This window comes from Cydia amplana, chromosome 22 (assembly GCF_948474715.1).
Source record: "Cydia amplana chromosome 22, ilCydAmpl1.1, whole genome shotgun sequence".
Taxonomy (NCBI): domain Eukaryota; kingdom Metazoa; phylum Arthropoda; class Insecta; order Lepidoptera; family Tortricidae; genus Cydia; species Cydia amplana.
The window spans coordinates 315,165-603,522 of NC_086090.1; the positions used below are offsets into that span (position 1 = coordinate 315,165).

At 35.3% G+C, this 288,358-nt stretch overlaps 3 protein-coding genes and 1 non-coding gene across 17 annotated transcripts in view; 3 read left to right on the forward strand and 1 right to left on the reverse strand.

Moving 5' to 3' along the window:
* Positions 1 to 2,819: 2,819 nt before the first annotated feature.
* On the forward strand, positions 2,820 to 136,189 carry LOC134658372 (zinc finger and BTB domain-containing protein 24). 11 transcript variants are annotated; one of them, XM_063514027.1, is made up of 10 exons: positions 2,820 to 4,601; positions 56,344 to 56,902; positions 59,123 to 59,185; positions 60,847 to 60,942; positions 62,714 to 62,806; positions 92,946 to 93,177; positions 125,906 to 126,090; positions 127,710 to 127,845; positions 128,634 to 128,855; positions 130,269 to 136,189. In XM_063514027.1, the coding sequence occupies exons 2-10, from the start codon at positions 56,396 to 56,398 to the stop codon at positions 131,315 to 131,317; spliced, it is 2,583 nt and encodes an 860-aa protein (XP_063370097.1). In that variant the 5' UTR covers positions 2,820 to 4,601; positions 56,344 to 56,395; the 3' UTR covers positions 131,318 to 136,189. The 11 variants fall into 11 exon arrangements, with proteins under 11 accessions (XP_063370097.1, XP_063370099.1, XP_063370092.1 ...); XM_063514029.1 differs by having other exon boundaries at positions 2,823 to 4,601; positions 62,714 to 62,782; XM_063514022.1 differs by having other exon boundaries at positions 2,824 to 4,601; positions 127,680 to 127,845.
* Positions 136,190 to 187,384: 51,195 nt separating this feature from the next.
* LOC134658376 (zinc finger protein rotund-like) overlaps positions 187,385 to 288,358 on the forward strand; it is a 202,046-nt gene continuing 101,072 nt past the window's right edge. Inside the window, exons 1-6 of one of the 4 annotated variants that reach the window (XM_063514046.1) lie at positions 187,385 to 187,777; positions 231,957 to 232,041; positions 233,042 to 233,169; positions 255,355 to 255,435; positions 264,132 to 264,252; positions 266,272 to 266,414. In XM_063514046.1, the coding sequence (XP_063370116.1) occupies positions 187,613 to 187,777; positions 231,957 to 232,041; positions 233,042 to 233,169; positions 255,355 to 255,435; positions 264,132 to 264,252; positions 266,272 to 266,414 (723 nt within the window). In that variant the 5' untranslated portion in view covers positions 187,385 to 187,612. Of the gene's footprint in view, positions 187,778 to 228,487; positions 229,176 to 231,956; positions 232,042 to 233,041; positions 233,170 to 255,354; positions 255,436 to 264,131; positions 264,253 to 266,271; positions 266,415 to 288,358 lie in introns of those variants that run through there. The other 3 variants (XM_063514047.1, XM_063514042.1, XM_063514043.1) reach the window with 3 other exon arrangements.
* Positions 214,135 to 218,184, reverse strand: LOC134658466 (uncharacterized protein K02A2.6-like). The gene is made up of 2 exons (XM_063514147.1): positions 217,277 to 218,184; positions 214,135 to 216,799 (listed from the first exon to the last, which is right to left on the reverse strand). The coding sequence occupies exons 1-2, from the start codon at positions 218,131 to 218,133 to the stop codon at positions 214,135 to 214,137; spliced, it is 3,522 nt and encodes a 1,173-aa protein (XP_063370217.1). The 5' UTR covers positions 218,134 to 218,184.
* Positions 223,420 to 223,492, forward strand: Trnam-cau (transfer RNA methionine (anticodon CAU)). The gene has a single exon. It is a non-coding gene; the product is annotated as a tRNA-Met (tRNA).

The following is a 288,358-nucleotide window of genomic DNA, read 5'->3' on the forward strand; positions in this document are numbered from 1 at the left end:
CAGTCAGCAAATATTTTGTACAAAAACAATAGTAAGTGTCAGTGGATAATTAGTAAAAATACTGTAATATATTTGAATTATAAATTTTTGAGTTCACTGTACAGTCAACATAGTATGAATACGTGTAGATTTTACTTTTATTTGGCAAGTATTTTAGGTTTAAAATTGGTCTGAAAATGGATTTGGAATCCGTCCAAAAACAATTAAGCTCATATCGATATTGCTAACAGTAACAAACCTCAAACTGTTTTTTATCCCACAATGGTGGCAAACAAGCGTGCGGCGTGCTTGAAGGTAAGCGGCCACTTTGTCGATGTTGTTGTAAGTATTTATCAGTTTCTTTGATAAAACGAGTGACGTTCTCAGCCGCATTTCTGCTGCGGTTATGACGTTCATTTCTTCATTCATTTTATTCATTATTTTTCTTTATCTTTTTAAATCAAATTATTGCAGGTGTCAGATACATTTGGTGCATCGTTTCATTTATCCGCTATAATTGCTGCTGACTGTACCCAGCAATAATGACAAACAGCCCTGTAATCCCGCGTCACACGGACAAACGGACCCTCATATTTTATTTATATACCGTTCCGATTGCCATAAAACTATGTAACGTGTGTTATGTACTACATAAAAGATATGTTCAGCTAGTTGCTGGTTTCCTTTGTTTCAATATGAACTCTTATAATACGAGTATAGTAAAAATTCAAATAGTAGAAATTAAATAAAATGGAACTAAAAAAAAATCCATACTAAATGATCCAGTAATTTTATACATTTTGCGTTTGCGTTAAATCCGGTGGTTCTGATTTTTTGCAGACTTGTTTATGATTTTGGCCCAATTAATAATCCAAGTTTGTGACCTCGAGCGCCAAACGCAACTTTGCCAAAAATCGAAAAAACCGCGAAAATTTCGTTTTTTTTAGTTTTGGGCGATTCTAACCCTAAAGGACTAGTTTTTGATAGTACCTTCCTTAGATGTTGCTAAGAGTAGAAAGAAATAGCAAAGATTGGACCTGGGGATCCGACCTTTCCCCTCCCTTTTTAGGGGGGTAGGCACGGTACGATCTCGTAGCTACTGGGCCAAGTCAGCTTTGTTTGACCTTAGGAACAATCGTGCCAAGCGGCATCGCCTGAGTCAAAAGTGCATACTCACTGCACCCACTTAGCTTACGAGCTCAATTTCAAAAAAATCTAAATTTTGAAAATCTCGGAAACTGTTCAATCTACAGAGACAGTTCTAATCTCGTATTGTAGCAAATTTGTCTTCTTTAAAAACGTTTAAGGAAGGTACTATCAAAAACTAGTCCTTTAGGGTTATAATCGCCCAAATCTAAAAGAAAACCGATATTTTCGCGGCTTTTTCGATTTTTGACAAAGTTGCGTTCGGCGCTTGAGGTCACAAACCTGGATTATTCATTGGGCCAACATCATAAATAAGTCTGCAAAAAATCAGAACTACCGGATTTGACGCATTAAGAGCCACGTTACAAAATTCTACAATTTCTCTAGATTAAAATTATTGCCATGAAGCAAGCATTTTACGTCAAAAATGTGACAGTTACGAAGGAAGTGGCGCCCTCATTCATTTTCTACAATTTCTCGTCGGACTATAAGTATGTATTATATACCTATTATAAGTAGGTATTATATACCTATTATAGTCTAAATTGTTGAAAGGAGAACCGTGAAATCCAAGAAAGAAAGAATCATCCAAGTCTTAAGAAAAAACTTTAAGGTGGTGATTTAAGGTGAATGAAAAACATTCGAAATAAAAAAGGTACCTAAAGGTAAAGTAGACTTTAATCGTTTTTGTTATTGAAAACACGAATCTCTAATATTAGGTATTTATTTTCTCGCATTTATCAACTAGCGTACTCTACTGAGGTCTTTTTATAGGACAAGAAGTACTCTACTAGGTGAAGTTGTTTTTATGGGACAATTTTACACAGATCGACCTAGTCTCGATAAGTTCAATAAGGCTCGTTTTGTGAATATATAATATAAAGTTATATATAAATACTTATATACTTCCATAACATCCATTGCTCAGGTAAGAAATATTTGTAATAAACACACAAATATACTCCTACCAGGATTCGAACCAGGGATCTTCTGCTTTGTAGGCAGGGTCACTACCGACTTAGTATAATAGGAGGCCATCAATGATTAAGGTGTATAGATTTATCATCATATCCAACATACAACGTATTAATTGCATGTAGGTAACCAAAATAGGCCTTTGATTGGCGTCCTAAGGCGATGCTATACGTAAACACGCGTTACATACATGACGTCACATCACGTCACAAACTAGGCCTCCTTACGTGAATTCAAATGATCAGGTGTCCGAATTTAGGTGGCATAATTACCGATCATCGAACTCAATAAAATTATCGATGTTTATACGATAATCTACAGATGTACAGATTTAATGCATAATTATTTTCCATTGCATTTTTACGGAAACGTACGAACTTGTCTCTCTATTTCAGTCAGTCTCGGTACAAAAAGTACTGAGGTTGACTGAAGTACCATGACAATTACGAACGTTTCCGAAAAAATACGATGGAAAACATCTATGCACTACACCTGTAGTGCATAGTTGTAAAAATTAGCTTTTGATTCTCTTAACTTTGCGATGACTACAAGAAAGACGAACGAGTTAACCATACTATAAAATGCGTATGACCCTAAGCACAAAATCTAGGTTTGATTTGATACTCCATTCTAACGCTAACGAAACTCTGCGATCAGCATACAAAATAAACGCGTTAGTAAAAAAAAGCGCCTGAATGTAAAAGAGAGTCAGATTGATTCGATGCAGTAAAAATTGCTCAATCACCAATACGCATGCAGTACGTAAGTACAATCATACATGCATATAGTTATGTCGATCGCGAAATTAAACAATACATTGTTCGTAGCTAACTAGGTTTGACAGCTACGTATGTATATATCCCTGGGGTGGCAATGCGTTTTTATTTATTTAAATCAAAATACAATAACGACATTTTTTTATATAACGTACCAGCAAATTTAGACCTTATAGATTTGATAGCAGTTTTAGTTGCATTAGATACCAAATTTAGGTGGGTGTGTTCGACCGTGCCGAGTTTTATAATAAACACGCAAAATCATTATTTGATGATTCGGCGGCGCGGAGGATGAGTGGGTAGGCCGGGGTGGGTGGAGACCTCATCCCACAATCATCGGGGAGACCGGGGATGCAGCAGCGAGTGCAAGCCTCAGTGTGCCGGGCAGGGCTGCTGACTACGCGTGCTTTACCAACTACGCATCGCGAAAAAACACCCAAAAAACAAAAAAAACATCAAAAATATAAAAAAAAACTTTCGAAACAAAAATAAAAAAACGGCCTAAACAAATCCAAAAATAATAAACCAATATTTGGTTCCAAAATTTTTTGAATTTCCCAACGCATGCGTTGAAGCAGCCGCCTTTCACATTCACGGAAATAGTTTTTATGCAATAGACTTTATTAGTATCCACATAATCAGATAGTTTTAAGTGACTAATATACTGTATTCAGCAACACTTGAACTCACAATAGACTAACAACCAGTTTTTGTTTCTACAAGTTAGTGTTAAGAGCAACTAGAGGCAGTTCGGCTCGGATCCGTCGTGAGGGCTTACATCAGCGACCATCCGGGAAGACCTTCCAAAATAAGAAGAACAACATCAAGAAGACCCATGTGCCGCAGAAGAATACCATGGACATCTTCTAGAAGCAACCACCAATAAGTTAAATGCGGAAGAGGCTAAAGAAGATCAAGATTTCATAGCAAAGGGGAATCTAGCCAACAAAGAATAACAACTATCGCCATTTGACGATAAAGAAACACGTTTTTTCGCAATAGAACAAGTTTTACGTTTATATCAACCGTTATTACAAGGAAACAATAGAAAAGAAGATTTAAGAATTTCAGTTCTTTAATTACATTTAAACAACACTGGTTAATTTTGGAACTTTACGATTGATTTACTTTGAGTTTTATACGCAAGACTCTCTATATATATTATCTAGTGAATAAATTTAGTGAAAGACTCTGGACTACAAGTTAAGGCTAAGTGATATTTGAACATTTGGCAAATAGTTTTGGAATATTTCGACCAATTTCATCTTCCGATCAGACTGCAGGAGATGAAGACAAATTAAGAAGAAAAAAACTCGTGCCTTGATTCGGCCTTAAATTAGTAAAAGGGTAAGATAAAATTACGCCAACAAATTCAAATATTAAAAAATTCAAATTTACCAAGTTTACCTACTCGTTGAAACGACTTCTAGATTTCTTTAATAGTACAAAATTAAGATAAAATTAACATTAAGAATTAGTTAAATTATTGTGTTATTTCGATACCTGTAACGTTTTATATGAGTACTTATAAAATTTAACGGGCTATATAAATAACAACAAAGACAATACTATAAACATCCGTACAAATAATATACACAATATTGTTAACAATCAAGAATTTATTAAGAAAGAAGAAGAGAAGGCAGAAGAGGAAATTGCAACACATCTTCTTCCAATTGCTATCCAGACTGAAAATTGTGCGCTCTCCACTCAAGATTATACCAAGTAAGTTCTTAAATATATACAAATTCAATATTTTAGTAAATTTTCTTCTGTGTTCTATTAGTAAAATGTATAAACTAGAATGTTCAAACATTGCCGTTTGTTTTAAACGGAATGGCAATCTCTTTAAAATGTTAGTTCGGAAGTGAGACCTCGAAATTGAGTACAACTGAAATTTGATCACAAATTGCCTCGAAAATTTCATCATCACGTTCCACATATCCCCCTTTCACGCGTTACTGAACTATAACTTTAGCTATCATGTCAGCTATGTAGGTTTCTATAGAAAACTGACTGAAACGCTTACAAGCACTATTCGCCTCTCTCTCGTTTTCGTGACTTTTGCGTGTTTCGCTTACATCAAAATTAAGTAATCTTTAAACTATGTCTTTAATGACATCATTATCATTTTAGTTTTCTTAATAAATTGCTTCTTTAAATTCGTCATTATCTTTAAAATCATTCTCCTGATCTAAATCATCAAGAAAGTCATCATTTTTTCCTAAGCATGTGTACTTTAAAAGACACGTGTTCCTCTGACGTCTGCAAACGCCAAGAATGCTACAGAAACATTCGCCACAACTTTCGGTTTCGCCAAGTCAAGTTCAGGTTTTGCCGATGACTCGGCTTCAGCGCTGTGCGCATGTGCAAGTCATCGCAGTCATTGCCCAGTCAAATTATTGATTGCGGCCATGTTGAAAACTGGAGGGGGAGTCATTTAGCAGCGCGATAGTTTTCACAACGTTCAATTATGCAGGGTGGGGGCGTGGGGGTGAAAAAATTATACATCAATATGGCGTATTGGGGATTTTGTATTAAATTCTATCAGAAGCGCGGAATTTATGAGGGGGGGCAGTTATAAAATGGCGGTTATTTTGGATATCCTTGATGAATTTTCATGGCGGGTGGAATTGGAATATTCTGAATTGATTTTGAATCGAGTTGAATATATTGTATCTACCTGTACCTATGTACCTATATTAAAATAGGTAGGTATTCTAGGTAATAAGAGGACACGATAAAGCCTAATATTGTATGATTTTATGAAATCGAAAAGATGTCAGCGATAATTTTTTATATCGATCTAAGACACATTCTTTACTCGATGTTTAGAACAAAATAACGTAGATTTACATCAACTTCTTAGCAAACAGTAACTAATCACGTTATCTTCTCTTCTATTCCGTCTCCGCGTTCAAAATATTTCAACATCATTTCTGCCCTTAACGCCCACTCCTGAGCATATTACGCCTCTCTTCGAATAGGTACGCTACTTGGTACTTAGCTAGGTACCTGCTAATATCATCCAGAAGGTAACCAGAATTTTTCCGTATGTCGAAAATTTTTTTAGGTATAGAAAATAATATTAATTTGCATCTTTAGCCAAAAATGCGGACATAAAAATAAAGAAAAGGTGTCAGATTAGCGTCTGGGTTTCGCCAACTATCTTTCTACCTACAATGAAAATATTTTTGATTATGCATACTGGGATCGTGGCGGTCGTGAGTTGGGCGACGCAGCAAAAGAAAACCCCCAAGAAGGTGGATCGGAAGTTCGAAAGATGGGAATCGTTGAATGAGGACAACGCTCGGTCGTTATAGAGATCCTTAGGGAAGCAGACTTCTTCCGAGGGTTAAATTAGACAATGAATAAAGTTTTGCATTAGCTTCCTTATCGAATAAATAAAGGGGATCAAGATTATACACGTATTTAAAAAATACGCGATTATTTGTAGGTACACTATTTAAAAAAAAAACATACATATTTATGTAAGTTTTATAAATCAAGTTTACAATTAGAATATCTCCCATGTTCTTGTTTACGATGGTATCAGAAGTTTAAATAAATAGTACATACTTACAAAAAAAAATCATAATGTTTTAAAGGGCTTCATCGAAATCACCATAGATTGATATAACCGTTACATTTACGTTACCAATAACTTTAAAATGATCATAATAACGGGAACACCCAAATATTCCGAAATATGTTTTTCCGACTTTCATAACCTCGATTTTCATAATCCCGATTTTTTATATGTCCGAAATATCGAAATTACGACTTTGAAAACCACGAAAGAAGAAAATCACGACTGTGTTATTTCCGAATACTTAAAATCCGATTTTCATATGGACGAAAGCTTAAGGTTCCGATTTAGAAAAAATCCGAAAATATTTTTTCCGAATTTGTCTATTCCGAAAAATCATTGACCGATCGGAAATAAAGTAATTCGGTATTCAGAAATTCGATCTTTTGTAAACTCGGAATAATGAAATTCGTGATTTCAAAATAAGACTTAAACGCACTTTTTTAAGTCTAACTAACCAAAATCCGAATCGGAGCACTCCACTATCCACGTGGTCTTGTCTGTCCTACCCCTAGAGTGTATGTAAAAAGCCGGAGGCGCAGAGGGGAAGCAGCCCTCGCCCGCCGTAGCAAAGCGCAGAGCACAATGTGAGCCGAAGCGGCTGAGGCTGGTCGCCGAAGGCGAAGCTGCGGAGGCGAGCATTAGTGCCTGCGCTTTGCTACGCAAGGGCGAAGAGGCTGCTATGCCCGTAGCGCCGGAGCAGATGCTCCGTAGATGCCCGTACCGCCCAACAAAAAAACTGTTGCCAGAAAAGTGGGTTAGGTTAGGTTAGAACTGCAACCCCACGAAAACAAACTGTTGCCAGAAAAGTGGGTTAGGTTAGAACTGCGACCCCACGAAAACAAACTGTTGCCTGAAAGGTGGGTTAGGTTAGGTTAGAACTGCGACCCCCAAGAAAACGAACTGTTGCCAGAAAAGTGGGTTAGGTTAGGTTAGAACTGCGACCTCACGAAAACAAACTGTTGCCAGAAAAGTGGGTTAGGTTAGGTTAAAACTGCGTCCCCCAAGAAAACGAACTGTTGTCTGAAAAGTGGGTTAGGTTAGAACTGCAACCCCCAAGAAAACGAACTGTTGCCAGAAAAGTGGGTTAGGTTAGGTTAGAACTGCGACCCCACGAAAACAAACTGTTGCCTGAAAGGTGGGTTAGGTTAGGTTAGAACTGCGACCCCCAAGAAAACGAACTTTTGCCAGAAAAGTGGGTTAGGTTAGGTTAGAACTGCGACCCCTCGAAAACAAACTGTTGGTCGCCGAAGGCAACCAGCAAGCCGAAGCTGCGGAGGCGAGCATTTATTGTGCCTGCGCTTTGATACGCAAGGGCGAAGGGGCTGCTTTGCCCGTAGCGCCGGAGCAGATGCGGAGCACGAATCGATAAATTCGGAATTAAAAAAATGGGGATATTTAAAATAGGAGTCACGCGGAATCGGAATTCAAATTTTCGGAATAATGGCATTTCGGAATTCGTGATTTCAAAAATCGTAAATGTTAAATTCGGTGTGTATCACTATCGGAATTTTTATATTCGGAATTATGTGGTTCGGAATTTAAAAAAATCGTCTTTCTTGCTATTCGGAAATATACACTTTCGTGATTTTCGTCGTTCGTAATTACGACAGTCGGAATTTTGATGGGTCGAGCATTTAAAAAACGGAATAATAAAATTCGATATTCTAAAATTCGGCATAAAATATTTCGGAATTATGTAGTGTACCCCATAATAACCGCGTATAAAAAGCAGGCAATCCCACTCGACTAATTACTAGCACTAACCACTTGACAAGTGCGTAGTCGAGTTGTGACTGGCGATCGAGCTGGAGAGTCGAGCTCCAACGTAACTTGGCTTCAAGTGAAAACTAATGCTGTTATCTAACCCTTATCAACGTTATTTTAATTTGAAGCTAACATGGTCACTTACATTATATCGTCATCACAGGCCTTTGCGTCTATTGCAGACGATTTATGCATTGCTGTTTAGACAACGGGTTTGGTGACTGGTGGCCGATGCCAGGCTCCCAAGAGCCGTGGCAAGTTGCCGGGACAACGCGAGGAAGATGATGACTGCGTGTGCTACCAAAATCGTTGCAGACTTATCTTGATGTAACTCTAATAGCATTGGTTATAATTAACATCTCATATTCGCTCTGCTGGATTTATACCAATGCTATTATGTAGTTGATTCCCGCACGTCTCCCGCTAGTCAGTCAAAAACCCTATTGACATGTACCCCTGCCGGCTTACAAGTCGTGCGCTTGTTTGCCACCGAGATGAATAAAAACTGGCTCAAAAACAGCCATCGACTCGCCCGTGATTCAAACCACGAGAATGTTACTTGCGTTTTTGCGGGCAAGTCCACTTGACGGATTACTGGCATTACAGTTACTGTAATTCTAGTTTAACACCCCAGCTGGCTTATCAATAAGAAGTGCGCTTGTTTTCCACCATCATGAATGAAAACTGGCTCACATGAGTCCACGAATCGTTCATACTCAGTGAGCCATGAGAATGTTACATGCGTTTTTGCGGCAAGTCCACTTGACGGATTACTGGCATTACAGTTAATGTGATTCTAAATGACAGTTGCAGCGAAGGTGATATAAAAAGCTCAATAATAATAAATAAAAGCAACAGCTCTATCCAGTTTCTTTGATTTGTGGAGTTCTATACGAGTTATTTGAATTCTTGAGGAGTTTTTCTACGTTCGTAGTAAAAATCTTTAACATTTGAATGACGACGTTTTAACGTTTAAGTTGACATTCGCATGAAGCTATTTTGGTGCAATACGTGTTTGTAAATTGAAGTTTAGTTCCAATTTATATGCATAATATCAAGCCCAGGCGTGCAAGCGCTGGAAGGTTTAAACAAGGTTTAAGGTTGTTAACAAAGTTCTCGAAATTATGAGAAAAATTCACAAGAAATATTTTGCCAGCGGATCAGCGTTGCTATCCAGCGGGGCAATGCGTCTGGGTACCCTACCAAGCGACCACGACCTAATAGGTAATTTTTTTTATTTATAAGTTTTTATTTTAAGTGTTTTTATTAAATAAATGAATATTTCAGAAGAAACAAAGCAAATGTTCATTTTTGATATGGAAAGTTTCACTTCCATTCAAAAACTTCCGAAATTGTTACAAGAAATTACGCAATTTTGGAAAGTTACCGGTACATAGGTAATTTTAATTAAAAAATATTCTCATTGATAACTCGTAAATTATATTTCTACCGATTTATTTTCCCAGATCTTACTAATAAATAACCGTTATTGAGTTTTATGATATTTTTAACGTTTTTTATTACCTGTAATTTACAGCAAGAAAATAAACATAAATTTTAGATTTCTGATAGTTTTACTACTCTTATTTGGGTTAAACATATAAACATAACATAGGATACAGAACTGAATGGTTAGGTATTGAACGGTACACGTTTCTATCCAGTGTCATCAACATTTCTCTCTTCTTGTAACTCGCTGTCATGATAACTTTTAAAATCCTGATTATATGATATTTAAAATAACCAAATATGTATATATATATATATATATATATTGCCCAGTTATAAGAACTTTCCCTAATTGATCATTTAGTACTAACTGGGTGACAATATTAGCATAGTTTTTTAGAAGACGACACAGCTGACGATACAGAATAACATTCGGTTAAAAAAAATATTAATGCGCAATGCGCGTCTTACGCTCACGTGATCGTCTTACGCTGTCTCGAGTTTAACATTTTTTCCCCACCTCAAAAAGTGCACAGCGCCCCTAAAGAAGTTTTCACTTCAAAAACCGCATCAAAATCCGTTGCGTTTTAAAGATCTAAGCATACATACAGACAGACAGACAGCGGGAAGCGACTTTGTTTTATACTATGTAGTGATATATATCGTTGTCTGAGCTGAGTACCCACAACACAAGCCTTCTTGGGCTTACCGTGGGACTTAAATAGTCAATCAGTGTAAGAATGTCCTATAATATTTATTTATTTATAGTCTATGAACAGATTTCGTACATCGCTTAACCCTTCCAACGGCCACGTGCGCAGACGCAGCCAGTGTCGCAATCGGTATGTTATTGAAGAATGTCTTCTCGGTAAAAACGACGAGCGCTCAGGTGTCAAGTGGCTCTACTTTATTTTAGACAGCAGCAGCGGTAGCACGGTCGCATTTTTATCGCTTGTCACCATGCCTGACACGTTCTAACAAGTATGTAAGTGCGAAAGTGACGGACATAGTGACAGGCGATAAAAATGCGACCGTGCTACGGCCGCAGCAGCTCTTTCTAGTTTCTTTTATTTATGGAGTTTTATACAAGTTATTTGACTTTATTTTTTTTACTGGGCAGGTCGTTCAAGTCGGCGAGCACTCCATACAAAGGCCAAAAAAATATCGCGTCGATAAAATTATCTTCTTCCTAATCAGAACACGATACCGAATATGCTCTTAAACGGATCCCCACTTTTTAGGGTTCCGTACCCAAAGGGCAAAAACGGGACCCTATTACTAAGACTCCGCTATCCGTCCGTCCGTCTGTCACCAGGCTGTATCTCACGAACCGTGATAGCTAGACAGATGAAATTTTCACAGATGATGTATTTCTGTTGCCGCTATTACAACAAATACTAAAAACAGAATAAAATAAAGATTTAAGTGGGGGCTCCCATACAACAAACGTGATTTTTGACCGAAGTTAAGCAACGTCGGGCGGGGTCAGTACTTGGATGGGTGACCGTTTTTTTGCTTGTTTTGCTTTATTTTTTGTTGATGGTGCGGAACCCTCCGTGCGCGAGTCCGACTCGCACTTGGCCGGTTTTTTTTGTTATTGACGGATTGAATTATTAAACAAATACATAGGAAAATACTTTCTAGTGCAGCACAAATAATTGTCATAACGGGATTTGACCCCATTACTATCAACAGATTTAAAAACGCAAACTGTTGTACAACTTACATTAATATATGTACAATAAAACTTATTATGCTATAGCTGACCACATACATGCATAAACATTTAATAAATACTAGCAGAGCAACATTCCATGCGCACGCGCGTCGCGTCAATTTTCTAACGCCATCAAGTTTTTGTCAAAGAAAAATGCGTCTTATTACATTACGCAATTGCCTGACCGTTCGTAAACCTAGTTGTAAAGATGTAAGGACCAATATTGGTCAATGAATGTTGTAGTCGTGTCGTGTGATGTTTTGCGTATGTTTTGCGATTGTGATTGGTTCCTGCACGATGTCGTGATGTGAGGTGTGTTCCATAAAATCAGGAACTCTGAAAGATGCGGAAGATAGAGATTCATATTAGAAATTGATGTCTTAACCTATTTAAGCTATTGAGACAAGTAAGCGAATGAGTTTCTTTTGAATTTTGAAGTCAGTGAAAAAAGAAATACCTACTTCTGTGTAGTTCATTTCACTTTTCCGTTTTATAATGATTTCAGCAATCGAATTAAATTGCCATAAGAATAAGAATTGTTAATTGCCACATATTCAATAAAAAAATAAAATAAAATATTTCATAAACCGCCTTCTACCTTATAATCTAAATTGATAAAGTATTTCAATATATATTAAGTTAATAACCGTGCTAGATCATCAGTTGCCCAACGGCTGCGTAGGAGTATCGAAACTATCGAATCGCGGTGCCCTTTCACACGATCCTGAACGTTGCATAAGGGAATTTGAAGGGCACTAGGGAAACCAAAATACATAATTATTTGTCACTTAATGTAAATAAAATGATGTTATGTTCATTTTTTCCTATATAATGTTCTAAAATACAAAGTTAGTGATGGTCTGAGATTTCGTAGCTATATATATAAGCTACATTTTTTTTAATTTAAATAGTTACAGGCAAAAAGCACCATTCAAGTAAATTGAACTACCGAGATCCGGAAAAAATAAAATTAGAAAAACTTAGAATGTACCTACCTTTAAAAAAATATTAGGTAAGCAGCCAATAGTTTGTAAATTTACACAAAATTATTACTTATTCATGATTTTTTTTATTGCCACTGAAATCTTCAATTTAATTAACTACAGTCATCGTCAGACTTTAAAATTTACAACAGAATAATTATGCTTTTTACTTACTCCAATTATCGATATGAATAGTCTCTGCCTAGTATTAAAGCTTGAATAAGAATTAAAAAAAGAAACAAAAGTAAAATATGTAACAAGCATTTATCTCCGATCCATGCAGTGTTAGCAATACATATTAAACTTCTCTGGACCTCTGCCTGATTAGGGCACTGTCCCATATCTCTGCCATGAAAAAATAATAAAGCTTGACTAAGAATTAAAACCAACTTACTCAAATTATTATATTAGCGACTATAACAAGACCGGAATAGCCGTAAGCTAGTGCTTAAAATTACTTCAAATAGTTTATTCAAATACAATAGACACAGTACCTATAAATATCTTATTAAATCCGGTACACAAAATACCGGAATTTATAAAGAACAATTACCCCACCTAAAGAATTTTAGTACTACATAAATCACATTACCCACAAATGCTAAAGAATTACCAAAACTAGTTCTGAACGCCGATTCCCACACAAATACCTTCTAAAGTACAATTATACCATAATATATCTCGAAGATTTCTAACATTCAGTGTCCTAGAAACAACGTACGCCTACAGACACCCATTTCTTTCTACAACTATACCTAGCTAAATTTCATAGTGAAATAAGTATAAGAACTTGCTTCAAAAATGATTAAACCTATTTAATATATCTAATTTCCCTGTCGATCCACAACCGACTCTAACTACCTAAAAATAAAGTAAATTTTTGTGTATATTGAAAGGGTAGTTAAGACGCTATGGATCGTGTCTATCGGTTGTGCAGGCCAATGCACGATGCATACAACTAACTAGTGATGGGGCAGTGTCGTTGTTTTTGAGATGCTGGTGTAACGGTTATGTTATTGTTAGTAATAACTGCTAAGATTAATCATGGTATAAACATATTTGTGATCATGAACTAAAAATTTAGTTTTAATTTAGTTTGGTAATAAATAACATAGTTTATTACAACCGTGTTGAGGCAGGTAAAGGTATATTAGCATTTGGCAGTGCCTAATAGACTTCGTAATATAACGGGATGCATTAAAGCTACTAATCGACTAAAGTTATTGGCTGTTAGAAACTATTTGTCTAAATCTCAAAAAGAATATTCAAGCACACCAAGATCTAAACGGGGAAGTAACTTATTTAGTCAATTGAAGCCTCAGATTCTCTTTTATAATTGTCGTATAACTGAGTTCTTTTTCCACAAATTTACCTTTCTGCCAAATGTTGAAATGGATCAAACAACCATGTTAAATTCTGAAGAGTAAAATTTACATTGATTTCCCATAAAATTTTAAAGTTGATTATTAATTTTAATTTAGAAACTGCACCTGTTTTTACCCCACTATGCAAAGAAAAGTAGGGTGTGCACCTAATGTGTTAAGTTACATAAACTTGTTTTACGATTATGTTTCTAGGTAAAAGTACTAATAACTAATATTTAATATAGAATTAAGTTTTACTAACAAAGATATAAGTGTTACCTACTCGAAATTATTGATTTATATTATATTATTATTTATCTTCTCTCACATGCATAATGTTTTAATAATTTAGCAAACTCTATACCACTTATAGTATTATGTAAGTACAGTCACTATCAGATAATTTATCTTCTTATTCTTTGCTTTTACATAATAATCAACATTAATGTTTATGACTGTTCAGAAATAACGTGTCGTTATTTTAACGTAGTTAGTACATAGTTACAAGAAAATAACGTTGCCGTTGTGCAACGGCTCTTCGACTCTCGCGCAGAGACGGTGCCTGTAAGCGCTCAATATAGGCTAAAACATATTATTATATGCAAGACGTTTCTTGTACTACGCGAAAATTAGGGTTGCCGACCTTTGCATACTTCGTCAACTAACAAAAAATAGATTTTAGTTGGGATCTTAGTGAAATGTAAGCTTCTGATTTTAAAGAAAGTGTAGAATATGCTTGATTTTTTGTCTTTTTTTAAACAACGAATATGCGATACAGCTTTTTGAATTTTATAGCGTAAGAATTTTTTATTTTTTTGACAATATTTAAATAATATTTTAGAAATATGAATAGTTAAAAAACTTTTCGGTAATTAAAGTGTTATTAGAAACAAGGAAGTGTAACCTAAGTACAAAAGAGTCAGGTCATAGGCCTAGCTTCTAACGCTAGTTCAACCCTACGCCTGCAGGCAAATATGAACGAATGTAAGTTGACTTAGAATAAGTATGTTCTGCAATCGAGAGCTGGCCAGTGTTAGATCATAATGTGTTGAAACAGCATGTGCGCCGCCCGCTCAACAATGAAAACAAATCGTTTTCAAAACTAAATTTCGAAAATCGAACGTTAATCCAACCACAGACGATGACGTGGCGCGAAACGGTATTTTTATTTTTCGAACGCGCGCCGATTTAAGCGCGCGCAAAAATGTGACTTTTTGAAAACCGAGTTTAAAAAACGTGTTTTTACGTGGCGAATATTTTTTTATCTTGGCAAATAAAAATTGTAATTTAAATACAGCGGCGTGAAATTGATAAAAAGATTTTTAAAGTTTCGCAACGCTTGGTCAAATTTAGTGTTTGCGATAAGGAATTTCGCGCTTTAATGTGTAGACTGTTTAAATTTGTGAACTTTTGGTGATAAAATAACGTTTTATTAATTTAAAAAGTGAATTAAGGACTTTCAAAGTGTCGGATCAAACCGGAAGACAAAGGTTTGTTGTGTTATTATATTACTTTATTCTTTTTTTTTTAAGCAATAGCCTAGACTTTCTATTTCTTGTCTGTTTTTATAAGAGACCATTTGTCCTTGTGTTTCAGCCGTTTCGTTGCGGCACTCGTGTTCGCTAAAATTGCGAAATAGCCGATATTTATTAGACACTTAAACTTAATCCGCGACTGTTTTAGAAATATGTAATGCTGTAATTTTTCTGAATTATCTTCTTTTAAATGAGCATCGGATAGGACCAAATGGCGGGAAAGAGGGGAGGCCTTTGCCCAGCAGTTGGACACTTATATAGGCTAATTAAAAAAAATAGAAAAAAAAGAACAGCGGGCTGGTTTTAAGGGGTTTGAAAAATAAAAATGGCGAACGGCGTGCGGAAAAAAAGTTTTTTATGTTAAGTATACCAATTAATTATAGTAAATACCTATGAAATTAGAAACGTAGACGAATTTAATTTTGGAAAAAGAAATAACCTTGTTTTAAGATATGCCAATTACAACTAAAAGCTAGTGAACCTACTCAATAGCTTCTTAATATCTTTTTTTAGTATCTAAAATTCTTAATATTATCAATAAATTGCTACTTATATTCATAACCATGATTTATACTACTCTTTTAAATAAATATTTTTTTTAAATAACATGTCACATTTACTACACGCAATTCATGGAATGTAAGATTCAGTATTTACCTATATTATAAATAGAATAGTTAGGTACCTATTTAAAAAGTAATGGAGCCAAAGAATAATATTTTCATTATTTAGACAGTAATTTACAAACTTTATTAAAGAAAAATTGGGAAAACAACTTTCCTTTTTCCTTTCCTTTGCCCTGAATGATATAAGTTATCTGATCAGGTAATTTTTGTTGACAAAAAGCTTTTCACCCAACACTAACTTTGTACTATATTTTACTTGCAATATTTTAGATAAATTTAATACAGTAAATTGTCCGTTTCCCGGAATCGTTTTCGGAGGTCGCGGGTTCAAACCGCGGCTCGTACCAATGAGTTTTCTTATGTACGAAATATCATTTGGTTTGGGTGAAAGAAAACATCGTGAAGAAACCGGACTAATCCCAATAAGGCCTAGTTTCCCCTCTGGGTTGGAAGGTCAGATGTAAAAACGCTTTCGTAAAAACTAGTGTGTACGCCAATTCTTGGGATTAGTTGTCAAGCGGACCCCAGGCTCCCATGCAAAATGCCGGGACAACGCGAGGAAGAAGGAAAAACCGGCCAAGTGCGAGTCGGGCTCGCGTTCCAAGGGTTCCGTACATTAAGTCTGACTCACGCTTGACTGCACATTTCTAATAGGTTTTCCTGTCATCTATAGGTAAAGAACTATTTTGTGTATTTTTTTCAAAATTTTAGACCCAGTAGTTTCTGAGATAAGGTGGGGGAATGGTCATTTTTTGCCTATTTTCTTGAATAACTGCTAAACTATTTATCCTAAAATTATAAAAAAATATATATTTAAGATTCTTGCAATGAGCACTTTTATTTGATATGTAACACGATATAGTTTGAAAAACTTTATTTTTTAATTTTCTCATTTAGCCCCCAAAAATGGCCTCCATATTTAAAATTCATTTATGTACGTTATACGTCCATCTTTGGGCCACAAACTTACATATGAGTGCCAAATTTCAACTTAATTCGTCCAGTAGTTTCGGAGAAAATAGGCTGTGATAGACGGACGGACGGACAGACACACGAGTGATTCTATTAGGGTTCCGCTTTTTTCCTTTTGAGGTACGGAACCCTAGTAGTTTCGGAGAAAATAGGTTGTGACAAACGGACGGACGGACAGGCACACGAGTGATCCTATTAGGTTTCCGTTTTTTCCTTTTGAGGTACGGAACCCTAAAAAGGAGGAAGGAATGAAAATATAAAGTTTGTAATGCTAATGACACTCCCTCAGTTCGTTCCGTTCAATTTGGTTCAAGTTAAGTTCGTTCCGTTCAAGTTAAAGTTGGTCCAACCAATTTGTCAGTAAATAAGAACCAAAAAAACTATTACTCATCGTTTGCTTTTGGGTGCAAGTACTAGTGTAAAGACAAATATATTATGATTAATTCTGTCTATGTTTGAAATGAGACAGTCCTTTGACAAACTTTAGCTCAGACTGTAGTAGTGGTGATATTTAAACCGACATAATAAATTTACAGTTTAGCGAGAGAAAACGACCGACTAGAGAGTAGGAGGTTTCCTTCGGTTGGTTTTATGTAAAAATTAACGGCAGCACGCGAACGCATGCGCAGAGTTATGTAACGCAGTTTTAAAACAACCCGTTTGCTGCGCGGACATCTCTGCGCGTCTCCATTGCTGCAAGCAACTTACAAGTTTAGTTACAAGTATCTACTTGTAACTAAACTTGTAAGTTGCTTGGTAAGGTATCTCTATCTAGAGATACCTACAGCTGTGTGGAACTTGTGGAAAGTTTCAATAAAGTTGGAAAAGTTCTCGGAAATTTTAGGCAAATAGGACTTAAGGAAACGTTCATTTTGAAAACGGAAAATTGTGACACCCATACAAAAGTACATATGTAGGTAGTTTACGGAGAACGGCCTTCCGTGGTCTGTTATTGGAGTCAGAGTTGTAGGGTGTAAAATACTTGATACTTGAAATACTTGATTCTGTGTCTAAAGACAGGTAACCGCTATTTCTCGTTCCGTGAAACAATGCACACGCGCCACACAACCTAGCCCTGCTCGCACATAATTTACATACATTTCAATAAAACTAGGGACACGGCGGAAAAATTCTATGATGTTACCGAGAATTGGAGGAAGATTTCTCGATACCACCAACCGGTCTCAGGATACAACTAAAACAACCTCTTCCTGTTCAACCTGTGGGTCTAGCAAAGATTGCTATCGTACATCGAAAACGCCAAACAAATCACGATTTAAAAAAAATTAAGTTTCACCAACAAAGGCAATAACAAATTAAAGGGAACTTTTTATCTATGTAAACAAGCAAGCATATTACAATTGACTCTGAACGATGATTTTTATATTATGGCGGTTTGTTTACATAGTTAGCAAGTTCCATAGAATGCCAATTTATAGACTAATAACACACTTGTGTATTATCGGGTTTGCATATGTATCGGGATTTAAGATAGGTACATACAAGAAAAGTCACAACGCTATTTCAAAATTTCAACATTAGCAATCAAAACGTACGAGTATATGAAGAAATTAATATCTTGATTATTATTTAAATGAAACTTCTCTAAGTGTGAACACAATTTGAAATCGACCAAAAATGTATTCTTACATCCTTGAACATTTTTATAATAATTATAAGATTCTTTAACAGCAGTCGATCTACCAAGGGCCCGTTTCTCAAAAGCTTGTAACTTGTAATACAAGCGGATGTCACGTTTTGACAGCTTTTATTAGAAAGGGACTTCCACTTGTATTACAAGTTACAAGCTTTTGAGAAACGGGTCCCAGGTAGACAGCTACCTGGTTGATTGACTCCAACTCTACATTTTCAAGCATCCATCTATTTTTCTAACTGTACCGATCGAGGATCGATACGAGGTACAGTTAGCAGCTAGTATGCAAATGCTTTTTTAAACGGGCAGCAAACGGGACGGACTAGTCTCTGGAAATGCGTTTTGTTTAATACGCTTTTTTTATTGAGAAAATTTATGTGATTACGTCGTTATATTCTCGATGTATGTGGTGGCAGTATTTTTTCTTTTAACTTTATTTTATATGTTGGTATGTATTTTTAAAGCTTTACCTACACTACCCTTTTTTTACAGTTCTAATTTTTATTGTTATTTCTACTCTTCACGAGCTTTTTCAATCTCATAAATTACCTGTACAATGCTAAAATAAAATTTCCTGAAATGAAAAAATCAGACAATCAAAACAAAACGTTGTCGGGATGTAGTATAAATTCAATATACGCGATATAATCCGTTTTAATAGTTTTATTTCATAATCAAAACAAAGACAAAAAAAATGCTAAAACGTGGGAATCCTAAAACTATTTGACACTTGACGACTACTCCAAACATCTGTTGCTAGGAACATGACTAGTTCCACAGTTTACAAACTAGATGGCACTCTATTGTTAGGTTTTTCCAGTAATAGTGGTTCTTGTCATAACACTCATTGTTCGAGCAGATGTTTTCGAAATGTCAGAAATAGGTTTGAAGAAAATTTGTGCTGTTTAGAGTTGGCCAGGTGGTTTTAATGTGTCATTCCTAGTGGGCACGAGGATTGATGGATGACTCACGTTAGACCGGGCCGGAGCTTCCGGAGCTTTGTTTTCTATGGAAAGCATCATGTGATCACTTGTCATCTGTCATAGAAAAGTAAGCGCCGGAAGCTCCGGCCCAGATACGGCCCGGTCATGGCCCGGTCTAACGTGAGTCGTCCTTGATTCATAAATGGTTTAAAAACACGACGAGTATCGTTAAGATGAGGAATGTCCTGGTAGATTTGAGGAATTCCTGATTTAATTGCTGAATAGAAAAACAAACAGTAAATTCAGATGAAATCTAAACTAGAAACATTACGTGCAACATGGGTACATTGGTATAAAGATCGCTTAAAAGATGAGGTGAGAATTGTAAAATATAAAAGGGAAAATCTCACTAGGATTGACATACTCCCAAACTAATACCAACATTGTTTTACTAATTACTAAGCTACGGTAGACATCGACTACATCGATATATAAATATATATATATTCATAATTAAATAAATTTGAACTATTTTTATAGTCATAGCCAATAGCCACTCCAAAACTCCGAATCAAATATTCGTAATGAATATACAACAAGTAAGTTATAAACAATAAGGACGATACTATTAGGAAACAAATAAAATTATTTTAATGACAACATTTTATTTTGTGTTATTTCAAGCAGAAATACTATATATAAATTATAAACCGAAATAAATGTCATATCTAAAAGAAGCAGTGACCAAGGCCTCCAGTGCCCAGGGCTGAAAAGGGAGACCCGGTCACTTTTTCCTTTGTGTATCACATTTATTAATGTTAATAAGGACGATTTTCAATTGTATTATAGCGCCTTGATAAGAAACGACAGGGTGACAAGACAAAACAAACCTTTTTTTTTCTGAAAAATTACTCGGTACCAAGGTCTAGTAAACTAGACTTAACGGCCGTCAAATAAAATGGACCGACGTTTAAATGTAAAACTCTCAATCAATGCGTTTGCATGCGCGCGCGCATCGCATAAACCAGTGTTTGGCCGCGCTGCCAAAAAACACAAAGGAGCGTCTGGAGACGAACAGTCTTGATACTTTCAAAAAATACTTCATAATCTTCGTGAAACTCAGACCCAGCTGTAATGTATTTGGATGTTTAGCTATGAAGCGGGTTTAAAGTGATACGTTTCGATCCGAGAAGAATGTGTTTTATGACGTTTTCGATAACGTATTTTCTGACCATCCTGTAATAACTTTGTTTTTTACGCATATTTTTCTGTTTTGATTTGACAAAGAATCTGAAATTCCTTACCTAACCCAACGACAATCTGTGTACGAAAGCATGACAATATAAACAGTTTGTTTCCACGAAATGCTGCCGTTTCGACCTACTTTTGGCTATTAAATATCACTAGGTACTTATGCAGTATCAAATAACACTGACAAAAACAACACCTAATAAAATTAACCGAATTGGTTAATCAAATAATGAACCAACGGATAATATATGTATAATAATTTATTGCACGATGAGTTTAGTAGTAGGTTTAATTTATTATAATATGTATTGTGTATAGACACCTAGGTACATGAAAAATAAAAAATAAATCCTTTTTGTATATTTAATATTATAATTTATGTAAATTCTTCGAATGTGGAACGTATTGTGTTTACATTTCACGTATAATAAATATTACTTTTAAAACTACATTTAAGGAAAATAAAGATAATTTAGCAAATATTATCTGTAAGTTTGTTAATAAGTAAAAATAAACAGTGATTTTTGCTATTAACATGTAACCTGTACCTAAGTTTTGGGTAACAATTATTTAATTTCCATTTTATTTCATTTATAAGATAACAATGAACCCACTTTTTATAGTTTTACAAATATTATGATAAAACTTAAAACCTTTTTACATAAAAAATCTAATTCTATACAACTACACAAAAATGTCCAAAACTAGAAACTTACACAATCATGTTAATGAATTACACGACGCCCTAAAAAGTGCCAAAACTGTTCCAGCTGCATATAAAAAACTTTACATCAAAAATAGACACTCGAAAAATGGATGCTCTAATATTTGGAAACGCGTGCACCAATCAGGGTCGCGCTACGCCTGTGTGAGTGCGTAGGCGTCGCTATTATCTATGAGCCGAAAAAATATGGCGGATTGATGCAGTGATTTTGAGCGTGCGCTGATAATGATATTCATTTTTCCTAAGACCAGGTGATTTATTATAACTTTAAGTATTTGTAAAAACGCCCTAGAGTGATGTACACCTCTGTTATTATAGATACTTATTTCTAGGCTCATATGAATAACTAAAGATTTAAAAAACCTTGATATAAAAAAATAAATTTGATACATTTTCAATAACAAATATTTTAGGCAAACAAGAAATTTTGCAGAACTCAAAAACCAAAAACAAAGTGACTGGCTCCCTGACTAAAATTAAAAGACCCGATCCATTGCGCAGAAAATCATCCCGTAAACCCATCAAACTATAGTCCAAAATCTCCAAAATGAATTCTAATAATAATTATGTTTGTTTATGTGATGTGACTATTACTATACTGAGGCAAAATATTTACATAAATGAAAGAAATAACTCAAACAGAACAAAAAAATAACGATTGTCTTGTCTACTTAATTACGTAGTGAACTAATTGACCATAGTTGTGGTATTGACCTATAGTTGGGTGATAAGCTGTAAAACAAACTCCATTTTCTATTTCTGCAGAACAAGAAAGCTTCAAGACAAATGTATTTATGTATAAAAAAGCAGCAAAGATTGCGGCGGCTGCCAAGTGCAATACAAAAATACCCGCTAAAATTCAAGGTTGCCGCAAAAATAACGCTGCGCCGCGCAAAGTGCACCTATCCTGCATGTTGCTCGTCTCGTCACTGTCTGGGTTTTGGAGGATATGATTATGGAATATTTTGAAATTTGAAAAAAAAAAAACAGTTGTCAAAAGTTTTAAAAACGAATTATGTAATTACGAGCTTCTGTTCGGAGGATGATGATGATTGATCAATACTATTCTATGTCCTTTCTCGAGCTTCAAACGAGTTGTCTAAATTCTGCAAATGATACAATTACATATTTCAGGCTCGCTCATACAATACATACTCAATCACAACAGACACCAACACTACACATCATAATCACACATGACACACATCACTTTTTTGTTGTGAAGTTGTAAATATAATATAAATAAAAATTGTATTAGTTAGCATGTCTTAGTTTTGCATGTATTTCTTTTAGCATAGTTTTATCATGTCATACAAAGAAAAGTCTAGTTTTAGAGGATACCCCAAAATTTTTTTTATGTTTTTAGTAATTCTGTAGAGCGGTCACCACGACACAGGCCTAGCCTAGTGTGAGACCACTGAGCTAGTTATATTATTTTATCTTTATCTTTTAATAAACGAATTTTTATTTATTTACTCGTATTTAAACTATCTCCGTCCAGCATTTCATTTAAATCGGTTCAGAGAGACAGAGTTACTTTCGCATTTATAATATTAGTAGGGATTGCCTAATAACAGTCTCTTTTTGTCCCCGTGGTTGACTGTTAGAGAATGCCTTACGGTATTAAGTCCGCTTTTTGTACTTATAATTATATGTGCAATAAAGTTTAAACAAATACAAGTAAATCCATAAGTAAAAAAATGTATGGAAGATCAATGCTTCGCGCCCACTCTTTTCAAATGACACTTTTTTCTACTGACAAAGCTAGCCTGCCAGAGTAAAAGTGCTGATTTAGACTTAGACGGCGCGCGAACTCGCATGCGATTTTAGTTACATTGCAGACTGTTGGTTACGTCCAATTCAACCGACCGATCAAAACCCGCAATGTAATGAAACTCGCATGCGAGTTCTCGCATCGTCTATATATTTACCTACCGCCCGCCCACTAACATATCAAAACAAAAAACTTCCCATCCCAAATATATTTATTATTCGGCAGTTGGCTCACGCCGTCACGCCACGCCTAGGCGAATAAATAAAACTCGCAAATAGAAGCAGCTTCCTGCGATTTCAGTTCTAAATTTAAAATTTTAAAATGGCGGTCCGTCCGGCCGGCGTTTTGTGCATAAAACTGCAGCGCATTAACCGATCTAAACATTAAAAATAGAATTCGCTAGTTAGGGCTGGTGTATGATATGGGAGGTAGCGGGGCGGGTTAGGTGCTTATGAAGTGGACCAAATAACGAAAAATTTTGCTCAAAGGAGTCTTTAATTAGAGTCCATCTACGGAAGATAACACCGCATCAACTTGGTAGCGGTAGATAGGGGGATTGGTACTGGTATAGTGGTTTAACGGTCAAGATTGAAAAAAAAAACACGATTCAAGACTCATCGCCTCCTTAAAGTTCTAAAAATTTTCACAGATGCTGTATTTCTGTTGCCGCTATAACAACAAATACAAAAAATATATATATTTAAGTGGGGCTCCCATACAACAAACGTGATTTTTTTGCCGATTTTTGCGTAACGGTACGGACATTCGTGCGCGAGTCCGACTCGCACTGGGGGCCGATTTTTGAATTTCGACCACTCGATTTCATGTATTTCGTTAAATAATATCTCCACTGCTAGGCATCTAAATTCTACTAATAGAATTGAAATCGAGTGGTCAATACCACTAGATTCCCAATTTCATGGCTCGTATTTCAAAAATTATCATTTCGCCGTTTTCCACCGAATTTCGAGTGGCGAAATCGAGCGATCGAAATTCAAAAATCGGCCCCCTGGGCCGGTTTTTTGAGACCTTTGCTCTATAAAGGGATAGGCTATCCTCTATCTATCTATCTGAGGCATAAGCCTCAGCCAGAATTTTTTTTGTAGCTCTAGGTTTAGATCATGAACGCATCCTAAAATCCATTTACCAATATACATTTTTATAGCACATAAACATTGCATCGGCCGTCCAAACCGCACCCTGGACGATACCTAACAAACACCAGATTGCCTTCTTTCAGCCAGTCGAAATAAACACGATGATATTCACCAGCTCTCACCAACTTCATAAATATATCCACGACTTTCAACCTTACCGCTTTGTAATAAGGAGAATGGTGTGTAGATGTTATTGGGGTTTATGTGTGTGGGTGTGAATGTGTGCGTTAATGCATCGTGTAAACTTGTAAAGAGTTTTCTTGTATACGTTGGATTTAGAAGGCTAGTGCGATGGATTTCTTGGGTGTTTTCTTAAAATGAAACTAGGAAGTGATTTAATATAATATTATATGCCGGTATATACCGGGTGTTGTCTACGGAACGGATCAAGCGACGGCTAATAGTATAGGACCTTAAAAGGGGGCTAATGAAATATTGCTGTATTTATTTTTACACGTTTATCAAAGACAAATGCTGTAAATTAACACAAAAACTTGATTACGCCAGGCAGACTCTTTAAAGGGCAAACAATCACGACAACAGGTGTAATAATTATTATTACAAGCTTTTATTTAATTTGCAATGTAATGTTTGTTTGTACGGGTCAAATCTTGCAAGTTCAATTTAACTCACTTCCCGACTTCCAATGAAGCTGAAAATATGCATACACATGTAAGTCGGGTGACAATGCAATATTATGGTACCATCGAGCTGATCTGATGGTGGAGACAGGAGGTGGGCATAGGAACTCTGTGATGAAACAACGCAACCTAATTGTGTTAGGGTTTTTTAGAATTGTCTCGATGAGTTATAGTTGTCTGTCGTAAGAAAAGTACAGTCAGCGATAAAAGCTTGTACCATAGATGAAATTTTTGACAAAAACTTATTTTCATTTATGTTCAGTTGTATATCGTTGTATCTTGATGTAGGTATGCAGAGTCAAAAGCAAGGAAACGTTTAGAAATCCTACACCAAAGAGCGATAGTTTCTACTCTCCATCCTATTTATTAGCATAAACTCGTATAAAGTGGGTATTCGTTAACAAGTAACATACTCTAGCCGGCACTGGCACTCGTAATACGATAGTTAAAAGAAAAAACAGGTCGCTGGAGCCGCCGACCTCGTGTGTCGAGTTGCATAATATTCTTTGTTGCGAGTTGCGAGAAGGGATAGAAAAACCGACTGGATACTTGTTACATGGTGGTATGTGCAAATGGACAATGAGATGTTCTTGGAGATGGAAAATATTTGAAGGATTATGGGGACAATTTTTGGACGAGGCATAAAGCCAGTACATTAGAAAGAAACAAAAGATATGGCGATGGCGCCCCGCTCAGAACTTACGACGGAACAAATGTTTTGCGCGGGTTTTTACCTGTTCTCTAAATTACTCAAAAATATCCTTCTGTTTAAAATTTTCCTGGTCAAATGCCTAGGCTATAATATATATTAGTGACTAGTGATATATTATATCACTAGTCACTACATAGTATAAAACAAATTCGCTTCCCGCTGTCTGTCTGTCCCTATGTAGGTATGCTTAGATCTTTAAAACTACGCAACGGATTTTGATGCGGTTTTTTTAATAGATAAATAGAGTGATTCAAAAGGGAAGGTTTATGTCTAATTTGTTAACCTGTGCGAAGCCGGGGCGGGTCGCTAGTTTTATGAACGTGAAACTAATAAACGAAGCTAATTTTGAATTTAGTCTAGGTAGGTAGTAGTCCACTAAATTCTAAATTAGCTACGTTTATTAGTTTCTTTTTAACTACTATGTTTATACTTTCTGTTTTGTTTGTTTCTGTTTTATTTTTGGATTGTTTTCTTTTATTGAGGTGTGCAGTGCAATAAAGGTTATTTGTATTGTATTGTACTTTACATGATACTTACTTTTTTCATGTCTACAGGTAGCATTCTCCCTGCTATAGTGCTAAAGTTTTGTGTGCCGAAGAATACCAAATTGTAATTTGCACTTGGTTTCTCAGGCAAAGAGGTTACCTATACACGTCGCGTTCTATGCCTAAAGGGTTGTATGCACATGCAAAAGGACTCATTTCTAAGGGAAAGCCACATATAATAGTTAATAAATAAAAATATGATAGATTAAATCCAAATAAAATCTAGTCACCAAACCAACATCTAACGATAATCGCGTAGGCAAAAAGCACACAAAATGGCGCCTACCAAAACGCCATTGTCTACAACCGGTAGAATTTCGGTTGCGACATCGGCTGCGCGTGAGTCACTGCAACGGGTTTACGAAAATCTCAGACCACTTGCTGAATAGACTAGGCATACACATTTTACTCACTTAACTTATTCACGTCTTTCCTGTAGACATCGCAAAGTTATGAATCAAAAGTAATTTTGACACTGAAGCCTTACAGGCTGGATGTATATTTTCAGTACATACTTGAGACTTCAATAAGAAAGACGGAATATATCTATGTGTACCTGAGTCGTTAAATTTGATTGTATTGTCCACAGAAGTCTCCTTTTTCTAAAATGTGTTTGACCCTCCTATGTCCTGGCTTATGGATCTTTCTATGTATGCATAGGTATAAATATTTGTATAGAACTATATACAAATTAGGTATATACTATCGTCGTCTAGTACCCAACAGAAGCCTTTGAGTGTACTGTGGGGCTAGATCGATATGTGTAATAAAATATATATTTATTTCTATGACATTCCCACACCTTGTCACTTCAAAATCTGTGAAAAGTTAGTTTAAAGTGTGGTTTACTCGGATTTTATCATAACTACAAACCCTCGCGGTATTTGTAACCGTAATAAAATAACAAATTAAAGCGTTGTCTATATGTTGTAGTCTATGACAAAAATGTAAAGCCTAGAGCTTTTATAATGTTCTAGGCTTAGCGTGCGAAGCTACTCACTAATAATAGGGTCAACTTATAATTTTTATTGTATGGTGCTAAATAATATTCTTAAGAAATGTCGAATGCCCATATGTGACGTCCCGCGGATAAAGGTACCTTATGGCCGTTGGCGCTTACGCTATTATTAACGCCGCTCCGCCGCCGCGCGCTATTATTATTGCGGCGCTATGCGACGTAAGCGCCAAGTGCCATAAGGTACCTTTTGCCGTGGAACGTCACATATGTTCCTGTCTACTGGGGCCCGTTTTACAGGGACCTAGGGTCTTCCACTTGTATTACAGGTTACAAGCTTTTGAGAAACGGGCCCCAGTGCCCTGTTTATCAAAAGCTTGTAACTTGTAATACAAGTGGAAGTCCTTTTCTAACAAAAGCTGTCAAAACAATTCTCGTGAAATTTGGTGAGCATATTCGAAAATATACAATTTTTTGTCGGTTTATTTTAAGGAAATTTTTCAAAATGGCGAAGCGAAGACTTTACGAGGTTTACAGCGCCACAAGTTGTATTACTTTCAAAATATCTCTCATTAAACCACAATTAATAAAACTAACACAACCTACGGCATTTTCTAAAATAAAACCAGACAATTTTCAACCGGCTCCCTATTAAAACTACGATCGCTTCCTTATAGCTAAATCTCTTCTGTTTACTCAAAAATAGACCCTATAACTATTGCATTAAAGTCTAAAGACCTAGATTGTAGGCTAATGAATCTGTCCAGACTTGATTTAGAGGTGTAAGCATTTTAATTGATGCTTTTTCTCGACATCTTTATGGGTACGTTGGAGATGGGCCCTGTAGTAAGTACCCTACTTTAATGTTGTATGTGTTCTAAGGTGGAGGTTACGTTATATGTGTAGGGCATAGACTAGCTATTGGCAAGTTCATGTAGATTGTAGACCTATTAACAACCAAACAGCGTAAGTTGTAACAAATTAAATAAGAAAATCTAAGAGAGATATTACGGTTAATTACGGTTTTTTCTTTTAAATAAATATTATTCTTATTCTTATATTACATGTGGCATAAAAAGGGTGTCATTCTGAATCCTTAACAACGTTTGTCCTAAAGTCACTTGCCCTAACTGGTTTGTCCTAATGAGCACATGCCCTAACGATCAATTGACATAACGATTATTTTCCGTAATGTAAGGTTCTGAAAAATGGTTAGGTTTTAGAACTTGCTGCCACAAAAGTGGGTTAGGTTAGGGTTAGAACTACGACCCTCGATAAAAAAAAATATGCTTAATAACATTAGGATAAGTAGTCAATAATTAGGGAAACCAAAATTAGGGTTTTTAGTTTTAGGACAACTGACATTATGACAAACAATATTAGGGAATGCAATGATAGGAAAAAAGACTTTAGGGATTCAGATATAGATCCGCATAAAAATACGTTAACAAATAATTTTTAGGAATATTTTTCTTACTTAGGTACTACCTAGGTACTTACTTAGTACACGTCTTTAACAAAATGTCTATCTTAACTTAAATAACTGAAACAAAACGTACATAGGTACGTTATTTTAAATACTCTCCTTGAGCACTGATAAAAAAATAAAACGTTTGTTACAATTTTCGTCTGATTGTCACCGAAACGTAAAAAACTAAATGTACCATGTTATTTTCTTGCTGAGCTGTAATTAGCTTTTATTTCTGTTAACTTTATCATAATGCAACAATATTTATTAGATTTAAAAGCGGTTAGTTAATATCTAAAAAAATACTAAAATATAAATCTAACAGTAAATAAAACTCAACTAAAAATAAATAAATTAATACAAATTATTTCCTTGTCGTTGCATGGTACCTACAGTAGACTTACGTAGAGTACAGAAAACTTTGAAATGATAGAAGCACGTTCAAGGTGTGACTGATTTTCATTTTTTTCATTTTCATTTTCAGTGGTAACTAAAAACTATTCTAAAATAAAACTAAATTAACCTAAATCTTAAAAAGGCCCCTGCGGCAAGGTCCCCAAGATGCTGGCTGCGTTACCTCGCTGAACTGCCAGACTGAAGTGTTGAGCGAGGTAACTGCCAGGTCTTGGGTCCCCAGTAGCGTCCCTGAGTCTCTTTGAAAGGTCTCCGAGCGACCATGACCTAGGCCAGATTTTTTATTTATAAGTTTATATTTTAAGTGTTTTTATTAAATAAATATATTACAATAGTAAATTATAATAAAAAATTTTTAAAAAAATTGGTTACTTATAAAGCCTCTGATTCAAAAGGTTATTACTGTTTGTATTGCCTAAGTATCTACTAAGGATAATATCCTATCTTAGGTAATACCTGAATTCCATTCCCGGTCGCAATTATTCATTTAACTGACTTTAATATGCATGAATACAAAATAACAACGCATACAAAAAATCACGAGCGCTATTAAAAAAAAAAACAAAACGATACAGGAAGAACTTTCCTCTAACAGCGCGCGGCAACGCACGGAACTAAAAAGGGCGCGAACGACCTCACCCCGCTTTCTTTCCGCCCGTCCCTCTCGCACGCGCGCGTTCCCGCACCTTTTTTGGCTCTAAAAAGGGACGGCAAGAAAAAAATGGCCGACGCACATGTGCGCGCGCGCCGTATTCGTCTTATTTTTCGTAGGTCGTTGCCTTCGGGTATTCGCATCGTTTTGCGGATTTTTTTTGTCTTGCTCTAGCTTTTTTGTCTGTGTGCGGGCGCGTGGGTGAAGATTTATTTGTGTGCGTCTAATGTTTATAGGTTTTATTGGTGGTTTAGTTTTACAATTGTTGATAGGAAGCTTTTATTAATATTGCAGTATCTTAGTGTCATTGATGACAAATATTATTAGTGACTTTGGAATTTGAAAGTTACTTCACGTAAATTAACAGTCTGGAGTTAATATTTTTATTTTATTTATTTTAATATTTGGTATGTAAATTTATTACCAAAATTGGGAGCTTATTGTACCTACTTACAAAAAGGGTACATTGTCAATTTTATTAAATTAATAGTATAGATGTAGCTCAGCTCCTACCTACATATAACTATGAATCGCAACTTTTATTGATTTTTAAGCTTGGGTCATTGCTGATCTGATTTCAAGTAACTTTTTGTATAATTAACAATTAACACATACACAATATATTTTAATATTTTTTTAAGTTATTGACCATTTTCAACAAATCCATATATTTCAGTGATAGATAATACATAATTATCAATCTTAATCATCTCTTCGCCCTAAACATAAAATTTGCAACAAGGAACAAAATCGGTTTAATTAAGGCAGTCAATTAATAAAGGAATTTTCTAATCAAAGTGCGCAGTAAAAAGATTTATCTCGTGCGCGGGCGCAAGGGCCGCCACCGCCGCAATACAGGGTGGCCAGGGTAAAAATAAAAATTAAATTACATATTTTGAATTTATAGAACGCAATAAGCAACAGTGGTATTATTTTTATAATTATTTTGTCGCTTTATTTGTTTATTATTTATGTAATTGTATAGGTAATACATTGTCACTGTGTATTGTAGCAATAAAAAAACGTCTTATAATTTTTTTGAAGCAAAAAAAAATTCATTGAAATAAAAAATCTAAATTTAGCAGTTATTACAAATTAATTTAAAAATCGATAATTAAAAAAATAAACACGAAATGTATTTAGAAATGTATTTGTCAATTGGACTATAGTATAAAATTACACGATTTATTCATAATGTTTTAAATTACACAAAGCATTATTCATTGTGGTTTATTTAGTTAAACCATTTTGCATTATTTTATAATTTATACATTTATTAGTAGGTACATTTAGTACACATAACTCTTAATTTTTATGGATCCCATTTTTTATGTTGTTTCTACAATAAAATTAAGACTAAAATAAATACTCATGAAAACTACATCAGTAAAAAAACAAAAATTATACTGAGCAATGACAATGCAGCGAATATAATATTACAACCATCACAAGCATTCGCTAATATGTGTTCGGGCATTTTTATTATATTTTTAATCAATTTATTTGCCTTGAAATATTTCTGAATGCCAGCGAGTCGATATATTCACTTAAATACACGTTTAATATAAAAAAAACTTATTTTATGAATAAAAAAAATAAGAATAAGTACTGAATTTCTATTATCCCTTTAAATTACGAAAACAATGTAATCCTTAAGTGGTAACCCTGAACGTCGCCGTTAGTAAAGTGAGGGCTAATTGGTATATCGATATCGATAAAATTTATCTTAATGCTTCACGGTATTCTTCTAATTGGATTCGATATAGATTAATGTTGCAGTTCTGCTGATAGATGGCGCTTTCTAATAAGTTGCAGATTAGAAAGGAATAGATTTGTTTAGAAATTTTGCATGCAACTTTGAAGGCTCGAATGTAAGATAAAGTAGTTTTTTCGCAACGTTGCACTAAGTATTTTATTTTAATAGTTTGAATGTTTTATTTAACTGGATTAGAGATTACTTAGTTGGTCTTCTTTGTTACTCCAACACCTGAAATGAGACAGAAATGACATTATTTAATATTATTATTTATGAATATTATATTAGATGGAATAAAAATTACACTATGACAGTTAATAATGGAAATTAAATAATAAAATACAAATTATTATGTACCGTCGTACATAGCTAGTTTAATTTAATTTTACAATCTGTTACTACTTACTTGTATTTTTTTTTTACCTGCGTCAATGTTGATATTTTAACTGATTGCATTGCCATAATATAATGTATGTACCTGTACTTATATTTCTACCACCTGTTCTGTTTATTAGGAATATGAACTAGACACACGCGTTCAGTTCGGATAAATGAAAATAGATATATTTTTAAAAATAAACAAAAATCTAATTAATTGGTAAGGGACATAAAGTATTAAGCTGTTGACAATGCAATGTTGGAGAAATATAAAAAAATATTATCGACAACTGTCACATCACTCGACCTGCACGCATTTATTACGGGCATTGCTGATCGACGGAAAATAGGCTCCATTCTAAGTTCCTATTAGCGGGGCTCGAACCTAGGTTACCTAGGCCTCGGGATAAATCTGTCGGCTACTTTATAGGTTTGGTGAAGTTTATTTTCTTAATTAGTATTTTTCTCATTAAAAGGCGGGTACTTTGTACTTGACAGGTCACGTCAAGGTTAATGAAGTACTTTAGCTTAGGGGCCAATTCTAATGAGTTCATTTTGATGTCAACATGATATCTAAATAATGTCAGTTTTCGCTCGTACTTGTTCGTGAAATAAAATGTAAATTGTGTACAGTTAGAATGAATTGGCCCATGGGTTAGCGATCCTACCTACGTAGCCGGTGGTCCCGGGTTGGAATCCCGTTTTTTCAATAACGGCGTTTGTGAACTTAGTCTATTGGTCAGTTCTAAGATAAACTACTAACTAAAAAAAATTAAACGGGGACTATTTTCCTTCCTGGATATTGAAATTATTGAAAACATTTTTACACAATTTAATGTACCGCTCTGTATTAACCATAGGTTAGTCAAGTCATAATATACTTTATTCATGTAGGCCTAGCAACAAGCACTTATGTACACTTATTTACATTTTTCGACTTTTTGGTTATTATAAGAGTAGGCAGCGGAAATAAAATTCCATATAAATTAATAAAATATAATTTACTCTTAAATTAAATATTAATATATTAAAAAATAATATTAAATTAAATATTAATATTAATATAATAAATTAATTAATTATTAATTTAGTTTTTATTAAAGTGGTTAATAATTAAAACAAATCAAACGAAGGATCTTAGCGGTCGTTAATATATCTACAAAAATTGTAGACTATACTGTTAATATCAGAGAGGAAAATAGAAATAAATAGGTAAAATCTACATTTCCATGGAGAAAGGGTCGTGGCCTTACCTCTTAAGGTAGGAATTTAAATAATGGAACTATGTATTAGCGATGTGACGAGTCCACTTTTTTTCAATTCGAATCATTCGAATTGATTCGGCCGCTGATTCGAATTCAAAATCGAGTTGACTCGACTCGACGATTCACGTGGTTCGCGACAAGGTCACAGGCACAGGCGCGGAGCGAGTTGAGACGGCGAGTTACGCGGCAGTTGTTGTAAAAAGAACCTTCAGGGTACGGAATTAAGGTTTATTTTTGAATGGCCATACTAGCACTGAACTCGAGTTGGGATACTTGGGATGGCGAATCAAGCGGCCGTTGTTGTAAAAAGAACCTTCGGGTCACGGAATTAAGGTTTATTTTTGAATGGTCATAGTACCAACTCGAGTTGAGACGGCGAATCGAACGGCAGTTGTTGTAAAAAGAGCCTTCGGGCTACAGTATTAAGGTTTATTTTTGAATGGCCTTAGTAGCAGTGTGATAGCGTTGACTCGGCTCGGCGAGTTGGCGAATTGACGATTCATTCGCCGAGTTAGCTAGTGGTCGAGTTGAGTCGAATTGCCAATAGTCTTGATTCGAATTAACTCATCTGTAGGCTGATTCGAATTATTCGAATCAGATAACTCGACTCGCCCATCGCTACTATGTATTTAAAAAGCTAAATTACTTACCATTGCATGCGGCAGTTCATGCTCTGTTTTTCTTTGATGAAAGTTCACTTTGCTGGCCGGCCTGGTCCTAAAAAATACAAAAAAAAAATAGGTAGGTTCTTACTTTCATTTCAATATTAAGTTACGTAACTTCTATCCGATAGCCATATTGAAGTAGGTATTTATGAAACAAACATATGAATTGACAGTTAAGTATTCAAAAACTTTAATAGGAAATTTGATTCTAGGTTCTAATAAATTCATTATTTTCTGACATTACAGTGAAATGATGTTGTATTAATATCTGTACTTTTTTGACTAATATTCTGACCAAAATCTGTAAAATAAAGGTAATAATAGTTAAAAAGCTAAGGTCAAAAATTTGGTTAAAAATAAAAGAATAATACAATTGACCATTACAATGATTGTGTCAAGGTTCAATATATAAAAATATTAAATTTTACAAGTTTCACTGATATCTTGCTGTCAAAAGTTTTTGGTTAACTTAGTTCCATATATTTTATCCAAAACGACCCTTATTTATGTATATAATTAATGTATGTAAGTTTTACTTATATTTCGCTTTCGAAAATATTTCTTGGTTAACTTAGTCCCATTTGAGCCAAAACAACCCTGAGAACAAAAATTACCCTATCAAACGTTAGCGATAAATTATAATTGCAATAGATAAATACCTAAGACGTCGGGCTAAGTCTAGCTCTTATCTGAAACAGAGCACTAGTTGGTCTTATCTATTTGTGTGTCTGTGTGCGTTCACGCACACAGGGGAGTGCTGATAACGTTATAACAAACAAATACTGGCCACACAGTTTATTTATAAGATGGGTCGTATTCATAGACCGAAATAAGTTTTATGTCAAAATGTTAATTTTTGATACAAACTTTATTGCTGACTGTACTTTTCTTTCACCAGTCCATTTATATTTCATACCCATAGATATGATTGTAACAAATCCAAACACAATGAGGATCGTTGTTTTATCACACAGCACACAGTTCCTATGGCCACCTTCTGAGACCGTAATAGGATCAGCTTGATGGTAATTCAGCATTATGTATCTATGTGAAGTTTTAGCTCAGTCAAATAATAGTAATAAATTGATTATGTTCAAATTAGTGCGCATTATAAATTTTGATACAGGAAAAGAAAACGCTAATACTGCGAGGAAATGTCGCCAGCATCCTTGGTACAATGCCTCAAGGTCCTATTTTACATTTAAGCTAGTTTTTAATCTCTTTTAGTAATTACCACTGTGTATATCTTGTTTGTAAATAAATGAATTAAACAAGAAAAAAAAATATACTTAGGTATGTTTCACAAGTTCGACTATAGATACGACGCTCGAGCTTTTTTCCTGCGCGCGCGCCGAGGTTATCGCGGAAAAGTTAAGAATTTTTCAAAATTTTATCTACTCACACATGCACACTTACACGCACACACCCAACTAGGGATGTGGGCGCTTCTTAAGAAATCGTAATCGAGCGAACGTCTCGATTTAGCGAGCGGCAGAATCGACTTTCATAGAAAACTTATCTGCTATTAATGTTTGACAGTGGTTATTATTTAATAGTCTTTTGGTATTCTTTTATGTATACGAGTGATTTTTAGGGTTCCGTACCTCAAAAGGAAAAAACGGAACCCTTATAGGATCACTCGTGCGTCTGTCTGTCCGTCTGTCACAGCCTATTTGCTCCGGAACTACTGGATCAATTAAGTTGAAATTTGGTACACAAATGTAAGTGTATGACCCAAAGACGTACATGTTATTTTAATAACTCTTGGTCATCGATATTAAACTTTCATGAGACGTATTTCAAACAGTTTTGACGACAACGGCCCGAAACATATCGCCAATAGCGACTAAAAATTCAAGTGAGTGAAACCGATGTCGTATAAACAACTCTTGGTCAATTAAATTTCCCCCATATCAAGGATGTTTTGCTGCTATCTAGCCTTTGCTTCTATTTTTTGACAATACCAATACAGTAGGTATACCACAGAAAATATTAAAGAGGTTAGAACGGCTATCGCGCGCAGTTAGTATCGGAACCGGTGTCGCCGCTCGTTCCTCTCCACATTTCCACATTTCTCGCGCAACGGTAGTAAAAACTTGTGTGCGTGGTGAATGGATACGCCTCCTTTAGACAGATTTGATGTCTGGCTTCTTAATCTGAACGTTATTGTGGCGCAAAAGGCATGTTTACGTTTTTCGCTCAGCGCGGGCGAGTACTAGCATGCGAGCGTTTGCTCATAACCGGCGGCGACACGTACCCTGCTCGCATCGCCATTCTACTTGTTCTGTGAGGTATACCTTATAAAGAAATGATGGACTTAGAATGAGGTTTACAACACATTATTTATGGCAATCCTATTCTAAACAGAAAATAAAAAGTGAACATAAAATTCAATAAATCAAATTTTTATACCATTTGAAATATTTGTATCTACTGTATACATAAAAATTGACGTAGTAGAACACATATACGTTACATTTTTTCCCCGTTAAATGTACAAATTATCAAAACATTTTTCTAATGCAAAGAAAATTACATATTAAGTCGTGACTATCGTAATGTATTCAATTCACTTAAGGAATGGTTATTGTCATTTGATGCTACAAAGTACATACTATTTTATAGTCCTGTTTTGTTATGGAAAAATACGCGCATAACCAGTTTGTAAAATATGTTTGTTCTTCTTATAAAATGCTAAGTGTGTGCGATGACCAATGTCACGGGTTGGTTGGTTACCTAGTTGAAAAACACATAACAAATAAATGTATACAACAAAGTCATAAATGATGCCAATTAATGTATAAGTACAGTCAAAGAATTTAATTTCCTACCCATTTTGGATTTTGTCATACTGCCAATAGTATGAGGTCTCTAGCGACTTTCATATTGATTGTCACTGTGACATGGTACAAAATGGGTCAGAAATAAAAATTTTGACTGTACATTGTGATCGTTTAATCTCAAGTAGTGCTTAGTTTTATTAGTGAGAAAAATATATATCTATAAATAAAAAAATATAGTACAATCTTTCACAAATCGATCTATTCCAACAGTAGGCTTTAATTATTTATTTAAAATTTGATTCAGGCAGCAAGGTCCATATAACAAATACCTTACAGGCTAATATATACATATTATACATTTAAAAAAATTAAAACTGAACACTATTTATGCGACAAAACGGCGTGGCTCCCTTGAATCGTCTGCTCTTGTGTCGGATTCAGCAGTTTCACTGGTGGCATGTAAGGACCTACTAGATATTTATGTGTCTGTATATTATTATGTAATTAAATAGATTTTCTACATTTCATTTAAGTTTCAGTAGATACACACACTACCATATCCTATTATGAAATTAGGAAGAAATTTACCAAAGTTTCTAAATACATCAGTTTGTATAATTGTTGAACTTCTATTTTATCAATAAAAGTTTGATTGATTGATTGATTGAACGAAGATTCGGCCTTTCTAATACTTACGTAAAAATACCTATTAGATATAGGTATGTAATTTATCATATTACAAACAGTATATTAGGTACAACAACTTGCAAACATAACAAAACCTCAACAAAGTCTTACCTAAATAATCACTACAAAAAAGTGAAATAAAACAGGAAAACTGCTTATAAAAAAAGGTTTAATAAAATAGTTAGAAAATAAACTTAAAAAAACATAATGCATTATCTAAACTTAAACTAAAATAAATTAAAATTGAAATAAGAGTTTGGTCTGTAATCTTTTTCAAATCGTTGTATAAAAGCAAATTTTATTTTTTTAAGCTCAAGTGAGCTTAATAAAATTTAATATTATACCAGTGTCTCATTAAAGGGGCCCACTGATTAACAGTCCGCCGGACGGTATCGGCCTGTCAGTTAGAACAGAAATTTGACAGTTCCGAACAACTGACAGGCCGATACCGTCCGGCGGACTGTTAATCAGTGGGCCCCTTAACTGTCCCGTTTGTATAAATCTAATAAGAATTCTTATTAGATTCGATGTCTCCTCACTATGAACCAATAAAGTAGACCAAGGAGCTCGACTCTCCCAATTCCTTTACGTCTTAAAACACAAATCGGCTCATTGCAAAACATATAATATAATACAATTAATAAGGTTGGTTTTCGACTGATTAAGCGAAGAATTTAAGGCATTACATATAAGTAAAAATGCATTTTTTCGTTATAAAAAAGATAATAATGCAGCTCGTTTTAATGGAAATTTTATAACTTGGCGCTGCTCCGGACGGTTGTTTTTTCATACATTTTGCTCAAAATTTTCCACTGTTATGTAATGATTTTTTTTCATTGAAATTTTTGAACTTTTTGTGTAAAATAGATCATTGGAGATAAGTGTTGTACTTAGCCTATTGTTGTAGGTAAGTTTCTGTTTTTTTTTGGGTTTTTCATTAAACTCTCATATATACTTAATTGTATTTTTTGTAAACAATCATTTCAGTTATCAGCCTTTTTCTATGTCACCTTAAGATACAAAGGTTGTTGCGTAGTAAAATGTATCTGATGTTTGCATTTATCTATGACTATGCACTTATTTTCTACGTGGCTTGACTGAATGAATTGTGAAAAATTAAGTCTGTTTTTAATCTTTTACACTAAAACACAAAATACAAAGCAGATAAATGTTTATAATATCAGGAAATAATAATAAATTAATAAAATGTTTAGAAAAGCTGCTAACTCTAATGATTATTTACTGCAATTCATTTACTGGACTTTAATAGCCATGTGTTTCATGTGTTATAAAGTCTAACCTCACTTTTTGAAATGCATTATTTTTATCTAAACTAAAATATAATAACTAATCTACCCTCCAACAGATGTCGTTACTGTGCGATACTAATTAGAATTTTTTTAAATAAAGTTTTACGCGTTATGTCTCAAATTAGATTTACATACTTAATATTCAAAGTTAAGCTGATATTTTATTTTATACTATCAATCTGTAACTGCATGATGATTTTTTGCATTTGAGTAATGCCCCAACTATTTCGTATTATAGCCATTGACAAAAAAACATGTCCACTCTTCATTTATACAAAAACGTAAAACGGACCTAATAAAAAAAAACTACATAGGTACTTCACTAAAGAAGAATTTACCAGATCAAAGTTAAAAATATTAAAACATTTCTTTGTGAATTTATAGTAAAATGTAAAAATAAGCATAAACTACGTCAATTGGAAATACTAAAACTCAAAATTATAAACAATACAACAAATCAAAATGGAATACAATAAAGTTAAAACAGTAGTAAAATTATTCAACACCTTACACATTAAATAAATACAATAAAATAGCTTACTATTTTTTAATTTATGCCGTGACGGTGCTACCTGTGTCCAAAAAAGCATAAATTATAGCCTCATAAATTCAACAAATTACGCTACAATACCCACAACACCGTTTAAAAAGTAATAAACTCTAATTGTCACAAAAAATGCACCCCACGGGATAGAAGCACGACCCTAGTAAAAAAAACTAAATAGAAAAAAAAAGGAAGGGCGGCACGCGAACCAATTAGCTTTTTTTTAAAGTCAAACATATTTTTTTCATCCTTTTTTATTGGTTTAGCGTGTAGGGGCGTTTTTTCTCGTTTTGTCGGCTTAACACCAATGTGTCAAGGTTAACGCGTTTTTTTAAACGTTTTGACGCGAGATCGAATTTCGAATTCGTTTTTTCGGAAGTCGTTTTAACGGTCCGTTTGATTGGGGAAGGTTTTTTCGTTTGAATTTCTGGGTTGTTATTATGTGTAATTGTTTTTTGTTTTTTGTCGGCTTAGAGAATTCGTTTGTTTAATGTTAGGGGGGTGCTTTTGAACACTTTTTTAGATTTTACCTTGTGTTTTTTCTAATAAAATATTAGGAGGGCCAGTCATTTTATATGGTTCAGGCGGAGTATGTCACTTTCTTAGGACGTCACATTCTGAGTTTGTCACTTTCTGACTTTGTCACTTTCTGAGATCGTCACATTCTGAGTTCGTCACTTTCTGACTTTGTCACTTTCTGAGATCGTCACTTTCTGAGTACGACACTTTCTGAGGACGTCACTTTCTGAGTTCGTCACTTTCTCAGAACGCCACTTTCTGAGGACGTCACTTTCTGAGTTCGTCACTTTCTGAGTTCGTCACTTTTTTAGCATAGGTACGATTTAACAGTATAATATACCTGCACGAAAGATGTATACTGCCAGCAACCAGATTAGCTGTTCGACATACGGTCGCTTTTATATCCTACATACCAATACCAATCTCTGTTTGCCTTACGCCTGACTGGTAGAGAATTCCATTTGTCAAAACGTCCTATGTGTCGTGCAATAAAGTGTAAATAGAGAAATAAATAATAATAAAAAACAATCTAATTATGTTTCAATCAGAGTATTTAATTCAAAATAAGTACTTAGAAACTACAAGCACCAAAACATTTAGCCACAGATTGGAGTTAGCTGGCAACAGCTTCGATTCAATACACATAAATGTTTCGCACAGTAGGAACCATGATTTTATCATTCGCCGCTGTGATTAGCTCGTGAAGGTATCACGGCAAGCTCGCTGACACCAGTAGAAGGTCATAATTCCAACATATTTACGTTTAAACGGACTGCCGCTCCTTTTGTGACAACATATTCTTCAGCATACCGCGTCTTCTGTCATGTCTCCATAAACTCAAACGTCTTTTTTTCTGATGATAGTGTAAATTTTGGATACCTATCTGCGTATAAAATCAGCATTGCAGTTTTGTTTCAGACAATATTTCTTCTCGTGTCATCCGTGGAGAATAGGCGTCAATGGATTTTTTCTTCAAAGCGTTGCCGAATTTCAGAATATATGTTCAGCCATCAATCACTTCTGCGTATGGAGTGATCCATACTCTCATAGTTCTCATGTTCTTTATTTGTTTGTTTTCTTCCTATATAGGTTACACGATGAATTTTTAAATTATTATTACATTATACTTTTAGCCTGACAATAAAAATCTAGCATGTCGCCGATTTGACAACGCTGATTTTTTTTCTATTTAAAATGCGAAACTACAAAAAGGTTATATATAGTTTGTCAAAGGACTGTCTCATTTCAAACATAGACATAGATAATCATACTATCTTTGTCTTACTCTAGTACTAGCACCCAAAAGAAAAGGATGAGTATAGTTTGTATTGTTCTTATTTAATGACAAATTGGTTTGACCAACTATACTTACAATCCGTTAACTCTCAGAATTAACTTCGTTTTTCTGGTAAAATCGGACGTAATCGCGTAATAGAAAATGACAGTATCGTACTGCACATTTAGTTGCAATCCAACACTAAAACTATACAGGGTGGTCTATACCACGACATCCAAAATTTTTTTTAGATTCCTCATATCGTGGGCTATTAGAATATACCCTATGTACCTATAGTACACCAAACGAACACCAAAAATTGCCAATCGGGGGAAATAATACATGTGTAAGCCAATTTTGGTATAGTTCTAGGGAATGGTGTATTCAGTTTGTTTCATTTATTTTGTTAAACATAGGTAACATGAAAGATGGTAGATACATTAATTTATACATTTGATCTCTATGTTTTACCCACTATGCAGGACACAAGACTATTAAACAAGATACTAAAAGTACCCGGGGGTGGGGGTGAAGCTAACTGTACTGTAAGCGAAAAAGTGTACTGAATCTTTTTTGTAGGAAATTTTATATGGATTACTTATGTAGTAGAACATTTTTTGCTACGGGCCACCGTTCAAGAGTTATTTACGAAAAACTCTAAAAAGGGACCTTAACACCATAATAACATCATAATTTGACAGAGTCGGCAGTCAAAGGAACCGAGGTGGAAAGTTCCCAAATTATAGATGGTCAACCAAATCTTGTCAGTAAAAAACGGGGGAAATTCAAATTTTCTATGGGACGATATCCCTTCGCGCCTACATTTTTCAAATTTGCCGCCTTTTTCTACTGTCAAGATCTGGTTGACCAAGTATAGTAATCTGATAGCCCAAGTAGTGAAGAATCTAAAAAAAAATTTTGGATATCGAGGTTTGTACCACCTTGTATAGAGTAGTTAATACCACCATAACTAGTAGGTAAGTAAATATTTAAATTCATATTAAAATATGTGACTTTTAAGTACTTACTGTATATTTACAAATTAAATTTAAAATTATTGTTTTAATTTATTCTTTTATTTTAAAGTAAATTTGAATTAAAACTAGAGATAAAATAAAAAATAAAAATAAAAAAACTATAAAATATACTTACTTACCTACAAAAAAAAATGTGACTGTTATTACCACTCTATATAATTTCAGCCAGAAGTAGTAAATGACGGTGTGACGTTCTGCTTTCAAATTCTGATTCTATTTTATATAGAATATGACAAAAAGTCAAATAGCAATATAGTCATCAACCAAATATTAAGCATAACGTCATTAAATTAGGACTTATTTTACATTGAGACAATAGGTATCCCTAACTTTTTGCGGTAAGTTTAAAACTTTTTGTGAGTGAGTAAGAAAGCAGAACATCAGTATATCACCTTCGCGTGTTACCGCCGATACCCGATGTAAGTATCTTTCTAAAATCCGAAGGTCATTAGAGTTAACGGACTGTAGACTTCGATCAACATGGAAGGGATGCGGCATTGGCACTATTTCCCCTCTGCCTAGGTACAAGATCAACTGATCTAGCGCGGGTAATAAAACTAGTTGCGCTCGGATTTTTAACTAGACCGAGTCCAGACGCGCGAGTGAACACAGCAGCAGAAAAAATGCCTAATTGCTCGGTTTTTTGTTGTAAAAAGAGGTCGGGGACATCAAATTTACAAAAAGAAGGTGTTACATTTCACATGTAATATTTTTTTTACATGTCATACGTTTAATTACATTTAAACACAATTATTATATTTTAGTCTCATGTAATTGCTGGATTTATCGATTTTTCTCGCCCAGTACAAATTGCGGATCGGTCGAGTGACAAATCCGACTTCTCATCTCTTGACGAAATTGTGTTAGTGTGCGTGTTGTGACTAGGGTTGCCAGATCGAAAGGCGCTATTATCGGGAAAAAATATGAATTTTTCGGGATTTTGGGACTTAAGTCGGGAAAAAAAAACCATCGCTCTCTCACCGCACAATCTCTCGCCACGCACGCCCCGCGCGCTCGCTCGACGACAGTTCGGAACTTGAAATCATTGTTTTATAATGTGAACCTGTTTTTCGGGACAATTTGCACTTGGTCGGGAATCGGGAACACATGCTAAAAATCAAGAGAATCCCGCCAAATCCCGACCATCTGGCAACCCTTGTGACACTTGTGACTCGTCCGTACACATAAACAGATCGAGGTGTGCAAGATTTGTCTGTGTAGGGTGTCATTTTCTATGTATTTGTGTCGTCATTACAGATTGGATTTTGTACGTAAGTGTGTGAGCAGTGCGACTGTGCACGTTCCCCCCCCCGCGAAAAATGGCAGAATGATTTGAATGTCAAGATATCGCTTGGGCCTATCCCTTCCGACGTGTCGGAAGCCCGTGTTGATCGAAGACTGTAGATAATAATTATGTTGCGCTAGCTTCGACCCGCGACTTCATCTGCGTGGAAATATAATGATGATGATGATTTATAAACAATAATTAGGTTCTTCGCGTCGTAGCGCAAAAATAATCAAATTTTCGTTCCCCTTTGAAACCCGTAAGTAATATTTAAAAAACACGAAAAAAAAAATTAAATATGTTTATAGGGTTGTATCTCCTAAACCGAGCGCAAAAATATTAAAATGTTCATTCCTCTGTAAGAAACCCCTAATTAATATAAAAAAAAAACAAAAAAGAAATAAAAAAAACAAAAAAAAACTTTATAATGCTGTATCTCCTAAACCGTGCGTCGTAGCGCAAAAATAATCAAATGTTCGTTCCCCTTTGAAACCCGTAAGTAATATTTATAAAACACGAAAAACAAAAAAAAAAGAAAGAAAAATGTTTATGGGTTGTATCTCCTAAACCGTGCGTCGTAGCGCAAAAATCATAAAATGTTCATTCCTCTGTAAGAAACCCCTGATTAATATAAAAAAAAAACACAAAAAAGAAATTAAAAAAAACTTTATAATGCTGTATCTCCTAAACCGTGCATCGTAGCGCAAAAATAATCAAATGTTCGTTCCCCTTTGAAACCCGTAAGTAATATTTATAAAACACGAAAAACAAAAAAAAAAGAAAGAAAAATGTTTATGGGTTGTATCTCCTAAACCGTGCGTCGTAGCGCAAAAATCATAAAATGTTCATTCCTCTGTAAGAAACCCCTGATGAATATAAAAAAAAAACACAAAAAAGAAATAAAAAAAAACTTTATAATGCTGTATCTCCTAAACCGTGCGTCGTAGCGCAAAAATAATCAAATGTTCGTTCCCCTTTGAAACCCGTAAGTAATATTTATAAAACACGAAAAACAAAAAAAAAAGAAAGAAAAATGTTTATGGGTTGTATCTCCTAAACCGTGCGTCGTAGCGCAAAAATCATAAAATGTTCATTCCTCTGTAAGAAACCCCTGATTAATATAAAAAAAAAACACAAAAAAGAAATAAAAAAAAACTTTATAATGCTGTATCTCCTAAACCGTGCATCGTAGCGCAAAAATAATTACATTTTCGTTCCCCTTGATTTGAGGCCCCCTTTCAAACAAAAAAAAAACAAAAAAAAATAAAAAAAAGAAAGAAAAATGTTTATGGATTGTATCTCCTAAACCGTGCGTCGTAGCGCAAAAATCATAAAATGTTCATTCCTCTGTAAGAAACCCCTAATTAATATATAAAAAAAAACAGAAAAGAAATAAAAGAAAACAAAAAACTTTTATAATTCTGCATCTCCTAAACCGTACGTCGTAGCGCAAAAATAATCAAATTTTCGTTCCCCTTGATTTGAGGCCCGGGGAAGGACATAATTATTATCATCATCATATTTCCACGCAGATGAAGTCGCGGGTCGAAGCTAGCGCACCATATTATCTAATTATAGTTGGTCAAACCAATTTGTCATTAAATAAGAACAATACAAACTATACTCATCCTTTTCTTTTGGGTGCTAGTACTAGAGTAAGACAAAGATAGTATGATTATCTCTGTCTATGTTTGAAATGAGACAGTCCTTTGACAAACTATATATAACCTTTTTGTAGTTTCGCATTTTAAATAGAAAAAAAATCAGCGTTGTCAAATCGGCGACATGCTAGATTTTTATTGTCAGGCTAAAAGTATATTGTAATAATAATTTAAAAATTCATCGTGTAACCTATATAGGAAGAAAACAAACAAATAAAGAACATGAGAACTATGAGAGTATGGATCACTCCATACGCAGAAGTGATTGATGGCTGAACATATATTCTGAAATTCGGCAACGCTTTGAAGAAAAAATCCATTGACGCCTATTCTCCACGGATGACACGAGAAGAAATATTGTCTGAAACAAAACTGCAATGCTGATTTTATACGCAGATAGGTATCCAAAATTTACACTATCATCAGAAAAAAAGACGTTTGAGTTTATGGAGACATGACAGAAGACGCGGTATGCTGAAGAATATGTTGTCACGAAAGGAGCGGCAGTCCGTTTAAATGTAAATATGTTGGAATTATGACCTTCTACTGGTGTCAGCGAGCTTGCCGTGATACCTTCACGAGCTAATCACAGCGGCGAATGATAAAATCATGGTTCCTACTGTGCGAAACATTTATGTGTATTGAATCGAAGCTGTTGCCAGCTAACTCCAATCTGTGGCTAAATGTTTTGGTGCTTGTAGTTTCTAAGTACTTATTTTGAATTAAATACTCTGATTGAGACATAATTAGATTGTTTTTTATTATTATTTATTTCTCTATTTACACTTTATTGCACGACACATAGGACGTTTTGACAAATAGAATTCTCTACCAGTCAGGCGTAAGGCAAACAGAGATTGGTATTGGTATGTAGGATATAAAAGCGACCGTATGTCGAACAGCTAATCTGGTTGCTGGCAGTATACATCTTTCGTGCAGGTATATTATACTGTTAAATCGTACCTATGCTAAAAAAGTGACGAACTCAGAAAGTGACGAACTCAGAAAGTGACGTCCTCAGAAAGTGGCGTTCTCAGAAAGTGACGTACTCAGAAAGTGACGTCCTCAGAAAGTGTCGTACTCAGAATGTGACGATCTCAGAAAGTGACAAAGTCAGAAAGTGACGATCTCAGAATGTGACGATCTCAGAAAGTGACAAAGTCAGAAAGTGACGAACTCAGAATGTGACGTCCTAAGAAAGTGACATACTCCGCCTGAACCCATTTTATTACTTATTTAATTTTATCGAACTGTATGAAAATGCTTAGAGTCCGTCTAAGTTAACTTTTCACTGACTTGAACGAAACAAAAATAGGGAGTATCATTATAAACCTTATATTTTCATAGATATTTGACATTTATGATTACATGTACCTACCATGCAGACTTACCTTGGTTCGACTCTATTTAGTGTTCTAGTCCCATCAAAACAGAATAACTGAAATTTCATGTTTATGTGTTAAAAAACTGACGCTTAGAGTTCTCTGAAAAGGACTCAAGTCTCGACAAAAGACTCGGGGTCTTTAACAAATAGAAAAGAACTGAAATTTTGACTAAATTATATAGGTAATTATGTATGAGTCTGAAAAACTAAGTCTAGTTTTTTTTAAACAGTGTACACTTGAGTCTTACCCAATACTAGTAAAAGTTTGACCTTGTGATATATTTTTATTGTTTTAATTTTTTATTTTTAGGTGGCATTAATAACAAGACTATTATAAGTAAACAGTTAATGTCTCCCTTTAATGACACTTTGCGTTACCTTAGTAACGGGTTTAATTAATTTTCCTCAACAAAATAAATACCAAACATGAAACACACAATATTAGACCTTAAACCGACGCTATAAGCTTTCAGATGAAGTTTTTATTACCCTTGTTAAACGACTTTGAACAATAACTTACGCAAAGACGTAACTGTCTTCAACTGTCGAACTAAGATACGACGTTTTCGAAGTGACGTAGTAGTCAATTTCTCTTTCTGTCTATTTTCGTGTTCGTTAAAGCTTAGTTTTTAAATAGTTTAGTAGTTATCGACCCGGCCCTTTGTGCGTATCACTTGTCACGGCATATTGCCATCAATATTGTTTTGTATCTACGGGGATGCGTTGTGTGGAGGCGGACTTTGAATAACATAAAATAAAATAACTTAAAATGATGAACTTAACTTAAAAAAAACCCGGTTTCAAATCGTATAAAATATAACATTATCATTTTTATATGTGCTGGGAAATGATATGTTTGAAATCAGTCAATTTGGAACTATACTTTTAAATAAACATTTTCCTAATCGGTTCGCAAATGGCGGAGTTCTGAGGTAACAAACATACAAGAAAATGCAAATGGGATTTAAAAAACTACAAAAAAGTATTATGTAATGAATCTCCGTCAAATATAGGTAACATCTTGCATTGTTCTTATGTTTTATTTTCTCTATAGGATTTTTTTTTAAATTGCCACTTACGAAATAAACAAATATCAAAAGTTAAAGTAAGTTCACGCGATACACGGCCGTCGTGAACGCTGGTCGCACTGTTAGTGCTTGCATGAGAAAGGAGACCCAGGCTCTCCGAAACAAGTCGCGCGAGTGGCTAAAAACAAGTGTCTAAACCGTGAAATTATTCAATGTTACGAGTTAAGTAAGTTTTATTCAAAACGACCTAATTACAAACAGTTGTTTCCATATCATCATACCTCAACCCTTCACGGTTCTTCCAAAAATGATTAAAAATAGGCCGCGCGGCTCCGACCCGATCAACTTTTATATCGCTGCTATTTGGGCTGCTATTCACGAATGTTCGATAAATAGAAAGGAACGATTGAAAGTGATTACCTACTTTCGTTTTATTTGGTATTTTTATGTAAAATAAGAAAAATTTTAGAGAAAAAGTGGCGATGTCTTATTAATTAAAAGGACAATATCTAATAGTATCTGGGTGACGTTTTATCGACAAGCGATAATAAGATTAATAAGTTATGTTTAAAACTATAAATAAGAACTAAAACAAAAATATGACTAAATAAATCAATATCGATCCATCAATTCTTAACCCTTAAATTGGCAAGAGTAAACATTTGTAAAAACAAGTAATACAGTAACATACCTTTATTTAATACCATCTGGGGGTGTACGGAAAAATGTTTAAAAAAATCCAGTATTATTGGTTTTTCAGAAAATCTATGTACATCACTATGCAGTATGCACGTTGCCAATTTCATAACAAGGAAGGTAACATTCTTGTATGTACACGCTGGTTACCGCTGCCAAGAAGCCAGTAATATATTATATAAAAATTAACGTAAATTATTATGAAAAAACATCATTTAGTGTGGAACTGTCAAAAGCAATTTAGTTTTTTTGTTTCTCCGACGATGAAACAATGGAGCATATTGCATTTGATGCAATAAAATTTCGTCTTTCCCTCCTTGCAGTATCTGCAGCGTACATTTTTCGGTCCACTCGCAGGAAAATGCCCCAATTTGTTAAAGCAAAGACTGTCTGTAGGACTCTATTTTACAACCTTTTGTATTTTTTTTGTTATGGCACAGTTTCTCAACTTTTATTTCATCGGTTACCAATCTTCGTTGCTTTACAATGTCCTTCGAATAGCTCAAACCGGAAGTTATAAAAGTAGGTAACCTAAAGCTGTATCTAATTCTGTTTTTTTTTTCAGGCTGGTACATTTCACGTGTTTATATGAAGCTCTTGTTACCCTAGTAGTTAATGGCGATGTGAGTTCAAATGTATTAGGTAGATGGCGTGGCTACGGATTGTACAGAGTTTAATGTGGGCAAGGCATCATAAATAACTGTAGATAGAGAATGTAGAACTTCGTCTAATATGGTCGAAAGACAATCAACGTGCTTTCAGAATTAAATCGTGCTTGATTATATTATTTATCGGGGGTCCCTTTGTTTCACATAAAGTTTTAAGTCATAATGTATTGTTTGTTATATTTTCATTAGTCAAAAAACTTAAATCGTTAATTTTTCAGGACTTTCGTAAGGTTATCCTATAAATAGGTCATGTTAGGTTTGTTTTATAGCAATCCTGAAAAAAGTAACGCGTGTCTGAACCAAACAAACAAATTATATTATGACTTAAATTTTTTGGGAAACAATAGAGGCCCGCTATCATCAGAAAAGAATTGTGTGAATGCGTGTGGACCTGTGGACTTCTCATCGGAATCAGTCAGATTCATCATCAGAACATACATTTTTTCCAGGAATTAAAGCCAAAATCTTCGCGATTTACACGGTGTTAAGTACTACAGACAAAGAAAGGAAAGCATACTGCTTAAAAATATTTTAAATAAACAAGGACACGCAAAATCGTTAGTTTCAAAACAAAAGTTAAGTACAGATAAGTTGGTAATGTACACCGTGGTTACCGATGTTTATTTACCGTGTAGTTGGCAACGTACACAGTGGTTACCGTGGTTGAATGTAAGTACATCTTTACAAACTTGTCAACGGTAACTGTGGTGTACATTCCTACTTACCAGTGATTATCTTTATTATTATGCCTTGTGCACACAAAATGACAAATTATTCATATACTTTACCATTTTCTTATAAAACACAAAACATAATAATCATAACTTGCATACAGAAAAGTTGTTAAAATTTAATAAAACTTATGTGAGGTACTGGCGAGCGTCGCCGCTTTGATCAGATTTTTTGATAGTGACGTTAATTTCAAATTTTTGCCATATCACAAATTTTAGTACTATTCATAACATCATTATTAAGTAGTTTCTAATAATAAAAGCTTAGAAAATTCGATATATTTATGACAGGATTTTTTATTAACTAACGTACACGGTGATGTACAATGCCAATTTAAGGGTTAATTCGTTTTATAGTAATTCTAAAAATGCTCCCTGCGACATAGTACCGAAAGCGCGTGCAGCATTTCCTCATATTGATACGCACTACGCAGATATTCAAAATTGATATCATACATATGTAAAACATGACCAAAATCACGAATGATACTGTTGACAAGTAGTTGGAGTACCTTGAAATGTCGCCCTTAACATTCAAATAACTTTTTAATTTTTGCCATCATTCATACCTGGGCACTGCCAAATCCCCATCCTTCCCATTAAAAAAAACAATAAAAATATCCACGTCTCAAAACAAAAGGTATTTTATCAAGCAATCTTGTCTTCGTTCCCATAGTCAAACAATAGAAGAATAATAGTTTGCGAGACCAAAAAACACCCAACCGGTTTCGTTCCGAGTTCAAATTCAAAAGGCAAAAACAAAAAACGGTGACAATATTAGTGCCCTTGTGTTCTCAAATTTGCATATTCGGAAGGGTCAAATCGTTTTGAAATTGGTTCTTTAAAGGTGTTCTCTTTGTTATATTATATTGCATGTGTTTTCGCAAATATTTCAGTTTGATTTAAATTCTGTTTTAAATAAATTTCTTCTTCTATTTTTGTTATAAAAATATTTATTACTCATTGTACGTCTTAGGCCTTACAGTCAACAACTTCAACACAATAACTCAAAATAATCAATAACTTCGAGAACAAAAATCTCTTTATTATTATTTTTTGACTATACTTAAATAATACATTACTTGATATATTAAAATGTACATAAAATGTAAACGTAGGTATGTCTATAATTTAAGTACGCTCGTAGTTCAATTTTAGAATCTTTCGCTTCCACGGATATAAATATTAGCACGAGGGATTAAACAAATAACTTTGCCCCCTTCTAAACTGCTTTGCTTCTAGCCGCGGTCCTGGGTTCGAATCCTAGTAAGGGCATTTATTTGTGTGATGAGCACAGATATTTGTTCCTGAGTCTTGGGTGTTTTCTATGAATTTATGTATGTGTATATTATATATATCGTTGTCTGAGTACCCACAACACAAGCTTTCTTGAGCTTACCGTGGGGCTTCGTCAATTTGTGTAAAAATGTCCTATAATATTTATTTATTTATTTATTTTATTATATTTATTCTAAAATAAATAACTATTATAATTCATATATGTATTCACATATTCGACCCATAAATCTACCGGTTACTAGGTCAAGAGGGAATCGATCAAGTATTAATTGACCAAATATACGTAATTGATTGGATATTCGCTCCTTCATATCGCTATTAAACTCATTAATCTCATTATATTGTCATGACCGTGTGGATTCCTACAGCTAGGTATTATGCGCTTGCCTCGCGTGGATTGAGATATGGCAAGTGTATTTGGGGTAATCCTAGTTCCTTATCAGATTTTAGAAATCTACTAATTAGGTTTACAACATAGAGATGTTTTTCATGAAAGTTTTTTTTATGTTTATGTTTTTATGGCTCCGTACGAGCCAGGATTTGAACCCGCGACCTCCGGATTTATTGGTTATTAATTAGGTATCAGTGCTCCGTACCAAGCTTTGTACACAGAGCACTTATTCAAGTTTGTTTTTGGTCCATATTTGGTTCGATACGACCTTCAAACCTTCAAAAAAGAGCGTACTCCCGTCTTAAAGGCCGGCGACGCACTTGCTGCGCCTCTAGTGTTGCAGAGTGTCCATGAGTGACGGTTATCGCTTACTGTTAGGTGATTCGTGCTCGTTTGCCTCCTATACCATAATTTTTTTTAACAAAATTACATATTCTCATACTTTTTCTCATATTTTCCATGAAAATAATATACATATGTTAGGTAGGTTAGTCAGTCAGTCAATAAGTGTTGTGAGCAGTAGTTACGAACAAAATAAATGTGAAAAATACTTACAAAACCCAGAAACAAATATCTTATTTTTTAATTTATGAGAAATATTAAAGGGTTTTTCTGAACACGCCCCTTTGCATCACCGATATAGCCGTGCAAGCGGACAGACAGACGGACAGACAGGATATTGTGTAATAAAGTAGATCGCGCGGGCGCGCAGCTGGCGCGGCCACCCCTTTGTTTGCCGACTCGGGATAAGAGCTGGTGGATTCATGGAGCATAAAGTTAGTAGAAGTAAATAAAAAATATAGGACGTTACAATCTTTCACAAATCGACCTAAGCCCTTATGGCTCCTGTACACGATGGGCCAACGGCGGCCACTCCAAGGGACGCAGCCATGCGGTAGAATGAGATAGCAATATCACTTGCTCCCTCTAACGCATAAATGCGTCCCTTGGAGTGGCCGGCGTTGTCCCATCGTGTAGAGGAGCCATTAGTAAGCCCAACAAGGCCTTTGTTGTGGGACTTGTGGGTAGATACTTAGATAAGGTAGACGAAGACGATGATACCTTGTGTATAGTTAGTTATTTAATTTAATCAATTTATTTCAGATATAAACACTGGTAAAGCCGACAGATTTTAAAGGTGTACTCGTATTCTTGACCGCATTTATAGACAAACTTGTCATAGGTTAAAAAAAATCTGTTTTAGAAATAAAACTGAGTTTAGTTTTGTTCACAAATTAGGTATCAATAAAAATATTTAAATTGTATTTGTTTACGATTTCATACAGTCAGCAGCAGAAGTTGCTAAGCGAGCGTGGCGTTCAAAATTACCTTGACACGCTTTTATTCTCTTAACAATAAAGTCGCGTCAAGATAATTTTGAACACCCGGCCCGCTTAGCAACTTCTGCTGCTGACTGTACACGTCTTGAACTTAACCGAAACGTTCATAAAATATATTAAGTAGGTACTGTATAACGAAACCTACCACGAAACTTGACCACGAACGCTGTAAACGTAATGATGTATTTTAAATTCATTATACGCGATATAACCCGTGTAAGTACATAGTTTTATTTTACATATAACGAAACAATTCATAGATAACATCAATAAACATGAGAACATACGTTTAAAACCTTGTAAAAACTATAATAGCATTCACACATACTTACATACATACATACATAACATGTGTCCGTCTGTCCGTCTTGGTGCTCACTCAGCGTGGAAAAGAACCCTCCCAGGCCACGCCTGTTCATTAGCTTTACCTATATTATTTAAGTTATGAGAGATAGCGTTTGCATAGGCGGAAGCGGAACACAAAAATAAATACCTTTAGGTTAGCCGTACCGTTAGCTTTATTTGTGTATAATTCAAGGTATGAGAGGTTGCGGGTTCATAACCTGCGGCGGGACAAAAATAATAAGAGTCCGTCTAAAATAAAATATAATTAAATCGAAACAATTCATAGATAATCATAAACATGAGAATTTACCGTCTTTTAAAACCTTGTACAAAATATAATAGCATTCACACATATCTACATACGAGTAGGTACCTAACATAATTTGCTGACTGTTCATTTGCTTTACCTAGATAATTTAAGATGAGAGATATGAACTTACCACTCGAATCGAAGGCACTGAAAGGCCTTTTAGTCACTTTCTTTCGTGAACATATATTTCAGCTTATGATATCCAATTTCTATAAAGTGGGTAATCTTAATGACATACTAGAACGGTCCGGGTTCGCGCCGAAGGTTCCGGGACATCATTTTCTATGTTGGGTGATAAGCTGATAAGTGATCTAATCATTTATTCGTCATTTTAGTCGTATTGTAGTAATTAAACTTATATTTTCCGATCATAACGCTTACGCTAATACCTTGCGCCGCAACTATATTTATATAATAGGTATATAGACTAATGATCGTACAATAACGACTTAGAATCGATGATTTAGACGAGATCATTAAAACATACATAAAGACTAAAGTACGTCTGTCACGGAACTGTCATTTTGATAGATTACATAGCTTTCTTTATATACTTATTAGCTTTGTTTCTACCCGTAAATCTAGTAAATAGGCTTGTAATGACTAAATTATATTGACGGTGGTGAATGATTCAGAGAACATATTCACTATACTATTAGATACTCACTATACTACCTACTCGTAACATGTGATTTAGGGGTATTTTCATTCAGTCGTACAGTCTAAGAATTCAATTTCCGTAACATTTTGTTCCTTGTCACAGTGACAATCAATATGAAAGTCGCTAGTCCTCATACTATTTTCACTGTGAAGGTACAAAATTATACTGAAATAAAATTCCTTGACTGTACATTACAATATTATTTAATTTGGTGTCTTTTATGTTTCTTCTACTCAGAATCACGAGCTCTTTCGATCCTAATAGGAAAAAAAATGTCCCAGGATGATTATTTCCATTCCTCAACCGCACCCTACCACGCAAAAAAACATGTGTTTCAGCAACCAGCTTGATTTATAATTCATTTTTTCTACTCGTCGACTGCAACGCTTGAATTAAGACTTCGTATACCAAAGTGAAATCGCATACTTTTTTCACTATGGGACCCCAACTCAACTATAATATTCATTTCGACACAGTTTAGTCAACTATAATATTCATTTCGATACCGTTTAGTCAACTATAATATTCATTTCGATACAGTTTAGTCAACTATAATGAAATTGATCAATCGAAAGCGCGGCGCGGAGTACGTTGACCAACCGGCCGGGGGCGCGGGGCGCGGGGGCGCGGGGCGCGGGGGCCGGGTCGCGTACGAGTATGAAGGTATCGCGGCTGCTCGCGCATCTTATCTGTATACTTTTGTTTTTTTTACCTACATATATGATTCTTCTACTAGTTTTAAGTATTTTTTTTGTTGACTCGTAGAAAAAGTATTGTATACAATAGTGATATAATCAAGCTTTTCAATCTCGTACCTTACTTAGGCAACTCAGCAAGCTTCGTTGCCTAAACACGGTACTCGACTGAAAAGCTCTCCATTATATCACGATTGTATAAAATACTGGTGTTTGAAATTCACATAAGGGTATTTCATTGCTGTTAAATCAAAATTAATTTTATAGAGATAGAAGTAAAGTTATTTTTATCTTCTGAATGTTTTAAAAAAACGTGTAATTTTTATGTTTAAACGTTTAAGCATACGTACGTATCAGCGCCATCTGTTGACATGAATATCTGCTTAAAGTCTTCAAACATAAAAAAGCATTTCTTTCTTTACCTCAAAACTGTAGAAAACTGCATAATTAGTAACATATAGTATAGGAATACTGAATCATAAAAATTCCATGAATAGGTAACTGTCATTTCATTAAAAATTAACAGGTTATGAGCATGGGTATAACATTAATATCATGGTTTTGAATGCACTACTTAACTAACATCCGGTATAACTTAGGTAGGTATCATAAAACCACATAAAATATAATATAGATAAATATATAGAAACTACAATTTGTGGTTTTCAATTTATCAATTTCTCTGGCGTATTTTTGAATACAGGAAAGTAGTTCAATACGATCTCATTTGTTTCCAAAGTAATTTGATGAAGAAATATATCTTTCTATTTTCGCAAAGGAATTATAATTACTCTGTTTTGTTTAATATGATGTGATATAGGTATATGCTAGATTTTACATATAATTCGTGCCTCAGTTTTAGCAACTACTACCATCTCTTGAAAGTTTTCTTAAGATTTTCTTTTCCGCAACGCGCCGCGCCATCTATCGGGGGGTAGCAGAACACAACGAAGTTAAGAAACTCTAAGCTCCACATCTATTAGAACCACGAGTAACTTAGATATGAACCTTTGACTTAGAAGTATTTTTATAAGGTAATCTTATGAAGATTAGCTGAATTATATTTCTTCAATGGCCTAAATAATGATCGAAAAGTCATAGAAATTATTTCCAATGCAATTTGCTGCTGAAAATGGTTCATTCTTTTTATGTTTATTAGGTATGCGTAGAAGTAGGAAAGTACGGAAAGTAGGCATGTTTAAGGAAAAAAGTTTAGGTAAACGAATCCGGAAAAAAGCGAACCACTTAAAACACCGTTGGCCGGAACCCCTCGGCCTAAGCCCCGCCTGACCGAAAAAAATACGAAGAGGCGTAACTAAAAGAAATTTAAAAATGCACGCGAAACATTCATATTCACCCCTCGCGCGTGCGAGCAGGAGCGGCGCTAAGAAAAAATCACAAAGAAATCCATTCTTTTCATTAGAAAAAAATTGTATTGTCGTCCCGTTCCAACGCATGGGAAAAGATACGGAGGTCGGGCGAGCGAGAGAGCAACCCTTCGGGGTACTTCGCGCCCTTTTAAATAGTTCTTATTTTGGTCGAGTCGGCGCGGCGGGGCGCGGGGCGGCACACGCTCGCGGGCGCCCGCCGACCGCGCGTCTTTCCTTGACCGGACGCATTTTTCCTCGGAAAAAACGAGGGCGCCTGCGCCCAACTCGGTGGGGATGTTCTTAGCGGCGTCTAAGGCGGCGGGGGCGGCGCGTCTTGCTAGTTGGAGCGCCGTCTTCGCCTTGCGCGGCCGTCCGCCCCACCCCGCAAGAAAGCGCCGCGACGCTCAACTTTTCCACCAAGAAGTTAGTCGGCGTCCGACCGCGTCTCAAGGAGGTCTCACTTCCGCGATTTTCCATTTCCCGCGCGAACTTAAACTTACCGCTTTTGCAGGTGCGAAGACCGCGCGCATGAATTTGTGACGATACGACCGAAACTGGAATTCATGTTGAAATACTTCAATGAGAACATATCCCTAGCGCTCCAGGAGAGGTATAGGGACCTCCATGATTATCGGAAGACGGAAGTAGAGGAGGGGTCCCCGAGGGAGGCGAAAGTACCGAAAATAGCTGAAGAAGGTGACCAGGTCGGCGGCGAAGGCGCGTTTGAAGCGAGCGCCGCGCCGCCGTTCCCTCGCCTCCTGGAGCAACCGAAAGACGAGGACAACTTCGTGGCCTCCTGGCTCCAGAACTCCTTTAAGATGACGGCTGCAGATAACAACGAAGCGTCAGCGGGAGGGAGCGCTCTGGACTTGCGGGCGGCGCCTTTATCTTTGCACATTCCGGCGATCCAGCAAGGGGAGCAGAGGTTCAAGATGCAGGACTTCTGGAACCGCAGCCGGCCCGGCACGCCGGCCCAGGAGCCGGAACTGCCGGGTCCGGCGCCGACGCCTCAGCCCCCGGCCACGCCGGACCACAAGATCATCACCGAGAAGCTCGTCAATGAGATTCAGGTGAGTTTTTTCTTCAGTTTTTTGAGGCGCGTTTTTGCGAGCTCTTGGTTTTTGGCAAGTTTACTGAAAATAATTGACATTTAATCTTAACGTAACGACAAAATAATCTCAACCTAATGTTTTAATATTATTTCAATCGTCCGAACGATGTTAAGTTTTTTTAAGTGAAAATTTTAATCAAAAACTTGCAATTAGGTTGCTGTGAGTTTACGAATACAATAGGAATTTTCAGCCGCGTTATATTAGTTTCTAACTAGATTTTAAATAATTATTTTATAAGATTATTTGCATTAACATTTAACAATACGTGTAGTTATTTAAAGTTTGTTTTTACTACTTTGATGAATCCCATTTTATTAAACGATATTGAAAAAATATTACGATATTCGGTGTGAACGAGAACGGTGTCTTTAAAAAATGTTAAATATGCGTTAAAAATGAAAAATAAATACAGGTAAATTTTGAGTAAAGTTGAAAATGATCTGTATTATATTTAAATGTGTCATCTAATATATGAAATAGAATAAAAAATAATTTATTTTAAAGAGAGATTCAACTGAACTGAATATGAGTTTACTTCAGTGATAGGCCGTCGGCAAATATTTAGAAGCGCGATAGTTTAAATATACACCCACTAACTAATCTAATTTTGAATTATAACCTATTTAAAACACATTTAAATTGTTTTAAACAATATTAGGTATCTTAAAAAAAGTCACTTCACTATTTTTCACTTTTAAAATTAAATTTCCGAACGTATGTATTTTTATCACAAATGTCGCGTATGTTATCCGTTTTAATTTTAAACAACACAAAGTTTTAACGTATTTAAATTTGACCCAGCGTCTGCCTGCCGCAGCCCAAGTTGGTCGACTGACCTCAAGATTGAGGTCTATGAGAACCCGTTCCAAATTTAAATAATCCCTTCCTAAAAACAACATATTGTAATACCATTGTCAAGAAAGGGTTAAGAAACTTATTATTAAATCGTTTTTGTCCTTCTGCCTCATCCGGTTTCATAAAAGGACATGTAAATTACAATAATCCGTGATAATTCTATTATTTTCGATATTAGCTACTGATCAACATGTCTTCGATTCCTTTTTTATGGCGTCATATGGCCGGCCAACCGATATTTTGATTATGGAATGTTTGTTTAACGTTTCCGCTGCGTTCATAATTTTGTTTTTTTCGGCGCTGGCCGGTGAGAAACCCATTTGAATAAACGAAGGAAAATTGCATTCGTTAACGTTCCGTTTACGAAATTTGAAAAATGGAAGGAGGAATATTACTTTTTAAATTTGTTTTCGGCCTGATGTCTATTCCCACGACCGGATTAGGGGCTCATTGTGATTTTGTTTTTTAATTTTTTTGCGTTTTGTTTCACGAAGGGGTGTTGACAGTTATTTGTTACTGCGAATTTGTTCGAGTTTCAAGTTTTTTTTGTTTTTAGAACCGTTTGTATGAACCGGTTTTGATATCCTGTTCATTTGAAAGAGTTTTTTTCGTAAATTGAGATTTAACGGTTCGACGCTTGGAAGTGGTTGCGCTTTTGTGGTTTCAGTTTTTTTGAAACGACGGTTAATTAAAATTTGATTTATTCATATTTTTGTAACGCGTCGTTGAGTTAAGAGGTTACAATCAAAATAATTCAATTGGTGAATGGGAATCTGTTGTTTTTTTATCACGGAAATGTTATTTATTTGATACACTAAGCTTCGTTAAGCTTACGAAGTTAACTGTCAAGCCAAAAACACATTATTTATAAACGTTAGTAGGTAATTTAACATTTTAAAGTGAAGAATTGATTGAATTTGATAATTTTTTTAAGGAATTCTTATCCAAGTTAGAATCCTAAAAGTATATGTATTCAGATCTAACTCATTATTATATATTAGTTACTTATCACAATAAACTAAACTACCCCATGATTGATATTATATAGTTAAGTATTTTATATAATATAAGTATAATAGTTATTTTAAAGTATTACTATTGCTGCATTCAAACAAGGTGAAAAGTGCCTGTCGTTCGAATAATACTATAGTTATACCTATTATATGTATACTCGTAGTATACATATACATATATGAAATCGGTATAAAATACATGTGCAATCAATTACTTAAACAACATTTAAACTCCAAAAATATCAACTGAAAACTGATGAAGCCGTCTCTCTCTTTCACGCCTTCCTCCTCACACGTGCGAACGGGACAGCAGCAGCAATCGCCCTCGGCGGACTCCACCATGAGCGAGCGCTCGCTCGTGCCGTTTGCGCTGGTAAATTTACTGTCAAACCTCAGTAACGTCGATGTAAATAACATTTTTAACATTACGTGTGAAATTTTGAGTTTAATTTTAATTTAGCAAGTTTTTAAATTTCATTTTTAGGGTTCCGTAGCCAAATGGCAAAAAACGGAACCCTTATAGATTCGTCATGTCTGTCTGTCTGTCTGTCTGTCTGTCTGTCCGTCTGTCCGTCTGTCCGTCTGTCCGTCTGTCTGTCCGTCCGTATGTCACAGCCACTTTTCTCCGAAACTATAAGAACTATACTGTTGAAACTTGGTAAGTAGATGTATTCTGTGAACCGCATTAAGATTTTCACACAAAAATAGAAAAAAAAACAATAAATTTTTGGGGTTCCCCATACTTCGAACTGAAACTCAAAAATTTTTTTTTCATCAAACCCATACGTGTGGGGTATCTATGGATAGGTCTTCATAAATGATATTGAGGTTTCTAATATCATTTTTTTCTAAACTGAATAGTTTGCGCGAGAGACACTTCCAAAGTGGTAAAATGTGTCCCCCCCCCCTGTAACTTCTAAAATAAGAGAATGATAAAACTAAAAAAAATATATCATGCACATTACCATGTAAACTTCCACCGAAAATTGGTTTGAACGAGATCTAGTAAGTAGTTTTTTTTTTAATACGTCATAAATCGCCTAAATACGGAACCCTTCATGGGCGAGTCCGACTCGCACTTGGCCGCTTTTTAAAGTTGTCTTTGCATTTTTAGAGTAGGTTACGTTTTTATTTTTGTATGATGCGGATTATTGAGTTATTTGTGTTTAAATTTAAAACTCATTTGTCGACTTTGAATCTCATTTTTGATTTTAATTTTTATTAAAATTTTAACATGCATTTTTAATGCGATTCGTTTTAATTTAAATTTCATTTACGCTTAAATTTCAACTTGCAATTTTTAAACAATCCGTTTTAACTTACATTTACGCTAAAATATTAATTTGCATTTTAATTTAACCTGCGATTTTTTTCGTTTAATCGCATGTGAGTGTTGTGTTCGTTTCATTAGATGGGTAAGTTTTTACTAATTTTATTTATTTTTGCTTTGGTATTGCTTTTTCGTTGCGTCTATCAAACAACATCTTAGTTTTCTTATCTTTCATAGTTTTAGTTACAAATTCACTAATCTTTCATAGTTTTACTTACAAATTCATTCCACTTCGAGTATCTTATCCGTTTTTTTTAATTAGTACTTTTCACGTCAAGTACAAACACTCTTAACTGTCCACCGATGCACAGTTAAGAGTGTGGGCGATGGTACATACTTATCGTAGACTCTATAACATGTTAAACTGTTTAGTAAGGGTCGGTTGCACCAAACTCGTTAAAGAGTTCGCTAAATTTATATGTATGGAAAGTTTCATAGTAAAGCGCTGGGGCGCGCGGGCTGACGTTGATCAGTCTATCAAATGTGGTTGGTGCAACTGGCCCTTAGAGTTGCATAATAATATAATTTATTAAAGTTTATTTTTATTTGCTTAGAATTTTATGATAAATTTTAGACTGCTGTACCAGTTAGAGTTTTATAATTTATAAAAAAATAACACCCCAATTTAATCATTTTAACTGCTTAGAGTTGTATAATACATTTTGAACGTTATTTATAGAGTGATAAGGTCCGTTTTTGCGCAGCCGCAGCAGCAGTCGCCGACAGGCGACGCGCCGATGGGCGACCGAAGCATGCTGCCCTTCGCATTGGTAAATGTCCTGAATAGCCTCAATATCGATGTAATTATTATTTCTTTTACACTTCACTATTAGACGCTTCTACGGAAACTCACCATATAAGTTACGTACCGCGGTATTCGGAAAACAAGATCCGTTCTAGAGAAGAGAACGATACGATATGTACTAGATACCTAGTAGTTTAGATTTCAACTAGATATCTTTTGCAGCCAATGTCACTTTTACGTTAAGTTATTTTGAGATCTTAAAATACATACGAGACGTTTTAGACATTGTGGAAATCGTTCAAGAGTATCTCCAGAATCGCGGAAATGTCAAAGACAGGCTAGATCTTAAAAATATCGTTGTCGTATCTTGGTGATGTCTAATAGGTATCTAATAGATGTCTAGTTCAAAATCCGAATCAGGCCCAAAGGTACAATAAGATAAAATAAAGTTTTTGGCACCTTATGGCTCCTCTACACGATGGGCCAGCGCCGGCCACTCCAAGGGACGCATTTATGCGTTAGAGGGAGCAAGTGATATTGCCATCTCATTCAACCGCATGGCTGCGTCCCTTGGAGTGGCCGGCGCTGGCCCATCGTGTAGAGGAGCCATTACACAAATCGACCTATCACCGAACTAAGCCAATCTTGTGCTATGATACTAGGCGATGATGTGTACAACACTAGTAACAAGTTACGTAAGTACGTAATATACACAAAACGCTTAACCTAGGTAAACAATAAGAGGACAACCAGTCAACCTCTTAGGTGTGTATAAAATTTAATTAAAATGGTTTTGATGATTAATTTCATCCTAGAAAGGTATATACGTGACACGCTAAAGTGGCCCACTGATTAACAGTCCGCCGGACGGTATGGGTCTGTCAGTTGTTCGGAACTGTCAACTTTTTGTTCTAACTGACAGGCCGATACCGGCCGTTGGACTGTTAATCAGTGAGCCCCTTAAAAGTCAAATTATGTCACATACATATGTGACATCTGAATCTGCCATCAAGTCCCATAACCTTTTTAAAAGTCTAAAGGTTAAAAGGTCGATTTTTCTTATTGTGATTGATGTATTGATTGAAATATAGTGTTTTATGTCATTGGAAAAGTGTTTATTTCAAACTAGATATAGAAGTACAGTTAGAAATACTTACAGTTTTTGTATTTAGAGTCTGTTCGGAAAGAGAAGAGTCTTGGAATATATTGGACCCCATACATTCCACGACTATTCTCTTTCCACACAGACTCTAGTAAAATTCTGATGTTTTTTGAGATTTTACGGTATATTGTATTGTAAGGTATATGTTGTTTTCAATAAGTAGGTATTTGTGTATAACATAAGTACATAACAAAGTATCGTGAGTTTCCGTAGACTTCTATCGCATTGTCTACCATCTCATTATTAACTTAATTAAAATCTTCCTTTTGCATGCAATTTAACATTTCTAAAACTATATTCTATACTATTTTACTTACAACATCCTTTATTCCTAAAACAATATCAAAGCTTGCTTTGCTTTCTAACCTCTAAATCAGCACTAGAGTCCGTCTAGGCTAACTTTGCACTGACTTGAATAGAACAAAGTGAAGCAGTGTCAGGCCGCGGACTGGTCACAAGCAAGGCCGTTCATACATTGCACTCAATGTATGAACGGCCTTGATTCGCCGATTCCGCGCATCACTTGCGTCCAGTCCGCGGCCTTATTATAAACGTCATATTCATAGAAGTTTGACATGAATGGTGACATTGCCACACCTTGCAAATGCCATGCAGAGTTAGCTTAGTCCACTACTATGTAAACTCACAAAATTTTCACTTTCAGCAACAAGCGAGATCGGGTCAGAGCATCAGCGAGCGGACGCTCGAGGAATGCTGGTCGACGCTACAGCGAGTGAGTTGGCACCTCTTCCAATGCGTATTGTTATCTTCCAAGTAGGGGGCGTGGCGGCCGTTGTGTGACGTTCCAATTTAGAATTATGGAACTCTATAAATTCTTTCCTCCTTTTTAAATATTTGCTTTTACGTGGTTGTATTATAAAAGCCGTCGCGTTTTTTTCTCTTTCAAACCGTTTTTAGAAATAATAAAAAAGTTCCTGGCGCTTCAAGAGCTAAGAGAATTATGAACATATATGATAAAGACAGAAAAAAGGATAAAAAATGTGTATTTTGTAAGATAGATTGTTTAGAAAAGAGTTAATTTTGATAAGATACACAAAAATACCAATCAAAAAACTTATCACGATAATAAATGAGATTTCGTACCTATTATATCTCTCTAAATGAAAATTTTCTGAATACTTTAATGGGTCATTTAAACCTAAAATAACACTTTTTTAATGGAAAATTAACGCGACTCTAAATTAGAGATGACTTTAATATACGTAGGTAGTATTTGTTTTTTTTTTTTTTTTAATAAAAAGGAGTTTACAACAACGAAACACAGAGGCCAAAACGAAATCCCCTAAATAAAGGGTATTGGTTAAACCAATGACTCATTAGTTTTAAGGTGAGTTTATTTTTAACTTTTATACTAACACCCCCATTTTTTACGTCAAGATTTAATCTCTCAGCGGGTGGCAAAGGAAACACTACAGCCAGGAACCATAAAATATCTAGTCTCGATCTATTGCATATTCATTAACAACATTTTCGCATAGAGTCGATCTAGATAATAGTGCCTACGATTAAGCGCTTGAGGCGTCAACAATTTATTTAAACTTTTTTTTCTTTTTTTTTAATTTGAAGCACTGGACATCTGCGTTCAAGGTGCTGTATGTGTCCAGGAAGTAAGCACTTGTTATACTTAGGGTTGCTTGTAATAAATTTAAGGAACCATTAATTTACAAAGCTGAATCGTTTTATGTTTATATACAATATCGGGGTAAATAACTAATTCAAATTACGGGCTAAAAATAATTAAGCGAAATAAAATAAAGTACTATTAATTTAAAAAAAAATACGTTGAAATATTACAGATGCTTCAATCACTTAGAAAATTACGATTGTTTCGAGCTTATGAGTAAATTATAAATTTAAACTATTTTAGACTAATCGTTATTTTGGTATAAGGACATAGGTATGACTTTTTTAATAAAAATATTATGTATAATGCAATGTGTCATGCAGTATGCTAAAACCCAAAATTAAAGCATTTTACGAACGAAAATGCCACCTTATTGCAAAAAAAAACGTTTTTAAAACATAATGATTGGCTCTTTTATTTTTGCTACAGCATATCTGAAAAACGTTACACAAAGCCCTTCTAAAATAAAACATTATTCTTGCGAAATGTATCTCTGAATTGTCGAGTTAAAAACAAACAAGTAAATAAATAATACAATGTACGGATAGGCGGCCTTTTTAAATTTCTCCACGGTACACACTTCAAGTACTTACAGTAAAAAAGTAACAAAAAAGCACAGGTGGTCGAAAAAAGGGATCCGCGATGTCGGGCAAAAAGTACTCGCGGCGCTTGATCTTACAGACAGGACAGGGAAGCTGTGGAGTCGAATTGTTTATTTATATCTCGTCTCCATATCCTGTTTTGTACATTTATGGGCAAACTGGCCTGAAATAAAGAATTTATTACGGAAATATCGACTTTCAGGTCCTTAAATTTTCTCACAGCTGTACCGCCACCATATACGAAAGATGAACTGTATGATTATGCCCAGAACTGTACCCACAAAACTGAAAATAAATATGGCGATTACACATTATAATAATATGTAATTACATTAGTTTATGTCAGTGAATCGTCAAAATGTCCGAGAAACACAATTTGTAACTTACATCACCAAACTGATTCCAAATAAAATCACTTAATAACAATACAAAATTAACAAAAAAATAGGCATGAAATACTTACTCTCAGAAATTTCACTATTTTTGAAACTTTTCTGCAAAAAATCCTAAATTGTTAACATACAGTTAATGTAATTATAACATAGAATAGTATGATAACTAATAATCGTTTTATACGTTTTGAAAAATGAATTGGTATAATGTGCTACATTTTATGCGCATATCAGACTTCAAAAATGTTTAAACCAACGGAGACTCCATGCCATCCGACCCCAAAATTACACGAAGCATGTTTCCGAAAAAAACACCTCAACATTTGCATGTCGATCGCAATGAATTTATAGTTATTGCCAGTGGATTTATTATAAGCCTCTTTCCGAAAAAAACTGAATATGACCGCGCTCCAAATCTGAAATTCAAATTTCGATTGTTTTTTCCGCTCGAAATTGAGACGATTTTGACATCCGTACCGACATGTGTTTTATCTTTTTTCCTTTTGTTGAAGATTTTTAACTTTTTAACCTTTTTTATAGCATTGTAAATCAATACGGTGTTCGTTTTTTGTCGTGTCGGCGTCTCTGTTGTGTGTATTGTTTTAAAAACGTTGTTAATGATGTTCAGAGGGCTGTGATGGTTTATGCGAACGGTCTATATTAAGTATATCTTCTGAAAAACGACGTACGCGAATAACTTTTTTTAAAGCTACACGAGTCAAATACAAAACAACTTTAAGATTAAAATAAATACTTGAATTTTAAGGTACATTTATATTGCTAACTATATAAAAAACTACATTCAATTACCTAGTCTCAGACAATATTCTTTTAAAATTCAAATAACCAAAATAATTTCTCAACGAAAAAGAAGTATCAAAACTCACCTCATCATCTTCCTCGCGTTGTCCCGGCATTTTTGCCACGGCTCATGGGAGCCTGGGGTCCGCTTGGCAACTAATCCCAGTAATTGGCGTGGGCACTAGTTTTACGAAAGCGACTGCCATCTGACCTTCCAACCCAGAGGGTAAACTAGGCCCGTATTGGGATTAGTCCGGTTTCCTCACGATGTTTTCCTTCACCGAAAAGCGACTGGTAAATATCAAATGATATTTCGTACATAAGTTCCGAAAAACTCATTGGTACGAGCCGGGGTTCGAACCCGCGACCTCCGGATTGCAAGTCGCACGCTCTTACCGCTAGGCCACCAGCGCTTCAAAACTCAAGTATCAAAACTCACCTATCATTTTAAAACAAAATTACAATAAAAAAGTTGCCAGCTCCAAAAACTTTTAAGCGAGCCAGAGACAACGAGATTGTTTTTTTAATAAAACTCGGACTAGGGGTGGTAATTTCAGAAAGTGTCCAAGAGGGTGGCATTTAAAAAAATTGCTGTAACGAGCTGAAGTTAATGGGTGTGGAAGGATCGCGATTTTTAGAACGTTTCTGTTAAGTGCTTGGAGTTTTAAAATGGAGTCACGTATAGTAGTTTGAAGTTACCGGGAGCGCTATTAGAACTTAGAAGATTTAATATTTATTTGGTGTGATATGAACCTTGTACCAATATAAAAGTACGAGTCAGCTTCCCGGACACATGATGTCGAAACGAGATCAAATTTACGTTTATTAGAGTCGTTATTCGGGTATGTGAAATACAGATATGAGTTATCACACTATGAGGCTTCGTGTCATTTTCTAAATCGTTTTAATACAACATGCGACATTAAATTTAATTCACATTTATATGCAACTAAATTTCAAAATTTTCCATAGAATTTAATTATATTAGAATGGGATATGAATAAACTAAACTACACTGAAAACTATAAAGTGAGATATATGTCATCTAACAATTACCATTTGAGATATCATACAGTATATTTACATTGAAATATATTTCTTTTTTATTTTTAGACCACACAGTAGCGTAAACGTTCTTTAAAAGCATTTAGAAAAGATTTATATCTCGTTTCCGAAAAAAGAAGTGCCGTTAGAAAAAGGCGTAAGTCTAGTACAAACTGGGCTGACTTACGCCTTTTTTGACTTGAAGAAGTGGCAAAGAGGGCATCTTTCCCCATTTTTTGTCGGCGGCAATCTTCAACCCTTTAAATGCTTAAAATATGATTAATAATGAGACACTTATGTTTTTGAGACGACGTATTTTTTGCGAAATTATATTTCGTTTTTTAAACCTAGTAGTAGGTTTGTTAAAAGTTTATATTGTCACTTAGAATTCAGTTGATTTTATTAAGAAGTAGTTTTTGATATTTATCAACTTTACATTTAGGTACTTTACAATAATATGTGTAATATATTAATATGTATGTGAGAATTATGTAGTAGTATATTCATTGTACCTATATATTTTATTATTTTTGTCTGTGTATTGTATATGGAGTTTATTATGTTTTTCAGTTGTTTGCAATAGTTCCTAATTAAATTCTCTTACTTTTTTTCTCGCACCATTTTTATTACATCTCTGTTTAGCCCTATGGTTGACTGGTAGAAAATGCCTTTAGGCATTAAGTCCGCCATTTGTACATTTTATTTGTATTTTGTGCAATAAAGTTTAAATAAATAAATAACACACCGGTCAAAAGTACCTACGCAAATAAGTGGTAGTATGTATAATAACAATATTTTCTGAAGCAGGTTAGTTACAGTGAGAATGGATTCCATTCATAAAGTGTGCATATGCACTTTTGCAGCTGTGTACCTACATGAACACATTTCATAAATGTAAACACATGTTTAATGTATATTAGTATCATAATGTACATCATCTCTTGACCTCATTAAAAAAACTTCGCCCCATGACACGAAAAAAAAACCGTCGCAACCCCATAACTCATACTTTACGTTTTTTGCGCGAACTTGTTAATTTATTTCGCAATTAGCGGTTAAGGCACTTTAGCCCGCGACGTTATAAGAAAACTTTTTCATTGCTCGTAAAAATGTTGTTTTTTTAGACACCTGTACATTTTCATAATAATTTATTAAATACTTATCTACAATGTAATAAATATCATTTTAACGTTACCCCTACTTCAAACTGTAGTTTTGTACTAATAAGTATTCGCTATAGAATTACCATTAGAATTTTTATGTAAGACTTGATTAAAACAAAAGAAAACAAGTGAAAGGAGGTTGGACAACTTGGCCTATATGACCAATAAGGACAAGCAATATGTCACTGGATAGCTAACTAAGTTCTAATACTTTTACTATGGCAGATAGTCCCAAATCTTTGTGTGAAAAAAGTTATCACCGCAAAAAGTAGTGTGAGTTTAAACGGGACTGTATAGTTTTTTTCGATACCTACTAAGTTCCTGTGTCGCAGATCATTAAGGTTTTGTTATTGTAGATGATTTGGTGTCACGATATTTTAGTTTTTTATTCGTTTTTTTATGGTTTTTTTGTGTCATAATTTTTTTAAACAGAGATTTGACAAGTCTCGTCATACAAAAAAATGGAGTATATAAAATAACCTTTCCAATGGTATGTCGCTTATTCTTATTGGTTCATAGGCCAGTGTCCATACAAATCTGCCCATCCTCCTTTATATTCTGGATATAAATGTTGACAGATAAAAAAACTATTTTTATAAATAGTTTTATAAAATATGCATGACACATGAACATGATCAACATTTTTAACATTTTGTTAAATTACATATTTTTCCTCTAAATCGTATTTCACATGAAACCTCATTATTCGTCTAATTATATTGCAACTTTAGACTAAAAATCCCGACGGGAGTCAGCACAGTTCATTAGTTCCAACAAACACACGAAAATTGCGAGCTCTAGGAGAAAAACTGGACAAAAATTAGATTTCTGTGTGTGCCGACTGAGTTTCTTGACACTTGCACCGTTTAGGCAAAGTTATTAATATATTAATTGCGTATTACTTCTCTTATATTAACTTCTCTTTGCTTGTAACGATTGACTTGCATTGGGAAATGTGTGAATATGTTACTTAAATGTTCTAAGGGGCCCACTGATTAACAGTCCGCCGGTCGGTATCGGCCTGTCAGTTAGAACAAAAATTTGACAGTTCCGAACAAATGACAGGCCGATACCGTCCGACAGACTGTTAATCAGTGGGCCCCTTTAAATGTCTCATTGAACTAAATTATAATACAGTTTCGTAGTTGACGATTTTTGTTACCGGTCAAGTGCGAGTCGAATTCGCGTTCCAAGGGTTTCGTACATTAACTACGACTATATAACTATATAGAACTATTTACATTTCGTAATTAATACAATAAAAAAAAACCTCACCGCGCGATGCAGTACACAATGCTAAAATAATAAAAGTTTTATCCTTAAAATTGCTTAAAAGCTTTTGTCACGCGAAAGATATTTTAAGCGCCAACAATGAAAAACTGTACGATCGTTTTTTCTGCATTTTAAAAGTCGGCTTAATTAACTTCAACGTCAAAAAATAATGCTGAGAAATATTTATTCCAAAAATAACTGTAAAAAAAGTCTAGACAGACGATAAACTACACGGAAAAGCTCTCTTCTTCCAATATAACCCATAAATGAATGTCAGATATTTTATTTTTTATTTGTTCTGAATATGAAAAGACCGAAATACTTTTAACTTAACACTGAGTGTCAGAACTATATCAAAATTTGTTTATTAAAACATGGAGGCATGTGAAATGAATTAAAATTCTTTCTTGCTTAATTCGACTTTTAAAGTGTGCACAATATCAAACAATGGAAATAATTCTATGAAATATTACATGTAGTACAATGTACAATCATCAATAGGAGAATATCAGATTATGCGCAAAAGTATGTAGAACCTACCATTATGTAAAACAATCAAACTGTTAGCTACAGATAATTTTGAACGGTCGAGATACAGTCGACTCTCGTTAATTCGAAAGTTTTAAAATATTACGAATTATCGAGAGTTTGAAATATCAAATGGTTCGAAATTTTTGAGAGAAAAAATATGAAAGTTCAAATTATTGAGTAGGTAGGTAATAATCTAATACTGATTAACTGCTAATTTTTTTTACAATATAAAAGGTTAGTTTCGGAAGAAATCTGAAACATGAGTTTACTTCAATGCACATTGCTGAGACTGGTCTGAAAATTCTTTTGCAATATCACTTGTCTTCCCACCTACTTCCACTTTTTCGATTAACTCCTTCTTTTCAGCAATCGTCAAGCATTTACACTTTTTAGGACTCGTAACTAACAGTAACTTTTAATATGTACACATAACCAACGAAAGAGTGCAATGACGAACTTGAACTTGTCTCAAAATATACGGTCTATTATTACCTCTGTGAGGTCTGCAATATGATAACTTCGAATTGTAGAGTGTTTGACGCCTATGAGTTCGAATTAACGCGTCGTTTTGTTACTTAGAGTTGATTATTTTTGTTCGAATTACCAAGAGCTTAAAAATGTATTGATTTATTTCGAAATATAAAGAGATGTTCTAGGGAACTCGTGATAACTTCGAATTATAGAGAGGTTCGAATGAACGCAGGTTTGAATTAACAAGAGTCGACTGTATATCTATATTTGGAAAAGTATTTGAGTCATTTGAGTATTTATAAACCTTATCCAAACAGGTAGGTTCCTATATTTTGCCCACGTATAGGCTGATTAAAAAACCTACGACCCAAAAAATATATAGCACACCTCAATAGAAGAAAATAATACAGAAAATACAGCCTCTCAAGTAGAGGTAAACAACAGGCGGTCTTAACCTCTAGCCGCCCAGAGACCTATAAAAAAGTCTCCTGTTCCATTCTAATTTGAACTTTGTATTGACAAAATAAAATTTCATTTTGCTTGGCAAGGTTTGACGTATGGGCGGCTAGAGGTTAAATAAATATTAATGGACATTTTTACACAAATTGACTAAGCCCCACGGTAAGCTCAAGAAGGCTTGTGTTGTGGGTACTCAGACAACGATAGATATAATATACAAATACTTAAATACATAGAAAACAACCATGACTCAGGAACAAATATCTGTGCTCATCACACAAATAAATGCCCTTACTGGGATTCGAACCCAGGACCGCGGCTTCACAGGCAGGGTCACTACCCACTAGGCCAGACCGGTCGTCAAAATCGGTCGGTCTTATCGCTAAAAAGCCAAATACCTATAAAATAATCCTATGAATTTAATTAAAAATCTTTAGAATGGTAGCGTCCAAGTATCAAGACTTTACCATCCCCGTATTTCAGAGCTAATGGTCCGTACTAGAGTAAAAAAGACGGTAGGAGATAAAAATTAGTTGAAATTAAAAGAGGCTAACGAACGCCATTCTTGCCTCCCTCGCTTGCCTCCTTGCCTCGGCGTCTTCGTACTAATTCATGCCTTATTTGCTCGATTTGAATCCACTTTAATTTTGCAGTAAAAAAATTGCATGAATTTTTAGATGTGATTTTTTGTTAAAACATTTTTAATTAAAATGGGAAAATTAGGTAACTAATTCAGATTGTAAAGTACTTAAATATACCTATAAATTATGGTTATATTTTTAATCGAATAGGTTTTTTTTGTAAAGATGCGTACAATAATAGCACATTTATGAGAACCCGCTACTATTTGATGCTGTCAATACGATAACATTATTAATCTCATTATATTAAGAATATAAATGATCGTATTAGATTAATAATTGTTACATATTTTCCGTGACTTATTTTTAAAACGTGTTTTTAAATTAAAAGACACATCAAGATTGTTTACCTTTTTTCTAATGCTAAAAAAAACGAACTATAGTAGCGATCTGAGTAAGAACCGAAGTCAAGTTTTTTTCCAATTACTTATTCAAACATCCTTTACATTAACTTGTCAACAACTAAGACACTTCTCATAACCACACATCTCGATTCCCTTTCTTCTTCAACAACCAACCTTAACACAACGCTCTTAAGCTCCAATTCACCTTGTCATCTTGACAACACTTGCGCCTTTTTGAAAATAACTTTTTATAATTGTCAAGTATCAAGTAGTAGTACAATAGTTTAACAAGACCAATTAGCCTAAATGTATGTTTGCCGGTCGGATGGTTCCTAACCACTGAACAAACCCTAAACGGCTAGATATTTTTCTAAAGCTGTCTTATTAACTAATTTTATGGTTCTTAGTTTACTTAATTGAGTATTCGAAGGGTCCTTTAATTTTTTTAACCGACTTTTTTGCAATCGATTTTTTTTTTAATTTACTAAGTTATCTAGGACTAATATTTTAAAATCTGATAAATTGATAATGCATAGTTGGTATCTAACAATATGGAGTCCAACGTTGATAGGCGAATATTTTTATGATTAATACTTATGTATATTTCAGCAATAATAAAATAATGCTTGATATCAGTTTCTAGCCTTGAAAATTTCAAAAAGGTATTTATTTACCAAAAATAAGGCACATATATGTATACATTTTACTGATTTTTATGTAAAAGTATTTTAGTAGTCATGATTAAAATTGTTTTTAGATATTTCAAGTTAAAAATCGAAATCTAAATGAAAAGGTTTGATTTAATACTTAATTTCAAAGTTTAATTATAATTATTAGTTAAGTTATTTTAATTCCAATTTATGAAGCTATTTATGAAAGTAAGTTACGGTCGCGGATTTAATCTTATTTTTAATCCTTTAGCCTTGTTATAATAAACGAAATATGAGGCCCTAAACTAAGCGTATTTGTAATATGAGAAGTTCCAGACTTCGAGGTCATTTTTTACTTGGAATCAACCCAAGGGATTCTCAATATACTTAAAAATAAAAATCAGTCGCTATAAAAAAAGTACATTACCATAAAAAAATCTATCACGCATAAAAGTAAACATTTTTAAAACCTTGTACCGTTTAAGCCTTTATCTCTGGCCATTTTTATCACACAATTTTACAATGATGGCACTTCATATCTTGCAATGTCAATTTAAAAATAAAAACACTCGTAAAAGTTTTTCTCCCGACCACCTACGAGACGTGTTAAAAAATCAGATAAAGAAAGCGAATAAGGTGCGTTGTAAAAAGCTGAGAGAAAAAACCCCGAGCGAGTGGGACGGCGAAAAAACTGCAGCGCGGCGTCCCTGTCGCGCGGGGCAAGGAATGAGCGAAGTTGATACTTTTGCAAATGTTTAAATGTTAGAATAGTACCTTTAAAAATAACCAGCCTATAACATCAATTTTTCTTTTTTTTGTAGAACTGTGATTAGGCTGGAATCCTGTATTTTTTTTAAATCTGGACCGTTAAAGGGTTAAACTATCAAAGACGTGACAAACACGATATATACAATAGGTGTGTGTAAAATGCTAGAAAATCGTATATTTTTATAAACTAAAATTAATTTTGTTTCTCTTTTAAACCAATTTTTATGCAAATTTTAAACCAATGTTTAAGGACGGTGTCTTTTGGAACATATGCAGATATTGAATTTTATTTAATTGCTTCCAAAACAGACTGAGTAATGTACACAAAACTAGACTATTTCTAAAAGTTACCACAAATAGAGCAACTTATACACTATATTGATACTCTATCTTATCAAACAGTTGTCGCAAAATACCAACATGCTATATAGTTAGCAATGTTAGCATACCGTTTGACGTAATAACGGAAACAATGTTAACCGTCCACTCTTTCCTAGACCCGCAAAAACCGTGCCATAAAGAAATGTATTACGTAATCCAAGTATCAAGACGTCGCAACAGCGCTCAAAGCAACCCGCGGTATAACTGACTATAATAAAAAACTTAGCAAGTACACATAAGTGCATTACGATACAACTATAGAGTGTACACAGAACGCCTACGGCACGGCGAGCGCTCATGCGATTTTTTGCGCGACTCTGACATTTGAAAAATGCATTTTGGCGAAAACGCACACCTCTCGCGCTGAAAAAGGAAAAATTAAAAAGTTTAGAACGGAACGGACTTAGACAAAGTTTGAACTTGTATTTTTTTGTGATAGTGTTGTGTTTTTTTTGTTGGATTTTTAGTGATGAGTACTTTTACTAGAGTTCGAGGATTTTGTTTGGGAGATTATCGATGCAGGTATTTTTTAGTTTTTGTTATCGTCCACGCTCATACACTTCCGGTTTTGTTTTATAATCTTATTTCCGTATAAAGCTATGAAGTAATCATGAAATTTTGTAATCAATTTTCTAAACACTAGCACGTCTTATTTTTAGATTCCATTTTGTTTTTGTCACACAATTGATTGTTTTGGGCGTCGTTGCCATAGAGACGATTTTTTTTAAATATTTTTTAAACACAAGTTTAAGTAAGTAAATGTGGTTAGCTTTTAAAGAGTGTTGTAAGAACCTGATTTTAGAAACGCGCTTTGACGTTTGAATGGGGAAAGTGACCTAACCTAAAAATAGTGCGGACTAGATAAAAACAGTTTATCCTTTCTATTTGAACTTTATAGTGTCATTTTAATTTCAAAGAAGGCAAACACTATAGCAACTATCAAGTAATTATTACTTTACTGTCGGTTTAGGGTGTCATTTATTCGTTATATATATATTGTAACGCAGATGAGAAAAATAATAATAATAATAGATGAGAAAAAGGCTTAATTTTATAGAAATGAACGCAACAGTATTCCAGTTTCTAATAATTATAATTATCTAATAATTACATTAGTTAGAAAAACACGTTAAAATAAATAAGTATAATACTTACTCATGATGCTATGCAATAAAAATTGAGTAACATATATATTATGCTAAATCCGTAATCAGAAAAGTTTCTTATTCAGAAGAAAACAAACTGTAACAATTTAAACAATACTGTGTACGTTTTTTTTTAGAAAACATGTGGAACGTATATACTAGGCACTAACTATAACTACTGACGTTCAAAATAATATACTGATACTGACCCCTAACCTAACATACAGTCGAATTTGTGAGTTACTTTTCATTATACTTCCAAAAGTTAAGGCTCTATAAGACTATAAATATTTATAATTTAGTATTTGGATTTAAAACCTTATTCATAACAATAGCATTACATTATTCAGCTAATAAATATACCTATTTAACTATTAAAACATTTTCTTCCTTCTTCTAATACCCCTTACATTAAGACATTTCAGGAGTATCCCTATATATTGATTTAACTATATTTACCTACGATTAATAAAAATAAAGTATTTAATGTGATTTTTGTACCGTTTCGTACCTTGTTGCAGTGAAAATATAATTACGTGACGTTCCGGCGTCGATATTGCCGTCGCTATATCTGTAAATTTCCTTGATAAAATGAATTACCTATGGAATGTTACTGTAGTAAGTTACGAAATAGTACATAAATCAAATTCTTTGACTATACTTAGGTAACAACGAAACCGCAGCTAAAAAAACAACGGGTTGCACTCAGGGAGTGCCGGCAGAAGTGAAAACTCAATGACTAGTGCAAAATGCACTGTTTGATTGAGGTTAACGCCATCTAGCGTTAGCGTTAAATACTTGAAACCCCTAAGCACATCACTGTTAGTACTCGAGTTATATTAATACCAGTTAGAGCGAAACTCACAAGATGGCATTTAAATCAATAAAGAAAAACTTAATGACATTACATGTAACAGTTTTTAATGTAATGTCATCTAAATGAGTGGCCATCTAAATCTTACGGTCACGTGATCGTCTTACGCTGTCTCGAGTTTAACATTTTTTCCCCACCTCAAAAAGTGCACAGCGCCGCTAAAGAAGTTTTCACTTCAAAAAAAACTAGTTCATTTTTAAAATAGTTTTTTTCCTATTTCCTGTAACTTACATTGTGGATGAACTTATTTCATTATTTTTAATTAGCTTTTTTGCGGCTATTGTCCCGATAGTTGGTATTTCCTGTTTTTAATAAACTAATGAGCCATAAAAATATGTTATATTTGCCTATATCCTTCTATTTTTATTACAGTTAATGATTTATCCTGTTAAACGACTTTATACAAAGAATTGTTGAAGAAACCTTTGTAAATAATATTTTAATTAAATATGCCATATCTATTTGTAACTTATTATATACGCATTGACTATACATATTTAATTAAAATAGAACTGTTATACTTTTTTTTATTTTTTTTATAGGTACGTGTATTTTATTAAAACTAGCAGAACCGACTAATTAATAACAAAATTTAAAAATTTCCTTTCCTTTATTAAGACGTAAAATTACAAAGATAACTAAATACAATATTATCAAAAACCTACTAATTAATCTAGCTTACTGACTAACTTATACTAAAACTAACCTAAACCACGAATTATAACAAAATTTATAATAGAATAATAACAAAATTTATAATACAACGTAGGTTAAAATCTACAGAATTAAAAGTAATAACTAAAAAAAAAATAGCATGAGCCTTTTTATTCAGTTTTCCTACCTAGGTATATTTTATACCTAGACATACTTTTTTAGGTTTGTTCAACTTGTATTTCGTAAAAACCAAAATAGTGCGGATCGTGTTATCAGTTTTTTTTTACTTGGATCCTCGTATTTTTCCGAATTGTTGATAATTCATTCAAATATTTAAACTTCACGCAATGGGTCGACAACGCGCATGTAACACCCCTATAGTGATCGTTTACCATCAGACAGGCCGTATGCTTTTGCCACCAACATGATATAATAAAATTAAGATACGTCTTTTTAACTTGGCACTTACGACATTTTGCCTAAAGATCACATTTCTTAAATAAGGGTAACAAGGGTCACATTCATACTACGGGCTGCAGCGATGCGGTGTTATAGATGCGAATCACCTTTTAGAAAAGAAGGCTGGTTGCAATGTAAGAGACCTTTGGAAACATGTCGAAAAGCTTTTTAAAACTAGTGTCTTAGTAAGATCTTAAATGCCAACGTAACCTTTACTGCAAGTTAACGATCTAATTTATTTGAGAGCATTTTCCAATCAAACTATGTTTAGGGCTAATTGTGTTTTGTTTAGTAAGTTTTAGATTAGAGATAATTTAGATTGATGTTAAAGTATTAGATTTATGTACACAACAAAATAAAAAGTCTAGTAAGTTACCAAACTATGCATACACCGCCATAAGAAACTGTTTTAATTAAACAGTCTATTTAGGGCACATTTGAAACCTAATACAACATGAAATACTTCTTAAAAACTTGACACTTGAACTAAAATTGCGACCAATACTTACGACTCATCGCACACACACAGACACATTCTTGTCGTAGGTCAAGAGACGCACACATAAATACATTTTTAACAGTGAGAGCAACGTACGCAGAATACGATATCGTTTTTCAATATCTGCGTCAGTTATTTGAAAAATAAACGTCGTAAGTACGTTTTAATAAATGTCCCTTACGTCTATTTTCAACGGATCATTCTAACTTTCTTAATAATAGTAAGGCGTAATTGAGTGTGAGCGCTATAGAGACTTTAGACTTTTTATAAATTGTGATTTAATTTGCAATGGACACGTATATTTATAAAATAGCGTATTTGCAATTACGGCGGTTTAAGTAGGCCACTGTTTTTACTCGGAATGCTGATTATTGTTTGTTGGTTTTTGTGACCTACCGCAATATGTCTGTTATTATCATAAACGACGTAAGTGACAGTTGAAATGATGTACTTTTACAGCATTTTATTATTTAAGTTAGGAATGTAGTGTAAAAATAGAGGATCATAAATTTTATAAACGGTTGTTATTGAATATCAAACGTATGATTATATATTTACGTTATGACTGGTTTAGATATTTCTAAATACTTACACCTCTTATTTTTTAAATCATGAACAAAAACTGCACGTGCTGTAAAATTTAAATGTGGCGGTGAATGACCACGTACAAATCATTTCTTAAATAAACTTTTACAGCATTCATAAGAAAAAAACTTGTCTAATAAAAGCAATGTCCAGACATTCACTTTTGAATTGTTAGTTACTTAGGCGTCCATAGGCTACGGTGACTGTTTACCATCAGGGGGCATGCTTGTTTCCCACTGACGTGGTATAAAAAAGTTTCAAGTTAATAAAATTTATCAAAACCTACAAAACATTAGAAAAAATCACAATTGCGAAACCCGCTCAAAAATCCTTCCGTTGTTGCGGCTGTGGGCGTGGCGCGCGTGTGTGCGTGTGCGCAGCGTGTCTTAGGTTAGGGAGGTGAGCGACCCCGCACTCTCCATTTATTTTTATTGTGGCACGTGGTAGATATTGCTATTTTACTGCGATACCTTCCTGCTGCGTAATGTCGTATGGGACTTTTTGGAATTTGATTTATTAATGCTGAAGACATTTTTGGCTTTAGTTATGTATATGTTATTTTTTCAGGTACTACAGTCCCATTTATTTTGACCTTAATAATGTTTTTATAACTTAAATTAAAGCAATCTCTCTATGCAATTTGCTGGAAATAAATCACTACTTAACCCTTTAAAATAATCGCAAAATAAGATATGTATAAGTTGAATTTATTTTTATATAAATAGTATAACGTCCCATTTTAACATACAAAAGACTTATTTCAGTTATTTCTATTAGCCAAAGTACGAAGTTGAAAGTCTGAAAGCAAATCATTAATACATTACCACACAATCAAATTTGATTTCCGTTTAAAAATAATCGATTAAAAATGGACTCGATTACTATTGTGGTGTAATCGATGTAAAAATTCAGGTTCGTTGTCCCTGATCGTGACCTGTATGAATAAGGCATGAATTGTGCATTTTATGCAAAATGTCGTAAGTGACTTTGTAATTCATATGGAGATACGACGTTTGGTCTGAGGGAAGTATTGACCAGCCACAATAACGTGCGTAGAGTCGTTACTTTTACAGTAGAATAGGAAAATTATGAAAAATGGATTAAATTACTTAAGGTCACGTATGTATAAAAGTTAAATAGAATAATGTACAAAAATCTACATCCATTTTTCCTAATTTTTGGAATAAGTTTTAGTTTAAATAAGATATCTTATTTTATTCTCTCTTTCGTATGTTTAGTGGTTTAATGTAAGTTTAAATGAGAGCTTATCATAAATTAAGCCTCAAAAAAGGTCGTATGTGCATGTGCAGGGAGTTTGTTTGTATACAGATATGTACTGAAATTTAATTTTATCGCTCATTCTGGATTATGCTTATTTTATTAAAATATTAAAATATTATTCTGCCAAGTAAAAGGCGATTTACAATAGTAAGACTATTATCTTTACCTACCTCAACATTACACATTAAAAACCTTACGCATTCTTAAACTAATAAAGTTATCTTTATAAAAAGATAAAATCAAGGCCTTAAAAGTTCACTGGCTCACGTTAGATACCTACTCTTATGATAGTGTCCTTTGTTTTTCTTATCAATAGCCCTGAAGGTACGTTTACCCCTTAAGGACCAACTCTTTAATATCTTTTTCTACAAGGTTCAGCTTTATTTCTTTACCTTCAACCTTTTTATAAACTCCGTTATTTCTTATATGTTATTTGCATTATGTGGTTGTTTCATTTATAAAAAGATGCTTTACAAAAACAAGTACTTTTGTTTCATTACTTTTTTACAGCTGTTCTTAGTTATAATACAAGGATTAGGTAGGTACACAAGCAGGTACTTTAAAATAAAATAAAAAATAGTAAATATTAAGAACTCATTTAATATGTATTATCGTTTCTTCGAATACAATAATGTTGATGTAAGTGTGGCAACTATCCATGGGACAAATTAGTTATTCGATAGTTGACATGACATACCTATATGTCAAATTTCATGAAGATACTGTGAGATAAAGAAAGTTTACTATATTGCCACTGTAACTTTGAAAGATATACCAGATGCTACAAATAAATCCAAACTGTGTATTTTTTCTTAACATGCATCATTGAGATTATAAAGGAAAAAAACAACGCAAAAACAACTGACGTCGTCAGGAGCTAAACGTGTCATCAAATTACATAACAGTATAAAAATGCAGTAAGCGTCCACAAACACGATTAGCCATTGCATCACCGTACGCAGCCATATTGATCACGCACACACACAAAAAACGTTTTTATTAACACTTACAGCGTTAAGACAATTGAGCACTTACGACTTTTTGCGCGGAATGCCGTAGGACGTATCTTTGCATAATAATTTGTTTTTTGTCTGGTGGGGATAATTGACTACAGATGGCTTATTAACTTAGTAACTAGGTAACTTATTAGCTATAGTAAGTAAATGAAAATAGGATTTTAATGACGCATATATTTGTCGTGTATCATTCAATGATTTACAAATGTCGCAGTTTAGAAAAAATGTTGCTTGGATTATGTAAATTTTCTGTAGTTTATTGTAAATGAGAGCATCTAGTGTCCGTCTAATTTAACTTTGCACCGATATGAACAGAACAAAGTCAGGTTTTGTCATTCATCATCATCTTCCTCGCGTTGTCCCGGCATTTTTCTGTCTCGGGTCCGCTTGTCAACTAATTGAGGTTGTGTCATTATTAACGTCATATTTTCATAGACATTTAACACTGTCAATTTGTTGTCATTTTCACTTTGTCATTGTTTACTTACAAACATTTTATGAGTTTTTTAAAATTGATATTATATCTTATGCAGCAAAATCCAAATCTTGAAAGTGAGACAAACTTAACTATCAAAAAAATTTTTTAGCAACCAAAAGAACTTGAACGCTCATTGTGTCATCGTACCATAAATACACTCACCTTTTACGCCGGCTTCAGAAACGAGCTTCAACAGACGTTTGTGTGTGTGCTATCGCGGAAAGAAATGAGGTTATCTGAATGCGCATGTCATTGTCTGCCTGCCTATAGGCGGGCACAGACAGCGCATCACAGTTTTTATACAATTCCAGATTTCATGATTGTTTTTTTAAAAGGGTTCCAAATCTTCATTCTACGCTTAGAAGTCATACTAAGCTTACAATACATGGGATTATAACCTTACATATGTGGGTTCAAACGCAAAAGATGACTAAAAATTCGGGCAAAATACTTATCAAACAAGATGATAATCATTGCAAGAAAGTTGTGTTGCGATATTTTGCAAAACACTTATTTGTTAGTTACTTTTAATAAATACCATAATATTTTTTTTTTGTAAAAGTACAAAAGTATACATTTCAACAGTGTTACTTGCACATAAAGTTACAAAAAAACTGTCACATTCTTTGCTAAGGCAAAAAGTCGTATCTCCAAATTGGTCTTTTACGTAATTTAATTAATCGTACATATGTAAATTCTTGAAATAGGTACCTTTTTTCTGATATGATAATGATGACTGTATCTTTTGGCTTCTATAATAATGATGAAAACTGCATCAGTGTGTATCCCTAGTTAGATATTTCTTCACGCCCAAACCGCTGAACCGATTTAGATAAAATTTGGTATGGAGATAGTTTCAAGCCTTTAAAAGGATAAGGGGTAGTTTTATTCAATCATCACCATCCCACGCCGACGGAGTCGCGGGCAGAACGTAGTATTGTACCATTATTTTCCGCGGCTCGTCTTGCGTACGCACGTCGCACACGCTCACGCTCACACCCGCGTTGTTGACATAGGTCAGTGTCGCGCGTGTATTTACGACGCTTTTTATTTGATCTTTTAAAAGAAGTACTAGTTATTGGTCAAAATGCGTACTCTTAAATATACAACGTGTTACATCAGCCACTGAAAGTGGGGTGGGTACTCGGTGTATAGGTCATACTGAGCAACTTTTACTATGGGATCAACCCCAAAATTGCGATAAGGAAATTGGCACTCCCATGTACAAGGTACAAGATATCAACATCAGCCAGCCAAAATGTATGGGAGAGTCCATTTTTTTCCCGATTTCGGGGTTGGTCCCATAGTAAAAGTTGATCAGTATGACCTATACAACGTGTACTCATCCCACTTTCAGTGGCTGGTGTAACAACCTGTATATTATTAAGTATACTCATGGACACATTTAGAGGAACAATGATGATGAATTGATGATTGATAAAAACAGTCCTAATAGTCCTTCCTCGGTCTTCAAACTATGTTAATGCAAATTTTATATTAATCGGTTTAAACATGAAGTGGTAACAGACAAACAGACACTTTCGCATGATAATATGTATTATTATTAGTAGGGATATACTCACAAGCTGTAAACATTAGTAATTTATTTTTTTATTGGTATGGAATTTATTAAACATAGGTAGGTACAACAGTAAAAATAAAAAAGTTCAAATTTTTTATTTTCTACTCGAACATAACAAACACCATATACTATCTAAAATTAAAAACTAAAATTAGATAAAATTAAAAACTAAAATTAAAACTAAACTAATCTAAATTAATTTAATTCTTAACATTTGTCTAAGATCCAATATATTTGCCATGCGTAGTACCTATGTTCAACCAATTTTATTGCAAATCTACTTGTAAAATATTGATTTCAAATAGGTAGTTATAAAACAGCAAAAAAACGTTTATTGTTACAAAACGCTGCGCCGCATCGACGTATTGTCACGTCAACACATGTTGCAATAGATGTCAGTAAAAACTGTCATTTAAAAATGACACGTCAACCGCCCCCGTAATACTCGGTTATTACGTGAAACGTGAACGTACCAAGGTTGATGATGAGTTATGATTTTAGGGGTCCGTTGTAAAAATCAGCTGAAATAAACGGTATTTCTATGTTTAGCAAAGTGTTTGAATGGGGCTGAATTTACTTATTTTGTTTCTAAATGAAAGAAATGCCACTTCGTTTTTCCACAATACAGAGTACATTTCATTATATTTTATGTGAATTTAAAGACAACCGCAAATACCTATTAGCGAGCACTATGATAATTAAGTAGGTATATGACATCTTATTTAACACAAAATCATTGAGAGATCATTAAATAAGATGTTTAATTAAGAGGTTTTTTTTTATTATATGACTCATTTTACCAATCATAGACTTAATCCTAATTTTGCTTTGAGAATCCTGTTTTTACTCTAACTCAAGTAAATATTTTCATTGCTCGTATCTTCCACAAAAAGTTTTCACCGCAATAATGTAGCAGCGACCACAAGTTTCGGCAGATCGCCAAACACCTACACGAGAAAAACAAACCTGCATCCCATTCCCACACGTTCAATTGGTGATTTCATTGATTTTATAACACATTAAAGACTAGGAAGAATTATATCCAGCATTCAAATACCAACATTAAAATTTACATACCTAGATACATTAATAACTAAAGTAGACATACAGACCGGGATATGAACCTTGACCGATTCAAAACTGTTTTAACTAAAATAGGTAGGTAAACATACACTTTTATTTGTGAAATCCTGCTTTTTGCTGCAAATAAGCGGTCTCTATTTTCTTTTAGAAAACTTAAGGATACTTTTATAAAACGTCGGCATCAAATTAAGCATATAGACCGGCTTGTTTTAAGCGGTCACCGTAGCACATGGACGTTTAAACTCCAGGGGTGTCTCATGTGCGCTATCTGTCCTACGTATGCCATTTCAAACTAACAAAAATAGGTACCTATGGTAATTAGTTTAAATCTGCGAGTCTTTAAATCGGTCATAACTTAAAAATGGCGTCCAGAATATTTATAAAAGTGGTACTGTTTACACTTTCTTGCAGTCACAGGTCAGGATCGCGGAAAGAAAGTCAACATCCTGCCCCTGACTCATTTATACATACACAATAAGCTTAAAGCCTTGACTTATTAATTGCACACTGAACGATATAAACGCTTTTTAATGCACATCTTGCAAAAATAAAACATTATAAAACACATAAATTCACGGGGCTATCATCTAACTTCGAATATTTTATTTGATAAAGTGTCATCTGGAACTTGCTAACTATGTAAACAAACCGCCATATTAAAATTGTCTCTGTCAATTTACTAGTGACTTTTGTTTACATAGTTAGCAATTTCCATAGAATGACACTTTAATGTATGTAAGAACGAGAGAGATTGACATATATTATGTACTTAGATTCTCTTCGAAATTCTATTTTAGAATTCTGTAAGGCGAGAAGAACATTCAAGGTAAATTAATCGCGTTTTAATTGCAATAGTATTCGTTTACTTTCAATATCTGGGTGACCGAGCTTCGCTCGGAAAACATAAAAAAACTCGAAAATGCCCGTTTTCCCAGAGATAAGACCTAGCTAGATCGATTTTTCGCCCCCAAAAACCCCCATATAGCAAATTTCATCGAAATCGTTAGAGCGCCGTTTCCGAGATCCCCGAAATATATATATAATAATAATAAATTATCACCGTGTCGGAGCAACGATTATCGGATCAGGTGCGCGTCATTCAGCGGCTAAAGCGGTTGGATGACTCGAATGTCATTTAAAAATATATTTTATCAAAAGAAATGTAAAAGGACGTCTGTCAGTGTCAGCGGTTTTTTTTTTTTTTTTATTGTTTTGTAAGTGTTTTTATATTTTACTTTTATATTCATATTATAAAAACCCTAACTTAAGAGAAAAGATAAATAAAGAGTTAATAAATAATAAATATTATAGGACATTATTACTCAAATTGACTAAGCCCCACGGTAAGCTTAAGAAAGCTTGTGTTGTGGGTACTCAGACAACGATATATGTAATATACAAATACTTAAATACATAGAAAACAACCATGACTCAGGAACAAATATCTGTGCTCATCACACAAATAAATGCCCTTACTGGGATTCGAACCCAGGACCGCGGCTTCACAGGCAGGGTCACTACCCACTAGGCCAGACCGGTCGTCATATATATATAAATAAATAAACAAGAATTGCTCATTTAAAGGTATTAGATAAACATGGTGTTTCATTTCTACTACTACTAGGTAAAGGACTAGGTACTAGGTAGGTAAGGACTTTAAGCTATTTTGAAAAGTATTTCGCTGATTGAAGTACTTAGTAAAATATATCACAGTGATTCTAGATTAGAAATTATGGAACTATCCGTGTCGGAAAATATCCAATGCATTTATAAAACTGTATGTTTGAGATATGAATCAAAAGAAGAGAAAAGTTAACTATAAGTTTTGTGTCAGAAAGCTATAAAACCTGTTGGAAATCTCGTGTAAAATTAAATAAAAATACGATTATGTACGACAATATTATAGGTATTTATTGACATACATTCAATAAATTGCAACAGTTATAAAGTAAACGGTATATGATTTATACGACGATATCGTATATTTTATTAAGTGGTCGACGTCAAAGAAATGAGATATATTTTCAACTTTATTACAAAATATATAAGGTTCATAATTCATCTGTTTCACTTCCACCATCTATACAAAGTTGCATAAAAATATGGCTAGAAAATTGCGCTAATTGTCAACAAAGTGCTCTATTAGGAAAACGGAAGTAACACGAATGAAAAAACCTAGTTGACTCCCTAACTAGCTTATTTTAATTACTCCAAAGTATGTCGTTTCTCACGCGAAATAAATGGTGACAATTATGACAAACGCGACAACGCGACAGGTGTAAACGTGACTATTAGCGAGTTGTCGCTTCCCGTGTTTTTTTATGACAAAGTTCGGGTGAAATACCGTACTAAAGTTTTTATAAAAATTGACTTTCATATGTAGTCCGTAAAGTCTAATATCAACTGTAATGTGTGTGAGAGTTACGTCCTTATATCACGAGTATTTTTTTTGGTTAAACGGGGGAAACTACATTGTAGTTTTTTTCTTTAAGTGATTTGTTACACGTGTAATTTTATCGCGATCTAAGATTTATTAAGCTAACAGTTTAATTAGTTAATTGGTTTGTTGTTTTATTTATTTATAGCTTTAGTTTAAACCACAATTTTAGCAACATTTACTCTTATTTTTGATGCTAAGTTCATACCTAACATGATCTACAGTTATTTAAACAGGAAGATCTGGTAGATGTTTGTTTTCTTTTATTTACGTCTAGTACACAAGCATGGAATCATATTAAATACTTACATATAGGGAATATATGACGCAAAGCTCTGCGTAGAGGGCGTCACTAGCACAATCACAGGGCCTACCGTGAAACACGAAAATGGTGTGGCAATAGTTTGAGCCCCGGAGAAGGAGACCGGAAAATCCAGCAAAAAATATTTATGGATAAATATTTTTTGCTGGATTTTCCGAACGTTTTTGACTAAATAGTATTAGAAGTATTCGTAATTTTTTTTTTTAATTTTGTTCAGTTTTCCATAAGTTTAACTTTTACGTAGTCGCATTTTATCGTAAAAGTTCTTTCTGTGCCGTATTGAACGAGGCAGGATCTCCTGAAATACACGGCTTTGCCTGACTCACTTCTTTGTCCGCTGACGCACTTTTTTGAACTTGACTCCCTTCTTTTTGGGCCGAGTATTTTTAACGCTGCCCATCTCGATGCAGTTTAACTGCAGCGATGAAGGAAAACTTTTGTTTTTTATTATAATGATGGAAAAGTTTGGATCGGCTGATTAATGAGAAGCACATTTTGATAACTGTTAATTTTTTTAGAGTACTTTATATAAAAATAGTTACAAATTTTGAGATAGAGACTTACCCACGACAGCTTGTACTGATTAGGCTTGGGACTTATGAGTGTCGATGTCGTCATATGTTAAAATAAATTCGAAGTCAAAGTCTAAAAATAAAACATTATTAAAAGTCATGATTAAAAATGATACGTGTATAGCTGACACGTAAATACCTAATAAAACGCGGAAAATTATAACAAAAATCACGTTGGGAAACAGTAAAAATCTAGTTAAAAGCAAAGGCTCAAGTAATATTTCTTAATAGGCCATAATACGGGACAATTTGCGCGGCGGGTATATTTCACTCCTTTTTTATGGAAAGCTCCATTTTTTATGGCCTCAATTACGTTCTAAGGGGGTGTCCGAGTGTCTACGTTAAGGTGGTAGGACCGGTTTGATATTTTATTTTGTGATGATTGCAAAAAAATATTATTTGACATTTATGTTTAGAAAATGGGCAGAATAAGTTAAATAAGGAGAAGTGTTTTTATTTATTATAAAATCTTCGTTTTTTATACGTTTCGTTTATGCTTTAATACTTAGGCTTGCACAAAATATAAATATCTAACATAAATGCACACAATAATGAAATCATTTGTAATTCAATCTAAATTTCTATTTATTTTTATACACACTAGTATAAAATCATATTTTTACTCTCTAGTATTAAATAATATCAAGTATAATTTAGCTCATTTAAACTACAAATCAGCATACCTACATCTGTAAACCAATAATAATTACTAAAAATACAGACATACCTATAATCATTAATTACTAATAGTAAATTAACAAGCATACACGCGTGTAATAGGCAATAGGTAAACATCCCAACGGTAATGTCGTCGCTAAACACAAATAAGTTTAGCTATTGCATATTAGTAAATAATTAGCTTGGACACACTTTTGTTTGATAACTATGTAGGCGTGTGGATTTGGCAAAATAATGTGATTATAACTATTTATTTATAACAGAATTGATTCTAGTACAAAATACAGGTAGTGTTGCTTGATAAAAATAGAAGTTTTCTAATTGATATTGTGCGAGAGTGATGAATTAGATCATAACAAACTTTATCCAATAGCGAAACTACTATTTTTTAGCCATGGTGATATAGCCAGAATAAATCTTGGTAATCCCTTTTATTACGTGTAAAAAAATATAACTGTTACAAATTATTTCCTCTTGTATCTATCCTAAACAGAAAAACGTATATTTAATTACTAAACATCTCTACGTACATATATAAAATCAATCTGGCACTGCCGCATTGACGTACACGCTTTTTTACTTCTCATTCCCGACGGGAGATTTTTCACAGTTATTCACGACTCTAACCTCATTACCCAAAAATGGCTGACCTCCGATCTCCTATAATTACTACCAATATACGGATCAAGTTATAGTAGACTAGTCTCAATGTAGCAAACGTCCAGTATAAGTTGAAATTACCATCACGTACATTCGCTAAGAATAGACGGGTCATGGTATATTGGTTAACTTTTTTTTTAAGGCAGTCACTTAGCATTCATTAGGCACGTCGTGTTTTACGATGTCATTTTCGTCGGAAAAAGTTGTGACGCCAAAAAATTGACATCGACATTCTTATGGACGGGGAATTGGGTTTTAAAGTGATCTAAAGTAATGACGTAAAGTATAAGATTTTACAGTGCTTAAAATTAATATGTGAATTAATACAACTCTGAGTGAATATAAAGATAAGAAATTGGTCAGATTCTTGCTTTTATATCTTATAATTTATTTTACTGATTTTTTGAAGTGAAAACTTCTTTAGCGGCGCTGGGCACTTTCTGAGGTGGGGAAAAAATTATAAACTCGAGAGCGTAAGGACCGTAAGGACCGTATGGACCACTCAATAACATAATTCAATAAAGCTACATCTTGATGAAATCGCTAATAAAAGTGAACTCTAGTACTGGTGAATAAAACTCAAAATACCATGACCAAATATATTTAGATGCGAGGTCTGCAAGGTAACTTTACAATGTCTATTCGAATTTTAAACAATTAACGCTACAAATTTGAATTTCGAATTTTAAACAAGCGTAAGGCCCTATTCGCATGGCAGCTTTTATTAGTAGGTACTTTATAAATATACTAAGTACCTAGATGAAAACCCGGCTTCGCTCGGGTGAAATGTAGATATTTCTGTAGTTATCGGTTACAATGTCATTGAGTTTTCACTTCTGCCGGCACTCCCGGAGTGCAACCCGTTGCTTGTTTTTACAATGGCTCTCGCTGTTGCCATTTGTTTGGATCAAAAATATATGAAGTTTTATTAGGTCTGTCTAGTCACACTTTAAGATTTTATACAAACACTTGAAACATAGATTTATAACAAAAGTCGCCATGATTAAAAAATGTTTCCTATTCTCATTACAAAAAACTATTTTCCCAACATTTAGCGATAAATCACCGTGCCTCACCCGGGAATTGAACCTCTATCATATCGTATCAAAGCATAAATTCTTTACAATTTCTTCGTTGCGTGATACCGATGGCGGGATCCACTTTCTAACACGCGTGCAAGGGCTGCACTGTCGGACAATTTAATCGGTACACCTTTTAGTTCACTTAAAAAAAAAACATTTAATTCATGCTATAAGGCTCATAATCAGTTTAAAACAGTTGTCTTAATGCTACTATGTAGTTTATAAGTTGACAGTAAGAGTAAATAGGACATTCATGTTTTTTAAGTCGGAAATTCTATTTATCGCTCCAAAACGAGTAGTAAATTTATTCACGATACCCACCCTTAAGTTCTGGCTTAATACCTATCTAAAGTGTCATTCTATGGAACTTCCTAACTATGTTTTTTGAAGACCTATCCATAGATACCCCATACGTATGGGTTTGATGAAAAAATTTTTTTTTAGTTTCATTTCTAAGTATGGGGAACCCCCAAATTTTTTTTTTCTATTTTTGTGTGAAAATCTTAATGCGGTTCACAGAATACATCTACTTACCAAGTTTCAACAGTATAGTTCTTATAGTTTCGGAAAAAAGTGGCTGTGACATACGGACGGACAGACAGACAGACAGACAGACAGACAGACATGACGAATCCATAAGGGTTCTTTTTTGCCATTTGGCTACGGAGCCCTAAAAACTAAACAGTGGCTTACAATCTTTATATTTTATTTGGATTACGTCTTCGCAATACTGTTTACGAATTGTCGATTAACAATGTGGAGGATGGTGTTACATTACATACTATAATTATCTGTCATAGTATTACGTTACTAGATTACATATTACATAGCATACATTACATAGTTTCCCGTAATGATAGGCAAAGTCCTACTGTTTTTTTCCGCGTTTTATTTAATCCCATTCCTAGAATTTCGTAACTGATAACGAAACAACTTCGAGATATAACCAAAACTAAAATGTTAAAAGTTGAAACTAATATTTATTAATTGGACGTAAAATATTTTCCTGTTTGTCTGTTACAGTGAGATAATTTGAATAAAAATATTTTTTCGTAGCCGTTGGTTTTAATTATGTTTTCCTTCTCACGTTCTATTTTAGAATTGTCATAATTAATTCAGAGTTACGGAAGGCAACACGTTTCATGTTTTTCCTAAATTTGTTTGTATAGTTACGAAAATCAGCCATAATGTTGGATTTTGAAACGTTTCGCCATATGCAGATATTACCTGAGGTAAATATTATTTATTAAATAGATTAGAATATTAGAAAGTATTTCTTTTAATGCCTTGATTATTTATTATTTACATTCATGTTATGGACTTCTTTATCGTCTATTTGTTGATTTTTATCTTTCTAATTTTATTAAATGTGTAATAATTAATAATTATTGATATTTGTTATTGTAAATCTGTAACCTTTCTATCTAACTTTCACTTTGACTTTCAACATACCTAAGTTTTAACTTTTGCAGTTTCTCTATTGATTTTTATTGCACAAAATATAGGATATCGTTAAGCAAATGGCGGACTTAAAACCTTTTATGATATTTATATTCTGTATTGGCCAAACTAGGGTTACCTTTTCATCTTAAATCATCTTCACGACCATTTGATGATTAATTCCAAACATAACTTCCTAATTAAAAAAATTATTAAGTTTTTTTTTATACTTTTATACTTTTACACATACGATTGTTACCATTCGTTTATTTTCTTTACTTTGGTTTATATTCCTGTAATTTATAAACTTATAAATGTATTAACTACACGTATTACCTTAAAAAAAGGAGGAGAGGCCTTAAAGGAGGGGAGGCCTTTGCCCAGCAGTGGAACACTAAACCAGGCTACTAAAAAAAAGCTTGATAAATAATATAAGCGCACCCTTAAAATGTTCCGAAGTGTATCGCGTGCTCGAAGCAGTTTCTTTGCAATCGCACCGCAAAGGGTTTTCAATAAATATACATGCATATAAAGCAAGAAAGATTCGCGAGATAACTCTACATGACAACAGTATCGACTAAACTCTGACACAGTTCGCTCACTTACTGCTTTTTTGTAGTTTTTTAGGGTTCCGTACCCAAAGGGTAAAAACGGGACCCTATTACTAAGACTCCGCTGTCCGTCCGTCCGTCCGTCCGTCTGTCACCAGGCTGTATCTCACGAACCGTGATAGTTTTCACAGATGATGTATTTCTGTTGCCGCTATAACAACAAATACTAAAAACAGAATAAAATAAAGATTTAAGTGGGGCTCCCATACAACAAACGTGATTTTTGACCGAAGTTAAGCAACGTCGGGCGGGGTCAGTACTTGGATGGGTGACCGTTTTTTTGGTTGTTTTGCTCGTATTTTTTATTTATGGTGCGGAAGATTTGTTAGATGTATTTTCCGATATTTTTTTTTTCTTGTATAATAAATTCCGATCGTCTTTTTTCCCTGTATAAAAATTTCCGCACGCCTTTTTTCCCTATAGATATATTTCCTGGTATATTTTTTTTCTTGTATATATAAATCTGAACGCCTTCTTTCCGTATAGACATATTTTCCGATAGATTTATTTTCTTATACACAAATATCTGAACGCCTTCTTTCCCTGTATTTTTGTTGTTTAACGAAAAATTTCATGGTCATTCATTTTACTAGGGGCAAAACTTCTTATTTGCTTGGACCCTGTTTGCAATCTTGTGTGGAATATTTTGTGTATCATGGTTAGTTATCTTTAAAGGAATTTTACCAATCAGTAATCAAATCAAACGAGTGAAACGTTGTACTTAGTTAGGCACTTGACAGAAGTACGCCTATTAATCCTCTATACAGTTTATACGTGTAGATAACTTACTAACAAGCTTTCTAGAAACAGGGCCTTTGGACGCTGACTGAAACAGCACGCTAAATACGAACTTTTTCGATAAAACACGATGGAAAGTAATTATGCACTACATCTGTATCAACTTTTATGTTGTAGTGTAAGTAGGTAGTAACGTAAACGGGCAAAATTGCGAACATGCGAATACATATTATATAATTTTCTATCAAGAATCATATCTATTTTAAAATTTCTGATCAGGAAAAAAGACAGCCGGGAATTTGTCCCCTAGTAAAATTAAGGACTATAAAATATTGCATTATGTTAAAAAAATACAGGGAAAGAAGGCGTTCAGATATTTGTGTATAAGAAAATAAATCTATCGGAAAATATGTCTATACGGAAAGAAGGCGTTCAGATTTATATATACAAGAAAAAAAATATACCAGGAAATATATCTATAGGGAAAAAAGGCGTGCGGAAATTTTTATACAGGGAAAAAAGACGATCGGAATTTATTATACAAGAAAAAAAAAATATCGGAAAATACATCTAACAAATCCACAAACGATAATCGAGAACGTAACTTTCTATCTATGCATTTCGCTCGTACTCGCATAAAAGTGCGAGAAAGATGTATAGAAAGTGAAATTACGTAGAAGTTAGTTTCGGCCGAAATCGAAACTTTGGCAGAAAAACGATTTTGTATGCCGAAACCGAAACTGAAACGTCGGTCGGACACTTAAATAAAAATACACGACGACAACGCGACTTTTCGACAAAAACCTCATATACACACACATGCAAACAATGCTGTGTAAGTACGTATATGTTACATACATACAGACGGCGTTAAGTTTCACGCGCCGTCCTATAATTTAGCTCAAAGAAATTGCTTTCCAGCGCTAAGTCAGATAAACGGAATTATAGGGACTTAATATTATTTATCGTAGCTTGCGTCATGCAATGCTTTGTGCTGTGCTTAGAAAACGCTTAGGTTTTATAACGGTTTTATAGCTGGTTGCACAAATGTACGTTATATTTAATGTACACTTTTAATATGTACCTATACTATTTATATTCTCGTGTTTTGTTACAAACATTGCGGTTTTTCAATTAAGAAGCCAGAAAACATGACATAAACAAATAAAATTCGATTTCGTCTCGTTTTTTAATGCCTTTCATTATACTATTAAAAATATAAAACTTTTAAAAGTGTCGGCATTTTTTAAGCAAAAATCTACATTGTTACGTTCAAAAACTATGGACAGTCTTTGCACTTTTATTTTATTTACTATTTATTTTTATTTACACGAAAAATAACATCACAAAAAACAGTGGAAGCAGTTCTTATCACTAAAAAGCGTTTTCCAGACAAATGATGACTTTATTTACGAATTGTCGGTTAACAATATGATGCAAATCGCATAAAATATCATAGGTCGAAATGGTCCCTATACCCTCGCAGATAAGATAAGAAAACCGACGGTTGTCTACAACATTTAACTGTTGTTCCAGATCTTCATGCACAAGAACGCCATGCAAATGCACGCGCGCGAGCTCCAGCGTGGCCTGGGCGGGGAAGTGAAGCCGCACCAGTGCCAGCAGTGCCTCAAGAGCTTCAGCTCCAACCACCAGCTCGTCCAGCACATCAGGGTCCACACGGGGGAGAAGCCGTACAAGTGCTCGTACTGCGACAGGCGGTTCAAGCAGCTCAGCCATGTGCAGCAGCACACCAGGCTGCATACAGGTTAGTTTAACCAATGCCAGTAGACAAGAGCTAGAGCCACTACCTGGTTCTGGTCATTAGGGCCCACACGGGCGAGAGAGCATATAAGTGCTCGTATTGTGACAGGCGGTTCAAGCAGCTCAGCCATGTGCAGCAGCACACCAGGCTGCATACAGGTTAGTTTAACCAATGCCAGTAGACAAGAGCTAGAGCCACTACCTGGTTCTGGTCATTAGGGCCCACACGGGCGAGAGAGCATATAAGTGCTCGTATTGTGACAGGCGGTTCAAGCAGCTCAGCCATGTGCAGCAGCACACCAGGCTGCATACAGGTTAGTTTAACCAATGCCAGTAGACAAGAGCTAGAGCCACTACCTGGTCCTGGTCATTAGGGCCCACACGGGCGAGAGAGCATATAAGTGCTCGTATTGTGACAGGCGGTTCAAGCAGCGCAGTCATGTGCAGCAGCACACCAGGCTGCATACAGGTTAGTTTAACCAATGCCAGTTGACAAGAGCTACAGCCACTAGCTGGTCCAGCACATCACAGGGTCCACACGGGGGAGATACCGTATAAGTGCTCAGGCGGTTTAAGCAGCTGTCATGTGCAGCAGTATACTAGACTTCAGACAGATTAGTCTCTTTAACCAGCAGTGCTTGAAAGCTTCAGCTCAAACCACCAGGTCCAGTACAACAGGGTCCACACTGGGGAGAAGCCGTTTAGGTGCGAAAATAGTTAATAGTTTCATGAAATGCTTAGAAAAATCAAGCATTTCATGAAACTATTAGTACCTTTAGATACATATATAGAATAGCTGAAAAGAGTTAAAGAAAGGTATTGTTCTTTTTTGATTTAAACCTTTCCCAATCATTTAAGTATGAACTTCATGAAACGGTATATAAACGTACCTACATATTATAACAATATTATACTTGTTTGAATAATAACTAACTAAATAAAAAAAATGGCTAAGGAAAAAACAACGGCTATTACAATACCTATATAACATGACAAATTCATGTTACCTACACTGAATGTCAGGAAAACTAAATTAGATATCATTATGACAATACCAACGTTAACACGCTTTGTCATTTTTCTTAATGCTACGGCTTTATAACCATGGACTGAGAGCTTGCATGTAATCATTCAATACATCACATTATATCCCTAATGCATAATTATATCAAACCTTCATTATCATTCTACTACGACCTACGTGGAAACTCATGCTTTTATATTTTATACTTACATTTGAACATCTATAACGGACGCTGGCATCGTAAAACGAAACGCAACAGACAACATTCTAAATTTAAACGTGCATTCGATAACTAAAATACTGGCCGCTTAGAGCAACTTTTATAATTAAAAACTAAACAGCGCCCGATTGGCCACCGATTCGAGTAAAAAAACGCGGCGTATACGTGAAAAGCGGGAAAAAATTGTCCAATGACCGGCGGCCGAGCGGCGGGCGGCCAATCGCAGCGCGCCTCGCGACGCAACGTACATTCTACGTGGTTTAGAAAAAAATTCACGTGTTTTTCCACGTTGAAGTAACCAATGGCGGACGGCCGCTCTATTTGTATGCTCATTATGAATTCAACCATTTATTTTATGTGGGAATTTTTAGCGTTCGTTCATTTGGTTTGCGAGTAGTTTTTATTTGTGATGATGTTTAATGTTAGTTAGGTGGGATTTGAATTTGCAAACAATGCATTATTTTAATTGATACAGAATAGATCGAGGTTAGGATATCTTTGTTACTTTTTAGGGTTCCGTACCTCAAAAGGAAAAAACGAAACCCTAATAGGATCACTCGCGTGTCTGTTTGTCCGTCCGTCTGTCACAGCCTATTTTCTCCGAAACTTCTGGACCAATTAAGTTGGAATTTGGCACACATATGTAAGTTTGTGACCCAAAGATGTACGTGTAACGTAAATAAATGAATTTTAAATATGGAGGCCATTTTTGGGGGGTAAAAGAGAAAATTAAAAAATAAAGTTTTTCAAACTATATCGTGTTACATATCAAATGAAAGAGCTCATTGTAAGAATCTCAAATATATTTTTTTTATACTTTTTGGATAAATAGTTTAGCAGTTATTTAAGAAAATAGGCAAAAAATTACCATCCCCCCCCCCCTTATCTCCGAAACTACTGGGTCTAAAATTTTGAAAAAAATACACAAAATAGTTCTTTACCTATAGATGACAGGAAAACCTATCAGAAATGTGCAGTCAAGCGTGAGTCGGACTTACTGTACGGAACCCTTGGAACGCGAGTCCGACTCGCACTTGGCCGGTTTTTTATATTAGTACAGTCAGCATCAGCGCTATCAGCAACAGAAGTACTGGCTAACTAGGCGAGGTTTTCAAAATGATCTATACAAGTTCTTATTCTCTTGGTGATAAAGTTATGTTCAGATAATTTTAAACACTTCTCCACTTAGATATTTCCGCTGCTTATAATGATGTGAAGATATTTTCGACAGTTTTAAGACAATTAATCAGTTGTCAATAAAAACTTGAATGTTATGGAATTAGAGGAGTAGCACTTCAATGGGTAAAAAGTTATTTGTCTAATAGGAAACAGTGTACCGAAATTGTAAAAATTGAGAAAGTTAAGAATAATTTTGTTAAGGTTAAATATCGGTCAAATTTTCGAGAAATTAAGACTGGAGTACCTCAAGGGAGCAACTTGGGCCCCCTCTTATTCTTGGTATACATAAATGCATGACCTTCCTCTTAATATTCCCCATAAGTGCATATTATTCGCGGATGACAGTACAATATTAGTAAAGGGAGAGAATATTCTATCATACGAAAATAATATTAATGATGCATTGGCTGACATATATAATTGGACATTTCATAATAGTTTAAATATAAATATGACAAAGACATTCTTTATTCAATTTCATTCATATAATAGTAATCCATTGCAATTAAATGTCAATTATAATAATTTTTCTATATCGAGTTGTGAAAATATTAAATTTTTGGGATTATATATTGACCAACATCTAAATTGGAAGGAGCATGTCCATTATGTCTGCAGCAGATTAGATCGATTCGTATTTGCGTTAAGAAAACTGAGACACACTATTAATGCTGCGGCGTCGATTACAGCCTATCATGGTTATGTGTCCTCGGTGCTAAATTATGGATTGCTACTCTGGGGCAATTCTGTAGATGCCGAAAGAGTCCTCTTGTTACAAAAGAAGTGCATCCGCGCAATAATGGGAGCTTGGGTGGACGACAGTTGCCGACCACTCTTTAAGGAATTAAAGATACTACCATTACCTTGCATGTATATTTTAAAAGCGTGTCTATTTGTAAAGAATCGCCCAGACATATTTAAAATGAGATCTGTACGGATATGATGGTCGTTCTTGTCTACGTGACAGCGTGATAAAACGGTGTCCGTCACTTTCTTTCCCACGGTGTTAAACAGTGACAGTTATTTTATCACGTGGATAAAGATGGATAAAGCTATCCATAATAGGCTGGCTGAGTTCTTCTCAGGAACTCAGAGAACTCAATATTAAAATCTAATATATCAGCCAAGATGCAACACGGCTATATACAAAAATAACGCCTATAATATGTGTATCCTACTATATAACTGTATGCCTGTCAATTTAAGATGTCTAAACACTACTGAATTTAGGAAGTAAATGACAAGCTTTTTATTAGAACACTGTTTCTATAGTGTCAAGCAGTATATTGAGCACAATAATGCAATAAATTAATTTTAGTTATTATAAATCCAATTAAATATAAATTTTATGTAATATAATAATGTACTGATATTAGTCCAATTTTATTGATGTAATGAAATGTGCTATACAATTTCTTGAGTGAAATCTATTTATCTAATTGGCTATATTTCATGTATTAAAATTAAATTTAATAACATAATAATTTTCAGTCTAACACATGTGCTGGACTAAAAATTTACGTTAGGTACTACAAAATTTGCGCATCGTTTAATTACGATAGAATACTGGACATTTTTCTACAAGAACATCCTGTAACTATAATTAAGTATTCTTGCAAATAAATGATATTGATTGATTGATTGAAACGATTTATTAATGCATGATTATGAATTTTATGATAGAAGCAACTTATTGATCGACAAAGGTTTTATCCACTCATACATAAAACTTAGCATCCTCTTACAAATCAATATTAAATTTTGCCTCTTTCTAACCAACAGAAATGACAATAGGTACAAAATCCTAAACAAAAACTTTTCTGTACTGTTCCAAATTTAAAATCAAACTATTCAAATATTTCAAATATCGAACACCCATTCTTTTTCTACACGTTTTTTCGCACGTTCCGAAGTCGCAGACAAGTTGGCAGCCAGCAATTAAAACAGCCATAGCTGTTGATTACCAACGCTTACCGAGAACTTAGGACATTTATAGGTGAACCAGGATCTATTGAGGGTGCGCCATGTTGCGGAATTTCACTGGAACTAATTTTTTCATACTACACTGAATTGTCACCCTATACATGAGAATAACAGCGCCCTCTTGACAATTATCATATATTACTGGTCAGGCTATACAATAACCAATATAAGATGCGCTTTCATATTTTGACAGCAGGCTCAATTGAGGCTAGGTATAAATTGAGCCTGGTTTTTTATAAGGCTTTTATCGACTATGATAGTTTTTTTTAAGAAACACCTCTATAGTCAGACCACGCTATATGGAATTTTCAATGACAAAGTGCGGAATGTCATCATTCGATGAAAGTATGACACTTTAAAACAAAAAAGATTCCTAAAAGTACCTACTTAATAGGTACATTCATGGAAAGCAAATCAATGACTGTTTCGTTAGAAATTACGTTTAAACATGTTTTAAATATTTTTTTCTACTCCCGTACTTTTATTTGTCATTTAAAGGGTCGTGCACACACCTTTAAAACCCTACCTTATAATTGTCAAGACAAGTCTTTAGTCTATTCCCCAAAAAGAATTTGTGCATACACGCAGTATCTTTTTGGCGATTTTACGATACATCGTGTAATGACCACTTAAAAAATATTGAATGAAATACAGTGTTACCAACCTTATTTTAAATGTCATCTCTGACAAATAAGTGAACCATAGACATGTTTTTTTTTAATTTCATTCATTCATTCATTCTTTTCTCGCCCGTACCCTCCAGTTTTGCTACTTCTTGAATTAAAAATATTTGTTAAATTTACAATTTCATTTCAAAGTAAGTGCTTGGTCGTAGAAAAGTATTGTATGCAACGTTGTTTAACTGAGTCAAAAAATACTCGTGGCGTCTTTATTAACAATTTTCGGCTTCGCCTCAAATTGTTACTCACACCACTCGCCTTTTTTGACCTCTCTTAAACAACGGTTGCATAAAATACTATACCTAATCTAATTGTGTAACAAAAAACACATTAAAAATATTTCTTATTACTAAATTCTTAAAATAGTATGCGCTTTTTAACAGAAAACGTAATTAGACCCAATTCACTTGGTTTATTATTATTTGTACTTACGTACAAAAAAAAAACTAGACTTAACATATTAATACCTATGTATCAACTTAAAACTGGTTAGAAGCGGTGAATTCGCCTACGCTAAGCAAGCAAGGGGAATACTTTCCAAGCGATGATTATTGGCTGCCAGTGATAATGACTCTTTTTTTTTCTTTTTTAATTCCATGTTGCGGCCATGACGGTATTGTTTTCAATCGGAAGTACTAATTTGTTAATTGTTTGTTAGCACACGTGAACAATTGAGTGTTTTTCAAGCAAGTGTGGGTTTGTTAATGAACATGGAACGTACTTATTGATGTTTTAAATGGTTTTAACAATTTTACATTCCATTAAAAAAAAATCTACTCCATAACCAAGAGGTAGCTAAAAAAAGGTAACTTTTATCGATTTTCCTGTTTTTTTTAATGCGCTACTCAAGATTACACATCATAAATTAAATTTAAAAAATAAATTACAAAAACGTACAATTTCATAAAGCTCAATAAGTAATTAAGAGCCAACAGGAGTGGTCATTTCTCCATACAAACGGTCTCGACTGTTTCCTCCGTGGGTTTTAAAGCTAGAGCAATGATTTTTTCAACACAGATTACTATTGTCAATATCTGTGTCGGACTATTTTGCTTTTATTGATATTTTTATTTTTTAAGGCGCTAGAGCCCTTCAAAAATGGCCAAAATTGCCTAATTGACTATGCCGCAATGAGAGGCGTGGTATTCAAAACTGATATCAATTAGCCAAAAAAGCAAAACGATCCGACACAGATAATTTCATAATCATTTAGTTTTCCAAATTTGGTTACGATTGGTTAAGTTTTGGAGGAGGAAACAGTCGAGTACGAAACCTCAATTTTTGAGATTTTTACGCAGGATTTTTCGCCTTGTCCTTATCGCACTAGTTTTAGGTGCCGCTTCCGTTAGCGAGACGGGTATATTTACCTAAAATATTTAAATATCAGCTTCTGTTTCATCTTAATATTTAACTAAGTGGATAGAGCAAAAGCGGGTGAACCTTATTTGAATTTATTTGCCAAAAAATTCACAGCGACTTAACATTAAAAAACTAAAATTTTCTTAGTTTTTCATTGGCAACAAATCCTTGAAAGTTTAATAAATGTAAGGTATAGGTTATCTAAAATTCACCCTCTTCAGTAAATAACGTGCTATTCCCCACGTAAGCGATCTGAAATTGCATGAAAAACTTCAACACTTGCCATTTCGTTTCGCCGCTCTATAATTTTCCGCCATTCGTCTATAACCCTTCGTTATTTCGAATAAAGAATACACGGCCGTGGTCTTTGGTAATCTTTTAATAGGTTTAAAAAAAGACATGTACTTCACTATTATATTAGTATTTTATATAAATCCGTTGTGTATGTACCTAAAGATACACAATATGTATTTGGGCCATTTTATTTAAAGTTGTCCTCTACACTTATTATTTTAGTTTGAGAATTTGTATGTTATTTCTAATCAGAATCACGGGCTCTTTCTATCCTAGTAGGAGAAAAAAAGTGTCCCAAGGTTTTTTCCCATTCCGTTAATTTTTCATAGACGTTGTATGGCGGTCACGGAATGGAAAGATCAAATCCCAATTTTGAAAAAAAGTGTAGGGGACAACTTTAAATAAAGTGGCCCATTTATAAGAATGTTTCTTAAAATTAGTAGGTAGTTATGTAATAATTCGATATGTAGGTACCTATTCAGATCTTAAGACAACTATACAAATATCGAATTTCTGTTGTACCTACTCAAATATAAATCCAAAACAAAACTAAAACTTTCTCAACAGAATCAAAGAAAGCATTACCCTAATGACATTAATGATATAAAAAGAAGCAAAACTTCGCGAACGTTTTTACATAAATTACGACAAAAAGGCCTCTTTCTTTGTTTCTTTGTTCCATTGTCATGTAGAGTCGGGATGAAACAGAAGTTTTATATGGTTGGATCAAATTTATCTTGGCACTCGTTGCTATGGTTACGTTCCCCTGGGTCACTCTTAAAACCCACGTAAAAATGTTCCCAATAAAAAAAAAACTCTTTGGTAAGAGTGTTAGAAGAACGCGTTACAATATTTCTTTGGATAAACTGTACTGTTGTTCTTTAGTTGATATAAAAATATTAATATGAAATACTAGATTCACTCATAATATAAATTAAATTGGGGAAATAAAACACATATGACAAAAGGATGAATAAAAACAAAATTTGTGTTTGAAAGATCAAAATGGGAATTTATAGAAAAAAAAACCATTACAAGGTGAATTTATTTTTAATTATGTATAGGTATCATCTCACAGTTCACATCTCTGGGCGGGACACGTAGCGCGAATCACAGACCAAAGATGGACGAAACGGGTAACCGAGTGGATGGGCCCCACTGGTAAGAGGAGCAGAGGGAAGCCAAAAGAACGCTGGATAGACGAAATTCAAAAGAAAGCTGGTAGAGACTGGATCTTGAAAGCGCAGGACAGGAAACAATGGAAACTGATGGAGGAGGCCTTTACCCTTGGAGGATACAACTAAACGGAGTAGCCATTAACAGGCTTTCCCCTCTGTCGAAAATAGGCGGCCAACGGTCATACACAATGTATGGACTGACGTTTATCTGACATGGCTATTTTTACGTTACGCATACATTTGACGTTCCCCTCCCCCGCAAAAATCGGCAGACTGTTTTGTACAGAAAATTACAGACATGGCGTCTCCGTTTGATTATATCCTCCAAGCCTTTACCCTAACTGGGGCCATGTGACACTCACTTACATTACAAAAACTATAACTATTTAATTGTTATATAACTGTTTAAATTGTATTTATTTCATGTGTTTAAGTATGTTTTAACTATGTAGTTACATGGCCATAAAGGCTTTTTTATTTTATTTTTATTTATTATCATCTCACAGTACTTTACCACATTTTATTTGATAATGCTTCCTAAGCATGCCCCGATTTCCCATTAAACTATTCTTAAGAATAAATTAAAAAGTATCTTATAATATAAAGCGAATCCAAAGAAAAGCAATAACGTCCATAAAATAATCCAGTATTCGAGAAAACTCAACGGAAAAAAAAACTGCCTCTTATTCAAAAGGTATTAAGCGCCTTTAAAATCCTATACAAAAACGACGTTTATGATGAGTGAAGTAGAAAAGAGCACCTGGACATACATTCACATCACCAGCCAAACGATATAACCAGTTTATATTGATCCCTTATTAGAAATCGTTTATATAGATTCAGGGGTCAGCTTCAAAATGGTTGGCTAAAAAGCGGATGCGACTAGAATTTCTCTTTGCTCAAAGTTGCCGAAACTTTATATCATAATGAAAAGTCCAAGGTGAAAAATCCACGAACGAACAAAGGCTAGGAAATATTTTAATAATTATCCCTTTTTACGGAGAAGTTTTTTTATTAAGAAGAAGTTTCGGTTGTCTCTGCTTTACCGTTTTAAAAAGTACTTATTTGCTAAAGATTTATTAATTGCTTGAATTTTTTGTAATTTGGTTTTACAGTCTGGTCATTTCATAATAATTTGGTCCAGTTCTCTGTCTTTTGAAAAATAAAATTTACTCAATCGAATTTTCCTTATCCATTACGTTTTTAAAATTAAGGGTACGAATCTATACTCGATATTGAGGACTAGTAAACTATTGCAAATCAAGTCTTTTTCAAATGTATCACCACTCGCATGAGTGACTATTATAACGAAACTATAGGTTTGGTTGCATAACCAAACCTATAGTTTCGTTATAATAGTCCACCAGTATTTTTAGGTAATACTTTTCCAATTAGGTTCACATCTCTAGGACATGGGATGATTGAATCTATAATCTTCATACGTTTTAAGGGGTCATATTCTAATAACCTGTGAGATAATCATGACTTATACACTCAAGCTGTCAAACATTTGTCCAGTCCTGTCAAACAGTACCTAGTCACCTTCGTTTTAAAAGCTGTGTCCTTTTCAGCTTCCATCCCCTTTTATCCCATTAGTAACAAAATGATATGCTAGTGTGTGAACTTAGCATATCATTTTGTGAAATTCCATAGAATTGGTTTTTACGATAAAAACGCCAGAACTATTGCTAAAAAGTATCAGGAACTCTAGAACTATGGTGCATGCTAATAGAACTCCAAAAAAAACGTGATCTGCTGGACTTTGATATGCCAACTTCACAGACATCCATTTCTTCCTCCAAAACACTAATTTATACAACGATTTTTACACATTATCGTTCAGCTAAAAGATTAACTTTAACCAGTCTTCAACAGGATAAAGACAATTCCGAAATATCAGAGGTCTTAAGCTTTAGTATACTCTTTTTAGTCCCAGTGAATAATAATATATTCGCAAAATCATTAACGCATGCGTGATAAATTACATAGTTTTCAGCCTACCTCAACATAATTGCTCTTTTCGGCTCCCCACCGTCAATTATTTACACGTATACATATATACTGGTCCATCCGCGGGTGGGGGTGGGGGGTGGTACTGAAAATCAATAGAATCATTGCGACGCTGCCCGATGACTGCGCTGGGAAAAACGGACGCGGATGCGTGATGATTATATAGAAACAACGCGAATCAAAACTTGAGGTTTCAGAGGAAAAATTGCTATGAAGGTACCTATAAAAAAAATGTTGACAAAATTGGTTGACCAAAAGTACAAGTCAATGATTATAATGATGATATATTTAACATAGATAAATCGCTAACACATGCACTTACTAAAACACAGGCAATAAATAAAAGAATAATAATGCGGATGCGTGATGATTATATAGACACAACGCGAATCACAAAGTTGATGTTTTAGAGGGAAAAAAACAAGGAGGATAAATAAAGGTTTATATAAAATTTATTGACCAAAATTACAGGTCAATGATTATAATGATGATATATTCAACATAGATAAATCGCTAACACATGCACGGAAGGCAATAAATAAAAGAAAGATGTGTGATGATTATACAGAAACAACGATGCAGTCACACAGGAAAATGGCCAAATAAGGCAAGAAAAACTTGACATGAAAATAGAAAAGAAATAATATGATCATTGCATTTTAAAAAGGACGCGGATGCCTGATGATTATATCTAATGGAAATGATGAAGAAACAAAACATATAACTAAACTATAAAAAGTACGAAAAACTTGATTAATCAAAAGCACATATTGTTGTATGTAAACAACGATGCGAGTCACAAAGAAAAGTTTAAATTATTTAGGAAAAATACCCAAAAAAGATATGAAAATAAAAAGGTTGCTATCATATTGGGTACCTAACCAAAAATACAGGTTGATGATAATAATGATAATAAACTTAACATTGAGGTCACAAATACATGTACCTGAGGCAATACTAAAAGAAAAGTAAAAATAAAGCTTACTTATTATTTGATGTTTGCAAGAGAGTCATCAAGAGTCAAAATTCATCAAGAGAAGCTAAGACAAAAAAATCCGGCCGGTTTTTTTATAACAAAGAAAAAGAAAAGTAAGTTTTAAATTCAGTCAGTTACATTTACATCGGTTTAGTTGATCAAACAATAATTTATAACAATTTGATCTGTCAAAATACCTACCTTTAACCTTTAACAAAATGGCTCTTATTATTATGCAACACCGTTCAAGTTTTTGACATCTTTTTGTCATAGGTATGTTTATCAGCTTTTCATACACGTAATACATAGATTGTTAGTTGTCCCTTATAGGGCCTGCTAGCGGTATTGGGACGGCTGACCTCCCGTGACCCCGCCATACCTAATTCATGTATATCAACAGAGGGGTAGCCAGCACACAGAGTGGTCCTAGGATACCTAGGACGCTAGTTGAAGTTTTGACAAGAGAAATATTGTGATAAAATTGTATACAATGATTGAAGGTACAAAGGCAAAACAAATGTTATTGTCAGGGTCATATCATATGTAAAGACCGACCTGTCAAAAAGGGACCCCGTCTGAAAATCAGCGCTGGGTATATATCTATGTCGCAGTCGGATCGTATAATCCGCCGTATTACATTACGGCTAGCCGTTTTAAAATGCAGAGACGTTTTGAAATGCGGCGGTTTTACGATTAGCCGGATTGAATGCGGCTGAATGAGAATCCGCCGGAATGTATTCGGCGCCATACGTTCTTCAACACGGCTAGCCGTAATGTAATACAGCGAGTCATTAGCCGCCGCTTTGACAGTTTTTAGTTCCCATTTTTAACACTCGTGGCGCTGCCTGACATAACAACAACAAACTATGAAGAACGCTGGGGTGTCCATCAAATCTGGAGTTTGTTGGACTGTTTCTTTTCAAAAAACATTTCCTTCGCAACTTAACTAGACGGAGCCCCGCTATTTCTGAGCGGTTTGCCCTTCGGGCATCTGAAGCTACCTAACGAACCTAACCTACCTACCTATTGATTTAGTGAGACGTCCGTGAAAACATTACACTTTGGGGAAAAAAGCGTAAGTAGGTAAGTAGGTTAGGTTCGTTAGGTAGCTTCAGATGCCCGAAGGGCAAACCGCCCAGAAATAGGAGCCCCGCTTAGCGGAGCTCCGTCTATTTAAGTTGTGAAGGAAATGTTTTGGAAAAGTAATACATGTAGTGCGGTGGGACCATGGTAAAAATAAATTAAATTGCAAACATTGTCAAACTCCGGTTACGTAGGCGACCGAAAGAACTGGTCACTCTACAATCTAAATAGTAGTACGATGCGGCTAAACGTAGGCCGCCTTATTGAAAAACGTATCGCAATGACGCCAATGACAATCCGGCTAATCGTCGAACCGGCGCATTTCAAAACGCCCCTGTTTTGAAAACGGCTAGCAGTAATGTAATACGGCGGATTATACGATCTGACTACGACATCTACATATATCTAGCAAAAAGCCGATATTGGTACCCATTGCCTATACCACAACATTTTTGTGCATGTTTTGTATAGGTAATGTATTTGCCTACCTATATTGTTTTCCTCTCGTGTATTTGTTTTGGTAAGATAAATTCTGTCGATTAAAATCAAACAGAATTTAATAACCCATTACTAATTAAAATAAAGGTGGTATTTCAGTTTAGATTTAGTACCGAGATGCGACGTTTTGAAAATCATTGATTGATTTGCTAGTGACTTTTGTTATTTAAGTGACAATTTGTGATAATATCAATTTTCATGATAATAGTTATTACATGGGTAAGTAAAACAAGACGAAGGTCTTAGACGATTAAGGAACTTGAAATTAAGGAACATTCTTAATTTTCCTCTAAAAATTATATTGTTTTTGGCATTTAAAAGGACACCAAATTATCTCATTCAATTTTCCACGCCCACTGGTCCATTCTTTCAAAATTAACGCACAAAATTTTCACAAAACGCTAGTTTCCATTCATACGCGCTACGGTATGCGGAAAACCTATATTTTAGCAAATATTAAAATGTAGGAAACATGCAATATTATAAATTCTCTATGCTGCAACCGCGGTGTTGCGGTCGCGTGAAATGCATTACCTTTAAATATAACTAATGCATTGAATCGGCAAAAGGTTTTGTTTGTGGTTAGTTACTTTTATTTGGTAATTAGGCTTTGTTTTAATAACATTGTGTAAAAAAATGTATGTGGATTTTTTATAACATTTTATGATAGTTGTGGCTACAGTATGAAAGCACTACAAATACTATTCATTGTACATTACTTAGCTTTTACAAGTTAGTGTCTGTTGAAATCGGTAAATAAGAAGCCTTTTATTTGTAATAAATACCATACTGTGGAAATATTATATTGACCATTGGTTGACTGATAGAGAATGCGTTATGGCATTAACGGTCATTAAGTTCGCCATTTGTACCATCTTATATTTTATAATAAAGATTAATTAAACAAATGGATATATAAATAATAACAAGTAAAGCTGCTATCATTATTTTAGATTAAATAATATGCTGTACCTACACCAAAACACCACCTTTGCATTAAAAACTTTGTCATTAATTTAAAAATATTTTTCTAACTACTTTCATAATACTCGTAGGTACAAACCCGCCATCTTCAAATCTTGACTACCTATCATAATATTAAAATTCAGAAACCACGAGAAAGGGATAAGTTCCCCCGCACCTCTGGGAGCACGTAATCCATCTTATCATTTTTAGAAATGTTATAATGGAAAAATTTGTCCGGGTGAAAAATCTTTAGCCCACTGGGGATTGGGATTGGGGCCCTATGTGCACTCTAGATCAAAAATATGTATTCTTATTTCGCCTTATTATAAAGGAGTAAGATCTAAAAGTGTAAACTTTTGGACTTTGACGTTAAATAACATTTGTTAGGTATATAATATTAAAAAATTGTTTGTTTAGTCATACACTCGTGTGGTTTTCGTAGGCACGATGAAATATATGACATATACAGAAATTCTTGTTTTTGACTTCTTTTGCGAAGTGAATGTCAGAAATAGGATTTGGTATGTTAGTAAGCTACTTAGTTTGACTAACATTATAACCAAATGAGTTATGTTATATTCATATAGGTAGATAAGATATATTAAGTAGGTATATTATAATATATATACATACTCTTACTTAAAAACCTCTTGTCTGTGTATGATAATTTTCATTTATCTTTTTTCATCTTTACACAGGTGTAAATGCATGTTTTTTTACCACCGCACGCACACATGTGAAAGGTTAAACGCGCAGTCAACTCAATTTTCCGAACCCACATACACATAAAACTTAATTATCAAATCTTATTAAAACATAATTCCATTCTAACACAAAAGGTAAAAATTAAACTCAAGTACAAATTCACCTTCAAATTGGAAACACGTAAAACGAAGAAAAAACAAAGCAAACGGCAGCCAATACGAAATAGGCGTAATTTCCATCATTAGACTAACTGAGAGGGAATCTGTTATCTTTTTCTGTCGCTTTTTTTCATTTTCCATCACGTCTTTGTCCTACCCTCTAGAAAAGAGGGCATTAAGTACTTCGCACGAGATTCTTGATACTTTATTAATATTTTAGCCATTCTATACAAAAATATTTTAATTGTAAAAGTACTCTGTTTATTTTATTACAAATATAGAGTACAAACATAGTAAAGGACACTTGTAATAAAGGATGACACGGTATTTGCGTATTATGTTCTAAGTTATAGTTATGAAATGAAAAGAACGATAGGTACCTATATGCACCGTAGTAACAAAAACAATCCTTTTCATGTTAAATGTGTTTTAATATTATATATTTCACGTTGGAGTGAATCACTGTATTTGAAAAAGGAAGTTTACAAAGTGTAACTAAGATTGTAGCAATAATAAAAGATTTATTGAATAACCTTGTGGTTTTGGCGCATCGTTGTACATGCGTTACTTTGCTACGAGCTACGACTTTTACTATGTAATAAATTTTGAATGAGAAAAGATCAGTCCCGTGATCACAAAAGCTATTAAAACTATTAATAATACAAATATAAATTGCATGTTGATAATGTTTCCAATTTCAACTTATGAAATATATTTTTGTCATTAAAACACAATTACATATTTCTTATTACAACTGTAGATCTAGATCTAGGTATTATTAACTAGCTAGGTAGATATGTACCTAGCTAGTTAAATGAACAGTAAGGTAGCAAAATAGATAACTAAAGCTAACGAAATGTATAAGTACGTTAAATTCTTGTGAAAAATTCCACAAAGCAGTAGGTATAGGTACCTTGTCTTGTACAAACGTGAATTTCTGAAGACTTGCAGGTAAAAGAGTTTCTTTTTCGGTGACAAGGGATTAAAAAATGCTCAGAAAAATCATCGACTTAAAACTAGTGTCCGACCGAAACATGTTTTTTGCCGAAACTGAAACCGAAATTGAAGGTTCGGCATTGGCTCTAGTTTCGGCCGAAACCGAAACTTTTGCAGATTTATTAAAATCATTGTAAAAATGTCATTAAACCGCTTTTATACACATATTAAGACTGCGTCGACCGTCCAGTGGCGCCATCATTAGGGGAATTGTGTTTTCTAATAAACCAATTAATTTCTGTATATATAAATATTGTTGTCCTACTTGCTTCCCAACTTTTGCTCTTTGTCACATAGTTTAGTTCCATAGTACGAAGTACTGTTTCGTATGTTTCGCGAAAGGTTCCGCCATTATTTGGCCGAAACCGAAACTACGGCCGAAACATGATTTTATGGCCGAAACCGAAACCGAAACCTAATCTTCGGTCGGACACTACTTAAAACTCTGAAATAATCAATGTAATATACGAAATTAAATGCATTTGTACGGGACAGACCGTGTCCGTGGTAACTATACCTTAGAATGTTATCGAAAAGTATCAAAACACCTTAAGCCCAAAGTGAAGTATATTTATTTACAGAACGAGATGGAAAAAAGGTTGTTCCGTGCGATCGGGTTTTATTTGATTTTTCCAATGTTTGCGTCGAAATTAGCGCCGGGCTCCTTCACTTCGCCTTTTTTGTTTACATTTTCGTTTCTAACTTCGGGTGTTGTCTACTTTTTAAATATTCTGTTTTATGTGAATTCTTCCCAGCTTGTTTTCTCATTTAGACAATGATTTATATTATTTTGGAGAAAATTATTGTCAATAGTATATGATAGCTTAATTTAGTTCCGAGAAAACCATTAAAAGTCATGTAAAATGTCTGAGTAGGTAAGTAAAAAAGTTTTTAGAGAATGAAGTTATTAGGAGCAAACTAAATTTGACTACTAACAGGCCTTTATCCCCGATAAAAGTTTGTCGAAACATGCTCTAGATAACTGTTTACATCTATAGATGAACTCAGACTTGATGATACAAAATTTTAGTAATAATAAAGTTGATTTTGTTATCCAAAGTATTGTTTGTCTACTTTATAACTACATTAAATACTCATTCATTCATCTTCACCATCATCATCATCAATCGGAAATACAATTCTTCACCAACGACAGCAAAAAATACTACAACAAATTCAATTGAACAATAATCGTTGTAATTTTAATGAATGAAATACAATTTCACTAAAGAAAACTTGGAACTATGTGTAGGAGTAAAAAACTTACAGCGCAGCGTTTGAAAGGTTGGACTCTGTTGTGATTATATTAAAAATGTCTGCTGAAAAGTTGATTGTTAAGATAAATGCAGTTAGTGAACGAAGCTCTTTTGAATAATAAGTAATATTCTGATCTAAATTGACTTTTTAGTTTTTGTTAATATCACCGAATATAAAAGAAAACAGATAAAAGGACTACTTAATCAAAAGCTACACTGTTCGTCAAAGTTCCAAAGGTTTTCTTCAAAACGGAAAAATATTTTAACAAAGTTATACGATGGTTTAAATTCTAAATTTAAAGTAAACCAAAGGTCAACCCTTGCTTTATAAGAAATATAACCAGTATTCTTTCAATCATCTCCCCTTTATTAAATTATAAGAAAAACAACTCAAGGGCAAGTCCTAGTTGCCCAAAAGAAACACTTCTTTATCTTTAATTATATCATTTATATCATCAATATAATTTACTTATATCATGTTCTACAAAAAAATGCACAAATAATATTTTTGTAACTATATACGATTATTAACTTTGATATTTTATTTTGACCAATAAGGGCATTTGGACATTAGATAAATCGAAATTGAAATCGTTTTTATTTTTAATATTTTATACTAAATTTAATCAATAAAACATCCAAGAAAGTACATCTAGATTATGCAATCCATTGCAATCATCACAATTCGACGACAAAAATCTTAATGCTAATTAAAAGTGGTTCCTTTAAGATTCTAATATGTACTTTTTCTAAAATTCCGTACATAAATCACCAAAAATCACCCTAGTCCGCCATTTTGCATTTAGCGATGCCCCACATCCACTCAAATAGTAATGGGAAAGAAATCACCCTCCCTCGCTCCGGGCCGCAGATGTCGTGACGATTTTAGGGCAAAATGAGCTTTTGCCTAATTTATTTTTTGCCGCCTTCTTTTCCCTGAGTAAATATTGACATCATGTGCTGGCGAAGTGTGGATACGCCAAGTTTTGAATAAAAAATCTTTTTCTGTTGCTTCTCGCAAGTCTCTTAAATTACATTTAAACTAACACTATTTTTGCTCCTTTTTTCATCTTAAAAGTAGGCGCACGCGATATTTATCCCAATATTCGTCTGAAATATGTTTCTCATCATTTCATTACAATTAATAAAGTTAAAAAACTCACACTGTAGGGGCTTTATTGAAAAACATCTACAATCAAAATTATTATGCATGGCTTCGTGTCTGATACAACTTGCATTACAACTTTTTTTACAAATATTTAGTAACACACAAAACCTACATTTTAATAAATAAAATCAATAATATATTTAACCACTGCGTAAATCTATCTCAAACATCACTATGTCATAATATACCCACAGATAAAAATTTAAAAATAGAAAATAGGGGCCTTGTCCATAGAGTTCTATTTCTGACAAGACGCTCCGAAGGTCGTGTTTGAGTTTTTTGCGGAACAGGACGTTCGGCCCAGCGATTAGGAAATTATATTGGGGAGGAAATTTTCTTTTTTACGCAATTATATTGGGGACATTTTCTTTTTTAGGCGATTGCTTATTAAACCGGGCTTACTGCGCTTTCTCCTTAATAGTCTTATTATATTTGTCTGGAATAAATTAAGACAGACCACTGTGCGGAATACGGAACGTGATAATTTTTTTTATATACTTATATTATATGCTTTTTAATTTGAAAGGCTCCGTATAAAATAGCTATAACTAAGGTATCACATTAATATTTGAACCAATTCACAAACATAGATTAACAATATTTCCCATCACGGAACATGGTGTTCCAGATATTTGGGAGGTATGCTCGAAGCCGAAGCCAACACCTAGAGCCTCTTTTGACAATAATGAAATGTGAGGGGTAGGTACACCGTAAGGGGTAATGACAGTTATTATTATAAGTTCTAATAAACGTCTAACAAATTCCGTTAATAAAAGAAGATAACTCAACTTTAATTAAATTAATTCAAACGAAGTGTGAAGAAAAAAGCTAATCAAAGAAAAAACGAAGCGAAAGAACTCGACGATGCGTCAAAAGAAACAAAAAGTCCCACCAATTAGCTTTTATTACTTTTACAAAGAATTATTAATTACCGATATTAATTGTAACCTTTTTTGTTTTTACTTCCATTGTTACCATATGGCATTTTAGGGTTAAGTTTTTGTGAAGGGTTGTTCTTAAGATTTGATTGTTAAATCTTGATGTATGTAATTACTTTGTTGATAATGGCGATTCAATGGTTTTCTGTTGTACTAACATTATGCTGTGATGAACGTTATATTTAACGTAATTAATTTCCTTTCGTGTAGTCATGGATTTTACCTACTAAGGTTGTTAATTTTTTATTTTATTTAGTAGGAATGTGGCGGGCTTGCAGCTTGCAGTTGACCCCAAAGACACCGTTGACATATACATACTTTCAATGAGATCATGAATGATTTGTGTACAGTCGACGTATTATATATGTTTACATTTTCCGAATCACTTTTGAACACTATCAAATAGTCACCTTAATAACTATTTTCCCGGAAAACTAGTGTTAATGCGCACGTAACAAACCCCATGTTAATACGCAAGTCCTATATAATCACACCCATACACACACACACACACACACACACAGCCGTTTTTGTTTTTGTTTAGAATATATGTATATCATCTAGACTCTTTACATTTCCCCTTTCTATCTTAGTAGTATTTATTTTTATTTTTACTTCTTTTGTTCCTGTAGTACTTAAGTTTATAAAATAACTTGTACCACTTTCCTCGGAGGAATCGCTGAATCCTGAGTCACAGGCTTTGTCCTTTGTAATTGTATAAGGCTGTAATACTTTCTATATTAGGTTTCAAGTAAATAAAGATTTATTATATTTATTATTTCTGTCGTATTACAAAGGAATAATGTACAAAAGTGTACACATATTTTTGACGTCGACTGTTCTAGATAAATATTTACATCATGCATTCATGTATGTTTTCTCCAACCATCGCTAATAGCAACACAATAAACTTTTTCCCAACAAAAACCCATAGACTAGCCGCATTACAAATCGAGGTCGCCATTTGTAAAACAAAGATGGCGCTTTACATCACAATTAGCCATAGACTAGAGAAACAATATGGCGGTGAAAAACAGGTTTCCTGCTTTTAAATGACATACTTGAGAAAAACATTTGCGTTTCATTTCTTTATTAAGTCCATTATTGTCTCGTCTCACGTTTATAATGAATCAAAGCGAAATAGTCCTTAAAGTAATTGTAATAAGGATGTTTATTTTGTGTGGATTTTACACATTATATTACAGGTAGGTATTCTTAGCTACGTTTCGATTTGAAGTTATTTCACTTATGTTTATTAAGATTAGATCACATTGACTTTTATTAATCATTATACCCTATTCAGGGTCAATATTAGTGCTGTATGTAATTACATATGTCCCATGCCTACATTGCGATGAATAAATGAAAATACGTATTAGAATTGAATTAGTCATTAAGTTTGAATGGAAATTAATAAAATACGATAAAAAAATTGTGTCCAAAAATGTTACTATTTATGAGCACTGTGATCAAAACCAAATAACTACTAACTAACCTTTAACTAACAAAATCATAATGTAAAGTTCAATACCTATAATTACACAGTAATAAAACATCCAAAATTAAACCAAAAACCGGTAGAAAACAGGTGGTACCAATCCGGCCATAAAGTCTCAGGCAAAAAACCGGAACTCGATCATCAATAACTTTACCGATTTTTTACCGAGATTTTCGGTAACATCTGAACACAACAGATGCAGAGCGTACATTTTAAATAAAAATCGTTTAAAGCAAAAGTAATTATAAACGCATTACGGCAGATAACTTTCTTTATCTCGCTTCAAAAATAGTGCAGTCACAAAAACGACTTTTCTACTTGTTAATAAAGTTTAAAATAAGAAGAAAGCGAAGAGTTGCGATATTGCTGAAGTTACTAAATTAATGGCTAGAAACAAAAACGAAAAAGAAACAAAAGCCGCGACACTACGCGAATTCAAATTCAAAAATGGAATACCACAAACAACACGAAAACTCGCTCCTTCTGTTTTTAAATCCCTGTGGCGTCCTTTTGTTTTTTCGCAACTTGCTACTTAAGTGTTCTTTCATTCATCCAAAGCCGTTTCTTTAATAATTAAGAAAGAATGGTGCTTTTATTTTTATAATTTAATTACGACAATAGGGGCTATTAGTGATTATATTGACGTACTAATTACCATTATGATATTGTATAAAGTCTCACAAGACAAAACAAAAACGTAGTGTGAACCCTATTGTATTTTTTAAACTTAAAATTGATAAGTTGCAAAACGAATACAAATATTAAATTTTCTCATTTATAAAGCTCAAGCAACATTATCGTCAATTATTGACAAAAACCTTTACCCGATTTAGCAAATTTCGTGGCCGTGTAAACAGTTAAAATAAGCGCTCACATCTATTTCACTACAATGCTAAAATGACATAACTCCCACGTTTTTAAAGCAACATAGGCCGTTTTAGATTGACGAAGTAGGATAGACCTAAGTGCACCATTATGTTATTATAGGCATCAAAATGTTGCCAGCTAACGGTATGGTACGGGCAAACCAGTTTGCTTCGCGTATGTGTTCGATGGCCAAACGTTTAATTTGTTTTGTTTTATTTTAGGTCTTTATTAGAACAGAAATGACTGATGGACTAATTGGGCGATATGTTGATAATTTAGTTGAGACTTAAGAGGCCGGTATCGATTTTAGTCGCAAAAACGTAAAATTGATAGATTTAGTCGATGAAATTGTACACCTTTTGTTACGTAATAGAAATAACAAGTACTGGTATCTATTAGCACGTCTTCTTATCTTGCATTTGTACAGATCATTTTTTTGAAAACTGACTCACTAAATTAGTAATGATTTTTTTTCTGATGGACGTTTAGGTAAACGCGCGTGAAGCACTGATTTAGTCGATCTTATTTGTAAATTTCGTAAAGTTTGGACTGCTAAAAATGGTAATTTTGTATTACACATATCCTATACTCCAACTTGCATAGACTACATTTTTGTTATATGATACTGAACGAGAGTAAATGAAAGTTATACGAAATCAATTTTCACCAGAAATTACTTCAAAACAAGTGAACATTTTTCGTGAAAATCGACTTAATTTCAACGTAATATTGATACTTAAACAATCTACAACATTTCCTGAAACTGTTCTTATACATCATTTTTTATAATTTATAACTATAATTTTATGATGAATTTTTAAAAACTGCCCCTTCTCGTCACATATTGCCGGTGACGCACGCTCGGGACCATATTATTAAAAGGCAAGATGAGAAGACGTGTTAATAGAAACCAATACTTGTTATTTAGATATTACGTAACAAAAGGAGTACAATTTCAACGACTAAATCTATCAATTTGACATTTTGGCTCTAAAATCGTTAACGGAGCCTTAACGTTCGATATGCTCTTGAACGTCTAAAAATGTGATGCAATTCAACAAAACAGAAAGCAAAGCATATAAAATGTAGAAAAAGATTTTTGGTATCATAATCTGAGACGAAAAAATCACAAATTAATCGACCCAGGTGTCCAATTCCAAATCCATTATTCCGTCCCCTTTAACCTCCGCGAAAACTCAAGTTTTTTCACTTAATTTAAACTGAACAGATACTTGAGATAATTACTCTTCGGGCCTTTTCAATCGAACCCATTTTCACCGAAAATTCTTCAGTTTTTTGAAGACACCATTGTGAGTAAAGAATCGGTAATTAAAATTCAATTTTGGAACAATCGAATGTGTAAGAGGTTAGGATGACGCGGTGCATTTTAATTGGATGAATAATTTTGGCGGCAATTTCGTTAATTCCCTCGTTTGTCTATGCCGAGTGATTTTTTTTAATCGTAGGGTTGGGCTTTGAGAAGTAATTGACTTCCGGTGATTTGAAAATAGGCCTTTATAATTTTAAAATTGAAAATACGTTTCTTGAATTTCGAATTTAGAAATGCGTATTTTGGCAGGCAATTTATTACCAAAACTACCGTATTGTTGAGGAAGCGTGACGTTCTAAATAATAATGCATTATTCAAATTGGTCACGTCGGTCAAAAAAACTCGCAAACACAGGGTTAGAGGTACCTGTGAAAATAATAGCTTTAATACAAAATTAGCATAATAATAGCGTAATAATAATGTAGTATTATTTCGGCCATCGGCCATCTGCCGGGGCATTGTCCATACTCCATCGGAATGATGAACTTTTGTGAAAAGGTCACCCTTTTAGACAAGTTTGTATGCGGAAGAAAAGGGGATGTGTTTTTTGTCTGTCCGTGTGTCGATTCGGGTCGTTAGAGGACTTAGAGGTCGTCTGCTTTCATATTTAATTATTATAATTTTGTTGAATCTAGTAGTGTAATAATCTTTTCAAATATGCACACCTATATTATATCTGCTTTGATAAGGTCAAGCGAGGTAAATGCAACTATGGGGTTATTGCGTCTCTCCGTTCTTTCTCGAATACGATTGGTCGGAACGCCCTCTACTATGCAACGTTTTATTTCCAAGTAGCTCAGGCTTTATTAATAGACGACTGTAGCTTTTGTAATTCACGTTGTTATAAAAAATAAGCTAAATAGACACAATAATCCCATAGTTGCGTTTAACCCGGTCGACCTTAAGCAAAATGTTTTTTGGACAGTGGAGGGAAAATAAAGAAAAATTAAATTATTTAAAAAATACATTATTAGTGGACAAATAATTTAAGACACATGAATTATAACTTCATTAATAAAACAATCAGAAAACCTAAACCTAAGAAATAGAAAGAAAGGAAGAAACAAGCTTCACAAAGTTTTAATGAGTTTTGTAATATCTTCTTGTAATCATCTAGTTATAGGTAACTACCAAGTACCTTATCTGTTCTGTACCTACCTCGACCTACTTGTATATTATTGTTAATCAATAGCACAAGTCTTACTAAGTACCGATCTAAATTATTAAACAAATCTCACTCATCAAATTAATAAAATAATAATAATGAAACAAATACAGATTGACGCACCGGACCCCTTGGACTTAAAAAAAAACAATGCCAGGTAATCAAAGGGTTGAAATAATAGAAACAAAAAAATATCCAAAGGGTCGCAGCAATGATTTATAAATAAGTATTGTGTTACAGTATAACAGTTCATTTTATTGTCAACGATCTAGATTAAAAACGAAAGTAGAGATTTTTTTTTACCATTATTGCTGTTTTACCTCAATCAAATTGCAGATACATCACACGGTGAACTATCACTGAACGAATAACAAATAAAAAGGCAGAGATAGTGTCTATGCTACAATATAAACGTCACGTGTCAAGTAAATAATATAAAAGCTAATCTCTCTTGTGTAAAATTTTAATTCATTTCCCGCAACTAACAGTCAGAGCTCGAAAAAGCTCATTCCAAATTTAAAATTCGCAATTATAATTCAAACGTTAAAAACTAGCGGAAACATTTTAAACTTCCAATTCCCAATTCAACAGACTGCAGTAGAATTTTTAAATTTGGAAGCCGGAGCGACACATTTAAAAAGTTAAGCTAGGGAGGGGATGAATAAAAATAATCGGCGAGTGATGCCAACCTCTCGCTGTTCACACGATCTTAGTTTGTGCTAGGGCTGACGCTAATTCGTCTAGGATTTTTAGTCTTTGATATTATTTTTGTGGACCAAAATGCTTACGGTGTGGTGGCCGCTTTTAGAAGCAGGGTCTGGCGTCCGTTGTTAGCTCGTTGGGTGTGGACGACATTCGGAAGATCGCGGGGCACTTCTGGATGAGACTAGCCGCTACAGTTCAGCAGTGGATGACAGAAGGCAAAAATAATGATGACAATTTTAGTTTCGACATGAAGGCGATAGACCGATCAAGAGGATTAGTACGTAATAGGCTCAATCTATATTTAGATAGGTAATCGATAGTGGAAGTAATAGAACAATAACATCAAATTTTCAAAAAAAATACATTTAAATTCTACAAATATTGTTAAAGATTAAGGTCACTAGTATGCAAATTCAAATAAAGACTTAATTAACTTTCATATCAAATGTTTCGGTACAAAAATCGTGCCTATGTTTAAACAAAAAACGAAAAATGCATATAATGTCCATTTCATAGAATTAAAATGTCTCAATAACCTTTTCCAATAATATTAATAAGACACAAGAGCTGCCAGTGCCAACCCTCCCAGACGGTACAACTTTAGCAAAACTTGCCAAGATCGAGTTTTGTTCTTTTTGCATTTTTCTCTTGTGCAAAACCGTTTTATTTTTTATTCGCTTTTCCGAGGAATCCTCTGGAAACGTTGTACCCTTTTCAGAAGTTGGCTGGCTATCTTTCTTAACTTGACTGCCTGGCGGAAAGGAATGGAGTGCTCTTTGGAATGTTTGGTTCTTTCAATTTCTTGTATTATTCATAGTGGTTTAAATTATTCTTATATCATCAACATCATGAATACTTTTTCAATTCTGCATTAAGTGTTACTGGATTATGATAGTGTTTAGTAGACTTAACATTAAGTTAGATGTTTTATCCATTAGTATACCTACTTGTAGATAATCATGTGCATTTGAGTCTTCGAATGTAGGTAGGGAATGTTAGGTAGCACGCTGCATAGCGTACACCTTAATTGATTTAAAATAATGTCAACTCGTTGTTTGCCATTAATTTTCCATAGTTTACACGATATTTGTCCATATTTTAGTTTCCATCAAATAATTTTATTGTATTTCATATTTTCATACAAAAGTGAAATCATTCATAAGATCAGACAATGAAATGGTAAAAGAAAATACGTTGAACATTTTACAATGCGGAAGTCTCCGACAGAATCCCTGTTCTGAACTCCTCAAGTTTTTATTTGACCACTGAAGCATTGCCGAGATAGCGGCGGCGAAAATTAAAAAAAAAGGTAAAAAAACCTTCGAGTTTCCCTTGAATGTTTAAACGTGGGATTGTTTGAAACAAGTTAAGAAGAGTTGTTTTTTTTAATTCGATTCGAGTTCGGTTGTTTTAAGTATGGGTATTGATAGGATTGTATTGCTTGTCTTTCAAATTGTTTACGGACTAATATTAATTATTTCGGCATAATTTAGAAAACATGCGTTGACTGTTTTTTCTCTCATCTCTGAAATCTGCTTGAATAAGTGGTACAGCTGTAATGTGGTTAGATTTATTATATGTAAGGTATGTTTTATTATCTTGCTACATTTTCCTATAATGATTTGATGATATTAGTGGATGGGACTCCTATCTAAATAATGATTTAAACATATATCGCCAGTAAAGAACTTTATTTAAAAAGAAAAACTATACCAATATTTTCAGTTAATATCCGTAAAACCCCACCCAGATGGCACCTTCACATCACTACTATTATTTATACGAAACAAAATGGCTGCCATATCCATTGAAAATGTCAATACCAACAAAATTTACCCGCGCGCAGGTGTACCGTTATTTTTTCCGTGCCCACTGCCCACCCCAAAATAGTTGGGGGGGTTGGGCCGCCCCCTGTGGGGGCGGAAGGGGGTGGGGGGTGCACTTCCATGTGTGCACGCATTTTATGCCTAATAATTTAAATTTTCGCCCAGTCGTAAATTATGTATGGTTTAATTACGATCGCGTACATTATTTACTGGTGAAGCAAGTTTCGAGCTATCTTTATTTCGTGTGTGGTATTGTAGTGTTGGTATAACACTTACTTGTTTTGTATTGCACAGAAAAGTACAATGATACTATCTTTAGTTTTTGCTTGAGATATGGATACCTATGTTAGTACCTAAACTTAAGTTTTGAGAGGTCCAGTGTCTGATTAGTATTTACTGTATTTAATTTGTGTCAAGGTAGTAAATCTAATATAATTAAAACAGACACTCAGTTTGAAATAACGTAGGTAAGTACTTACCGTACAATTTTTCAAAGACAAACTTACTCCTTTTAAATAAATAAAATCCAATGGCCCAATACTTATGAATGGGTAAGAATATGATTATACCGAATACGGTGTTTGGGATTTATATAAGATTTAGCAAATTAAATATAGCGCAGGTGAATTGCTTAATGAGTATTTAAAGTTAAGGGGCCCACTGATTACCAGTCCGCCGGACGATATCGGCCTGTCAGTTGTTCGGAACTGTCAACTTTTTGTGCTAACTGACAGGCCGATATTGTCCGGCGGACTGTTAATCAGTGGGCCCCTTTAGAAATTAACTACCACTTAATTATAAACAAGATGTTTATTACCGTGACAACGCGCGTTGTTGTGTTTTCTCATAATTTTATTCCGCTTTGTTGTTTATTCTTAACTGCAAGTACCTACTTAAGTAGCCACCTGTATAAAAAAAATTTTTTTTAGGCATTTTCAGTCTTTTCGATTTAGCAATAGTTATAATATTTATAATCTTAAGAGTCTTAAAATCTATCTTATTGTATATCAAAAATCTCAAATAACATCAAAACGGTGAAAACACGCAAGATTTATTCGAATACGAGTCAAAATGGCGCGTAAGTCTGCGTTCTAATTTCAAAAATAAATTCGCTACACGCGCCGACGGTTTTAAAATCGACGCGATGCATTCCGAATGCAATTTATTATTTTCGAAATTCGAATACGATTCGGATTTGTTTGCGGTTGGTAGTTCGTTTGTTTTCGTTATTCAAATTTAAAATAACGGTTTCAGTTGTTGTGGCCTGTTTTTGATAGGTCCGTTTCAATCTATATTTTTATACCTGCATTTTTACAATAAAGTGATTACTACTAACTAGGTATAAGATATAAATTAAAGGTGAGAAAATATTTTTTAAATAAGTGTTTTTTTTATTTTAAGTAGGTAATACTTTTTGGTACCTGTATTATTACCCGCTTATTCATAAAACTTAGCAAACTGTTAAATTTTGTCCCTTTATAACAAGCACAAATGTCAAAATGACGGATAAGGACAAACGATTATTAAAGGCTTGTTAAAATTAACAAACGTTTTCATAACACCATTAATTAATAACTAGTTAGCAGGACGATAATGATTGAGATTATTACTTGAAGTTGAGACCTTTAATTTCAAATAGGTACCTATATATTTTGCCTATAAGTACAACGAAATTTCTAAACTAGTAAACATAACATTTGACACAACGCAAAATGCATAAAATTTGCATTTTTGCATTCAGCCAGTTCGAAATAACCGTTTTTCTGGCCTGAGCCTAGAATGCTTTATGCCTACGCGCAGCTTGCAAGGAAGTACTTTTGTATGTAAATGCCTGCGTAGGCTGCGCGCGCGCTACAAACGAACAGAGTTTTCCTTCATTAAGATTCTTGTCTATGGTTTTGAAAAAGGGTAGAGTCCGTCTAACTTTGCACCAACAGAACAAAATGGGAAACTGTCATTACAAACGTCATATTTTCACAGGATTTTGACATAACATACATTGACATACTTTGTCATTTGAAAATGCCATGCAGAGTTAGCTTAGTCCACTCTAGTTAGATATCAATTGAGATGAATATTTGGTCTACTGTGTTTGTAGACTTAAATTTACATAAATAATTATGTAAAACATTTATGACGATAAATGTGTCGTCTTTCATGTTATTTTTGTATTGTATTGTATTGTAAATTACGGATGATTTATTTAAAAAGAATCGTTTTAAGAATGTTATTTCTTGAGTATGTATATATTTTGCAAGCCTATGGTTGATTTTTTCCTCCCAAAAAGACGTTAAAAGCCTTAGCTAGTAACTAACAAAGAACTTAACGCAAAATACCCATGTACATTCAAAAATGTAAATACCACACAATCTAAGATACCATCCTTTAGGCCATCGTACATCGTCCTAACTGTGCTAAGGCGAGCGCCTTTCCCTTCCATTTATTCATAGAGAAATAACAAAAATAACCATAGACAACTTCCAGTATAAATTGATCTACCGTTTGTCTTAAAACCGACGCTATCGGGAAAAGTTTAGGCGCAGTGTTAACGCAAGGATGGGTCAGCTTACGTTGGAAACCTTTACGCGTAGGTTGTATGGGTTGAAAAATAAGTACAATGGATAGTTCAGTATAGTGTACCCGGAAGACGGATAATATTTTATTTATGGTCGCTTGTTTTTTAATAGCCGTTATCTGGAATTGTGTAAGTGGAAATCTGGAAGTACATTGTAGTTTTGCAACGTTACTTGTGTTTTTTGATTGGATATTGTTTGGATTATATATACTTCCCAGAAACTATGTAACAGATTAAAATAGCTTTTTCATTATTACGTCTTTCATGTTAATAGCTTTACAAACTATTTTAATACTTAACACAAATATATACTTCTTGTCTTAAATACCTTTGATTACACAAACGGTAGGTAATTAAATAAAGTAAGACATGCCATAATAGCTTCTTTGCTCACATTATGTTACCACTTCTATTTAACAAAAGATTTATGCGAAATATTTTACGCTTAAACTGTTTTGCTATTTTTCTCATATTCTTGTATGTATGGTCTTGTATTTGGTTTTACAACGAAACGTGCCAACACTATTGACTTAGAATGCGTGAGTCACTGAGTGTTAAGTAAATCTTGTACTTGCGGATTTAATACACCGCGGACGAAATTATAATAATGTGCACTGCGATTTATTACTATTGTTTTGAGATAGGATCTCGATTAGAACGGAGGTTATCGATTTAATCATCAGTTTAATCACCACTTTCAAACTAATTGTTTTTTTATCATATGATAAAAAAATAAAGGCTTTTAAATGGCTAGTACTCGCATATGACACAAATGCTGCCAATATCTGAATGTTATGTATGGTAAAATTTTGACATTAACATTTTGGACGCCAATTACCGATATATCCGCACCGTAGGTTCAACGCCAAAGACCGATTAATCGGTCACATATCACAGAGCAACATAGACCTACGTGCATATGCATAAAGTTCAATTTCAGTTTTGACACTTCGGTGACGTGGCATCAGCGTGACAGCTTTTGTGTTTGACACGGCGTCGGAAAGGTTAAAGAAGCGGTTCACTTGTATGACAACGATATTGATATATAAAGTATTATATGACAGAGATTTAAGATATATATATAGTCTTATAATCAGGCATCGGAGTTTTTGTCGCATGGTAAGACTAATAGCAAGCTATGGAGTCGACATTTGCCATAAATATAAACTCTTATTCATACTCAAATACTCATTTATTTAATTTATCTTAAAATGCCTTTAGAGCGGTCGGTCGTGTATATTATCTTAGTCGAATTATATAAAAAAATGTTTTTCTATTACATTATGAATTCATAACTTCAACTATTTTAACATACAACTATACAAACTACATCGCTGCGAAAGACCTAATATCATGTAGGTACTGACCGCTGATAAAATTGATTAGTATTTGTCATGTGTCAATCACTGGTGATTGCAAACGTAGTAGTTATTTATATCTGTATGTGGTAAATACGTTGAGGAATATTCCATAATTAATTATTATGCCTAACCCAGAAATAGCTGCAATTTTGGCATGGATAGAGCCATACAACGATTTACAATATGACTATGAAAAATCTGCTATAGTGTGCTTGAGTTGTGAAGTACAACTCGCCCAATTGAAACATACATTTATTGCAACAAATGAGGTTTAATAAATTAAACTTATATACGTAGTAACTATTTAGTAATCTGTTCTCATATTAAATAAAATTAATCATGAGTATGAGTATGAATAAGAGTTTACATTTATGACAAATGTCGACTCCATAGCTTGCTATTAGTCTTACCATGCGACAAAAACTCCGATGCCTGCTTATAATTGAAGGAAGAAACATTTTTTATAGCAGAAGTAGAATAAAGTCTATAGAACTAGTGCTCACCCCAATTACTGGGATTAGTTGCCAAGCGGAACCCAGGCTCCCATCAGCCGTGGCGAAATGCCGGGACAACGCGAGGAAGATGACGATGAGAAGTAGAACAAAGTCTATCTATTAATTATGTCATATTACGAATAGTGAAGACAGACGGACAAACAAATAGGGTAAGCATAGTAAAAGTAAAAATCATCACTAGGAGGATATGGTACATGATTAAAAATCTGCTCAATTCTTCGATAACTTTTCAAAGATCTATTAGGCTATGAATGATTTAATGTGCTGTTCAAATGTAAGCTTTTATCTTAAATTGAATTACAAAACGATACCCATAACCCATGCTTTCTAATCCATTTAAACCATAAACACTTAATCACTTGCTCAACGATCCATAAAATACCTAATAAATGTAAACTTATGTAATGCAATATTTTAACTAAACTTTTATCTGCAAAGGCGACCCAATAAAACCCAGTCTGTTATAAAATTTACTAACCATAAATATGGCAATCGGACCGTTAGGGCCAGATTAGTATTACCAGCCGGCCATATTTCCGACCATTGCCTGTGTCAGGCCCCATCATATATCTATCTAACATCTAGGAAATAATTCTACAATATCTTGCACGCGCAATGCGTACATTCTTCTCAGACATGCAAAATCACTAACACAACTCCAGGACTAAAAGATACCCTATATTGGCGTGTACGCATTATAAAAGTAGCTTTTGTGTGTGTGCGGTGTGTTAGTGTGCAGTCAATGACCTATGCATTTGCTTGCCGGTACCGGCTAAAAGTATGCGTTGGTTTTATTATGGTCTTATTTTTAAAAATGGCGGGCGACGTTGGGTTAGGTCGGGTCCCGATTTGGGTTATTCGGACTCCGAGGTCGCTGACCGTTGAACTCGGATTGCGTAACATTCGAAATTCGAACGGGATTCGCGTTCGTGTTTTGTTTTTTGCAACGGAACGGCTGTTGAACGATACATCGGTCTTGTTGATAAAGGATTGTTTAGGAACTTCTATTTAACTAAGTAGGTCGTAGGTGGCAAACAAACGTATGTCCCACATGATAGTAAGCGGTTGTCATAATCTAGGGTACCTACTGAGTTACATGAGCATTACCATTACCAACCAATACTTAAGACGGTTCTTAGTAAGTTATTTGACACATTACGTCTAATCTTTAGACTAGACACCGCTAACTTTTAAAAATATATTATGACCTAGACTAGAAAGCTGATTCTCAGCCAATTTACTTCATCTATAAATACTATTGCAGTTATAAAATTGGCATCAATACTATTTTCCGATATCAATATGTTGATTTATTTTAGAACTTCAGAGCTATGACCCAATCTAGTCCAGTAACAGACCCTATCAAATTTTATTGAAATTGCAGTCTTACTGGTAAAACATGGTTTTCCCACCTTAAAACTACTACTAATACTAAGACAAAACCAGTTTTCCGTCAAACAAAAGTTTTACAAATACAACGGCTTCAAAAGGTACTTTCTGATTTAAGTTTAAACTATAGCAGTACTACATTGTCAACATCGTAAAAAAATATATGATAGACATAACATAATGGAACATTATGGCTTGTTTGATATTAAATGTACTTTATTGACTATGCTTCGATAATACAATGTACAAAATAGTGAATGGGCACAAATTTACATACAACATTATATATATAAATATAAGATACTATCATAGATAGATAGTATCATAAGATACTCAACAGATTTATGACTTTTGTACTCAAGCTCTAAAACTATGGATCGTGTTTAGTACAGACTACAGTTTTATAAAATGTTGGGTTACTTATGCCTTACAACAGTTTTAATCCATCAACTGGCCGTCTAGGATGAGTTGCGTTCTCGCGCGCGATAGTTGAAGTCGCGCAAAATTTACGGAAAACGCAAATCGAGTCAGCAAATCTAGTAACTTATAACATAAATAATTACCTAATTAAGGGGCACTTGCACCATTCACTAACCCGGGATTAACCGGTTAAACCTGGAGTTACCATGGTTACCAGTACAATTTGACACTGGGTTAACGCTTTAACGCGTTAACCCCAGGTTAGTGACATGGTGCAAGTGGCGTTAAGTGACACTTCCAATCCCGAAGAGCTTAAACTTTAGTTTTAATGCTGTGTCGATAGATGGCAGTAAAAGCGTGACTACAAAATGTACTGACAGTAACCCTCTACTACTATTCTCTCTGTCCAGGCGAACGCCCCTACAAATGCCACCTCCCCGACTGCGGGCGCGCCTTCATCCAGTTGTCCAACCTGCAGCAGCACCTGCGGAACCACGACGCCCAGGTGGAGAGGGCCAAGAACCGCCCCTTCCACTGCAACATCTGCGGCAAGGGCTTTGCCACGGAGAGCAGCCTTAGGACGCACACGGCCAAGGTTAGTATCAGATCAGCATGGCCTAATTCACCAACTTCACTTTAAAAAAAAACAATTTCTTGACAGTAGTAAACAGACACATGAATTCAAGTGTAGCCCAAGCTGGGCTATGCCTGTGACTTGGGCTCCAAGATTTAACACATACAAATTGTTATAGGGTTCCGTATCTCGAAAGGAAAAAACGGAACCCTTATAGGATAACTTGTGCGTCTAGCTATCTGTCTGTCCGACATCCCCCCCACCCCTTTATCTCCGAAACTACTGGGTCTAAAATTTTGAAAAAAATACACATAATAGTTCTTTACCTGTAGATGACAGTAAACCTATTAGAAATGTGCAGTCAAGCGTGAGTCGGACTTAATTTACGAAACCCTTAGAACGCGAGTCCGACTCGCACTTAGCCGGTTTTTTTTAATCATAGTACTTTTGTAGGTAGATGGCGCTATGTGCCACCCTAAGGCGTGTGGAAAAGGAGGGAATGAAAAAATTCGCACGCTCCTGGTAAGCTTTGGTAGCTTAGTTGGTTAAGTGATTGGACCGGTATTCCAAGTCGCAAGTTCACGTCTTGCCGGGAGCTGTGAATTTTTCCATTTTCCTTTAATTTAAAGATTTTGAGTACTTTCTGCTAAACAGTTTGAATCTTTCTAATTGCCATTTGGGCTAGATTATTCACCTTTGGTATAGAATTTTTGAATAGACACAATAAATGTAATTTTAATTAATTTTAGAGTGAGATCAGTAAAACTATCTGTTAAATTATACCAATTATAGCTAACATTTTGCAATGCAAAAACGCTTATTACAATGATTATAATTTGGAATTATCCTTACCAGTCATTTCATAAATTGCTAAAATGACTAATTATAAATAACAGGAAGCTTTGTGAAATTTCAAGTTCATTCCAAATGATATTGGCAAAGCGCCACTTTTTTTTAATCAACTGTGTTTTCAGTGTAAATATTATATTTACTATTTATATTTATATTGCAAATATTAAACAGTCTTGTATTAATATTGTTTATTTCGCTTACTTTTCAATAGTAGGGTTTGCAATCCGGATCCAAAATGTATGATATTATCTGGATCTGGATCCGGATCCGCGGATCTTCCCATACATTTCGGATCCGTCGTGCAAACCCTATTCAATAGTTTATACATTTTATTTTTAATTATTGCTATATAAATTTTCATAAGGTTTTTTGTTTGCTACTTGGAAATTTAATATTGATGAGATATTTATTATGGTGTTCAGTTGTAACATTAGCACATTTTTTAATATTATGTTAAATACCTAAGTGTCTATTTATGGAACTAGGTGTTATCATATAAAATAATCTAGCAATTTTTATTTTGAAATTAATTCTGGAACTGAACAGTGATAGGAAACGTCACGTTTTCCTTTATTATTTTCGCTTTGATTTACCAAACTTTAATCAAAATTCCCTTTTCGGCCGTTACTATGATTTCCCAAAAACTCTTTTCGGCCCGTTATCAAAATTCAATTTCGGCGTATTTATGATTTCCAAATTCCTTTTTGACGTGTGTTTTATGAACGTTACCTAATATACTTATGCTGGGGCGCCGATAGGAGCTTCAGCTGCACCTTGGTGTTTTGCAGCAACACGCCGCCCTCATGATAGGGGGCGCCACCGCCACCCCCTGCCCCATCTGCCACAAGGTCGTGTTCGGGGGCGAAGCCCTCGTTGAACACATGAAGAACACCCACAAGGACCCCAACGCGTCCGGCGTTGCGAGTAAGTTCCTGAGACTCCTGGTTTTGGACTGCGCGTGTTAGATTAAGTTTGAATTAAGAACGCATTCGTTCCGGGACAAGTTAAGAATTTGTTTTCCATTTTTGAATTCGTCTGGATTCTAAACGCGGAACTGATGTGTGTTTAGTTTTAAGAGTCGTCGTTGGAAGTTTGGCCAGTTTTGCTCTTACAACGTAATGGTTGTGTAAATATTTTGCAATAAAACATTTATTGATATAAAAGCTTCCAACTGGCGAGAAGCCAGCAGGGGTGTTGGTTTAAAAATCACACGAACAAGTATCGTTTCCATTAGATAATTTAGTAGTAATTTTAGTATAAGTGCGGACGAGGAATATGTTGTTATGTTAAAGCATGGCGGTGTTTTGCAAACAGTTTGGTTTGCGATACGAATTCTTCGGATGGCGGTCTATTGTCATAACATGTTTGTTTACATTTCTAATAGCTACATTTTCCTCGTTTTGTCGTCACGTCTTTTGTTATCGTTTTGTATCGCTAATGGAGAAGGCTTTTGAAAGGTTGGCTTTAACTTCTGTAATAGCTGCAAGCGATGTTTTCTCAATTACTTCATTCTTTCATTCATTCCCATTTTTATCATAGAAAAAATCATTGTAAAAATTCAAGCTAATATTCAGAAACTTTTCTCCATAAGCATTCCCCTAATCTTAAGCAACCGACGGCCCCCACCGTCACCACATAAACTAACATTGACTAACCACAATTTTTTTCTCTCCTAACCTTCCCACTAACCTCCCCATCCTGGTGACAAGCAGGCCCCCCTGCCACGTCACCGTACCCTGCGCAAGCTAAACCAACTGATCCTTATGTAGCCAAGCGGCGGACGGCGAACCACCCGTGCCCGGTGTGCGGGAAGCACTACGTGAACGAGGGTTCCTTGAGGAAGCACCTCGCCTGCCATCCGGAGACGCAGCTGACCAGCAGTTTGAGGATGTGGCCCTGTTCTGTTTGTCAGGCCGTGTTTACGCATGAAAGTGGTGAGTGCATTTGGTTACAATCATATTATTGGCTTATCGGAAGCTTAAGCTGATTCGACTGGCTTTTTCGTTGAGTATTGTACCTAGATGAAAAAAGTTCCGACAGAAATCTAAATTTCTGAGCGCTCTGTCAATGATAAAAGGGCTTGAAGGCAATCTTTTGCAAGTTTATACACTTAAATTTAAATACGAGGTTAGGATTATTTTTCAATTTAGATGCTCTCCAATATCTACATGTACATATGTGTCGTTTCCAACCAAAAGTCCTACTTTATCGCTTGCCATGAGGACGCTTTGACAGGTTAGTCGTAGGTATCTTTATACGAATAACCTGCAAGCAAATCTCGTCCTTACAGTGAGTGACAACGTGAGACCCAAGACTACACTTCGACACATATTTATATTTCATATAGACTGACTGACTATTTAATCAACGCATGGCCGGAAGTTCAAGTGATCTCTAATGATTCCATTTTTTTAAACGAGCATTCCTTTCGAGGGTGGCTTACGAAGGTCGCTACTTTTTTTTACTCTGATAAAAGGAAGCAGATATAAGTTCTGATCAAATTCCATAGTTTGGCTTAGACAAGCCAGTGACACGTCAATACAGCCTTCCCTAAGGAGTAGTTATTTTTTATTATTTGTTATTTTCAATATCTTCTCACGTTTCAAACTAGCCAAATGTGATACGAGTAAAACATGTTATAAACTTATATTACAGTACACAACCTACAAATTATATATCATAAGGCATTTGAAACACATTTTAATTGCGCATTTATTTAACATTTTAATTGGCTTCAATATGACTTATGGTTATTAAGGATTGTGTCATAATTATAAATAGTAATGGCAATTTTAACTTCCTACTTTACAAAACTACAATAAATATTTTTGTAGGTAAATAAAATTTTGTTGCTACGTGTTATTTTATTCTCGATTTCCCTATTTTGACACCACGGTTAGGTTTTTAATGATAATTTATATTTAATGTTGCATAAACAAATAACCTTTATTGTACAATTTACCTTTATATTACCTACCTACTCATTTGCTCTGTGAATTTAAATTTAAATCGTTATAAGAAAATATCTTCAACGCCTAAAGATCTTTTTCAATAAGAAAATATACTACTTATATACTTATATTTTTTTTTTCACTTTCCCCTATATTAGTTAAAATACCCTAAAATAAATCTTAACTACAACTTATTTATAGTACCTACAATACCTACATTAAGTTCAAACATAAACTAGGTTAACAGTAACAAACTTAAATCAAGTGGGTAATAGAAGTTATTTTAGGTATATCCACTAACGCTAGGTCCCCTAAGTCTGGTCACTACAAAAGGGTGCCTATAACTGGCTTTTCAATTCGTACTTCAGAGATCTTACACGACACTGCATGTTCCAGGTCTCCTATCCCATATGGAACACATGCGAATGGAACCGAAGCACCAGTTCGCGGCGCAGTACGTGCTGTCCCGCGCCGCAGCCGAGCGCCGCGAGCGCGACCTCCTCGCCGCCGTGTCCTCCGCGGGAGGCTCAGGGCTCCTCAACCTCGCCCCTCCATCCCCAGCGCACTCCGACTCCTCCTCCAACGGCAGACTCTCCTCCTCAGCCGGCTCAGACGGAGGAGCAGCTGTCAACAAACTCACAGACCTACTCCGATCCGCCAGCAACGGACACCAAGCGTACGGCGACGAAAGAGTCGCCGCAATCGCTGCCGCCGCCGCCAACATGATGGCTCAACCCGGCGAAGGCGCGAACGCTGTACAAGTCGCTGCAGCCAATCTAGTATCAGCCATGAGACAGCAACTAGCTAGAGAACCACCAGCGCAACAGCCCGCGGAAACCCCTCCAGCACCTAACGAAGCCGCTTTAAGAATCCAACAAGCTGAAGCGTTACTTAGAAGTCAAGCGGAAGCACTAAGACTCGCAGTATCTCAAGCCGCTGCGGCCCACGGGAACGAAGCTCCAAGTCCGTTAAGACATAACGGAGGTTTTCCTCCTCAGATTACTCCGCCTAACGATGCCAGTGGACAGTTGTCGCCAGAGTTAGTTGAGGCTTTCAGAATCGCGCAGGAGCAGAGATTAGAGCAGGCGCTGCGGTTGCACGATCCGAGGATGCTAGGGTTTAATTTGCCGTCGCCAGCGGTAGCTCAACAGGCGGCGCAGCAGGTTGCCGCTCAACAGGCCGCGCAGCAGGCCGCCGCTCAACAGGCCGCTCAGCAGGCGGTGGCCGCTCAGCAAGCGGCCGCTCAGCAGGCCGCTCAACACGTAGCCCAAGCGGCGCAAGCGGCACAACAAGCGGCCCAGCAAGCCGTCCAGCAACAGCAGATGCAGCAGCAAGCGCAAGCCCAAGCACAAGCCCAGGCACAAGCCCAGGCACAAGCCCAGGCACAAGCGGCCCAGCAAGCCGCACAGCAAGCTGTCCACCTCCAGCAAAACCCTCAGCCATGAAAATTCAGCTACTACTAATCTGAGGCGATTTCGTTCTAGTTAAAATTAATCGTTTACATTTTCGGTTTCAGGGCGTGATCGCTTCTGATTAGTTAATTTTGCGACGTTAAAATTGTTTCATTGGTTCCGATTGCAAATTATACATTAGTTATAAAGGAGTCGCATAACAATAATGGTACGTAAGCCTAGATAGAACTAACTGTTGTAAATAGGGAATTAGCGATGTTAATGTAAATAAAATAAATGAAAATGATTGAACAAAAATGGAACACACACTCGCTGCAAGAAATAAAATTAGACATAGATACGAGAAATAATATTCTGTGCAATCTTCAATATTTATTTGTTTTACGCGTTATTATTTAAATGATATATTTATTTTTATTAGCTTAAGCACGAAGCGGTGTTTCTTAGCTTAGTACACACTTTGGGATGTGCCAAACTGTTTTCGCACGTTTATCGCATTTAGCGACTATGCAATAATTAGTTTTCGTTTAAAGTTTTCCATATTAAGATATTTTTACAAATATATTATTTAGGTGATATTGAAATTTGTTATGATTCATTATTCTTGTCTTTTCACGCAATAATGCTATGCTAGTCACGTTTTGAACGCACAAAAATCTATATCAAATTGGAGAATTTATTTTACTATTTTCGAACACTTGAAACTGTCTTTCTTCGGCGTGAAATGTTAATTTTATTATTATTAAATGCCATATTAGATATAATATTGTATATACTATAGCCACGTTACGTCTTTCGTTTCGAAAAAAATAATATTTTATTTTTATTAAAACTATTATTATTTGAACAAAAAATATAATTATTTACAAATTATTTTGTAGAGTTGTAAATAAAAAATACCAACTATTGTTTTTCAGAAGACTGCCGTTACTTATTCTTTTTTTGTAAATACTTAATTAAAAAGAAATTGTACGAATAGGAAAAATAGCGATTTTTCACTGAATAGAGGAACTGTCAATTTGACAGATTAAACCGAACAGACAGACAGTCGAAGATCCGTTATAGGTCCACCTGTCTTCGACATATAATCTTCAAAAGACACAAACACGAGACATTCTTATCAACATCGGATGTTGAAGTATGAGCCCATTATTTACATTTTTAATTTTACTTTTTACACATTTGAATGAATCACAATAGCCCAGTGAATCATTTTAACAATAAACAATACTTTTTGAAGCGTCAGCTTCACCACAATAACCCGAAGCATCTAGTTGCTCCATGTTGTCGCTGCAGTAGATTTAGAATCAAACCGGACCTGAAACTGACCACTTTTCAATTCAATTTGAAAGAGAAACCAATTTCGGATCCAATTGCAAAGTGGTCAGATCCCGGTCCGACTATGAGAATGTCAAGTGTTGCCGAATATAATTCTTTTAATATTATCATCATGTATTATAAATAAGTAACATTCTGTGCGTATAAATTGGAACTCATCGAGTTTGTCCACACAGAATAGTTTATCTACGTATAATCGTAACATAGGTAAGGTATAGTAAGCTGATTTTAACGTACGTAATTATTTCATTCTTGAATTAATATTGGTATATCCGTTGTGGGTAGTCGCACACTGCCGTGCGACGACATCTAGCGGAGTATCAATGTAAATAGTGAACAAAAACACAATGCAATAGCCCAAAAAATCGTTTATAATTTTTGTCGTGACATTTGGTTGGTGGATGGGAGTTTTAATTGAAGTATTCGTTTCATTTAGTATTTCATTCATTTTAAATACAACACTTTTCGGCACATTTTTCAAGTATTTCTTTGGGGAGATATGGCCAGTTACATCGAGACGAGCGGTTACCGGTATAATCAATTTTCTAGGAAACGTGAATACACAATTAAAAAAACAATTTCGACTGATACAAAAAGCAACTGAACATTTTTTCGATAGATACAATAAAAATCGTGAACGGATCGCTATTTATGTAAAAATGTTCTCATAAATTAATATATAAAATAAATTTAATATAACAACAAATGAAGTTCCTATGAATAATGTATAAAAGGTATTGTTTTAAATTTAGATCGTAGTAGAAGGAAAAATTTATGGACGTTTGGGTATTTTTAAAGTTATAATAAACCATCGTGTTAGGGAACTGAACGCGACTTGTACAAACATACGGACTACGTAAGCACGGATCGTGAATCCTACATTTAGAATATTATATCAAAAGTTACGTTTCCATGAAAGTGTTCAAACGTATAAGCCTGCGATTCCGTGCGATTAATGTAAAAATATTTGTGTAAAAATATACGCATGTATTTTCTAATCTAATGGAGTTTTAACGTAAGTTTTTGGATTAGTGTCTGATGAATCGCGCGAGGTCCAGGCTTCAATCTGTGATCATCGAAGGAATAGTTATATCAGATCGTGGCTGCAAGTTGTTTTAAGTTATCGACGAAGAAATTTTTTAATGTTGAAAATGAAAAATATGGAGTGAAATTTTTTTCTACATTGATTTTACAGACAAATTTCCGTAGTTAAGCTGTGTACATTTAATACTAATAATAAAGCCTAAATGAGCGATTTACTTGCGTCGCTGGACCGGTCGTAGGGGAAATCAATTGATTTTTTTCCAGCAATTGAATTCCTTTTCTGAATCAATTGAATTTCAATTGGTTGATTTCTCCACGGCCTCGTCTTATAGTGTCAATAGACCTGGTTTTGTTTGATGTGAACCTTGGATGCAAGCAAGTTACTCCACCTGTTTGATTCACTTAAATGCGCTGTTGGTTCAATTTTTATAGAAAAATGGATAAGACGCCTAAATGTTCTAGTTTTATTGGCTATTAAATATTATGTTATCGTTATGTTACTAGGAGAATTCGTTGATAATTTTAATGCTAGCGTTTTCTTTATGGTTTAAAATTGCCACGAAAAATGAATTCACTGAGAAGTTTATTATAAATTCTTCTCAATCGGCAGTTTCATGAGAATGCGGCTTATAATTATAATTCGACTGAATCGCAACTACATCCAGCGATTACATTACATTTATTATTTCGAATTAAGAAAAATATTATCAATTGCGCAGGAAAATATTTTTTTGCGCAATTGATTATATTAGTTGTTGAGTTTTCACTATGGATTGCTGTTGATTTAACTTACACATCCTTATTGACTGTTAAAGTTCTTAATTTAAAGCTTCGTCGTTTACGTTTAGTATTTGAGCTTGTTTTAAAATATTTAGCCAAATATACAATTATTAATCGTATTTTTAAGATATAGACAGGATAGCCAGGTTTTCAATTTAAACTCACATAATAGTTATTACCTTATATTGTAAGTTAGCGTAATTAATGTAATGTAATTCCAGGGCTCAGTTATAAAAAAACATTTAAATCGGATTACAAATATATTTTATAAACGAGCCCGCTGTATAGCATAGAGTAAGTCCAAGACAAATTAAAAATAAATGCTTACTCTATGCTATGTGTTTGAGAGTAGTGAACAACGAATAAAAAAACATAAATACAAAAAAATCTGTGTACTTCAATGTGCTTACGTCATAATAGTTAATGTACTCTGTATCGGTGTTTTCTGGGGGCACCAGGCCGGCGTCATATCCATTTTTAGGTAAAAATTACTATTAAACAGTACGAAAAACACTATTTGACAATATTAGAATTTAAATAATGTTCTATAAACAAAAATGTTACAACAGTTTTGTAACAACCAAAGTTACAATAGAAATCGTTTTGAATTTCGAATTTGGACCGTTCTAAAACAACTGACAGCGCATATTTCGTCTATAACACTAGCCGATCGATGCCACAACAGGCATTTGCGTTGTACAACTGTTATTTACACCCATTTGTATTTACAACTATTTTTGTATTTACAATCAATTTATTGTATTTGCCCCTATCAATTGGTGAATTCTAGTCTTATTTTCTTGACGTCCCGTTTACTTTTAATGTTAAAATAAACGGGATTTTAAATCTATAACATTCTTACAGTACGTCCAACGTTATTATTTCTATTATTGCTGTCATTCTCGTGACATTTATACAGTTGTCAAAATAGTAAAATATAAAATGGCAGCTCTGAATCGCGTTGGACTCTGTAATTTAAAAATGTCGTGATTACGAATTACAAAAATGAAACTCTTTTGGAAACTAACAAAAATTATTAGTATCATAAAATATGGTACAGTATTTGGATAATAAAATTGTATAGTGATCGATTATTGGAAATGCTGAATGTATATGGTCAAAATTAAAAGTATTTCGGCGTAAATTGTAAAATTCCCTTTGCTTAGAGTTTAGAATTAAATTACGATGTAGAAGTCAAAATTCGTATTTGGCATGTTAAAATTAAAAAAAGAATGTAAATAACATTAGGGATGTGATGTGATGATACTATAATTGTACCTTATCGATGTTTAGGCAAACATACATACATACATACAATTCGATTAGACTCATCGCGACAGAATTGTTTTAGTTGTATTTTGATGTATAGCGTATTTTAAGTTCATATTTAATATAAAAAACGATGCCATGTTTTTTTTAATTAGTTATTTGTAGCGTTGACCTGTAACGTGTTTATTGAATTATATTTTTTATAAAAGTTATTTTTTTGTATTTGTACTCGATTGAATAGTCAATAACGAACTGCTATGTATTTAGTTAAGTTTAGTGTTGACTTATGTTAAGCTTATATTTTTAAACAAATAATTACCTTTATGAACAAACTAACCCTTTATATTATTTTTATTGTGGAATTATTATTTTTAACAATGAAAAATGCTTATTGTGTCATTGAATTGATAATAGTAACTATTATTGCCGAAACGGTTAGCTATAATTATTTTAAAAAATAAAAATGATGATTCATATTGGAGTTTGTTTTTACGCTTTAAGTGCGCTATTGGCTAGATATAATATATGTAGTTAGGGGAAGTAAAGTCTATTTTTTTATTCCGTAGATTGAAATCACATTTCATAGTATGAACATCATGTGTCATCTCATACTGTGAAATGTCATTTCAGTCTACGGAATAAAAAAAATAGACTTTAGAGGTGATGACAGCGCATCCCGTGGCATAAATATTTAAACTATTGTAGGCCCAAATTATCATATACTACTTCAACTTTGTACTACGGCTACGGCCTATATTCTCCAGGTGCACGTCACAATCATGACAAAGTGACAAAGTGTAGCAATGTCATCATTTCTATGAAAATAAGACGTTTATAACGACACTGCCTCACTTTTTCATGTTAAAATCGGTGCAAAGTTAACTTAGATGGTACATTGATGGCTAAGGCGCCGCCATACAATCGAAATTACAAATTACTTTAAAGTTGCCATGAACATTTAGGTACGTAGGTAACTTACTAGTACCTATCTTTTCCAAGGAAATAGCTTAAAAAATAGATTTTTTTATACAAAACTTCTACTCGCTCTAATTTCTTTGTCCCTAATAAATTACCTATTAGAATTTCTAGCAACGAAAACTAGTACCAGACATATTACTTGAATGTTCACGTTATTTAAGCCTAATCTTCTATATTTCGAGAGAAAATATAGTATATTTCGTATTACAACTCAACCATTTAAGTCCGGCAGTATACATTTTAAATACCTAAGAAAATATTCTAATTCGTCGCATCAAACTTACTCCAATAAGACTAAGGACAAGAAGCGCCATCTATGAACGAGTAGTCAAACTATGTGTGCAAATATGCAGTACGCAATACTTTTCAAAGAGAATTATAACCACTACGTGTACAGTCACCTGCCATAATATGTTACTCTTCGAAAGCCGCAAAAATATGTGACACGCTCTTTTGGCTCTCCACATAAGATCGTTTCAGATATTTTTGCGGCCTTCGTTGTGTAACATAATAAATCAGGTGACTGTACTGTAGGTACCTATTTGTTTTTAAACAGTCATGAACAACTAGTTTCGAATCCTTATGTCTAATATTATATTCTTATAAATGTCCAACATATTACACTTGTTTCTTGATCAACATACATACGCCAGCGATTATTAATAAATTAAATACCTTTTTAAAAGAATTAAACTTAGAAATAAATTTAGATATTTTTAAATATTTTAAGTATTTTTAAAAGGTATGTCGTTATCCAATGAACATTTTATATTTAAGTAAATACAATAAAATAATTATGTAATTTACCTGTGACGAACACTGCCATCTAGTAGAATATTCCACAACTTCCAGTGGTACTACAAGTCGCCGGGTTACAGCACCATCTACTGATTTTCTTCCAAACTTCTCCATTTTAATGTAAGCGCGACAGATTGAGCTGCACGTAATGCACGTTGCGTTAGAGTAATAGTATTTAGTTCAGAATAGTAATATTAGATGGCGCTTGTAACCGTGTAGTTTGAAACGTTGGGAACCTTTGTAGTTTACTATTTTGCTAAATGTTTTTGAACGTATTTAATAGATGGCTCTGGGATGCATTCAACATTATGCATAGTATTTAAAAAATTAGTAAGTGCCTAACTTACTAAAATTCTTTCTTCTTTTCTTTTCTTTTCTTTACTAAATTTGTGTGGTAACATGTGTGGTAAAAATGTTTTTTTAGTATTCTTTTAGAAACCTATAAGAAATTATAGCAATCTAATAGAAATGACTGAAATGATTCCCATAACGCCATAACACACTGCCGTAGATTCTACCTAGGCATGTAATTTTATGAATCTTATGAAAATAGACTCATCTTTAGAGAAACCCCGCACAAGCGTCTTTGCGTCTTTTGAGCGTCGGCGTCTTGTCAGCTATTGCAAATCGCGTCGCTGCGCAGTTGCGCCAACGTTGCGTCGAGCAGCCGCTATAGAGTTTTGTTATGCAAGACTCTTAGTGTATTATGCAAGACTCTAAGAAAGAGAATGCTGTAGCATAGAGTACTCGTAACTGAAGAAATAATTTTAGCTAGTTTTAAGTAGGTACAATACAGGATAAGGGCTAACCCTAGCGTCTCCCGAGTGCTATAGGGCTGCTGCTCGACGCAACGTTGGCGCGACTGCGCAGCGACGCCATTTTCCATATTCAGCAAGTTTTTCAATGTTTGTATTCGGCCGAATTATTCGGTTAGTGTCCAATATTCGGCAAATAATTTTATTATACACATTATACACTATTTTGTCTTGTTGCAACACTGTAAAAGCTCCTTCAGAACTTTTCAAGTACTCTCTTCCATCAGGTTACGTTTCCGCGTTGTTATTAAAACACATGATGACATTGATGAGACATGTTTTGATTGTTTGGAGTGTTGAAAATTTGTATGCCTTTTGACATGTTTGTTTCTAGGGAATTGACAATTCTAATGTATAAGAAATTGAAGCATTTTTAAATGGTTTATTAGAATGATACAGATGAACCGGATATTTCGGCCGAATATCCGATTCGGAAAGATCAGAACCGATCAATCGGCCGAATATTCGTATTCGGCAAACCCTATATTCGGCCCATCTCTAGGTACTTATATGATTTCTAACAATTGCACTGTCGTGGGGTACCCTACACTACAATGTCACCCAATGCATCCATCAATTGGGCGTACCTACCCTGCAAAATGCTGATGACTAGGTATGTACCTACTACCTAAGCATATTTAATAATGAACGATTACATTTTTGCAATCCGAATAAATTTAGTTAAGTATGTATTTTTTTCTTTCGCCGGAAATATAACTTTCCAAAGAATCCAATTATGAACGACACCAAGAATATTTCCACGTATGTACCTACTCGTAGGTATATAAATATCAGTATACCCTGAAGTGCAAGTGCGTCGGTAATGGAATAGATCGAGATGCACCGGGCGGGGCCGCGCGTGGGCGCATGGGAAACTAACTATGGAGACGGCTTCTGTCGTTCACATCGGTGAACTTACTTATAGTTTGTAGCTTTCTAATAGAGCCCGAAGGCTAATCCTATTGTCTATTGTTAAGTAAAACCGCTCGTGCCACGTGCCACAACCACCTGCATAAAAAATCGGTACTTCGGTTACTGAGTGCCGGCGAGTCGAACGCTACAGAACCAGTCTAAAATGTGTCATCGAGATGCGTAACAAAGGCGCGTTATCGGAGAGCGCACCTACACTGTTTTTTTGAGCGTTGGACTAGCCCGCGCTCAGGTGCCAAATAGAATAATAAGGACCCTTTTTTGCAGGTAAGTAGCACGTGCGGTTTTACTGAACAATAGACAATAGGATAAGCCTTCGGGCTCTATTAGAAAGCTACAAACTATACTTACTTACTGCTGTGGTGCGACGACCCGAAGTGGATCTTGGCCTCCGACACCAATGACCGCCATGCTTCTTTGTCCAAAGCCGCCTCTGTCCAGTCTACGGCGCCGATTTCAATAAGGTCTTACTTAAATCGGCGGTAATTTATCGAAATTATCACACTACCTAAAGTTTCTGCAGCTTTTCGAGATTTTTGTCTATGGCGATAATTTCTTTGCAGACTTTTTTTATAAAGGTTTTTGATTACAAAAACAGATAAAGTGTAAAAGGAACTGGCACCAAGACCAAGTTTAGCTCCGTAAAAAGTAGAGTTTTGTAATTTATCAAATATCTTCTCTCAAAATTCGTCAAGGAATATACTTGAACACATTTTTTCAAAGTTCTATCCTACGTGAAAACTCTAGCCCTGGCTACTTCAGCTTAATATGATCTAAAACCTTGTAACATTTGCATTTGCATACTGTTTAAAACAGTTAGAAAAGGTGAAACAATATTTTACACTAACACATGTAATATTTACCCTTTTTTTGCAAATAAATTATTGTTTGTTTGTTTGTTTGTTTGAAAATCACAGTTCAAGTAATTGTCCTATCATCAGTCTGTATTATTTTGTATTGAAATGGGAGTTCAATTAGGGTGGTAAATTGGGAAATAGAACTGTCATTATTTAATTTGCAAATACCTAGTAGGTACTTAATAGGTATTATGGTGATATCGGTTAATTATACTCAATTACATAGCCTGCACCCAACAAACGTCTCTTTAGAGAATCACCATTTGTACCTACTTATTATCTTATGTGCAATAAAGTACAAAAAAAATAATTATAGGTTCTAAATTAGTCTTTGGGATAAGTATAATAAAACGAAACTTAGACTAAAAGCCGCCGCCACACTAGTCGCCCGCCGGCTTGCGTGCGCGCATCCCACAGCCCACGCCAGTTTCTTCCCCCCGTTTTTCACATCACCGTATAATTTCCATTCCGCACACTTTTTCAAGTCAGGGGCGCACCACTATACTTTTTTATAATATTTTTTTGACACTTTTTTCGCCTAGCGATGCGTTCTTGCGTTCGTATGCGTTGTTTACGCTTTTTATCCCAGTTTTTCGTTAAACGGTTCGGTTTGTGCGACGGTTTTTAAGTTAGCTCTTAATTAGTGGGTATATTGTTGCTAAATCGTGGGTTTTTTGACTAGTGTTGCGCTGTTTAAGTTCGTTATTTCGATAGGCATGTTAGTTACGTGTTAGGTTAGACTTATACGGAAACATACCTAATACTGTTAATTGCGAGGAATGTTGACGTTAACAATTACAACTTTGTTACAAATCGAATTGGTATTAGTAAATTGGTTTTAATTATGTTTGTTAAATAGTCTGTGACGGCGTGAGATTCGGGAGTGCTTGTGAATTAAAATCGGATTTAAATTAAAATGAAAATGGAAAGTAACATGGGTAGGTATATATTGGTCATCCGGCGTCAAATCATAAAAAAGGGAACCGCCTTCAAAAAACCAACCCACTGAAAAGTACAAAATAATTTTTATATGGCACCCCTATACGTGTCCAGTCCCTATCCCGTCGTAAAGCAAATTTTTGCCAAAAAGTAATTAATACCTAATAATAAGAAAATTAATAATCATCCGGGCAATTACTTAGTTTTTGAAGTCGGTGCCAAACCAAAATTTTTGAGAACCGATTTTTTAGACAACGAAGAACGCTGCATTTGCATTATAAAGACATACTTAGTTTACTCATTAATTTAGTTCTTGTAGGTACTACGTACTCGTATTTTTTTTCTGATTGGTAGTAAAGACTGTTTTTGTTGGTTTGGCACCGCCTTCAAAAACTAAGTAATTGCCCGGATGATTATTAATTTTCTTATTATTAGGTATTAATTACTTTTTGGCAAAAATTTGCTTTACGACGGGATAGGGACTGGACACGTATAGGGGTGCCATATAAAAATTATTTTGTACTTTTCAGTGGGTTGGTTTTTTGAAGGCGGTTCCCTTTTTTAAAAAAAGATATATTAAGTTATTTTATTTTGGTTTTATTTTTGTTTATTTTTAATTTTTTAATTATTTTTTATTTATTTTATTTTATTTTTTACTTTTTAGTGATAGGTAGGCACTTCATTTATTTTAGGTTTTGGGCTAAAATACTAGTTTGTTAGGCTCTCCATTTAGTTTTGGGCTAGTAACTACCTACTAATGTTGGTAATGTTGGCCTAACTCGATGATAATCGCGACACAACATAATATGACGTTTTGGTGCTAAACGATTTGTATGTATATTGCTCCCACTCCCACTCCCATTCCCAGTCCCAGTCCGAGTCCGACTCCTACTCCCACTATTTTTATCTAAATCGGTTTCAGCAACATAAATTTGTTGGTAGGTATACCGATAGCATGGCCACCTACCGGGTCCAATTGGTTTTTCAAACCATCCATGTACTGTACACTAAAACCTTCTCCAGAATGTAACAAACACTTTTCTGAAAACCGCATCAAAATCGGTTCAGCCAAACGCGAGATAATCACGAACAAACATACACACATACATACGTACATACATACATACGGGTCAAACTGAAAACGTCTTTTTTTTAAAGGCAGTTAGAAAAAAGTTCATCGACCCACCTAGTGGAACTCTGCAACATGGGCACACGACGACAAGTCGGTTAACCAAAACAAAGTGTGCCTATGTTGCACCAAACCTGAGTTCCACTAGGTACAGCCAGGGTTCAGCATCAGCTCTATCTTGGGTACTGCTCTCCCAAGTGCTCATCAAGATGTGACGGATGGCCAAAATAGCGTTGGCCTATGTTGCACCAAACCTGAGTTCCACTAAGTACAGCCAGGGTTCAGCATCAGCTCTATCTTGGGTACTGCTCTCCCAACTGCTCATCAAGATGTGACGGATGGCCAAAATAGCGTTGGCCTATGTTGCACCAAACCTGAGTTCCACTAGGTACAGCCAGGGTTCAGCATCAGCTCTATCTTGGGTACTGCTCTCCCAAGTGCTCATCAAGATGTGACGGATGACCAAAATAGCGTAGGCCTATGTTGCACCAAACCTGAGTTCCACTAGGTACAGCCAGGGTTCAGCATCAGCTCTATCTTGGGTACTGCTCTCCCAAGTGCTCATCAAGATGTGACGGATGACCAAAATAGCGTGGGCCTATGTTGCACCAAACCTGAGTTCCACTAGGTACATCCCGAGTTCCACTAGGTACATCCAGGGTTCAGCATCAGCTCTATCTTGGGTACTGCTCTCCCAATTGCTCATCAAGGCATGTCGGATGACCAAAACAGCGTGAGTCTATGTTGCACCAAACCTGAGTTCCACTAGGTACAACCAGGGTTCAGCATCAGCTCAGATCTATGTATACTAAAACCTTCTCCAGAATGTAAGAAACACTTTTCTGAAAACCGCATCAAAATCGGTTCAGCCAAACGCGAGATAATCGCGAACAAATATACATACATACATACATACATACGGGTCAAACTGAGAACCTCCTTTTTTTTGAAGGCGGTTAAAAAAAGACGAAAAGTGACTGCTTTAATTATTGGTCACTACATAGTGATTGGCCACTACATAGTAATTGGCCACTCCTAACAAATCAGAAAGAAACAAGCCAACAGAAGTCTTATTGTTAAGAGTGACCACTTACTATGTAGTGGCCAATAACTGTAGCAGTCGCTCTAATATGTAAATTTTACATAAATATGTCATAAAAAGATTTTTCATTCTTCTAAATATCTATTAGGGTTTGTGTATGTCCTATTATTATCAAAGTTACACACAATAATAGGTAAGTTGGGTTTCCTTAAGACTTATAAGGAATATTTTGCTAGGCAGATTGATGGCAGATGGACCAAAATGTTAACGGAATGGTGGCCGCTTTCGGTTGAAAGAAGCGCCTGGCGTCCATTGGCTCGTTGGGTGGACGACATCCGGAAGATTGCGGGTCACTTCTGGATGAGTTTAGCTCAGAGCCGAGACAAGTGGCTTAGAAGAGAGGCCTATGCTCAGCAGTGAGCAATAAAAGGCTGATATGATGATGAGTACAAAAATTACCTACCTACATTTTTTAAGAATGTCCGCAATTTTCTTTAAGCACGATGTCGATAATTTTTCCACCCCTCGCTCACATCACTAGTTTCTTAGAACTGTTCCAACAAACGTCTGTATCAACTTTTTACTAGAGCTCCCGATACACGTGTTACACGCTGACACGGGTACCCGTGTTCTTAAGCCCGGCGGTACTAAGAACCCGAACTACACGAACCCGCCCGGATCCAGAAACGTTTACACGGGTACCCGTGTACCCGTGTACACGCGTACACGGGTACACGAAAGAACGGATCTTATTTACCCGCGGGTTCAACCGTTCATTTTCGTGTAGCAGAGATTCGTGCTATGAAGAGATACGGTGGAATATAAGAGAGATTAGGAAAGTTCGATTACTTTGCAGTTTAACGTGGTATTGATTGGTGATATCAATAATAAAGTAGACTTTGTTTCAATAATTCATATGTTTTGTTTTACTCCAATTAAATTAAAATTAACAATAACTTAGGTACCGTTGAGTTCATTTATATAATTTTCTTCGTTGATGTAGTTTTTTGATAATGAAAGTAAACCTATTCTTTATTGTATTGTCATCTATAGTCATGCTCATTATACATCAGCTGTTATAATTTGAGGATGGTAGGTACATATATGACACCCTGTTAGGGCACTCCATATTTGTTAAGTCTAGGTAGGTACATACATGCATTTTATACGTATAGCAATGAAATCTATATTTATAATTGAATATTTAACGACCTAAATGATTATCTAACTAAGACAAAAGTAGATAGTTATGCTTACTGAAACTACCACGAACGGGGTACTAACAAAATGAGATTAAGTATTTTAAATTGCCATATCGTGTGAAAAACAAAATACATGACATAGATAATAAACAAAGTGCAGAAGTTTCATTCAATAGAACGTGTTGTTTTTACAACGTGCGTTGGTGCTTTTGGTCTTATCTCTTTGTGATAAGCTAGACACATCTGCAAAAAAATACAACAACTAATCTTTCAGGTAGGATTATTCTATTGTTTTGTTGCCGCGCGGCTATTAAAAGCATTTTAATAGTGACAGAGACAGCAAACAATGAATAATATCTATGCCTAAGATTTAAAAAGTATCTCAGAACTTTAGTTAGACTCCAGTTCACCTATTGGTCAGTTGGATACTAAAGTCTATCTACGTTAATCGTACCGGTTTGTTGTTTTATTAATAGTTTTTGTTTTGTTGTTTACTGTTAATTAAATGAGAAGAAATTGGGTGTGGAACTTTGCCAGATCCGGTGACAAAGCCTATTGCTCTTTGTGCAATGACCGGGCAAATAACGAGTTTTCGTGCCATGGTGGTTCAACAGGAGCCATAGGAAGACATTTGTTATCAATACATCAAAAATCACCCACCATGACGACCCCTAAGTAAGTACATTTCTTCCTACTTCGTATAGTGAAACCAAAAACTGCGTTAAAATGAATGCGATTTTTTTACATTTATAAGTTATCTGCTTCGATGCAAGGCCAGCGGCCATCTGACTCGAAGAAGAATTTTGAGTGATGTCGTCAATGTATGGAAATTGTACGAAAGTTTACATTTGGGTATAACAGTTATAATTTATTCGAATGTTTAGTATATTTAAATAAACAGTTCTGTAGTATATTTGTAAAGGGTCAGAATGGGAATGAGGATGGGATTTAAAACTACCGTTCTTATTATTGTGTGGTATATGATATATAATGAAGTTTTTATCAATCAATCAATAAATCAACTAATGAAATCTTCACATTTTACTTGTAGATATTTTAAGTTTAAAGTAATCAATTCACAAAATATTATGCACCATAAACAGTCACTACATATTACAAATAATTTTGTGATTAATGGGTATTTTCTATATGGAAACAAGCATTTTACCATTTGTGACAATTTGTAGAAAAACAATTTTTTATATCTTTGAAAATTACTGTTTAATTTAAAATAAGTTTTTGGCAAAATTTCATTTTTGTTACACGCTTTTATCGCTGACTGTACTTTTCTTACGACAGACAACTAATACTCATCGAGACAATTCTAAAAACCCCTAACACAATTAGGTTGCGTTGTTTCATCACAGAGTTCCTATGGCCACCTCCTGTCTCCATCATCAGATCAGCTCGATGGTACCATAATATTGCATTGTCACCCGACTTACATATGTATGCAAAATTTCAGCTCAATCGGAAACCGGGAAGTGGATCAAATTTAACTTGCAAGATTCCATTACAATTTAGTTACATACAGGTCGACATAATAAAAGCGTGTTAAAAATGACAACCGTTGTAAAGCATTTCACAGCCTGTGTCGAACAATAATAGCATTTATGTTTCTTTTTATAATACAATTTGATATTTTTAACTAGGTACTACGCAAAAATAAATATTTTCATTTCTGTTCACTCTACCAATAACGGTGTCATTTTTAGCAATTATTTGAAAGCGATATTAAACGATTAAAATAAGCAAGTCCTGGACTATTCAAATAAAGAATAAATAAGTTTTTGGCAAAACTTTCATTTTTGGTACAAGATTTTATCGCTGACTGTACTTTTCTTTCCACGAGTATATTCTAAAAACCCCAAACAATTCGGTTGTTATATCACAGAGTTCATATGGCCTTCTCCTGTCTCCATCATCAGTTCAGCTCCATTAATATTGCATTGTCACCCGACTTACACACGTATGGAAATTTTCAGTTTCATCGGAAGTGGGTCAAATATAACTTGCAAGTCCGAATTTGAAAATCCGATAAAACTGGTAAACAATCGGGGCTCCTGACCCTGAATCTGTGTTTTATTTAAAGCTATACATAACTTTAATCTCCGCTACACGTCAAGAACGGGTTAGACCCGCGTGTATTTAAGATCCGTTTCGCCGTGTACACGGGTACACGGGTACACGGATACACGGATCTTAATTACACGTGTACCCGTGTACACGTGTAGAACGGGTCAGAAAACCGTGTACGTGTAGTACGGAAACGGGTACCGAACACGTGTACACGAAACCCGGACACGACCGCGAGCCCTACTTTTTACCCAATCGCGTATATTAATGCGATATATACTTTCTTTAATATAAGAAAATAATTACAACGACGGTGTTACATGGTGGCAAAAAGGTGTAAAAACTACCCAATCGATTTTGTGATTGTGGTATTGTATTTATTGATTTTAAATAATGTGAAAGTGAAAGTGTCTATAATTGTATTGATTGAAAAATAAGCAATTCCGTTATTTTGCTAGCGTATGTGGTTATTTGTGGTTTACGAGTCAGACGAACCTAGGCGCCGCCATACAATCTAAGTTACACTCTCATTTTAAAACGACATTCTGAAGAAACGATTTCATGAAGTTTGACAAGAACATTAATGTAATACATATCTATGTCTAGTACTAGTTTTGTTGTTAGAAATTGAAACAGAAAGAAATTAGAGCGAGTAAAAGTTTTACATACGAAACTTCTAGTACCACACATACATAATAGATGTTACATAAATGTTCATGCCAAGTTTCATGTAATTTAAGCGTGTCGTTTTAAAATGACAGCATAACTTCGGCTTTTTGGCGGCGGGTTTACTCTTAAGTTATACAATTTCTAACAGTAGCAGATGCCTAAATGACACTTAATTAACCATTTATCTACAAAACTATATTACTATCGATATTTAATTGCAAGATATCTCGCTATGACATGATATTATCTACTATCGTGCCAGTGACATTTCCAGTTACTGTCTCGACTTATATTAGTAACATACCTCGCATACTAATCACGAAGGCAGGTGGGTAGGCGTTATGTATAGGTATCCTGTTATTTTTAAACTTTACAATCGATGTGTCAGTTTTTGTGATGTTATACATAATATATTGTTTTGTGAAATATTAGTATAGTTTTTATAGTTTTTTTTTGTATGTCTATAGAATCCTTTTATTTTCAGTTAACTCGTTATTGTACCGATATATTTGTGTATAACTTCTTAAAAAAGATTTAGTTATACTTAGAGTCAGACTAAGCTAACTCTTCATTGATTTGGACAACCATAGAACGTCGCTAGAGAAAGTGCCAAAAACAACAAATTCCGAAAATATGACTTTTATAGTGAAATAGGTGCAAAAAATGGGTAATACTCAAGGACAATTAAAGAGATGATTTTTATATAAATAGTGACTCATTTTCATTGCTGTTAAGTTCAAGGTAGTCAGCAAAGAGCCTGATACATTTCTATGCAGATGACAAATGTATGTTTTTACTTTTTTTTATCGATTTCATTTAGGTAATAAGCCGATTGATATACCGATGTATTTAAATACCGACCTTGTTTAATTTCCTCCAAATATGTATTTTTTTTCTGCAAAAAACAAAGGTTCGCAACGCCTGCCTTTTCCATTTCAACCTGACAGTTCCTCCACGCTCTATGGTTCTTTAACAAATAAGCCGAGCTACCATCGACTATGAAAATCTTCACCATTATTAAAAGAAAAAAACTATCATTCTAAAAAAAACTCTGATTATAAAGTAATAAAGTCCTTTTTAAAAAGCAGAGAAAGTGCAAGTTATGACTTTTTTTAGTTTGTTAGACAGGTAATAGAGGTTAGTTATAAGAAATAGCGATTTGAGGAATTTAAAATGTGAGTAATAATAGCCAATTATATACGATTGAGAATTTCTATTACTAATATTTACGAGCTGTCGTTATATTTATTCTTTATAAGAAAGGTTTTAGTTTGAGTTTATTAAATTAAATACTCCGTTTGATGTTTACCCCTATTTTAAGTTTATATAACTAATTGCTAGTTTATTTATAGTCTATTTTTATTTTTTTGTGTTCTTATCGAATACTAGTTACTCAGGAAAACCTGTGATAATCCATACTAGAGTATGTTCGGAAAGAGAAGAGTCGTGGAATGTATGGGGCCCAATACATTCTACGACTCTTCTCTTTCCGAACAGCCTCTATAATGTATAACTTAGCATAAGAAAAAAAATATTGCTGTTCGTCTTCTTTGTATAAAAAATAGTTATAGCCACTATAATAGTTACCTATTGGCCACTACATTTATTTATCGTATGGCATATCTATACACTACATAATGATTGGTCACTCTTAACAATAAGGTTTCAGTTGGCTTGTTACTTTCTGATTTGTTAGGAGTGGCCAATTACTAAGTAGTGGCCAATATAGCAGTCACTCATTATTATGAAAACAAATTACTTACCTACCTGTTTAGGCAAAAATTTAAATTCCTACTATTATGTGTTTTTATACCTACCTACTACGTAGTGTACCATTTATTGTTTTTCGAAAATCCATCAAATTTAGGGTTCTACTCAGAATCACGAAGACTATCGATTTAAAAAGAAAAAAATGTGTCCCAGGAAAATGACAGTTTTATAACGCATTTTCCCATGCATTTTGTACGGACCGTTACAAAACTGACACCCAAATTTTGTATGAAATCTGGGGACATTTTTTTTCTTTGTCTCATTCAGCAGTAGGTACTCGTGATTCTGAGTCTAAATAACCCAAAAGTTGATGGATTTTCGAAAAAAAGTATGTGGTACCATTTTTTCTGATAAACCCATCTTGTTTGAAAAATACTATAACGTGTTTCAACTCAAAACGAATATTATTTAAAATATTTCCACCGAATCAACGAGGTGTAAAACTGATCAAAATTAATTAAAACCCGTAACCGTCCGTTTTATCGCGAATGCACTTTATAATATCGCAATTTAAGTGCACGCTGAATGTCACATTAATATTGCAACAAGCATTCCAAAAAGGGCCTATTAGGTCACTTACCAATATCCACTTTGACCAATTATAAACCTTATGAGAAAGACATAAAGGTCAACAATTATCAAATTATACTAGAAGAATGATAGTACAGTCGCCTGTCGCCATCATGATATATCGGAGCGGCCTAGGCGCTCGCAAATATCTGAACACGCCTCTATTGTCAAGGCGTTAGAGTGCGTGTTCAGATATTTTTGAGCACCTCGAGCTCCGATATATCTGGCGGCTGTACGATCATCGACAAATTGCCTGACCGGTCGTATACCTTAATACGAAGTCTATTTAAAGTTGATTTTTAATGCTTGGGTATGGACGTTTTGTATGGTTTGCGTGTGTTAGTATCTGATAAGGTGGGCACTGGGAAAGCTGCTTGTAATCCATGGTGAGTTCTGGTATAAGGTTATAACTGACATTTTCACACGGATTCCGGAGTCCACATTTTTAGGGTTCCGTACCTCAAAAGGAACCCTTATAGGATCACTCGTGCGTCTGTCTGTCCGTCTGTCACAGCCTATTTTTTCGGAAACTACTGGACCACTAAGTTGAAATTTGGTACACATATGTAAATTAGTGACCCAAAGACGGACATATAACGTAAATAAATGAATTTTAAACATTGAGGCCACTTTTGGGGGGTAAATGAGAAAATTAAAAAATAAAGTTTTTCAAACTATATCATGTTACACTACATATCAAATGAAACAACTGATTTTGAGAAATAGAAATATATATTTTTTATAATTTTAAAACTTAATAGTATCCCTAGCTAACTCTAAATAGAGCGAGCAGAAGTTTTATATCAATGCTTATACTTTATAGAAGAGAAGTTTTATAACATACCTATAATTTATGTCTCAGAATGAACTGTTCTCACTGTTAACAGCGGCATGTATCTTCTATCTACACGTGTGATTATTTGTTAATTTTGCTCGCACTACATTATGAGGTGCATTTTTATTTAAGGGGACCTTCGTGTAGAATCTCCCGTACAATAGAAGTTATGCTTTCATTTTGAATGAATGAATGGTGAACGAATGAAAATCAATATCTGGTAAGTTACCTAATAGTTTTCTTTGCTAGAAATCACTACATAGTATAAAACAAAGTCGCTTCCCACTCTCTGTCTGTCCCTATGTATGCTTAGATCTTAAAAATTACGTAAACGGATTTTGATGCGGTTTTTTTAAATAGATGATGAAGGATTGATTCAAGATGAAGGTTTATGTATAATTTATTAACCCGTGCGAAGCCAGGGCGGGTCGCTAGTAGTAATACAAAGAAATAAGAGCTTTTATGTACGTACGTATTTTACGTGCAAAATTTCTACTCAGTCTATTTTTTTTGTATTAACATTTTTTAGCAACGAAAAGGACTACCAGACATATATATACATATAAAGCTACATATAGAAATGTTCATGTCAAGTTTTATGTAATGTATTAATGACAGCGTAATTCGGGATCGTGTGAATCTTCTGTGATGAACACACAAATAAAATTCCTTACCAGGATTCGAAACCGGGACTTTCTGAATCGTAGGCAGGGTCACTAACTGACTAGGGTAGGAGGCTGTTAACCATAACCGTTTCATAACAAGGTATACTTATCAGAATAGGCCTTTATATTTTTAATCACACAAACGGGTCTACCGCGATATATGTAGTTTCACACTAGTTAGTTTGTGTGATTATTGATTAAATATGTGTACAAAACGCGAGAGTTTAAAGTGCTTTATATTTTTATAAATAATGTCCTCTTAACATATATTATCACCGATCTGGCGGCGCGACTGATATCTACCAATGCATACGTTTGTCTGTCTGTACTTCCTGCTTATATGAGAACACAACAACATTCGCCAAATAACAGTGAGTAAGCGCATTATAAAGGGTCCAAATATGACCCCAAAAAATTGTGGTGAGATGATCTATGTTGGTTGACCGTGTTTGGGCCCGATTCGGATTTTGTAATAGATATCTATTAGACATCGCCAAGATACGAAAACGATATGTTTAAGATCTAACCTGTCAAATTTGACATTTCCGCGATTCTGGAGATACTTTTGAACGATTTTCACAAGATATTACTTAGAGATCTAATTCACATCTAATAGATATCTAACACGATCTATCGTAAAATTGACATTGGTTGCCCGAATTGCGCTGCAAAAGAGAACTAGTTAAAATCTAAACTATAACGTATCTAGAATGGATCTAGTACGTGTCGTCTCTTGTGAATATCTTGAAGTTCGAATACGGCAGATTTTTACCTTTACGACATAAAACATTACACAGACTAGAATTCTTATTGTTAAGAGTGGCCAATTACTACGTAGTGGCCATTACTATGTACTGGCCATGACTATGTAGTGGCCAATTACTATATAGTGGCCAATAACATAACTATATCAGTCACCCTATATCTACTCAGAATCAAGAACTATTTCGACCCCGAGAAAGAAAGTGTCTAAAAATTTCCATACATTTTTTTGAATGGTAATAAAAATCTTGGGACACTTTTTTTCTACTATTAGGATCTACTTCGAATAAAGTGACCCAAGTAAGCTGATATATCTCTCCTATGCTATATATGTACCATATACATAATTACCTTTTATGGATTGAACACAAAAAACCCTGATTGCTTTGGTATGTTCCAATCTTAATAAGGCTATTAAGTATCAGTAAATTACATTAGGAATTAGATTAAAACTCTATTATTATAATTAGTCTCATATAATGCCTATATTGCATGCACAGACCTAGCAGTATCGGCCATTCACATAATTACATTATAAAAAAAACTATAGGATTCCCCTATACTTATAAAAGGCTTAAAAGTAATTGTGGATTTCCATCAGAGAAGGGTCCTTATGCTTCAAGTGCATAAGGACAATTAGATTAAATTATACTTCCGCTCTTTTAAAACTACATAATTTCCCATTGCAATATGTATAGCATATCGTCGGGAAAACTCTTGAAACAATGTTTATCGCAATTAAAACTCTATTTCTGTAGACATAAAGTCGATTTTAAGTGATAATTGGTGTAAGATACGATGTTTATAAAACAACTAACGGATACAATAATTATATAGGTATCAAAGTCTTCTTCGATTAAAGAAACTGACATTTTAACAGCCAAATTATAAGTCTACAAATAGGTAGGTAAGCGTCGAAGAAGGAAATTATGACTTTAATATGTAATAATGTGAAATAGAGATCTTACAGTTACTGAAATACGGTGTGTTTTGGCTTGAACTTCTCGTAGTTACAATGTAAGATAATTTTATACATTGTAGTTTGCAACATTTGTTATTGAAGAGGTATAAGTATTACAAAGTTTAGATTATTGTTAGTCGATCTCTCGTCTTTTGGTCTAAATTTGAAGAATTCAACTCGTTTTACGAAACTGCGCTAAGTGTCTTAGTGTAAGGCCTGAGTGGACGCTCAAGTTGGGCGTGCAGCGGGGCGGGGCGTGCGGCGTGCATGTTAAACAAATGCAAGCGTATAGGAGCGAACTTAGTGCACACTGCTCAAATCACTTGTGAGCCCGACGCCACGCTGCACGCCCCGCCGAACGCTCCGCTTCGAGCGTCCACTCAGGCCATACATTTAGGAAACGCGTTTTCGGTTGGTTTTCGCTCTGGTGTTGCAGGGGCGTTGCCTGAAATCCGATGTCTGTTCGTGACAAAAAAATTGTGCACTCTTTTTTAGAGAATGAGTAATAACTGCATATTATAATATAAACAGTAATTAACTTGGATGGTCCCACCGACAACGATATTTAGCATATTAATAATGACTGTACTTATGCACTTAGCACGCTTCGCTTTCTTTGCTAACTGTACTTTAGGTGTTTGAATAAAATGTTTTGTCTTTTAGGAGTCTTATAAACGCGCCGCGCCGCCAAAAAGCCGCTGCCTTACGTTCTCATTTTAATTAGACATGTTTAAATTAAGTAAGTACAATGCATGAAACTTGGCATAAATGTAACGTATATTAGGTATCTATCTATGTCTGGTACTAGCGTTTGTTGCTAAAAGTTCTTATACAATTTAAAATATCCGGGAGACATAAAAACTGATAAAACAAATGCGCGTTTTCCCTAACCTAGCTAGATCGATTTTTCGCATCCGAAAACCCCCGTATAGCAATTTTTTTTTATATACAAGGATTGCTCGTTTAAAGGTACATATAAGATAAAGGGAGTTGAAGTTTGAACCGTCAAATCTAATTCAAAAGGGGAAATGCATTTCTTTACAATCAATGAATCCATTTCTAAAGCTTCCCACACGCTACCCATCAATAGTTTAGTTTAATTTGACGGTTTAGTTTTAAGGATACGAGCACATACCTAACTAGATTTAAGGATACGAACACATTAAACACATAGCTAACTAGATTTAAGGATACCAACTCATACCTAACTAGATTTCAAGTACCGTGGAGCTACTTCCAATACTCGAGCCCGGAAAACTATTGTCTATAGCTATACGATTGCACATAATCGCGTAAATAGCACACTGCCACGGAGAAATAAACTTAACAGAGTGATAAACAGCTTTATATGGCTGTGCAGTGAGATTTACTTACAGTCTTACAGATCAAACGTTTTCGTTTTCACACGTCTACCTAGACTGAATGTATCATGGGACGCAATGCTTCTAATTTAAGATCTCATATTACCATATATGTCCATTGTGAATAAATGCTTATCTAAGACTTTCATTAAGTGATTTTATAATTTTAAAATCCTAATCCATTCTAGGATTTTTAAACAGTGTCCGACCAACACGATAGCGAACAGTGGTATTTCATGAGACGCATGCAATAAAGACAAAAACAGCGCGGCTGTAAGAGCTTAAAGTAATAGTATTTTCATAAATCAAAGTTCTTTTTTATGGAATAGGAGGCAAACCAGCAGACGAATCGGCTGATGGTAAGCGATTACCGTCATCTAAGGACACCTTCAACATCAGAGGGATTGCAAGTGCGTCATCGGCCTTTAAGATGCACTTTAATTAAAGGTTTGAAAGCCATTTATGGTCCGGAAACACACGGGTACATGGGAAAACGGGTGACTGGTGACAATACATTTCACAGTCTAGCTGAAACTGTTACTCTGGTAATTTTACTCGTCTGTGCTTCTCCATCATTATCTGTTCTTAGAAAGCCGATTTTCTCATATTAGTCCATTGTTTGAAGCCATCGGCTTTATTATGAATATTTATAATTACTGCCTTCTATAGTTTTGTGATGTCATTGTTCGGGTGATGGAAAAGTGCTTAGAATTTATTGGAAAACTCGTTGAAAAGGTTCTCTAGTAAATCAATAGGTATTCATACAAGTGTATGTGTGTAGGTGTATACATGAATAACTATATCCTTTTTATAGGATTGCCATCGCTATACAGCGCGGGAATGCTGCCTGCGTGATGGGCACCTTGCCGAGGGGCGTAGGTTTAGAAGGTAGGTTTTAGGGATTTTTATTTTTTTTATTAGGTTTAGTTTTAGTTATTTTATTTTATAAGGTACTTAAGTATTAAGTTTGTTTTATTTACGTTAAATAAACATTTTGCAATTATATATACCCATTCATTTAAGATCTAATCTCATATGAATTTATTTAGAATCTTAAATGAATACCTAGTTATAGAAGTCTATTTTTAGATAAGTACGAGTATGCAGAACATAAAGGACATATTATGATTATTGTTTGTTTTTAAAAAGCTGCAGGGGTTCTTCAATTTTTTTTTTTTGTAAAGTGGGGATGATTTTTTTTCGCTCTATAGTGTGGGGTACCGTTAGATACCCCACACTATAGAGCGTCGAGTTTCAAAATGAATACTATTAGTCTTCAACCATTTTTTGGGCTTACTCTAGAGCAGCGGTCGGCAACCTTTTAGGAGCCAAGGGCCACATAGTAGTTAACGAATTTGACGCGGGCCGCACTTTGTTAATATTTATGACTTTATCAGACATTGTCGTTTGTCAATATTACATACAAAATAGCTAGGGAGGCTCACGGGCCGCAAGTGACAGGTTCCCGGGCCGCATACGGCCCGCGGGCCGCGGATTGCCGACCGCTGCTCTGGAGCATCAAGTGGCGGAAGACAGACCTTAGCGTACTCGGCGCCGTCGACTGGACAGAAACGGCTTTGGACAGAGTAGCATGGCGGGCTTTGGTGTCGGAGGCCAAGATCCACTTCGGGTCGTTGCGCCACAGCAGTAAGTAATCATTTTATTATTTACCTACTTAACTTGCTACGGGTCAAATCTTGTAAGTTAAATTTGACCCACTTCCCGGTTTCTGATGAAGCTGAAAATGTGCATACGCATGTAAGTCGGGTGACAATGCACTATTATGGTACTATCGAGCTGATCTGAGATGGAGACAAGAGGTGGCCATAGGAACTCTGTGATGAAACAACGCATCCTAATTGTGTTTGGGGTTTTTAGAATGGTCTCGATGAGTATTAGTTGTCTGTCGTAAGAAAAGTACAGTCAGCGCTAAAAACTTGTACCAAAAATGTAAGTTTCACCTAAAACTTATTTAATATAGTAAATATTTGAGCTCTAATCAGACTTCTACTTATAGTTATTCTAGTTCGTTTTACTAAGCCGACACCTACGCCAATCTATCCCTTTCTCGTCCATATTATCCTTATTACGGCATCGTATCAATAATTAGAAGAACGGCGAGCCGTTACACCGGTCCTGACCTTTGTGCACCTGCCCGGGTTCGAACCCGTGACCGCCGCGGAAAATGTCGCCGTTTCCGCTCGTGCGATAACGGAATGGAGTCGACGGCGATTAGTTATTGCGAATTAATGATAATTGTAATAAGGTATTACTAATTATGGAAATTATAATAATAATTAACATCGGTTAGTAACAAGAATCAGTAATATATTATTTCGCCAACATAAGAATCAAAATCAGGCCGCTACCCAAAATGATCAAGAGTTGGTATTAAGGATGACTTACGCTAGACCGGGCCGGGCCCGGGCCGTGTCGTTTTCTATGACGGCTGACCGGTGATCACGTGGTGCTTTCCATAGAAAACGAAGCATCGGAACTGTCGGAAACTCCGGCCCGGCCTCGACCTGGTCTAGCGTGAGTCATACTTTAGTCTGCTTTGACTACTATGTGCTTGTTTTACAGATTTACAATACAATACTCTTTACTACACACCTCACACTTTTACTTTAGTTTAGGGGATGGAAGTATTTTTTTAATTAAGCTCAAAAACGTCTAGAATGGATTAGAATCGGTCTGCCACTGAATCAGAGCACTCCAATATAAAACAAACATTTTTGTGCGGTGCTCTAAAAAATAAATAAAATAACATCATTATATGCACGTGATCTTATCCTATTCCTTAAGAGTCATACGAACCTAACCGCCTCCATACAATCGAAACTATGCTATCGATTTTCTATCATTCTTTCAAAACAACATTCTGTAATAACATGAAGTGTGATATGAATTTTCAAGTAATATAAATTATTACCACTACCAATGATATACATATGCAAAGTATAAGAGAGAGCCGTATAAGATGAAGTGTAATTTTAAGTTTTAATCCTGTGTCGAAAGATGGCAGTAAAACTGTAACTACAAAATAGATATACTTTTTGTATATTGTGTTTGTTGTTGTTCTTTTAGGTTAGTTTTATTTGTAATTCGACATTTGCGGTTAGATGTATTTCATAATTGTTGATGTGTTTTTTTTTTGCTTGTACAAGTTGTACATATACTACGTGTCCCAAATTCAATTCCATGTTTACGTGTAAAAGTGCCCTTGGGGCCTATTTGCTGAATAAAAGTTGATGTTTGATAGCTCCACAGGTTTCTGTTCTAGAATGATCCACGGTTCATAACGCTAGATCCCAAACACGCTAGACGTAATTGCACGCGCGCAACACCTTATAAATACTCTGACTTAGAAAAGATAAAGGGGGGGGGGGGGTTAACGGCCTCCTAGCCTAGTCGGCAGTGACCCTGCCTACGCAGCATGAGGTCATAGGTTCAATCCTGGTAAGAATCAGAATCAGAAGCAGAAAAATATTTACTGCCACAAAAAATACCTTATGAACTAAGTACGAAATATAAACCTTAAATACTAATAAAAGAAAAAAAAAGTTATTTAAAAACAAGCTTTTATTTAAATGCGCTAAAAAGAATAAAATACATTTTTCCTTTAAAATTTTTTACTATCAAGTTTTAACGTCATTACACAATTTATATGATATAAAAGCTTGTCGCGAGATTTAAGTACTCATATTTAATATAGTATGAAAATTTTAAAAACTGTAATCTATCAGATCAAGTTATTTATTTTATTTGTTTATCTACAAAGGTTAATCTCGCGACAAGCTTTTATATCATATAAATTGTGTAATGACGTTAAAACTTGATAGTAAAAAATTTTAAAGGAAAAATTTGGCTTATTAAATTTATCAGAAGACAAAAGTGTCATAAAAATGACGTCACGCTTTCAGAATTTCGTTTAATCTACAATTACCAATATAACGTCTTATTCTAAATAAGGCAGACCTTTCACATAAAATATAAATATTGCAGCTATTTTCCTAACAGAAGTCTTAATATGGACTTGACATAACTGCATTTAATAAACATTATGCTCAGTGGAGCGTGCCAACTGATAAGCGAAGTACGAGTAGAATGGACTTAAGTTCATACAGAGTGGTATAGGAGATAGGAGACATGATTCGAAATATATTTTTACGGCGTTATTCATAAACGTCTGCTAAGTTAATCAGCTGATGACCGTCGTTTGACTGGTTTGTCCCTCTCTATGGCATAACGACAGATAGGGACAAATGACGATCATCAACTGCTTAAGTTAGCAGCCGTAAGTATATGAACAACGCCATTGGTGTTTTGTAGCAAACTTGGTTCACATAACGCCCGCTCTCTATCACCGCACCGCTCGCCGTCGGCAGGGTGTTCATCCTCACACCCTAGAACCAAAATGGTCACGCACTGTGCGGTTTAAAAAGGATTTGCTCCTGAGGACACTCCGGTTGTGGAATGTACTCCCTGGCGGGGTTTTCTCGAGGGACTACAGTATGGGGTTCTTCAAAAAAGTTGTCTACTTATAGGTTTTTAAAAGGTCGGCAACGTAACTTCTATTTATAGTTATTTTATTTCTACTGAATTTAACCATTACATATAATACACTTTTCTCTGCACCAATTGTATGTATCTAAATAAATAAATAAATCATTTATTTTCGTGATAAACTTAGTGTACAGTACATACAAAAGTAACATTATAACTCTGTTTGGTCTTATGTTTGATTAGTAGATCATTTGCCATTTGGAATTAAGTAAGCCATTTTTTGTTTTTGAAGTTAAAACTTCTTTAGCAGCGCTGGGCACTTTTTGAGGTGGGGAAAAAATGATAAACTCGAGAGCGTAAGGCGATCACGTGACCGTAATCCCCGTAAGGTGGCCACTCATAATTTATTGGCATTTAAATCAATAAAGAAAAACTCAATGTTATTTGACATTTATTGACTCCTTTTCAAGACTCTTTACCTATGTTCAAATAATTTGACGTTGTCATGGCAGTATGTAAATAAACATGTCAATGAAAAAGTGTGATCTTATTTGAGAATGATAATAATATATAATAAAGAAATAGAATACCTCCGCTAAACGTATGTATCGTGTTACCGGGCGTCGGTAACATAATGAGGTGAGTTTTCACTTCTATCGGCACTCCCGGAGTGCAACCGTTGTTGCTTGTTTATTTTATTTCTGATCACATTAAAAAAAAATCCCCTGTATGACATCAACAGCAAATACGCCATTTTTCTACCAACCATCCTCTAAGTACATATCCACATAAAGAGTCATAAGCTGACAGTAAACCAGCGTCACTTACGCCCCTTCATACAGGGTGGCTGAGTAATGGGCTCGATTTCCTGGGCCGTTACAAGGCACCATAATAACAAGGTTTGTGAAATCAATCGATCAATGAAGTTGCGTTCTTGACTTGGCCTAACGTTTTTGTTGGTAATAAACAAACAGATGGATTGTTAGAAAGCTAGTTAATTGTTCCGAGAATTTCTTTTGTTTTTTTTTTGACAATGGACTTGACAAATAAGGCCTAGATTTCAACATCGCCATAATAAATGGATGACTGATGGAATTTCACAGTAGCGCTTTCGCACTACGTCCGATCCGAATCCGATCCAAATCCGATCCAAATCCTTGAAAATATGGTCCGAAGTAGCCGAAGAACTATTTCTATGGTAATTTACGCACTAGATCCGTCTGATTTCTTTCCGAAATCGGATGACGGAGATCGGATCTAGTGCGTAAATTACCATAGAAATAGTTCTACGGCTACTTCGGACCATATTTTCACAGGTTTGGATCGGATTCGGATCGGACGTAGTGCGTAACAGCTCTGGTAAGGTCAATGCGGATCTCCTATGAATACCTACCTGCAACACCAGAGGGGTTGCAAGCGCGTTGCGGCATTTAGGAATACAATCTTTTCTTAAAGGTCCTATCGGTCCGAAAATACCGCGGGCGATAGTCCATTCCACAGTGGAGGATTGCCAACTGGGGTCTCTAATGTTTCCCAAAGAGTTTTAAGTCATATATATTGTTTGAACGCATTTTCGTTAGTCATAATTTATTTGGTTCAGAAACGCGATACTTTTCAAGATTGCCATAAAACAAACCTAACCTAACCTAGCCTATCTATAGGATAACTTTACGAAAATCCTAAAAGTTTCAGTTTTATGACTAATGATAATATGACAAACAATACATTATGACTTAAATCTTTATGAGAAACAAAGGGACCCCCTGCCAAAAGGTGGAATGGTTATCTTTTTAAACTACTCCTGAGTGACACGTGTGATTGTACATATAACCGCATGTAGGTAGATACATACCTATTAATTGCATGTTTACACACTTTTCTTTCTTTTCTACAGAGATTGTATTAGCGTTCACCCCTGCCTCTTCTCACGCCGCGGTAAAAACTGCTCCCACGCCGCCCGACTTTCCCTATAAGTCCCATCGGTTTATATAACGTAGATATATAACGAATGTTCTATTGTCAACCTAGTTACATTAGTACACTCAGACGCGGTTAGGTACATTATTTTGTACATAAATGTAATTTAAAATCGCTACTAATAGTTTTCAATACTTTTTTTGTCTTAAGTTTTGCATTCATATGCCATATTTAGATATTTTCACCATACGAGCTAATAAAGGTTCCGTTTATTTTTCAGATGAGAAAGTTCCATTTTATCCACAAGAGTGGCAAAGTAATTTGATGCTTTCGAGTTGATTTCTTATGTTGGCTGATGGAATTGACCTTTAGTTAAGTGATGATTTTGAATGATAAATATTTAATAACGTTCATTTAGATTGAATTTGTAATGTTTAACAGTTTGTAGGTATTTTCCTAACATTAGTGCGGTGAAATATATGCGTTTCACTCGGCAGCAAAGTTTGTTTTTAACCAAAACTTCTGCCCATTCTAAACCAAAAACTATTAATCATAATAGCATGCTATCCGGTGGCGAATGCACTAGTCCCAAAACGCACTATTAGTCAATACACTCTAATTTCGAAAGCCCCTCTTCTCATAAGAAACTAGGCCCAAAATACCATATTTCCAAAAAGGCTCATTCTCGATTTACACGAGAACCATTGAGAACTAGTCCCAAAATACACCTTTCCCAATATACCCCAAATTGTGTTCACCTGTGCGTGGCGTAATACTTTATTCTCATAATGCGTAGGTCTCAAAACACTCTAGTTCCAAAATACCCTATTTTTTTGGAATGTCTCTTTGTGACTGCTTTCAGCCGTAATCATTACCCGTTTGATGCCTAAAATATTTTTTTCAAAAATAGGATTTACGTATTTAATTATTATTTTGAGCTATACAGGGTGTAATCGTTAAGTGTTGCTCGGCGATAGTTCCGTAAATATAGCAGATATCAGAAAATTTCAAATTGATATCGAAAGTGCATATAGTGAAAGTGAAGGGCAATATACACACGAGTGTTTTAATGCCTGTGTTGATAAAGCAGTGTATGGAACTATCATAATTAGGTGGGCGAGAAACTACCCTCATTTATGGCATTATTGCCACACCTAATTATGATAGTTCCATACACTGCTTTATCAACACAGGCATTAAAACACTCGTGTGTATATTGCCCTTCACTTTCACTATATGCACTTTCGATATCAATTTGAAATTTTCTGATATCTGCTATATTTACGGAACTATCGCCGAGCAACACTTAACGATTACACCCTGTATAGCTCAAAATAATAATTAAATACGTAAATCCTATTTTTGAAAAAAATATTTTAGGCATCAAACGGGTAATGATTACGGCTGAAAGCAGTCACAAAGAGACATTCCAAAAAAATAGGGTATTTTGGAACTAGAGTGTTTTGAGACCTACGCATTATGAGAATAAAGTATTACGCCACGCACAGGTGAACACAATTTGGGGTATATTGGGAAAGGTGTATTTTGGGACTAGTTCTCAATGGTTCTCGTGTAAATCGAGAATGAGCCTTTTTGGAAATATGGTATTTTGGGCCTAGTTTCTTATGAGAAGAGGGGCTTTCGAAATTAGAGTGTATTGACTAATAGTGCGTTTTGGGACTAGTGCATTCGCCACCGGATAGATAGCATGTACCTATCTTAAAATGTAGGTATAACTCGTGTAAATTTGGTGAAGCAGATTGTAGCGCCAAAACTTCCAGAAAATACATAAATATCCAATGAATTGAATACTTAAACCTAATGACGCACTATGAATAATAAAACATGAATAATGTCTTTAAACGTGAATAAATCAATAATGATACCACACAAATCAATGATTCATAGCAAACGCAATCAAAATTTCCATCAATCATAAATATGTACACACTAATTCGCCTTATGCCATTGAAATAAGATGAAAATCCGTATATGTGTATGATTAATTTCGCTTAGTTGAATAAAATTTACGTAATTGAAATTACAAAGTTGAGTGTACCTGATAATTATCTAATCATGCCTAGATTACAGTGCAGTTTTTGTGTGTCTGTCTGTCTGTGCGTGCGCTATTTCTTGCTTTAAATACCATGTTCATGGTATATTGTCTTTGATGTAATTTTATTATGGGTTGCATCGGTTCTTTTTGCTTTCTTTATGATTGTTTTGCAAAAGAAAGGATGCAATTTTCTTTTATGATTGTGGTGTTAAATTTCTATGGTGATTGCGTTATTATGTGATGTCTCGCACTACATTAACAACTAAGATTGGAATTTTTAGCCTTTTTTTATTACCAGCCACAACCATTATTGATGTAAGTAACTGTAACTAACTTAAAACAAATAAGTTATTATTTATTAAGAATTAAAAGTTTATAAATAAACGTTAAGTTAAAAAAAACGGACAAATACGGATAGGACTCTCCCACCGAGGGTTCCGTACAAAATTAAATTTTTCATTTTATTATTAACTTGATTTTTCCCTGTACTTAAGCTTAAGACGTAGTGTATTTAAGACGATATTACTTGCCAGTTTCATAGTTCTAGGTCAACGGAATACCTTTTAATAAATTTAGATTCCCTTGAGAGTGTCGAAATATACGTTTTTTGCGGCATATAAACGACTATATTTTTTTACGTTAACTTAGAAGTTTGATTTTTTTCACAGCTTCAAAGGACTGTGGACTTGAGTATATATGTATAATAAAAAGATGAAATAAATAATTTTGTTTTTTTTTTTTCATTTTTCAACTCGACACTCGAGCAAATGTATCAATTCTTTCACAATTTGACTAAGCCCCACGGCAAGCTCGAGAAGGCTTGTAACGATGTATATAACATACAAATATTACTTAAATATATAGAAAACACCTACTCAGGAACAAATATCACACAAATAAATCTTACGCCCTTACCGACTCGACTCGACTCGACTCGACTCGAACTCAGGACCATCAGCTTCACAGGCACGGTCACTACCCACCAGGCTCAACCGGTCTTCAATGGACATAAATCACGAATAAAGTACCTACTGACATGTAAAAATGTATAAAAAACATAAATTGTGATCCAAAAAACTGTTGTATAGTGCAAAGTTAATACAACATACGGAGGATAAATTAAAGCGTGTACTTATTTACAATCATTCACTATTTTAATTAAAATATATAGGAATTACCTACCTTTAATTTATAAACTTGACTTTGAACTGTTTTTGTAACGTATTGCCTATTAATTAAAAAGGTAACTATTATTTTTACCTTTCAGTTTTTGTACTTAATACGTACCTATGTTTGTTTATTTTTCCGTTGTTAAAATTAATACAAATGCTTACTCAAATAGTTTACTCGATTTTAAAGGTTAGCATTATTAGGTAGTGTAGCAAATTTATTAGGAATGGAAAAAATATTACAAGATTGCCACGTTTTATTCGGAAAGTATAAATAATAGACTTTATAATTTACAGTTTAAAATAAATAAGTAAACACCTTGTCCACACAAAATCATAGAGTATAAAAAAAATAAGTGCCACCGAAATCAGTTAAGTCTTTCTTGTTCCCTACTTTATAATTAACAGTTTAAGATAAATAAGTAGACACCTTGCCCACACAAAATCATAGATAGTATAAAAAAATTAGTGCCACCGAAATCAGCTAATTCTTTCTTGTTCCTTACTTTATAATTAACAGTTTAGAATAAATAAGTAGTCACCTTGCCCACACAAAGTCATACATAGTATAAAAAAAGGTAACTGCCACCGAAATCAGCTAAGTTTTTGAGTCAAGTAATTTTTAAGATGTAGTGTGACACCGAAATCAGTCTTATGAACTAAAAGGCTATCTACCTGGCTAAGTCTTTCTCGTTCCCTAATGGTACCAGTAAGGAACAGGCTGCGAGCAATAAGAATGTAACAATCAGGGGTCGGACAAAAAGTGCGGATGACGTAAAAATGACGTAATCTTGCACACAGGATGATGTTTGAGTTTGTATTTAAACTTCCGTGTGACATGTAGTAACAAAGTAGCAGGGATGTTGCGGATGCAGATTTTTTGACATCCGCGGATGCGGATGCGGATGCGGATTTTTAAAGGCTCACATCCGCGGATGCGGATGCGGATGCGGATGTCAAGATTAGGTACTTAGAAAACGTCAAATATTACATTTTTAGTATTTTTTTATTTAAAAAACCAAACGTTTAGTATTTGAGCAAGAATATAGGTGCGTTATATTTAATAAACAGTAACTTCGCCGACTTTTCTGGATCTACACGATTTCGTTATAGGTAATGACAAAATTACCTAGCACTTACGCCGCCGCTAAGACGTTCCTGTACCGACTTGTTCAACATCCGCATCCGCATAAGCTCCGCATCGATTTTATGCGGATGCGGATGCGGATGCGGATGTTGAAAATAATGCGGATGTTCCGCGGTTGCGGATGCGGATGCGGATGTTCGCAACATCCCTGCAAAGTAGTATTAATGAAGTAACAAAATAATCGTAAATAAATCCATGGAATTAATAATACAGGTGGTAGTGGTGATGTAGTGAATAAAATAAATTTCACGAAACTTGCCACAATATTCGAGTAAAGATAACATTTTAGAGCGTTTTCTTATACATTAGTAAATATAAATTTTAGCTAAATATAATCGTGAAGATACAATAGCTAAACAATAACGAAGTCAATTTATTGTTCATCTGATTGACAATGTGTCAGTCAAAAACGTACTTACTCATTTCAAGTGGCGATATCGTTCAATAAAGAGGTTGATAAATGATAAGTGATAATTGTTTATGAAAATCAAAAATACTATTTGAAATCATCCTATAAGTGGTTTGACGTCATCTGCACTTTTTGTCCGACCCCTGGTAACAATAATTAAATTTTTATAAAATGCACACAGGAAACTGTTGAACGGTTTAGCGTTCGCTTTAAATTGTAAATTTTGTTGAATTCGTTAAAAGGATGGACACTTCCCTTGAGTTGTGGGGTAGAGCTGCGAACCGACCACGTTCAGTTCAGACTGATGTCGGGAATAGGCTTAGGCCAATGGTGCGCTGCTCATGCTCAGGCTGATGTCTGAATCGTTGAACGAACTATGTCAGGTAACGTGGCGTGCGCCTTGTGGTGTGGCTAGCTCTCCAGCTGTGTCCACAAAGGCAATGGTAAAATGTTCCCGAAAAAGAAAACTGCGGACGAAGAGAAAGGCCACGCTAAAATAAAGAAATGCAAACAAATAATAAAATAAAAGATTCGAACACTTACCCGCGACAAAAAGCGGTTTTCCCAATTGCAAAAAGGATATTCAATGAACGTTTATAAATTGCGCTAATGATATAGGCAGAATTGACACCAACTTCATTTGGAAGATAAATGAATCTCGTGTCTGTTGTCAAACCAGACGTCGTCGGGAATTAAGTCAAAAAGAAAAAAAGGTTTCTACCAAAGCGTATCGCTGCAGTAGGTTTAATAAAGGCTTATAGGTAAGTACCTAATGAAAATTCAACAGAATAATGTATAAGAAAAAATTGCCAATTACTAGTCACATTATACTTCGGTTCGCATAATGAAGCTACAAGTCGACAATAATTCTGCAATGAATTTAAAATTGTTCAATGTTTGAAACGGGATTGGAATGTATTTAGAAATTAATAACTTAATAATGAAAAATTACATTTTGATACGTATGATAATATTAACGATACGGTAAAACGCTCAAAACTTTGTCTGTGGAAATATAGTTTTAAAAATTACTAGCGACCCGCCCCGGCTTCGCACGGGTTAACAAATTAATCAAATTATAGGACACTTAAACCTTCTATCCTCAAGAATCACTTTATTGATCTGAAACAGCATGAAAATCCGTTCGATAGTTTTTGAGTTTATCGCGAACATACATACACACAAACAGACAGACGCGGCGGGGGACTTTACAAGGTGTAGTGATAGTGATATGTGATAAAAAAGCGCTGGTGGCCTAGCGGTAAAAGCGTGCGACTTTCAATCCGGAGGTCGCGGGTTCAAACTTCAAACCCCGGCTCGTACCTACCAATGAGTTTTTCGGCGAAATATTTGATATTTACCAGTTGCTTTCCGGTGAAGAAAAACGTCGTGAGGAAACCGGACTAATTTCAATAAGGCCTACGTAGTTTCCCCTCTGGTTGGAAGGTCAGATGGCAGTCGCGCGCTTTCGTAAAAACTAGTGCCTACGTCAAATCATGGGATTAGTTGTCAAGCGGACCCCAGGCTCCCGTGAGCCGTGGCAAAATGCCGGGATAACGCGAGGAAGAAGAAGGTAGTGATATATGTGATGAAGCCTATCACCTTAGATCATACATAAATGCTCTAAGGTGATAGGTCACCTCTTTGCTTCATTATGTATGCACAAATACATAATTAAGCAAAGAGGCGCGCCTATAACTAGTTCACTAACTCCTGAATACCCGAACCATGATTGCCATGATGAAGACGCTTTATTTAATCATCATCATCTTCCTCGCCTTGTCCCGGCATTTGCCACGGCTCATGGGAGCCTGCAGGCGTCCGCTTGGCAACTAATTCCAGAATTGGCGTGGGCACTAGTTTTTACGAAAGCGACTGCCATCTGACCTTCCAATCCAGAGAGTAAACTAGGCCTTATCAGGATTAGTCCGGTTTCCTCACGATGTTTTCCTTCCCAGAAAAGCGACACTCTTTTTCATACATATAATAATAATAAGCTTAATAACCCCTTATTACGTAAAGGTGCGATATACTATGAAATATCCCTCTTATTCTGTAACTTAGAATTTCCCGCTGCCGGCTGGTCGCTGTCTCGCTTGCACGCATGCGCGGTGAGGACGCTCTTTTTGCGCATAGTCTGCCCAGCTAGGCGGCATATTTCTGAGCACAGGAGACCTGTGGAGTAGGTGTTTTAAAAAAAAGGTTTTTAGAGTTGCTGTTTTTGAATTATTTCGAAGATAACTGTTTGTTTAGTTTTATTGCCTGCATTGTGCTTGCTCGCTCTGCTCGGTTAAAGTCAATGTCTGGCACAGATCTTAATTAGTAACTTCTCGGGCTATTTATAATATCAAAGACAGACGTCTACAAATTACTTAGACATACATGAAAAAAGAAACCCTTTCAAAATCCTTCTTTTTCTGTCCTCGCTTCGCGTCGCTTGTCCGGAAAACTTTAAGTGCTTTCCGGACAAGCGTAAGCGTCCGTAAAGTGACTTATACGTAATGCTTAATGGATGCCTGAAGGCGTTAAGTCAAACCGTGCTCTGTCATTCAAGAGCGTATTCCCATCTTAAAAGGCTTCAACGCACTTCTAACCTCTCTGGGTGTGCGGTCGTCCATGGATGGGCGATAATAATTGCTTAGTATCAGGCGATTTGTTTGCTTGTTTGCAACGTTAATCTTAAAAAAGGCCGCGATTTGTACCCTTTTTTGTTAAATTTTGCAATTTTTTATTAATTACAACACAATATCTCAACAGTCTAAACCCAAAAGAAAAGGATGAGTATAGTTTTCCTGGTTCTTAGATTACTGACTGACAAATTGGTTTGACCAACTATAAAAAATATTTTTATCAGTGTCCAGCGAAAACGGCGACTCCACAGGCGCCGCTGCGCGGGCAGATGACGGCCAGCATTGCGCGGTAAGTTTTTGCGCATCATCGGCTGGACGTTCCAAGTTCAAATCTGAAAATTGGATCCGAACTCGTTCGATATTTGAAATTTAGACGCATAAATAAATACTGGCTGGAGAATGCAGAGTAAAAAGTTTATTTTTGTTTTTAAAGAAGGGGTTTTATTCTTATAACTTGGTCAACCAGATCTTGACAGTAGAAAAAGGCGGCAAATTTGAAAAATGTAGACGCGAAGGGATATCGTCCCATACAAAATTTGAATTTCGCGCCTTTTTTTACTGACAAGATCTGGTTGACCAGCTATATGTTTTTAAATTCAAATCTTATCTTGTTATACCTTTAAACGAGCAATTCTTGTATATCTATTTATATGTTTATATATTTTGAGGATCTCGGAAGCGGCTCTAACGATTTCGATGAAATTTGCTATATGGGGGGTTTTCGGGGGCGAAAAATCGATCTAGCTATGTCTTATATCTGGTAAAACGGATATTTTTGAGTTTTTATATGCCAGATATTGTTATTAAATTGAAACTATTGCAAAATCAGACATAATATTAGGTATTATGTTAACTTAGTTTTTAGATAGCTATTCCGGTTTTCTTTATAGATATCTTTTTTTTTCTCTCCTTTGGGTTTTTTATTATGTTATTTTTGCTTAATATCATGAGCTCTTTCAATTTCTGTCAAAAAATAAGTAAGTATCCCAAAATATCCATAGGCACGTTTTTCGTGGCTTCGATTCCGCTACCGTAATACAAACTATGAAAATAGGTAACGCAATGGATATAAATATTTCGGGACACTTTTTAGGGTTCCGTACCCAAAGGGTAAAAACGGGACCCTATTACTAAGACTCCGCTGTCCGTCCGTCTGTCACCAGGCTGTATCTCACGAACCGTGATAGCAAGACAGTTGAAATTTTCATAGATGATGTATTTCTGTTGCCGCTATAACAACAAATACTGAAAACAGAATAAAATAAAGATTTAAGCGGGGCTCCCATACAACAAACGTGATTTTTGACCGAAGTTAAGTAACGTCGAGCGGGGTCAGTATTTGGATGGGTGACCGTTTTTTTTGCTTGTTTTGCTCTATTTTTTGTTGATGGTGCGGAACCCTCCGTGCGCGAGTCCGACTCGCACTTGGCCGATTTTTCTCCCTTATTATCATTAAGTAATTAATTTTCCAACAAAAGTAAGTATATACACTACACATTTTTTTTAAATAATGTGATACACAATACATGTATGAAGTCTTTTTTCGCTAATTATCAATTATTATCGGTCGGGTTGAACATAATTATATTCATAATAAATCTTGCGCGTACCTACCTAGCTAATTGTTTAGAGGCAAAAACTCAGTTTTATTCAAAGGAGGTAATCGTATGGAACTTGGAACTCGTTATAACCGAACTCTACCATTTATCCTATACTTTTATTATTCCATCTACTAATTCAATCAATATCTATGAATCTTATACATTTAAACGTGCAATAATCTCGGAATCGGCTCTAACGATATCGATGAAATTTGCTATGGGGGTTTTCGGGGCCGAAAAATCTATCGAATTGTATTTGTTATCGCTGCCATAAACAATAATGACTAAATTATTTACACAGTACTTACCTCTACATAAGTAATAGGAGTACTTTCAAGTGTAAAAATATGGGTGTAGACAACTTACTATATATTAAATATTAACTCACACTTATAGACGGGTCTATCGCGAATTTATTTTATTACCTTTATTTACCGACGTTTCGACACAGGTTTCACTGGTCGTGGTCGCGACGATGTCCCAGCAAAATGTCAAAACAGAGATTTGTGGCATTTGTGCAGCTACCCGACGAAAAGTGTATTAAAATGTCTGGGGTAGATCTACATTTTCCAGAAAGGTAATAAAATAAATTAGCGATAGACCCGTCTATAAATGTGAGTTAATATGTGTTCAAAACGCGAAAATTTTAAATACAATATGTCCCATAGTTCTTGTTTCGCTGACATATTTTTGAGATTATTTGTGCACTCATATTTTTACACTTGACTGTAGAAAAAAATAAAGGTACTTCGTTACACAAGAAACATAAGAGCGTGTTTATGGATTATAAAATAAAGGCCAGAGGCGATCTTATCGCTGTAAGTTCTCTTCCAGCTAAACCGAGCGTAACGAAGTAGTGAAATAAAAGTTTACGACCTAACTATGACGAGCAGAAGGCGGGACATGCAAATTAACACCATACTGTTAACGGAAAGTTAAAACAAAATCATCATCATCATTGGCCTTAACGTCTATTGCAGACGATTTATGGTGTAAGCCATTACACCGCCTGGGACGGAATTAAGGAAACGCAGGGATGCCCAGCACCTGCATTAACCTCTCGGCTTCATTGTCTTATCCCACAGGAAAGGCGAGCCAATACGTGTGGAGGCAGGTCGGCTGCAGGAATCTGCCGCTTATTTCAGGTTAGACCCTACTCGCGCCTTACGGTAACTCCAATCCGAGTTTTATTTTGGAGTATCCTTCTCCTAGATGGATTGCAAGCCAATGCTAAGAGGACCATCTCCCCTGTGACGAAATAGCTTTTTACTTCGTTTCTGGACTTAGTCGCCTCGTACGACACCCTTAGGGCTCATTTAGACGGCGCGCGAACTCGTATGCGATTTCAGTTACATTGCGGACTGTTGACACAAAATACTTACAGCCATATTCGAACTTTCTTATTTAAGAGCTGTGCTCTTGTCGGTGGAGCAATCTCCAACTCATCCGGTCCTCTGCCAACTCCTTAACCTTCTGACACGACCTGAACCTTTTATTTAGTTGAAATATTTTTTCCTCGGTCTTCCTCTCCTTCTCTTTCCCTCTATTTATCCTTCTATGATGTTCTTAAGGAACAGGCCGCATAGCCAACATGTCGCTTACGCTCCGTAGCGATCGAAAAGCAACTGTCACTGTCACACTAATATGGAAGAGTGATAGAGAGGCAAAAAGCGATTCGATGGCGATCGTCACGATGGCTAGGCTGCCTGGTCATGTCTTAGCAGATGTTTAATTAGTATTCCTCTTCTATTTTTTTATATTGTCTTTATTATATTTCTTTTCTCTTTAATCCTATCGAGAACCCTAGCATTTGATATTTTTTCTGTCCAACTAATCCCTTCCATTCGAACTTTAAGATACGTCAAATATTAGATAATTTAGATAAATAATAGATAAAATAGAGATATCGAAACGATAAGAATTGGATATGTCAGTGTCAAACAAATGTCAAAATGTACGTTTTTGTTTGAAGAACGTCACTTTTCACATTCTGACATATCCAATCCATATCGTTTCGATATCTAATATTTTATGTAAGTTAAAATTCGAATATGGCTAACAGCCATAATGGAAACAGGCCATTTTTCATGGAAACTTAAGGGGAAAATTTTATTTTTTTAATATTGTCTTCCGTTACCGCGATTAATAGTTTTATTTCATGAGTAACTCAGTAGTAACTATACTCGGTCAACCAGATCTTGACAGTAGAAAAAGGCGGCAAATTTGAAAAATGTAGGCGCGAAGGGATAGCGTCTCATAGAAAATTTGAATTTCGCGCCTTTTTTTACTGACAAGATTTGGTTGACCAGCTATATATGAAATAAAACTAATAAAACGGATTATATCGCGTATATTGAATTTATATAGGTACCTACCTAATGTAATACATCCCGACGTTTCGAACCATTTACAGCGTTCGTGGTGAACGGGTGACTGAGTAAAAATTACAACGTTATATTTTTTTGTTATTAATTTAATTAACACACAAAATAAAATAAAATAAATTTTGTTGAATAATTTTTCCATCAGATTATGATGAAATTTGGTGGATAGAGTACAGTGTTTTTATACTACGTCAGTGGCAAACAAGCAAGCCCGCCTGGTAAGCAGTTAACCTAGTCTATGGACGCCTACATCCAGAGGAGTTACATGCGCGTCGCCAACCCTAACACTCCGCACCCTCGTTGATAACTGGCAACCCTGCTCACCGGCAGGAACACAACACTATGAGTAATATATATTGCAGGTGACTGTACAAATGTGTAAGTTGAGGGAACTATCCAAAATGTGTGTTTCACTTGGTAGTTACGTGTGTTAAACCCTTGTGCCTTGAAAAATGCGAGGGCAACGCCCAAGATTCCAACTTAAGGATGACTCACGTTGGACCGGGCCGTGTCCGGGCCGGAGCTTCCGGCGCTTACTTTTCTATGACAGATGATCACGTGATGCTTTTCATAGAATACGCAGCTCCGAAAGATCCGGCCCGGACACGGCCCGGTCTAACGTGAGTTATCCTTTATCAGTTATCGCTTACTCGCATTTCAATGTTAACACATCTCGGAAACGACATCTTTGCGCTCTTGTAAAACAAATAACTACCAACCTATTATTAACCAAAGACCTACTTCAATAAGCACTGAAAGATCCACTATAACGGTATAAATAATATTCAAATCCTTTTGAATTGAACCGGAGTAGCGCGAAACCTACAACTCTATCAAACGTCACCAAGAAAATGATTATTCAATAAGGAATATTACGCGAAACTCTGCGTAGGTGGCGCCACTCCCACAATAAGTCACAATCTAAGGGTCTACCGCAAATGAGAGAGTCGAAATTTTGTTATCTAACCTCTCAATCACTTTTGCATATTCGAGCGATGAAGAGGCAGATAGCCGAGTTTCGATTTCGCGTGTCCCGGTAGACCCTTTGTAAACAAACCGCCTTGATGTATCAATGTCATATTTGATTGTCTGTGAAAACTTGTCAAAAAACAGTGTGTATAAGTTACTCTATGGTATATTTACGTCGCTAGTGCTGCACTCTGGCGACAAAACATTGCAGTAATATTCCGTATTGAACCGGAGTAGCGCGAAACCTACAACTCTATCAAACATCACAAAGAAAACGATCATTCAATTTCCCCCGCACTGAAAACTGCATAAAAAGCCGACTAGTCAAATCAGACCCTAACCTATCGCAATGAAATAAATTAATACCACCACGCTTCATAGTAAAGTTCAACCTTAAAAAAACAACAGACAATGCACTCGCCGCAAAAAACGCATATAAAGTATAGCCCGAAATGGCCACAGGAAACCAGGCCGTATGGAGCTTAGATTATGCTAACCACTCCCACCATACACGCCTACAACGGTTTAGACCATCTCTTTCTAGCTCAAGATGCCTTCTAGTTGCGTCTCTCTCCCCCGCACACCGCCTACGCGATTTCAGGCAACCACTTTTTAGTTGTCGCCAAGGCATCGGAGCGCGTGCAGCGCGCAAAAACGGGTAGAAAAAAAACCGGTTCTTTTTTCAAATTGCAACGGTCGGTTTTTCGGTTGTGTTGTGCCGCGAATGACTGTGTGTTTTGTGTTGTGATTTGTGATGTGATTTTGGTTGTTGTGAAGGTAATTTTTGTTTTTTTTTTGTAAGTAAATAGACATATATCTGTATATTAAAAAAATGGAAAATTTCCGACGGTTCGCGCTTCAGGATTTCTAAATGTGCTATAAGTACTTACCTATTAAATGATACATAGATTTTTGGTATGATAAATATGCGAAAAGATATGTTTTAAGTAAAAAGGCCGGGTCGTAGGTTCAATTCCCGCCAATTCACAACTAGTTACATGAGCCTTATTTTTTCAGGGACATTGGTTGTTTTTTCTTATATATGTTAAATTTTATATAGATACAAGCAATCTAGGTACAAAGCCTCTCGAATGAAAAACATTAAAGCCTTAGGCTTTAAAATTCCTAGAATTGAAAAAAATCTATTGTCAAAGATATGTCAGATTCTTGTTAGACTATTTTTTAATATAATGGAAGCAAACAAGCGTACGGCCCGTCTGATGCAAGGCATAGGTAGAAGCCTATGAATACTTGCAAGCCTTGCACGTATAATTAACATATGTTGTCACATGCACGTTGCCAGTCCTTATTAAGTTTATAAGTTTAAGAGGAATTGTTTTAGTTAAATGCATATTAGAGAAAAAATGTAGGTTTGTTATCTTTAACTCCAGTGTTTAACTCAGTAGGTAAGTAGGTACCAGTAGTATGAGGTCCCTAGCGACTTTCATATTGATTGTCACTGTGACAAGGTACGAAATGGTACTGAAATAAAATTCCTTGACCGTAAGTCCTACAAATATTTGCCGCTGGAAAGTTTCGCAAATTGCGAAATTGGAAAAAAGGAAAATTTCGGAAACTTCACATATTTTCCTACGGATATTGAAATTTTCCATTTCCAAAATAGAACGTTATATAATTATACAGAAATTTCGCGGAACATTTCCAACTTTTCATAAAGTTTTCACATCTACCTATGTGCCGGGACAACGCGAGGAAAAATGATGATCTATGTGTAATGTAATACCTAATACTGTCCTATTTATTAGGCTATAACATTTGATACACACACATTGAATGAATCTACTTAATGTCTCTTCTAGGTTCTAGGTACTATTAATAATTCTTTGGCTACAGGACACAACGAATAATACCTAATAATGTACTGAGGGCCTACCGCGAACCACATGCGAACCGCGACATGTTCCCTGTCACACTTACGTACGAATTTACAAGTGCGACAAAGAGGCAACACGTCGAACGTGGTTCGCGGTAGGCCCTCTGTACTCTGTACTTACCTAGTAAGGCTTTTGCTGTACAGCAAAGTCACTTAAGAACCGCTACAAAAATTAAACGTGAACACGTGAATAAAGATTAATATCTGGGAGATCGAGATTTGCTCGGAAAACATATAAAAACTCAAAAATACGCGTTTTCCCAGAGATTTTAAGATCTAGCTAGATCGATTTTTCGCCCCGCAAAACCCCTATATAGCAAATCTCATCGAAATCGTTAGAACTGTTTCCGAAATATATATATATATATATATAGGTATACAAGAATTGCTCGTTTAAAGGTATTAGATGAATTACTGGTGAAAAATGGTGTATTAAGCGGGAAACCATATTAAACGTGATCATAATAATAATAACCGGGTTCTACTGTATAAAACCGGCTAAGTGCGAGTCGGACTCGCCTTCCAAGGGTTCCGTAAATTAAGTCCGACTTACGCTTGATTGCACATTTCTAATAGGTTCTCCTGTGATCTATACTTAGGTAAAGAACTATTTTGTGTATTATTTTTCAAAATTTTAGACCCAGTATATATTTTCGGAGATAAAGGGGGGGAATGGTCGGACAGACAGACAGACGCACGAGTGATCCTATAAGGGTTCCGTTTTTTCCTTTTGAGGTACGGAACCCTAATAAATGCGTCTGATTGTACTCTCTAATGTACCTAATTGCTTATTCGACTAGAGTCGCTGTCAAATTATGCGTGGAGACAAAGATACGTGAATACTTAGACGGACAACCTCAATCTCCATACAACAACGTTCCCCTCGTCATTTATAGGTGGCGCTTTTTACTGTTCCCAGTTTAGCTCGCGCACAAAAACATTGACATTTATAGAATAAGCTTGCTTTCAGGTCAGCCATCTAGTGAGCTTGAAAAAGTTATAAATAAATTGCTGACATGTCTAATATACTTTGTTATTTTTTAAATCTACTTTTGCGACTATAGGTAACTGAAGCCAAATAAGCTCAATTTTACATTTTGAAAGTACTTAAATAGCAGTAGGGTGACACTATCATGACAGTTTTCATATGCAAACCACAAAAATGTTCTGCCTTGCACAGCTAAACTGTAAAATGAACTGTCGATGTTGCGCGTGGTATTTCCGGGACTTAAATTTTTTTTTAGAACAACGTGTACTCCCATCTTAAAGGCGGGCAACGCATTTGCAACCCTTCTGGTGTTACTGGTGTCCTTGGGCGACGGTTTTTGCTTACCATCAGACGATTCGTCTGCTCATTTGCCTCCTATATAAAAAAACATCTACCTACAACAGTGACAACTCTCGCAGCAATCGAATTTAAACTGTCGTGAGACATACTAACATTAAATCGCACGCAATGCAGTACGCGAAGAACGACTGCCGTGAATGCTGCTCGCACTGTTGGTCATTGAGAAAGGAGACCTAGGTACGGCATTAGCACGGTCGCATTTTTATCGCTTGTCACCATGCCTGTCACGTTCTAACAAGTATATAAGTGCGAAAGTGACGGGCGTAGTGATAGACGATAAAAATGGAACCATGCTGCGCCCGAAGCTCGCCGAAACATGTCGCGCGAATGACTAAAAACACGTGAGTCTAAACAGTAATTATTATTTTACTATGTATTTTAATTCTCGCAGCGTTTTATGTCTCGCAGGGGTTGTCAGTCTTCATTATTTACTGGACTCTGGTGCAGCTAAACGATTATACCGACCGCAGAAATGAGAGGTTTTGTTAATCCACGGTTAAGTGCATTTAGAATTAATTAGTGATTTATTACTGAATTATACCTTACAATGTTGCTAACTAGCGGAGTGCTGTCGAATTGTGAAATGTGCTCAAAATATTTGACTCTGAAATACTAGAACTAGGGTTTGCAGTATATACCGAGAGAGATGGTGCTTCTATATATGCAATTTTGGGAATAAATCGACTTAAATATTTTATCATATTTCTGATCTCTGTATTGTTGTGATATCTGTGTTTAAAAAAATTGTATTTGCATGCATTTCTATGTGTTTTTTATGAGAAACAATGATTAAATATTGAATATGAAATATTTAAAATATTTTTTACACCACCTACTTATTCGGAAAAGAGCTTTTTCTTCCCTGCTAGGAGGGATCAAAGTAAAACTTTTCTGTTCTAGTATAATATTTTTACATTTTTTTTGCATATTATTTTTTTAGCTTAAATAATCTGTTTAAGCATCAGATTGTGTCAACACTAAGATTTTTTATTTTCCTCATAGTTGATGTGAAAAGCAGTATGTGTCACACGGTATCAAAATTATTTCGTCTTGGGCGTTAACACTTGAATCCCTCATTACGCTCAGGATTCTACTTTACAATCCCTCACTACGCTCGGGATTCTATTGTAGAATCCATCGCTTCATTCAGGATTCACAATGTACGCCCTTGACGGAAATATATCATTTTGATCCCTTGTAACACACACTACCTACTATTGTTTGTGCCAAATCTCGCCACCACCACTCTCCAGGCTTCCTCACTTTTTCTTTCATTTCATTTATTTTATTCTTAAACAATACAATCATTGTGTCAATCATCAGTAATCATCACATTAAATACAATCTTTATTGTATGATACCTATTTCAGATTATGTTTTAAAAGTAGAATAATGTCAGATACACTATCAGACACAGAGACAGATACACTATCCTGACATAAAAATTTACCATAACCTTTATATAATTAATAAAATTAAGTTTAATAACAATGGCAATTACGAAACAGGACAACTATAAATAATATCGAAAACAGTTATCGATAAAATTATAGTAATTCTTTAAGGCCTTTAGCCTTTAGTGTCGAAGGTTGACTTGTACTTACAGTCGACGTCAGATATATCGGAGCGGGCGAGGCGTTCACAATCATCTGAATCTGAACTCGCACTCTAACGCCCTGACAATAGAGGCGTGTTCAGATATTTGTAAGCGCCTTAGCCGTTCCGATCTACCTGATAGCGACTGTACGAAAGAGGATATAACCTTTGAGGGTAAATAACCCCTTTTGTTTCTAAAGGGACTGTGCGCGTTGGAGGGTCCGCCATCTTGTGGCCTGAATCGGAAACATATATAAAACTGATCCCATTTTCTGAATACAGAGGATTACACTACTTTTCTGTACTTACTAGATGAGAAACATATCACTTTCTGAGCGCTTTATAGATCAACAATGACCCACTTTCAGAGCATGAAATATGAAATAGTTAGATATTTACGATAGGTACAAGTGCGGAAAGTAGAAAATTCGCAACGAGTGGTGATAAAGTAAAACACGACCTAAGGGAGAATTTTAAATCGACAAGAGTTGTGAATTACCTATTCGCACGTGTATTGTCGTTTTACAGTACATATGACCCTTTAAAATACTAGTGCGGGAAAGTAGCACCATATCTATCTATCTATCTAATACCTTTAAACGAGCAATTCTTGTTTATTTATTTATTTATTTATTTATATATACCTATATATATTTCGGGGATCTCGGAAACGGCTCTAACGATTTCGATGAAATTTGCTATATGGGGGTTTTTGGGGGCGAAAAATCGATCTAGCTAGGTCTTATCTCTGGGAAAACGCGCATTCTCGAGTTTTTTTATGTTTTCCGAGCGAAGCTCGGTCACCCAGATATTGTACTGTAATATGTAGTAGATACAAGTACGTAAAGTAGAAAATTCTCGTGTCAATTCAAAACACTCCCTTCGGTCGTGTTTTAATTAAAAAATAAAATAAAAATAAAATAAAATAAAATGCATTTATTTCAGACAAACATGGTCCATATTTTTATTTATCGCCACTCGTTGCGAATTAACTTTTCGCACGTGTATTGTACCACGTTTTATAGTAGGTACTACATGTGTAGTACCTACTATACCCTGGGCCATGTGGCCTTTAAATTTTTAACATACGCACGTATAGTGCTAGTTACCGCACTAGCCCTAGTAGCACGGTCGCATTTTTATCATTTATCACCATGCCTGTCATGTTCTAACAAGTATGTAAGTGCGAAAGTGACGGGCTTAGTGATAGTGGATAAAAATGGAACCGTGCTGAGCCCGTAGGGCGGTAAATTAGCACCATGTGTACTGTAAAGTTTATTACACGCTTACGTACTATTACTAATTTTACAATGCGTCCCTAAGTAAAACCTTAGGCAATTAACGAAAATTCCATATAAAATATAATTTCAATCAATTAATCAGAATAACAACGTGTCGTGATTAATAATCGTAAAGTTCACGGTAATTTGAAAGTGAACGAGTAAATCTCAAATAATAGTCACCGCGGCGCTTTATCGCTCCGGGGATTTGGTGGTCCAAGTTATGAGATACTGAGGGGCTACAGCAAAAACCAAATTTCGCAAATTGCGGGCACTTTATCTGTCACTCTAATTACACCTTTATTGGAGTGAATGAGAAAGATCCCCGCAATTTACGAAGTTGGTTTTCACGGTAGCCCCTCTGGAGGCTAATTCGAGCATAATATATTTATTTTGACATCAAATTGATATGTATTAAGTCTGTCTTTTAGTCATCATTCGGAGTCCATTTTGTTTTTTACGTACAAGTATATGGGTGGATGTACTTATTGACTTCTGGGTTACGAGTACACTTGTATGTAAAACTACTCGCTTTAATTTGTTTGTATATATTTAGGTAAATATGTATTACAATTTATAACATCTAAAACTAGTACCAGAAGTAGATTTACACATGTTTACTTGAAGTTTGATGTCAAATTTAATGTTATTTTAAAATAAAAGCGTTAAATCCATTGTATGGCAGAGGCTAGGTTTAGGGGACTCATAAGCGCAAATAGGACGCAAATACGAGTACATATAGGTACACAGTGCACAGTGATATTATTATACAACGCGCTCATAATCGCACGCTTAAGCTTATGACTCGCTCCACACCATTATTTATAATAAGTGATAATTATTTTGGAACCAGTTTCCAAGATATAAATACAGTGATAATTTGTCTGATCATTACAATAATAATTATTATAAATCGTTATACAGCGTGTCAATTTTATACAAAAACATATTATATTAATCATTCATGATTGAATCTTACTTTAAAGTAAATGTTTGTAAGATAACCAATTTTTTTTATATTAATTGAAACCTCAAAGTACAATCGCCTTCAGATACCTATATCGGTGCGGCCAAGGTATTCACAAATATCTGGACAAACCCTATATTATCACGTGAAAGTGCATGTTCAGATATTTTTAAGTACTTCAGCTGCTCCGATACTTATATCTGATGATAGGTACTTAGCGACTGTATAGTCTGTCGATTTGGAACTGGCTCCAAACGGCTTCTCCTTAGGCCAATTACAAATCGACAGACTATACCATACTATACATTTGCCATTCAAATTATTGTAAAGAATCCTTGTCAGCAGCTAATAATAATAATATAATAACCCATATTATCTCAGTGATGAATTAGCCGCCCGCATTTTTCTGACCTTACTGTCAATTTTGACCTCTCACTCACGCATCTACAGTACATGATTTATGCATTTCAATACTGTTGCTGATGCCTGTTGTTACATAGCTTTTAACTGTAGTTCATATTCTGTGTATTTTTAACTATAATGGTATGGTATAATAATAAATAAATAAATTCATTTATTTGCGACCAACTTGGATCAATTCAATGTGTTAGTGACAGTATCTATCTTAAGGCTAATGTTAGTATAATGTACAAAATGATCTACAACTAACTATATACAAATATATATAGGTACAATAATAGTTATTTGTACAACAAGAGAGCAAAGTTCGAGTGCTAATTTTGGGGGATCTATATTTGAATCCCTAAAGTCTTTTCTCCTATCTTTGCATTCCCTAATATTGTTTGTCATAATGATCAGTTGTCCTAACACTAAAAACCCTAATTTTGGTTTCCCTAATTATTGATTGCTTATCCTAATATTATTAAGCTAATTTTCTTTTTTGCCAGGGTCGCAGTTCTAACCCTAACCTAACCCACTTTTGTGGCAGCAAATTCTAAAACCTAACCATTTTTCAGAACCTTACATTATGGAAAATAATTAGAAACCAGTTAGGGCAAGTGACTTTAGGGCAAACGTTGTTAGGGATTCAGAATGACACCCAATTTTGAGTCCCGTGCAAGCGAAAGATTCTATAATAGATTCACGAGCGTAGCGAGACTAATTTAGAATCTTGAGTGTAACTAGTAAGGAACTCAAAAGCGCACGCGATGTAAATAACTTTGATCTCGTATGTAGCCTTCGCCTTCAGATGTATCGGAATGGCTGAGGTGCTCAAAAATATCTTAACACGCACTCTAACGAAGCAATAGAAACGAATCTCTTTCCACGGAAAATTCATACGTATTGCCCTATTCATTTGTTAGGGTTCCGTACCTCAAAAGGAAAAAACTGAACCCTTATAGGATCACTCGTGCGTCAGCTGTCTGTGCGACCATTCCCCCCTTTCTCTCCGAAAATACTGGGTCTAAAATTTTGAAAAAAAAAAAAAGTTCTTTACATGACAGGAAAACCTATTAGAAATGTGCAGTCAAGCGTGAGTCGGACTTAATGTACGGAACCCTTGGAATGCGAGTCCGACTCGCACTTGGTCGATTTTTTTTAGTGCAAATTATTCGCCTAACCTTATCAACCGCAAACTGATTACTTAGAAAAAATGCATAATACATAATTGCGTTCGCTTGCATATGCAAAACTGCGCAGACGCGTTTTTCTTTACTATAGTTTGTTGAATCATGCGTGCCAATGCCAAGGTGATCATCGGAATAGTTTAGCATATTTACTTGTAAGATTAAGTGATATTCCATCGGTTTGAAGGGAAACTTTGTAGGTAAGTACAGGATTGCATAAAAAAGTTGCCAATTTTTAGGGTTTCGTAGCCAAATGGCAAAAAACGGAACCCTTATGGATTCGTCATGTCTGTCTGTCCGTCTATCTGTCCGTCCGTATGTCACAGCCACTTTTTTCCGAAACTATAAGAACTATACTGTTGAAACTTGGTAAGTAGATGGTATTCTGTGAACTGCATTAAGATTTTCACACAAAAATAGAAAAAAAAAACAATAAATTTTGGGGGTTCCCCATACTTAGAACTGAAACTCAAAAAAAATTTTTTCATCAAACCCATATGTGTTGGGTATCAGGGATAGGTCTTCAAAAATGATATTGAGGTTCCTAATATCATTTTTTTCTAAACTGAATAGTTTGCGCGAGAGACACTTCCAAAGTGGTAAAATGTGTGTCCCCCCCCCCTGTAACTTCTAAAATAAGAGAATGATAAAACTAAAAAAATGTATGATGTACATTACCATGCAAACTTCCACCAAAAATTGGTTTGAACGAGATCTAGTAAGTAGTTTTTTAATACGTCATAAATCCCCTAAATACGGAACCCTTCATGGGCGAGTCCGACTCGCACTTGGCCGCTTTTTTATGCAAGGGGCCCTAAAACGTTTATCTTCAAATACTTTCATTCTAAACTGAAATAAATGTCATACACCAAGCCAGGCCAGCCTGCCTGGCACACTGCTTGGGCTTGCCTGTACTGGAGGCCTTGGTCACTTTTTCTTGGTATATGACATTTATTTCAGTATATAATTTATATAGGTAGTAGGTAGTGTTTCTACTTGAAATATAAACAGATTAAAATATTTATTGAAAATAATTTTAAATACTTCTAAATTAGAAGTATTTAAAATTAAAGAATGAAAGTCTATTAGAAGTTCTAATAGACTTTCATTCTACCCCAAGGCATATAATCGTCGTATGTGAACAGCTCACAAGATACCTAGAGACAAATAACCACTTACCTTCTGAACAATCGGGCTTCCGCGTTAGTCATGGCACGGCGACCGCTTTAGCGAAAGTCACTGACGATATCTGTACAGCTGCAGATGTAGGAATGGGCACAATTCTTGTTCTACTGGATTTTTCCCGTGCATTTGATTGCCTCAACACATCGTTACTTCTTTCCAAAATGTCCTATTACGGTGTCTCTGAACTGGCACTAAAATGGTTCGAATCTTTTCTCACCGGGAGGCAGCAGTTTGTCGAGCTCCAAACTCCTCAGGGAATGTTGGCTAAATCTAAAGTGAAACCTGTTGCCCGGGGCACACCGCAAGGTTCCATTCTAAGCCCACTGCTATTCATCTTATACACAGCGGATCTCGTAAAAAAGCTGAAACACTGCAGAGTCCACCTCTATGCTGATGACACGCAGCTTTATTACGCCTTCTTACCACAGCATACACTACTTGCGCTGGATAGGATTAACGAAGACCTCGACATTATATCGGAGTGGTCTACTAAAAACAATTTGATATTGAACCCTTCTAAATCTCAATTCATGGTAATGGGTAACAAATGGCAGAGAGAGAAGATAATCGCGCAAAACCCACAGTTGTGCTTAGGGAACAAAATCGTATCTAGAGTAGAGAGCGCGAAAAACTTGGGTATGCTATTTGACGGGGAAATGCGATTCATAGAACATATCAACCTTAAGATCCGAAATGCTTTTTATAGAATCAAAACATTGTATCATGTTCGAAAGTACCTATCTGAAGAGATCAGACAAATACTAATGGAATCCTTAGTTCTCTCCCATTTCAACTATTGCGACATCGTATACGGACCAAGGCTTCTTAATAAAACAAAAAAATCTATTCAGCGGGTGCAAAATGCATCTATGCGTTTCTGTCATAACATTCCAAAGCGAGCGCATATTACACCGTACCTAAATGATAAAGGGCTCCTGAACATGGACAATAGGAGGCGATTACATTTAGTCTTCACCATCCGTAAAGTCATCGAGTTCGAAAGGCCAGGTTATCTCTATAATGAACTAAAATGGGTAAAGGATATCCGCACAAGACCTCTTAGAAGTACGAGAGAATACAAGTTAATACCTCCCCGACATAGAACCGCATCGTTTAACTGTTTTAAATTTGCCTCAGCAAAAATCTGGAACGACCTACCTCCGCCACTGCGAGAACCAATGATTCTGGTCAAGTTTAAAAGCCTTGTAAAAAAACACTTACTTGAATTACAAATGCAAACATAAAAAAAACACAAAAAAACAGTGAGATACATATATATATATATATATATACATACATACATACATACACACACTCCCAAATCACGTACATCACCAGCTACCTTAATACACACAACCACAGTAACATCAACAGATGACACTCATAAGCAGTTAGAATCACACGACATGCTAACCATTTGACTGTGATATTGTAATATGCATAGTTTTTTAGATTATTGCTATTTCATAATTACTCATAATTTTTACATTACTTTTGTTTCTAATATAAGTAGAATGCGTAACGGCTCAGGAAAGATCAACATGTACTCCGTCAGACCTTCAACAAAAAGGGACCAAACTGAAAACCAGCGCTGGACGCCAGTCTAGCACATGCTGAGCTTTGGTACCCACGGCCAACATGTCTTGCTAAATTTGATTACCTATTAGATTAGACAATAAGTTAATACTTAACCTAGAATAAGTTAGTACATCCTAACCCAGAATTTAGGTATTGTTTGTATTGATATCTTTTTGTACCATCAACCTATCATGTTTTGGCAATAAAGTGATTTCATTTCATTTCATTTCATTTCATAATTATATTTTAACACGTTCACTGTCCGTGACCCGTATACAGAGTGCTTCCTGTAACAGGAGCAATAAATTAAACTAAAGGCTGTACTCCTCAAACTGACCAACATTTGTTCAGCAACTTTTAAAAATTATGAATCCTTTAGACTTCCTCTTTTTCATACAAAATAAATATTGCCTTCAATGTACGCTGACATCAGTGTGTTTGACGTTGCTTGTCACGCTTTAAACATAACAAAATTTGCAATACATTGCGTCTTAGAATAAACTTTAAAGTGTAATAAAAATCAAACCATGAGTTATTTTCAAAAGTTGCTGAACAAATGTTGGTCAGTTTGTGGAATACAGCCTACAGTTTAATTTATTGCTCCTGTTACAGGAAGCACCCTGTATGGGTCGCGGCAACCCTTATAGTTCGTTTTTTTAGCATTAGAAAAAAGGTCAAACAATCTTGATGTGTGTTTTAATTGAAAAACACGTAATAAATATGTAATAATTATGAATCTAATACGATCATTTATATTTTTCTGCTTTCGTAAGTAATAGTTACTGATTTTTAAAAAGCGTTTTTCAATTAAAAGACATGGTAAGATTGCTTACCTTCTTTCTAATGCTAAAAAAACGAAGGTTACAAAACCGTAAGGTTAACAATTCAGATTGGGACGGTGAACGTGTTAAGTAGGAATAAACTTTATTGGTATACTCGTAGCTTAGACTATCAGTAATATTATCACGAGATTTCAAACCGTTTAGATTTCGCTGTTACGCATCAATATTTCGCAATATGGACCACGACATGCGTGGAGCACACAATACTATTGATAACTAGCGACCCGCCCGGCTTAGCACGGGTTAACAAATTATACATAAACCTTCCTTTTGAATCACTCAATCTTATATAAAAAACCGTATCAAAATCCGTTGCGTAGTTTTAAAGGTCTAATCATACATACAGACAGACAGCGGGAAGCGACCTTGTTTTATACTATGTAGTGATGTAATCCGTGCCAAAATATAGGTTATAACAATATTTTATATCTCAAAACCCCAAACAAAATATCATCAATTCTCAATGATCTTACGATCCGTGACGTCATCCCGGGTGGGCGGAGCGGGGCGTGGTGGAGGGGCGTGGTCTGCGTTCATTGACCCGTCTAGGAGATATATACCTATATATAGACTCATTTGCAATTCTATGGGCATGTAGATGTTTGTGGTTAAGGTCTGTATGAAGGTTTGATTGTCTTAATGCGTGGAATGTAGAGTTATGGTCAAATATATCGCTCGGAGCGAAGGGAGAAAAATATGTTAACGTGAACTTAAATTTTCAAGTGAGGAGACAAGTGAGAACTTGGCAGTTTCTGCAAAGTTAGCGTGGTCAGAGTTAGGTTTAACACATACCGAGTGTTGCCTGTAACACGAGCAAATAATTAAAACATATATTATACTCCTCAAACTATAAAACTTATGTTTCAACAACTTTAAAAAAAGTTTTTGGGAAAAATTTCATTTTTGGTACAAGCTTTTTCGCTGACTGTACTTTTCTTACGACAGACAACTAATACTCATCGACACAATTCTAAAAGCCCCTAACACAATTAGGTTGCGTTGTTTCATCACAGAGTTCCTATGGCCACCTCCTGTCTCTATCATCAGATCAGCTCTATGGTACCATAATATTTCATTGTCATCCGATTTATACATGTATGCAAAATTTCAGCTCAATCGGAAACCGGGAAGTGGATCAAATTTAACTTGCAAGATTTGATTACAGACCGACAAACAGACAACGGTCAGGTGAAAGTAAATAAAAGCTTGTAAAAAATATGAATTCTTTAGACTTTCTCTTTTTCATACAAAATAAATATTGCCTTCAATGCCTTCAATGTTGTACGCTGATATCAGTGTGTTTGACGTTGCTTGTCACGCTTTAAACATAACAAAATTTGCAATACATTGCGTCTTAGAATAAACTTTAAAATGTAATAAAAATGAAAACAGTATTTTTAATAGTTGCTGAACAAATTTTTGTCAGTTTGAGGAGTACCTACCTGGTACCTACAGCCTACGGATTAATTTATTGCTCCTGTTACAGGAAACAGCCTGTATATGTGAATGCCCAATGTAACTAATAAAACTCAAAATATTTAAATTTTGGGAGTGTAAATTAAAGAATATGAAAAGCATAACTTTACTATATTTTGGTATAAACACGTGTCTTGTCCTAAATCTTAGGTTAATATGATATTAGGTACTGTAAATGTTGTATTGACTTCTGAAATAAATGTCATATGGCATAATATACTAAGAAAAAGTGACCAATAGCAGAGGACGCTGGTTCGATTCCAGCCTGGGGCACTGGAGGCCTTGGTCACTTTTTCTTAGTATATGACATTTATTTCAGTTTATAATTTATATAGGTAGTAGTGTTTGTGACTTGAGATAAAAACAATATAAAATATGTTCTGAAAATAATTTAATTTGTTCTAATTGTATTGACTTGTAAAAATAGAACTGTTGAGCACTGAGTTGAGGCCTATCCTATACGTGCAGAATGGTCACATGGAAAATAATTTAAGCAGAAAGTTACATTTCTAATTTGTGGTTTTATTTATTTTCAGATGCCGAGAAGACAAACAAACATACGCACAAACCTACGAGAAAAAAGTTTTTAACTAGTGCAATGTTACATTTAGGTATTGTTATAAATCGTTTTCATATTTAAACTGGTGCTTTACTGTTAAGTTTGCTAGAGTCAGATCTTTTTTTTATGTTGATGTGTTTATTTTTTAAAACTTCAATATGTGTCTAATATGTCGGACTTCACAATTAATTTAAATTCCAATTTGTAAAATTTACGCCACTTTTCCAACCTAAAATGTTAAATAACTTATGATGAACAATAAAAAAATGAACAACGTTCAAACAGACAGTGAAATTAGAAACCGTGAACAATGAACTTTCAAACGTGAACCGAACAATGGACCTTGAACAAACAGTGCAGTGAAACAATGGACCTTGAACAAACAGTGAGCCTTGAACGTGAACATGTTTGAACGGTGTCGATAAAAGATGTATATATGAGTGAGTGTCGCGATTGGGACATGTACACCACGTGGTACAGGGGGGATGGGGGGATGCACCACCAGATGGGCATGTACCACCATGGCCCGCCGATGATTAAGACTGAAGCCGGGGTCAATAGCGACTGCATGATGGCGGTCGATTACGCCCCACCTATTAAGGTAAGACTCTTTCTTTAAAAATAAGTTTTTAGTTTCTTGTTATATACCTACAGGATGTTTGGTACATCGTTTGCCAAATTCAAATGGCAGATAAGTTGAATTATTTGCTATCTTCTCGTGCCTACAACAAAAAAAACGTACTTTTTTCAGCTCTACTACAGTTTTTCGTGAATTTCAAATTTCGTGCGCAGTAGTGACAAAAACTGTAGGCAATATTTTTTTCTAGACATGAGATGATAGCAAAACTCAACCTATTTGCCGTTTTAATTTGACAAACGATGTACCACCCTGTATTTTCTTTTCTGGTCTTGGTAGTCGGGAATTTGAAAGATAGAAAAATTAAATTACAATATAAATATTAAAAAAAATACAGCGTGAAAGTAATACTGAAATGACTTCTTAATAACTGTGTTCTAAATAGCGATGTACTTACAGACATAAGCTAAAAATTGCCGTGAAACAATGAACTTTGTACTTCAACAGACAGTGAACCTTGAACGTGAACATGTTCGAATGGTGTCGAAGAATATTATACACATGAGTGAGATTAACAAAAGCTGGGGCGAATAGCGACCCTTTGACATAATTATTGAAAGTCCTAATGATTGTCAGATTATCATTAGTCATAATACTGAAACCGTTAACTTTTCAGGATTTTCGTAATGTTATCCCATAGGTTATGTTTGTTTTATGGCAATCCTGAAAAGTTACGCGTTTCTGAGAAAAACCAAATTATGACTAAAGAAAATGCAGAAAAACAACACATTATGACTTAAAACTTTATGGGAAACAATAGAGACCCGAATAGCGACTGCATGATGGCGGCAGGGCCGGAAGCTAATATTTTCATTTATTAAATGGCAACCAAGCAGTTATGGGGTTCAAAAACCTCAGGTGCTGGTTCAAGATGAGCACCAGATCTTTCGAGCTGCAGCGTCAAAAGTAAAATAGCCGTAATGAACGATTGAATGAATGAATTTATTTATTACAGACAGCATTAGGTCCACATATTGTTGTAGCCAACCAATCGGTAGAGTGTTCTTCAAACGTATGCACTGGTTTTATACGTCGTATCAAAACCAGCGCAAAACCAAAAAATCTGACAACTCTGAATCGGGCTCACGATTGCAGTGCCATGCGTCAAGATCTGCTGATTTGTGGCGTTCCATGCCTAAAGGGTCCTTATGCTCTATGTGCATAAGGACCCGTGTCTATGGAAGGCCACATTGATTCTCATTAGAGTTAATACGTTCGATGCGTAGCCATTGCGCCATTCAACCGTGGATCATTTCTGAAACAATCATACTTATTACAGTTATTACTAGTGTTCATTATCAACTGTCAATGGCTAGGGGTCATCCATTAATTACGTCACACGTTTAGGGGGAGGGAGGGGGTCAAGAAAATGTGACATGTTGTGACATGGGGGAGGGGGGGGAGGCACAAACATTGTGATGTCACTTTAATTTCATCAGTAACCGAAAATTAATTTATATTTTTATATTCGCTGTACAGTTAAATAATGAGATTTTGGATGTAACTTTCGTTGTGTTATAAAATTACTAATATTTATAATATATCAAAAATATTTATTATTAATAAATAATGCCGAGTTAATATTGTCGATTTCGTTGAAAACAAAATTGCCTAAAATGTGACGTCACACCAGGGGGCCTCCAAAATGGTCACACCAGGGGGGTTTGCAAAATGTGACCAAGTGTGACAAGGAGGGGGGGAGGGGTAAAAAAACCTAGAAATTCGTGTGACGTAATTAATGGATGATCCCATACAGGGAAACAAATAATGAGCGGATTACCATTGATTTGCATTTATTATTTGTGATTGAGGTTCCTGGTTAAATGCAGTGGAACGATGGTTTCTTTTGAATTTTTGATGTTCTTACTCTTAATAATCTCGATGGAACTGATGATGGAAGTACAAATACTCATACTTAGACGAAATCGGTTAAGTATTGTAACCGCCTGTTTACTCTTCATTTAATCAATTCTGTGCCTCCAGTGTAAAAGGGTTAAACTCAAAAAATTTAATTTTTCAGTATGGCCAAAAAACGTTTCAAACCGTGTTTTCTCTGCATTCTTTCTAAAAAAATAGGTTTTTGTTTTTAGTTTAGATAGTTGAAGAAATGAATTATATTTTGTCATTTAAATTAACCTGACTTATGTGAAAGTAACAGAAATATCGGCTTTGAAATAAAACTTATATCCCTTTTCACAAAAATAATGAATGTGTGAAAGGGTAAAACTGCACTTTCTCTAGTGTTGCTAAAATCTTTTTGAACTTTTGTATTGTGTAAAGAAACCATTTTGGGAACTAAATATTGTTTATTTTAGAATGATGGTAAAAAACAAACCAAAAGAATAATATCAATGTAGGAAATTAAAGAGTGACTTAATTTTCGAATTTAAACTGTTGTGAGACATGCTAACATTGAATAATTTTACGGTTTAGACTCACTTGTTTTAAGTCACTTGCGCGACATGTTTCGGAGAGCCAAGGTCTCCTTTCGCAGTACGCGATACACGGCCGTCGTGAACGCTGCTCGCACTGTTAGTGCTTGAGAAAGGAGACCTAGGCTCTCCGAAACATGTCGCGCGAGTGACTTAAAACAAGTGAGTCTAAACCGTAAAATTATTCAAAGTGACTTAATTTCTTTCATTCTCTGCTGAAATTGCTAATGGTTCAGTACAACAGGGCAGGTCCCGTAGACAACATGCCAATCGCTAACACTCCGTAGCGAACGATACGCAAAATTTCGCATTTAATGTCACTGTCGCATAAGGAAGAGTGATAGAGAAACAAAAAAGCATTTCGTTGTCGAAGCCATATGTAGCGATTGTCACCTTGGCTAGGCTAGCTGTTGCACTTGTTGGTTTTTGTTCCCCATCTTTGTTTTTTTTTTATTTTGTTCTCCGATTATTTCATAATCAATCTTCCAGATGTCTTTTCTTCTACAGGACTTTCTTTTTGATATTTGAATTCGCTCATCTCAATAAACATCAACTTTTCTTTTTTTTTCCTTTACCCATCTCGCAGTACTTTATTTCACATTGACCAACTAAAAAATTTAATATGGAAAGGAATCTAAGTGAACATTAACCATAATCATTAACTCAATTTAGTGAAACTAGATGGTGAAAAACGGTCAAAGTAAATTATTTTATACCCCTTTACACATCATGACATCGTTTAAATTGTTTGTGAATAATAATGAAAACTTAAGTTTTACCGTTATTCACGAACTAAACCCGGTAGTTGAAATAGATCTAAGTGAATTTTGATTTCTTTACACCTAATGTTTCTTGAAATGTAGTTTATTCCAGGGGTCGGAAACCGGTATTTGGTCCATACAAAAATACCGGTATTATTACGTTCTTTTTCGTTCTTTGGCCTATTATTTCATTTTTAATGGGAAAATCTAATAATACGAAGTTGTTACTTAAATACATGATTCAGTCCTATGTAAAGAGCATAAAATAATTCAAACTATTGGGCTATTTCGGGGTTTTTAAAAATACCGGTTCCGAGCCCTGGTTTATTCACTAACATTAAATTTTACTTTAACCATCGTTCGCAACACGATTCTTAAAAACCAATTTTTTAAACGAGATAATATAAAAATAAATCGTTTTGAACATAATGGTTCAGATTTTTGACAAACTTTAACCCTTTTGCACAATCGATATCTCAGAAACTAGAAGTTGTAGGGCAGTGGGGTCAGCACAAAAGATGTAGTTTCGTGAAATAAACCTTTTAGTAGCAAAATTTGTAATTTGTATAAACTCGAGTTAAACCCTTTTACACTGGAGGCACAGAATTGTTCTTTTCTTTTTATTCTTTTTCTGTGGTTTGCCAATAAAGAGTATTCTATCTACCTATTGTAAGGCAAAAAGAATAGGGCGGGACATGTTGCCAAGCAGAGTGATGGCAGGTGGACCAGGATGTAAACATATTGGTAGCCGCTTTCGGATGAAAGAAGCGCCTGGCGTCCGTTTAGAATTTAGATCGTTGGGTGGACGACATTCGGAAGATTGCGGGTCACTTCTGGATGAGAATGGCCCAGGACCGGGATAAGTGGTGTACAAGAAGAGCCTATGCTCAGCAGTGGGCGCAACGTGGGTGCAACATCGATTACTTGAACTGAACCTCCATAACACTTTTTAACATGTTTTACGTGTTTCCCTTGAAATCCGTGGTATCGAGTTTCCAATGTAGATGTAAGTATGTCGAGTTACATACTTGGTATGGTGATTTTTACTTTTCACACCAGCAGCTGGTCAGTGACAAAAGTAATTTGATGCTTTTGAAGTGTTTCCTCGTGTTGGCAATTTTGGGCTCTTTCGTTTACTCGGGTACATGGATCTGATATATATCGGAGCGGCCAAGGTGCTCACATCACAAATATCTGAGCACGCCTCTATTGTCAAAGCGTTAGAGTGCTTGTTCAGATAATTGTGAACATCTTGGTCGCTCCGATATATCTGATGACGACTGTACCTACCTACCTATCAATATTAGCATGAGAGGTTAAACAACAACGTTGCCCCTTTTGAAATAAATAATTATTGTTAATTATTTTTTTTCAAATTTCGAGCCCTTCTGTACTTTTTAAGTTTCTATATACCTTGTAATTTGTAAGAGTTATTTTCTTAACACTGATTTAAACTTTCACGATTTTTACACATTATTAAATTGTACAACGGGACTTATCGCGTATCTAAGTTTTAAGATTTACCTCCGACGTTTCGAGGACGGCGTTGTCCCCGTGGTCTCGGAGAAGACCTCGACCTCGACTCGGTCGTAAGTTTATTTCTTATTGCGAATATAACATTCAATTGAAACCGATTAGTTCAATTGATTCGCAACTCAACAAACGTAAGTTTTAGTCTTGTAATTTCTAAAAAAGCCCTAGATATTTCAATTTACAGATAATTAAGTGATCGATTACTTCTCACAGCTTTTCACGAACAATTTTAATCGATTCGTCATAATCCGAGATTGCTTTAGCGGTACTACACAATGGCGCCCGGCCTGACAAAAAATTTAAAATCTCAAGTGCAACGTAAAATTCATTCACTATCAATCTAGGTACGGTTATCAAACATCCGTCCCCGTGCTGACCATTAACAAAGATTAAAAAAAAGTTAAAAAAAAAACAACCTGTTTGATTTATTCTTCTACTGTCACGCACGATCGCCCGTTTCTCTATGGTTTGGCGTGGCGCGCTTTTTACTTTTTTATCTTATTTTTTAATCTTCGGAGGCTGCGGTCGGCACGTTTATGGTACGTGGGTAATCATCTAGTTAACTTTTGATCCACCTGTTGGCTCATTCATGGAGGATGAATGGGTGGCTGTGCGGATGGAATGGGTGCTATGATGGGGAGGCGAGTTCAAACTTCCATTCTCGCGAATATTTCCAAATTTCCCTCTTATTGGCACGCGCGAAACTCAAGGGCGAGTGATAGCAAAATGAAATCATTTTGATGTAAAAATGTAAGTTTAAATTTGCCACAGGGACATATATATTGAGCCTTTGCAGTTGAAATAATAGCAAATCCATACTTCCATACTACTATTATAAAAGGAAGTCTGTCTGTCTGTTACCTCTTCACGCTTAAACCGCTGAACCGATTTAGATTAAATTTGGTATAGATTTTGTTTGAGTCCCGAGGAAGGACATAGTATAATTCTCTCTGTCTATGTTTGAAATGAGACAGTGTGACGCACTAAAATAGTTGAAATTTGGTATAGAGATAGATTGAAGCTCGGGGAAGGACGAAGGGTAGTTTTCATTTAAGAAATCACCCTTTAAGGGGGTGAAAAGGAGGGTCGCAGTTTATATGGGGAATCAACAAAACGCAGACACGCAGACGAGGTCGCGAGCAAAAGCTAGTAGTCTTATAAAAGTATTATATTTTACATACTAGAACAAATTAAATTATTTTCAGAAAATATTTTAATTTGTTGTCACACTACTATATAAATTATAGACTAGACTAGACTAGAGGCTTGGGCCACTTTTTCTTAGTATATGACATTTATTTCAGTTTATTATATTTTATTTTATGTGTGACTTCAAAATACGTCCTTCGTAAAATAAAGACGTCCCCAGATATCATTATCTCCCCGCGCGTGCGGTTGAAGTTGAAACGCTGCATTAGTCTTTTAAATTAATTGCTCCATACGAGGGGAGGACGTAAGATGTCGGGCGCTTTGTGGACTACAAAAGACGGAGTTAGGTTCAAAGAAAATTGTCTACTTACGTAAAAAATGGTCTAGAATACAAGCAAGCCTAATAGCCATATACAAGCCTAAGTGCCACTTGCACCATCCCACTAACCCAGGGTTAACCGGTTAAACCGTGAACCCGGTCACAAATTGTACTGGTAACCATGGTAACTCCAGGTTAGTGAATGGTGCAATAAGGCCCTTATTGGGCTTACTGTGGGACGTGGGGCTAACGGCCTGATTCGAATCTTAAGATGACGTTTTTGTTTGAATAAATGTCACTTGTGACACTGACATATCTAATCCATATCGTATCTAGACGTATTAGTTGAGGTATCTGAAGTTCGAATCGGGCCGAAAGTTACTTTGTTTAATAAGACCAATAATGTCCTATAATATTGGTTTGTTTTAATAATAAGAGCCGTTTGATATTGAACAATTTTAACACATATCAGTGAATGAACATGGGTTAAAGTCATAAGTCATAAGTACATATATGTATCTGTAGATACAGAATCTCTAATCTAATAATCTATCTATGATGTATGATGTACAGATGTACATCATAGATATTTCATAATTAATATAATAATAGACAGTAGTTAACTATGTCGACAATGGACAGTCAGGAACAAAAGCTAGTAAAAAATACACGCGTTTCCAAATCCAGAATGCTTTACCTAGTCGTAAGTATCCAGTATTTTACCCAGTCTTTTACCAAACATATCCAAGCCAATCAATACGTTGACCTCCCGAAATGAAAACCAAATCATCCCTCAAGGGACGTTAAAGACCGTTTCGGCGGTTTTTTGCCGAGTCCGTCATCTTGCACGATTTATATCTCGCATCACGGAGGGAGGAATCAGATTGCGGTGTGTCAGATATATCGGAGCGGCCAAGGTGCTCAAAAATATTTAAACACGCGTTTTAAGAGTCACAAACCCGTTGCTTTTTAGCCACTCCCATACAATTGTTACGCTCTCATTATAAAACGACATGCAACGCTTTAACGGGCAAGACTGAAAAAATCCTCCATTCAAGCCTCATCGCCAATCTATAAGTAGTCCTAAAAATTCTGTACAAGAAAAAAATACAGAAAGATGATTTTTTGAGCCTATAAAGGGTTAAAATACAAGAAACTAGGCATGAATATTTATTAGGTAAATATCTATTTTTAACTGGTACTAAATAGTTTTTGTTGTATGAAATGTTAATATAAAAATACATACTTAATTAATTTAATTGTACCTATTACAATTTAAATTTTTTGGGATAAGTAGTTAATTAACACTGATTTAAACTTTCACGATTTTTACACATTAGGTATTAAATTGTACAACGTGACTTATATCGGAGGTAAATCTTAAAACTTAGATACGCGAAAGTCCCGTTGTACAATTTAATAAAAAAGTAGTTAATTTATCGGGGCAGCTAGGCTTCGCCCCTGCGGTCATCTATATATGACTTCTATGACATATGAAACATTTTATTAGTCATCGTTATGACAACGAGCGATAGTACTAATTTTTTTGTGATCAGACAATCGACATTTAACCTCATGTAGACAATTTTACAGGGGTTTAGAACTTTAGAGTCAGGGATGTTGCGAATATCCGCATCCGCATCCGCAACCGCGGAACTTCCGCATTATTTTCAACATCCGCATCTGCATCCGCATCCGCATAAAATCGATGCGGAGTTTAATGCGGATGCGGATGTGGAACAGGTCGGTACGGGAACGTCTTAGCATCGGCGTAAGTGCTATTCTTTATTCTTTATTTCATTGTAGCCATGTTCATAATACAGTAAGGTGTTACAAGTATAAAGCGGTAGGTACATGACACCCTGTAAGGGCACACAATAGCTAGACTGCTAGGTAATTTAGTCATTAGCCAAAAAAACCTATTGGAAATGAGCAGTCAAGCGTGAGTGGGACTTAATATACGGAACCCTTGGAACGCGAGTCCGACTCGCACTTGGCCGGTTTTTTGAAATAAAAATGACTAAAATGTAATATTTGACGTTTTTTATGTACCTATCTTGACATCCGCATCCGCAGATGTGAGCTTTGAAAAATCCGCATCCCCATCCGCATCCGCGGAGGTCAAAAAATCGGCATCCGCAACATCCCTGATCTGTGCCGCCAATACACCAACTTTAAGGAAAGACAATTAATCTAATTGCGGTCATCTATGTCATATTATTTCATGGACGAGATCGTTTGGTTACGACAACGAGTAAAGCGAGGAGATATGTTCAGTCACACTAACGTTTTACCTGATCTAGTCTCTAGCCGGCCAGACATCAAAACTTGCCAAGACAAATACAATTTTGATTTGTCAGATAAAGATTCAAATTATTTTGGAACGAAATACCTTTTTTTAGCTCTCTGAGTCAGGTAGAGGCTAGAGAAGAAACCTCCCAACGCTAAAGCTATGCTTTTTCCCTTGATTATCCCACCAGAAACAAATACTCGTTAATCATCTGTCGCCATTTTTAAGGAAAGACAATTTATCGGGGCGGCCATGTTCCGCCCCGCGCGGTGATCTGTCAAATCATTCCCAGCGTTTATCTTGATGTGCTTAGTTAGAGACGCTCGCAACCGGGTATGTGACATTGGTTTTTGGAGTTGACTCCTTAAGAATCGATTTTCATATTAAGCCCGGGGTATGAACATTTACGAGGAAGAGTGAGGAGTAAAATCAAAGTTGCGTTACGTTACGTTGTTTCGTGCGCAACTTATCTTGCGCCTCCCCTAGCAACGGCTGAATGGAAACATTTGATTTATTCAATAAAGGTTCGTAAGGAGTGAACTCCAGTGCGTCGAAGCTGACACACATACACTTTATTTATAAATAACCTATTGTGTGTCCCACTGCTGGGCAAATGCCTCCTATTTCTTCCGCGACAAAAAAGAGATGGCGGGACGACCATGACGCATTTTGCAGCGACTGGCGGGAGCATTTACCAAACCGTGATGAGTGGCGGAAGAAAGTACCTTTGCCCCGCAGTGGTTTTCCAATACGGGTGATTTATTTTAGGTGATCCATGATATAATTATGCAAGTGACTGTACCTACTCATTTCTATGATCAACTTTTGCTATAGCAGCAGCTCTGAAATGCCATTAAAAATCTGATGTCCATACAATGGGGTTGACCGATCAAAGTATTGTACAGAATCAGAGGGCTTACCGCGAACCACGTTCGACGTGTTACCTCCCTGTCACACTTACGTACGAAATTACAAGTGCGACAGAGAGGCAACACGTCAAACGTGGTTCGCGGTAGGCGCTCAGATAGCCATTTCATACATTTGCTACTTTTGCTATTTGCGTTTAATGGCATATTTATGAACTCACAATAAACCGTAATAAATGTGTGAAGGCCAGGCACACTTACCTATCCTGGGTGCGTAGCCAAGATGGCAATCGTTTGCACCGTAGCGAACGAAGCACTAATGCCAATATTACATACACATGTAATATGGAAGAGTGGTAGAGAGAGATTAGCGTGTCGCTCGCTACGGCGTAAACGATTGATATCTTGACTAGGCCTTATAAAAAACGGCGTAATAAAAATCGAAAGAAACATACCTGGTATTATGTTTATAAATTAAAAAAAAAAAGTAGGTAAAAGTTGTACAGAAGTGATGACACGTCTCGTGTAGGAGAAAATAAGTATCAATTGGTGTGTGACAAACGATCATAAAAATACAAAGGATTAATAAAGGATAACTATAAACGATTATTAGTTCATAGGCGATGAAAGATAGAAACCCCATTATAAACATTGATACGTCGTAAAAATCGTCACATGATAGTTTTATAAAATATCTCAGTTTAGGTGTGTTCAATTAGGAAATGAGATGGTTATACTATTTTAGGATCATTTAAATAATAAATAAAAGAAATAAAAAGTTAAAGTAGTACATAAGGGTAATAACATTCCATTTCTGGCCGCAGCTGCACTACTGGTACTGAACGCGTCGGTGTTACTGTCAATTTCCATAGTAAAATGAACAGTACCTAGTGCAGCTGCAGTTGGAAATGGACTGTCACCTTAAGTGATATTTTTTTTTTTCTAATTAGTATTTTAATAGTTATTTGTTTTATAACGGGTCGAAGTTGTTGTTTAACCTCTCGTGCTAATATTGGTACTCGAGTACTTATACAAACATATAAACATTCCGCCATTGCCTGTACTAGGCAAAAGAAAAGCCCGCTACCCCACGCTGGCACACAGCAGCAGCCCCCGTGTGTGGCGATCCTGATTAATGACGTCACGGCGCGTCACCGCTGACGCATCGTTAGACGTCGCGAACGTCGCCAATCTAAACCGAATGTTTTGGGAAAACGACGGAAATTCTTTTCTAAATCCGGTTGACTTTGGAATAGTTACACCCATACACCTAATAGGTATCTAATAAAATGATTCTAGTTAAAATTCTAGCCTGAGGCTGCGGTGCGGATGCCTAAACCTTCTTCTTCAAATTTAAGAGTTATTCTCTTGTCGGTGGAGTATCTTCCAGCATTCCCTATCTTGCGCCAGCTCTTTGAATTGAATTGAATTGATTTTTTTTATTTCAGACACATAATATTGTCCATATCATTGGTTAGTAACAAAAATCAAAACAAAACAAAGCCATAAAAAATAATGTTAGTATTACTTACGACTAAAACACAAACTAATAACTAAACATAACTTACAACTACGCAGTCTAGATTGCCTGCTGTCACCGGACATGTAATTTCATCCAGTGGTGCTGGAACGGGCAATCCAGCCTGCTGGCCACCACACGTAGGAGGCTGTTGGGGCCGGCGCACACGCGTCGCATCAGGGATGCCGCACGTTTACGCATAATGGCGTGAAAGCCGTCTGTCCTAGCCTCCGCGAACATACCAGAAGCACTGCAGTAGCGCGGCAGCCCCATCAGCATCCTAACCCAGGTAGCAAACTGACGTCAGCGACGCACAGGCGACGTCATTTATAGGTCATAATAAGGTCGGTCATTTATTCGTCGAGAATAGACGTTTTACTGACGTCCATTTGGGGTCACTATCAGGACGTACCTTTTTGTCACAAAATTGACGTTTTAATGACGTCTATTTAGGGTCACTATCAGGACGTACTATTTTAGTCACAAAGTTGACGTTTCACTGACGTCTATTAGGGGTCACTATCAGGACGTACCTTTTTGGTCACAAACAAGACGTTTCAGTGACGTCTATTTGGGGTCACTATCAGGACGTACCTTTTTGTTCACAAATACGACGTATCACTGACGTCTATTTGGGGTCACTATCAGGACGTACTATTTTAGTCACAAAGTTGACGTTTCACTTACGTGTATTTGGGGTCACTATCAGGACGTACCTTTTTGGTCACAAATACGACGTTTCACTGACGTCTATTTGGGGTTACTATCAGGACGTACCATTTTAGTCACAAAGTTGACGTTTCACTGACGTCTATTTGGGGTCACTATCAGGATGTACATTTTTGGTCACAAACATGACGTTTCAGTGACGTCTATTTGGAGTCACTATCAGGACGTACCTTTCACATAATTCATTTATAGATTATGGTTATTTTTGTTGGCAATTAACTCTAAAATATTTGTAAAATTATTTGGAATAACATGTTTGTAATATTTTGCATTAAAATTCACAATTTAGCAAATGTAAAATTTTGTTGTTATAGAAAATTAATTAACAAATAAGTCAAGAGATGGCGCTTTGTTCCCAACGCGTCTGTTCTACAACGCGGTGTTAAGATTTTTCCGGGCTTATATATAAGGTTCGAGGAACAATAGGTCGTCAATTCAAAAGCATTAGTGAGTGTTGTACAGTGTACAGTAGTGTAAATAGTAAATAAAGTGGTAGTTTTATACAGTGTTATTTTTGAACCTCATACATGGTCCTTCGAACCGGATAGTTGGCTATTCGGTCCTAGGATTCGACAGCAGAGCGCGTTACTCCAATTTCTTGGCTGCCCTAATAGGTACGGCCCAGTAACGTCCCTATGAATTCAGTATATGACGTCACTCCAACGTCAGTGGCTGCCCTAATATGTACGACCCAGTAACGTCCCTATGAAGTCAGTATATGACGTCAGTCTTACGTCTGTAAACTGACGTCTTGAGGCTGTGACAAATTGACGTCATCTGCTGGGACCCCCCGACGTCAAGAAATGACGTCTCTTACGTCGAGCAGTACCGTAAACGGACGTCATAATGACGTATAAATGCTACCTGGGAAATGCATTATTGTATTGTACCCTCAGTGTATTGAGGGTACTAATAGAATGCCTCACCCACAGGCTCCACATGTAGAAACTCTGACAATAGGTCTTAAAAAGAGTGATCTTTACCTGCCTCGTACATTGACTTTTTGATACGACACGACCCCTACTTTTTCTTTCACTTGTTCTAAAAAGCTACGTCTAGGTTTTCCTTTACCCCGCTTGCGTCCTATCCGCCCCTCCAGCCCTAGTAGCACGGTAGCATTTTTATCGTTTATCACCATGCCTGTCACGTTCTAACAAGTATGTAAGTGCGAAAGTGACGGGCATAGTGATAGTCGATAAAAATGGAACCGTGCTGAGCCCGCTGGATAGTTTTTAGGAAGTGGTCGCTCAAACCATCCAGCACATAATTCAATACTGCCTTATCTTAAGACCAGAGGGCCTACCGCGAACCACGTTCGATGTGTTACCTCCCTGTCACACTTACGTACGAATTTACAAGTGCGACAGAGAGGCAACACGTCGAACGTGGTTCGCGGTAGGCGCTCTGATCACCCTGAGCGATGAACCCATAATATGGCTGACTTGTCTATGTGTAAGTAGATATAGGGTATTAATAGACTGTATATAAAATAAATTATTTTACACCATGCAAGAAATAAAGCACCCGAAGAATAATAGAGATAATAGAGAAAAGTGGACAGCAGTTATTTTTAAATACAATTTCTATTTTAAAATCCGTATAAAACTATAAACAGTAGGTACCTAATTTGATCGTGACGTCACATGCTAGTGTTTCATACAAATTCAATAATAGCAAAATCGTTTTGACAGTTCGAAAAAAGAAACTGATTTGACTAGTAGTCAAATATCCAATGTAACTGCTTACATTGTTTCTATTTTTACAATACATTGTGTGTGTGTTGTAAAAGAAAAGCCCGCTGCTGATCACAGAGTCACGGCTGACGCATCGTTAAACGTCGAGAACGTCGCAAATATAAACCGAATGTTTTGGGAAAACGGCGAATTCTTTGCGGGCCGGAAAAACGCAGTTTTCTAAATCCGGTTTACTTTGGGATAATTTTAGGCCGTTTGGTGATACGTTAAAGAATAGAATAAAATAGAATAGTTTTTTATTCGTAAACACACAGACGATACACATAATTACACAAAAAGAACATAGTGAAAATAAAGTGTCACGAAATGGCCCCATCTCAGTATGTTGCTGGCGACTTCCAGCGCTGATCTTCCGATGAGACCGTCAAGTGAGAAATAATCACGGAAGGTAACATACTAAAATAAAGAAACATGAAACACAGTTTACAGAAACGGATTCAATAAAAAATAGGGATACAACATCACGACATAAGTACATGTCACTGAGTTAAAACAACCGACCGAACATGTATCGGTCCGGTCGGATCATACAGTGGGCGGTCGGATCGTATATCGGTATTTTATTTAAATATAAAAACATATAACATATTTATTCATCTTTACAAATTCAGGTTAATTATACACAATATATTAATGAACTGTACAGGTATAGAATATGAAAGAATAAATAAGGTTTGCCTTTCATATAGTTGGCCTGATTCCTACAGTATAGTTCGTTTTTTTTAGCATTAGAAAGAACTTGCAAGAAGGTAAGCGATCTTGACATGTCTTTTAATTGAAAAACGCTTTTTAAAAATCAAAAACTATTACTTATGAAAGCAGAAGAATATAAATGATCGTATTAGATTCATAATTGTTACATATTTGCCGTAACTTATTTTTAAAATGTGTTTTACCATTAAAAGACACATCAAGATTGTTTACCTTATTTCTAATGCTAAAAAAAACGAACTATAGGTGGTGCCTGTCAAGTAGGAAACCATAATTTTTCATATTTTATTAGATTTCATTATCATTTTTTTTAATATTATATTATCATGTTTTTTCTACTCATCACGAGCTCTTTTCATCCTAATAAGTAAAAAGTGTCCTAATATCTCCGTTCCATTACCGATTTTCATAGACTTTAGGTCACGATAACGGAACGGAAAATCGAAAAATGTTTCGTAATTTTGGGACACTTCTCTTTGAAAAAAAAAAAGATTCCTTTATAAATACTCAAGTCTGTAGGCACAACAGAGTCCAGTCAGGCGTGTCTCACTCCGCGATTTCGTCGCTTTGCTACAGGTAGCTAAAAGTACATCCGTTCCGGCCCCAATTTTGGGGAAAGCCATAAGCCGCGCGTGACGCTGTCGCCACCTAGCGGCCATATCTGTGCTGATCGTAACAGACGCGTTTTGTTAGAGAGCGAGTCTTCTGTACTTAGTACTATTATTTATTCTGTGGTCCAGTCTCTAACTAGTTGAAAAGAACTCGAGTTTCGGTTTCGACTTAATAAATAGTCTGAAAAACCGGGTCGAGTCTTAGAGAACTCAAAGGACTCGAGTAGTACTATATTTATTTGGATACAAGTTGAGGGATACCTCACTGACCTATTTGTTACCATTATTTAGCGTAGGCGTAGCAGAACGATGGATGGATCACTGTCGTGTGGCTCAATCCGAGGGTTTAGGTTAATGAGATGCTGGATTTATTGGAATCTACTTAAAAAAGCTCAGTTAATGGCTGTCTGATGTTGGGTACTGTCTCATCAAGTATTAAACTTATTAAACTTAGGATCTATTGTAAGGCTTCTATTGCCATTTTCAATTATGATTTTTTTTTCTCTTTTTTTCCCCTCTCTTTTTGTACGCATGTGTGTGTGCGTAGGTGCTAGTATTAGTTTAAAATTTAATACTTTGTAACTACCTGTGAGTTCCTGTAATTGGCTTCCTGTTTTAATCTTATTATCTATTGAAAGTTTGTAGCTGTTGGTTCGCCTTAACATAAATAAATAAATAAATAAGACAATGGGGTTGGCCGGTCGAAGTATTTGTATTTAAGGTCAGATGGCACCATCATAGCTTGTCCTGTCAATCCCTAGAATTGAAATGTTTTTTTTTTAATGGCCTGGATGCCAGCCCGTTAAGCCAAATCTCATAGAATAAGGGGCAAGCTATAATGGCGTCATCTATGCAAACCTTTGACAGTTGCCAACCCCATTCAATCATCACATTAGCTCCATGTCATCATAATATTGCATTGTCATCCGATTGGCATTATGTATGCAAAATTTCAGCTCAATCGGAAATCGGGAAGTGGGTCAAATTTTGCTCCCAAGATTTGACCCGCACTAACATAGCATCCCACTAACCCGGGGTTAACCGGTTAAATCTGGAGTTACCATGGTTACCAGTACCATTTGACACTGAGTAACCGGTTTAACCGGTTAACCCCGGGTTAGTAGCGGTGCTAACAGGGCAAATAATGTCAATATCCATCAGAGAGGAAAATGTTGACTACGTTTACACATCTTATTAGTATATATGTACAGTCGACGTCAAAGAGAAATTTACAGCCAAAGTAACAAAAAAATGTTTACACGACCTAAATGCTATGACAATAAAGTCGTGTAAATAATTTTTTGTAACGTTAGTCGTAAAGATCTCTTTGACGTCGACTGTACATACTTTTGATTGTATATATGCATAGGTACTTAAATACTTCAATGATTTATGGATAGGTTTATGAACCAGTTTTCCACCACTGACAATTAAATAATCAGGGTATTATTATCATGCCCTAAAGATGGCCGAGTCAAAGACCTACCGTTCATAATTAGTACGGAATGGTGACTTTTTGTGACTTTTGTGTACATTGGTTTATAATTGCTCTATTCTGGCAAATAAACGATTGATTGATTGTTCGCTGTCAGACGAAGAAAAGGAACGACAAAACTGGCGATTTGAAGTTTTAAGTCTAAAGAAATAACACAAATTAAAATATTTTCACAAAAAGTAATTTACATAATTTGATCTTACAACAAAATCTAAAAATGAAATGTATTAGACACGGGCAAAATTATCCACTATTATCAAAAGAGATTGTTGAAAACTGCTTGAGAAAAACCTTGAAATTATTTATCACATTTAAAGTGACTTCCGTCATTATAAATTCAATAGTTTTTTTTTATTTATTTACAAACTAAAAGTTTTTTTTTACAACAAACACTATTTATCCACAAACTTATGTCACAAGTTGTAAGCTAATTTAGCGCGCCCCCACTCTAGCCGCGAGCCCGTCTAACGCCCTCTTCCAGTTTTTCACCCCTAGTCCAAGCCTGAAAAAGGCTTGGTAAAAAACCGTTGCAGCCACCTTCCGATAGATGGTGCTGTGGAAAGCTTGTAAGAAGTGTCTTGTGAGTTGTATAGGTGTTTGTTTATCAAGAGTACACAATTTTAAATCTAAAGTTTGCAAAGTCAAGAAAAAAATAATCTTCATTAAAAACACTTTGTAAACGCGCAAAATGCAAAATAAACACACTTTTTAATATTTAATTAAGACTTCCTAGTATAACGACTGGTTTAATGACTTACTTCCTTAAATAATAACCTGAAATATCATTTAATAAAATAAACGATTAATTTGATCGAAAAAAAAGCAATTTCATAAGATTTTAATATTTAAAATACAAAATTAAAATGTCTATAATAAAATAGTTTGTAAATTGTAAAATATACCTAAAAACTACTGCACATTAAATATTCAATCGTTGTTAAATAGTCTTATACTACTTAAAAAATATTTTCTTTCTAGCTTAGGTATACTTGGTCAACTAGATCTTGACAGTAGAAAAAGGCGGCAAATTTGCAAAATGTAGGCGCAAAGGGATATCGTCTCATAGAAAATTTGAAATTCGCGCCTTTTTTTACTGACAAGATTTGGTTGACCAGCTATATCTGTATAAGTTTTATGATAAACTTTTATTTGGCTTATTTAGGCTCAGAATTACGAGAGCTATGGAATAAAAAAAAAGAATAAAGTTTTCCATACAAAATTGTGTCAGTTTTGTGACGGTCCATACAAAAAATATGCGTGAAAATGCGGTACAAAACCGTAAATTTAAGACTTCGTGATTCAGCGTAGAAAATAACTGTTGTGGGGCGTTTAAAAAAAAGTAAATGGTTCACTTCTTTCTATAAATGCCCATCAGATTATAAACAGTCAATTGTTTCTTTGGCGGTACCATGTTGCAAATATCATATTAAAGTAACTCAAACTGGGCAGTCTGACACACGATAAAACACAATAAAATCATTGTAACACACAAGTAAAAACACAAACATCCAATATAGGTTACGTTTTGACACAGCTTGAAAAACCGTTTACACTGATACCAATTGAAAGTTCATTCAAAAAACATGCACAAAACCATCTTGTACATTTAAATTTCGAATTTGGAATCGAGAGAAAAACCACATCGATGTAAACACGGTTTCTGTATTGACAGCTATCGCAGCGCCACGGATTATTCTAGTACTTTTTTATTACTAAAAACCTGCTAAATTAAAAAGTATTATAAGCACGGTGTTTAAAAGAGGAAAGTCGCTTTTTAATTCAGCAGGGTTGGATTCCTTAACCCTTTACTGCGCATGTCCCCATACATAAGTAGTCTGGGGAAAAAAACACAAATTTATACCGGGCAAATTTTAAACCTATACTTTTTTTTCGCTGGACCATTTTTATGTCGGTTCTTTGTGTGTGTGCGAGGGTTTTAATTATCGTATCGACTTAATTTGCTTGCGTCCCGCTGCCGAGGCCCGTCTTGTGCCCGATTTGGCTTGAAAAGCATTGTTTTTGCTTGAAATTGTGGTTTTCTGAGTGATAATTGCGTGTTTTCACTGCTCTAGGTTATGTTGTGACTGTCGTGCGTGTTTTGTTTCATAGTTTTGGAGGGAAACGGAGTATGAGCAGTATTTTCAGCGATTTGGGGTGATAATGAACAGGTATTTATAAGGTTTACTTTATTATCTGCGTGCAACAGTTGATTAAAAAGAACGCATTTGATTTGTAAATATCATAATAACATAAATCAAATATAGTATTGTAATAAGATCTGTTAATGACTGGAATTATAAACAATCGCTTCCATTTTTGTAATCTAATACAGAAACTGAACTCAATCACGCGATTCATATAAATAACTTTGCCGTATATTGCCTCATCGAATATGGTAATTATTTAGCAATAGGATAATATTTATATTTTGATTGATTAATATTTTTACTATATTATAGTCGGTATTGTTCATTTAATGGTCACGCTAATCACAGAAACATCTTGTTAAAACGAAGCACAACATTTACACGAATAGGTCTTGGTAAGATGAGGCTGTTTTTTAGACTACTATGGTAATGAATTCAAACTGATATATTTACAGTGACATGGTTCTAAAACCAAATATAAATTAAATAAGAAAACACACTGTATATAAATCTCTTTACAAGATCAGAATACGTCACAGTTTTGTGATTTTTCAAGCTGGATCAATATCGTACATATTCAATCGTTTTCATTACGTGGGTGATTCTCATATCGAGAGAATGTTGGAGAATATTGAGATTACGTTTATGTATTTTTATTCATAAAACCTGTAAAACGTATTAGGTAATGGTGCCTATTTTCAAGCACTCATAGTGATGAGTACATGTTCACATTACATTACAGGCCCACTGATTATCAGTCCGCCTGACGACATCAGCCTGTCAGTTAGAACAAAAAGTTGACAGCTCCGAACAACTGACAGGCCGATATCGTCCGGCGGACTGTTAATTAGTAGGCCCCTTTAGTCAAAAGACAATAGGTAATGACTTGTGTCAGTTTAAATTCAAAGTGATAATTCTTTGCTAACCATCCAAATCACAAAGTAAACTATCGAAGGTATCACACGTAAGTTATTTATAATGAGCCTTCGTTTTACGCGTCGTAAACAATGTTTTTATACCCCAAGTTTATGGACGCCGCCCCCTGGTCGGACACAGGCAGGCAATACTGGACACTTGCTTTAAATCATATCATAACCATCTGCCACAGCTATACAATCACGGATCTACAATGTACCTACAAGATTGCCTGTCAAATTCTGTTCCGCAGTGCTGAGTGGCCTTTTTGATTTCGACATCAAATATTTTTTTGGTATAATGGCAAATAACACTATTAACCAAAGTTTGCTTTTAAAACTCGTGTTTCGTTTAGGTACTTTTTATTTTATATTAAATCTTCAAACAAATTACCTACATGCAAATCAATGCAGTTGTCTCAAAAACATCTTTGGACTTTACGAAATGAGAACCTGGCCCCGGAGCCAACATGCCAATCGCTATCGCTCCGTAGCGAACGAAAAGCAAATGTCACTGTCGCACTAATATGGAAGAGTGACAGACATACACAAAGCGATTCGATGGCGAAGCGATAGTGAACGTCACCTTGGCTAGGTCGCCAGGCATCCTCCTTTTTGAGATCGGCTCAATATAATTATTCCGCCCTCGATTACAGTAAATAAATAAAACTCTCTCCAGACAATAAAAGCCCGTCAAAATCTCACATCCCTGTCTACCGGTTCCCAAGGCTCGTTAGTATCGTAAAACCGTCACCATCCTCCTGACAGCTTACGACCCGTCCGATCGGAAACGTCGTAACTCCAATGGGATTTTGTTTCGCGGATACAAGGAGAGTAAGTACTTACTCGTATTAGCAAGTTGAGGACTGTACCAGCATTTGTTAATAGAACTCTACGGATGGGCAGAGTCGGGCAGACACATCATACATTGACATTGACACATCGAATATTTCAATTTCAAGATCTTTAATGTCAATATAACACATTCAATGTCAACATAGACAGATTGGTCCGTAAAACACGTATACGTACTTACATCTATAGGTACCTTCTACCTATGTCCCCAGCGAATTGAACGTTACAAACAGCAGTCAAAATTCAAAAATGTAATACGATTCTAAAATTCAAGTCTTTTTCACAAGTCAATACAACATTTACAGTGGCATCATGACTACAAGTATCATGAGTCGTATTCTGGTCTTTATTAAGGCTCTGGCGCTCTTTTAAGGCATCTTTCAAAGTACAAAGGGTCTGTTATACGCGTATACCATTCAATAGACTCTGCAATATCTTTTAGGCACAGCGTCTCATTAAAGTATGTTTTTAAGTACTTCTTATTTAGACTCTTAAGAACCGAGTTCTTACCAATATCACGTTTATTTCACTTTTATTCCGATTGTATTGAGGCAATTGCTTGGTAAGCATTACCAGTACACGATCAGACATTCATCCTTTCGGTTATGGACTCGCGTCTTTACATTTTAAACAAATAGTATATGTTTTAGTAGTGAGTTATGGTGAGAGATGATTTCGCGGTGTTTCTTTAACTGACGTTTATGATATTTGTGCGCTTTGTGCTTTTTTATTAAGCTTTAAGTTAAGTTTGCACCTTTGATGGCTGGTTAACTTGTATTTTAAAGCTTTTGGTGTTGGTTCGCTTGTTTTTCTTAGTGTTAGTTGTTTTTGTGAAAATTTCTCATTAGTGATAGACAATAAGCCCGCGCTTTTTACCGAAAAACACTCTAAAATGAAAAAAAAAACTTTCACCGAACGAGAATTTCTCCGGCGATTTCTTTTGCCAAAAGTTAATTATATGAAGATTTCACAGTATTCTGAATTTTATATCGTTAATTTTGTTATGAATTATTGCCGGTGTTGTTTTATTATCGCTGCTTTGTTCAAATTTACTGGGACCAGATAATTTAGCAGAATTTACTGTAAAGTTTTTATCAAAAATTTCGTAAAAACACCTAAACTTTTTTACTTTGGGATGGTGTGGATAATAGGTACAATATAGGTCCCTAAAAAAACTACACTTTGTCACTATCACGCGACGAATACGAACTAAAGGCTTGATAAATCAAGCCTTGATAAATCAGAACATTTCTACACCACTTACCCTTTAACCAACCAAAGTCATCAGAATGATTCCATCCGTGGAATTACTCGGGTAAACCAATATAGTTGCGGTGCGGAGGCGACCGCAGGCGCACCGGATGGACGGTGCTTACGGCAATCAGGGTGCTCGTTCTGATCATTTAAGCGTTTCAGATGGGCTCTGGATGAGGTATCTGGAGTTCGTCTTAAATCGGCACCAAATTTGACAGAATAAAGTGTGAAATTGTTAGTGTAAATGTCATTTTTTAGGTACCTATCTCACATTTGTGATAGCACTTCAACAGTTTGTATCTGCGCAGAGTTAGCTTGGTCTGACTCCTTTTGTTATATTGTAAAGGTTTAGTTTATTCTCCGAGATAAAAAACTACTCTATTTACTTGCGGTACTGCTGTGTTACTAAACAATCTTGTGTATACTTCACAACCAACCCAAGGTTTATTCCCTGATCCCTATAAGACAGGTTTACCTAGTTTAGGGCTCAGGACACTATTCCTAGGCTGTCTAACAATAGAATACTTACTCCTAAAAATGTAATACCCTTCTACTATGTAATAAGCTGCATTTTTGATGCCTAAATAAATCATTTTTCATTTTCAATCTATATAACACAACTTTAATTAGGTAAGTCAACGAGAGAAGTACGCGGAGATAGCCGGCTATTAAATTTGTATGTGCCTCTGGCGGTCAGAGGGTACCAGAGTGGCTACCGCGTAAACCGAATTTCGCAAATTGCGGGGATCTTTCTCTTTTACTCCAATAAAGGCGTAATTAGAGCGACAGAGAAAAATGCCCGCAATTTCCGAAATTCGGTTTCCGCGGTAGCCCCTCAGAGGCTTTTTGAGAGCTATTCAAGGAGATTGGGAACCGTTTGCGAAATAGAGGCCTGGATCTCCGCTCCGGGTCAGTCTTACTTCCTATTTTACAAAAACGGTCCAGCCCTAGTAGCACGGTAGCGTTTTTATCGTTTATCACCATGCCTGTCACGTTCTAACAAGTATGTAAGTGCGAAAGTGACGGGCATAGTGATAGCCGATAAAAATGGAACCGTGCTGAGCCCGCACTATAGTTTTGTGTGTATGTATGTCACTTTATTGCACATAAACAAATTTACACAAAATAGACATATTAACAGAGTAAAAGATGTAAGTATATGTACAAAGGTGAACTTATCTCTAATAGAGATCTCTTCCAGCTAACCTTGAGAAAATTAGAGAGGAACAAATACTAAAAGGTGAAAGACGACTAAAAATTAACATACATTTAACGATATTAAAATTTTGACATATACAAGTGCTGTTTCTTATTAAAAAAGGTTGTTTTTAATAATTTCTTGTAATTTCAATACAACATGAGCAAACAAGCAAAACCTACATTTTTAAACCATCACTCACGCACCACGCTTAATCTCGAAACTGATTTCGCAACCCCACTTCATTACCTCCCGTATTACACCAACATCATTAAAGATCAGACGCCCCGAAACAATAAGTACAAGAGCAAAAAACCATTAAAAACGGAAAAAATCCGAATCTTGTAACGGAAGCTGCCCGGAACGAATCGGCGGTCATTAAAGTTTCTTATAGTTGGTCTCATTTTGTCTTTATTAGACTCATTTGTTTTAGTTTGTGATTATGTTGTAAGTTTTGTCTAGCTGTAATTTGGTTGATGGTTGATTTGGGTTGGATTAAGAGGGACTTCCGTTTGGTGCAACATGCGTTTCAACTGTAATGGATGTTATGAATGAAAGTGGTATGTGTCCAAGTCCGAGATTTGTATAACTTTCTTTTTAAGATTCACCTATTTTCTGGCTAGTATCAAACGCTAGTAAAAACCCCGAGGTGTGCTGATGATGACAGTGGCTATATATAACCGGTTAAAAAACTTTGTCAGCGGAAAAAGGCGTGAAATTCAAATTTTCTATGGGGCTATAACTATAACCCTTTGCGCCTAGATTTTTTTAAATTTGCCGCTTTTTTCTACTGACGGAAATGGCTTGACAGAGTATACATTGACGGCAAAGGTGCCTAACAACTTTAACTTTAATGTGGCATCGCCCGAGCCGAGCGACATCATTTTCGTTCTTATTGCGTAGGAGCTTCTTCTATCGGATTTCTGCTGGTCGATCTCTAAGGATCTCCTCAACACCGGATCCTAGGTTGTTCTCATTGACCAGGGTTAGAACTTATAAAAATAATAAATGATTGAGCAGGAACTGCACATGTAAGTTGGGTGACAATGCAATGGTAACATAACATCGAGCTGATCTGATGATGGACACAGGAAGTGTCCTGACAACACAACCTAATTATTAAATTGTACAACGGGACTTAATATCGCGTATCTAAGTTTTAAGATTTACCTCCGACGTTTCGAGGACGGCGTTGTCCCCGTGGTCTCGGAGACCAACCTAATTGTTTGGGTTTATTATCTCAATGAGTATTATCTATCTGTTAAAGAAAAGTACAGTCAGCGAAAGCTTGTTTAAAAAAAAATTTTGGACAATAGACTTATTGAAAATATGTGTCAAAGCAAACAATCCTGCAGACAAGACGGAAGACCCCGCTCAGGGCGCGCCTAATAGCAGCACTTAACTTTCAATACACGATATTAAACGTTTTTGCACCGCTTACCGGTTACGCCATAATCACGCGGGACCGAGTCATGCAACATGCACTAAGGATGATTAATTGTTTGATGGAAGTATCGGTAGTATCTTGAAAATTTCGGGACACTTCTATTAAATCACGCATTTAGAAAAGTTTAACTAGAAATTTTACAATACGTAGCCAGAGAATGTCCATGCAACAGCGTAATAAGTATACTAAGGGACACCAATTTATGACTTACTTATTACGATTACAGTTTGCAAATGTTAATACTTACTCAGTTATGGGTGATAAAAGCATGTGATTATATGATATTGCAGATAATACTTATTATTGTAACTTGTAACAAGTACCTACCTACATTCATCTAATTGATAGGTACTTAGGTGCAGGTTGCATGTTAGTTATTATATCGGTTTCATATTTTAAAATGTCTACAGTATACCTTCCACGTAACCATCAGCTATTCGAAGTTGCATCCATCTTTTCTACAAGTAGGTACCTATGACCAAACTATACTCTATAAATATTCGATGGCATAGTACTATGTTTCAACTGTAAGTACTTACTAACAGTCTGTTTTTCTGTCTACTGACAGACTAACAGTACTGTGTTTAAATCAAATTTTTGAAGAATGATCTGGTTGATATGGAGCAAATTACTACTTCGTAATACTACACTACGAGTATACTTCGAAAGTATAATTATCTATTTGTTTTTTTACCTATTTACTCCTAAATTTGATTAACTGGTTCATTCTCGCTTACACCCATCCCACAACCGAGCGACGCCCTGCATCCTGCAATTTGGTCGTTTTCGGTCAATATTCTTCCAAAATTGCCCCCGACCGTCAATTGTTTAACAAAAACACTGTACATTGTACTAATTACTTGATCCACTCAATTGTGATTTACTAATCGTTTTAGTGATCGATTATGAAATGCGAGGTGAAGAAATGTAACGGCTTTTTGTGGCGAATTATAAAGGATTTGTGTTTTATACCTAGGCAATGTTTAGCTGTTACGAAGGTAACAGTTACAACAATAAGTGTGGTTGTGTTGAACCATGTATCTCCATTTTTGGAATTCACGGGCCTATAAATCCCGGTGGTCTTTTGATAGGCTTGCGTGGAGATATAGATCCAGCACGTCGAGGCCCTTTGGAGAGCTTTAATGTCATGTAGAACGCCTGCTTGGACCCGTTAAGTGCAACAATAGACACCCATGCACCGATCTCAGCAGGCATTGGGACTATTGTAGAAAAAGTGAACAGTATACCGGTCTATTGATTGAAGTTTGGGTGGACAATGAGACTATAGGTAAAAATATTATTATTACCTACCTAGATTGCATATTCTGGCTATTAGATGTACCTTAATCAACTTTATTATAAACTAGTATTCCACAGTTAAAAAGTGAACTTAATAATAACGTGTTAAAGTGAATATGATATGATTATGATATACTTTTACTTCTTTAACGTCGCCTCCTTCTATAATCCTCTAGAAGCCTCTAGAGGCAACAATGGTGGTCCAAATAAAAATAACTCATACATACATAGATATGTATGTTCAGAGCCATAAAGAAGTTCCCTAATGCATTATCCGAAACTATAAGTTATAGAGGGGAGGTGGGGGGAGGGATAGCAAAGAAAATATATTATTATATTTTTAAAATAATTAGCAATTCGCCCCGGCCGCGCATGGGTTAACAAATTATTCACCTTAATTCGCGATGAAACACTAATAGAATCTATAGTTGGTCAAACCAATTTGTCAGTCAGTAAGAACCAGGAAAACTATACTTATCTTAGTCATCCTTTTCTTTTGGGTGCTAATAGTATGTACTATAGTTCGTTTTTTTAGCATTAAAAATAAGGTAAACAATCTTGATGTGTCTTTTAATTGAAAAACACATTTTAAAAATAAGTTACGGTAAATATGTAACAATTATGAATCTAATACGATCTTTTATATGGTATATGGGGGTTGTTTAGGGGATGAAGTAACGGAACACGGCGTCGTTCATACGGCGTTTATTACAGAACTGATTTTTGGATTATCTACCCACCTAACATTTACATACCTAGTTGCGTCTACCCCCAAGTACATATACCACACCCTTACACTTAAATTATGTTATACCTAAAGACTTAACTTATTTAACCCTTTACCGCATACTAAGCCATAGGTATATGGCGGATACGATATTTAATTATTTAGATTGTAATTTTAATTAATTAAGGCTATTAAAGTTCTAATTTAAATGGATATTTTTTTTTTACATGCCGTAAGGGGTTATTAACACTTATTTAACTTATTTAATACAATCGATAAGTAAGAATATAAAAATAAATAGTGGCAGTCCACTAATATAAAAGAGGATCACCGTAATGATCGACCGGTGGTAAATTCCGACGAGGCCTCTGCACTGACGGCGGCACGGGTGGTATCGGTGGTTGGGTGATTCCAGGATGGTCCATCGGACCAGGCCACGCCAACGCGGAAACTGGTGATCGCGCTCTAACTTGATCTACATGCCTCTTAAACCTAGTTGATAAATCGTTTTCCTTTACCACTAACACAGTCCTAGAACCTATCAAGCTATCCACCTTCCCTTTAAGCCATTTCTCCCCCGAGCTGTAATCCCTAAACCACACAAGATCTCCTATCCGGAACGCCCTATCGGTACCCCCCGCCTGCTGCACCTGCCTTTCTTGTGCCGCCTCCACACGCTGCTCGAGCCCGCGACCAGGCCGTAACATGTCCAGACGGCAACGCAATGCCCGCTTTTGGAGAAGCATGGCCGGTGTTTGTCCCGTTGTGCTGTGGGGAGTATTCCTATATGCCATCAAATATTCCTGAAGAGCCTCTTCCACATCTACTTGATCTCTAACTGCCTTTTTAAGCGCCCTTTTGCACAACTTAACAGCTGTTTCGGCGGCCCCATTTGATGCCGGGTGGTATGCGGGTGTAAAAGTATGAGTAATACCATAATATCGCATGAAGGTATCCACCTCCCTGCTAGTAAATGGAGGCCCGTTGTCCGAAACTACCTGTTTAGGAACGCCAAAACGTGCAAATATCTCCCTTAGCACTTTTAGTACTGCCGCTCCTGTAGTGGTTGTCATTAAGAAAGCCTCTATCCACTTAGAAGACGCATCTATTAAAATCAAAAAAGTTTTACCATGCCACGGACCCAAAAAATCGACGTGCACCCGCGTCCATACGTCCCCGGGGTACTCCCACGGCATAACCGGCGCGCGCGGCGGCGCCGGTGCCTCCGCTGCGCACGTGTGACAACCCGCGCAGCACGCCTCAATGTCGGCATCAATACCGGGCCACCACACGTAGCTTCGGGCCACGGCCTTCATTTTTACTATCCCTAAGTGTCCTACATGTAGTTCCTGAAGGATTTGTTCCCTAAGCACCGGTGGAATAATAATCCTATAACCCCACATAACGCAACCAGAGTCTAAGTATAACTCGTTCTTTCTTATGAAATAGGGTTGCAAATCGGCGTTTGAGTTGTGGGAGGGCCACCCTGACTGTAAGTATAAAATGATTTTACTCAATAATATATCTTTCTTTACCTCCTCACAAACCTGTTTGTGAGTGATAGGTAAAAAATCATTAACAAAATTAAGGTAAGTGCACTCCGGTTGTTTCTCCCCAACGTCCCCCTTGTGCGGCAACCTCGACAATGCATCGGCGCCATTTTGACTGGTATTAACGTACTGTATATCATAGTCATAACCCGAAAGTATCACCGCCCACCTTTGCATTCTCGAAGCCGCCATCACGGGTATACCCGACTTTGGGCCAAAAATAGCAACGAGAGGCTTATGATCTGTCTTAAGGAGGAACTTGCGGCCATACAAATAATGATGGAATTTCTTCACACTAAAAATTATAGCTAAAGCTTCTCGATCTATTTGGGAATATCCGCGTTCTGCCGCGTTAAGTACCCGCGAAGCGTAAGCAATCGGTCTTTCACTTCCGTCCGGCATCAAATGGGAAATGACCCCGGCTACCCCCACGCTACTCGCATCCGTGGTCAGTACCACCGGTAACCCCGGGGAATAGTGCACTAATACGGTACTACTTGCCAATAATTTTTTTACCTCGCAAAATGCGTCCCTGCATTGTTCGGACCACTCAAATTTTACTCCCTTTCTTAGTAACGCATACAGAGGTGCCAACGTGGAACTTATATTTTTAACGAATTTCGCATAATACATGACCATACCTAAAAACGCTCGCAACCCTGTTGCGCCAGTAGGAGTAGGTACCTGCTCGATAGCTTTTATTTTGTCCGGATTTGTATGGATGCCCTCTTTATCCACTACATATCCTAAATAAGTGACCGACGTGGCGAAAAATTTGCATTTCTCTTTTTTAATTTTTAAGCCAAACTTCTGCAACCTACCTAGCACTTTATGCAATGTTTCTATGTGCTCTTGGTCATTCGTTCCCGTCAAAATAACGTCATCTAGGAACACTCCTACTCTGGGAAGATCGGCAAACATCTGTTCCAGCTTTCGCTGGAAAATGCCAGGACTCGAGGACAATCCGTAAATTAACCTATTATACCTATACAACCCTCGATGTGTGTTGATAACTGTATAAGCTCTAGAGCGCTCATCCAGAACAAACTGGGCATATGCCTGAGACAAGTCAATTTTGGTAAACTTTTCCCCTCCATTTAGCTTGGTTAATAAATCCTCTACTCTCGGTAATGGAAAACGATCTATCTCCAGGCATTTATTAAGCGTAGACTTAAAATCTCCACATACCCTAATGGTTCCGTCCGTCTTGACGACGGGTACGATCGGTGTGGCCCAGTCCGACGAGTCTACCGGCGTGATGACGCCGTCGCGCTCCAGCTGCTCCAGCGCGCGCTCCACCGGCTCGCGCAGCGCGTACGCCAGCGGTCGCGCGCGCAGGAACACGGGCCTCGCGCCCTCGCGCACCCGCAGACTCACCTCGCCACCCGTGTACCGCCCGAGCCCCTCCGCAAATACTTCACGGTATCTGGAATTAAGTTCATTCAAATCAAATCGTGCAGTGACCTCGACGTCATGACATGACAACTCTTCCAATTTGAACCCTAACTCACGTAGCCATCTCCTCCCTAATAACGGTTCTTTGCCTTGATCTACTACATACAATTCCAATGGTTTGCATACATTTTTAAACCTGACATTTACTAAAATTTTTCCTAACGGTTGCCTTTTCTCATTGGTATAATAACACATAATAATATCACTATTATGCAATGGCAAATGGGAAAACAATTTTAAATACAAGTCCCCATTTATACAAGAAATGGCACTTCCTGTATCAACTTCCATTTCGACTAATTTTTCCTCTAATTTAATTGGCAACATGAACGGTTTACACTGGTAAATATCGTTTACATTAAAAACATTGAAATGTACCTCATCGCTGAAATCGCTGTTTGCTTCGTCTTGAACGTCATTCTTGTGTGTACTAACGCTCATTTGTAACCTAGGACACATCTTCTTCAAATGCCCCGGCTGATTGCACACGCGACAAACATAATTTGCAAATTTACAACTCGATGAGTCATGCGGCCGACCACAAACACTACATTCCGGCCCCGATGAAGTGCGTGGTGCTGTTTGTTCGTTACGGCGCCAACCTCGAGGTGCCTGGTCCTGGCGCCTGGACCCCGAAGGTTGCGGCGCGCTGTTACCAGGCCGCGTCTCCTTGTTGTTGGTCGCTCGGTATGACGTCATCGCTCTCCTGCCGCGCCATGATTGCTCTGATACCGCATGACAACCACTCGACGTACTCGGGCTGCCTTCCAAGCCTTTTGCCCGACCCTCCACTACTGCCGCTGCGTTTGTCTGCGCTGCCTCCATCGCTACCGCCACTTGTAATGCCCGGTCAAACGAAATATTATCTTCGGTAAACAACCGCTGCCGTATTGTTTCATCACAAAGCCCACACACTAGCTGATCTCTTAAACTTTCTGTCAGCTGGGTCCCAAAGACGCAATGCTTTGCTAACTTTTTGAGTTCTGCAACAAAATCCGCAACCGATTCGCCAGTCTTTTGTTTCCTGTTACGAAACCGGTATCGCTCTGCTAACAAACTCGGTTTCGGTTGCAAATGGCCGCTCATCACTTTCACTAACTCCGCGAATTTTTTACTTGCCGGTTTATCGGGTGTACACAGGGTTACTAATAGCTCGTAGGCTTGATTTCCCATAACCGTTATCAACGTAGGCACTTTGTGTTCTTCCTTTGTTTCGTTGACAACGAAATATTGCTCCAACCGCTCCACGTAAGTCGACCAGCTGTCCGACTCAACATTAAACACTTCTAATTTACCGATGGCCATATTTACTTGTAAATGACACTGTTAAACTTCGCGTAGACTCGAAATCGTCGCCAATATGGTATATGGGGGTTGTTTAGGGGATGAAGTAACGGAACACGGCGTCGTTCATACGGCGTTTATTACAGAACTGATTTTTGGATTATCTACCCACCTAACATTTACATACCTAGTTGCGTCTACCCCCAAGTACATATACCACATTTTATAGTCTTCTGCTTTCATAAGTAATAGTTATTGGTTTTTAAAAAGTGCTTTTAATTAAAATACATGTCAAAATCGCTTACCTTCTTTCAAGTTCTTTCTAATGCTAAAAAAAACGAACTATAGTGTAAGACAAAGATAGTATGATTCTCTCTGTTGAATTGAAATCAGAAAGTCCTTTGACAAACTATAATTAAATGTTAATTATGTACTTTGTTGAAAACTCTGACTATGGAAAATAAAAATAAATAACTACGAGTAATAAAAAATAAAAAACGATGTCCATTTACTAACATCGCGAACATACATACACACAAACAGACAGACGCGGCGGGACTTTTTTTTATAAAGAAAAAAGGTGTAGTGATGTATTATTAAAATAAAAAGTTTCTAAGTAAAAAGTAAGGTAAACATTATAAGGAGCTCATAAAGCAATAAATGAACTGCTAGTATAGTGGTCGCGAGTCAAGAAAATCTTTCAAATAAATTCATAAAATATTCCATGACATTTCTGACGCTACAACGCTTTTCTTGGCCACATCGGGACAAAAAAAGTAACCTAAGTTTAAAATGTTTAAGAAAGTTAAAATTGAGATTTATAGGAGAATAGCTTGTTTTTTATAAATACTTAGAGGACCAAGATAAGTCTGCAACGGTTTTTATAGCACACGCAGCGCAAGTGTTATTTTAAACGTTAAACTTCTATGAAATTATGACGTATAAATAACACTTGCACGGCGTATGTTATCAAAATCGTTGCAGTCTTTTCTTGGTCTAACTGTAACTGATTTTTATTGAAATTTATTCAGCTTATATTTAGTATAGTACCTTTTTTTCTCTTCTTTTTCATTTTACTACAAATTTATTTGAAGTGGAGTTTGTAGGTTTAGCTTATTTTAACTTAACTCCATCTGATTACAAAACGGAAATAGTATGTGTCTTCAAAGTAAGTGTAAAAGTGGTTAGCTAAACTTTATCTTTGGTTCTGCCTTCAATCCCATCTGTTGACACAAGGGTAATATTCAGTTTTTGTAATAAAGATGTAGTAAATCTATTGGATGTTAGAGAAGATTTCCTTTTTTATTCGCTCTGTAACTTGAAATATCTAAGGTGTTGTTTTTATATTTATCAATTGGGTAAGTTAACCAATGTGAAGTTTTAACACAGAACTGATAATGTTGATCCACAGTTTGTAAAATAATATATTTAAATACACGATTCTATAGCCTACCGCCTCCTTAAAGTCCTAAAAATTCTGAAAAAAAAAATACAAAAAGATCATATTATAGGGTAGTCATTTTTGCCATATAATATCTAAACGTAAATAAAATGAACCTTTGTACCAAATTAACTCATAATTTCTGTTTTCTTACCATCTTTTATTTTGGCAGCAAGTGTACAGTTAACTTGTGCAGTAAAAGGGCGTAAGTACGATATGAGTTCGGTTTGCCGTAACATACACTGAGGTCCGCGTGTGTGCGGCGACAAGGATATAGCGTATCGCTAGAAGAGGCTAAGGCTTAGGATTTAAGTACGCCTTCTGAGGTCGGAACCCGCGGCTCACGAGCTGGGACCCGTTTCTCAAAAGCTTGTAACTTGTAATACAAGTGAAAGTCTCTTTCTAACAAAAGCTGTCAAAAAGTGACATCCGCTTGTATTACAAGTTACAAGCTTTTGAGAAACGGGCCCCTGTATGCGGCTCTATGGAATTGCAGCTGCGGATTTCCATGACACCCAAAATATTAAACCAGTAGGGCTTGGACCACTCAAATCAAGTTATATCCTCGTGAGACCCAGTGCCATTTTGCCGCTTTTGAATTTGGAACTTTCTTTTCTTTCTTGAGTTCAAAACTTGAATTTAATTTGTACTTTTACAAGTACACGGGCACTTACGAGGGATTTTTAGAGATTCCTAAAACTGATGATTTCTACTGGCACTTTGGCACTTCTCTTCAAAGTAGGCCGACCGATCGCGACCCCTAAGTTAACCAACTTGTTTTATCAAATATTTTTATACTTGTGTTTTTTAAAGCCACTCTGATATACGTTTATAAATTATAAACTGAAATAGATGGCATATACTAAAGAAAAAGTGACGAAACCCTCTAGTGGTGGAGGCCATTCGTCACTTTTTCTTCAGTATAACGACATCTAATTAAGTAAATTTCGGTTTGTATGTTAACCAAGTTAAGAAAAGGGAGCCACTGAAATGTAATATTTTGACTCTACATTTTAATTTGTTGATTTTCGACACTTTAAAGGGGCCCACTGATTACCAGTCCGCCGGACGATATCGGCCTGTCAGTTGTTCGCAGCTGTCAAGTTTTTGTTCTAACTGACAGGCCGATAACGGCGGACTGTTAATCAGTGGGCCCCTTAAGTCACATCTAGCTAGTGTTCTCTTCTAACATCTGTGGTTTATGCTCGAAGGTGCCCCACACATGCGTCCTATTCGGTCTAGGAATAGCTAAAAGGAAAACCGTGGAGTGGCAATAGGTTGTTAAGAGTTTTATTCTTATGCAATATTTGGGATACAAAAAAATCTAAATAAATAATTCATTAGCATGTTCTTCACCTACGGACGTTTATAACTCCAAGGATGGCATATATGTCTTGCCAATTCATTAAAAATCTGTACACTCTTTTTGAGGAACCTACACTGATCTCTTTTACATTTTAGTTCCATGCAATTGAAAATGAAAGAATCGTATTATATGAAAAAAAAAAATCGAATTAAAACCTTCTTGATCTCGTGAATCATAATAACACTTAAATTTTTTGTTTGTTTTACTCTCGTTTTTTTAGTTACCTACTACGCGCCACATGTTTCGGAGAGCCTAATAGGTCTCCATATTCAAACACTGTCTTCTTCTTCCTCGCGTTATCCCGGCATTTTGCCACGGCTCATGCGAGCCTGGGGTCCGCTTGACAACTAATCACAAGAATTAACGTGGGCACTAGTTTTACGACAGCGACTGCCATCTGACCTTCTAACCCAGAGGGAAACTAGGCCTTATTGGGTTTTTACGGTTTCCTCACGATGTTTTCCTTCACCGAAAAGCAACTGGTAAATATCAAATGATATTTCGTACATACATTCCGAAAAACTCATTGGCACGAGCCCATTCAAACACTGTGATAGCTAAAATTGGCTCGATTCGGGCGAGAACCGCTTGGGATATTCGTATCGATGCGGCCGTCAGACCTGATCAGTCTGATCTGACGGCCACGCATCTGATATCTGGATCTATACCAATTCATTTATAATGTGTAGGTACATGAAACTTTTTTGCTCGCTCTACAATCTGTAGGTACATGACTATATAGCTAAATGAAAAAGCATTAAATTTAAGGTAATGAAGCCACAGAAAGTTTTTTAGCAATATAAATTCAAAATTAAATGAATTCCGTTCCTGAATAAACATAATATTCCTAAACTAAATAAATATAAATCCAATGCTTAGAAATATGTAAAGGACATGCCCATAATGAAGGATTATGGTGAAAATATTGGCTATTAACGAGTAAGTCTCGGTAGCTCGGTTCGTAGAGCGGTTGGCTGGTATCCCGAAGTCGCGAGTTCGTGTCTCACCCGAGACAGTGAGTCTTCTTTAGGTGCCATATCCTCTACGGATGTCGGCTGCCACCACAGAACATATTAAAGAGGTTAGAACGGCTATCGCGCGCAGTTAGTATCGGAACCGGTGTCGCCGCTCGTTCCTCTCCACATTTCCACATTTCTCGCGCAACGGTAGTAAAAACTTGTGTGCCTGGTGAATGGATACGCCTCCTTTAGACATATTTGATGTCTGGCTTCTTAATCTGAACGTTATTGTGGCGCAAAAGGCATGTTTACGTTTTTCGGTCAGCGCGGGCGAGTACTAGCATGCGAGCGTTTGCTCATAACCGGCGGCGACACGCACCCTGCTCGCATCGCCATTCTACTTGTTCTGTGGCTGCCACAGTCCGGAACTCTTCTCTATTTGCAGTTATTCTGCCTAGCCTGTCCAACTCCTAATAAGGTTATCCATCCAGGTTGTTTTTCTTTTTCCTCTGTCCCTTTTCCCTTCGACTTTACAGTGAGTACTTTTCCTTTATTTTCATACGTTTCTTAATACAATATCACAATAAGATAAATATCACTTCTTAGCAAAATAAGGAGTCTCCATTCCTTCCACTGTCCCGCACACAAGCACACCCACGCACACCTGGGAGCGTCGTCTTGAGAATTATTTTTGTTGCTCCCATATTATTTTTTACCCGTATTTTATATTTTTCCTATATTTCACTACATATATACTTTTTGCTTGCGTTCGCTGCAGTGTTTTTTCTTCTTCTTCCAGAAAATTGAGGTGGTTTATTGTAAAAGGTAGCTTGATGTATGATATTGTGAAATATTTTGTTAAAATAATACGTATTGGGTGGTAATTTTAGTAACAAGATTTTCTAGTTTTATTTATAATCCTTTTAGCTGTATGGTTAAGGAGTACCTCTAAACTGAAGGTCGTGGGTTCACACCCCCGCTTACACCTGGTAAAATTGTGAGTGACTTCCTTAGTGAAAGGATAATTATATATTTGTAAAAACGAATTAAAATGATTGACGAAATAATACGAAAACATTTCCTGAACACATGAAAATTTTGATTTACTCGTAATATGGAAATTGAACCGCGAGAATCAACTTTAAGATTAAATTTCGGTTGACACGTTTTAATTATTTCTAGTTATGTATACTTAGCTATCCTGAACTTTTACTACAATGTTACAAATGGATCATAATCTGATTTTATTTAGTCATTATGTAAAAAAAAAAACACATTAATTTTACTTTCCTTGTATTCTAAATGATAAGTAGAGTGTTTAACTCGGGCGAAAGGCATCATTTTATTCCTTGGTTAACGATATATTATTGTTTCCTTTTAATATCCTAGCTTTATGCTCTCTCAAGTTTTACCTCTGATGTGAAACTTATGTGCCATCTGAAAAACTTAGGACGCGCTTTAGGGCACCCGCGCCAGATAGCGGAGCGGAGGCCCTTAGCGTAGCTCCAAAAGTAGTTGTTAATTTGACGATTTTATCCAAAGCCTCAGTGGCGCAGTAGGCAGCGCGTAAGTCTCATAATCATAAGGTCATGAGTTCGATCCTCACTTGGGGCATATCTTTTTGTATTATAACAAATGCAGCCGCATAAAAGTTTGCCCCTTATTTTAAATATTTTTTGTTTAAATTTGAACCATACCATAACTGTAACAAAGTCTAATTCCGGGTACACTTTTCGGATATAACTGAACGTTAAATGTATGCGTATTACGTAATACATAGAGATAGTAACTGATATTGTTGTTTTTTTTTAATAAAATTTGAGTGATAAGGATATGTTTAAGTACCTATATAATATGTAACAACAATTATATATGTTTTTAAATATCTTGTACCTATATTATTTTCATATTGGGTCACTTAAATTATCGTGCAATACAATACCCCGTACCCGTAAAATGATATGAATGACACAATGGTGGCAAATAAGCGTTCGGCTCACTTGGTGTTTAAGTGTACAACGTAACATACAGGCGCTTGCAAGTTCGGACGTTAACGTTAAATATGGTGTATAGAAATAAAACAAAGTAAAAAGGACATACGCGATAAGTTTTGATTAAACTGTAGATATTCTTGTATTTTTTAGCAAAAAAAAGAAATCCGCGATCTTAAATAAAAATTTCATCTCTTTTCAATATTATTTCAGCTAAATTCAAGGACCGTTCCTTATGAAAACACCGACTATTCTTTCAAGAAATTTTACCTCGCCCTATAAAAAAACCTTTAAAAAATAAAGAAAAACCATAAAAGCTGCCGTCTTGCGATGCGTTATCATTTTTATATGTCCCCCACCCCCACCTACTCCCCCACCCCCAATGCACACACGCACACACACAAAACACCTATAAAGGGGTTAAAGAAAAATGTGTCTACCTGAAAACGTACGATGCATGCATTTTTTTATTCTTCTTACGTTTTCTTTGCTATCCGCGATTCTCATATCGCCGATATAAAACTGAAAAATACATTTCGACCCTACACACAATATCCCCCTTTATAGACTACCTAAAAAGGCTCAAAATCACATGCACTATTTAAAAAAACAGAGCACCCATACACGAAAATTTCGCGAACGTACACACAGAATAGCGCCGTTTAGAAAAAAAATAAGAGCACACATATAAATCGCATGCAGCTCGAAAGGGATGCACTCAGAGTCATAAAATACGCACACTGACAAATAATCCACACACACATGCACTGTGCAGCCCCCGTCTGGATACACCGTCACGTGTGGATATATACGTGAACACCCACACTTGTACGAAACTGAAGAAAACCTTCCATGTGTTGTGAATGCTTTTCCTTGCAGCAAGCTCTTGGGAAGAGTTTCATAGCGAATACCTCGCGGTAAAGACATCTAAGACGACTAAAAACTAAAATACCAAATTTAAAACCCGAAACGCGCCCATAAAAAGCCTAATTAAAAAAAACTTAATCGATCCGTCGCGCTGACGTTCCAAATTCGAACATTCTTCACCCGTCCCGTTAGCACCAATTAAAAACAATAGAAACGCGCGAAAGGCAAAAAAAAGTCGCGCCAAAAGCGTTTAGTTTCGAGTAATTGAAAGTTGGTTTTAAGTTAAATGAGTTGGCTAAAACACGTGGTGGTGTTACATTAGTGATGTAAATGTGTTAATGAGTGTTTCGTTGTGTGAGTGTGTGTCTCTGTGCGTAATAAGTTGGCGTGATATCATTTTGCGCTTATTAAAACGTTTAGATTTTGCTGCGATAAAAGTGAAATGATATTCGATCGTTTTCGGTTAATTGGTTTATTAATTAAAATTTCGATTGGACGGAAAATTGGTGTAGTTGTTGATAAATGATCTTATCTTCTTTTCTAACTAGCGACTTAAAAATAAAAATCTGATTCATTTCTATGAAACACTTTTCTAATATGACACCTAATTTCAATATTTAAATTAATATAGGTACACTTAACGTACACGTGTAGATATAAAGTCAACATAAGTTTACCATTTTAAACTCTACCATTTGACAAAAAAAAATATCATAAATAATTTTTGTTCCCCTTTTAATGATTAAAATAACAGAATAGGCGACTTAAACCACCTTACATTTATATTAAATTTAAATAGACAACATTTTACAATATTACTTATCTACTTATATTTTTTTTAGAAATCTGGAAGTGCATTAAAACATTATTCATTCTTATCATTCACATATTACTTCAAGTTTCATGACATACAAAATGCATATGTTTATGCAAAATCTTAACTAAACGCAATTCACAAAGAAAAACGTTACGGAACTAAATACTTCCTCTCAAGGAAACTTTGTCAGACATTCAGCTCAATTTAGAGTCGCTTTCTGACTTTTGTAATCCTATGTTGATTTGACATTCACAATGCATCTCGCTCGCACCTAATCTCGTGAAATTTTTTATGTTTATTTCTATGTTTGTTCCTTAGTCACAGAAAAACTGCTGAATAGATGTGGGTGAAAATTGGTGTACCTTACACTTACACTTAAATTATGATTTATGACCTAATTTAGACTTTAGGTCATAGGATACTTACTTTTATCATGAGAACGGTTCCCTAACGGAATGAAATGAGGATTAAGTACGTTAGTGTCAGATATTTTTGCACGGTTCGTTGTCCAAGATATTATATAGAAGTTCAAATCGGGGTCCCGTTGTTTCGTATAAACTTTCAGGTCATAGTGTATTGTTTGTCATATTATCATTAGTCATAAAACTGAAACCGTTAACTTTTCAGGATTTTCATTAGGTTATCCTATAGATGGGTTAGGTTAGGTTTGTTTTATGGCAATCCCGAAAAGTGACGCGTTTCAGAACCAAATAAACTATGACTAACGAAAATGAGGGCAAACAATACATTATGACTTAAAACTATTTGGGAAACAATAGAGACCCGTTCGAATCAGTATCAAATCAAACTAGAATTGTGAAACTTGGAATGCGACCCTGGGCCCATCACTTTTCTGTTTGTTTTCCGAAGTGTCGCAACTTTTCAATCGTCCATGAATGCTGAATTCTCCTATGTTTGTTTCACGAGACAGCAGTTTGTGAATATTTAGTTTAACATAATAATAAAAAAGAATTTTGAATCCTTTCTGTAACGAAACATAAAAACATATGTTTAAAAGTTAATCATTTAAAAAGGGAAATTGTTGTGATACTACTCCTACTACTAACTAGTAGGTATGCAATATTTTTTAACCTATTTAGTAGAAATTTTAATATAAGCTCTAATTTCTTAAAATCTAGCAACGAAAACAGTTACCTGCAACTAGTACCTACTCATCGAAGTCCGCAAAAATATGTGACACGCTCTTATGGCTCTACAAATAAGATCGTGTCAGATATTTTTGCGGCCTTCGTTGTGTAACATATTATTGCAGGTGACAGTACCAGACAATAGGTGTATGCTACTTGAATGTTCATGTCAAATTTCATGTTATTACAGAATATCGTTTTTGAATGAGAATGTCATTCGATTGTATGGCGGCGGCTAGGGTCGTATGATACTCAAATTTAATAAACTTTAAGTAAAAAAAATGTATGTACCTACTCAAATTACAACAGTGTTGTTATTATAATAACAACCATATGTACATACATAGTAGTTTACATAGTGTAAACTTTGAAAATGCATTTCAAAAATAGTAATATAATTGCATTTCATCGGTGGATGCTAACGTATATCGGCTTTGTGACTGAATACACTGTTACGTCAACTCCTAGGTACAGTCAGCTGTACGTTTTCCTTGTAATTAAGAATTTTCGTAGCTTATTTAAAAGCTCAATCATTTTTAGAGAATTTAATATTTAGTTTTAAAATAATTTTGAAAATAGGTACATTTTGTGCTTAGTAGTATTTTTAATGCTTTTTTTTTTGTAAAAAAAAAATAAGATACATGAACCGAATAAGATTCTTATCATTTCCAAACAGAAAAAATACTTATTAGCAATAGCCAATCCATCCTAATGATATTTCTAAAATGTATTTTCAAACAACTTTAAAATTTATAAAGGCAAAATGTGTTTTCTACTCAACATATGTAAAAAAATAATAACCGAAACATCAGTCAGAATCTAGTAAACATTCTATTTGAAAAGCTTTAAATAATAAAATCTGAGACATACACACTAACTATAACTATACATATAATTTATATATTAATAATTTCAAACTTGCTGATATGCTGCTGTCGGAACGTTTCCAAAATTGCGAAATTTTCCCATGGAAAAAATACGCGAAGTTATCATACATTATTGTATGAGAATTGAAATTAAAGAAAGTTGCATTTGTTCCTTGTAAAATGTTTCAAAAATTTCCGGGAACTTTTCCAAATTTTTGGAGCCTTTCCGAAACTTGCTCATCTGTAACTGTCTTCACACTATTCGAGCCGACTGTACCGCGACGAATGTCTCCACAAAAATATTTTTGCCCCGCCGACCTAGATCCAGAATACGCGGTCTAGATTATCGATTTCAATTTTATCACCAGCCCTGGTGTCTTGAATCCAAAACAGAAAAGGTCGGTGGGGGAGAGGGACCTAGTTTGGTATAGATCGATCTTTGTACTTCTAAATTTAGGTACCTAAGTAGGTTGATGATGTATGACGTAAAGCCTAAATTTATTTTTTATCTTTGACAATCGCTATTCTTTTTACAATGAGTCAATGTTAAATCATTCATTATTTCATAAACATAATTAAGTGTAATAACTTGACTCTATTTAAGTGTTAAACAAAGCCAACATAATAATATGAAAAATAATAATTGTAAGAATGGCTCAAAAATGTGTCGTCCGAATCATTCGTAGTCAACAAAATCCAATAATAAATAAGAGCCAGATATAAATACTACTCGTAGGCTTAAAAAATCTATATAAGTAATTATAGAATTTACGTAGAGAACATAATAAAAAGAATACAGATCATAATAATAATCTAATTAAACAAAAACTAGTAACTTGGCGCGTAAAACTAAAAACTTTGCTAAGTAAACGAGACGGGTGAAGATTTTAAGAATAAAATATGCAAGAAGCTAAAGAATCTAAGCATTTCTTTTTTCAGTTTTGGTCCAGAATCTCCTAACCCAACGATAGTTCCTAAAAATACCTACTTTAATTATGAAGATATAATTATTTTTCCTTCGATATATAAAAAAAGTAGTGTAAAGTGATAAATATATTAGAATAAGTGTTCAACAAAAAGCGATCGAAGAAAATAATGTCCGTGACAGTTTCAAACTCAAACGTGTTTATAAAAACCCCAATGAATCTACCGATGAAGACAGAGTTTGAAGAATATAACGGTGAAGACAACGCCAAAATGGATCAAGATAATAACTCAAGCGATGCCAATTCAGAGACTAGCGACCTCGAAAACAATGGACCCAATGAAGAAGCTAATACCACAGCGCTAGATTTTACTGAAAACGCGTTTTCTCTTCACCCGGTCGCAGATTTTATTAAAAAAGAGTTCCTACCCGATTTTGACTTTGCGAATCCTTTTCGTAATCAGAATTTTACTTTTAAAGATGGCTTCCAAAATGCTCGTTCCCCATTTTTGCTGCCGACGCAGCTGTATAAGAACTTCTTGGCGACCTTGGGGAAGAGGAGGAGGAACGTGGCTGAATGCTACTCCTTGTATCAGAGGAACATGCTGTTTTCCAACGGATTTGGCTTGGAGGTGTCGGATGATGAGAATAATGTCGACAGGACGTCGGAGTCTCCTGATGAGGTACTTTAAGAAATAGTCTGTTTAGTTGTATTCCCTCATTCGTTATCGTTTTCTTTCAATTGACCCTATTGTATTGAAAGCGTGACTTTAACTATCATTTGGCATAAATTAGATAGACAGGAGCTTATTCCTCTAATAAGTTGTAAGACTTGTAAGTAGAGAGGCATTTATTTTCATTGGAACATTTCATCTTATCGGAAACTGTCTATTCTTTTTTACTATTCCTAATTGGAGTATCAAACATCTCTAATAAGACTAGTAAAATATGCTTATGAAATTTAAAGAAATAGGTACATACGTAGGTTACTTATTAAAGTAGATGAGTGTAAATTTTGATACTTAAACTTAACATTATACGATTATTATAAGAAAGCTTTTACATTATGTATGAACATTGTATTGGGAGATAAATAAAATTAAACTTAACTATGAAATTTAAATTAATATAATTACATTTCAAATTCTGCTTTCACCAGTTAATGCAACTTGCTCTTAGTTTAACCCAAAGTAGACAGTATCTATTTTCTACCTGTCTGGCCGGGTTAGGGTCAGGTTTCTAAGATACGAATATTTTCATTAGGAAAACTGGATATGGACTAAATTCTTATTAGGCAGACTAAAGGTGACATTTACGAGTACATGCCAATTATTGTATTGTTTTATAAGTGAGTCCGCGCTGCAAGAGAAGAGGTAATGTAAGCTTGCCTAAGTAAGAATCTAGTCTGTGTAATTCCCAATTCGAAAGTAGCCTTAATTTTGTAAGAAATCGCATAAACGAGTTATACTACCACTAAGGTTACACACATCTTGTTATTTAGCTACCTATAGGTAGCTATTTAAAAACACCTAACTAGACTTAGGTGCTCACTTCGGTTCTATTTTCTTATTTATTTCCGTTATTGTTATATAATGATACCTTCATTTAAATTAATCTTTAACAGGAATCTGGAAAGGAAAAGACAAATACTTAAGATTTAAAAAAATACTCTGTACTGTGATAAGACTAATGGAGTAAGTAAAACATACAAAAAACGACCAAATAGATACTATTCGTTTACCTAATACAGTAATACTTAAGTAAAGGTTAAATTCACCCTGCAGTAACATTGCATGGCCACTTTTTTAATGAATTCATTTATTATGCGTCCATGCTATTTTGCAGCTATAATAAAGTCAAAACTGAAGTAAAGTAACGTAAAAAACTGAACAAGTGCAAGTCGGACTCGCCCACCGAGGGTTCCGTACTTTTTAAGTACTCTGTTTCTTCCCGGCTTTCAAACTATATCTTGACTTTCGCATTAATAATACATACAATAATAAAGTAGGGACTTACTCCCCCTTAGTAGAAAACCGACAAGAACCTCCCTCTTGCAAACCACACATTTTTACAAAACACATTATTTGCTTATACAGTTTTTTGCATAAAACTAGGCAAATGGCACTTAAGAGGCGGAACTACTTATTGGCTGCAACTGCGTTTTAAAAGACGGCGACTTAACAGATTTTCTTGGCAGCCATGTAGGCAGACGGATAAATTTTTAAACAACCATGTTTGTGATAAAACCTTTTGGAATAGATATTTCGGTTTGAAGGAAGAATATAAAAAAGCGGCCAAGTGCGAGTCGGACTCGCCCATGAAGGGTTCCGTATTTAGGCGATTTATGACGTATAAAAAAAACTACTTACTAGATCTCGTTCAAACCAATTTTCAGTGGAAGTTTACATGGTAATGTACATCATATATTTTTTTTAGTTTTATCATTCTCTTATTTTAGAAGTTACAGGGGGGGGACACACATTTTACCACTTTGGAAGTGTCTCTCGCGCAAACTATTCAGTTTAGAAAAAAATGATATTAGAAACCTCAATATCATTTTTGAAGACCTATCCATAGATACCCCACACGTATGGGTTTGATGAAAAAAAAATTTTTGAGTTTCAGTTCGAAGTATGGGGAACCCCAAAAATTTATTGTTTTTTTTTCTATTTTTGTGTGAAAATCTTAATGCGGTTCACAGAATACATCTACTTACCAAGTTTCAACAGTATAGTTCTTATAGTTTCGGAGAAAAGTGGCTGTGACATACGGACGGACAGACAGACGGACAGACAGACAGACAGACAGACAGACAGACAGACAGACAGACAGACAGACATGACGAATCTATAAGGGTTCCGTTTTTTGCCATTTGGCTACGGAACCCTAAAAAGAGGCGGAGGAAGGCCAAGACGTGCGTTTTTGGACCAAGCTAAAGAGAAAATCAATGTAGTATTTATCAAGAGCTCAAAACAGTGGCAGAGAAAAGATCGGAATGGCGATTACTCCACCGACAAGAGCTAGCTCTTAAAATTTTGATGATGATGATGATTTCGGTTTCCGCAATAGTTAGAGTCTGCGCGGAAAGAGAAGAGTCGTAGAATGTATTGGGTCCCATACATTTCACGACTCTTCTCTTTCCGCACAGACTCTAGCATGTAATCCTTCCTTCTTTCCGCGCTCATACAATAGGTAGACTGCTGAGTACCAGTACTGGAAATAGCTCGGAACGTCGAGATGTAGATGTAACATCCGGTTAAATTGGTTTATTTCATGACCTTGATCCCGCGATACAAGCATTGCCTAGTGCGGAGACCCCTGGTATGTCTGTAACCATCATCCGAAATAAATGTTCTTTATTATTCTTATTCTTATTCTTGATAAATTCTCTGTGTGGTCTTTTGAAGCTCATAGATTCCTAGCCTGCCTGATTGGTGTTCTTAATGCGTTTATGTTTGTTCCAGAAGGCAGGCGCCTCGTCCGCGTTCGTCTGGAGCGGGGGAGGGGGGCAGGAACAGGCAGCTCCCCAGCCCGCCGCCGTGCCTACCGGTGAGTTACTTATACAGTTCTCATCTAACCCTGGACTTCACTGTTTGAAAGTCCTATTTCTTCTTCTTTGTCGTTTCACTCTTGACATAGTAGTCGACCAACATGCCAATCTCTTACGTTTCGAAGCGATCGAAACGCAACTGTCACTATCGCACTAATATGGAAGAGTGATAAGACACAAAGCGTTTCGTTATCGTAGCGATAGCGATTGCCACCTTGGAGGATACAACTAAACGGAGTAGCCATTAACAGGCTTTCCCCTCTGTCGAAAATAGGCGGCCAACGGTCATACACAATGTATGGACTGACGTTTATCTGACATGGCTATTTTTACGTTACGCATACATTTGACGTTCCCCTCCCCCGCAAAAATCGGCAGACTGTTTTGTACAGAAAATTACAGACATGGCGTCTCCGTTTGATTATATCCTCCAAGATTGCCACCTTGGCTAGGTCGGCTTATGAGCTTCACAACACGCCGCCATTCCTTTCTGTTGGCTGCCTTCCTGGTACCAACAGCCGTAAAAGTGCATCAATGAATTCATTCATAATTTCTCCAAACTATTTCGCAGCTCAATGTACAGTCACACGGGATTGCTATGCCATTTAGGGTCCTAGCTAAATTGGTTGTTCCATATTTAAGCTATGGAATGTCCAATTTAGCTAGAACCCTAAATGGCGTAACAATCACGGAGCGTGACTGTACATTTATGTGCCAACCCATCCATTGCAGCTTTGACCTAGTGGTTCTGTTCTTGGCCTGATAGCATCCACTCTTCCCTGGACCACACGTCGCTAACTAGCCACTTTACCCTGACGGCATACATGGGCAAAGAAGGTGAGGATGCGAGATTGCGCAAGAGATGACAGACGCTGCTTGATGCCGAGTTCCTGGAGTATAGACTCGTTGGATTGGAATGTCAATGATACTCCAAGCATTTCTCCAGCTCCACATCTCCAGAGAAGATCCACAAAGGTCTAACATGTATGGTGTTTTCAGGCACGTCAGGCGGCGGCGGGGCGCAGGGCCTAGTGCACTGGATGTCGGTGATGGCGGAGCACATGGGAGGGGGACACCACGACCCCTCCCATTACGCGCTGCCACCGTGGAACAATGGCGGGGTCGATGTGAGTACTTTCATTTATTTTACTAATTTAGAACATAAAGGTGGCGACTGACTTGTACCATTTCGGTGTAATGTAACACGATACAACCTGAGCATTACAGCAGTCAGTACAGCGAACCGAGCCGCTCGACGCGAGCGCTGCGTGCTCCACTCGGCTGTCGGTTTTTACGCGAATCCCTTTGAGTGTTACATTACAAGTCAGTACAGGTTCACGAGTCGCCGCAAGAGCACGTCTCGCGTGATTTTGTTTTGGGACTGGATTTTTCAATAATTTTTCAATCTAGTATCTTGCTTTACCACTAACGGCCCAATTAAATTAATGAGTCGGTCAAAATCGGTTGACGACATTCTAATGAAGTTTCTGTATTGACCAGTAAACTCTGGTTACGAAGAATATCCATTATAGTCGTATCGTTGTTTCTTCTTTGGTACAAATTACTTATCCAATATAGTTTAGGTAGTTTTTTCTTTTTTTTAGATATCAATAACTTAGTAAAATAAGTGAAGCACACGCAACCTCCATGTCTGACATTTTGAAACAATATGGAGCACAAATGAACAGAGCGCACAAAATGAGCGTTCGCCGCGTAGCTGGAATGTAACTGTAATGTAACACGATCGCCGTAAACAATACATTACACCGAAATGTTACAAGTCAGTGCCCACCTTAATGCTGCTTATGGATACAGGAATCTTTAGCAACACTTTGGCACGTCTCAAGCAAGGAATGGAATTCCTTGCCGGCGCGGCGTCTATATTTCCGAGCTCATATAACCCGGCAACCTTCAAATCAAGGGTGAACAGGCACCTTCTGGGCAGGCTCGCTCCATCGTAGGCCACGTCTTCGCTTCGGCTAGTCTGTGGCCATGAGTAAGCCCAGTTATAATATAACAAAAAAAAGTAAAATCATTGTCAAATGTCATCCGTCAAGCTTGCAATTTTAATAGCGACGCGACTGAAACTTTGTAAAAGCAATAACCGCATAACATCATAAATTTCTACCAAGTCTCCTGTCAACAGTCAACGCAGGCTGTCAAATTCGGTCAAACGCGTGTCAAACGCAGACAAAACGGCCGTCAGCTTTCTAGCCTACTGTGCGATCGTGCGTGACTTGCGTGCGTTCACTGATAAGGCAGATTGATACGATATGTACCTGATGAAGGCACAGTAGGCGGACTTGGCAATTGATTCAGTTTCTAATAAAATAAAATAAAACCCTTACGCAGTGAAGGGGATGAATCGTTTTTGATGAAACCGCATTCAAATCGGGTAACCCGTTTAGACCTACTACACACACATAGTGTGGCTACCACCACTGTCAGGCGTGGCTCACTCCGCAATTTCGTCGCTTTGCTACAGGTAGCTAAAAGTACATCCGTTCCACACCAATTTTGGTGGCTAGCCATAAGCTACGCGTGGCGCTGTCGCCACCTAGCGGCCATTTTTTTTCCTGATCGTAACAGACGCGTTTTGTTAGAGAGTGAGTCTTGTACCTAGTACTATTATTTATTCTGTGCCACTGTGTCATTACTCATTAGAGTCATTAGGTAGTTTATCCTACTGTATTTCTTTATGCATTATCATGGAAGACGGGCGTGGTCCGCAATGTTATTCGTATGAGTGTAAATAAAGTAATTTTCATGAAATAGCGGCGGTTATCACGCGTAAGTAATTCTAGCGTTCCTTATCGTCAGTACATACTTAACATACCGACATCTTATCATGAACATTATCCATATTGGCTCTTCGAATTTTTTATATAAAAAACAGTAAGAGAATGCCCAGTGGGTAGTTTATCAAAATTGAACAATTATCTGTGTTCATCACACAAATTACGCCCTTACCGGGATTCGAACCCAGGACCATCGGCTTCACAGGCCACTATCACTACCGACTAGGCCGGACCGGTCGGCAGTAGGGGATTCTTTAAATTATATACTTGTTTAGGTTATAGTTCGATGCGTACAAAATCTCAAGAAATATTAACTGATTTCTTCAGATCAATTTAATTTTAATCGATCTTTTTAGGGTTGCGTACCAAAGAACCCATCCTGTCTGACTGTCTGTCATTGTTAAATATCTCAGGATCTACTTTACGATATCGTTATGACTTTTTTAATTCTATTGTTTGTATTCGATATACAAACAAAATTATAAAAAAATATCGCACAGTTTTGGTTTATTTATAAAATTTATTGGACTGCTAGAATTTGAAGGCTTTAGGCTTGACAGTATCTCATGCATTGTACATATATTGTTACCGTAATGTTGTTTTGAAGTAATTGAAGTAGATATATTGTGGTAAGGCTATTCAACAGTTCGTGTTAAAATAATAGTTTAATAGTTTAATAATAGTTTATTTATTGTAGGTAATACACAAAAGCATTTACAGGGGTGCAAAGATTATCCTAATTATGTACAATTGACAAAGTGTAGGTACCTCAGCTAAAAAATATATTGTGTCAGGTTGCTCTGGTTCCTACACTAGGCTCAGCCTGTCTCGTAGGTAACCCAGACTCAAGAGAGTTTATACAATTGAAACTTAAAGCCAAGGAAGAGGAAATACTTACTTAAAATATATCTGTACTTAAGAGCCCGTTAACGATTTTAGAACCAAAATGTAAAATTGATAGATTTAGTCGTTGAAATTGTACACCTTTTGTTACTTAATATCTAAATAACAAGTATTGGTTTCTATTAGCACGTCTTCTCATCTTGCCTTTTAATAATGAAGTCCCGAGCGTGCGTCACCGGCAATATATGACGAGAAGGGGCAGTTTTTAAAAACTCATCAAAAAATTATAGTGTTAAATTATACAAAATGATGTATAAAACAGTTTCAGTAAATGTTGTACATTGTTTAAGTATCAAAATTACGTTGAAAATAAGTCGATTTTCATGAAATATTGTCACTTGTTTTGAAGTAATTTCTGGTGAAAATTGATTTCGTCTAACTTTCATTTACTCTTGTTCAATATCATATATCAAAAATGTAGTCCATAAAAGTTGGAGTACAGGATATGTGTAATACAAAATTACCATTTTTAGCAGTCCAAACTTTACGAAATTTACAAATAAGATCGACAAAATCAGTGTTTTACGCGCGTTTACCTAAACGTCCATCAGAAAAAAAATCATTACTAATTTAATGAGTTTGCTTTCAAAAAAATGATCTATAAAAGTGTAAGATAAGAAGACGTGCTAATTGATACCAGTACTTGTTATTACTATTACGTAACAAAAGGTGTACAATTTCATCGACTAAATCTATCAATTTTACGTTTTTGCGACTAAAATCGATACCGGCCTCTTAAAAGTCTAATTGTTCTATATATTGAGACACATCTCTTTTGGTTACGTTATTAGAGAGTAGTATAGATACTATAGACGCTTAGTCTGATACGCTACTTTTGATCCTGACTGTACCTAGTTAATGTATTTTTAGGGTTCCGTATTTTATTTCTAATGTAACACATCAATGCACAGACAATGTAGAGTAAGAACGCTACATTTTTATAAAAACAAACGTATATTTGTTTTTATTCTATGATGGTTTTGCTGACAGCAATGGAGCGATGTTCTGACTTTTTTTAAAGAACGAGATATTAATAGAGACATTATGTTTTTATAACTTATAAATACGCGCTTTCCAATTGATAAGAAAACCTTATCACGCAGGTGAAAACACTCCGTAATCATACTCGTAATATCATAATAGAGCTATTATAGAACTCGCATTTTTTAACCAATTCGCGCTTGCCTCCACCAATTCGATACATTGACATCAGAATGAGAATTGAATCATATTATTTAGTTATCTTGCGTCTCGCCCACGCCAATACATGTACGGAAATATTCGAGTGAAATGCACAATAACTGAATGGCATCAGTTAGATATCATTCTGATACCAGTGTATGTTCGAAGTGGCTTATATTTCACAGAACTCAACTGTGTTCTATCCAATATATTTTGACCTGTAAATTCGTCAGAACTAGTCGTGATTAAAGATCTACCTTATGATGGTTACGGTACATAGATGACTCCATTTTTTTGCGCTATTGATAACGCTTCGCGCCTCCACAAGCGACGCAAAAACGAAATATCGTTCGATTTCTTTCGCCTATTATCTTAAAAAATCACTTAAAAACCATTATCACTGCATAAAGATATGTCTCTTTTAATTATAGTTGTCGTGTGTTTCTAATTCCTTATAGGGTAGTGAGAATCCCGCCTGTATTGGCGACAGGCATTCGCTTTTTGTCTGGCTTTTTGCTTGCAAGCGATCTATTTCAGTCATCTGTGAAAATGTTTGTTATACTTAATTAAATTTACTTTCCGCGTAACGTTCCGTATGTTGGATATGTAGTTGGGATGCTTTGGATTTTTGCAGTTTTATTAAACGCTAGTTTCTGCCCGTGACTTTATCTGCGTGATGACGATGATGATGATCAAAATATATTTTCATTATACATTTAATTGCATTTTTAAAACTCTTTGTCTTTCGGTAAATCTTTTTTCATCTTTAGCTAGCTACTAGGTATTAAACATGCACGATTATAATTTTTTTTCTCACGAATTTTTAACCACATGTTCTATTTTTAATAAAAAATGCAGTTTTAATGACCAAATCTGCATACCCTTTCATATTCCCAAGAACTGAACTAAATAGTTCCATTTGCCCTATTAAATATAGGAAATGATTAATCAAAGTATCTCCTTAATGCCTTCAAGTATGTCGATACATTTACCTAATCCGTCATACTTCAATTATTCTTAAGAACACAATCTAAAAACTACCTTAACTTTTTATTCATAAGACTTAAACTTCAAGTGTAACCCCTTGTGTTATTACTACAAACAAAACTGCACTTTATAGCTTAGTATTAAAGTTGAAATTCAAGCGACGGCGTGTGGGAAAACTAGGGTTGTCCACAAACTATTTTGCATACTTTTGCGACGCCGCGGGTGACGGAATTTCATTGAATCAAGTACTTTGCGAAAATAAAAGGGGTGACAAATTTCGTCTATCGCTCGCGAATTTAAAAGTATTCCTTAATGTGCAAGTAATAAGGATGATAGTTCAATAAATTGACGGTAAACTTAAAGCGGTTTGCGTGCAGTAATGATGCGTTCAGAATAGCTAAACAGGTTTTGTCTATTTAGTATACGATGCGCGATCTTTTTTCTTAATGTTAAAAAATGATCTAGTTGCTCCCAGAGGTATGCAAATTGAGAGACGTGAGAAAAAATCAACGGTTTTTGTAATGCGAAAAAAATTGCAAGGAAGACTAAAACCAGGTGCAATGTGGATGTCTAAATTGTCTAATTAGGTACATGTATTAAAAAAAATTAAATGTTGTAATATAAATTTTGGTTCATTGTCTTTTCATCTTTTGCATAGGAAAACAGTGTATGGAACAGTCAATAAGTTAAATTAAGAGTCACACGAACCTGCCGCAAAAAGCCGCTCCGTTAATTAAATTAATAATTAAATGAGATGTTTAAATTACATGAAACTTGGCATGAATATTAACATAACATATATGTAAGTATCTATGTCTGGTACTAGTTTTCATTGCTATTTTTTTTATAACTACCTAGAAAGTTTACCCACCAAATTAAATTGTACTGAAAAATAAATTCAAACGACACATCGTGACAGAGCAAGTAACGTATTTATCCATATACAAACCAGTGCATTAATAAAACTATATAGACGATTCATCGTGTCTTGTTTTTCTACCAAGCAACTAACAAAGACATCAAAAAGCAAAAAAAAAATCTTTAGAAAATTAATTACATTTCTTTGCCCCAAGACATTCGCACTTTGATAGACAAAAAACGAACAATACCGCATTGACATATCAAAATACAATAAAGAAAACGATCGCCGACAAAAGTCAGTTTTTTGAGTTACGACAAAAAAATTGGCAATATATTTCGTACGTGATAACCCTAACGACGTTTTGATGACTGCAGTGGGCTGGATAATGGAATGATAAATAAAAAGATGGAGGGTGATCCGAGCTTGTGAAATTGCAACGGTGGATGCAATGCAAGGTTGCCATTGATTAGTAATAAAAAAAAATCGGCCAAGTGCGAGCCGGACTCGCGCACGGAGGGTTCCGCACCATCAACAAAAAATAGAGCTAAACAAGCAAAAAAACGGTCACCCATCCAAGTACTGACCCCGCCCGACGTTTCACGTTTGTTGTATGGGAGCCCCACTTAAATCTTTATTTTATTCTGTTTTTAGTATTTGTTGTTATAGCGGCAACAGAAATACATCATCTGTGAAAATTTCAACTGTCTAGCTATCACGGTTCGTGAGATACAGCCTGGTGACAGACGGACGGACGGACGGACGGACGGAGGGACGGACGGACGGACAGCGGAGTCTTAGTAATAGGGTCCCGTTTTTACCCTTTGGGTACAGAACCCTAAAAACTAAAAGAATATTTTTACAATAAATGCATATTGTCTTTCAGAAATTCTCAAAAAAAATATATAAATAAATAAATGGTATAATAATTGGTACAATGCCTCAAGGGCCTATTTTAGATTTAAGCTAGTTTTTAATTTCTTTTAGTAATACACTGTATATATCTTGTTTGTAATAAAAAAAAAAAAAAAAAAAAAAATATTATAGAACATTTTTTACACAAATTGACTAAGCCCCAGAGTAAGCTCAAGAAGGCTTGTGTTGTGGGTACGCAGACAACGGTATATATAATATACAAATACTTAAATACATAGAAAACAACCATGACTCAGGAACAAATATCTGTGCTCATCACACAAATAAATGCCCTTACTGGGATTCGAACCCAGGACCGTGGCTTCACAGGCAAGGTCACTACCCACTAGGCCAGACCGGTCGTCAAAATATGAACTAACTAGCTTCTTCCCGCGACTGCGAAGATATTCTCAGATAAGTAACTGATAAAAACTATCTTAAGATCTTCCCCGGGCCCCAAACTATCTCCATACCAAATTTCATATAAAATAACAATATCAAGATTTTTATTCTAAACTCGCAGATAAAAAGTCGTACATACAATTAACATTGCAATACATAAATTACATGATTGTACGTAAAAATATATTTTTATTGACTGCAAAAAATGAGTCTACAAATAAAAGTAGACGTCAATAGTAGGTATATTACATTTTCAGACTGTAAAGTAAGAAATGCCTCAGATCTCATGTAATAGGCTACATGACTAATTTTCATTTATGGTATCAATCGATCGGGTTTGTTTTTAGGATCAAATGTCTATATGGGACCCATTGCATTAAAGTAAAGTCAGAAATTGTAGTCCAAGGCCGACAGTCGCACTTCACTCGCGAAACGCCCTAAATAAAACGATAAGAGAACGTGACGTCAAGGTCTCTGGGAGCCCATCTTGTAGTATGGACAAAACAAGAAAATTTCGTTTTTGTCGGTGAAATATTGCGATTATGTATATAGTTGCTATACAATATTTTTTTGGATGAAATGTAAGGAATCGAATGGTACCCTTACTTTTATCGTTTTTGGAAGTTAAAAAAAAACTTAAATTTTGAAACTTTCAGGTCCTGTATTTTTGTAATTTTTCAATATTTTATTTTAATATCCACATTATTGTGATAAATTGCTCGTTTGCTATCTATTTTACTAGATTTTGTTATAAAATTCAACATGTGTCATCATCCCTATTGTCGGCCGAAGCGATGACACAAACATGCGATCTGAAACTTACTTACTGCCCGAGGTATGTATACTGTTTTTAGACTTTGTTTAGTGCATCATGACGAAAGTAGACGTTTTCCGCATCACGGAGAACAGAATAGTTATTTTCGATACAAGTGCGAAAAAGAGGAAATTCTAAACGAGTGGCGATAAATGAAAACACGACTGAAGGCAGTGTTTTAAATCGACACGAGTTGCGAATTACCTATTCGCACGTGTATCGAACAACGTTTTACAGTACATATGGCACTTTAAAGTTTCGACATACGCACGAAAAGTGCTATTTTACGCACTAGTGCGGAAAAGTAGCCCCATATGTACTGTAAAATATGTATTTAAACTTTTGCACACTATGAGGCGAAAAATGAAAACATATATTTAACGTCAACTGTACAGTCAGCTGCAGAGAGAGGTGACCCCCCCCCCCCCCTGCACTGATTGTATGCAGCATGCAGCTCACTGTACATGATGATGAAGTAGAAAAACTGGCGGCGCCTGAATTAACATTATACGACCACAAATACACGAGCGATTTACATAATAGGCTATTGTTTGAAAACGAGCCGCAATCTAGAAATCGATATCGGAATACGTCGCGCATAAACTGAGTATTTCATTATAAGCAGCTTTTAAAAGGAAAACATGAATTAAGATGATTTTATGATCTATAACTCTCATGATAGTAGTTTAGTATACAATGTAGCAGTAGCCATTTTTAATGGCCGAGCGTTAGCGAAGGTCTCCGTTGCAGCTTTGACAAAAATGCTTTAGTATGCCCGGATATTCTCCGCTACAGGTCGCAATGCTCAAATGATTCTCGTGAAGTTTTATGAGATGATTCGATGATTAAAAATATATTTATGTCGAATCCGGCTTTTGAAATTTTTTTTAATAGCGGAGCTTTGGGGATTCGCTTGGCCTACAGCTCGCAGAACCACTTAGTCTTAACTAAGAAATTAGTTATAATATTTTATTTTTTTATATTATAGTTTATATTATTTTTTTATTTAATTTACGGTTTGTTCTATTTGCATTTTATGTCTTTGCAAAATTACACCAAATTGATTTAATAAGAAAATACTTAGTACGTTACAATACAAGATATGTATTACGTTGCTAACGCTCTTAAAAATATCAACACTCAGATATTTATACTATACTCGTATTAGTGATAACTATAATGAGCATCCAAGCCTTTACATCCTATTTTCAGGAAATCTTTAGTTAAAATAGAATAACTTTATAAGTTTTGGCAAATGTTCAAAATTTCACAAGTTTTAGAAACTTTTCACATTTACGGAGCCTTTTGCTTAAGTCCCATTTTTCTGAAAAACACGGATGTTATTCTATTATATGTATTTTCCATTATCATTAGTAAACATATAAAATTAGTAGATCAGATAAGACCAAATAAGACCTATAAAAGCCAGAAATTAAGTAATAATATGGAAGACAGACAATGCGCTAAATCATATTTTCCCCTTAAATTTTTTTTTTTTTTTTTATTTTTTTTTTTATTTTTTTTTGTTTAATGCCTGCACCTAGTGTTTCTGTTTAGCCTGGTGGTTGACTGGTAGAGAATGCCATTAGGCATTAAGTCCGCCATTTGTACTTTATTTGTTATATTGTGCAATAAAGTTTAAAATAAATAAATAAATAAATATTATGCTGACATAATTTATTTCCAAGACTCTATAGTTTGGTCAGCAAAATATTTCACTAAAAATACGAAGAATTAAAAAAAAAAGCTTTTTTCTACTCCCGTACTTTTATTTGTCATTTAAAGGATCGTGCACACACCTTTAAACCCCTATCTTATAGTTGTCAAGACAAGTCTTTAGTCTATTCCCCAAAAAAGTATTTGTGCATACACGCAGTATCTTTTTGGCACTTTTACGATACTTCGTGTAATCACCACTTAAAAAATATTGTATGAAATACATTATTGCCAACCTAATTTTAATTGTCATCTCTCATCTCAGACAGATGAGTGAACCATAGACATGTTTTTTATTTCATTCATTCTTTTCCCGCCCGTACCCTGAGGATTTTCTTTGCTACTTCTTGAATGAAAAATATTTGTTATATTTACAATTTTATTTCAAAGTAAGTGCTTGGTCGTAGAAAAAGTATTGTATGCAACGTTGTTTAACTGAGTCAAAAAATACTCGTGGCGTCTTTATTAACAATTTTCGGCTTCGCCTCAAATTGTTACTCACGCCACTCGCCTTTTTTGACCTCTCTTAAACAACGGTTGCATAAAATACTATTGCAAGCTCTTAGATTATAAATACTTAAAAGTATACATTACCAAAATATTGGATTCGTGTTTCAAAAACATTAATTAGTAATTTTCTTTGTTTTAATAGACGAATTATTCGACATCTCTGACTTAAACATTCACGACACAGGCATAGCCTAGTCTGGAAGTCGTCGATAATCTGCATACTGTATTTAAACAATTATTATTGGTTAATAAATAATTTTTACTTTTTTTTTATACAAACCAATTTCATATTGAACTTTTCTCACGACCGCCTAATCGCTCAAATCAATTACGCAAAAGCGATCTATTTATTTCTCATAGATCATTATTAATCAAAGAAGCCCACAGATAAAAAACTGCTCACACATGATTTATTGCCAAATCAGTCAACCGTCAAAAATCGTACAGAAGAGATCATAACTTAATTACATTATGTCAAAATGAATTGAATGTTTGAATGCGATTAAGTCGGTTGTAAAAGGTTTGTATTTATTGTATTGTATTTACCCTATCATCCCTCTGTTTTTTATTTTTATAACGTGTACCTTGACCTTCTGAGCCCCGGAAGCTTTAGTTTTGTTTTAATTTGGAACCAAGAAGGTATGTTTAAACGTATTTAATAAAGGTCAAAATTAAGTTTTGGAATGGTCTATATAAAAGCCTCTGGGACTCAGGAGTTTAGATACGCTAATTTATATGGTGTATGGTGTATCCCTATATAGCCATAATTAGATAACATTTCATTTAGATCTGTTCAAACCTTGGCTTATTTGACGTGTAAAAACTAGTGCCTACGCTAATTAGGTCAAGTATAATTTTATTATTACATTCGTTTAATATAGGCATCTTTTGTGTGTGTCCTAATTTTTTAATAATAGGTACAGTATGTTTCGGTTCAATCTAGCATATAAAATATCATAGCGTCTGGTATTTCTTATAATCTTTACTAGATTTCATGCCAGCCGTATCAAGAATTACATTTCAATAATCTATTAACAATATATTTTTATTTTATGCCCCATACCCTTTCTTTACCCCTCTGCCTCACCTTTTCAATAAACTTAAACTCCTTATAATTGCTACGAACATATGACCTTTTAATATTAAACATTTCTTCAAGTCATTTGTCTCAAGTTTCCGCTTGATTAAAGAATAATTTATTCCCCATTTAATTATTCTTTTATTCCTTTATCCGTCCAGGTGCGATATGACTGATAGTTTTAGAATATGCATGCTTGTCTAAACTTCTGGTAGCCTAAAGCGATTTCCTACGGTATTATTGTTTGTTATTAACATGTGTGGTTTTTTTATAATTTTTATATGGATAATGTCTTTACTTTTAAGAATAGCGTTGGTTAATGTTAGTATCCAGTTAGTTTTAAAATAAAAAAAATAACGCTATGGCAAAAACTAATTAACAATGTAGGTAAATGAAAAGAAAGCGTGTCCATTTTCGTAATTTGAATGCTAAATATTAACAATTTGCCTCTGAAAGACTTCATTTAAGTAGCATATTTCAATGGAAATTTTGACTATTCACGACAATTGTCCCAGTGAAAGTGTATTTTATATTTGATGACAATGATGACTGTGCAAAATCCTCAGTACCGTTACCTCAAAGTAATCTGTAGAAATAATACGTCTTGTAATAATGTTATTTGTCCTTTTCAAAGAACTCTAAATTTATTTACAAAATTCGTGTATTCCTGTAAAATGTATTTTGACGACCGGTCTGGCCTAGTGGGTATAGTGACCCTGCCTGTTAAGCCGCGGTCCTGGGTTCGAATCCTAGTAAGGGCATTTATTTGTGTGATTAACACAGATATTTGTTCCTGAGTCTTGGGTGTTTTCACAAGCCTTCTTGAGCTTACTGTGGGACTTAGTAAATTTGTGTAAGAATGTCCTATAATATTTGTTTATTTATTTATTTATTTGTAATCTAATTCCGTAGAAGCAGTAAATAAAACGCCCAGAAGCCACGTTTATCCCAAATTAATTCACACATCCTTGATAATAATTACAAAGAAAACAAATGCGCATCATTAGCATCATCAATCATTAGCACCCAAAATCATTCCCAAAACAATAGTAGCAATATCATTGCACCAAGGAAATTGGGCGCGAACGAGGGTGTCCACGATTAATCCGCCAAATTAGGACAGTCCCGGGTAAAATCGATTAGCCGGCCGAAATTCAAGGGACCGGCAATTCGCAGAGACGCTGCGGCTCGACCAAGATAAACATGCTTTTTTTCCGTTACGGCAAAGACATTAAGCAAGGATAGTGGGGCGACCATGAGTTGGTGGATTTTGGGATTCGGTTAGATCGATGATTGTGGAGTTTTAGTGCGTAAAAAGTAAAGTTATACGTATATACATTTTGTTATAAGTTTTAGGAATATAGGTTGTAGGAATTTTATTTGGGTTCGTATAACATTTTTTTTACTAGAGCTAATAAGTAGGTACTATTATAACATATTGCGATTAAGTAGGTCAAATCCTTTGGGAAAACCGGCAAGTCCAGTTGAGAATCTTTGTAACGAGCTCTCTTGTCAAAGATGACAGAGATCAAGATACTCTTTGGGTCACTGAGCCAACATAGTTAATATTGAATTTGGTATTTCAACACCGGTATTGTAAATCCCATACTTTTGATTAAAATGAAAAATTAAATCATGTCTGTTTTTATTAATAATCTTTTGAATATAGAATATTTAAGCGAACTGAGCCTAAATAATGTATGAATCTAGAATAATATTTATTATAAATTATTATTAAACCATTATATTCCCTAAAACTATTCCTTCCTGTAGAGTATAGAGAGACTACTGTAAATAACTTAAACAAGGCACATTTTACATACATATATTTAAGCACGTTTCAATTGTAAAACCACACTACGACTTAAACTCAAAGCTACCGTCCTAACCACACATAATCCTTCGGCAAATCTTAAGATGGTATCTCAAGAAAAACCCGGTAACCGCAGCCACCCTACGATGTCATTAACGTTCAGAGAGGTCATTACCACGATGAGCAGAACCACCATTAATCTTGCGGACCGGTCTCCTGCCTGTCAAAATTGTGGCCACCGTACGATAGATATGTGTAGGCATTGTCTCACTTTAGCTTTTGTTTTTGGTCGCCCTAGTATTGTGAGTTAATTTCAAGTGAGTAATGTAAGTGCGGATGACGGGGGTTGATTTTAACTGTTTTGGGTTAACTTTGTAGCTGTAAAGTGCAGTTATTGTGTATGATTTGCATTTCATTCAGCGATAATCCAATTATACAAATTGACTAAATAAATATTACCTTTTTTGCGTGCTTCGTTCGTCCAGATATTATTGCGGCTATTGGATTCTAATCACTAAATATAGAAATGGGTGAGATCACTAAACAGTATAAAACAAAGTCGCTTCCCGCTGTCTGTCTGCCCCTATATATGCTTAGATCTTTAAAACTACGCAACGGACTTTGATGCGGTTTTTTTAATAGATTGAGTGATTCATGAGGAAAGTTTATGTATATTTTGTTAACCCGTGCGAAGCCGGGGCGGTTCGCTAGTATTTTATAATACGAGAAAAAGACTACAGAATATATCAAACAGAAAACGAGAGGAAGTATAAAAGTTTTTATTCGTTTACAACGACAAACTTTCGGCACCGGGCCCTAGAGAGTCCTGCAAACTAATCGATCGGTATACTGTTGTCAACAGATACTTATACACTCGAGAGCAATGAAGAAGGGTGACCTTGTTGGGAAATTCCTATATAGGTAGTGCTTCTAAGTGGTAAATATATCCAAACAGCTCAAAATAATATCTTAATATCTAAATAAATAAATAAATAAATAAATATTAATGGACATTTTTTACACAAATTGACTAAGCCCCACGGTAAGACCGAAAACATATAAAAACTCAAATATTCACGTTTTTCCAGAGACTGGAAGCAAATCATCGAAATCGTAAGAGCCGTTTGCGAGATCCCCAAAATGTATAAGTATATATATACATGAATTGCTTCGTTTAAAGGTATAAGATTTGTTGAAAATTAAGATGTTTTTAAGTTCATTTAGAGTCCGCTATTGTGTGGGTTTTGCTTATTTTTTGTTGCTTTTTAACAGTAATACAGTTTTATATTAGTTTCTATGCACATTATAGTCAGTTATTTCATTTAAGAGTTAGTAAATGAGATAAAATATCCAAAATCGAGCAGCCAACCTTTATAAAAGGGGCAAGATATTTTAAATTGTATGGAACTATACTAATATATTACAAACCTGACGATTTATTTGTAAGTTCAACTAAGTGTAAAGAACACACTGCTTAACTTAAAAGCCACTGTAATACCTTTTATATTATGTCATAAATTTGATAAACACCTATAAATATTGTCTCCATTCAATATTGTGAAACAGTCATTGTACTCATTTCTTACAAACATATTAACTTTTACCACCGACTATCAAGTATCAAGAATTGAAATGCCCTTATTCAATTTAAATGTTCATGGCAGTTTACTTCTAATTTATATTAAATAAAGTCATAAAATTGCATGAGCATACATATAACATACGTCACTTTAGATACCTAAGTCAAGAAGAGATAAAAAATATTTGCGTTTTAGAGAATTAAATCATTAAAATATCGACTTTACCGACTAGGTATGAGGATTAAAATTTCAATGATAGTTCTTGTAAATAAATTTCATCATAAACAATTTCAATTGAGTTCATAACACACTGTATTATTGGTGTCGTAAATATCAACCCTCCTAAGTTAACCCGTTAAGGGGAGAAATGCCTTTGTGACATTGTGGTTCTTAAGACTTTTGGCGATAGGGTGAGTTTACGAAGGCATGAGTTACTTATACCTGTCTTCATGTCTTGAGAATAGTTTGGTTTGTACTTGGTTTTAATAAATAGGTCTTGGTCTGATAGAAATAGGCTAAGAACACTTTAGTTTTTTAGCACTTTCAATACACATTGCAAAAATTTGCTAATTTTAGGACACTGTTTTTGTTGTGGAGTAGGTAGATTTTTGTTTTTTGAATTAACCTAGTCTTTGTTCTTTTTTTCTCTTTGTTCCCGCGATTTCTACAAGCTTTCTACAATTATTTCGTGTATGTTATGTTGTCTATAATATTTGTAGGATATAAAGTATCTATACTCATATTAAAAAAAAAACAACCAAGTTTGATGACTTTAATAGTGTTTTTAAGCAATTATTTCCACTGTAATATTTTTAACTTTATCACTACTTAAGGGATAACTCATGTACCTAACTATCCAAACTATCAAAACTACTAATTCCAACTATACTAAGAACCACACGACATGAACCATCATTTAATTCTTATAACTCGGGTGACAACATAATTTTAACTCTGAAAGGGCCGCCTCTCTCTTAACCTTTTTTTGTCCATATTTGTCATCATCTTTTTAAGCTACCGTAGGTACAGTTAGATTAAGAAAAAAACTATAGAAGACACTCTTTGTTGTTTTTTAGGTGCTTGAATAGTCAATGGATATTAGAAAAGGATTAAAATGGGGATTAAATACTTTAAAATGTTTGTGCGCGGGTTTATTTACTATATTGCTGTTCATATATTTTCTTGCCAAGTTGTTTTAAAAGATAGTCAAAATTTGCAAATCATAAAACTCAATCACAGTCATTTTAGACAATAACAGTTTTAGTTTCACTAGACATATATCTACCGGGACATAGAAAAACTCTACATCTACGTAAAGTGTCATTCAATAGAACTTGCTAACTATGTAAACCAACCGCCATACTAAAATTGACACTGAATGTCAATTTACTAGTAACTTTTGTTTACATAGTTAGCAAGTTCTATTGAATGACACTTTAGTACATATTTATATTCCATTTGCTATCATATGTGTCAAAAGTGACGTTTTTGTTCGAAGAAACGTCACTTTTGACATTGACATGTCCGATCCATAGGCCTATCGTATCTAGAGCTAATTTTTGACATAATTATTTATTTATTATAACGCCACTAAGAAAACGGAGGCAAGTTTTGGTCAGACATCCACACCTACCTATAGACACATTTCCCCTTCGGCGTGAGTGTCCGTTTGAACCATTAAGTAGCAATGAGACGAAACAATCGCCCGCTACTGTAATACTGTTAATTATACGCCCGTGTCGTCTCGCTGCGACGAATTCAGGTGTTATTATGATACTGTTACAAATCTACAATATCAAGTTTTAAACAGTTGTAACTCTGGTGCTCGACGCGGTCCCAGTACATGTCATCTTGAAACTTAAGTCATTGTCAATAGAGGCGACAGCAGGGTGTCATCTATTGGGCATTAGCATGTCGAGCACTAGTACGTTTACTTTACACTGTTAGTGCATTTTACTTCTTAATGCAAATGCTGACAATATTGATATCATGTCAAAACTACGGAAGGCTGATTGATTTTAGTCTTCACTAGATTTTAGAATTTTTACGCAGAAAAATGTACACGCTATACTGAGTCTGTTTGTGTTCAGGATGCGTTTTTTAAGGGTTTAATAATACAATGTTATTTATGACCAGGAGTAAAATAACGACATAAGTTATTCATTAAATTGGCTATAAGATAGCTATTATCGCTAAAGTGAGTTCCAGATAATATTAGATTGCTAACTCTAATTAGTATTTTAACACATAGGGTATAATCAAAGGTCATTTTTGATACTATGTCTGATTAGAATTTAGAATAATACAACAGCCTGTCATACAACATGTTTCCCCTCAGAGCGTGAGTGTATGTAGGTATGTTACACCATTAGCCGTCAATGATACGAAACAATAACGCGACCAATCACCCGCTACCGTAATACTGTTAATTATACTTGAGTGCCGGCTCGCTGTGACGAATCGTTGGGTTTATTTTTATCGAATGCTAGCTCGCAGCGACGAACGGCTTGTTCATCTTATTAAATGAGTGGGGACAATAACGCGACGAATCAGTCGCTACCGTAATTGTACTGTTAATTATATTATGACAGTACATCCCGGCCCATGACGGTAATTTGCTTGTATGAAACATATCTATGAAAATTCATTGTTACACATTAAAATTAACTTGATTTATGTATAATATGTTCGAGTCTCACTTAAGTTTTATAGTAATCTTATAGATTCGTTCTAAAGTGTGAGAATTGCTGATAATAGCAGCGTCCACTGGAAGGGTTGCCACGGAAGACCAGCGTCAAGGTATTTAAAAGGTGCCTTAACACCAAGCTGAGTGGAAACCTTTTCAGTGAGGTTTTAAACCGTTTTTGTGACATGTTTTTGTTAATTTTTGTTGTTTAAGCGTCCTGAATAAATTTTATTATATTCTATTACTATTGTTTTTCATATTTTTGTAGCTGTCAGCAGCAAGTAAAAACGCTCGGAGACATTCGGTGCAGGGAGACTGTCACTACAGTCTTGCCGTCTAGAATTTGTTGACGCCAAAAATTTGCTCAACCATTTCTGCATCACTACATAGTATAAAACAAAGTCGCTTCCCGCTGTCTGTCCCTATGTATGCTTAGATCTTTAAAACTAGGCAACGGATTTTGATGCGGTTTTTTTAATAGATAGAGTGATTCAAGAGGAAGGTTTATGTATAATTTGTTAACCCGTACGAAGCCGGAGCGGGTCGCTAATATGTATTTTTTTTTTCAAACGTAATCGTTTATATGCATAATATTCGGCGTATAGAGTCCGCAACGCCCTGTCATCCATCTCTGGCGGCGACAGGACATCTCGGCCCATCACGGTAATTTGCTGCGTGCACCACTCGAATGTAGGAATTGCAACGTCCTTAGAAAATAATAAAGAAAATAGTCTATAGTGTAGATTAACGGTAAATAAATATTATACGACACTTTTACACAGATCGACCAAGTCCCACAGTAAGCTCAATAAGGCTTGTGTTGTTGGTACTAGACGACGATATATATAATATAAAGATATGGATATTATATAAATATATACTTATTATACATAAAAACATCCATAACTCAGGAACAAATGTATGTATGTATGTATAAACTCTTTATTGTACAAAACACAAAACACAAATTTATGGCACAGGATAGGCAGTACTTAGAAAGGCAGTATTCACACAAATAAATGCCCTTACCAGGATTCGAACCCGGGACCTCCTAACAAGAAACAATATGACATGGGAGGTATAATAACATGGGTGAAATAGTGTAAAATTTTATAGCAGCAGTTGTGGAAAAAAACCATAATGAAGGGCCCAGAGATTTTATGATAAGTTGATTGACATACCAAGCTAGACTTAATTGAGTTTAACACATTGAGTGCCAAAAACCCGACTATCGGGTATTTTATGATTTCGTTCCCAGGCCGGACGATCCGATAGTCGGGATCGTGGTACTATAGCTTTATATGACGAAATTTTTGTGGTCTGGCGCGGATGTCTTGTGTGGCTGGGTGGCAATGAATGGCCAATAACTGTAGCAGTCACCCTACTTCACGAGCACGAGCAGTCCACATCGTCTTTAAAAACACGTCCATATCCATAAAGCACGCGTCACACGCGCGAATCTGTCAACGTCACGATAAGCGCGCGATTTTAGATACACGCACTTTCCACATGTTTCATCAAGGAAAACCCACCAAGAATCCTGAAAAGACGTTGTTAAATAGCTCCTGATGTGACATTTAAGTTATAACATCCACTAACTCTGACTAACAATTCAATATTTTTTTTAACATAAAAAAAATACAATATTCGTACCTAATAGTCAAATGCTACGTCATATTTAAGTCACTTTTTTTCCAATATCGGTACTTACCAAATGTTGACAATATGACGCAGCCATTCTCAAAGTGTGTTCCGCGGAACCCTAGGGTTCCGCGACACCCCTGCAGGGTTTCCGCAAGAATTTAGAATAATTTAGAATAATAAAATAAGCATAATTATTATGCTTATTAATAAAAAAATACACTTCTAAAAACTATTGTTTTATTGTAGGGTTCCATCAAGTATTTCGCTTTCCAAAAGGGTTCCGTCAAAAAAAAAGATTGCGAACCGCTGATATAACGGTTGAGAGGTAACAGATAGACAAACGACCCGATTCGAACTTAGACACGTCAAATATTACGTCTAGATACGATATGGATTAATGTCAGTGTCAAAGGTGACGTTTTTGTTTGAAGTAACGTCACTTATGACACTGATATGTCATAAATTCTTAATTATAAATTCTAATTTTCTCTATAGGTATCTGTAAGTACTCATATTGCTACCCAAGGTGTAAGCAATATTGAGTACAGATATAGAGAAACAGACATCAGTTCTCAGATCTTGTATTCAAGTGGCCTAAAAAATTAGGGTCCCAATGACGCATCCGTCAACGTCAGCGGTGACGCCTCCGGCTTAGCGTCACGTCATTATACGGAATTACCCCGAGTTTGCTTAATGTAGCCACATCTGTGTCTTCGGAAGCTTTTGGTCTTGAAATTTGGCAAATTTTATGACCAGTAAAAAGTTTAAAGAACCTTCGGTCAAAACATAGTATAAAACAAAGTCGCTTCCCGTTGTCTGTCTGTATATATGCTTAGATCTTTAAAACTACGCAACGGATTTTGATGCGGTTTTTTTAATAGATAGAGTGATTCAAGAGGAAGGTTTATGTATAAATTGTTAACCTATGCGAAGCCGGGGCGGGTCGCTAGTAAAAAATATAACCCAACTACGATTTTTAGGGTTCTGTTCCTCAAAAACTGAACCCTTATAGGTCACGTGTGCCTTTGTCTGTCCGTCCGTCTGTCGCAGAATATTTATTCTGAAACTACTGGATCAATTAAGTTTTTTCAACTGATTTTGAAAGCTACGAGCTATTACTTTCCAAAGTATTTTTTTTAATGTCCCACTGCTAGAGAATGTTCCAAAACTTGCCATCCCAATCTGAATTCCATGCACTAATTTCACTAATATCTATCTATACTACACACTACCTTAATGTCTAGGCAATAAGACATATTTCTGGCGCGTTGTCCATATGGATATTTTAGATCTTGACACCATGAGAATAAGAGCCACCAAGTTATTCACAAACATGTAAGCAAAACTATTATAAAGCCATTCATGTTGAGATATTTTTGAGCACCTTGACCGCTCCGATATATCTGGCGACTGTACACTGTACCTAACAATTGTAGATATATTTACGCCCTTATCCTATGTCATATTATTGCCAGCAAGTTTTGTGGTAAATGGTCAAAAATTCTATACACTACCTTAATGTCTAGCCAATAAGATCTGTACACAAATTTCTGATACCTTGTCCATGCCAATGTTTTAGATATCTAGACTGTTACTTTAGAATCCCTATTAGTAGACATTATAAATGAGAAAGTAACTTTGTCTATCTGTTCTTGCTCTCTGTCTGACTGTCTGTCTGCTTCACACTTAAACCGCTGAACCAATTTAGATGAAATTTGGAACGGAGATAAAACTATCTCCGTCCTTTAAACAAAGGGGCCCACTGATTACCAGTCCGCCGGACGATGTCGGCCTATCACAGTCGTTCGGAACTGTCAACTTTTTGTTTTAACTGACAGGCCGATATCGCCCGGCGGACTGGTAATCAGTGGGCCCCTTAAGGCCCGGGAAAGGACATAGCATAGATTTTATTAACCATCAATCAAACCATCATCATTTCATTGATCATTCCAGACGAAGTCACGTACAGAAGCTATGATAGTACATAATAGATATATTTGCACCTTTGTCTTGTAAGATATTATTGCAAGCATTAACTAGCAGTACCGACAATTTTAAAACGCATAAAACCCAGTTATTGATTATCTATACAATGTTATTTCAGACCCGACAGCATAATATTTTACTACCCGAGACGTACGCGTGCATGTGTGCAGTGCCCGTGTGTGCACACACACACCACACACGGGGGTAAGAAAAATACTCGTGTCTTGGGTTTTTCTTGGAGCTACGGGAGGCGTGGAGACGGTGTTGGAACTATATTTTTTGGGCGTTGTTCTTTTTTATATCGGTGGCAAACAAGCATACGGTCTGCCTGATGGTAAGCGGTCACCATTAGCCTATGGACGACGGCGACTCCAGGGGCGTTGCTGACCCTTTAAAACCTGTACACAAATTAATGAACCTTATTTTGTTTGCTATTAATACTCAGTTTTGAAGCAATTTGCATTCACTGGTCGTCAGGCACTTTTATTTATTATTTGTCTAGGATTTTAATTGAATAGGTACAACTTGTAAAACAATTAAGTTAGATACTTTTTATTTAGATTGCACGTAGGTATAAAATAAGTACGTAATTTTCTAATAATAAACGCACCAGTGGAAATATGTTTTTATTACCTATGTAAAATATATAAAAATCTATATTTAGTTAATATTGTCCCCGGCTATCGCGATAGTTCATTATGATATTGAGTATGCACTTTTGCACATCTATTTGCTATAGTACATTTCAGTGATTCCTTACTAAATATTTTAATTGAAGTATTAAACTCACACTGAAGACGTTAATCTCTACATTCTTAGAATTAGGTAACCTTTAGGGGCAACAGCAACCAGAAACGCGCAATAAGTAGATGAAGAGCAATTAAAAATTCTGTTTTCTTATCTTTGTTTAATTCCTTATTTATCCGTTCCTGTTTAACAAAAAAGTATAATAAAGTCATAAAAAACAGTCGTCTCCATTCCTTTCATATCCCACCTTTACACGTATCCCCATACATGCACACTCGCCTGCGTCACTCATACACCCGTCCCGCTCACACACACCGCGTTAGAGCGGGACGGCAACTCAGTTTCGGACCAACATTTTATATGTTAGCCGGGTCATGGATATAAAAATCGCTTTTCCTACATATATAAACGTATATGTCTTTTACGGTGGAAAATTCTCCAATAATAAAGAATTATTGCTATTGTAGAAGGTTTTAGTACATTATTATGTTGTTGTTTCAATTAAAGTTCTTTGTTTGGCCGCGATAAATATAGCAGCAGAAGTAGTTGAGCGGGCGAGGAGCTCTAAATAATCTAAACATGACTTTACTGTTAAGAGAATAAAAGCATGAAGCTCAAGATAATCTAAACATGACTTTACTGTTAAGAGAATAAAGCATGTGGATACAATAACCTAATTATTTGTCCAACAGCACTGCCAACAAAAAGATGGTCTGGAGTACGCCGCGTGGTCTCGGCCACGGGGCGTCATGGCCATCAAACAGGGCTACGAGGTATGGGCCATGGCCGCATAATAGCTATTTTTGATATGTGGTTCTTTTACGTTTGTAGCTATTTTACTGTTTTACGTAGAGTATTTCGCCTCTTTTTGTTCGACACATAGTGTTACCTATATGTAGTAATATTAAATAGGTAAACAGTGGTCTCTGCCACGGGGTGTCATGGCCATCAAACAGGGCTACGGGGTATGGGCCATGGCCTCTAAAGAGTTGTTTATGTTAGCTGTGTTTTTCTTTATTTCAAAGTAGACTTACTAAAGAGATTTCATTGTGTTTCCGTGTATGTTTTTTTTTGTATAGTTGGTACCTATGTAGTGTGACGTAGCCATAGTAGGGTAAAGGCACCAGTAGTCAGCCTTATAACGACTTTTTAAAGTTTGAACGTTCGGCATTTCTACAGGATTAGTCGGATAATTAAACAAATGACATGGTTAGATCAATTGTTTATCATAGTTTTAATACACAATATTAAAAAAAATAACAATCCTCTTTATAATATCTCTAATTAAGTTTAAACAAAAATTGGCACTTTTCTCCAGTAGTCAGCCTCCAAAATCCAGTAAGCAGCCTCTGTGTACCCAGTACTCAGCCTATATAAACTATTCATAATAATTAGATCAAAATCACTAATATTTATATCAAAATCAACGATACCATAATATTTAATTTTTCTTTATAATTTTTGTTATCGTTATTGTAGTTAGTTGTAGTTTTTAATTTTAGTTTATATTTTTTTTGCATATACATATGTATTACTTACTTGCTTGCTTACTTATTTAATAAAAAAAATCTTGTAGGTACATACAATTCTTATGACACGAAATTTGTTGGATGTACTTAATTAACTAACACTATTCTTGCAAACTAAGAATCGCAATATTTATTTTCTAATAATTAATCCATCCAAAATTAATGAGGTAAATCAGGTAATATATAATTATGTTCCTAGTAGGTATTCGGTAAAAAATAATTAATCGAGTCTATGCAGATCTAATTATCATTAATAAACAAAGTCATATACCGACCAGGAAAAAGCAAAATGATAGTTATGTATAGTTAACGTCAAAAATATGTATACACTTTTGAACCTTACTTCAATGAGATAGGGTTTAAAAATGTGGACATATTTTAGGCGGCGACGTACCAAGCAAGGTCAATGGCTGAGTACTGGATCCGCGAAACCCAGTGCTCAAAATAATAAAATAAACGAATAACCCAAAGGTCAGTCGTGGGGGGCTGGGCACTGGATTCTTTGGAAAAAAGTGTTATCCGGTGGCCAGCCCCCTCAATTTATAAGTGAAATATTGATATTTTCATTCAAATATAATGCAATTTAATAGATAAACTAATAAATAAACCAATCATATACAAAAACAATAACTTTTAACATTAAAACATAGTTTTTCTTGCCTGTTAAGAGAACACCACGTGCAGTAAAAAATATGGCAGACATGACACTATTGCACTCGTCGACAAACAGCACCTCTATGAACGAGTATATTTCTTCCCCCCGTTCCCTCACCGCACCTGTCGTGTGACGTATTAACCAATAAGGAATCAAAGCTCCTATTTGAGTACTCGCGATTTGTTTAAACGAATATACCAGATATTTATGACCAATAAACGACTCAAAAGGCTGACCACTGGTACCTGGCTGGCCACTGGTGCCGTTACCCTATTAGATATGCAAAATCGTCATAAAGATGATCTGGAGTACGCCACGTGACCACCGGCGTCATGGTCCTCCCACAGTTATAAGGTATGGCCGTTGAATAGTTAAATTTGGTTACTTCGTTTTCCTATGCATCTCCGAATGTCGCATTTCAATGTGCCTAATATGTGTGTAGGTACATAAAGTATCTTTTTAAATTTATATTTTTTGTTTTGCATTACGCTTACGGTACTTGATGGTCTCATCAAACAGGGCCACAGCCACAGCGCTAAGTTGGGGTATGGCCATGAAATATGTTTATAAATGTGGTTTTTATTTACTTTTAATTTTTAGGGTTCCGTACCTCAAAAGGAAAAAAAACGGAAACCTTATAGGATCACTCATGCGTCTGTCTGTCCGACCATTCATAGTAATATTAAACTTGTCGATTATATTTAGTGGTCCACGGCAGGTCCACCATTTACAATAAGACGGCATCTTGTTTTTTTTTTATAACAACTAACTTTGTGATTGTGACGTGTACTTAATATGTTATCTGGTGAAGCATATAGTATATTTACAATTGCAATTAACGCATTCACTGCCAGGGGGCGTGGCCTAGGAACAAACTTGTATGACGGTCGACGCACATGTGCGTCGGTGGCAGTGAATGTGTTAATCTGCAAGATATCTGCAGTCTATTAAAGGCACTCATATCGCACGCCAAGTTATGACACGTTGCACTCCGCGACGTGTGACGGGGGTGACGGGGGTGACAAAGCGCGTCATTTGACAACGTCTGTCGCAGCGACAAGTGACGCCCACGGGGGGATTCTTTGTCATTTTTAGGACGTGTGTTTAAGACTCACCAAATCGCCGCCATAAGGTCGCTCCTATACAATCGAAGATTAAAAAAATGCTTAAATTACGTGAACATTTACGTAACATATATATACGAGGGGCGGCTGAAAAGTTCGCGGCCTTAGAAAAAAAATAAAGAGAGTATTAAAGTAGGTAAATGTAAATTAATTATTATTAATAATCGTTAATAATGGCGGCAACATTTAAACTGCCAAAGAGGTGGGAAAAAAAGTAGCATAGTTTTTTTTTTCTTTTTTTCTTAGCTTAGGCTACGTATATTTCAGCCACCCCTCGTATACAGTGTGGAAAGATAAGTCGGGCCCTGGAGGGAAACTACCTTAAATCCTTAAGCTGGCTCATTTTACTTAAAGGAGACTATCTTTCCACACTGTATATAGATAATGGTGTGACCCAACGTCCAATAACCCTAACCTAAAATAAGAGGTTGTAAATACCTACAAAAAAGGTAGGTAATCTAAATACACTTAATTCATTCTTCGCCATTATTCCGAATTAGGTCGAAAAACAGTTTATTTACTATCTCAGAGCCATTATTCCTATACTTCATCGTAACCAGCATAAATTGACCCCCTATTACTCTAAAATTTATAAGGACCTTGAGGCCATACATTACACTGGTCTTCCCTAAAGCGTTGTACCAGTTGTACTTAGCAATGGGAAGGCCAAACGTCAGAGTTGCCCATAACTGACGATAGATGGCGCCAAACTAAAGAATATATAACAGGACGCCATTCTCCTAGCAACTTTCAAAAAGTCGTATAAACTTAACCTCTTTATTGCAAAAGCTGGTTTATGTACCGCATATAAGGTTAAAATTTGTGGTTTAAGTGTGAGAGATGAGAAGTTGGGAAGGTTATATCAGTTTTACGGTGTCACCATAAAGTATGAGTCCGAATTTAGGGCAGATAGATGGTGGTATATGTATGAGTTTAGGAGATATACTGCTAAAAAGAATAATTGAAGTACTGGTCGTTTTTAGAAAAGTGGGTTAGTTTTAAATCTTACTACACAAACTATATGGTAAGTACAGTCAGCAATAGCAGCATAGCAATTACAAGTACTTAGGTAAGGTTTATGAATTAAAAATAAAAGACTAGCTTCTGCCCGGGGCTACGTCTGCACAGGAATATGATAATAATGATTGATAAAAACTATCCCACACCCTTCCTCGGGCCTCAAACTATCGTCAAGACAAATTTTACCTAAATCGGTTTAAGCGTGAAGAGGTAAAAGACAGACCAACATACAGCTATCGTCATCAAAGAAACTTACACTTCACCATACAATATTTTTTATTTCCACACTTAACCTCAAACAATTCATCAAATTGACCACAGTCCAAAACAATTCTAAAACGTATTATAAATCACCAAAACTATTTCAACTTTAACCCTAAAACGTCCTACCTTAATACAATATTACAAGCACTTATAACGTTTTTGATATTAAAGTTTCGTAGTACGTAAATCAAACTAACCCTATTCTGCGACGGGTCAAATTAATTTTGCCGATAACGCCCTCTGGCGTCGCGGTGGGAAATTTAATTTTCGCAGGCAGTTTGAGGGTTAAGAGTCATGCTTGTAGTGGAAATTGTTTCATAATTAAAAAGTTTAGGAGTGTAGGGTGACACTATATTGTATTATTAATTAGGAATCCCTGTGATTAAGCGTTAGTGTCTTTATTAACGAAGTTTTCTACTTATTTCCCAATTTCTTATTTTGTTCAAAAATATATTTAAAAAGACTGTTTAACTATATATATTATTTTATTTAAGTAGATTACCCGAGTGTCTGTATTTTACGTTTTAGTTTGGCAATAGCATTTTGTAAACTTTTAGGGTCTTATAATAATTAAACCAACATCAACAAATACATTAAAATAGATTAAATATTACAGTTTTTTCTGACGACTCACCGATGCTAACCACATCGCTATTTTTTTAGGGTTCCGTACCCAAAGGGTAAAAACGGGACCCTATTACTAAGACTCCGCTGTCCGTCCGTCCGTCCGTCCGTCCGTCTGTCACCAGGCTGTATCTCATGAACCGTGATAGCTAGACAGTTGAAATTTTCACAGATGATGTATTTCTGTTGCCGCTATAACAACAAATACTAAAAACAGAATAAAATAAAGATTTAAGTGGGGCTCCCATACAACAAACGTGATTTTTGACCGAAGTTAAGCAACGTCGGGCGGGGTCAGTACTTGGATGGGTGACCGTATTTTTTGCTTGTTTTCTATTTTTTGTTGATGGTGCGGAACCCTCCGTGCGCGAGTCCGACTCGCACTTGGCCGGTTTTTTTAATAAACTTTTAAACTTCATATCACGCGCCGTTGTTACACAAGCCGATTTGAGTGTTTTGTGTGGTCTTTTAATTCAGACGTTACTTATTCAACAAAATAAAATAAAAATTCCTTAATGACGAATCTCACCCCCCGTGGGTCAAGACCGATGTTTAAACCATGAATATTTATACAATACTCAATGTTGCATTTTTACCAGTTAATTGAGACATTTGGGGCATTATCTATGAAAAGGGATCCTATTGTCGATGGCGCTTACGCCGCACAGCGTCGCGCGGCATTGTATTTATATCGGAGCATCGTTAATAATGGCGTAAGCGCCATCGACAATAAGGTCCCTTTTCATAGATAACGTCACATTTGAATTTTGCTTTAACTGCATCTGAAGGCTTTTGAAATAAATAATATTGGCCTCATCTCATCTCACAAAAATGTAACCTGTTATAAATTTTAAAATATGCTAGGTTTTTACTACTATGTAAATAAATAATTAATATCATACATAATACCGGACAAAGTTATACATTTTATAACAGTCTATTTAATTCTTCACAATCCAGTTAATTGTCACATAAAAACAAATATGATAGTTGAAATAATTTTCAACGAAAATATTTTAATAACTAGCTTAAATGTAACGGGATGCTGGAGACATTTCCTCGATGAATCGCAATGTTGAAATATTATGCATCCGTAGAATATTGATGAAAATATAAAAGCTATATAAAAGTCATAAAGTTTCTATCTCGCGCAATATTAGTGTTTAGATTACAGTCAACATCAACAGTATCAGATGAAAAAATATCTGCCACCCTGAAATATTTTTCCTAACTGAGATTTATCTCGATCATATTCGAATTGTTGTACATAATTATAGAGCCATATAGGGTAATTCGCCAGTAACTAATTGTTGTAACAAAGGTGTGTTTCGATATATTTGGCGACTTTGGCCGTCACTATCTGACTATACACATATACAGAGTGTACCTACAGTTAGTACAACTTTAGCAAAGTGTATTGACACTTTAACCCCGACAAGGGAGCAAAAACAACCCCATTGGTCACTGCAATCTTGAATATTGAGGCATTACATGGAGTGGTTATTACTCCCGTTGATTAAAACAATTTATGTTTCTTCTAAATCGAGTTCTTGTACCTATACATTTCTTATTTAAATTTATTGTAGATATTTAGATTAGATACTTTAAGAATTTCGCCACTATAGGTTCCTAGATACATATTATTGTTTGTGTAGGTATATAGTTTTTGTTCGTCAATTTTACCTATGGGGCGACAAAACATTTTCAATGGTTATAATTTGGTAAAACCGCGGGGTCCTTTAAACTAGTTTTAGCAGAACCTCTAAGATGAGGTAGATTGGTGGGTGATGGGTGATTAGGTACCTAAATACCAAAAACTTATCTAAGGCCTAAGATACAATTGTATGTTTTACTTACGTAAGTAGGAACACAGCTATACTACAGAATGAGAGATGAATATCATTATCTCATTCTAACTAATAGCTTTGTCCCTGCGCTGACTTTACAAATTAAGTCCATTCCAATTTGCCCACTTTCAAACATAGTATATCTTGCTTAAATATCCATATGCCGTCAATGTCAAAGGTATAGCGAAATTCCAAGAGCAAAGTGCAAGTTCATATATTACATAAGGTCAAAATCGAAACCCTCCTTTGCCGTATTTTACCTATCAAGTAAAAGTAAACAAAATACCTGAGACAAAAATCGTTTTATCTTCTCTATATACTTCGTTAACTGTACCAAACCCGCCGTCAAAGGGCAGAGCTCCGCCAATATTTTAATGTTTGAAACAATAGTAATTTACTACCCGGTACGGGACAAACGGGACAAATCGCGCGTGACTAATGGGACAGTCCTAGAGGTTGGTTATGAAATGGTCGCCCTAGTTTTGGTGCCTTTCATTATTTAAGTGTGTTTAACAAAAATGACAGTTTTATCTTAAACTAGCAATTATTGTATATTTAAATATGTATACATATTTCGGGGATCTCGGAAACGGCTCTAACGATATCGATGATGTTTGCTATATGGGGTTCTCGGGGGTGAAAAATCGTAGCTAGGTATTATCTCTGGGAAAACGCAAATTTTTGAGTTTTGATATATTATGTTTTCCGAGCAAAGTTCGGTTCGGTCTCCCGGATATTTCATTAATTTTAAACTGAAATAAATACCATATACTAAAGAAAATGTGACCAAATCCACCATTATCGGTGTTTAATTATTTAGTTTCAAAAAATATAGTTTGTGTGACTACATAAATAAAACTCTAAATATTTTCATAAAAATGGTAAAAAAAAATGTATTAATTGTCTCAGCATCCTTCCCTACAAAACCCATACCCATTGTTGACCAAGTCCATATATATAATTTAGCTAAATTACGTCCACTTGAATGATTTATCCTTATCAGACGGGCTAAGTGACCACCGCAGCGGTACCCTTCTAGTTATTCATTATTTTGGAGTTATGTCACTTTGCCAAAGAGGGTGAGATATGTTTCTTTGGTATTTGTGTGTGAGTTAGATTGTTTAATTTATTAGATGCATTATGTATACTCGCACGTTAATGTTATTCAGTATTTGTTAGCATGATAATTATAATTTTGTCATAGGTGGTGTAGGTCCAATAACCAGGCCTCGGAGTTTTTTTAGCACGGTAAGACTAAGGAGAGCTATGGAGTCTTTGTTAACATTAAAATTAAATTCATACTCATACTCATCCTCATTAATTAAGTTCGTCCGAATCGTTTTATAAATACTTAGACTACTTATATGTAATTAATTCTGTTTACATATATTTAATTAAATGTTATATTATAAAAAAGTAATAATATGTATATGTGTATGTTAATATTATTATATTACCCATATTGCAGTGTCATCGCTCCAATATTTTATTTAAGTACTTAACGTACCTACATACTATAATTACTGTTAAGATAAGGATATTTGTGTCTTGAAAATGATGCCCAATAATATAATATGTATATGTGTATGTTAATATTATTATATTACCCATATTGCAGTGTCATCGCTCCAATATTTTATTTAAGTACTTAACGTACCTACATACTATAATTACTGTTAAGATATTGATATTGGTGTCTTGAAAATGATGCCCATGAATGCGACTTACGACGTTTATACTGCCCATTATGTGTGAACGAACTGTTTTGTAGACGTAAGGAAGAGTAACGCATAACTATTCTAAAATATTGTAGCTCTATATCAACCTTAATGAATAATAAACAGTTTTAATATCTATGGAATATCGTTTTAATATGTCGAATAATGCATGTCTTAAGTACTTTTTTAAGTGATAGGCCACTTATGATTAAACCTCTTTACCTAAATATGTGTATGAGTAAATCAGATGTCACATTATGTCATGAATATATAGTTACGTATTTCGTTATTGTGATGATCGCTGATATTTATTAGGTCTAGAGCTGTACATAATTTACTTGTACTTAATTAATGAGGATGAGTATGAGTATGAACTTAATTTTAATGTTAACAAAGACTCCATAGCTCTCCTTAGTCTTACCGTGCTAAAAAAACTCCGAGGCCTGCCAATAACTTTTAATTCTACGCCATACCAAAAATTCTGCAATTTTTTTTATGCAAAATTTTCTGTAAGGGATAGGTACTACCTACAAATGTTTATAGTAAAGGGAAATTAACACATACCTCTTTAGTTTAATGAAAGTTGTGTGTTAAATATTTTAAGAATTTTCTGGCTAAGACGAATATTATAAAAAAAATGCGCTTTTATTCAAATCATCATTAAGTGACAGTTTCTTTCTCTTTTCAGGCCAAAATGAGTACGGGCGACGGCACCGTCGGTGGTCACCAAAAAGCCGACGAGAGGCTCGGACACCATCAGTCTATGAGCCAGATGCTGTATGGAGCTGGCTTAGGCCCAGGACGTTCAGGTTTGTACCCTAATACCTAAATATTGAAAAATTACAAAAATACAGGACCTGAAAGTTTCAAAATTTAAGCTTTTAATTTAACTTCCAAAAACGATAAATGTAAGGTACCATTCGATTCCTTACATTTCATCCAAAAAAATATTGTATAGCAACTATATACATAAACGCAATATTTCACCGACAAAAACGCAATTTTCTTGTTTTGTCCATACTACAAGATGGGCTCCCAGAGACCTTGACGTCTTGACGGCTGATGTAGACGGCGCGCGAACTCGCATGCGATTTTAGTTACATTGCGGTCTGTTGGTTACGTCCAATTCAACCGACCGATCGAAACCCGCAATGTAATGAAACTCGCATGCGAGTTCTCGCATCGTCTAAATGAGCCCTAACACCCTTTATGCGACGATATAAATACTATAAATACTTGTCGGTCACAAAAAACGAGACGTGAGAGAAATTTGGAGTATTTGGACATCATCAAAACAAACTTTTGGCCACCATACGACGTATACGTCTGGGATACTACGAGTCAGTTCTATGCTTTGGGCCAAGATAATCAAGTTTGTAATTATACCCTACTAGCGACTCGCCCCGGCTTCGCACGGGTTAACAAATTATACATAAAACTTCCTCTTGAATCACTCTATCTATTAAAATAAAAGGCGGCCAAGTGCGAGTCGGACTCGCCCATGAAGGGTTCCGTATTTAGGCGATTTATGACGTATTAAAAAAAACTACTTACTAGATCTCGTTCAAACCAATTTTTGGTGGAAGTTTACATCATATATTTTTTTTAGTTTTATCATCATAGTTATTTTAGAAGTTACGGCCCCCCCCCCGTAACTTTTACCACTTTGGAAGTGTCTCTCGCGCAAACTATTCAGTTTAGAAAAAAAATGATATTAGAAACCTCAATATACCTACACGTATGGGTTTGATGAAAAAAAAAAAAATTTGAGTTTCAGTTCTAAGTATGGGGAACCCCAAAAATTTATTGTTTTTTTTTTCTATTTTTGTGTGAAAATCTTAATGCTGTTCACAGAATACATCTACTTACCAAGTTTCAACAGTATATTTCTTATTAGTGATGGGTAGGACATCAATTTAAAATGACTTTGTATGAGTACCTCATTTTCTAAAATGAGGTGTTACAATGTCTTACTTCAAATGAGGTGAGGTACTAGCATATTTTCAGCGTCGACTATTCCATTAATTCCAACGGCGACAAAAATATTTAATGTATAGGTATACATATTTATGTATTCATCACTTCCTTTATAAATAAATAAATAGTAACATTTAATTGGAGTGCAATTCTGGAGGTTAAGAATAGAACTTTTAGGAGAAAGATAATTTTAGAATCAAGTAAAATGAATAGAGGAGTGAAGTAAGACATTTTTGCGGTACGAAGTACTGCGGCAAATTAACAAAATGAGTGGTACAAATGAGGTGCCTCACGAGTGAGCGACTCAACACTAGTTCTTATAGTTTCGGAGAAAAGTGACTGTGACATAAGGACGGACAGACGGACAGACAGACAGACAGACAGACAGACATGACGAATCTATAAGGGTTCTGTTTTTTGCCATTTGGCTACGGAACCCTAAAAACGCATCAAAGTCCGTTGCGTAGTTTTAAAGATCTAGGCATACATAGGGACAGACAGATAGCGGGAAGCGACTTTGTTTTATACTAAGTATGTAGTGAAGTGACATCTACTGATGCTGTAGTTTGTCAGTCCATGACCTGGATGATCTATAGGTCAGTTTTGTTCCTGCATAATATAATACATAATATCATTAAATTGTCAATCATAATAAAGCTGACAAACGGCTGAGGAATAATGACTTATATATTACTATACCTATGTTAAATTTACTAATTTATGAAAAGACGAAAATTTTTACACAATTGGATGAACGGAAGATACTCGTATTGATCAAATTCCTACCAGTATTTGGTTTGATCTTATCACAAATTACCAGAAGCCCTCACAAACCTCCTCACTCCTTCCAGGCTCCTCGTCCTCCTCACCGGTCGGGGGCACCAACACCGGCAGCGGCCTGCTCGTGGTCCCGCAGCCGCTCGGCAAGGGGCCCGCGAAATTGCAACCCCTGCACGCCCACGCGAGGAAGTACCACTGCAAGATGTGCCCTCAGGTATGTGCTCAACTTGGGGTCCCTTTCTTTCCCATAAAGTTTTAAGTCATAATGTATTGTTTGTTATATTATCATTTATTCTTTATTCTTTATTTATTATTCTTAAACAATACAATCATTGTGTCAGAAATCACATTAAATACAATTTATAAATAACAATAATAATAAACCATTTAACTAATACTAAATAACAATTATAAATAACTTAAATTAGCGACCTATCAAATATTTCCTCAATACTATAGGAGCATCTAGTCAATAAGAACGACTTTAACTTACGCTTAAATAAAAACCAATCCGTAATAACTTTTAGGTCAGTAGGGAGCTTATTAAATAGAGTGACTGCCTGATATCTTGCGCAATGTTTAGCTACATGAAGTTTTGGAAGGAAGCTACCCTTTATGTTTTTCGTCCTTGTGGCTAGGCGAGACTCCTGTTCTTCAACTGTACAAACTTTATCTATATTTTTAACAAATTGGGTAAGAAGAATAAGGACGTAAGAAGAATAAGGACGTACATTAGTCATAAAACTGATTTACTTTATGGCAATCCTGAAAAGTGACGTATTTCTTAACCAAATAAATTATGACTAACGAAAATGCGGGCAAACAATACTTTATGACTGAAAACTATTTGGGAAACAATAATAGAGACCCGCTGAATTTTTGTTATTTTTGTATTGTGTGCCACGTCGACCAGCAATGATCTATTGTGGCCCTTTAAATTAAAGTTAATTACTAATGCCCGTTGAATCTAGGAAATCCCATATTCTTTGGCCCGTAATCTTCTGGGGCCCGTTTCTCAATAAGCTTGTACCTAACTTGTAATACAAGCGGATGTCACTTTTTTACGGCTTTAGTTATAAAGGGACTTCCACTTGTATTACAAGTTATAAGCTTTTGAGAAACGGTCTCCTGTACGTCATAAGGTTGCAATACGTGCCGCCGTGAGTAGGTATTCCTTTTTGACATTAGTGGTCCGCAGGAACAGGGAATGTGCATTGCTGTCTCCTCTGACTTCAGGCAGAACTGTTTCCGTTACTTTGCCAATTTGAAACATGTGTTTGTTCAAAACCTGAGGGGCTACCGCGAAAACTGAAATTCGCATATTGCGGGGATCTTTCTCTTTTACTCCAATGAAGGCGTAATTTGAGTGAAAGAGAAGGATCCCGCAATTTGCGAATCTCGGTTTTCGCGGTAGCCCCTCTGACTCCTTTATTTCTAATGTGGCCAGTTTTCTTCTTGTCGAATTAATTGCGTGAATTAAAACTTCGTAGAAACAAACTATAATTACATACATAGGTACTTTAAAGTGCCGAGGGCCTGCCAAATCAAAACAATGGAATAAAAGACATCAACGAGCTTTTGGCCAAATATGCACTTCGTTTTGATGGGACGATTAGATTTTCAATAATTGCTGAGTTTAGAATAGAATAGAGTTTGATTAATTATTTCGGTTGACTCGTAGAAAAAGGAAGTGATGTAAGTAAGTTACTATAGTGGCACAATTCTCTCAAAATACACATACACTCTCTAAAAAGGTGAAATTAAAGTTGACATTGACAATACGCAAACATTAAATGCGAGGGGTTGTTGCTACTGCTCACTGCTATCAGTTTAACGACTTATGGCGTTATTCATAAACGGCTGCTAACTTTTAATCAGTTGATGATCGTCGTTTGTCCCTATCTGTCGTTATGTCATTGAGAGGGAGAAACGATGATCATCAGCTGATTAACTTAGCAGACGTTTATGAATAAGGGCAATACGCAAACGAAGTTTAATTAAAACTTCGTAGGACCGAACAATAATCACGTGTAGTGCATAAGCCAAATCAGAACAATGGAACAAAAGACATCAACGCGCCTTTGGTCAAAGTATGCACTTCGTTTCGATGGGACAAAGGAGTGGAGTGGAGATTAATATTTTACTAATAAATATCTCTATTAGACCGTATACTACTTATACTAGTACATTTTCCAGTACACCGATTTGGCAATAATGCCGCCAACATTCTTAACAGTCCTTATCACTTTCCCGTCGCGATCTTTTTGTCCCGTTAAATATTTTGGCGTCGCCGCGGCATAAAAGGGCCGCTGTGGGGCTAGGTGTCGACAACCAGTTTTGGGATGTCCGATTTTTAATAAGAAATTGATGGAGAGATTACGAGGAAATATTCCTTGCGCACATTGCTGGATGCCATGTGTATTTTTTTTATGTGTATATGATTATGTCTGTTGCTTTTGTGTTGTGGTTATCTGTTTTTTCGACTTCTTTTGTGCTTTATGGAACAAAGAACATTTCTTCTTCTTCGATTTTAATAGATTAGGGGGCGGTATGCCAGCGAAGTGAAAGCGATACTTAAATTAATACCTATATATTTAGTTATTATAATCAACAATAATTAAAACCTGATAATTGGATGTTTTATGAGCCGTTGTTCCTGCTCATAATTGTTTTATATTATTTTAACTTATATTTATGGAACAAAAAAACTGAACATACTGTACCTAATGCAGGTTAATTAATGCCAAATAGCACGCAGGGCAATGCTGACAAATTGTAACGGTTATGTTTCAATATTAGATTAATATCTTCATATAAAAAAAAACTTATTCCTTTTTCAAGGGTCTCTCTACCAATCTACTGACAAACGACTGTTGGCAATTTTCAAATTTAATATAGTTTAATATTATATTAATTCAGCCTATATACATCCCACTGCTGGGCACAGGCCTCCACTCATGCGCGAGAGGGCTTTGGCTATAGTCCCCATGCTAGCCCAAAATAAAATAAAAAATTATAGCCCAAATATAATTTATTAATTCTAAATTTAAAAAAAACACAGTATGTTACCGACCCCTGGCCACCGGCGGAAAGCAAAGCGAAATGACGCTGCCCCGGAATCCCGAAATTTACACAAACCGAATAAGTATTAACCGATTCTACTTTTTGTCCGTCCGTCTGTCCGTCCGCCGGCATCCAGAATTTTTGTAATGACATTCTTTGGCTCCCGGTTTTGATTAGAAAGGTTGACGATGACGAAAGCCTTTGCTACGCCATTTTGAACTCTATACAACTCAGGGATATACAACATTTTTGAGTGAGTTTTTTTTTTATTAAAACAAAACAGAAATTATAGTTGGACGAAAGACGTTTTTTTGCGAGAAATGTTAGAAATTCTTTTGGTAAATGCTTTTTCGGAGATTTTTTAAGGGAAATTTTTAAGCTAAGCGGTCTTCAAAAATAAGAATGTGCTCCGAAATGTTTTTATAACTACATTTAAATATTTATAAAGGCATTTTTTTATATATGTACATTAATAAAATACCCGTTTGAAACCCCTTCTTTAATGAATGTGCATTGATTATTCAATTTGAACTTTGTCTATGTAAGCATTAATATGTCTTAGTTATACCTATTTGGTTATAATTAATGGCTGTAGTTATCCTGAATACCAATAAAATAAAAAATAAATATAAATTGACCTTACCACAAACTTCGCACACCATACCTAAAGTCTATTTTTTTTTCGGTAGACTAATATGACATTTCATAATATGAAATGACATTTTATGTTCATACTATGAACTGTCATTTCAGTCTACCGAATAAAAAAATAGACTTTACTTAACTACCATTGATAAATAAACTTTTTTTTACAGTACAATGGTGCTGCTTTCCTGAACTAGTTCGGGAAAGAGCACTTTCCGTGCGTATGTCGTAAGTTTAAAGTGCCATATGTACTGTAAAACGTTGTACGATACACGTGCGAATAGGAAATTCTCAACTCGTGTCGATAAAAAAAACCGGCCAAGTGCGAGTCGGACTCGCGCACGGAGGGTTCCTCACCATCAACAAAAAATAGAGCAAACCAAGCAAAAAAACGGTCACCCATCCAAGTAGGTACTGACCCCGCCCGACGTTGCTTAACTTCGGTCAAAAATCCCGTTTGTTGTATGGGAACCCCACTTAAATCTTTATTTTATTCTGTTTTTAGTATTTGTTGTTATAGCGGCAACAGAAATACATCACCTGTGAAAATTTCAACTGTCTAGCTATCACGGTTCGTGAGATACAGCCTGGTGACAGACGGACGGACGGACGGACAGCGGAGTCTTAGTAATAGGGTCCCGTTTTTACCCTTTGGGTACGGAACCCTAAAAATGTCACAGCCAGTTATGAAATATAGCCAATACATGGATATATACAGAAGTCCCCGACAATGACAAAGAGTCGGTGGCCGCCACTCATCAAAATTCAGTTCGTCAACTGCGCGGTACGGTGCGCACGCAGTCTGGCAAAAAAGAGTAGAAATTAAAATGTGGCAATACAGTCGTCCCTTTCAAATCAATCTAATAAAAAACCGGCCAAGTGCGAGTCGGACTCGCGCACTGAGGGTTCCGCACCATCAACAAATAATAGAGCAAAACAAGCAAAAAAACGGTCACCCATCCAAGTACTGACCCCGCCCGACGTTGCTTAACTTTGGTCAAAAATCACGTTTGTTGTATGGGAGCCCCACTTAAATCTTTATTTTATTCTGTTTTTAGTATTTGTTGTTATAACGGCAACAGAAATACATCATCTGTGAAAATTTCAACTGTCTAGCTATCACGGTTCGTGAGATACAGCCTGGTGACAGACGGACGGACGGACGGACGGACAGCGGAGTCTTAGTAATAGGGTCCCGTTTTTACCCTTTGGGTACGGAATCCTAAAAAACGGTGACACTACAGTGTTGCCACTTTTTAATTTATACTATTTTTTGACAAACTGTAACCAAGGCTCGGAAAAACGCCCGTCATTTTGAAAACAAACCATAATTTGGGATCCATATTTTACGGTCTACGGATGTCATTGGGGCATATTTTTATCGTTGACATTGGTATAAAGAAGTCTGTGTTGTACGGAATAGGGTGATGTTTTCAAAATGAGGGGCATTTTTCCAAGCCTGTAACAATATTATAGGAGGCAAACGAGAAGACGAATCGCCTGATGGTAAGCGATTACCGTCGCCCATGAACACCAGAGGGGTTGTAAGTGCATTGCCGGACTTTAAGATGGGAGTACGTTCTTTTCTTGAGGGTTTGAAGGTCGTATCGGTCCGAAAACACCGCATACGACAGTTAATTCTACGGTTTTGACGTGCGCGGCAGGAAGTTTCTGGAGAAACGCATAGTTAAAGATATATAAAAAAAACTACCTAACTAAAAAAACCCAGAGTAAAAAAAATCGCACATCTTAACTTTTTTCTTTCAAGCAGTTTTAAACCTTATATTATGTAAGGCTATATAAGAATATGGGGCCTTATTTGAAAGGTTATGAAACTAATTTTTAACAAGCAGAAAAGTCTGCGAGCGACACTAAAATAATTTATTTTAAATAAAAATTGGAAACCTTACAAAAAATCAAATTATATAGTTTTTTAATAATTTTACAGCTGTGTATCACGTACTGCCGTCGTGAACGCTGCTCGCACTGTTAGTGCTTGAGAAAGGAGACCTAGGCTCTCCGAAACATGTCGCGCGAGTGACTTAAAACAAGTGAGTCTAAACCGTAAAATTATTCAATGTTAGTATATCTCACAACTGTTTAAATTCGGTAATATAGTTTTTGTTCTGCAGACTCTACTTTCGTCAATTAATTCGCTATCAGGCGTTTTTACGACACCGACATCTAACGCGCCTTTAAACTGCACATAAATTATCATATTTATTGTTCGATATCAGTGGAATGTCTATACAACTCGATCCCTACAGGCTTGCCTATTTTGAGTGAGTTGAGCAAATTATAGTTGGTCAAACCAAATTTATCAGTACCTAAATAAGAACAAAAAAACTACTCATCCTTTTCTTTTGGGTGCCAATACTAGCGTAAGACAAAGATAGTGTAATTATCTCTATCTATGTTTGAGACAGTCCTTTGACAAACTATAGCTCGGCGGGCAACGGCTAATTATGTACCTACATAAATTTAAGACGCATCACCACTACTAGCGGTTAATTTTTTTTAAATCTATAATGCTACTGAAAATATGTAGTAGTACGTAGGTATATCAATTATATATTATAATATCATATTATTTTCATTTATGTACATATTTGTATATTTTATGTTTTGTTATGTTTTTCAGCAGTCTCTAAACGTTCCACATTAAATTTTTCCTTATTTTCTATTCGCACCATTTTTACTTTTTTAATGTTTAATAAATAACTACATCGCTTATGAAAGCAATATGCCAGCAATTTACATTTAACATCGCCAGATCATTTCCACAAACTGCATTCAATAAAAGAAACACCCCAAACGACAAAAACCAGATATTAGATCCGACAAAATCATCTTACAAATTTCCACCATCTTGTATAAGCACCCTATCACTACTACCACTGTATTAACCGACTCGACGCAATGCAAAGTCAACTCTATCTTTATATAAATACGAGTCAATTTAACTGTAAATTGAGCTTGGTATTTCTTAAGACACTTCAGCATTTTTGCTCCGCTTTGTCAATGCAATTTATATCATATTTCGTAGTGTTAAGGTTGATTTTTGTTTTTGAGTTTGTTTAAGGCGGTGTGACACTGATGGGTGTCAATTTTTCTTGTCGTGAAATGTGCTTGATTTCCGGTCATCGTGGTTATGGTGTATTTATTATGGCTATTTGTGGAGTACGCTTACTAATGCGTCTTGTCTCACAGCCCTAAGGGTATCCCTATTTTGTTAAGAAAATTTAGCTAGGTTTATTCGAAAAGTAGACAAAATAAAAAGACGAATTCTGTAAAACCAGGAATAAACGTAAATGACAGGATTTTTTATTGCCAAATCTTGAAAAAATAGAACATTAACGTAATCAACAATCATGTAGTAAGTGTTATTCCGCTACCCGAATGTTTTCTGAAAGAAATCTCTTTTGAATAGTAAGACCACCCGTTGTTAACCTTTGCCTTTTATATTTGAGACTTACGTAGTTTTCTTAGTATATTTTAAAATGATTTGTCAAAATTTTATTTTTATTTTATTTATTTTATTTCTATTATAATGTCACTTACAGTATACACCAAACATGACACATAAGAACATAAGCGTTAAACTGAATTATACATAACTGTAATAAATTATTAACATAAAAAAACAGTAAGTCAAGAACTTAAATAATATTATTACCTAATCAGTACTAATGGTGCTCGGGGCGACTATAGCCTCGAGGTAGCGCCCGGCTGTGGCTAAGAATCTCGGTTCAGGAGTCGAGAATAAGTCCAATGTATCGTCTTGGTTCAATATGGCGTTAATAAGCTTTAGAGCTCGGTAGAGAGGTGAGTGCGAATTCGACTTACTGGTGTTTGGGATGTTGAGTAAGGGTAGTTTACGAGGACGGAGATTGTGCCTTGAAACAGGTGGAACATTGAAAGATACCTGCGCTAAGAGGTAGCTGTTATTTGTCTGGCCTCGTAGTAAACGAAGTAAGAACCGTACCAAGGCTACATTTCTTCGAGCTTCGAGTGTCTGGTATCCCACCATACCCAATACGTACGGGGTTGGATACAGATACGGATAGTAAAAATACATTTTCTTAAACAAGTATCTCGCGAAGGATTTTTGTACTTTTTCGACTGTTAGGACATATTTGTCTTCATGAGGGTTCCATACAATGGCGTTACAATCTAGTTTGCTTCTAACATATGAATAGTACAACAGATCCAGAGTTCGTCTATTTGAAAAGTGCTTGGTCTGCCGCTTAACAAAACCCATACGTTTTTGGGCCTCTTTGCAGGTTTGAAGAACCTGGTGATGAAATGTCATCTGTGGATCAAACCAAGTGCCTAAGTCTTTCACTAAGGCAGCTCGCCTTATCTTTTCACCCGCTATGTGATAATCATTGTGGTATGGAGATTTTGACCGTGTATATGAGATTATAGAACACTTTGGAATGTTAAGCGCGAGACTATTTTTTATGCCCCATTGATGTACCCGATTAAATTGATAACTTCACTCTTTAAATACTTTTAATTTCCAACTTGTAAATGAAGTAATTTTATAAAAGCCCATTTTAGAACAGCTAAATATAAAAAATACAACAATCATAACCATTTTAAGGCTTATAGCCTGATTCGAACTTTAAGATACGTCAAAAGTTTGCTAATGATACGATATGGATTGGATATGTCAGTGTCAAAAGTGGCGTTTTTGTTTGAAGAGACGTCACATTTGACACTGAGATATACGATCCATGTCGTATCTTTAGCAAATTTTTGAACGTAATTGAAATTTTTGACGTGTCTTAAAGTTCGAATCAGGCCGTTACAGCAATAAAGTACTTACTTAGATAAACAAGAAGTTCAACGTATCTTACGACCATTTAACCAACATGAGACATTTAAGCGTCAAGTTAGTTAGGATTAGACTTTATAATTAGTTAGTTAGTTAGCTACAGTTAGACGGTTGGTCGGCAGGTGAGTGCAATTATGAATGACTTGTCGCCGGCGAGCATTATGTGTGCGGCCACGGAATTAGCGATTACAGCGATACATGTTAGAGCGAGATAGCGTTATTTCATTATTTTAAAATTTTAATCAGGCAATAAGGCTTATCACAAATAGCTTATAGACTAACATTCATATACATTTCATGAACTTAAAACTACTTATGCGACAGAACGGCGTGGCTCCATTGAATCTTCTGGCTGGGCTGTTAGAAAAAAAAACCTAATATCGAAGGTTAAGGCCGGTGCTTCACTCCCGCCTTAGCCTTCTGAACCTAACCTAATCGAGTTGGTTTTGCCCTTATCCATCTAATTCGCTTATTTTATAAAATTATCCTAATTCATTTTGTGACAGTTAAAGTTATAGTTAATAATGTTCAAGTTAATGTTAATAGTTGGTGTGTAATGCTTAATATAATTATAAAAAACTATCATAAATTTGTTATAACGCCATTTGATATATTATTATATGTTATAATGTAATTTTTATTATACATTTCCTTTGCTTTGTGATTTCATCTAAACTGTCATTGATATAATGTCTATTGTAATATAATTTTTAAATAATATATACACAATGTGCTATAATGACATTTGTTATATTATATTTTTGTATAACGTAATACTTTATACAATTTTATCAAGTATAAATACATATATTGTATAACAATTTTTTTACGTCTAATTTCTAGTTACGTCTTTTATGCTATCCTAATACTTCTTTTGCTACATATTTTATTCAAGGGGGTCGAAGTTCTAACCTAACCTAACCCTCTTTTGCTAGGTAGTTATTCGTTTGTGTGGAGTCGCAGTTCCAACCTAACCTAACCCTATTATTTATGTCATGCAACTATTATGCCACACAAATAATTATGCGATATCACTTGTTATAACAAATAATATGCTTTAGAGTATGTAATAATTATGGCAATGTATATTGTATATTAGACGAAGTGTAAATATACCTTATGACCATTATACCAATAATAACATTATGTGTACCGTTAATTAGGTATTACGGTAGTATGCCATTCATTACTTTATTCGAAATAACGATATATCAAACTATAATATATAAAAAGTAATTATAAAAAACGTAACGCACCCGTTAATAGTGTTTAAGTACCTATGCGGATTCATTATTATGCACAATAAGTTGTATGCTTTTTTATTATTACCTATGCCTGTTCAATGTTATGTATAATAATATTATGGCAAATCAGTTATGCGAATTCATAATTATCACAATTAATGTTAGGCGTATTAAGGGGCACCGCACTTATCGGATTTTTACAATTATTATGAAAACATTTTATTGGACATTAACATTGCATTAATCTGGAATAAAAGTTAGTGATACGAATCCTATCTTATTTTGCACTAGATATGTGTTTTGTTATATATACAATGTATTACATCTTGGTTAATCAAATCAAAATTACGAAGCTCACTACCACAGCTGAGACACGGTAATCGCTCCCGCTGCCTCTCCGCTCGGCCGCGTCTCTCCTGGCCCCGCACAGCACGCGATGCGCAGGGGCAGTTATTTAGCATTTTTATAACAATCTTCATTTGTGGCGGTTAAGCGCCTATCAGCTCGCTTAACAATTATTTATTATCTAAATTAACTGGTGGTTATGTTTGTATACATATTGTGTTAAAGGTTCTGCACTTTTTAATGTTAACCATTATAATAATATATGTTTATGTGTGTACTGCAATAGTATCTAATAGTTTTCCCCGGGAATTTTTTATTTGTATTTATTTCACCGTCTTGAAAAAAGGAGGAGGTTATTTTTATTTGTTGTCCATTTTCTTTTTTCGTTAGGTTTGATAAAATTTGGTGGATACCTACCTACAGTTCCTTATTCCGTGTACAATATTAATGCAATTTCACCGTGTGTCCCACAAACTCTTCTCTTATAATTTTAATAAGAACTGGTTTCTAGAACTATTCACAAAAACACACCTAATTATAAGTTACCACACTAGGCTAGTTTATTTATTTATTTATTTAAACTTTATTGCACAAAATACAAATAAAATGTACAAATGGCGGACTTAATGCCTAAAGGCATTCTCTACCAGTCAACCATAGGGCTAAACAGAGATGTAATAAAAATGGTGCGAGAAGAAAACCCTACTAAGAGATAACTTAAGTCACTAACAACATTATAAAAATACTCATAAGTCATAAACTTACATAGTCTCATTGAGAAAAAAGTAATAAAAAACGCCACTAAACTTAACCTGTATTCTTCCTCTAGCCGATCCCTAATTATGCATTTAGCATGCACGCTACGAATGCATAAAACTGCACTTCATACAGAAAGATGCATTCAAAAGTTATCTTAAAAAAGTCGTAACTGAAATAAAAAGGAATGGCTCTTACGACCTTTCAAAAGATGGTCGTAGGAAGTGGACAATTTTCCATGTATTTAAACATTATAACGACCTTTATGTTGATATTGTTGATATAGTGTTATACGCTTATTTGAGTTAATTGTTCCATTATAAAGTTAACGCTTTTCAACCGTTTTATCTTTAAATCTTTATGGGTTTACACGGGTCTTAGGAAGGAGAATTTAAAGGTAACCACATAAGTTTCAAATCGGTTTGAAATAGTTTTTTTATGAATATCGCTTAGCAAAAATGAATGTAAATAGGTAATATGCGTTGCATGACACCGCTGCAGTTGCAAGTTTCTAAACTCATATATCATTTATAAAGCTACTAGCGACCCGCCCCGGCTTCGCACGGGTTAACACATTATACAGAATCCTTCGTCTTAAATCACTCTTATCTATTAAAAAAACCGCATCAAAATCCGTTGCGTAGTTTTTAAGATCTTAAGCATACATAGGGACAGACAGACAACGGAAAGCGACTTTGTTTAATACTATGTAGTGATAGTGATAAGATATAATTGTATACTTTTACAGGTAGAAACATGCCTTCAACGTAGTGTGTGTAGTAAAGTCTGCATCGATATTAAAGTCATATAATTACAATAGGCTACATGACTAATTTTTTTTTATGGTATCAATCGATCAGGTTTGTTTTTAGGATCAAATGTCTATATGGGACCCATTGCATTAAAGTAACACAAAAGTCAGAAATTGTTGTCAAAGTCCGACAGTCGCACTTCACTCGCGAAACGCCCTATACAAATGACGTCATCGCCTATCTTGTAGTATGGACAAAACAAGACAATTGCGTTTTTGTCGGTGAAATATTGCGTTTATGTATATAGTTGCTATACAATATTTTTTTGGATGAAATGTAAGGAATCGAATGGTACCCTTACTTTTATCGTTTTTGGAAGTTAAAAAAAAACTTAAATTTTGAAACTTTCAGGTCCTGTAATTTTGTAATTTTTCAATATTTTATTTTAATATCCACATTATTGTGATAAATTGCTCGTTTGCTATCTATTTTACTAGATTTTGTTATAAAATTCAACATGTGTCATCAATGTCATCATCCCTATTCAAAAGTATCCACTATTCTCTACTAGAGTTAAGAGGTCTACCGCGAAAACCGAAATTCGCAAATTGCGGGGATCTTTCTCTTTTACTCCAATGAAGGCGTAATAAGAGTCACAGAGTTTCGATTTTCGCGGTTATATAAGTTGGCAGCGAAACGTAGGGGGTTTGATTTTTGTTCGAATTTTTAATTAATATAAGGGTTAGAAGCATTTAATAATTTGTATTTAATCTGTTTTTTGCTCCTAATTTTTACCATAATCAAAATATCTAAAAAAGTCAAACCCCTTACGTTTGAATTTAATACCTATGGTTAATACATGGTGTCTCTGACTATGGGGCTTTAAATCCAGGGCTTGATCTTGAGATACAGTGTCTCTGAGATCTTGATCTCAGAGACACTGTATACATCCAATTATGTAAACATATTTTCCACAATGTCAATATCGAGAGAGGAAAATGGGGACTACGTTTGTATGGAGTAACGGCCTTCCCCTTACCTCTTAACCCGAACAATTTCTCGGTCGAGGCTGAAGAAAAATAAAGATTATGTAAGCATCTTAAGTCCCAAAGCGGATTGCGGTCCATTATGAAGTCAGCCATCTTGTAAACCACATGTGAGAATGAATATTCGGGTCGTAGGGAGATTTTCGGGAACTTGTTGTTTATGAGAGTTAAAAACATCAGATAATGATAGAAAATAAATTAATTTCGACATTAAAATATTTAGAAATCTAAAAGTAAATAGGTACAGTCCAGTTCATAAATTTGTATTGATTTCTTCACCTTAATCCATTGCAATAAGGTGAAAAAATGTATGAACTCGTCTGTAATAGTAATATTTTTCAGCTTTTTTCTTCGCTACGAAAATGGGGTTTTACAATACAGTACAATACAAATCCTCTTTATTGCACAACCTCAGAATAAATGTACATGGAAACACAAATAATACATGAAGACAGAGGTAAACAACAGGCGGTCTTATCGCTAAAGAGCGATCTCTCTTACTCTCTTCTTTACTTTCTTATTATTAAAATACCTATATAGAACCCGATGCAATATCGATGTTTATTAGACTCACGTTAGCAATTTAGGTCATTAGTGCATTTTTATTGTTCTTAGGTATATATAATTATATATTTTTTTGTTTTCATAGTAACTTTCGCATTTATAATATTAGTATTATTTATTTATTTAACATCTTCTCTGCTACTGATACCTATTATCCCACCAACTTCCTCACAAGTGAATTTTAAACATTACGGCCGTCACATACAAAGTTTCCGTCTGTCGGTGACACAGATTAATCGAGCTGCCTCCGAGGGTTTGATACACTGCCGGTGGCGCCGTCAGACACTTAATGTACTTAGTTGGCTGTGTCTTGATTATGAAGACTATTTTTATCACGCTATTATGGGGTGTTAAGTAGGGATTCGAGGCCAGAATAATTGTGTTTATGGTTTAAGAGGGGGTGCCAAGCCAGGAAATCCAAAGGAAACTAATGGTATGGCGCGCTGCGCGAAACTTGCGAAGGAAGATTTGTCTACTGCGCAAGTTTTTAGGGTTCCGTACCCAAAGGCCAAAAACGGGACCCTATTAATAAGACTCCTCTGTCCGTCTGTCTGTCCATCCGTCTGTCACCAGGCTGTATCTCATGAACCATGATAGCTAGACAGTTGACATTTTCACAGATGATGTAGGTATTTCTGTTGCCGCTATAACAACAAATACTAAAAATTACGGAACCCTCTGTGGGCGAGTTTTATGTTTTCTTAGCTAGTTTTTAACTTTTATCTCACTAAATTACTTTGAGAATATACATCAGTTTAAGATTCTGCTCGTCAGATCCCTCGGCTAATATCACAAGCTATTTTATACTTAAATTATATAGTATATTAGACATGTTTTCGACCCTTACATTTAATAGTCTCGTTTCCGTATTTTTTATGGCATGATTTTAAGACTAAAATTTTGCGTTAGCCGCCTTAAACGGGAGTTTGTATATTGTGTATATCCAAATGTATATTTTGACCACATGTTCTGTAAAGTCATACATTAACTTTTCTTGTAAGCTGAAAGACGATTTAAGACGTCAAACAGTAAGCTTCTTACCAGTCGCCGGAAACCGCAATTCGTCAAAACATTACAAATACCTATATTTATGAAATTGTGGGTACAATGTTTGAGATAACAGACTAACAGTATGTTGTATATTACAACTTATCTTAATACTTGTCTAATTAGGAAATAATTAATTTGTAATTCAAGAGTCTACTAACTTTGTTACATCATCATTAGTAGACATAATCAGTAAGTATGACTTGTCAGTAGCATGTAGTATCAGTAATCTTGTCTGGAAGAGATCGCTCTTTAGCGATAAGGTCGTCTGTTGTCTGCCTCTAAAATTGATTTTCCTTTAATTTTGTATATCACTGAGGTAGCTCTGGCTCCAAAGCACCATTAGAAGGTTTAAGATTTTGCATGCAATAGTCATACATTGCTAACTACAGAGTAAAATGAATTCAGTCGATCGACCAAATACCGCAATGTAACGAAAATTGCAAGTTCATGAACCGTTTAAATGGGGTTTAAGATTAGATCTAAGGTGTAATAACATACGAGTAAAGTGTAATTCTATAGAAGTTGCAAACTATGTAAACAAACCGCCATATTAAGAGGCCGGTATCGATTTTAGTCGCAAATCTGTAAAATTGATAGATTTAGTCGATGAAATTGTACACCTTTTGTTACGTAATAGAAATAATAAGTACTGGTATCTATTAGCACGTCTTCTTATCTTGCACTTTTACAGATAATTTTTTTGAAAACATACTCACTAAATTAATATGTAATGATTTTTTTTTTCTGATGGAAGTTTAGGTATCAATTTTACATGTTGGCTCTAAAATCGTTAACGGGCTCTTAAAATTGTCTCTGAATGTCGATTTACTAGTGACTTATGTTTATATAGTTATCAAGTAGGTACATAGAATGACACTTTATAACAAACAAACACTAATTAGTATGATTCATAAGTATTAGATGTACTTAGATGAAACTGCCAGTCGCACGCTGCACTCCCGGCACTTAGTCCCAAAACTGCCGATTACTGCATTAGTGCACCCCACAGGTTAAACACGACATTACAATGACAATGCGCTTGCGCAACAGGCGTTGCGGTGGGGCCTTTGTCGACGTCTTGAGGATAATCCGTCATTACTTAAAGGGTAGTGATGGGTATAGTTACGGGAAAAGTATCGATAAATTCAAAACATTCTTTTTTTTTGAGATCGTTGTCAAGAAAAATGATTCCATTTTCGTTTTTTTTTTCATAATGTACTATTTTTTTTCATTATGAAATTCATAACTTAAATAATGACCTTAATATTTATCTATAAGAAAGTGCTTAATTAATAATTTGAAAACTAAGTAGAAGCAAAATGTATGAAAATACACAAACGTAAAATTATACAATATTTAGTTTTTTAAATTATTACTAATATAAACCTAAATTATATTACTTCACTGCAGACGATAATCTATATATATAAATGCACGTGTCCTGACTGATTGACTGACTGACTGACTGACTGACTGACTCATCAACGCAGAGCCGAAACTACAAACGCTAGAAAGTTGAAATTTGGACACTAGGTTGCATTTATAAAATGTATAAGAGCTAAGAAGCGATTTTGAGAAATTCAACCCCTAAGAGGGTTAAAAAGGGGATGAAAGTTTGTATGGGGTTCAAGTTTTATTTTGAGCTAGGAAATTGAAACTTCGTAAAAAGATATATTATTAAAATACACGAAAACTAATTTCAGCGTTTTTGAAAATTCATCCCCTAAGGTGGTGAAAAAGGGGTTGAAAGTTTGTATGGATATCAAACATTTTTTTGAGTGCGAGACTTGAAACTTTGTGTATGGAAATATTATTAGAATACAGGAAAAGTAATTTCAGCGTTTTTAAATTTTCATCCCCTAACAGGGATAAAAAGGGGTTGAAAGTTTGAATCCATTACAAATGCTTTGAAATTTCTAAGAAAGGCATAATAGCCGATTTCAAAAAAAACTTATTGCGACGTTTTTGGAAATTCAACCCCTAAGGGGGTTAAAAAGGGGATGAAAATTCGTCTTGGGGTGCATATTTTATTTCAAGCTAGGAACTTGAAACTTTGTAAAAAGGTATTATATTAAAATGGAAGATAACTAAATTCAGCGTTTTTGAAAATTCATCCCCCAAGGTGGTGAAAAAGGGGTTGAAAGTTTGTATGAACATCAAATATTTTTTTGAGTGCGGGACTTGAATCTTTGTATAAGGGCATATTATAAGAATACAAGAAAAGTAATTTCAGCGTTTTTAAAAATTCATCCCTTAAAAGGGTCAAATAGTGGTTGAAAGTTTGTATGGAGATCAAACATTTTTTTGAGTGCGGGACTTGAATCTTTGCATAAAGGCATATTATTCGAATATAAGAAAAGTAAATTCAGCGTTTTTGAAAATTCATCCCCCAAGGTGGTGAAAAAGGGGTTGAAAGTTTGTATTAAGACCAAATATTTTTATGACTGTGGGACTTGAATCTTTGTATAAGGGCATATTATTAGAATACAAGAAAAATAATTTCAGCGTTTTCAAAAATTTATCCCCTAATAGGGTTAAAAAGGGGTTGAAAGTTTGAATCCATTACAAATGCTTTGAAACTTCTTAGAAAGGCATAATAGCCGATTACAAAAAAAAGTAATTGAGACGTTTTTGAAAATTCAACTCCTAAGGGGGTTAAAAATGGGATGAAAGTTTGTCTTGGCGTGCAAATTTTATTTTAAGCTAGGAACTTAAAACTTTGCAAAAAGGTATTAAATTAAAAGACCAGAAAACTGATTTCAGCGTTTTTATCAATTCATCCCCCAAGATGGTGAAAAAGGGGTTGAAAGTTTGTATGGAGATAAAATATTTTTGCGAGTGCGGCATTTGAATCTTTGTATAAGGGCATATTATTAGAATACAAAAAATGATATTTCAGCGTTTTAACAATTCATCCCTTTAAAGGGTTGAAAGTTTGTATAGGGTCCAAATTGTCTTTTAAGTTAGGAATTTCTAACTTCGTAAAAAGTTATTTCATTAAAAGAGAAGAAAACTTATTTCTGCGTTTTTAAAAATCCATCCCCCAAGATGGTGAAAAAGTGGTTGAAATTTTTGTATGGAGATAAAATATATTTGTGAGTGCGGGACTTGAATCTTTGTATAAGGACATATTATTAGAATAAAAGAAAAGTAATTTCAGCGTTTTTAAAAAAAATCATCCCTTTAAAGGGTTAAAAGGGGGTTAAAAGTTTGTATAGGGTTCAAATTGTCTTTTAAGTTAGGAATTTCTTACTTCGTAAAAAGTTATTTCATTAAAAGAAAAGAAAACTAATTTCAGCGTTTTTAAAAATTCATCCCCCAATGTGGTGAAAAAAGGGTTGAAAGTTTGTATGGAGATTACATATTTTTATGAGTGCGGGACTTGAATCTTTGTATAAAGGCAAATTATTTGAAAACAAGAAAAGTGATTTCAGCGTTTTTAATAATTCATCCCCTAAAAGGGTTAAAAAGGGGTTCAAATTTTATTTAATTCTAGGAACTTAAAACTTTGTTAAAAGGTATTATATTAAAAGAGAAGAAAACTGATTTCAGAGTTTTTGTGAATTCATCCCCCAAGGTGGTGAAAAAGGGGTTGAAAGTTTATGTGAAGGTCAAACATTCTTTTTTTAGTGCGGGACTTGAATCTTTGTATAAAGGCATATTATTAGAATACAAGAATGTCCTAAGCTAATGTAGAATAAAATAACCACCAACATACAAATCCACGCGTACGAAGTCGCGGGCAACAGCTAGTTATAACATAAATGTTTCATTAACCAAGTAAAAAAACACATACCTCTTTGTGAACCCACTATTGACAAATAAATGATCAATCAATCAATCAATCATAGTTGAAGAACCACAAACGTCGCTTTGCTAATGAAATTCCGTCGAAAACGTTTAACTAATTAAGCACTAAACGTTGTTTCGGCAATACTGCACAACAAAATTATGAAAAAATTACAAGAACAGTAAACACACTACCTTTGATTGTAGTTTTTATTGTCTAAATTTGTTAACATTTCACACAAAACCTACCTTGCTTTCAGTATAAGCCAGGACCTAGTATAGCGTTCTATAATGGCTAAGTATTCTATTCATAGTATATTTACGACTCTCAATCACGAAAAAACGGTTTTATTAAAATAACTCGCCAATTGCGTGCGCTTGTATTACTAAAAGTTAGAATCAACTTGCTATATTACAAATAATCATAAGTAGGTAATTGTAAACAATATATTTCATCCCGCAACAAAAGCACTTAGGAAAGTAAGTAGAAAAAAATGTCATATACCTATGTATACGACACACCTCACACTACAACCTATGTATATGACATTTTTTTCTACTAAACATCTAACCGCAAAATTTCATCGGCAATTGATATAAAAATCTATCGACACCTTCACCCATAAATCAAACACTAGATTGATGGTATTATGTCAACATGCACAATCACAATGCACTATTTTTGCATGATAAACCAAATGGATGTCAATTACTGAATAAAACATCAAGTCTAATAAGCAGATGGTTTGCATTGGTATGTGAGAACCGTCTTCGATGCTTCGATGTAATTTGTCATTGCCAAATATAAGGAAGTAGAAATGTATGGAAATGCGGAGGATTAGGATCATTTGCATGTTCTAGTGGGTATTTTCATGGGAACTGGGAGGTTTTGTTAATGACAGTGGATAACGGGAGCTTTGGTATTGATATAAATGATCTAGTTGGCGAAGTATGGAATTTTGTTGCATGGAAGATTGTAAGAAATACAATTTATGTTAGTATGTATACAGGGTGGCCCATTTAGATCGGTCAGTATGGGAAAATCTGAAACTATAAGACATACGACGATCTCTTCTTAGGAACCATGTCATCGATTTTAGTAACAAGAAAAACTGCATTCATACATTTAAAAAAAATGTGTACTCAGCTCGGGAATCGAACCCGGACGTTTTGAAAAAAAAATCTAAAATTATTTCTATTTAGATATCGACTGTGTAGGTCTTAAGCAGTAAATGTTACTATGAAACCTGATGTCTGAAATAAATAAAATGCATTGTTTTCATATCCTTTAATTTATTTTAGTATGTCTTCAAAATGGCCACCATTTTTTTCAATACATTTTACATATTAAAAAAAAATTTAAATGTATGAATGCAGTTTTTCTTGTTACTAAAATCGATGACATGGTTCCTAAGAAGAGATCGTCGTATGTCTTATAGTTTCAGATTTTCCCATACTGACCGATATAAATGGGCCACCCTGTATACTTGAAGAATATAATTATAGTTCAGCAATGTTCAGCGGTGAGGTGGATAAAGCTGGTTAGAATGTGTGATGAAGCAAACCAAGACTTGTATAGTCACAGCTAACTATATATTAAATATAGTACAATAAAATTTGCACAAAATATGGGAATATTTTATTCAAACGACGTATTTTATACAAATAAAAATATAGCTAGGTAGAGTATCTTATATATATATTTTTTTTTTACTTTATTAGGTACACTAAACAGACATCGTACAATATCATGGGTAATACAATTGTACATTACGGCTTAAATCTAGCACGAGATCCAAAACAAGTGTACACAGCATGTTTTACAATTTAGCGGAAATATTACAAACTAATTAACACCATATTATAGCTACAGTGAAAAATATCAGAGAAGAAAAAACTATCTAAACATTACAATATAACGAGTAACGAACTTTACATATAAAGACTATTAAACATCACAGATGAAACAAGCTTAGAGGATTAAGGCAGATGTCATCAGTTTAGTGGGAGAAGAGGAGAAGAGGACGCCAGCCAAGCACTTCCTAAACCTAGCGATGTGAGGGTCAAAAATATCAATGCCCCTACCACGATGATCACCGGCTGTTAAATCGTTATATTGGCGGCACATTCTTGTGATTGGATTATAGAATGAAGTGTTGTTTTTGTACACTCTAAGTGCGAAAAGTTTAGTGTTACGACCTCTAAATCTAGGTGTGTTAAAGGTAATGGATGATAATAGTGCAGCAGAGTCAATTTTTGAGTGTATAATTTTATATAAATTCAAAAAGTCATACATCTTACGACGAGCTTCTAGTGTGGGGATATTGAACTTGATTAGTCGACTAGTATACGATCTGTATGTACGTCCCAGTTTAAATCTAAACGCAAGAACTTTCAAAAATTGCTTCTGTACCGCTTCTATAGCGGAGCTGTGTACAGAGTAATGTATCATGTTTCATAATAACTATGTACATAGATAGGTAAACTAATGATTCGTAAAGGCTCTTGGGATTTTACTAAAGCAACAAACTCCTAAGACTTTAGTATTTGAGAAACTAAGGTGAAGAAAATTAAAAACAAATTTCGAAACCCTAAAGTCAAGGTTTAAGATACCGACACAGCAAATGTACCAACCAAAACAGACTGGAATATTGTAGAAATAATATCAAGTAGGTACACATATTTTTGCACGACGAGACAGACCTAGACTACCACCTAAATGAGCATACACAATTTTTTTTTTAATTATTGGTTCTTAGAACCAAAACACTATTTTACTCACAACACCTTTCGAGACATTCATCAATTCCTTATTTACCTTCCAGCACAATTCAATACCACCCAAAATCTCAATATGAATACAATCAATACACTTCACCACATCACATCTACAATACTAAAGAGTTTAAGAAAAAAAAATTCAAAGAAAAAATGGTAACAAGAAATACTTAAACCCTTTCGCGCCCCCAACAATAGATCAATACCCAATAATCCTATAATAGGCTAAGGGGTAGCAACCCCAGACGGACGGACAGACAAAACATCTATTGAGGATCGAAGGGTTGCGAATCCGATAAAGCAGCTGGTAAAATTAAAACAATTAATGGAAATGCACGTATTGAAGTGAAAAATGTTAAGGAAATAAATATTTTTGAAGAAATTAATTCTGACTTAACTACTCTAGTTGAAAACTGGTAATGAATGGAAATATAGGTATTGTGGAATTAAAATAGCACTTGATTCACACTTTGCAACTAAACAGGAGAATAAACAAAAATTGGACACGAAAAAAATGTTTATTAAATAATGCAGAACTGGTGTTGCAGGTGTCCATGGGCAACGGTAATCGCTTATCATCAGGCGATTCGTTTAGCCTCCTATATCACAAAAAATATGTACATGTACCTACTACAGCACAGTACAGCTCAGAAAAAATAACCTCATATTTAATAAATGCATGTTGAATAATTACCCATCAGATAAAATCGGAAAATCGATAAATATTAACGCAAAAGAAAATTAACACAAATCAATATGGTAAAAGAAAACGCAGAAAAACCAGAAACGATTAACATTAAAATGACGGCCTGACAGGAACCAGGTTGTCAATCACTGCGACTCGTGGTCACCGCAAAAAATATCCAGTTTCATAGCAAAATCGATCTATAGATCTTTATCGGGCGCACGCGTCGATCGGCTATTGTGATCGATACAGTTATGATTGTCGCAAGCCCTTCGATGAAATTTAATATTTGTTAAAGGGTTGCGTGCCGATTATTAAAAAGAGCAATTGTGTTATTGTTACCCTAATCGTTTGATTGGGAATTGGCTTGATGAAAATCTGACAGGGGTTGGCTTTGGGTCATTGGTTTGACCGGTATTGTCAATCAATTACAATGGCAAATAAACACAAAAGAATTGGTCTTAAAAATATTGTTCGTAGAATGCCGGCACGAAAACTAACCGTCATTATCAATAATGATGTGAAGACTAAAGTTAATTCTAATTACTAATTCACCAAAATGACGGTTACTACATAACGGTACATCACAAACAATACTGTT

What these genes read in the sequence shown, in the direction of transcription:
- LOC134658372 (XM_063514022.1), top strand. Translation starts at nt 56,396, where the DNA reads ATGTTGAAATACTTCAATGAGAACATATCCCTAGCGCTCCAGGAGAGG. An exon ending in CAACGCGTCCGGCGTTGCGA is followed by an intron (nt 127,846 to 128,633) that starts GTAAGTTCCTGA and finishes GGTGACAAGCAG; the next exon opens with GCCCCCCTGCCACGTCACCG. An exon ending in CGTGTTTACGCATGAAAGTG is followed by an intron (nt 128,856 to 130,268) that starts GTGAGTGCATTT and finishes TGCATGTTCCAG; the next exon opens with GTCTCCTATCCCATATGGAA.
- LOC134658466 (XM_063514147.1), bottom strand. Translation starts at nt 218,133, where the DNA reads ATGGCCATCGGTAAATTAGAAGTGTTTAATGTTGAGTCGGACAGCTGG. An exon ending in TTGAAGAAGATGTGTCCTAG is followed by an intron (nt 216,800 to 217,276) that starts GTTACAAATGAG and finishes ACTTAATTCCAG; the next exon opens with ATACCGTGAAGTATTTGCGG.